Source organism: Pyrus communis, chromosome 17 (assembly GCF_041283825.1).
Source record: "Pyrus communis isolate YQ-2024b chromosome 17, ASM4128382v1, whole genome shotgun sequence".
Lineage (NCBI taxonomy): Eukaryota > Viridiplantae > Streptophyta > Magnoliopsida > Rosales > Rosaceae > Pyrus > Pyrus communis.
The window spans coordinates 16,963,773-17,188,871 of NC_142581.1; the positions used below are offsets into that span (position 1 = coordinate 16,963,773).

The 225,099-nt window shown below is 38.6% G+C and overlaps 1 protein-coding gene and 2 long non-coding RNA genes across 4 annotated transcripts; all 3 read left to right on the forward strand.

The window, feature by feature from the left end:
- The first annotated feature begins 15,479 nt into the window (after window positions 1–15,479).
- LOC148689545 (uncharacterized) lies at window positions 15,480–17,817 on the forward strand. The gene is made up of 5 exons (XR_015958821.1): window positions 15,480–15,590; window positions 15,685–15,794; window positions 16,311–16,392; window positions 17,216–17,286; window positions 17,584–17,817. It is a non-coding gene; the product is annotated as an uncharacterized LOC148689545 (long non-coding RNA).
- A 4,855-nt stretch (window positions 17,818–22,672) lies between these two features.
- On the forward strand, window positions 22,673–24,605 carry LOC148689546 (uncharacterized). 2 transcript variants are annotated; one of them, XR_015958205.1, is made up of 4 exons: window positions 22,673–22,778; window positions 22,873–22,982; window positions 23,499–23,580; window positions 24,404–24,605. It is a non-coding gene; the product is annotated as an uncharacterized LOC148689546 (long non-coding RNA). The 2 variants fall into 2 exon arrangements; XR_015958206.1 differs by having other exon boundaries at window positions 23,514–23,580.
- A 51,087-nt stretch (window positions 24,606–75,692) lies between these two features.
- Window positions 75,693–191,619, forward strand: LOC148689547 (uncharacterized). Its single transcript, XM_088688495.1, has 3 exons — window positions 75,693–76,571; window positions 190,432–190,734; window positions 191,554–191,619. Exons 1-3 carry the CDS (start codon window positions 75,693–75,695, stop codon window positions 191,617–191,619), a joined length of 1,248 nt encoding a protein of 415 aa, XP_088544621.1.
- The last annotated feature ends 33,480 nt before the right edge of the window (window positions 191,620–225,099 follow it).

Sequence of the window (225,099 nt, forward strand, 5' to 3'; positions counted from 1 at the left end):
GTCCCCTTGCAATTAGGATTAAGACATGATAAGGTTTGGATAGGATAAGATGAGATAAGGTTTGGATAATGTTTTGGATAATTGGATAATGTTGGATAAGGTTTTGGATAATGTTTCCTTTTTTCTTGCACTTTCCTTATCCACTTTGTCCTTAGCTTAGTTCCTTCCTCTTCTTATCACATTTCCAACTTCTTGAAGTCCAAATTCGTCCATCCATGTTAGCCCATATGTAAGCTATCCACATAGTGTCCAAAATAGCTCCAAAATGCACCAAAATGCCCTTTCTTGATACTTTACCCCATAGGACCTACAAACACACGAAATTGAGTTGTAATACGACATTAACTAAGAAATAATAGCACAAATGCTCAAGAATAAGCTAGTTAAGTCGCCTAAATATGCTCCTATCAAATTCCCCCACACTTATCTTTTGCTAGTCCTCGAGCAAAACAAATAAACAAGAGAAACAAAACATAACTCTATACCTTCCAGCGTTGCCTCAGGGGTTTCCAATGCAACATGACATATTCAAGATCATCACTCCCAAAGATTTTAGTTATCCCTACCCTCGACCACATACTTAATCATAGTTACTAATCACTAGCTCGCATTTCATCAATTAAAACCTGATTTTGAATGTAGTAACATGCCTTAGAGAATCCCTCAATTCCTCACAAGATATACTCTCTATTTTCACACAGATTTTCTGACTACACTCCCTACACTAGGTATATGTGAGAAGATTGATGTAAACATGTAGACGAACACTCACATATGTTATAACAAGGAAAGCAATTTCTGGAATTATTAACATGTATTTGTATATGATCTCATGAACGGAATGCCACTACTTAGACGCGAGAACCAGGGATACCATATGCTCAAACCAATTTTAAACTCCACATATTGAAACACATAACAATCAAGATAGAAGTCAAAGGGTTGTAACAGGGCTAGGGTATTGGCTAACAAGGAAAGGTAAAGGATAAACGAACATTCTTAAAGCAATAGTGAGCCAAGTATCGAATTAGGCACTTAGAATTCCCTTTAGAATGCAAAAGTCAACTTTGAACACCCAAGGGGAAGTCACACAAAACTTAGGGCCATATTCAACTTTTTGGACCCTTTCTTCAACAACCAACACTTGTGAGTTCATTCTCACTTATTTTCACTCCTTTTCTTTCTTTTCTTCTTCTTCTTCTTCTTTTTCACAATTTTTTTTTTTTTCTTTCGTTTTTTTTTTCTTTTTCCCGTGCCTCTTTTAAGACTTAGGCACACACATACACACAAAAATATCTTCCCCCACACTTGTTTTCTACAATAATGTCACTCAAAAAGGAATTCCTTCTAAGTTATGCTCCACTATACTTCAAGAACAAGGGTATGGAAGGTCCTATTCTAGGCTAGGTAAGGATGATGTGGTTAACAAGAAAATAGGCTAAATAAGGCTCAAAGGGGTTTAAACCTACAACACAAATGACAAGGGTGGATTCGGCTATTTGGCTATGGTGATGACTACTACACAACTTCATCTTGTTATTTGTTATGCTAATCAATTTCATGCTTTGAATGAAACGGGTATGAGTTCTAGTATTTGGAACTATAGTGATGAAACGCATTCTAAGTAGCAACCAAGCAAAGAATAATGAGATCATGCAACGACTTTAGAAAACAAGAAATCAAGATTAATAACTCTCCAAAGAACGTTTAGGCTCAAGTCTCTCAGGGTTGTAGCGTTAGTTTGAGTTTCTTCCTTCAAGCATGTTACAAAAACTGATTTTTTCTTTTGTGATTACATGTGAATTCGTAAATGTCAACTACAACTAAGCATAAACCAAAGAGCATATCAAACTTCCATCCATGTTTGTAACTTTCTTTAATAGTCATGCAATTAAAAACCAAATCCTCATCATTGTGTTGGAAGGTACCCTAAGACACAAACAAACATAAAAATAAAAACGACTCTAAAAACAACTCTTTTTGGATTTTTCAAACACTTTTTTCGATTTTTTTTCAAGTTTTTCGGATTTTCTGATTAAGACACATAAAAATACTTCAAAACACACTAAAAACACTTAAAAACAGTGAAAAACAACTTTAGAAGTATAGGTGATAAAATCCAACGAATTTTCATGTAAAAACAACTTGTTTACCCCCCCACACTTAAACCAAACATTGTCCTCAATGTTTTAAGTATAGACTCACAAGCAAATAAACAAATAACGCAACTAACACATGACAAGCATGGCAAGGTAAAAGCAATAAAGAGTAGGGTTTAGGAACGCAAATCTGGTTATGGAGCTAGAGTTCCATCATCTCCTCGTTCGAACACATGGGTTGCCTCCCAAGAAGCGCTTGCTTTAACGTCTTCCAGCCGGACGATACCTCCTTTTAATCTTCACTAGGGCTCACGGCATGGAGGGGTATGTCCTCCACGGTATGCTCCTTGAAATTGTCGTAGTAGGGCTTCAAACGGTGTCCATTCACTTTAAATTCATGTCCTGTCTTCAAGCTTTGAATTTGGACTGCACCATGAGGAAAGTCATTAGTAATAACAAAAGGACCTATCCATTTAGAACGTAACTTACCTGGGAACAAGCGAAGGCGAGAATTGAAAAGTAACACTTTCTGCCCTATTGAGAATGTCTTGCTCCGAATCATCCTGTCATGGTAAGCCTTTGTTTTCTCTTTGTAAATGCGCGCGTTCTCATACGCCTCATTCCTTATCTCCTCCAACTCATTCAATTGAAGCTTCCTATGAACTTCAGCGGCATCAATGTCCAAATTGAATGTCTTTACGGCCCAATGTGCTTTATGCTCCAATTCAACAGGAAGATGGCATGGTTTCCCATAAATGAGCCGAAATGGAGACATTCCAATTGGTGTTTTGTAGGCGGTACGATATGCCCACAACGCGTCATTCAAACGCAAGCTCCAATCCTTCCACGTTGGCCCAACAGTCTTTTCTAAAATCTGCTTGATTTCTCGATTAGAAACCTCGGCTTGCCCACTTGTTTGAGGATGATAAGGTGTTGCCACCTTATGTGTCACATTGTACTTCTTGAGCAACGCCTCTATGGTCCGATTACAAAAGTGAGAGCCTCCATCACTTATAAGAACCCTTGGCATTCCAAATCTTGCAAATATATTAGTTTTCACAAATTCTGCAACCACTTTGGAATCATTAGTACGGGTGGCTTTAGCTTCCACCCATTTCGAAACATAATCAACCGCAATTAAAATATAAACACAACCATAAGATGAAGGAAAAGGACCCATAAAATCAATGCCCCAAACATCAAAGATTTCGACAGAAAAGATGGGATGTTGCGGCATTTGGTCCTTGGCACCTATATTGCCCGTTCTTTGGCAACGATCACAAGTCACACAAAAAGTTCTAGCATCCTTAAATATAGTAGGCCAATAAAATCCACATTCTAAGACTTTATGTGCTGTTCTTTGAGTGCCAAAATGACCCCCATATGCATAAGTGTGACAGAAAGTTAAAATTGAATTAAACTCCGTTTCATGCACACATCTACGTAAAATCTGATCAGGGCAATATTTCCACAAATATGGGTCATCCCACACATAAAAACGTGCATCCTTTTTAAGTTTATCACTTTGTTGCTTGTTTAAGGTGCTTGGAACTTGTTTAGACACTAAATAGTTCACTAAATCGGCATACCATGGTGCACTTACCTCGATGGACAGCAACTGCTCATCTGGAAATGTCTCTGGGATAGGCACGGCATCCTTCTCATGCACCAAACGGCTTAAGCGGTCAGCCACCACGTTTTCACTTCCTTTCTTGTCCCGGATTTCGATGTCGAACTCTTGAAGTAGGAGCATCCAACGAATAAGTCTTGGTTTGGCCTCCTTCTTCGTAAGTAAGTACTTCAATGCTGCATGATCAGAATAGATTATAACTTTAGTACCAAGTAAATAAGACCGAAACTTATCTAAAGCAAAAACAACAGCAAGAAGTTCTTTTTCCGTTGTGGAGTAGTTCAATTGAGCATCATTTAGGGTCCGAGATGCATAGTATATGACATGCGGCTGCTTGTTCTTCCGTTGGCCTAAAACAGCTCCTAATGCATAATCCGAAGCATCACACATAAGCTCAAAAGGAAGGCTCCAATCTGGTGGAACTATGATAGGGGCCGAAGTAAGCATCTCCTTTAGGTGTTTGAAGGCCTTCTCACATTCCTCGTCAAACTTGAATGGTACCTCCTTTTGGAGAAGTCGGCATAGGGGTTGGGAAATCTTAGAAAAGTCTTTGATGAATCGCCTATAAAATCCTGCATGTCCAAGAAAAGAACGAACCTCTCTAACCGAAGTAGGAGAGGGTAAGTAGCGTACAAGATCTATTTTGGATTTATCCACTTCAATACCCTTGGCCGAAATAATATGTCCTAGAACTATTCCTTGTTTTACCATAAAATGACATTTTCCCCAATTTAAAACAAGGTTAGTTTCAATGCATCGTTTTAAGATTAATGTGAGATTATCTAAACAATCATCAAACGAATCACCAAACACGCTAAAATCATCCATGAAAATTTCAATAATTTTTTCTACAAAATCTGAAAAGATACTTACCATGCATCTTTGAAAGGTGGCTGGTGCATTACATAAACCAAATGGCATTCGACGATAAGCAAAAGTACCAAATGGACAAGTAAAAGTAGTCTTTTCTTGATCATCTGGAGCTATAACAATTTGATTATATCTCGAATAACCATCAAGAAAACAATAAAAAGAATGACCGGCTAACCTTTCAAGCATTTGATCAATGAATGGCACAAGCTCATTCTCGGCATTCTTCACCACAGTTACTTCGGATTTCTTAGGCACAACTTGAACCGGTGAAACCCAACGGCTATCCGAGATAGGATAGATCACCCCACAATCTTGAAGCTTGATAATCTCCTTTTTCACAACTTCCATCATTGGAAGGTTGAGCCGGCGTTGAGCCTCTCTAGTTGGTTTAGCCCCCTCCTCTAAAAGTATGCGATGCATGTAAGTTGTAGGACTAATACCCTTTATGTCGGCCAAGGTCCATCCTATGGCCGTCTTGTGCTCTTTCAACACCCGAATCAATTTCTCCTCCTCCATTGCCGTGAGGGATGAGGAAACTATGACGGGCAACGTCTCATTGTCTCCTAAATATACATACTTCAAATGATCCGGCAATGGTTTAAGCTCAAGAATGGGTGCCTGAATCACTGAAGGTAACAACTTGTTAGTCGAAACAGGAATTGGAATTGGGTTTGGAGGCTTACCAAAGTGTTGTGGCAATGACTCAAGTGCAGCAACCATCTCGGCCTCATCTTCACTTGTAGGCACGGCATGGAGTTCCACATGCATGCCGTGGGTTTTGTCCTCTCCTACCCCTTCGGTTTTAAGTCCCATTCCTTTAGTGATGGTCGTTTCAAGGGGATCCCTCTCCAAGGTGTCAAGATAATCCTGCGCCAGTGAATCAAATATATCAATAGAAAAACAAGAATGATCATCTTTAGGATATTTTATAGTTTCAGAAAGATTGAAATCAATAACTTCCCCATCAAATTCCATTGTTAATGTCCCCTTGAACACGTCTATCTTGGTGCGGGCCGTTTTCATGAAGGGTCTCCCAAGGAGGATCGGCAATGGGGTAGAATGGGCCGAATCTTCCATGTCAAGCACATAAAAGTCCGCTGGGAAAATTAAATTGTTAACCTGCACCAAAACATCTTCCAAAACTCCTTTTGGATATGCATTAGAACGATCGGCTAATTGAATAATCACACCATCATTTTTAAGCTCTCCTAAGTTCATAGATGCATAAATTGAATAAGGCATGACATTAATTGACGCTCCTAAGTCTAACATAGCATGTTCAAACTTAGTATTTCCAATAACACAAGGAATTGTAAAACTACCCGGATCTTTGCATTTAGGTGGTAGTTTCCTTTGTAGCACTGCAGACACATTCTCACTTACCTGGACCACCTCCTTGTTTGAAATCCTCTTCCTCGTTGTGCAAAGCTCTTTTAAGAACTTGGCATACTTAGGGACTTGCTTGATTGCATCAAGGAGCGGAATGTTGACTTGAACTTTCCTAAAGGTTTCCAAAATGTCCTTTTCACTCTCCTCCTTCTTTGATTGCCTAAACCTACTAGGAAAGGGCACGTTTAGTGGAATAGAACTTGACAAAGTCAAATTTGGACTTACCTTAGGCGTGTTGGACGGTTTTGGCACAATAGGAGGCTGCGGCAAAGTTTCTTTTACCCTTGCCATGGCCTTCATTCCTGGTTCCTCCTCTTCTTGCAGCAACACGTCCTCTTCTTGACTTGTTTTGGACGGCTTTGGGGTGGTTCCTACCTCCTTACAACTTCTCAACATGATTGCCTTGGCAGATTCGAACCCTCCCTTTAGATTGACAATGGTTGAGCTAGGGAGCTTGCCTTGGTCTCGGAATTGTCCTACAAACTCCGCAATCTGCCTAATTTGTTTCTCCAAGTGATCCACCATTTTGTCTTGGTTTTGCATGGCTTTGGTTTGATTCTCTTGCCCCTGAGACAAATTGGTAAGTAACTTAAGAAGTGTTTCATTGTCCAACGACGTACCTTGATTATTTTGGGCAAGTTGTGCTTGGTTTGGATTGGGGCCGAATGGCTTGGTATAGAACCCCGGGGGTTGTTGTCTAAAGCCTCCTTGTTGTTGAGGTTGTTGAGGCTCCCTCCACTTGAAGTTTGGATGGTCTCTCCAACCCGGATTGTATGTGTTGGAATATGGATCATTCCTTGGTTGATTGTGGCTTGGAAATCCAATGGCATTTGCACTTTCCCATCCCCCATTCTCAATCAATTGAGGGCACCTTTCCGAAGGGTGTCCTTGGATAGAACATACACCACATACAATCGGTCCTTGTTGATAGGAGCATATTTACGCACCTTAGTTTAGCTTGTTTTTGTGCATTTATAGTGTTTTTCCTTAGTAAAGTAGTCTTTTAAGCTAGTTCTATGTGTTTTCAGGTTTTAAGGGCAAAGTATGCAAAAGGATGCATTTTGGAGCCTTTTGGAGCAAATTAGAGCTTGGAATGGACATCATATGCTTGGAGCCAAGAGGATGGACGAAATTGAAGACTTGAAGATGATGATTCCTACTTGAGCAAGGTTTCCTAGTTGAAGTAGGAAAGTCCCTAAATGGAAGATGGTTTCCTAGTTGAATTAGGATTCCTAGTTAAGATGGGTTTCCTAGTTGAATTAGGATTCCTAGTTAAAATGGGTTTCCTAGTTGAATTAGGATTCCTAGAAGAATGAAGATTCCTACTCAAATAAGGTTTCCTACTTGATGAAGGAAAGTCAAAATCCATATGGTCTCAAGTGAAGCAACAAAGAAGCTTTCCAAGTCCAAGAAGGAGAAGAAGTCCAAGATGAAGAAGGATTAGCTTTCCTAATCCTAATGCACAAGGTTTTCAGCCACAAAGAGGAGTCCTAAACACTTTAGGACACCTTATCCTAATCCTATAGGGATGCCATGCACTTTACCTTATCTTGGAGGGTTTCTAGAAGCCTTAGATGCCCTATCCTATCTTTGCCGTGGGTTTTATCCAAATCCCCTTAGTTTTTAGGCTTTCTAGAAGCCCTAACATTATCCCTACAAAGGTGCTGCACCCTTATCCCTTTTTCCCTACAAATTTGGCCCTTAAAACATGTTTCTAGGAACCTTATCTTATCTCCTACAAAAGTGGCGCCCCAAATCCTTCTAGAAAGCTGATTTCCCTTGCCTTGCAAGGCATTCTAGAAGCCTTATCACCTTATCTCCTTACCTGCCGCACCTAGGAAGCATTATCCCTTTCTATTTCTGATTTCTAAGCCTATTTCCTTGTGGGTTTGGGTTATTCAAGTCCATATCTGATTACCCTAGGGTTTTAAGTGCCTATATATACTCATATTAACCCCTAGATCAGAGGACCACCTCTCATACACATTCATTAATTCCAGAAATTCGTCCAACCCTCTCCACACCCTTGCCGCAGCCACTAAACACCTTTCTCCTTAGTTTTAAGCCTTGCCGCACCATCCCCTTCCCCTAAACACTACTACATCCCTCCATAACCATGCATCCATACACCTAAGGCCCTAAACCTGTCCCTAGACCCTTGCCGCACCAAGGAGGAGGAGAAGGAAGCTCGGAAGTTCATGCAATTCCAGTTCGTGTCGCTGGAATTTCTAGGTGTTTCTTTTCCTTTGAATTCAATGTTTAATTTCAATTCTCTTTGTTTTGTGCGTATGAGGAACTAAACCCCCCCTTTGTTAGGGGGGGATTCGAAACCATGAACATACTTGCTATATGAATTGATTACTTCTAATTGTGTTTCATAAATTGTGAATTCAATTTACTTATCTATGTGAATTACATTGATTTGTGTGTGTTGGTTGAGAGTGCACGCTTAATTATCATGCATAAATTGGATGCTAGGATATAAGGAAATTTCACCTAATCGTTATGGAATTATATTCACAAGTAGTAAAGGTTGATGATCTCAATCGCGTTAAGTAAATTCTTGGCATAAGTTTCATGCAATCATAGTAACAAGTGCTTCGTCAATGCTTATGGTTTTCATAGAACTTAATGATTCTTGCTTGTATCTCTATTATGCAATCATGTAGGGGACTTGTGGGGAATGTTTTGGGTTGTCGTATGCAATCATCCAATTCAATAACGTTAGGAAAATCTGAAGGTTAATTTAAGCGAACCTAATTAACTTGGGGCGTTGAGAATTCATGGGTTATTGAAAAGCAATTGGAAATCGTTTTATATGCAAGTATAACATGTGTGGAGATGAACCCCCTAGCTAGCTTCCCATCCATTCAATTCCATCAAATTCGTTTTACAATCTGTTCTAATTTAAAAAGTTTGTTTTGTTTTTAAATTCGTCCAAAACCAATCCCCCTTTACTTTGTTGAGTCATATTAGTTAGAAATCACTTTAGTTTGTGTTTTTAAGTGTCTTAGGTCAAAGTAAAACCAATTTTCGTCCAAAGTTGTGTCTAGTGTTCAAAACTGCCCAGATTGTGTTTTTAAGGCAGTTTTGAGTGTTTTGGTGCTGTTTTGAGTCTTTTGGTTTGTTTTGGTGTTTTAAAGTTTAGTTTTGCATTCTTTGAGTCTAGTATAGTGTTTTAAACTTGTTTTTACATATTTGAGTCAGTTTCCAAGTGATTAACAATCCCTCCTAATCCCCGGTCCAGAACGATCCCTACTTACATTCTTCACTACAATTGATAAAAAGAGGGTTTAATTTGTGTGCGTATAAATCTCGCATCACTTGTATCTTCATTCCTTCGGCCATCTGAGACACAATAGAAGTAAGATTAGCTAACTGAGATTGAATATCGGATTGAGAACTTACCTCATTCAATTGTTGCCGTGGGGGTCCCTTTGCCCAAGTCCTTCATATTGTTGTGCATTTAGAGCACGGTTTGCAATTAGGGTCTTGGCTACCATAGGAGTTTTGTCCACCAATGCACCTCCCGCCGAAGCATCGAGCATTTGCCTTTCAATGGGAAGAAGGCCCTCATAGAAGTATTGAAGGAGAAGCTCCTCCTTCATTTGATGTTGAGGACAGATGCAACAAGGGCTTTAAAACGCTCGTAGTATGCCGGAAAAGATTCTCCTTGACTTTGTTGGTTTCCGCTAATTTTCTTCCTCAAGAGAATGACTCTTGAAGTAGGGAAGAACTTCTCCAAGAACGCTCTCTTCATGCTCTCCCAAGAAGTAACGGTCCCGGGTGCCAATTCATAAAGCCAATCCTTAGCCTTTTCCACAAGAGAGAATGGAAACGCTTTCATCTTCAAAATATTCCCATCAACGTTAATGGGTGTCATGCTTGAGCATACAACTTCAAACTCCTTCAAATGCTTGTTTGGATCTTCCATGGACAACCCATGGTACTTGGGAATATGATGCAGCAAGCTTGACTTCAATTCGAACTCATCGGTCTTGCCTTGGGCCGCCCTAGGATATTGAATGCATAATGGCATGGCATTATCTAATCCCGAGGCAGAAAGCTCCTTGATTGTTCGATTCTCCATCGCCATGACTTGTTCTTCTTCCTCCACTTCTTCTTCTTCAGATTCGGCCTCAGAACTAGAACTAGGCGGATTAGGTTCTGGTTGCCTCCTCTTTCTTCTCAAAGTTCGTTCAAAATCGTCGTCAAACTCCAAGATCTTCTCACGAACAGGGTGAGAACTACGAGTCATACACTTGTACCTAGAACAATGAAGCAAAACAATTTAGTCACTCTCTTAGAAGCACGGCAAACACACCTAAAACAAGGAATATGTCACGGCACACAAACAAAAGTAAACAAATTATGCACGGCAAACACAAAAAAAAAATAAAAAGAAAGAACAAATACACACACACTAGACTCTTGACCTTAAGACACACTTTGACTCGACACAAACACAAGGGATTAGCAAGTTTGCTAATCCCCAGCAACGGCGCCAAAATTTGGTGTGAAAATTATGTTAACACACAAATTAAACCCTATTTGTGACAATTGTAGTATACATGCAAGTAGGGATCGTTCTAACCGGGGATTAACTAGGGATGCTAATCTACTCTAAACTGACTTAAAAACACAAAATTAAACTTTAAAACACTTACCTAGACCTATATGACTCAAAACAACTTAAAAAGACTCAAAACAGCCCAAAACACTCAAATAGACTCAAACTAGACTCTAAAGGGTGATTTGGACGAAATTTAACTAACTTAGACTCAAAACCCTAATTTGGACAGATTCAAATACTTTTCTAACTAATCTAACACACTTAATAAAATGGGGAATTGATTTGGACGAAATTAATTAAAATGGACAGATTGCAATTTAAACAGATTAGGCACTAAACTAGGTGAATTGAATGGGAAAAAGGCTAGTTAGGGGGTTCTTCTCCACACATGCACATATGTAACATAAATTGATTTCCAGATTTTATTCCTTTTAAACCATGAATGACAATGCCCCAAATTAATTGTGAAAAGCACAAATTAACTCTCAGATTTTCCTAATTTCATTGAATTGGATGGAATACGCATCGACAATCAAATTATTTTTATCAAATTCCCTACATGAACTGCATAATAGAGATAAAATCAAAGATCATTAAGCTTTTTGAAAACCCTAAGCATTGACTAGGCATTCGTAACTATGAATTGCATGATACTCTTGCCTAGAATTTACTTAATACAATCATGACTAGTGATTTCCACTACTTATGAATATAAGGTCATAACGATTAGGTGAAATTCCCTTATATCCTAGCATCAAATTCATGTATGAAAACTAAGTATGCATCCTTAATTAACACACAAGAACAAGTTCTCAATAAATCAATTAAGTAAATCACATCCACAATTCAAGAAACAAAATCTGGAGGAAATCAAATCATATAAAACATATGCCCATGGTTTCGAATTCACCCCTAACTAAGAAAAACTTAGTTACACATGTTCATAACAATTGAAAAGCAAATTAAAATAAACATGGAAACGAAACAAGGGAAGAAAGAACTCTGAAAATCTCCAATGGTTGTATATTGCTTGCGGCACTTCTTCTCCTCCCTAGAACTTGCGGCACAAAGTGTGGATGATGGAATTGGGGGTTTTTGATGGTGTTTTCGTGTTTAGAGGGATGGAGGATGGTTAATTATGGTGGGGAAGGGTGCGACAGGAGTGTATGGATGTGTAGGGAGGTTTATGGAGGCTTAGAATGGAGAATAGAGGTGCGGCACAAGGGTTTCTGAATAGCATAAGGGGGTCTACGAATTTTTGGCTGAAATTATGTTTATATAGTCCTAGGGTTAAGTAGATTAGGGTTAGACTTAACAGATTTGGTGGATTAGGGCCCTAGAATTCGGCTATGGTTAATCAAATCCACTTAGGAGGAGGTTTTGGCTGTTGGAAATGTGCCCTAAAACCAATCATATGATGATACTTTATGGACATTTCACATGTTAAACTAATCTAGTTTAATGTAAAGGGCAAAGATTATTGTTTGAGCCGTCTCATATAAATGTTATATGCTTAAACGATAAGTCCAAGGAATATGTGATTGGAAGAATGCGATCTAAAGAAGTTAGATTCATGAGACCATTCTTTCGTTGACACATCCTAAACGTTCCTGATCATAGGATTGTCAATTGGGCATTGACAGTCCGTTAAGATCAGTACGTGCTATGTCTTTTCTCAGGGAGAGTGACTAGTCTCGAGTCATTGGTGTGTGTGACATCAAGACAAGTACGTAGGTGCTCAATAGAGAATGAGTTCACTGAACACGATCAACGAAGAGTTCTCATATTCATGTCACATGAGCACTCATGGTTGGGATAATGCAAATTAGTCTTTTGACCTGAGGCATCACAGTTGTCTTGTGGTTAGGTCCTTAATCTTTGATTATGTCAAAGTCACTCCATCAGGAGGGTGTCCACGGCATCGTTGGGGTTAAGCCACTTAGCCATGGAGACAAGTGAATGCGCAACAAAGGATCTCTAACCTTCAAACTGTTTGAGGGAGAATACTCTATGATATGATTTAGAATCTCTGGCCAGAGTATGAATGAGATTTAGGAATGTGTTCCAAATCACATTCAAGGTAATCATATAAGCACAAGACTTACATTGGATAGTAGACATGAATAAACTATCAAACCAAACAATGTGGTCAAGAGTATTGTATTAGAGAAAGACCGTATTGCATTTGTAATCTTAAAACTGAATAGGTTCTCCACCTCTTCTGATTAGCTTGGGTAACCATGACATGCTGCTAGGCGTCAACCATGGTTTGCGGAAGCCCTAAAAGTGTATTATCACTAACGGGAGAATTGAAAGTAAGTTTCAATTCACAATCGATTTGAAAGACTTTGAATCGCCCACTGCCTCGCTAAAAGGAACCTAATGGATCGTACACCGTGTAAGGTAGAGATTGAAGATTCAACGGAGATGAGTAAGAATAATTAAATGGTTTAATTATTTATGGCAAGGATTAATTAATATGATTATTAATCAAACGAATGAGTTCGTTAAAAGACCACGGGATAGTTTTGGACCTTAAGGCCCAATGGGCTTCGAACGTCAAGTCCATTGACTTAAGTTGTGTGACAACTTAATGAATAATGATTCACAAAGGCCCAAATAGCCCAATAAATCCCATTTTAAAGAAGGAGTGGTTTTGGACTTATTTACAAGTTTGCCACTCAAATGAATTAAGGAATAAGTATGACTTTATAGCCAAAATTCATTAAGGGTAATTTTTGGGGAAAGGATGAGAACACAAGCTCTCCTTTCTCTCTAAAATTTCAGCCACCTTGGAGGGATCATCTAGCAATCAAACTCCTCCAAGGTCACTCATTTCTTCTACAATATGCCTTGGTGTGGAGACTTAGAGGTTTTCAATTTTGGGAACTTGGAGAAACCTTTTCATCCATCCAAATCCATGGATCTAAGATGCAAGGAATGAAGGCCCTCTCTTTGGGTGATTAGCCTTTGCTTATGCAAAGAGGAATCTACAAAGGTATTGATTTCTCAACTCACTTTGTTTTGAGTTGAGTCTTGGTTCACCTATCTACTAGGCTTTGAAGTTCATGGGTTAAGTTTTGTTTTTGAGTGCATATAAACATGATTCCGCCTTTTAATTGTTAATTGCATGTTGTTGATGTTGCTCAAATGAACTTGTTTTTCACAAATTTTCCTTCAAGTGGTATCAAGAGCCTAAGTCTAGTAGTTGGTGAATCCTTTTGGGTTTTGTAGTTCATAGTTTGTGATTTGAATGTTGTAATTGTTACAAGCTTTATTCTTGCTTCTTTGAATGTAAATTTTGTTAGAAAAATTGCCATCTCAAATGTTGTAGATGTAGTTCATATGAGCATGAATTTTGGAGCTAAAATTTGGTGCCATGTTTTTGGGGAAATTCGGCCAAATCCAAAGGGTGGATTTTTGGGTTCTTGTTTGACTTGTTAAGAGTGTTTTAAAGTCACTTTTGGAACCCCTATGTACCCTAGTATGGTTGTATGTTATTTCCCTTAAGTTTTTGTGGTTTTGGTATGTTTTTGGGTGAAGAATGTTCATGGAGCTCTTATGGGTTTTCATGGATGTTCTTCATTGTTCTTGATATGTTCTTGCCAAGAACAAAAGGTTTGGTGTTTTGATTCAAAGTTTCGATTTATTTCATAAAGTTTTTGTTTTGAAATATTTCTTATGTTTAAATATATTAGATATTTATTTTGAAAGATTAAAGAAATTTTAGTGGGTAGGTGTGTAATGATTTATTCCATTTCACCCACCCCACTTACAAAAACTTTGAAATTTTTTTTTATTACTTTGCTTCAATGGCCGGCCACCCTACTCAATTAGGGTCCTTGTGGGGCTTTTATGCAATTACATAAAGTTTTGATACTTTTGTGTATTTGTAGTTTGACCCAAAAGTTTACGTTTTTACGTAAAGGTCCAAAATCACTAAAAGGACAAATTGTTTTGCTCCTTTAATGAAGTTTTAGCTTTTGTGGAAATTTTTGGGTTATAGTTGTAATTACATGAAGTAGTGGACTTTTGTGTGTTTTACAAAGTGACCCCAAAAGTTTAAGTTTTGCAAAATGGCCCAAAAGTTGAGGTCATAGCATTTTGGCCCAAATTAGGTAGAGAACAAAATTGTTTTGTCTCTTTAAATGAGAATTGGATTTTCATTTCATTTAGCTCCATTTAAATCAATTCTATGGATACAAAAACCAAATGAAAATGTTGCATTCAAGTTTAATTAGTTAAAGCGTTAATTAATTAAAGAAAGGGTGATTATGAACTTAGCCTACGATAATTGAGCTATGTGAATGGCCGTTTCAAATTTGTTTGAACCATGGGAATGAGTAGATTAAATTTTGGTTGTAATTTGATATGATCAATTGTTGTAAAAGAGCATAAGCTCTTCTTTACTTTAAAGTAATTTGATTTGATCAATTGTTGTAAAAGAGCATAAGCTCTTATTTACTTTGAAGTACTCCTTTCTTGTTTTATTCGATATGCATGAAATTGGAGTAGTTGGGTCCAATGCCCAATAAGACAACACGCCTTAATGTGATTAAACGCGTAACTAAAATCAATCACCATCCCTAGACCAAGATTCAACACTAGGCTCGTGTTGAATCGAATCAAAGGTTCATAGTCATCCTAAGGCCCTAAGGCAACTATATAGTCCATCAATGAATGCAAACCTTATGTTAGTAGTATCATATACTGTGACATCCCGTCCCGGAAATACCGAAATGTACGTATGAAATTACAATTTTAACCCCAGTGTGCTTTCGTCACGTTTTGGTTGTTTGTTGTGTTGTGGCATGTGTTTGGAACCTCACACACTCCCACACACACACGGACACTATCCTTCTCTCTCTCCCTCTGTCTTCTCTCTCTCCCGAGTCCTCTATTCTTCTTCTTCTTCCTAAAAACGTACGGACCAACACACATACCCCTCAAACCGTGACAGATCGAGGAAACTAAGGACACCATTCAACTCGTGAGGTCGAGGCGAGCACAACCATACCATTTTCAGGTAGGGACCTCAACGTTTTCACGTCGAATTCACAAGCCCCGATTTATGTACTGTTCATGCAAAATTTATACGTTGAGTTTTTGGGATTTCTAAGCTCATAGGTAGCTTGGTGGTGTCCCAAGGAGCCTCGGAGTGCTTCGTTGGACGAAATTGGACGTCGGGATCGTCCTACTCGAAGTTGGCCGGTTTTGGTTGTTTGCACAGGTAAGATTTCGTAATTTTTAGCCTTTAAAAGTGGTCCAACGTGATTCTTCTAGTCTAGGGCTTTCTTTTGGTCCAAGAATCATAGAAAATGGTTGAGAAACGAAGGAGATTAGTAAGTTTAAAGTTTTTCCCAGTTTCCGGCGACCGGAGTCCGGCGAGGGTAGGCCGGAGAAGAAAGGGGAATATTCCGTCAAGTTTGACGGAATATTCCTAACGGCAGTGACGGTATCCGGTTAGATTTGACGGAATATTCCGTCAGTTTAACGGAATATTCCTGACGGCGTCTGTTGACACCGTCAGTGTGCCTGGCACGTGGCCGCGCGTGGGGGGCGCGTAGGTCCGTGCCTGTGCTGGCGCGTGGGGGCGCGTGCGGGGTCCAAAAATTATTTTAAAAATATGGTTGTGATCCTGAGGTTGTGTAGAGCACGTTGGTATATTCATTTGTCCATTTTGAGCAATGTATGAGAAGTTATTACGAGAAACGGGTTATGTGCTTTAAAGTTAACGTTTTTATAGTTGTTTCGCATTTAGGTGACACGTACCCAGAGGACGAGCGTGCACACGCGAGGCAGGGGGGCTACGACCCTTCTACATACCAGTGAGTGGGCTTTTGTTTTCCGTATATACCTATATACATTTATATTCCCAGAAATTGATTTAAAAAGGGTTATTTGCCTTATGCCATGCATGTTATTATTATCGTTTATGCATCATCACATTTATTAGTAGTGGCATGCATATACATATTTATATGTGGGTGCTGTGGAGGCATAGGTAAGTGCCAGGTAAGCGTTAATTAACGATTGCATTAATTAGTGGTTAGAGATGCCTAGAGAGCTCATAACCTGCACCCCCGGTGTTAGTGCTCCCGCCCAGAGTAGGGCACAGTCCTTCACGTGTTGTTCACCTCCCGCACCATACGCTCAGCTTGGATCCAAGCTAGGTGCATAGGCCTGTCGTACAGACCACAATAGGTGGTTCCGACTCGTAGGTGACCCGCGATTATTCGCACAGCCTTCACGTGATCGTAGCACTAGAGCGTATATATATGTTACACCCAGGCTTGTCGTACAGACCACTTTAGGTGGTTCCGACTCGTGGGCAGGTTTAGATATTGAGATTGAGATTTGAGCTCTAGATGCAGCCGTACAGGTCACGTTAGGTGACTCCGGCTGCCAGATTACATGATATTGATATGGTTATACCTGGGCACTTGCATATCACTTTGAGATTGTGGCATGGCATATCTTGAGCATGATTGGTATACCCTTGAGCATGTTTTGCATGTTTACACATACGTATATATGTTTATTTTCTGGGAAGTATACAGGTTTTACGGCGAGGGGTTAGAAAGTATTTTGTAAATGGTTTTAGAAAGAATTGTTTTTGCCCACTCACGCTTTTGTTTTGCGCCCCTCCAGGTTCTAGTTGCTTAGCCGTTGCGGTGGTTTCCCTTGTGAGCTTTTCGGCGTTCTGACAGACACTCCACATTGTAGGGTCGCCTTCGGGCGTACTACTGTTGTCGTTTTATTTGGACTGCTATAGACCTGCTCTGAATTTGTATCGCACTAACTAGCACTCATTCTAGTACTTGTATGCTAGTTTTTAATTATTCGTACTTTTATATTACTACTTATTAGCTTCCGCACGTGCACATGGCTACGTCACCTTTGTGTGACGGCCAGCACGCTCCGATCTCGGTCGGGGTGTGTCAGTTTGGTATCAGAGCCTAGGTTTGGCAGTCCTGTGTCCTTGTGAGTAGTCTAATAATTTTGGTGTCTTCTGTCAGAACTATGCCGCCTCGTCGGGAACCCCGTCGCTCTTCTGAGCCTATGTTCCCCGATATTACTCAGTTGGGGGAAGCTTTTGCTACAGCCCTTCAGGCAGTGATGCGCCCTCCCCAGAGGACTCCTCTGGAGACCATGTACAATCTGAAGTTGGATAAGTTTAAGGGCAGTGAGGGACCCGAGAGCGCAGAGCGCTGGCTAGAACACATAGAGAAGACTTTCCGGGTGCTGCATAATCAGGGGAACTTGCCTATGGAGAGGTGGGTCGAGACGACCGCTTGGTTTCTAGATACGGAGTCGGCAGCTTGGTGGGAGCAGGAGCTTCGTAGGTTGACTCCGGATCAGAGGATCGATTGGAACGTGTTTACGGGGTTGTTTAGGAGAAGATATGTACCCCCTGAGTACATTGACCGCAAGAAGCAGGAGTTTTCCGAACTGAAACAGCGGAAGATGTCAGCGAATGAGTACTACCGTAAGTTTACGGACTTGTCCCGTTATCACCCTGATGTCGCTGGTAATCCGGCGGAGATGCTCCGTCTTTTCCGTCTGGGCACCAGGAAGAAGTGGCGTTCTATGGCGTCTACGGTCCACAGCGAGACTTATCGGGACTTCTATGAGATACTACTGAGGATCGAGGACTCCGAGAATATGTCGAGCGATACTGATGAAGAGAAGGGCGGCAACCAGAAGAAAGATGACAAAGGCAAAGGCCAGGCATCGCTCGGGGCCCGTCAGACTCAGAGCTTCAAGAGAGGTGGAGCTAGTTCTAGTTCTTCGAGTGGTGGCTTCAGTGCCACTGGGCAGGGTCGTGGAGGTAGATTTTCTGGTGGCGCTAGAGGCCAGAGGCAGGGCGATGGTGGGCGAGGCAGAGCCCCTATTTGCCGCAGGTGTAACAACCGACATTTCGGTGAGTGTAGACGTGGTAGCAACGGTTGTTTCACATGTGGACAGGTGGGACATAGAGCGGCAAATTGTCCCCAGGGTCAGCAGCAGCAGAAACCACAGCAGACCTTTATGCCACCGCCTGCACCACTCCAGCAGATCCAGGGTCCTAGTAGTTACGGCCAGACGGGTCGAGGTGGTGCTTACCACTATCAGGGTGATGCTGTCCCTTATGCTCCGGGGCAGTATCAGTACCCTCAGGATCCCTATTCCCAGGGTGGCTATCCCCAGTATTCGGGCGGCTATATGCCGTATCCTCCAGCCCCAACGGGTGGTTCACAGTGGTATCAGGGAGGACAGTATCAGCAGGGGGAGATTGCCACTAGCAGTGCAGGATCTTCGAGACAGTCAGGCCAGCCCAGTCAGGGGCGTGGTGCTCAGGGACGCGGTGTTCAGGCGAGCCGAGGCCGCGGTGGGCGTCAGCAGGGACAGGGGCGTCTTCACAATATTTCTCTGCAGGACGCTCAGAACAACCCAGACTTGATTATGGGTACGTTGAACATTCTTGGTTGTTTTGCTAGAGTCTTAATTGATTGTGGAGCTACACATTCCGTAATTTCTCATACATTTGCTCAAGCGACGCAACCTCGCCCCACACCCCTAGGGTATGATTTAGAGTTTGTTATGCCTAGGGGAGAGAGTTGCGTTGTAGATTGTGTGTACCCGGGGTGTCCAGTGATCGTAGAGGGTGTTGCTTTGTCAGCCGATCTTATCCCGTTAGATATTGTGGACTTTGATGTGATTCTGGGCACGGATTGGTTGCACTTCTATCGTGCCAACATTGACTGTTATGGAAAAGTGGTTACGTTTCACCGACCTGGACTACCTGTGGTTACCTTCGTGGGTGAGCAGAGTGGGGTGAGATATGGCGTTATTTCGGCGCTACGAGCGAAAAAGTTGTTAACTAAGGGTTGTCAGGGGGTATCTGGCTCATGTGGTGCTGGATGAGGTTGTTACTAGCAGAATAGAGGATGTGAGAGTGGTCAGACACTTCCCTGATGTATTTCCTGAGGATTTACCTGGGTTACCCCCAGATCGAGACGTAGAGTTCACCATTGAGTTGATTCCAGGTACCAATCCTATTTCTTTAACTCCTTATCGTATGGCTCCTGCGGAGTTAAGGGAATTGAAAGTTCAGCTGGAAGAGTTAGTAGATAAGGGATTTATCCAGCCTAGTACTTCGCCTTGGGGTGCTCCAGTGTTGTTTGTGAGGAAGAAGGATGGAACTTTGAGACTGTGCATCGACTACAGGCAACTCAATCGGGTGACGATTAAAAACCGTTATCCATTGCCTCGTATCGATGATTTGTTCGATCAGCTGAGAGGTGCTTGCGTGTTCTCTAAGATAGACTTGAGGTCTGGTTACTATCAGCTGAAGATCAGTAGGGATGATGTCCCTAAGACGGCGTTCAGGACTCGTTACGGTCATTACGAGTTTCTGGTTATGCCATTTGGGTTGACGAATGCACCAGCCGCCTTTATGGATTTGATGAACCGAGTATTCCAGCCTTACTTGGATAGATTCGTCATTGTCTTCATTGACGATATTCTGGTGTATTCTAAGTCGAAAGCGGAGCATGTTCGACATCTTACTTTGGTGTTGAAAAGGTTGAGGGAACACCAGTTATATGCTAAGTTTAGCAAGTGCCAGTTCTGGTTAGACCAAGTTGCGTTCTTGGGACACGTCATTTCTGCTCAGGGTATTTTGGTTGACCCTCAGAAGGTTGCAGCGGTAGAGAGTTGGGAGCAACCGAGAACCGTCACCGAGGTGAGAAGTTTCCTTGGTTTGGCAGGGTATTATCGGAGATTCGTTAAGGATTTTTCGGTGATTGCCTTACCACTGACGAGGTTAACGAGGAAGGATGTCAAATTTGAGTGGGATGATAGGTGCGAGCGGAGTTTCCAACAGTTGAAGCATTGTCTCACTCATACACCTGTTTTGGCACTCCCAGACGATAACGGTGATTTCGAGGTTTATAGCGACGCTTCCTTGAATGGTTTGGGATGTGTATTGATGCAGCATGGTAGGGTGATTGCTTATGCTTCGCGGCAGTTGAAACCTCATGAGAGGAATTACCCTACACATGATTTGGAGTTGGCTGCTATCATTTTTGCGTTAAAGTTGTGGAGGCACTATCTTTACGGAGAAAAGTGCAGGATCTTTACGGATCACAAGAGTCTCCAGTATCTCTTTACTCAGAAGGAACTCAATCTTCGTCAGCGGAGGTGGTTGGAGTTGCTCAGCGATTACGATTACACGATTGATTATCATCCTGGTCGTGCGAACGTAGTGGCTGATGCACTTAGCAGGAAGTCACAGGGCCGTATTAATGCGTTGTACGCTAGTCGTGCTCCTCTTTTGGTGGACTTGCGTACTACGGGGGTAAGGCTAGAAGCCGAAGATCGAGATGTGGCATTACTTGCTAATTTCCAAGTTAGGCCGATACTTGTTGATCGGGTGCTTGAAGCCCAAGTAACTGATCAGGAGACTCAAGAACTTATTCAAGCTCGAGAGCAAGGAAGGAGGCGAGACCTCAGAGTTCGGGATTCGGATGGCATGTTGATGCTAGAAGGTAGAATGTTCGTGCCTAAGAGTGTGGAGTTGAAGAAAGAAATTCTCGATGAAGCACATATCTCGGCTTATGCCATGCACCCAGGAGCTACTAAAATGTATCATACCATTCGACCGTTTTATTATTGGCCGGGTATGAAGAGGGAGATAGCCGAGTATGTGAGCAGGTGTGCTGTTTGTCAGCAAGTTAAAGCAGAAAGGAAGAAGCCGTTTGGGTTGTTGCAGCCGCTTCCCGTTCCAGAGTGGAAATGGGAAAATATCACCATGGATTTTGTGTACAAACTCCCGCGTACACATAATGGCTTTGACGGCATTTGGGTGATCGTCGATCGACTCACTAAGTCGGCTCATTTTATTCCTGTGAGAGAGAAGTATTCTCTGAGCCGTTTAGCGGAGTTGTTCATTTCGAAGGTTGTGAAGTACCACGGTGTCCCAGTGAGTATTGTTTCGGATCGAGATCCACGATTTACGTCGAAGTTTTTGGTAGCTTTCCAGGAAGCTTTGGGCACGAGATTACTTTACAGCACGGCGTATCATCCACAGACAGACGGACAGTCAGAGAGAACTATTCAGACCTTGGAGGATATGCTGCGAGCTTCGGTGTTGCAGTTTGGTGACGCTTGGCACCAAAGATTGGATTTGATGGAATTTGCTTACAACAACAGTTTTCATTCGAGCATTGGCATGGCGCCATTTGAGGCCTTGTATGGCAGAGCTTGTCGCACACCGTTATGTTGGTCAGAGGTTGGAGAAAGAGTTTTAGTGGGTCCAGAGATGGTCGAGGAGACTACTCAGAATGTTCAGGTGATTAAGTCTAACCTGAAAGCAGCTCAGGACAGGCAGAAGAGTCTAGCGGATCGGCGTGCTACGGACAGAACATATGAGGTCGGAGATTGGGTATTTCTGAAGCTTTCACCGTGGAGAGGTGTTGTGCGGTTCGGAAAGAAGGGGAAACTGAGTCCTAGGTACATCGGACCATACATGGTCACCGAACGAGTTGGTGAGGTAGCTTACAGGTTGGAGTTGCCTCCGGAGTTGGCTAGAGTGCATAATGTTTTTCACGTGTCTATGCTCCGACACTATGTTGCTGATCCATCTCACGTGATACCTCCTCAACCGCTTGAGATTAACCCAGATCTGACGTATGATGAGGAACCGGTGACGATCATTGATTGGAAAGAGAAGGTTTTGAGGAACAAGACAGTGAATTTAGTGAAGGTTTTGTGGAGGAACCATTCAGTTGAGGAAGCTACGTGGGAGACAGAAGATCGGATGAGGGATTTGTATCCCCGGTTGTTCTTTGACCACTAGGGGTTGTTATTTGGTTGTTTTGAATTTCGGGATGAAATTCTTTTAAGGTGGGAAGGTTGTGACATCCCGTCCCGGAAATACCGAAATGTACGTATGAAATTACAATTTTAACCCTAGTGTGCTTTCGTCACGTTTTGGTTGTTTGTTGTGTTGTGGCATGTGTTTGGAACCTCACACACTCCCACACACACACGGACACTATCCTTCTCTCTCTCCCTCTGTCTTCTCTCTCTCCCGAGTCCTCTATTCTTCTTCTTCTTCCTAAAAACGTACGGACCAACACACATACCCCTCAAACCGTGACAGATCGAGGAAACTAAGGACACCATTCAACTCGTGAGGTCGAGGCGAGCACAACCATACCATTTTCAGGTAGGGACCTCAACGTTTTCACGTCGAATTCACAAGCCCCGATTTATGTACTGTTCATGCAAAATTTATACGTTGAGTTTTTGGGATTTCTAAGCTCATAGGTAGCTTGGTGGTGTCCCAAGGAGCCTCGGAGTGCTTCGTTGGACGAAATTGGACGTCGGGATCGTCCTACTCGAAGTTGGCCGGTTTTGGTTGTTTGCACAGGTAAGATTTCGTAATTTTTAGCCTTTAAAAGTGGTCCAACGTGATTCTTCTAGTCTAGGGCTTTCTTTTGGTCCAAGAATCATAGAAAATGGTTGAGAAACGAAGGAGATTAGTAAGTTTAAAGTTTTTCCCAGTTTCCGGCGACCGGAGTCCGGCGAGGGTAGGCCGGAGAAGAAAGGGGAATATTCCGTCAAGTTTGACGGAATATTCCTAACGGCAGTGACGGTATCCGGTTAGATTTGACGGAATATTCCGTCAGTTTAACGGAATATTCCTGACGGCGTCTGTTGACACCGTCAGTGTGCCTGGCACGTGGCCGCGCGTGGGGGACGCGTAGGTCCGTGCCTGTGCTGGCGCGTGGGGGCGCGTGCGGGGTCCAAAAGTTATTTTAAAAATATGGTTGTGATCCTGAGGTTGTGTAGAGCACGTTGGTATATTCATTTGTCCATTTTGAGCAATGTATGAGAAGTTATTACGAGAAACGGGTTATGTGCTTTAAAGTTAACGTTTTTATAGTTGTTTCGCATTTAGGTGACACGTACCCAGAGGACGAGCGTGCACACGCGAGGCAGGGGGGCTACGACCCTTCTACATACCAGTGAGTGGGCTTTTGTTTTCCGTATATACCTATATACATTTATATTCCCAGAAATTGATTTAAAAAGGGTTATTTGCCTTATGCCATGCATGTTATTATTATCGTTTATGCATCATCACATTTATTAGTAGTGGCATGCATATACATATTTATATGTGGGTGCTGTGGAGGCATAGGTAAGTGTCAGGTAAGCGTTAATTAACGATTGCATTAATTAGTGGTTAGAGATGCCTAGAGAGCTCATAACCTGCACCCCCGGTGTTAGTGCTCCCGCCCAGAGTAGGGCACAGTCCTTCACGTGTTGTTCACCTCCCGCACCATACGCTCAGCTTGGATCCAAGCTAGGTGCATAGGCCTGTCGTACAGACCACAATAGGTGGTTCCGACTCGTAGGTGACCCGCGATTATTCGCACAGCCTTCACGTGATCGTAGCACTAGAGCGTATATATACGTTACACCCAGGCTTGTCGTACAGACCACTTTAGGTGGTTCCGACTCGTGGGCAGGTTTAGATATTGAGATTGAGATTTGAGCTCTAGATGCAGCCGTACAGGTCACGTTAGGTGACTCCGGCTGCCAGATTACATGATATTGATATGGTTATACCTGGGCACTTGCATATCACTTTGAGATTGTGGCATGGCATATCTTGAGCATGATTGGTATACCCTTGAGCATGTTTTGCATGTTTACACATACGTATATATGTTTATTTTCTGGGAAGTATACAGGTTTTACGGCGAGGGGTTAGAAAGTATTTTGTAAATGGTTTTAGAAAGAATTGTTTTTGCCCACTCACGCTTTTGTTTTGCGCCCCTCCAGGTTCTAGTTGCTTAGCCGTTGCGGTGGTTTCCCTTGTGAGCTTTTCGGCGTTCTGACAGACACTCCACATTGTAGGGTCGCCTTCGGGCGTACTACTGTTGTCGTTTTATTTGGACTGCTATAGACCTGCTCTGAATTTGTATCGCACTAACTAGCACTCATTCTAGTACTTGTATGCTAGTTTTTAATTATTCGTACTTTTATATTACTACCTATTAGCTTCCGCACGTGCACATGGCTACGTCACCTTTGTGTGACGGCCAGCACGCTCCGATCTCGGTCGGGGTGTGTCATATACTCTTGCTTTAAAAACCATTTTAAAAGCTTAGTGGGAGTATTATATACAACTAAATCAATCAAATGGACCAATAGTTGTAATAGGATCAAAATTGTTTTAATTAGATTAAAATGAATATTTATGTGATGAGACCTAAAACCCTCAACCAAACCATTATTAAGTTGATAAGCGAGAGATGCTTTGAATATCTCTTCGTGGCCTTCCACCGTGGTAGGCTCCAATCGTTTGTGACTTGTACACCGGCTTCACCCTATCATGGGGGAGTACAAAGTACATGCTTACACTCAGGAGGAGTCTATACGCATATGATGAGGTGAGTGTAGGCAACGAGGATGGCCAACATCATATCATTGTGAGGCTATTCTTGAACCCCTTCATGAACTAAGCATGGTGGGAATAACTTAACTAAGTGCAATGGCGCCGATATCATATCATTGTGAGGCAACATTCTCTAGAGGCCAAATAAGATGGGTACTTGCAAGAGATGCAAATGAGTAAGAGTACTCTCTCATTATTATTAATGCTAGCCAACATCGTATCATTGTGAGGTGGGCTTGGTAATAGTGAGCCTCACATACCCTACTAAGAGTTTCCTCCAAAAACTCTCGAATTCCGATGAGGGATATGGAATTTGCTAAAAATAGTGGGTGGTGCTATTTTGATTTAAAGACCCGGATCAAATAGCTTAAAATCAATCAATTTATATTTGTTATGTATTTGTTTACCAATATATTTGCAAACGCTATCCAAAACTTGACAAAGAAAAACCGAACGCTTTAGTTTCCGAACTTGGTACCACAATCCCATAGATTGTCTTGAATGGATTGTAAAAGTGCCTAAGTAGTCTCATCCTCACAATCTTCCTATTGATAATGTATCAATGGAAGAACATGTTAGATAAGTCTACCATGAAGAGGACAATGCAAACTCTAGTGCTTGTCTCTTTGTTACACGAACAAGGAACTTGAGAAGTAAGCACAAGGGCATGGACACTTTATGTGCCATGATTCTCCATTTACAAATTGTTGTATGAAGAAATGAGAGTTGCCTTGAACAACTCTTGAAAGTTTGTAATTATGTTGAGAACATAATGGTTGGTTGACAAAAATAGTACATCAACATGGACTTATGATGATTTTGAATCATTGAGTGTTGAAGTGTTAAACACTTAACGAGACGGAAACTAGGCAAGGACTTCACCTTTGTGTCCCTATCCTAATGGTTCACTAAGTTTATTGTAAACTATATAGTGAACAATAACCGCACGCTCTCCAAATCGTTTGATGTGTATAACACATTTGAAATAAGTTTCAAGAGAGATAGTGGGAGTTTAGGGACCATGACTATTGTAGTCAAAAGGGAAGTCAAATGAAGAAGGCAAAATAACTCCAAGGGAACAAACTTTCTTTATGAAAGGATGGACATTGGAAGGGGTATTTGCAAGAAATGTCTTGCAAGTGTCAAGAACACACCTTTCGAATGTGTTGTAATATGTTCTTGAAATAGTTCAAAACAGTTGGTTCTTCTACTTGAATACATGATTCTATATTAGCAACTATGTTTTACAATTGTTGTAAAAGTGTGCTAATAAAAAGTAGAAGATTAATGAGAGAAGAGAAAGTACTTCACATTCGGAAAGTGAATAAAATATAGATCTCTGCGAAAGCGGATTGTACTTACTTCCTCATATGAACTACCAAAGAAATTGGAAAACACTAAAGATTGTCTTTACATTCCAATTTTAAGGAACTTAAATCCGTCACTATAGTAGAGATGGATAAATGTTTTGTTTGACAAAACATTGTTCTTTATTAATCAATAATTAGATTATTGTAATTTAATTGGTTGTCTCTATAGTAGAGATGATGTGGTAGTTTAACTGTTTAGAATACGATGATGCTTAAAACCCAAAAGGTTGCAAGGTAGTGACTAATCCCAACTGAGTTGTGATACCTCTAAAACATAAGTTACGAGTTGGTCATAGATGGATGCTTTGGATCGTTAGATCCGGATCCAATACCTTCTTGTTAAAATTGTATAGAGGCGAAATGTTCGAATCTTTATTCTTTTGGAAAGAAGAAAGAATCACAAAGTTGTTGAGGTTAATTCACTTAGATATTAGTGGCACCTGTCCACAACATAATACTACTCATGCTGTATGACATTCACCGAAGATCACTCTCGGTTGGACTATAGTTTATTTTGAATAAACACAAGTCTGAATACTTTGCAAAAGGTTTCAAAGAATTCAAGAAATGTAAGTAGATGAGTAAGACGTCTAAAGTATTTACCTCCTTAGATTTGATCCAAGGAAAGATAACACTTTAGATGAGTTTCCTTGAAAGATATCAAGGAAAATAGCATCATAAGATAATGAATTTCTCCATTAGGAGAAGAACGAACTTGAATAAAATTTAGTTCGTTGGATGTTATCTATTACCCATATATAGGATATGTATACTTCTAAAACAATATGATTGTCAATTAGAAGATCTTCCAAAATTTTCATAACTCCATAAGATGTAGTTGGAAAGAAAGACAAATCTTAAACATGTTAAGATTTGGGGTTGTGTGCTAATAAGCAATATTTGTTTGATATGATCAACAAATATAACAACCTAGTTCCTGCACCATAAGCTCCAAGGTAGTCGAGAAGGATTTAATAAATCGTCTCAGTTGAATGGTTTGAACTTTATGACTATGTCATAGAGTTACACCTCTTAATTCGAAAGAAATAAGAATGAAAATCCTTATGACTACACATAGTGGGAGCTATAAGCATCTTATGAGAAAAAGGATCAAATTGTTTGATTTCTCATAAAGATGTAAATGAATCTTTTGTTTACTAGGTTTACAAAAGATTAGTGGGAGTTAATCATATTCCTAAATTTGAATATATATACATGATATATATTAATTTTGAAAATGAAAGGAATTCTTCATCGTTAAAGTTATGACTTTAAACATTCTATAATGATAGAATGTATATGGGAGATAAAGTCTATGGGATGGAAATCTATAAAGATATATTTCAAGATATAATTGGATTATATCAATCCCTAAAATAGACAAGAGATGCTAGGAAGTTTCTCATATGATGATAAACTTCAATTAGAATGACAATTCTAGTGAGACTAGGAAGTTGTTCTTCTCAAAGGGAATGTACCCTTTAACTCCCAAAGAAATAATGCGTAAATAGAATCCTTTATGCATACGCAGAAAGGTGATTTATGTATTTCATATTGTATGAAAACATTGATATAAGTTGTACCTAGAACGGTACAAGATGATATCAGTGCAAGCCCAGGATCAGAACCATGGCAACTGTCAAGTGAATCATTAGGTATTTAAGAAATACTAAGGATGGATTCCTCAAGAATGAGGAAGAATTAGAGTAACGTAATGGAAGCGTAAATGTATTAGATTATGAATCTAATCCATCATAGAATATCTCTTCATTATGAATGAAGTGATAATGAGATATCTCTTTATTATGACTAAAGAGATATTTGGGTGGAAACGTTAAAAGTAATGACTTTAATGTGTTCCATCATGTATGCAAAATATATTGCCATATAGAAGCTTACAACATTGTTGTTTGGATGGGAAAGTTCATTTATGAACTCTCCATTCGGTTCCAACCAGAAAGTGTATGACACTAATGGGGCGATAGCTCAAGCCAGGGAATCAAGGTCTCATCAAGGTCCAAACTCAAATGAAAGACTGAACCACATGATTGAGAATCATGTATAATGGTTGATAGGAGCATATTCATGCGACTTAAATGGCTTGTTCTCGTGCATTTACGTTATGTTTCTTTAGTTATTTTAGTCCTTTATGCTTCTTTTGTGTGTTTTCAGGTTCTAAGGGCAAAGTATGCAAAAGGATGCTTTTTGGAGCAAATTAGAGATTGGAATGGATATCATATGCTTGGAGCCAAGAGGATGGACGAAATTGAAGGATTCCTCCTCCATTGCAGCCACATGCACATTCAATCATTCACACCAAAACCTTGCACATGCTTTCCCATTTCATTATTCATTCACCTTGCAGCCACTCCACATGCATTTCTAGCTTTTCCTTTGCATTCCCCCTTTAATCAACATATGCATCCACTCACCAAGAAATCATTCATTCCACATGCACCCAAAACACCACCAGAAATCATCATTGCCGTGGGTACCTATCCCATTTCAGATTGTCATTCCACTTCATTGCACATGCATCTTCATAATTCAACACATGCATTCATTATTTATTTACTTTGCATCCTTTAATTTAATCACATGCACATTCAAATAAACACAATCATTCCAGCCATACCTTGCATTTTCAGATTGTTCCTCCATCATTGCACCACAATGCAGCCACATGCACTTGTTCCTCTAACATTTCAGCCACTTGCACTCCCATTCTCTCCCAAAACCGTGCACATGCCTTCTCCTTGCATTTCCAGCCATTCCACATGCTATTTCAGCCACATGCACTCATAATCATTCAACCAACATGTGCACATGCAACCTAGCTGTCATGTTCCCCCCCATTTCACCTATAAATACTCATTCATTCACACTCATTCATACACAATTCATTTCACAACAGAAATTGGTCCCTTGGGGCCATGCCCTTCACAAAGTCCATCCATTCCATTCATACACTTCATCCATTGCAGAAATGTAGACCATAAACCACCTTTGTGCCGTGAGTCTTCCCCTACAAATCCAAACACCATCCTTCCATTCCTCCACCACTACCCAAACCATTCACACCATCAAACTATCCCTAGACCTTGTGCTACAACGAAGAGGAAGAGAAGAGTGCCTAAACGTTCATACAATTCAAGTTTGAGTTGTTGGAATGTTTAGGTGTTTCTTTGATTTCAACGTTTAAATTCAATTCTCTTTGTTTTGTACGAATGAGGAATGGAAGATAAGAGGGCCTAAACGTTCATACAATTCAAGTTTGAGTTGTTGGAATGTTTAGGTGTTTCTTTGATTCTCTTTGTTTTGTACCATGAGGAACTAAACCCCCCTTGGTTAGGGGGTGATTCGAATATATGTTTATGCTTGCATTTTGATTTGAATACTTCTAATTGCGTTTCATAAGTTGTGGATTCAATTTGTTTAACCGTTTGATTGATAACTTATTTATGTATGTTTATTGAGAATGCGCGCTTAATTTTCATGCATGAATATGACGCTAGAATATAAGTAAGTTTCACCTAATCGTTATGAACTTATATTCACAAGTAGTGGAGGTTGCTTATAAACAATCGCGTTAAACAAATTCTTGGCATACGTTTCATGCAATCCATAGTAACGAATGCCTCGTCAACACTTATAATTTTCATAGAGCGTAATGATTCTTGCTTGTATCTCTTCTATGCATTCATGTTGAGGACTTGTGGGGAATGTTTTGAATTGTTGTATGCGCTAACCCATCCAATTCAATAACGTTAGGAAGATTTGAAGGTTAATTAGTGCATCACGGTTAACCCGGGGTGTTGAGTTTCATGGTTTATTGAAATGTAATTGGAAATCATTTTATTATGCAAGTATAACATGTATGGAGATGAATCCCTTAGCCATTCTATCATCCATTCCATCAAATTCGTTTTACAATCTGTTTAGTATATTAACTTGTTTTGTTATTTCAATTCTAGTCAATTTAAAACCCCCCTTTACTTTCTTGTTCTTTAGTGTTTAGAATTTGTTTAGTTTATGTTTTAAAGTGTTTTGATTCATTTTATTTCCCAATTTCGTCCAAATTCACCAAAGTGCTCAAAACTGCCCAGAAAGTGATTTTAAGGCAGTTTTGAGTGTTTTGGGTGATGTTTGAGTCTTTTGGTTTGTTTTAATGTTTTAAGTGTTTAGTTTTACATTCTTTGAGTTAGTTTAGTGTTTTATATTGTGTTTTTACTTTCTTGAGTCAAGTTATTACTTAATTTCGTCCAAATTTGTGTTTGTGCTCAAATCTGCCCAGAAAGTGGTTTTTAGGCAGATTTGAGTGTGTTTGTGTTGTTTTGAGTCTTTTGGTTTGTCTTAGTGTTTTAAAGTTTAGTTTTGCATTCTTTGAGTCTAGTATAGTGTTTCATATTGTTATTTTACGTTTTTGAGTCAAATCCAAGTGGTTAACAATCCCTCCTAATCCCCGGTCCAGAACGATCCCTACTTGCACCTATACTACAATTGATAAAAAGAGGGTTTAATTTGTGTGCGTATAAATCTCGCATCAATGGTGACGTCGTTATTCTCAAGGTTGCTTCTATGGATAACATATAGATATCCATTGTCTAGGCCTACTACTCAGCCATTTATGAAATGACTACAGAAGAGGTATCATCACTGATGGCTAAGCTGATTGGCTCTAGTGCAAGTGGGAGATTGTTGGAAATGTGCCCTAAAACCAATCATATGATGATACTTTATGGACATTTCACATGTTAAACTAATCTAGTTTAATGTAAAGGGCAAAGATTATTGTTTGAGCCGTCTCATATAAATGTTATATGCTTAAACGATAAGTCCAAGGAATATGTGATTGGAAGAATACGATCTAAAGAAGTTAGATTCATGAGACCATTCTTTCGTTGGCACATCCTAAACGTTCCTGATCATAGGATTGTCAATTGGGCATTGACAGTCCGTTAAGATCAGTACGTGCTATGTCTTCTCTCAGGGAGAGTGACTAGTCTCGAGTCATTGGTGTGTGTGACATCAAGACAAGTACGTAGGTGCTCAATAGAGAATGAGTTCAATGAACACGATCAACGAAGAGTTCTCATATTCATGTCACATGAGAACTCATGGTTGGGATAATGCAAATTAGTCTTTTGACCTGAGGCATCACAGTTGTCTTGTGGTTAGGTCCTTAATCTTTGATTATGTCAAAGTCACTCCATCAGGAGGGTGTCCACGTCATCGTTGGGGTTAAGCCACTTAGCCATGGAGACAAGTGAATGCGCAACAAAGGATCTCTAACCTTCAAACTGTTTGAGGGAGAATACTCTATGATATGATTTAGAATCTCTGGCCAGAGTATGAATGAGATTTAGGAATGTGTTCCAAATCACATTCAAGGTAATCATATAAGCACAAGACTTACATTGGATAGTAGACATGAATAAACTATCAAACCAAACAATGTGGTCAAGAGTATTGTATTAGAGAAAGACCGTATTGCATTTGTAATCCTAAAACTGAATAGGTTCTCCACCTCTTCTGATTAGCTTAGGTAACCATGACATGCTGCTAGGCGTCAACCATGGTTTGTGGAAGCCCTAAAAGTGTATTATCACTAACGGGAGAATTGAAAGTAAGTTTCAATTCACAATCGATTTGAAAGAGTTTGAATCGCCCACTGCCTCGCTAAAAGGAACCTAATGGATCGTACACCGTGTAAGGTAGAGATTGAAGATTCAACGGAGATGAGTAAGAATAATTAAATGGTTTAATTATTTATGGCAAGGATTAATTAATATGATTATTAATCAAACGAATAAGTTCGTTAAAAGACCACGGGATAGTTTTGGACCTTAAGGCCCAATGGGCTTCGAACGTCAAGTCCATTTACTTAAGTTGTGTGACAACTTAATGAATAATGATTCACAAAGGCCCAAATAGCCCAATAAATCCCATGTTAAAGAAGGAGTGGTTTTGGACTTATTTACAAGTTTGCCACTCAAATGAATTAAGGAATAAGTATGACTTTATAGCCAAAATTCATTAAGGGTAATTTTTGGGGAAAGGATGAGAACACAAGCTCTCCTTTCTCTCTAAAATTTCAGCCACCTTGGAGGGATCATCTAGCAATCAAACTCCTCCAAGGTCACTCATTTCTTCTACAATATGCCTTGGTGTGGAGACTTAGAGGTTTTCAATTTTGGGAACTTGGAGAAACCTTTTCATCCATCCAAATCCATGGATCTAAGATGCAAGGAATGAAGGCCCTCTCTTTGGGTGATTAGCCTTTGCTTATGCAAAGAGGAATCTACAAAGGTATTGATTTCTCAACTCACTTTGTTTTGAGTTGAGTCTTGGTTCACCTATCTACTAGGCTTTGAAGTTCATGGGTTAAGTTTTGTTTTTGAGTGCATATAAACATGATTCCGCCTTTTAATTGTTAATTGCATGTTGTTGATGTTGCTCAAATGAACTTGTTTTTCACAAATTTTCCTTCATTGGCCCACATAGTTTTATAAACTGATTTGTATACCCAAATCCACAAGGATTAGGCCCTAGAAATCAGAATCCAAAGGGAATTGGGCTTAGGAAGGTGCGGTACAAAGGTGGGAAGGGTTGGCTTGGCTTGCAAGGCAAGGTAAAGCCTTCTAGAAAGGTTTGGGGCGCCACTTTTCTAGGGTTTCTAGAAAGAATGGTTTTTGTGGCTGATTTGGGCCTTCTAGACTAGGATTCTTCTAGAAATAGGTTCTAGAATCATCCATTTAGGTCCCCTTGCAATTAGGATTAAGACATGATAAGGTTTGGATAGGATAAGATGAGATAAGGTTTGGATAATGTTTTGGATAATTGGATAATGTTGGATAAGGTTTTGGATAATGTTTCCTTTTTTCTTGCACTTTCCTTATCCACTTTGTCCTTAGCTTAGTTCCTTCCTCTTCTTATCACATTTCCAACTTCTTGAAGTCCAAATTCGTCCATCCATGTTAGCCCATATGTAAGCTATCCACATAGTGTCCAAAATAGCTCCAAAATGCACCAAAATGCCCTTTCTTGATACTTTACCCCATAGGACCTACAAACACACGAAATTGAGTTGTAATACGACATTAACTAAGAAATAATAGCACAAACGCTCAAGAATAAGCTAGTTAAGTCGCCTAAATATGCTCCTATCAATCAGCCATTATTCATCCTGCTAAAAAAGAACACACCATTCAAAACCCCCAAAACCACCACCCACAACTTGTGCCGTAGCAAGGAAGAGGAAGGGAAGCCTAGCCGTGCATGCCATTCAACCTGGAATTGCTGAAACGTTTAGGTGTAATCTTTCTGGTGTTTTCAATGTTTAATTTAAAGAATCTTTGCTTTGCGAGTATGAGGAACTAATCCCCTTTTGGCTAGGGGGAATTTTGAAACCATGGCTATATTTGCATTACGATTTGATTACTTCTAGTTGTGATTTCATGAATGGTGAATTCAATTTACTTATCTATTTGAATTAAAACTTGTTTATGTGCATGCATAAATCTGATGCTAGGATATAAGGAAACTTCACCTAATCATTGGGAACTTATATTCATAAGAAGTAGAGATTGTTGGTCACAATCATGTTAAGTAAATTCTTGGCATAAGTATCATGCGCTTTCATAGTTACGAATGCCTCGTAACACTTATGTTTTTCATAGAATTTAATGATCTTTGATTGTTTCTCTATTATGCGCTTTCATGTAGAGAACTTTTGAGGAATAATTGATTGCAATGCGCTAATTCCATTCAATTCAATGGCGTAAGTTAAATCTGAAGGTTAATTTAAGCGTACCTAATTAACTTGGGGTGTTGAGGTTCATGATTCATTGAATAAGCAACTGGAGATTGTTTGTATGCAAGTATGTCATGTGGGGAGAAAGACCTCCTAGCTAGCCCATCATCCATTTATTTCCACCAATTTCGTGCAAATCTGCCCAGTTTAAATTCTTGTTTTGTTTACTATATTTTCGTCCAAAACCAAATCCCCCTTTATGTTAGAGTGTCTAACTAGTTAGAATATGTTTTAGATTGTGTTTTTAAGTGTTTTGAGTCAAGTTAGAACCAAAATTCGTCCAAATTTGTGTTTAGAGTCATGACAGTAGCATTTTTAGGCGACTCAGTTAGCTTGTTTTCGTACATTTATGTTGTTAGTTCATAGTTATTTTAGTAGTTTAAGCCATTTTCGTGTGTTTTTAGGTTCATATGGCTAAGGAAGCAAAAAGGTGCATTTTGGAGCATTTTGGGGCAAAATTGGGCTTGGAATGGATAGCTTATGCTTAGAGCAAAAGGAATGGACGAAATTGAAGACCTAAAGGTGTTAGGATTCCTAATCTAAGAAGGATTCCTAGTCAAAGAAAGATTCCTAGTCAAAGAAGGTTTCCTACTTGAAGTAGGAAAGTTAAGCCAAGGTTTCCTATTTTTGTTTGACCTTTCCTAATCCTAAATATCCCTAAGTTCCAGCAACTTTGAAGGTATCTTATGCATTTTAGGACACAAACCAAAGATTCCTTGCACTATCCTAGTCTATGCCGCACCTTTCTTATCCTTTTCTTCCAAAATCTGCCATATATCTTCTTTCCCCTTTTATTCTAGTCAATGCCGCAACTTTCCTTTCCTTTTCCTCTTAGAATTCTGATTTGTTACCCTTGTTCCTTGAGGATTTGGAGCTAAAAACCTTCCCAAATTAATTACTTATCGCCTTAACCTTTCTCCCTCTATATATACATAATCTGCCGCACTTATGGGAGATTCTAGACATCCATACACATCCATTCGAATTATTCCTCATTCTCCCCATTCATTCAGCCATCATCCACCCTCTACCACCATCCAACCTATCCATCCATCACCATAATTCATACCCAAACACCTTTGTGCCGCAACAAAGAAGGAGAAAGAAGAGAGGAGAAGCCTTGGACGTTTTGGCCATTCAAACTTGGATTGTTGGAGCGTTTCTAGGTGTATTCAATCTTTGTTTTCAATGTTTAATTTATATTCTCTTTGTTTTATTGTAAACATGAGTAGCTAAACTTGTTTTGGCTAGAGGAGACTTTGAAACCATGATTATATTTGCAATATGAATTGATTAATTTCAGTTGTGACTTCATAAATTGTGAATGCAATTTACTTAACCATTTGATGGATAACTTATTCTTGTTTGTTGATTAAGGGTGCACACTTAATTTGCATGCTTGAATTTGGTGCTAGAATATAAGGGAGTTTCACATAATCGTTACAAACTTATATTCACAAGTAGTTAAGGTTGTTTTCACAATCATGTTAAGTAAATTCCTAGCATGAGTATCATGATGTCATAGTTACAAGTGCTTTGTCAATACTTATGATTTTCATAGAACGTAATGATCTTTGATTGTATCTCTATTATGATGTCATGTAGGGAACTTTTGAAGAATGCTTTGGGTTGTCGTATGATGTCATCCAATCCAATAACTAAAGGAAAATCTGAGGGTTAATTAGTGATGTCACGATTAATCTGGGGTGTTGAGGTTCATGGTTTATCGAAAAAGCAACTGGAAATCAATTTGTGTTCAAATGTGTCATGTGTGGAAAAGAATCCTCTAGCTAGCTAATCACCCATCCATATTCCCCAAATTCGTTCAAAACTTTGTCTAGTTTAGTTTCTGTTTTTATTTAGTTCAAATTCGTCAAAACCAAAACCCCCATTTGTTTTAAGTGTCAATTAGGTTAAAATCTGAGCTAAAGTGTGTTTTTGAGTCAAAACCAAACCTATTTTCGTCCAAGTTGAGTCTTAGAGTCTAGTTTGAGTCTATTTGTTTGTTTTGTGTTGTTTTGAGTCTTTTGATTTTGTTTTGAGTCATATAAGTTTAGTTAAGAGACTTTGAGTTTATTTAAGTGTTTTGAAGCATATTTTTATATCTTTGAATCAATTTTCATTAGATTAGCAATCCCTCCTAATCCCCGGCCTAGAACGATCCCTACTTATATATATACTACAATTGTCAAAAAGAGGGTTTAATTTGTGTGCTATTGTATATCACATCAAATTTTTGGCGCCGTTGCCGGGGATTAGCAACTTTGCTAATCCCCCGTTGTGTCCCTTTGTTTCTGTTTATATATTTTAGTTTTAGTTTCTGATTTGTGTTTCGTTTTGTTTTGTTGATTTTAGGTACTAGAGAAGCAAGACATGGCACTTGCTAATATTCAAGCTCAAATAGCGAATCTTACTTCTCTTTTGTCACAAATGCAAAGAGTTGGTACATTTGATCATAATCATTCAAGGAATGACATGTTGTCCAACACTTACAATTCAGATTGGAGTGATTATTCAAACTCTATGTGGTGGGAATCTCAACAAGTTCAACAAGAAGGATATTGGCAGCCATATGAGGCGTTCTATTCAAGCCCTATGCAGCCACCACAACCTGCCCAAACAAATTCCGGTACATCTTTCTATAATGATATGCTTATTAAGTTACTCGCCAATTTGTTGTCTCAGGGGCAAGAAAATCAAAACGAAGCAATGCAAAATCAAGACAAAAGGTTGGACCACTTGGAAAAGCAAATTGGGCAAATAGCGGAATTCGTAGGGCAATTCCGAGACCAAGGCAAGCTCCCTAGTTCAACCATTATCAATCCAAAAGGAGGGTTCGAATCTGCCAAAGTGGTGTGAAAATTAACTTAACACACAAATTAACCCTCTTTTGCCAATTGTAGCATATAAATAAGTAGGGATCGTTCTTACACCGGGGATTAGGAGGGATTGCTAAACACTTTAAACTGACTCAAATAAATAAAATTAACCTTTTAAACACTTAAACTCACTTAAAAATACTCAAACACGTTCACAAGACTCAAAATAGGCTTAAAACACTCAAAACTGCCTTAAAACACAAACTGGGCAGTTTTGAGCCTAAACACAAACTTGGACGAAAATTGGTTCTATTTTGACTCAAAACTCTTAAAAACACAATCTAAAACATATGTGGACCAATTAGACACTCTAAGACAAGTGGGGATTTGGTTTTGGACGAAAATCAAACAAACAAAACAAATATGTAAACTAGGCAGATTTGGACGAAATTGATAGAATTAAGTGGATGGTGAGATGGCTAGGAGGTTTTTCTCCACACATGGCGTACTTGCATACAACACAATCTTCAGTTGCTTATTCAATGAATTATGAACCTCAACACCCTAAGTTAATTAGGTACGCTTAAATTAACTCTCAGATTCCCCTTAGGCCATTGAATTGAATGGAATTAGCGCATTGCAATCAAATTATTCCTTAAAAGTTTTCTATATGAAAGCGCATAAAAGAAATACAATCAAAGATCATTAGGTTCTATGGAAATCATAGGTGTTGACGAGGCATTCGTAACTATGAAAGCGCATGATACTTATGCCAAGAATTTACTTAACATAATTGTGACCAACAATCTTAACTACTCATGAATATAAGTTCCCAACAATTAGGTGAAGTTCCCTCATACCCTAGCATCATGTTTATGCATGCAAATTAAGCGTGCACTCTCAATTCATATACATAAACAAGTTTTAATTAAAACAGATAAGTAAATTGAATTCATCATTCATGAAATCACAACTGAAAGTAATCAAATAATCATGCAATTATAACCATGGTTTCGGAATTCCCCCCTAGCCAAAAAGGGATTAGTTCCTCATGCTTGCACAACAAAAAGTATTGAATTTAAACATTGAAATCATAAGAAAGATTACACCTAAACGCTTCAGCAATTCCAAGATGGATTTGATGCACGGTTTGGCTCCTCCTCCTCCTCCTTGCTGCGGCACAAGGTGTGTGTGGTGGAATTGGGGGTTTTGGATGGTGTTTTCTTGTTTAGAGGGATGAATGATGGCTGATTATGGTGGTAGGGTGGGGCAGGTTATGTATGGAGGTGTATGGAGTGGATGGAGGATGAAGAATGGAGGCTAGGGTGTTGCGGCAAGGTGTTTTCTGTATAGCATAAGGGGTGGTACGAATTTATGGCTGAAAATATGTTTATATAGTCCTGGGGTTAATTAGATTAGGGTTACGCTTAGCAGATTTTATGGATTAGGGCCCTAGGGTTTGGCACAAGTAAGTTAAATCCACTTAGGAGAGGGTTTGGCCCAATTAGTTTCATAAAAGGATTTGTATACCCAAATCCACAAGGATTAAGGCCTAACAAATCAGAATCCAAAAGGAAAAAGGTTTAGGAAATTCGTCCAAAATTGGGCCTTCTAGAAACTAAGTGTTTTGTGGCTGATTTTGGGTTTTCTAGAAGAAATAAAAGGGGTAAGGGTGTGGCACCCTTTTAGGGTCAGATAAGGCTTCTAGAAATTAGGTTTTTAGGTCCACTTGCAGCTAGGATTAAGACATGATAAGGTTTGGATAGGATAAGATGAGATAAGGATTGGATAATGTTTTGGATAATGTTGGATAAGGTTTTAGATAATGTTTTGGATACGGTTTCCTCTTTGAGCTACTTCCTTATCCACTTTGTCCTTAGCTTAGTTCCTTCCCCTTTTTATCACATTTCTAGCCTCTTGAAGTCCAAATTCGTCCATCCATGTTAGCCCATATGCAAGCTATCCACATAGTGTCCAAAGTTGCTCCAAAATGCACCAAAATGCACTTCCTCAATACTTTAACCCATAGGACCTACAAACACACGAAATTGAGTTGTAATACGACATTAACTAAGATATAATAGTACAAATGCACAAGAATAAGCTAGTTAATTCGCCTAAATATGCTCCTATCACAAAGCAATCACCTTGAGGAGTGGAAAAGAAGTTGGCATTAATCCAAAACCATCCACAACAAGTCCAAATGAAGATGAGAGGCTGCAATTGGAAGAGAAGGAGTCAAGCAAGGCCACGGCAAGGGTAGAAACACCCTTGCCGCAACCACCTAGGTACCCTAATGCATCCAATTCATCCAATTCGGCCACTAGAGGTAAGTTGGGTTCAATTCGATTAATTTTAACCCCATTCCACCAAATGTCCCTATCTCTTGCAGGTTCATGATTTCCAAGGACGAAGAAAGTGAAAAAGGCATTTTGGAAGCCCTTCCAAAGGTGCAAAGTAGGGAATATCAAGAATTCATCAAAGAGGATGTTCTTGAGACAAATGATAGGAGCATATTTAGGCGACTTACTTAGCTTGTTTTCGTGCATTTATATTGTTAATTCATAGTTGTTTTTGGCGTTTAAGCCATTTTCGTGTGTTTTTAGGTTCATGTGGCTAAGGAAGCAAAAAGATGCATTTTGGAGCATTTTGGAGCAAAATTGGACTTGGAAGGGATAACTTATACTTGGAGCAAAAGGAATGGACGAAATTGAAGAGTTGATGTCACAAGGATTCCTACTTGAAGTAGCCACACACCTTCCACATTTCAGCCACATGCACTTGTTCCTCCATCATTGCACCAACAACAACCTTGCCATGCACTCCCTTTAATTAATTCAATCTAGCTGTCATTCACATGCATTTCATTCATCATTTCTACCCCCACATGTCCCTTTAATCATTCAAACATGCACTCCCTTTAATCACATGCATAAATCAGCCACATGCATCTCCCATCACCATATCAGATTTCCATCATATTCACATGCATTCCATCCTTTAAAACATTGCACATGCACTCCCTTTAATTAATTAAGCCACTTGCACTCCCATCCATTTCATCATTGCAGCCAACACATGCTTTCACATGCATTTTCAGATTGTCCCCTTGCACATGCAGCCACATATTCATTGCACATGCAATTCCAACCCACATGCATCCTTTAATCATTCAAACATGCAGCCACATTCCCTCCTAGCTGTCATGTTCCCCCCATTTCACCTATAAATAAGCATCCATTCTCATTCACTCTTCCATATTCCAGAAATTCGTCAAAACCTCTCCACACCCTTGCAGCAGCCACCAAAACACTTTTCTCCTCCATTGCAGCCACTCCAACCACTCCCCAAACCATTCACACCATCAAACTATCCTTAGACCTTGTGCTACAACGAAGAGGAAGATAAGAGGGCCTAAACGTTCATACAATTCAAGTTTGAGTTGTTGGAATGTTTAGGTGTTTCTTTGATTTCAATGTTTAATTTCAATACTCTTTGTTTTGTACGAATGAGGAATGGAAGAGAAGTGGGCCTAAACGTTCATACAATTCAAGTTTGAGTTGTTGGAATGTTTAGGTGTTTCTTTGATTCCAATGTTTAAATTCAACTAAACCCCCCTTGGCTAGGGGGGGGATTCGAAATATATGTTTATGCTTGCATTTTGATTTGATTACTTCTAATTGCGTTTCATAAGTTGTGGATTCAATTTGTTTAACCGTTTGATTGATAACTTATTTATGTATGTTTATTGAGAATGCGGGCTTAATTTTCATGCATGAATATGACGCTAGAATATAAGTGAGTTTCACCTAATAGTTACGAACTTATATTCGCAAGTAGTGGAGGTTGCTTATAAACAATCGCGTTAAACAAATTCTTGGCATAAGTTTCATGCAATCATAGTAACGAATGCCTCGTCAACACTTATAATTTTCATAGAGGGTAATGATTCTTGCTTGTACCTCTTCTATGCATTCATGTTGAGGACTTGTGGGGAATGTTTTGAATTGTCGCATGCATCATCCAATTCAATAACATTAGGAAGATTTGAAGGTTAATTAGTGCATCACGGTTAACTTGGGGTGTTGAGTATCATAGTTTATTGAAATGCAATTGGAAATCATTTTATTATGCAAGTATAACATGTATGGAGATGAACCCCTTAGCTAGGTTCCCATCCATTCAATTCCATCAAATTCATATTTACATTCTGTTTTAAATTACAATCTGTCCATTTAATTTAGTTTCGTCAAAACTCAATCCCCCTTTACTTTATTGTCCAATTTAGTTAGAAAGTGTCTTAGTTTATGTTTCTAAGTGTTTTGATTCAATTTATTACATAATTTCGTCCAAATTCACCAAAGTGCTCAAAACTGCCCAGAAAGTGTTTTTAAGGCAGTTTTGAGTGTTTTGGGTGATGTTTGAGTATTTTGGTTTGTTTTAGTGTTTTAAAGTTTAGTTTTGCATTCTTTGAGTCTAGTATAGTGTTTTATATTATGTTTTTACGTTTTTGAGTCAAATCCAAGTGATTAACAATCCCTCCTAATCCCCGGTCCAGAACGATCCCTACTTACATATACTACAATTTGACGAAAAGAGGGTTTAATTTGTGTGCGTATAAATCTCGCATCAACAAACAACCCCAAAGAAGTTGAATTTTATGACACAGGACAGGGAAAAAAGCTCACACCAAATATGTCCAAGTGCAAAGTTCCTGAAACATTCAAAGAAGATGTGTTTATCCTTGAGTTCTTGTTGGAGGACATAGGTAAGCCACCTCCTCCAATTTCAATTTCCTTTTATACTAACAGGTTGTTGATGATTCAGGCACCCAATCTTGAATTTAAACCATTATCAGATCATTTCAAGTATCACCTTCCATTCAAAGATATATTCCATGTCGTGGGTTCCAATTGAGCCTAAGAAGAGAGTTCGTCCGGCTGCAAGACGTTAAAGCAAGCGCTTCTTGGGAGGCAACCCATGCATTCAACTAGAGAGGACTTAGGCAATCCAACAATTTATTCCAAACAATCAGATTTGCGTTCCTAACTCTCTCTCTCTTTATTGTTTTTATTTCGTCATGTTAGTTAGTTTATGTTGTTTATTTGAGTGTGAGTCTTTGTTTGAAACATTGAGGACAATGTTTGATTTAAGTGTGTGTGGGGGGGGGGGGGGGTAAACAAGTTGTTTTTGCATGATTTTCGTGGGATTTTATCACCTATCACTTCTAATGTTTTTCTCACTGTTTTTAAGTGTTTTTAGAGTGTTTTGAAGTGTTTTCATGTCTTTTGTTCAGAAAATCCGAAAATTTAAAAAAAAATTTACAAAATAGTTTTGAAAAACGCAAAAAGAGTTGTTTTAAAGTTGTTTTTGTGTGTTTGTTTGTGTCTTAGGATACCTTCCAACACAATGATGAGGATTTGGTTTTTAATTGCATGACTATTAAAGAATGTTGTAAACATGGCTGGAAGTTGATTTATGCTTTGGTTTATGCTTGGTTATGGTTATAGCTTATGAATTCACATGTAATTACAAAGAGAAAATCAGTTTTTGTAATATGCTTGAAGGAAGGAACTCAAACTAAAGCTACATCCTTGAGAGACTTGAGCCTATAATGTTCTTTGGAGAGTATAAATATATGATTTCTTGTTTTCTAAAGTCGTTGCATGATCTCATCATTTTTTGCTTGGTTGCTACTTAGAATGCATTTCATCATTATAGTTCCAAATACTAGAACTCATGCCCATTTCATTCAAAGCATGATATTGATTGCATAACATACAATAAGATGAAGTTGTTTAGTTAAACCAAAGCCAAAAAGCCTAACCCTTTTGCATATGTATTGTAGGATTACTCATTTTGTGCCTTTTCAAGCCTATTTTCTTTGTTAGCCACATTATCCTTACCTAGCCTAGATTAGGACTTTCCATACCCTTGTTCTGAAAGGATAGTGAAGCATGACTTAGAATGGATTCGTTTTGATCAACATATTGCAGAAAACAAGTGTGGGAGAAGGTAATAGGGCACGGCAAAGAAGAAAATAAAACACAAATTTCGTGGAAAATAAAAAGAAAAGAGAAAAGTGGTAAAATGAAAGAAAAAGAGTTGAAAAATAAGTGAGAATGAACTCACAAGTGTTGGTTGTTGAAGAAATGGTCCAAAAGAGTGAATTTGACCCTAAATGTTGCATGAATCTTCCCTTGTGTTTAAAAGTTGATTTCTGACATTAAAAGTGAGTTTAAGTGTCAATTTCATTACTTTGCTTCCTATTGCTTTAAGAACCTTTGTTTATCCTTTACCCTTCCTTGTTAGCCATTACCCTTAGCCCCGTTACAACCCTCAACTTCTATCTTAATGTTATGTGTTCAATATGTGGAGTTTGAATTTGGTATGAGCATATGGAATCACTAGTTCTCGTTCTAAGTAGTAGCATTCCATTCATGAGATCATATTCATGTCATTGTCGTAAATCCAGAAAATGCTTTCTTTGATATAACATATGTGAGTGTTAGTCTTCATGTTTAAATCAATCTTCTCACATATACTTAGTGTAGGGTGTGTAGTTAGAAAATCTGTGTGCAAATAGAGAGCATTCTAGTGAGGAATTGAGGGAATTCTCTAAGGCATGTTACTACATTCAAAACGTTGTTTTAATTGATTAAATGTGACTAGTAAGTGGTAACTATGATTAAGTGTTTGCTCAAGTGCAAAGAAAGCTAAAAACCGTGGGAATGATGTTCTTCAGTGTGTAATGTTCGTTGGAAATCCCTAAGGTATATGTTGGAAGGTCTAGAGTGTGTTTTGTTTAGTTTTGTTAGTTTTGTTTGTTTTGTTTTGCTCGAGGACTAGCAAAAGCTAAGTGTGGGGAAATTTGATAGGGGCATATTTAGGCGACTTAGTTAGCTTGTTTTCGTACATTTATGTTGTTAGTTCATAGTTATTTTAGTAGTTTAAGCCATTTTCGTGTGTTTTTAGGTTTATATGGCTAAGGAAGCAAAAAGGTGCATTTTGGAGCAAAATTGGGCTTGGAATGGATAGCTTATGCTTGGAGCAAAAGGAATGGACGAAATTGAAGACCTAAAGGTGTTAGGATTCCTAATCTAAGAAGGATTCCTAGTCAAAGAAGGTTTCCTACTTGAAGTAGGAAAGTTAAGCCAAGGTTTCCTATTTTTGTTTGACCTTTCCTAATCCTAAATATCCCTAAGTTCCAGCAACTTTGAAGGTATCTTATGCATTTTAGGACACAAACCACAGATTCCTTGCACTATCCTAGTCTATGCCGCACCTTTCTTACCCTTTTCTTCCAAAATCTGCCATATATCTTCTTTCCCCTTTTATTCTAGTCAATGCCGCAACTTTCCTTTCCTTTTCCTCTTAGAATTCTGATTTGTTACCCTTTTTCCTTGAGGATTTGGAGCTAAAAACCTTCCCAAATTAATTACTAATAGCCTTAACCTTTCTCCCTCTATATATACATAATCTGCCACACTTATGGGAGATTCTAGACATCCATACACATCCATTCGAATTATTCCTCATTCTCCCCATTCATTCAGCCATCATCCACCCTCTACCACCATCCAACCTATCCATCCATCACCATAATTCATACCCAAACACCTTTGTGCCGCAACAAAGAAGGAGAAAGAAGAGAGGAGAAGCCTTGGATGTTTTGGCCATTCAAACTTGGATTGTTGGAGCGTTTCTAGGTGTATTCAATCTTTGTTTTCAATGTTTAATTTATATTCTCTTTGTTTTGTTGTAAACATGAGTAGCTAAACTTGTTTTGGCTAGAGGAGACTTTGAAACCATGATTATATTTGCAATATGAATTGATTAATTTCAGTTGTGACTTCATAAATTGTGAATGCAATTTACTTAACCGTTTGATGGATAACTTATTCTTGTTTGTTGATTAAGGGTGCACACTTAATTTGCATGCTTGAATTTGGTGCTAGAATATAAGGGAGTTTCACACAATCGTTACAAACTTATATTCACAAGTAGTTAAGGTTGTTTTCACAATCATGTTAAGTAAATTCCTAGCATGAGTATCATGATGTCATAGTTACAAGTGCTTTGTCAATACTTATGATTTTCATAGAACGTAATGATCTTTGATTGTATCTCTATTATGATGTCATGTAGGGAACTTTTGAAGGATGCTTTGGGTTGTCGTATGATGTCATCCAATCCAATAACTAAAGGAAAATCTGAGGGTTAATTAGTGATGTCACGGTTAATCTGGGGTGTTGAGGTTCATGGTTTATCGAAAAAGCAACTGGAAATCAATTTGTGTTCAAATGGGTCATGTGTGGAAAAGAATCCTCTAGCTAGCTAATCACCCATCCATATTCCCCAAATTCGTTCAAAACTTTGTCTAGTTTAGTTTCTGTTTTGTTTTTAGTTCAAATTCGTCAAAACCAAAACCCCCCTTTGTTTTAAGTGTCAATTAGGTTAGAATCTGAGCTAAAGTGTGTTTTTGAGTCAAAACCAAACCTATTTTCGTCCAAGTTGAGTCTTAGAGTCTAGTTTGAGTCTATTTGGTTGTTTTTTGTTGTTTTGAGTCTTTTGAGTTTGTTTTGAGTCATATAAGTTTGGTTAAGAGACTTTGAGTTTATTTAAGTGTTTTGAAGCATATTTTTATATCTTTGAGTCAATTTTCATTAGATTAGCAATCCCTCCTAATCCCCGGCCTAGAACGATCCCTACTTATATCTATACTACAATTGTCAAAAAGAGGGTTTAATTTGTGTGCTATTATATATCACATCAAGTCAAATCTGCCCAGTTTGTGTTTTTAGGCAGTTTTGAGTGTTTTTAGCTTATGTTGAGTCTTGTGAACTTGTTTTGAGTCTTTGGAGTTAAGTTAAGTGTTTAAAAGCTCTGTTTTATTTATTTGAGTCAGTTTAAAGTGTTTAGCAATCCCTCCTAATCCCCGGTTTAATAACGATCCCTACTTACTTATATGCTACAATTGTCAAAAGAGGGTTAATTTGTGTGTTAAGTTAATTTTCGCATCAAATTTTGGTGCCGTTGCCGGGGATTAGCAACTTTGCTAATCCCTTGTTATATCTTTTTGTTTATTTTCGTGTGTTTTTTGTTTTAGTTGCTGACTTGTTTGTTTTCTTGTTTATAGGTACTAGTTTATGATTCGGAGTTCTCAACCGGTTCATGTATCTTAGACTTTGACGACGATTTTGAGCGAACCTTGAGAAGGAAGAAGAATCAACAAGAGCCTCAACCACCTCAACCTGCACCAAAGCTTGAAGAGGATGAAATACAAGTGGGAGAGGAGGCCACGACAAGGGTTTTTGAGGAAGAACAAGCTATGGCAACCGACAATCGAACAATCAAGGAGCTTTCTGCTTCGGGATTGGACAATGCCATGCCTCTATGCATTCAATATCCAAGGGCAGCCCCAAACAAGACCGACAAGTTTGAACTCAAGTCTAGCTTATTGCACCATATTCCTAAGTTCCATGGGTTGTCCATGGAAGATCCTAATAAGCACTTGAAGGAGTTTGAGGTTGTTTGCTCAAGTATGACCTCGGTGAATGTTGATGGGAGCATTTTGAAGATGAAGGCTTTTCCCTTTTCTCTCTTGGAAAAGGCTAAAGATTGGTTGTATGAACTAGCCCCCGGAATTGTCACATCATGGGAAAGTATGAAATGGGCGTTTTTGCCAACTTCTCGAGTCATTCTTTTACGCAAAAGAATTAGTGGCATTCAGCAAAATCAAGGTGAATCATTTCCAACTTATTATGAACATTTTAAAACTCTTCTTGCTTTATGTCCACAACACCAAATGAAGGAGGAGCTTCTTCTTCAATATTTCTACGAAGGGCTTCTACCAATTGAACGCCAAATGCTAGATGCCTCAGCGGGAGGAGCTTTAGTGGACAAAACACCCATGGCCGCCAAGACTCTCATTGCCAACCGAGCTTTAAATGCTCAACAATATGAAGGCGCTGGTCAAAGAGACATACCACGGCAGCAACAAGTTAATGAGGTAAGTGCTATTTCCGAACTTCAAAATCAAATGGCTAATCTTACTTTTCTTCTTCCGCAGGTGGTTGAAATACCAAAGATACAAAGTGTGGCTGTTTGTGGCGTGTGCTCCATGAATGGACATCTCACGGATAAGTGCCCGCAATTGATCAAGAATGGAGGGTGGGAATCTGCCAATGACGTGGGTTATGGGAGCCAAAACCAACCAAGGAGTGATCATTTCTCTAACACATACAACCCCGGTTGGAATGATCATCCAAATTTCAAATGGAGGGAGCCCCAACAACCCCAACACCAAAGCGTATTTAGGCAACAACCTCCAAGATTCTACCAAAGGCCGTATGCACCCACACAACCCCAAGTACAACCTGCCCAATCCAAATCAGGTTCGTCCATAGATAATGATCAAATTTTCAATTACTAACTTCTATGGCGCAGGGAATGCAAAATAGGGACAAAAGGGTTGATGAATTAGAGAAGCAAGTAGGGCAGATTGGGAAGTTCATGGGCCAATTCAGAGAACAAGGCAAATTGCCTAGTTCAACCGTTGTCAACCCAAAAGGAGGATTCGAATCTGCCAAAGCAATCATGTTGCGAAGTGGAAAACAAGTTGGAACGGCCTCACAACCAATTAAAACTGCCCCAACTAAGGACGAAAAGTTGCAATTCGAGGATGAGGAACAAGAGCAAGCCACGGCAAGGGTAACATCACCCATGTCGCAGCCACCCAAACACTCCCATTCGTCTTCCAAAGGTAAGGAGGTTCCAAATTCGACTATTTCTAATGTTATTCCTCCAAATGTACCCTTTGATAGGAGCATATTTAGGCGACTTAACTAGCTTATTCTTGTGCATTTGTGCTATTATTAATTAGTTAATGTCGTATTACAACTCAATTTCGTGTGTTTGTAGGTCCTATGGGTTAAAGTATCAAGAAAGTGCATTTTGGTGCATTTTGGAGCTATTTTGGACACTAGGTGGTGAGCTTGCATGTGGGCTAACATGGATGGACGAATTTGGACTTCAAGAAGGTGGAAATGTGAGAAGAAGAGGAAGGAACTAAGCTAAGGACAAAGTGGATAAGGAAAGTGCAAGAAAAGAGGAAACATTATCCAAAACATTATCCAACCTTATCCAACATTATCCAATTATCCAAAACATTATCCAAACCTTATCTCATCTTATCTTATCCAAACCTTATCATGTCTTACTCCTAATTGCATGGGGACCTAAATGGATCATTCTAGAACCTATTTCTAGAAGCACCCTAGTCTAGAAGGCCCAAATCTGCCGCAAAACCTATTCTTTCTAGAAACCCTAGAAAAGTGGCGCCCAAACCTTTCTAGAAGGCTTTACCTTGCCTTGCAAGCCAAGCAACCCTTCCCCTAAATCAGCCGCACCTTCCTAGGCCCAATTCCTTTGGGATTCTGAATTCCAAGGCCTAATCCTTGTGGATTTGGGTATACAAATCAGTTTATAAAACTATGTGGGCCAAAAACCTCTTCCTAAGTGGATTTGACAACCTATGGCCGAATTCTAGGGCCCTAATCCACCAAATCTGTTAAGCCTAACCCTAATCTACTTAACCCTAGGACTATATAAGCATACTTTCAGCCAAAAATTCGTACACCCCTTATGCTAGACAGAAAACCCTTGTGCCGCACCTCCATTCTCCATTCTAAGCCTCCATAGACCTCCCTACACATCCATACATCTCTGCCGCACCCTTCCCCACCATAATCAACCATCCTCCATCCCTCCAACCAAGAAAACACCATCCAAAACCACCAATTCCAGCACCCACACTTTGTGCCGCAACAAGGAGGAGGAAGAGGAGCCAATCTATGCATCGAATCCATCTTGGAATTGCTGAGCATTTAGGTGTATTCTTTCTTATGATTTCAATGTTTAAATTCAATACTTTTTGTTGTGCAAGCATGAGGAACTAATCCCCCCTTTGGCTAGGGGGGAATTTCGAAACCATGGTTAATATATTTGCATGATGATTTGATTACTTTTAGTTGTGATTTCATGAATGATGAATTCAATTTGCTTATCTGTTTTAATTAAAACTTGCTTATGTATATGAATTGAGAGTGCACGCTTAATTTGCATGCATAAACATGATGCTAGGGTATGAGGGAACTTCACCTAATCGTTGGGAACTTATATTCATGAGTAGTTAAGATTGTTGGTCACAATTATGATAAGTGAATTCTTGGCATAAGTATCATGCGCTTCCATAGTTACGAATGCCTCGTCAACACCTATGATTTCCATAGAACCTAATGATCTTTGATTGTCTTTCTATCATGCGCTTTCATATAGAAAACTTTTAAGGAATAATTTGATTGCAATGCACTAATTCCATTCAATTCAATGACCTAAGGGAAATCTGAGAGTTAATTTAAGCGTACCTAATTAACTTGGGGTGTTGAGGTTCATAAATTCATCGAATAAGCAACTGGAGATTATTTTGTATGCAAATATGCCATGTGTGGAGAAAAACCTCCTAGCCATCTCACCATCCATTTAATTCCACCAATTTCGTCAAAATCTGCCTAGTTTACATATTTGTTTTGTTTTGTTTATTTTCGTCCAAAACCAAATCCCCGTTTATTCTAGAGTGTCTAATTGATCCAAATATGTTTTAGATTGTGTTTTTTAGAGTTTTGAGTCAAGTTAGAACCAATTTTCGTCCAAGTTTGTGTTTAGGTTCAAAACTGCCCAGATTGTGTTTTTAAGGCAGTTTTGAGTGTTTTTAGCCTATTTTGAGTCTTGTGAACGTAGTTGAGTCTTTTTACGTGAGTTTAAGTGTTTGAAAGGTTAATTTTAGTTATTTGAGTCAGTTTAGAGTGTTTAGCAAGCCCTCCTAATCCCCGGTGTAAGAACGATCCCTACTTACTTATATGCTACAATTGTCAAAAGAGGGTTAATTTGTGTGTTAAGTTAATTTTCGCATCAAATTTTGGCGCCGTTGCCAGGGATTAGCAACTTTGCTAATCCCTTGTTATTTCTTTTTAGTTATTTTCGTGTGTTATTAGTTGTTATTTATTTTTAGTTTCTGACCTATTTGTTTCCTTGTTTTAGGCACTAGTTTATGACTCGGAGTTCTCAACCGGTTCATGCGCATATCTTAGACTTAGACGACGATTTTGAGCGAGCCTTGAGAAGAAAGAAGAATCAACAAGAGCCTCAACCACCTCCACCTGCACCAGACCTTGAAGAGGACGAAATACAAGTGGAGGAGGAGGCCACGGCAAGGGGTGTTGAGGAAGAACAAGTTATGGCAGCCGACAACCGAACAATCAAGGAGCTTTCCGCTTCGGGATTGGTTAATGCCATGCCTCTATGCTTTCAATATCCAAGGGCAGCCCCCGACAAGACTGACGAGTTCGAACTCAAGTCCAGTTTATTGCATCATATTCCTAAGTTCCATGGGTTGTCTATGGAAGATCCTAATAAACACTTGAAGGAGTTCGAGGTTGTTTGCTCAAGTATGACCCCGGTGAATGTTGATGGGAGCATTTTGAAGATGAAGGCTTTCCCCTTTTCTCTCTTGGAAAAGGCTAAAGATTGGTTGTATGAACTAGCTCCCGGAACTGTCACATCATGGGAGAGTATGAAAAGGGCGTTTTTGGAGAAGTTTTTCCCAACTTCTCGAGTCATTCTTTTACGTAAAAGAATTAGTGGCATTCAGCAAGATCAAGGTGAATCATTTCCAACTTATTATGAACATTTTAAAACCCTTGTTGCTTCATGTCCACAGCACCAGATGAAGGAGGAGCTTCTTCTCCAATATTTCTACGAAGGGCTTCTCCCAATTGAACGTCAAATGCTAGATGCCTCAGCGGGTGGAGCTTTAGTGGACAAAACACCCATGGCCGCCAAGACTCTCATTGCCAACCGAGCTTTGAATGCTCAACAATACGAAGGAGTTGGCCAAAGAGACATGCCACGGCAGCAACAAAGTGTAAATGAGGTAAGTTGATAGGAGCATATTTAGGCGACTTAACTAGCTTATTCTTGTGCATTTGTGCTATTATTTCTTAGTTAATGTCGTATTACAACTCAATTTCGTGTGTTTGTAGGTCCTATGGGTTAGAGTATCAAGAAAGTGCATTTTGGTGCATTTTGGAGCTATTTTGGACACTATGGGGATAGCTTGCATATGGGCTAACATGGATGGACGAATTTGAACTTCTAGAGGCTAGATATGTGATAAGAAGAGGAAGGAACTAAGCTAAGGACAAAGTGGATAAGAAAGGAGCTCAAAAGAGGAAACCTTATCCAAAACATTATCTAAACATTATCCAACCTTATCCAACATTATCCAATTATCCAAAACATTATCCAAACCTTATCTCATCTTATCTTATCCAAACCTTATCATGTCTTAATCCTAATTGCATGGGGACCTAAATGGATAATTCTAGAACCTATTTCTAGAAGCATCCTATTCTAGAAGGCCCAAATCTGCCACAAAACCTATTCTTTCTATAAGCCCTAGAAAAGTGGTGCCCCAATCCATTCTAGAAGGCTTTGGCTTGCCTTGCAAGCCAAGCAACCCTCTCCCCTAAGTCAGCCGCACCTCCCTAGGCCCAATCCCTTTGGGATTCTGATTTCCAAGGCCTAATCCTTGTGGATTTGGGTATACAATTCGTTTTATAAAACTATGTGGGCAAAAAAAACCTCTTCCTAGGTGGATTTGACAACCCATGGCTGAATTCTAGGGCCCTAATCCACCAAATCTGCTAAGTAAACCCTAATCTAATAAACCCTAGGACTATATAAACATATTTTCAGCCACAAATTCGTACCACCCCCTTATGCTATTCAGAAACCCTTGTGCCGCACCTCCATTCTCCATTCTACACATCCACACATCTCCCTACACATCCATACACCTCTGCCGCACCCTTCCCCACCATAATCAACCATCCTCCATTCCTCTAAACAAGGAAACACCATCCAAAACCACCAATTCCATCACCCACACTTTGTGCCGCAACAAGGAGGAGGAAGAGGAGCCAATCTGTGCATCAAATCCATCTTGGAATTGCTTAACGTATAGGTGTATTCTTTCTTATGATTTCAATGTTTAAATTCAATACTTTTTGTTGTGCAAGCATGAGGAACTAATCCCCCCTTTGGCTAGGGGGGAAATTCGAAACCATGGTTGTATTTGCATGATGATTTGATTACTTTCAGTTGTGATTTCATGAATGATGAATTCAATTTACTTATCTATTTTAATTAAAACTTGCTTATGTATATGAATTGAGAGTGCACGCTTGATTTGCATGCATAAACATGATGCTAGGGTATGAGGGAACTTCACCTAATCGTTGGGAACTTATATTCATGAGTAGTTAAGATTGTTGGTCACAATTATGATAAGTGAATTATTGGCATAAGTATCATGCGCTTTCATAGTTACGAATGCCTCGTCAACACCTATGATTTCCATAGAACCTAATGATCTTTGATTGTCTTTCTATCATGCGCTTTCATATAGAAAACCTTTAAGGAATAATTTGATTGCAATGCGCTAATTCCATTCAATTCAATGACCTAAGGGAAATCTGAGAGTTAATTTAAGCGTACCTAATTAACTTGGGGTGTTGAGGTTCATAAATTCATCGAATAAGCAACTGGAGATTATTTTGTATGCAAGTATGCCATGTGTGGAGAAAAACCTCCTAGCCATCTCACCATCCATTTAATTCCACCAATTTCGTCAGAATCTGCCTATTTTACATATTTGTTTTGTTTGTTTGATTTTCGTCAAAAACCAAATCCCCAAGTGTCTTAGAGTGTCTAATTAGTTAGAGTATGTTTTAGATTGTGTTTTTGAGTGTTTTGATTCAAGTTGTTACCCAAATTCGTCCAAATTAGTGAAAGTGCTCAAAACTGCCCAGAAAGTGTTTTTAAGGCAGTTTTGAGTGTTTTGGGGCTGTTTTGAGTCTTTTGGTTTGTTTTAGTGTTTTTATTGTTTAGTTTTGCATTCTTTGAGTCTAGTTTAGTGTTTTAACCTTTGTTTTACGTTTTTGAGTCAGTTTCCAAGTGATTTAGCAATCCCTCCTAATCCCCGGTTTAGAACGATCCCTACTTATTTATATGCTACAATTGTCAAAAGAGGGTTAATTTGTGTGTTAAGCTAATTTTCGCATCATAAGTGCAATTTCTGACATTCAATCACAATTGGCTAATCTTACTTCTCTTGTGTCTCAGGTTGTCATGGGGTCAAAACCACAAGAAAACCAAGTGTGTGGCGTATGCTCAATGCAAGGGCATCCATCCGAGACATGCCCTCAATTGATAGAGAATGGAGGATGGGAATCTGCCAATGCCATTGGTTTCCAAGGCCAAAACCAACCCAAATATGATCCGTACTCCAACAACTACAACCCCGGTGATAGGAGCATATTCATGCGACTTAAATGGCTTATTCTCGTGCATTTACGTTATGTTTCTCTCGTTATTTTAGTCCTTTATGCTTCTTTTGTGTGTTTTCAGGTTCTAAGGGCCTAGGGAGCAAGAAAGTGCATTTTGAGGCCATTTGGAGCATTTTTGGGCATGGATTGGATAACTTATCCATGGAGCCAAGAGGATGGACGAATTTGAAGGCCTTGTATTCACTTTGGACATAAAACAAAGGGCCTAGCCCATTCTCTCTTATTCTCTCCCTTATAGCCATGCAAAGAACCATCCATTCCATAAAAAACAATCCATCAATTCACATGCAAAACCACCATTAACACACATGCACCCAAACAAAGCCAACCTAGCTAACCCTACATGCATTCTTTATTCACTCTTCATCATTGCATTCATTCTCCAAACACTTTCATTAATTAAAACACATTTGCACATCCACTCATTCTTTCCCCAAAGCCGTGCATTCCCAATCCCTTTCCAACATTTCACATGCATTTCCACCTTGGTCATGCTTTCCCATTTCATTATTCATTCACTTTGCATTCATTCAAATCACCCACATGCACATTCATCATTGCACCACAATTCAATTCACAACACAACACACAACACAAATACACATCCATTGTCGTGCATATCCTTCCAATCTGTGCAGTTTTTATCCTCCATTGCAGCCACTATCCAACCACTTCCCATCCCTCCAAAACACTTCACATAATCCCCAAAGCTCACCTTAGACCTTGTTCTACAACAACGAGGAAGAGAAGAGTGCCTAAACGTTCATACAATTCGAGTTTGAGTTGTTGGAATGTTTAGGTGCTTCTTTGATTTCAATGTTTAAATTCAATACTCTTTGTTTTGTACGAATGAGGAATGGAAGAGAAGAGTGCCTAAACGTTCATACAATTCAAGTTTGAGTTGTTGGAATGTTTAGGTGTTTCTTTGATTCTCTTTATTTTGTACGTATGAGGTACTAAACCCCCCTTGGCTAGGGGGGGATTTGAAATAAATGTTTATGCTTGCATTTTGATTTGATTACTTCTAATTGCGTTTCATTGTGGATTCAATTTGTTTAACCGTTTGATTGATAACTTATTTATGTATGTTTATTGAGAGTGCACGCTTAATTTTCATGCATGAATATGACGCTAGAATATAAGTGAGTTTCACCTAATCGTTATGAACTTATATTCACAAGTAGTGGAGGTTGCTTATAAACAATCGCGTTAAACGAATTCTTGGCATAAGTTTCATGCGTATTCCATAGTAACGAATGCCTCGTCAACACTTATAGTTTTCATAATGCTTAATGATCTTTGATTGTATCTTTATTGTGTTGTTCACGTAAAGGACTTTTGGAGAATGTTGTGAATTGCGTTGCGCTAACCCATCCAATTCATTAACTTAAGGAAAACTTGACGGTTAATTTAAGCGGACCTAATTAACCCGGGGTGATGAGTTTCATAATTTATTGAAATGCAATTGGAAATCTTTTTATTATGTAAGTGTAACATGTGTGGAGAAGAACCCCTTAGCTATTCTATCATCCATTCATTCCATTTCATCAATTTCGTTTTTATAATCTGTTTTAATTAGAATCTGTCCATTTAGTTTATTTTCGTCCAAACCTCAATCCCCATTTATTTTAAAGTGTTAGATTAGTTAGAAATACTTTTAGTTTGTGTTTATAAGTGTTTTGATTCAATTTGTTAAACAAATTTGTGTTTGTGCTCAAATCTGCCCAGAAAGTAGTTTTTAGGCAGATTTGAGTGTGTTTGTGTTGTTTTGAGTCTTTTGGTTTGTTTGAGTGTTTTAAAGTTTAGTTTTGCATTCTTTGAGTCTAGTATAGTGTTTCATATTGTTATTTTACGTTTTTGAGTCAAATCCAAGTGATTAACAATCCCTCCTAATCCCTGGTCTAGAATGATCCCTACTTATACATATACTACAATTTGACGAAAAGAGGGTTTAATTTGTGTGCGTATAAATCTCGCATCACCCGGATGGAGAGATCACCCTAATTTCAAGTGGAGAGAGTCCCAACAATCTGCACCACAAAGGGGATTTCAACAAAACCCCCCTGGGTTCCCACGGCCATACCAATCCAACCAACCACCATTGTCCCAAAACAACTCAGGATCGTCTTTTGATAATTCTCAAGTTATTCAATTACCAACTACATTGGCGCAGGGGCAAGAAAAACAAGCAAAGGACATGCACAATTACGCCAATGAAGTGCAAAATCAAGCTCGAGAGGTGACTGAATTGAAGAGACAAGTGGGACAAATGGCTGAGTTCATGGGCCAATTTAGAGAGCAAGGTAAGTTGCCTAGTTCAACCGTTGTCAACCCGAAAAGGAGGATTTGAATCTGGCAAAGCAATCATGTTGCGAAGTGGGAAACAAGTTGGAACGGGCTCACAACCCTCTAAAACCGCCCCAATGAAGGACGAAAAGTTGCAATTTGAGGAGGGGGAGCAAGAACAAGCCACGGCAAGGGTAGAAAGTACCATGCCGCAGCCACCTAACCTACACCATTCGGCTTCCAAGGGTAAGAATGTTCCAAGTTCGATTATTTCTAATGCTATTCCTCCAAATGTACCCTTTCCTCGCAGATTCATGCAAACAAAGAAGGAGGAAGTTGAAAAGGACATTTTAGAGACATTTAGGAAAGTACAAGTCAATATACCACTTTTGGATGCAATTAAGCAAGTTCCAAGGTATGCTAAGTTTTTAAAAGAACTTTGCACCACTAGGAAGAGAATTTCGAACAAAGAGGTTGTAAAGGTAAGTGAAAATGTCTCAGCCATCTTACAACGTAAATTGCCCCCTAAATGCAAAGATCCGGGTAGTTTTACAATACCTTGTGTTATTGGCAATAATCGGTTTGAACATGCCATGCTAGACTTAGGTGCATCTATTAATGTTATGCCTTACTCAATTTATGCATCTATGAACCTAGGTGAGTTAAAAAATGATGGTGTGATTATTCAATTGGCCGATAGATCTAATGCCTATCCAAAGGGTGTTTTGGAAGATGTTTTAGTGCAGGTTAATCATCTAATCTTTCCGGCGGACTTCTACGTATTGGAAATGGAAGAATCAAACCATGCCCCGTCATTGCCAATTCTTCTTGGCCGGCCCTTTATGAAAACCGCCCGCACAAAGATTGATGTGTTTAATGGGACTTTGACAATGGAATTTGATGGGGAAGTGATTAATTTCAATCTTTCTGAATCTATTAAGTACCCTCTTGATGATCATTCATGTTTTGCTATTGATGTAATTGATTCGTTGGCGCAGGACCATTTTGAACAATTGAACGAAGATGCACTTGAATTGGTCATCACAAAAGGAATGGAACTCAAAGACAAGGAAGTAGGGCAAGTGCATACCCACGGCATGCATGGTGAGCACCATGCCGTGCCCCTTAGTAATGACATGGTTGAGATAGTGGCTGCCCTTGAGTCATTGCCACTACAATCTGGTAAGTCTTCGGACCCAATTTCAATTCCAATTTCGACTAATAAGCCCATTCCTTCAGTTGTGCAGCCACCTTCCCTTGAACTTAAACCATTGCCAAGCCATTTGAAGTATGTTTTCTTGGGAGACCAAGAGACCTTGCCCGTCATCATATCCTCCTCACTCACGGCACAAGAAGAAGGTAAGTTAGTGAGGGTGTTAAAGGAGTACAAAACTGCAATTGGTTGGACGTTGGCCGACATCAAGGGAATAAGCCCGACCACGTGCATGCATCGTATACTTTTGGAGGAGGGGTCCAAAGCGTCTCGAGAGGCTCAACGCCGACTCAACCCTCCAATGATGGAAGTTGTGAAGAAGGAGATAATCAAGCTCTTGGATTGTGGAGTGATCTATCCAATTTCAGACAGTCGGTGGGTGTCTCCGGTGCAATGTGTTCCAAAGAAATCCGGAGTAGCTGTGGTGACAAATGCCGAAAATGAGCTTGTTCCTACACGAATCCAAACAGGTTGGAGGGTTTGTATTGACTATAGAAAGCTCAATGCCACGACAAGGAAAGATCATTTTCCCTTGCCATTCATTGATCAAATGCTTGAAAGGTTAGCGGGTTATGCTTTTTATTGTTTTCTTGATGGATATTCAGGTTATAATCAAATTGTGATAGATCCGGAAGATCAAGAAAAAAGCACTTTCACATGCCCTTTTGGTACATTTGCTTATCGTCGTATGCCATTTGGTTTATGTAATGCACCTGCCACATTTCAAAGATGCTTGATGAGCATATTTTCAGATTATGTTGAGAAAATTATTGAAGTTTTTATGGATGATTTCAGCGTTTTTGGTGATTCATTTGATGGTTGTTTGAATAATCTTAGTTTGATTTTAAAACGATGCATTGAAACTAACCTTGTGTTAAATTGGGAGAAATGTCATTTCATGGTGAAACAAGGCATAGTTTTAGGTCATATTATTTCTGAAAAAGGTATTGAGGTAGATAAATCAAAAATAGATCTTGTGCGTCACTTACCCTCTCCTACTTCGGTTAGAGAGGTTCGTTCGTTCCTTGGACATGCAGGTTTTTATAGGAGGTTCATCAAGGATTTCTTGAAGGTCTCCCAACCTTTATGCCGCCTCCTACAAAGAGATGCACCTTTCAACTTCACCAAGGAATGCACGGCAGCCTTCCAACTCCTTAAGGACATGCTAACCACGGCACCCATCATTGTGCCACCGGATTGGAGCCTTCCTTTCGAGCTAATGTGTGATGCATCCGACTACGCGTTAGGAGCTGTTTTGGGCCAAAGGAAGGACAAGAAGCCGCATGTCATCTACTACGCATCTCGGACGTTGAATGACGCTCAATTGAACTATTCAACTACTGAAAAAGAACTTCTTGCCATTGTCTTTGCTTTAGATAAATTTCGATCATATTTACTTGGTACTAAGGTTATTATTTTCACTGATCATGCAGCTTTAAAGTACTTGTTCACGAAGAAGGAAGCCAAACCACGGCTAATTCGATGGATGGTACTTCTTCAAGAGTTTGACATCGAAATCAAGGACAAAAAGGGAAGTGAAAATGTGGTGGCTGACCACCTAAGCCGCATGATACATGAGGAGGAGCCGTACCCTATTGTAGAAACCTTTCCCGACGAGCAATTGTTATCCATTAAGGTAAGTGAGCCTTGGTATGCGGATTTGGTAAATTGTTTGGTGACTAAACAAGTTCCTAACACTTTAAATAGACACCAACGTGATAAATTGAAAAAAGATGCTAGGTTTTATGTTTGGGATGATCCATACTTGTGGAAATATTGCTCGGATCAGATTATACGTAAGTGTGTGCATGACATGGAATTCACTTCTATTTTAACATTTTGTCACACTTATGCATGTGGGGGACACTTTGGGACACAACGCACAGCCCTTAAGGTTTTAGAATGTGGATTCTATTGGCCAACTTTATTTAAGGATGCTAGAACCTTTTGTATGTCTTGTGATCGTTGCCAAAGAATGGGCAACATTAGTGCAAAGGATCAAATGCCGCAAAATGTTATACTCCCTGTTGAAATTTTTGATGTTTGGGGTATTGATTTTATGGGTCCTTTTCCTTCCTCACATGGTTTCTTGTATATCTTACTTGCTGTGGATTATGTGTTGAAATGGGTGGAAGCAAAAGCCACCCGAACTAATGATTCTCGAGTGGTTGCAGATTTCATTAGCACTAACCTATTTGCAAGGTTTGGAATGCCACGAGTGATCATAAGTGATGGAGGATCTCACTTTTGCAATCGAACCATTGAGGCTTTGCTCAAGAAGTACAACGTCACGCATAAGGTTTCAACACCTTATCATCCTCAGACTAATGGGCAAGCCGAGGTTTCCAATAGGGAGATTAAGCAAATTCTAGAAAAAACCGTGGGCCCTACAAGGAAGGATTGGAGTGTACGATTGGAGGATGCGTTGTGGGCATATCGCACGGCATACAAGACCCCCCTGGGCATGTCCCCATTTCGGCTCATTTATGGCAAACCATGCCATCTTCCCGTGGAATTGGAGCACAAGGCGCATTGGGCCATCAAGACATTCAACATGGACATTGATGCCGTTGGAATTCACAGGAAGCTCCAATTGAATGAATTAGAAGAGATTAGGAACGAGGCGTATGAAAACGCTCGAATTTACAAGGAGAAGACCAAGGCTTTCCATGATAAGATGATTCGAGGCAAATCATTCTCCATTGGGCAGAAAGTGCTACTCTTTAATTCCCGCCTTCGCTTGTTTCCTGGTAAGTTGCGTTCTAAGTGGGTTGGCCCGTTTGTTATTACTAATGTCTTTCCTTATGGTGCAGTCCAAGTTCAAAGCTTGAAAACAGGACAAGAGTTCAAGGTGAATGGCCATCGATTAAAGCCTTACTACGAGAACTTCGAGGAGCATGTGGTGGATGATGTACCCCTCCATGCCGTGGGTACTACTAGTGAAGCCTAGCATGGCGTATTCGTCCGGCTGGAAGCCGTTAAAGCAAGCGCTTCTTGGGAGGCAACCCATGTATTCGACAAGGAGAAGATGGAACTTCCATTCCAAACCCAGATTTGCGTTTCTAAACCCTTCTCCTTGCTGTTTATTTTATCATGCTTAGTTGCTTATTATTTGTTTGCTTTTATGTGAGTCTTTGTGTGAAACATTGAGGACAATGTTTGATTTAAGTGTGGGGGGGGGGGGTAAACATGTGTTTTTATGCAAAAATTCGTGGGATTCTATCACCTATCACTTCCAATGTTGTTTCTCACTGTTTTTAAGTGTTTTTAGTGCGTTTTTAGCTGTTTTGGTGTGTGTTGAAGTAAAAATCCGAAAATTTGAAAAAAATCGAAAAAAGTGTTTTGAAAAAGCCAAAAAGAGTTGTTTTTGTGTGTTTGTTTGTGTCTTAGGGTAGCTTCCAACACAATGATGAGGATTTGGTTTTTAATGCATGACTGTTAAAGAGAGTTACAAACAATGATGGAAGTTTGATTTGCTCTTTGGTTTATGCTTGGTTGTAGTTATAGTTTACGAATTCACATGTAATCACAAAAGGATAAAATCAGTTTTTGTAACATGTTTGAAGGAAGGAACTCAAACAAACGCTACATCCCTGAGAGACTTGAGCCTAAACTTTTATTTGGATAGTTATTAATCTGTGCATTCTTGTTTTCTAAAGTCGTTGCATGATCTCATTATTCTTTGCTTGGTTGCTACTTAGAATGCGTTTCATCACTATAGTTCCAAATACTAGAACTCATACCCGTTTTGTTCAAAGCATGAAATTGATTAGCATAACAAATAACAAGATGAAGTTGTGTAGTAGTCACCACCATAGCCAAATAGCCGAATCCACCCTTGTCATTTGTATTGTAGGTTTAAACCCCTTTGGGCCTTATTTAGCCTATTTTCTTGTTAACCACATCATCCTTACCTAGCCTAGAATAGGACTTCCCATACCTTTGTTCTTAAAGTATAGTGGAGCATAACGTAGAAGGAATTCCTTTTGAGTGACATTTGGGCAGAAAACAAGTGTGGGGGAAGGGATTTTGTGAGTGTGTGTGTGCCGAAGTCTTAAAAGAGGCACGGGAAAAAGAAAAAAAAAACGAAAGAAAAAATTGTGAAAAAGAAGAAAAAGAGAAGAAAAGAAAGAAAAGGAGTGAAAATAAGTGAGAAAGAACTCACAAGTGTTGATTGTGAAGAAAGGGTCCAAAAAGTTTGAATATGGCCCTAAGTTTTGTGTGATTCCCCCTTGGGTGTTCAAACTTGGCTTCTGCATTCTAAAGGGAATTCTAAGTGCCTAATTCATTACTTTGCTCACTATTGGTTCAAGAATGTTTGTTTCCTCTTACCTTTCTTTGTTAGCCAATACCCTAGCCCCGTTACAACCCTTTGACTTCTATCTTGATTGTTATGTGTTTCAATATGTGGAGTTTAAAGTGGGTTTGAGCATATGGTATCCCTGGTTCTCGCGTCTAAGTAGTGGCATTCCATTCATGAGATCATATATATACATATTAATAATTCCAGAAAATGCTTTCCTTGTTATAACATATGTGAGTGTTCGTCTACATGTTTACATCAATCTTCTCACATATACCTAGTGTAGGGAGTGTAGTTAGAAAATCTGTGTGAAAATTGAGAGTACACCTAGTAAGGAATTGAGGGAATTCTCTAAGGCATGTTACTACATTCAAAATGTTGTTTTAATTGATTAAATGCGAGCTAGTGAATGGTGACTATGATTAAGTATGCTCGAGGGTAAGGATTGCTTAAATCTATGTGAGTAGTGATCTTTAACATGTTATGTTTCATTGGAAATCCCTGAGGCAACGTTGGAAGGTTTAGAGTTATGTTTTGTTTCTTTTGTTTATTTGTTTTGCTCGAGGACTAGCAAAAGATAAGTGTGGGGGAATTTGATAGGAGCATATTTAGGCGACTTAACTAGCTTATTCTTGTGCATTTGTGCTATTATTTCTTAGTTAATGTCGTATTACAACTCAATTTCGTGTGTTTGTAGGTCCTATGGGTTAAAGTATCAAGAAAGTGCATTTTGGTGCATTTTGGAGCTATTTTGGACACTAGGTGGTGAGCTTGCATGTGGGCTAACATGGATGGACGAATTTGGACTTCAAGAAGGTGGAAATGTGATAAGAAGAGGAAGGAACTAAGCTAAGGACAAAGTGGATAAGGAAAGTGCAAGAAAAGAGGAAACATTATCCAAAACATTATCCAACCTTATCCAACATTATCCAATTATCCAAAACATTATCCAAACCTTATCTTGATGCGAGATTTATACGCACACAAATTAAACCCTCTTTTTATCAATTGTAGTGAAGAATGTAAGTAGGGATCGTTCTGGACCGGGGATTAGGAGGGATTGTTAATCACTTGGAAACTGACTCAAATACGTAAAAACAAGTTTAAAACACTATACTAGACTCAAAGAATGCAAAACTAAACTTTAAAACACCAAAACAAACCAAAAGACTCAAAACAGCACCAAAACACTCAAAACTGCCTTAAAAACACAATCTGGGCAGTTTTGAACACTGGACACAACTTTGGACGAAAATTGGTTTTCCTTTGACCTAAGACACTTAAAAACACAAACTAAAGTGATTTCTAACTAATATGACTCAACAAAGTAAAGGGGGATTGGTTTTGGACGAATTTAAAAACAAAACAAACTTTTTAAATTAGAACAGATTGTAAAAACGAATTTGATGGAATTGAATGGATGGGAAGCTAGCTAAGGGGTTCATCTCCCCACATGTTATACTTGCATATAAAACGATTTCCAATTGCTTTTCAATAACTCATGAATTCTCAACGCCCCAAGTTAATTAGGTTCGCTTAAATTAACCTTCAGATTTTCCTAACGTTATTGAATTGGATGATTGCATACGACAACCCAAAACATTCCCCACAAGTCCCCTACATGATTGCATAATAGAGATACAAGCAAGAATCATTAAGTTCTATGAAAACCATAAGCATTGACGAAGCACTTGTTACTATGATTGCATGAAACTTATGCCAAGAATTTACTTAACGCGATTGAGATCATCAACCTTTACTACTTGTGAATATAATTCCATAACGATTAGGTGAAATTTCCTTATATCCTAGCATCCAATTTATGCATGATAATTAAGCGTGCACTCTCAACCAACACACACAAATCAATGTAATTCACATAGATAAGTAAATTGAATTCACAACTTATGAAACGCAATTAGAAGTAATCAAATCATATTGCAAGCATAAACATGTATTTCGAATCCCCCCCTAGCCAAGGGGGGGTTTATTTCCTCATACGCACAAAACAAAGAGAATTGAAATTAAACATTGAAATCAAAGGAAAAGAAACACCTAGAAATTCCAGCGACGCGAACTCGAATTGCATGAACTCCCGAGCTTCCTTCTCCTCCTCCTTGGTACGGCAAGGGTCTAGGGACAGGTTTAGGGCCTTAGGTGTATGGATGCATGGTTATGGAGGGATGTAGTAGTGTTTAGGGGAAGGGGATGGTGCGGCAAAGCTTAAAACTAAGGAGAAAGGTGTTTGGTGGCTACGGCAAGGGTGTGGAGAGGGTTGGACGAATTTCTGGATTTAATGAATGTGTATGAGAGGTGGTGATCTGATCTAGGGGTTAATATGAGTATATATAGGCACTTAAAACCCTAGGGTAATCAGATATGGACTTGAATAACCCAAATCCACAAGGAAATAGGCTTAGAAATCAGAAATAGAAAGGGATAATGCTTCCTAGGTGCGGCAGGTAAGGAGATAAGGTGATAAGGCTTCTAGAATGCCTTGCAAGGCAAGGGAAATCAGCTTTCTAGAAGGGATAGGTGCGGCACTAAAGGATAGGGTAGATTAGGGCTTTTAGAAACCCTCCAATGCAAGGAAAACTCATGGTAAGGATGGATAAGGGTTCTAGAACAAGGATAAGGTTTCTAGAACAAGGATAAGGTTTCCTCATTGCACATGGAAACTTTGCCTATTAGGATTAGGAAACCTTGTCTTTGTCATTCCTTCTTCATCTTGGACTCCTTTTCCTTCTTGGACTTGGAAAACTTCTTTGTTGCTTCACTTGAGACCATTTGGATTTTGACTTTCCTTCATCAAGTAGGAAACCTTATTTGAGTAGGAAACTTTGTTCTTCTAGGAATCCTAATTCAACTAGGAAACCCATTTTAACTAGGAATCCTAATTCAACTAGGGAACCATCTTCCATCAGGGACTTTCCTACTTCAACTAGGAAACCTTGCTCAAGTAGGAATCATCATCTTCAAGTCTTCAATTTCGTCCATCCTCTTGGCTCCAAGCATATGATGTCCATTCCAAGCTCTAATTTGCTCCAAAAGGCTCCAAAATGCATCCTTTTGCATACTTTGCCCTTAAAACCTGAAAACACATATAACTAGCTTAAAAGACTACTTTACTAAGGAAAAACACTATAAATGCACAAAAACAAGCTAAACTAAGGTGCGTAAATATGCTCCTATCATATCTCATCTTATCCTATCCAAACCTTATCATGTCTTACTCCTAATTGCATGGGGACCTAAATGGATCATTCTAGAACCTATTTCTAGAAGCACCCTAGTCTAGAAGGCCCAAATCTGCGACAAAACCTATTCTTTCTAGAAACCCTAGAAAAGTGGCGCCCAAACCTTTCTAGAAGGCTTTACCTTGCCTTGCAAGCCAAGCAACCCTTCCCCTAAATCAGCCGCACCTTCCTAGGCCCAATTCCTTTGGGATTCTGAATTCCAAGGCCTAATCCTTGTGGATTTGGGTATACAAATCAGTTTATAAAACTATGTGGGCCAAAAACCTCTTCCTAAGTGGATTTGACAACCCATGGCCGAATTCTAGGGCCCTAATCCACCAAATATGTTAAGCCTAACCCTAATCTACTTAACCGTAGGACTATATAAGCATACTTTCAGCCAAAAATTCGTACACCCCTTTTGCTAGACAGAAAACCCTTGTGCCGCACCTCCATTCTCCATTCTAAGCCTCCATAGACCTCCTTACGCATCCATACATCTCTGCCGCACCCTTCCCCACCATAATCAACCATCCTCCATCCCTCCAACCAAGAAAAGACCATCCAAAACCACCAATTCCAGCACCCACACTTTGTGTCGCAGCAAGGAGGAGGAAGAGGAGCCAATCTATGCATCGAATCCATCTTGGAATTGCTGAGCATTTAGGTGTATTCTTTCTTATGATTTCAATGTTTAAATTCAATACTTTTTGTTGTGCAAGCATGAGGAACTAATCCCCCCTTTGGCTAGGGGGGAATTTCGAAACCATGGTTAATATATTTGCATGATGATTTGATTACTTTTAGTTGTGATTTCATGAATGATGAATTCAATTTGCTTATCTGTTTTAATTAAAACTTGCTTATGTATATGAATTGAGAGTGCACGCTTAATTTGCATGCATAAACATGATGCTAGGGTATGAGGGAACTTCACCTAATCGTTGGGAACTTATATTCATGAGTAGTTAAGATTGTTGGTCACAATTATGATAAGTGAATTCTTGGCATAAGTATCATGCGCTTCCATAGTTACGAATGCCTCGTCAACACCTATGATTTCCATAGAACCTAATGATCTTTGATTGTCTTTCTATCATGCGCTTTCATATAGAAAACTTTTAAGGAATAATTTGATTGCAATGCGCTAATTCCATTCAATTCAATGACCTAAGGGAAATCTGAGAGTTAATTTAAGCGTACCTAATTAACTTGGGGTGTTGAGGTTCATAAATTCATCGAATAAGCAACTGGAGATTATTTTGTATGCAAATATGCCATGTGTGGAGAAAAACCTCCTAGCCATCTCACCATCCATTTAATTCCACCAATTTCGTCAAAATCTGCCTAGTTTACATATTTGTTTTGTTTTGTTTATTTTCGTCCAAAACCAAATCCCCGTTTATTCTAGAGTGTCTAATTGGTACAAATATGTTTTTGATTGTGTTTTTTAGAGTTTTGAGTCAAGTTAGAACCAATTTTCGTCCAAGTTTGTGTTTAGGTTCAAAACTGCCCAGATTGTGTTTTTAAGGCAGTTTTGAGTGTTTTTAGCCTATTTTGAGTCTTGTGAACGTAGTTGAGTCTTTTTACGTGAGTTTAAGTGTTTGAAAGGTTAATTTTAGTTATTTGAGTCAGTTTAGAGTGTTTAGCAAGCCCTCCTAATCCCCGGTGTAAGAACGATCCCTACTTACTTATATGCTACAATTGTCAAAAGAGGGTTAATTTGTGTGTTAAGTTAATTTTCGCATCACCCTTTCCTCGCAGATTCATGCAATAGAAGAAAGAGGAGGCTGAAAAGGACATTTTGGAGACATTTAGAAAAGTACAAGTCAATATACCACTTTTGGATGCAATTAAGCAAGTTCCAAGGTATGCTAAGTTTTTAAAAGAACTTTGCACTAATAGGAAGAGAATTTCGAACAAAGAGGTTGTAAAGGTAAGTGAAAATGTCTCAGCCATCTTACAACGTAAAATGCCCCCTAAGTGCAAAGATCCGGGTAGTTTTACAATTCCTTGTGTTATTGGCAATAATCGTTTTGAACATGCCATGCTAGACTTAGGTGCATCTATTAATGTCATGCCTTACTCAATTTATGCATCTGTGAACCTAGGTGAGTTAAAAAATGATGGTGTGATTATTCAATTGGCCGATAGATCTAATGCCTATCCAAAGGGTGTTTTGGAAGATGTTTTAGTGCAGGTCAATCATTTAATCTTTCCAGCTGATTTTTATGTGCTTGAAATGGAAGACTTGGTTCATTCTCCACCCTTGCCACTCCTACTTGGAAGACCATTCATGAAAACAGCTCAAACAAAGATTGATGTGGCCAAGGGAGTATTAACAATGGAGTTTGGTGGTGATATAATTAATTCAATGTTTATGACTCTATTAAGAAGCCTAATGATGTTCGTTCTTGTTTTGCCATTGATGGGCATAAGGATATAGGGCAGGAACAATCCACACTGATAGGAGCATATTTATGCTACTTAGTTATGTTGTTTCCTTGCATTTAGTGAGTTAATTACTATTTATTTTAGTCTTTTAAGCTATTTTCGTATGTTTTTAGGTCCTAATGGCAAAAGGAGCAAGAATGGGCATTTTGAAGCTAAATGGAGCAGTTTTGGGCATGGATTAGATACCATGGAGCAAAGAGGATGGACGAAATTGAAGTCAAGAAGGGCTAGGAAAGGCTAAAAATCTGGAGAAAGGAGTCCAAATGCAAAGAAGATAAGGAAATAGCAAGAAATAATGAACCTTATCCAACCTTATCTTATCATATCCTAACCAACCTTATCCTTTCTTAACTCTAACATTATCCTATCTTATCCTATCCAAATCAGGTTGTGCCTTAAATATAGCTATTTAGGAGGGATTAGTTATGCATTTAAACACTTAAACCCAGATTCTAGAAGCATAAACCCTTTGTATGCCGCATATAGGCCATTCCTTGGAGGTTTAGGAATTGTAATCCCTTTCCTACACCTATGCCATGAGTCCCTATCCATTTAGGTCCAGAAATCTGCCCTTTATCCCTTCTAGAAGTCTAAATTCTGCCAAAAAATACCTAGTTTCTAGAAGCCCTTAATTTCTAGCGAAAATTACCTTTCCCATTCCCCTTTGGTTTCTGCCTAGACTTAACCCTTCTTCCATGGGATTGTGCAATCCTTTTCCTTCACTAAGTGTGCATAATTAGCCTATATATACAGCCCTATGCCGCACCCTTTAAATCATCCATTCACTCATTCATTCATTCATACCTTCAGCCATCAAACACCATAATTCACCCTACACCACCCTAGTGTCGCAAGCAAGGAAGGAAGGAGAAGAAGACTTGTGCAATCTGCCATCCAAGGAGGGTTCGAAATCTGCCATTGGAGTGTGGAGAGTTTCTAGGTGTATTCTATCCTTAGTCTTAGTTCAATGTTTAAATTTAATTATCTTTGTTTTGCGAACTTGAGGAACTAACTTCTTTTTAGTTGGAGGTGAATTCGAAGCCATGATTATATGTTTTATATGAATTGATTACGTTCGGTTATTATTTCTTAAGGCATGAATGTGATTTGCTTATCTAAGTTATTAAAACTGGTTTATGTATGTGGGTTGGGGGTTAACACTTAATTTGCATGCATGAATTTGATGCTAGAATATAAGGGGGTTTCACATAATAGTTATTCACTTATATTCACAAGTAGTGGAGGATGCTAGTCACAATCGCGTTAAGTAAATCCTTGGTATGAGTCTCATGCATTTCATAGTGATGAATACCTTGTCAATGCTTATGATTTTCACAAAACTTAATGACTTTTGACATGTATCTTTATTATGCGTTTCATATAGGGAACTTGAGAAAGATAATTTGGTTTAGATGCGTATTCCATCTAACTCAATGAAATAAGGAAAATCTGATGGTTAGTTGTGCGATGCAACTAATTTGGGGCGTTGTCATTCATAGTCTAAAGGAATAATAATTGGAAATTGGTTCGTATGCATATATCATGTGTGGAGAAGGACCTTCTAACTAGCTTTTCACCCATTTATTTCACTTAAATTCGTTTTTTCAAAAGTGTTTTTTATAAAGTTTTTGCTTTAAGTTTAAAATTCGGCAAAAACAATCCCCATTTCACTTAGTCTTGATATTTGAGTCAAAACTTGTTTTCCTTGAGTCTTTTGAGTCAAGTCAAGTCCTATTTTCGTCCAAAACACTTATTGAGTCTAAAATTGAGTCTTTTTGATTATTGGTTGCTGTTTTAAGTGTCTAAAGTTAGTTTTAAGTCTATAGAGTCTAGTTTAGTGTTTTTGAGTCTTATTTGTATAGATTAGCATCCCTAGTTAATCCCCGGTTTAGAACGATCCCTACTTACATTTCTACAATTGTCACAAATAGGGTTTTAATTTGAGTGTTAGAATATTTCACATCAAATTTTGGCGCCGTTGCCGGGGATTAGCAAACTTGCTAATCCCTTGTGTTTGTGTCATGTCATAAGGTCAAAAGTGTCGTGTGTTTATTTGTTATTTCTTTTTGTTTTTGCCATGACTTATTTCGTAGTGTTTGGTTGTGTGCCGTGCCTTCTAAGAGACCTGCTGATTTGTTTTGTTTCCTTGTTCTAGGTACAAGTGTATGACTCGTACTTCTCATCCAATTTGTGAAAATATGTTAGAGTTTGACGATGATTTTGAGCGAACTTTGAGAAGAAAGAGGAAGCAACCAGAACCTAATCCACCTAGTTCGAGTTCAGAGTCCGAATCTGAATTTGAAGAAGAAGAAAGCATGGTGATAGGAGCATATTCATGCGACTTAAATGGCTTGTTCTCGTGCATTTACGTTATGTTTCTCTAGTTATTTTAGTCCTTTATGCTTCTTTTGTGTGTTTTCAGGTTCTAAGGGCCTAGGGAGCAAGAAAGTGCATTTTGAGGCCATTTGGAGCATTTTTGGGCATGGATTGGATAGCTTATCCATGGAGCCAAAAGGATGGACGAATTTGAAGGCCTTGTATTCACTTTGGACATAAAACAAAGGGCCTAGCCCATTCTCTCTTATTCTCTCCCTTATAGCCATGCAAAGAACCATCCATTCCATCAAAACCAATCCATCAATTCACATGCAAAACCACCATTAACACACATGCACCCAAACAAAGCCAACCTAGCTAACCCTACATGCATTCTTTATTCACTCTTCATCATTGCATTCATTCTCCAAACACTTTCATTAATTAAGACACATTTGCACATCCATTCATTCTTTCCCCAAAGCCGTGCATTCCCAATCCCTTTCCAACATTTCACATGCATTTCCACCTTGGTCATGCTTTCCCATTTCATTAATCATTCACATTGCATTCATTCAATCAACCCACATGCACTTTAATTATTCAAACATGTAGCCACATAATCATTCACCCTATCCATTCTTTGTCACAAAACAATGTCACATACACTCATCATCACACAACCTAGCTAACCCTACATGCATTATTTATTAACTCTTCATCATGCATCAACATTTTAAATCATCAAAAAAATCAACCCATTGCCGTGCATAATTCCTCAACCATTTCAGCCACATTCTTCCACTTTGCCTTTCATCATTGCACCACAAATCAATCAACACATGCATTCCCTTCACATTCACCCACATGTCCATTTAATCATTCAACCACATTCCCATTAACCACAAAACAAATCACACAACACACCAACACACATGCATCCTGAAATTCTTTGCCTTGCAATCACATGCATTTCCCTTGACATTTTCAGCCATCACACTTCATCATTACACCACCATTCACTCTTTAACCCACACACACTTCACACAAACAACATTCACATGCATTCACATGCATTTCCAACACAAAACACACTCAAAACCGTGGCCACCTTTGCATTTCAGCATTCCCATTTGCATTTTCAGATTTCCAGCTTTCCAACCTAGCCACATTCACATGCATTCACTCATAATCATTCACCAAACTTGCAGCCACATTTCCACCCACCTCCTAGCTGTCATGTTCCCTCCATTACTCCTATAAATACCCTTGCATTCATTCATTCAAAGAACATCTCATTCCATTGTAGATACCACAACACAAACACTCCATTCCTTCTCTAGCCGTGAGTTTCTCTCCATTTTCTGCACCATTTTCTCCACCACTCCTCACCTATTTCCATAATTCCCCACTCCATTCCACACTTCCATCCCCCCAAACCAACTATCTTTAGACCTTGTGCTACAATAAAGAGGAAGAGAAGAGGGCCTAAACGTTCATACAATTCAAGTTTGAGTTGTTGGAATGTTTAGGCGTTTCTTTGATTTCAATGTTTAATTTCAATTCTCTTTGTTTTGTATGAGGAACTAAACCCCCCTTTAGCTAGGGGGGGATTCGAAATATATGTTTATGCTTGCATTTTGATTTGATTACTTCTAATTGCGTTTCATAAGTTGTGGATTCAATTTGTTTAACCGTTTGATTGATAACTTATTTATGTATGTTTATTAAGAATGCGCGCTTAATTTTCATGCATGAATATGACGCTAGAATATAAGTGAGTTTCACCTAATCGTTATGAACTTATATTCACAAGTAGTGGAGGTTGCTTATAAACAATCGCGTTAAACGAATTCTTGGCATAAGTTTCATGCAATCATAGTAACGAATGCCTCGTCAACACTTATAGTTTTCATGATGCTTAATGATTCTTGCTTGTTTCTCTATTATGCAATTCATGTAGGGAACTTGTGAGGAATGCTTTGGGTTGTCGTATGCAATCATCCAATTCATTAACTTAAGGAAAACTTGACGGTTAATTTAAGCGGACCTAATTAACCCGGGGTGTTGAGAATTCATGGTTTATTGAAGTGCAATTGGAAATCATTTTATTATGCAAGTGTAACATGTATGGAGATGAACCCCTTAGCTAGCCATACCATCCATTCATTTCCGTCAATTTCATATTTACAATTTGTTTTCTTTACAATCTATCCATTTTAGTTTAAATTCGTCCAAAATCAATCCCCCCATATTTCGTTTAAGTCTTAGTCTTAATCTTTCTTATTTTTAGTTTTGAATTCTTCGAGTTTAGTATAGCATTTTAGTTTGTGTTTTTAAAAGCATTTTGAGTCTTTTGATTTGTTTTAGTGTTTTAAAGTTTAGTTTTACATTCTTTGAGTCTAGTTTAGTGTTTTATATTATGTTTTTACGTTTTTAAGTCAAATCCAAGTGATTAATAATCCCTCCTAATCCCCGGTCCAGAACGATCCCTACTTATACTTATACTACAAATCGACAAAAAGAGGGTTTAATTTGTGTGCGTATAAATCTCGCATCACATGGCGGTGGACAATCGAACAATCAAAGAACTTTCAGCCTCGGGGTTGGACAATGCCGTGTCTATTTGCATTCAATATCCTAGGGCAGCCCCGGACAAGACCGATGAGTTTGAATTAAAGTCAAGCTTGCTGCATCATATTCCCAAATATCACGGGCTGTCCATGGAAGATCCAAACAAGCATTTGAAGGAGTTTGAAGTTGTATGCTTAAGCATGACACCCGTTAACGTGGATGGGAATATTTTGAAGATGAAAGCCTTTCCATTCTCTCTTTTGGAAAAGGCTAAAGATTGGCTATACGAATTAGCGCTCGGAACCGTTACTTCTTGGGAAAGTATGAAACGAGCGTTCTTGGAGAAATTCTTTCCAACTTCAAGAGTAATTCTTTTGAGAAAGAAAATTAGTGGCATTCAACAAAACCAAGGGGAGTCTTTTCCAGCATATTATGAGCGTTTCAAACCCCTTGTTGCATCTTGCCCACAACACCAAATGAAGGAAGAGCTTCTAATTCAATACTTTTACGAAGGACTCCTTTCAATTGAGAGACAAATGCTAGATGCTTCAACGGGAGGTGCTTTGGTTGACAAAACACCGGTGGCTGCCAAGGTCCTAATTGCAAATTGAGCCTTGAATGCACAACAATACGAGGGAGTTGGACAAAGAGACCCCCCACGACAACAAGAAGTGAATGAGGTAAGTGCAATTTCTGAAATTCAATCTCAATTAGCTAATCTCACTATGCTTGTGTCTCAGGTTGTTGAAGGATCCAAAATGCAAGGTGCGGCCATATGTGGAGTGTGCTCTATGCAAAGACATCTCAATGATCAATGTCCTCAATTGATAGAGAATGGAGGATGGGGGAGTGCCCATGTCGTGGGGTACCAAAGTCAAAATGAACCAAGGAATGATCCATACTTAAATACATACAATCGGGGATGGAGAGATCATCCAAATTTCAAGTGGAGGGAGCCTCAACAACCTCAACAACAAGGAGGAATTCGACAGCCACCCCCTGGGATATATCAAAGGCCATTTGCACAATCTCAACCTCAATCACAAACTGCCCAACAAAACTCAGGTTCGCTAATTGATAATGATCAAACTTTTCAATTACTAACTTCTATATCGCAGGGATTACAAAATCAAAATAATAGAATAGCGAACCAAGAAAAAGAGATGAGTGACATAAAGAAGCAAATAGGGCAGATTTCAAAGTTCCTTGGGCAGTTTAGAGAACAAGGCAAACTTCCTAGTTCAACCATTGTGAATCCAAAGGGAAGCTTTGAAACCGCCAAGGCCATTACGTTGAGAAGTGGTAAGGAGCTTGGAAATCATCCAAAACCATCCAAACAAAGCCTTAATGAGGAAGAAAAGCTGCTGCAAGAAGAAGAACGTGGAGCAAAGGCCACGACAAGGGAAGCCAAAACCTTGCCGCAACCCTTTAGTGCACCAAAACCATCCCAAACCACGAAGGTGAGTCCAAATTCGAATTTGTCTAGTTCTATTCCACTAAATGTGCCCTTTCCTAGCAGGTTTATGCAATCGAAGATAGAGGAGGATGAAAAACACATCCTGGAGACGTTTAGGAAGGTGCATGTCAATATCCCGCTGATGGGAGCATATTTAGGCGACTTAGCTAGCTTATTCTTGTGCATTTGTGCTATTATTTCCTAGTTAATGTCGTATTACAACTCAATTTCGTGTGTTTGTAGGTCTTATGGGGTAAAGTACCAAGAAAGTGCATTTTGGAGTAATTTTGGACACTATGTGGATAGCTTGCATATGGGCCAACATGGATGGATGAATTTGGACTTCAAGAGGCTAGAAATGTGATAAGAAGAGGAAGAAGCTAAGCTAAAGACAAAGTGGATAAGGAAGTAGCTCAAAAGAGGAAACCCTATCCAAAACCTTATCCAACATTATCCAAAACATTATCCAAACCTTATCTCATCTTATCCTATCCAAACCTTATCATGTCTTAATCCTAGTTGCAAGGGGACCTAAATAGATAATTCTAGAACCTATTTCTAGAAGCATCCTTTTCTAGAAGGCCTAAATCAGCCACAAAACTCATTCTTTCTAGAAACCCTACAAAGGTGGCGCATCAAACCCTTCTAGAAGGCCTTGCCTTGCCTTCCAAGCCATTCCACCCTTTCCCTCACTTGTGCTGCACCTTCCTAGGCCTAATTCCTTTTGGATTCTGATTTCTAGGGCCTAATGGATTTAAGTTACACAAGCCTTATAGGAAACTAAGTGGGCCAAACCCCCTCCTAGGTGGATTTAATCACCCATAGCCGAACCCTAGGGCCCTAGTCCACTAAATCTGTTAAGTGTAACCCTAATCTACTTAACCCTAGAACTATATAAACATAAAATCAGCCAAAATTTCGTACCACCCTATATGCTATTCAGAAACCTTGTGCCGCAAACCCTATTCTCCATTCTTCAACCTCTATACACCTCCATACACCTCTATACACATCTGCCGCACCTCTACCACCATAATCAGCCATCCTCCATCCCTCTAAACAAGAGCATACCATCCAAAAGCCCCAAATCCACCACACACACCTTGTGCCGCAACAAGGAGGAGGAAGAAGAGCCTAGCCGTGCATGCTATTTATCCTAGAACTGTTGAAACGTTTAGGTGTAATCTTTCTTATGATTTCAATGTTTAAATTCAATAATCTTTGTTTTGCAAGCATGAGGAACTAATCCCCTTTTGGCTAGGGGGAATTTCGAAACCATGGCTATATTTGCATGATGATTTGATTACTTTCAGTTGTGATTTCATGAATGGTGAATTCAATTTACTTATCTGTTTTAATTAAAACTTGTTTATGTATATGAATTGAGAGTGCACACTTGATTTGCATGCATAAATCTGATGATTGGGTATAAGGAAACTTCACCTCATCGTTGGGAACTTATCTTCATGAGTAGTTAAGATTGTTGGTCACAATTATGTTAAGTAAATTCTTGGCATAAGTATCATGCGCTTTCATAGTTATGAATGCCTCATCAACACCTATGATTTCCATAGAACCTAATGAACTTTGATTGTTTTCCTATTATGCGCTTTCATATGGAGAACTTTTAAGGAATAATTTGATTGCAATGCGCTAATTCCATTCAATTCCAGTACCTAAGGGAAATCTGAGAGTTAATTTAAGCGTACCTATTTAACTTGGGGTGTTGAGGTTCATAATTCATTGAATAAGAAACTGGAGATTGTGTTGTATGCAAGTATGCCATGTGTGGAGAAAAACCTCCTAGCTATCTCACCATCCACTTAATTCTATCAAATTCGTCCAAATCTGCCTAGTTTACAGTATTGTTTTGTTTGTTTGATTTCCGTCCAAAACCAAATCCCCAATTGTCTTAGAGTGTCTAATTGGTTCAAATATGTTTTAGATTGTGTTTTTAAGAGTTTTGAGTCAAGTTAGAACCAATTTTCGTCCAAGTTTGTGTTTAGGCTCAAAACTGCCCAGTTTGTGTTTTTAGGCAGTTTTGAGTGTTTTTACCTTATTTTGAGTCTTGTGAACTTGTTTTGAGTCTTTTTAAGTTGAGTTAAGTGTTTTAAAGGTTAGTTTTATTTATTTGAGTCAGTTTAAAGTGTTAAGTTAAGTGTTTTAACGATCCCTACTTATTTATATGCTACAATTGTCAAAAGAGGGTTAATTTGTGTGTTAAGTTAATTTTCACATCAAATTTTGGCGCCGTTGCCGGGGATTAGCAACTTTGCTAATCCCTTGTTATTTCTTTTTGTTTTTTTCGTGTGTTATTGGTTTTACTTTCTAACTCGTTTGTTTTCTTGTTTTAGGCACTAGTTTATGACTCGGAGTTCTCAACCGGTTCATGTGCATATCTTAGACTTTGACGACGATTTTGAGCGAGCCTTGAGAAGAAAGAAGAATCAACAAGAGCCTCAACCACCTCAACCTGCACTTGAGCTTGATGAGGACGAAATACAAGTGGGAGAGGAGGCCACGGCAAGAGTTTTTGAGGAAGAACAAGTTATGGCAGCCGACAACCGAACAATCAAGGAGCTTTCCGCTTCGGGATTGGATAATGCCATGCCTCTATGCGTTCAATATCCAAGGGCATCCCCAGACAAGACTGACGAGTTCGAACTCAAGTCCAGTTTATTGCACCATATTCCTAAGTTCCATGGGCTGTCCATGGAAGATCCTAATAAACACTTGAAGGAGTTCGGGGTTGTTTGCTCAAGTATGACCCCGATGAATGTTGATGGGAGCATTTTGAAGATGAAGGCTTTTTCCTTTTCTCTCTTGGAAAAGGCTAAAGATTGGTTGTATGAACTAGCCCCCAGAACTGTCACATCATGGGAGAGTATGAAAAGGGCATTTTTGGAGAAGTTTTTCCCAACTTCTCGAGTCATTCTTTTACGTAAAAGGATTAGTGGAATTCAGCAAAATCAAGGTGAATCATTCCCAACTTATTATGAACGTTTTAAAACCCTTGTTGCTTCATGTCTACATCACCAAATGAAGGAGAAGCTTCTTCTTCAATATTTCTACGAAGGGCTTCTACCAATTGAACGTCAAATGCTAGACGCCTCAGCGGGTGGAGCTTTAGTGGACAAAACACCTATGGCCGCCAAGACTCTCATTGCCAACCGAGCTTTGAATGCTCAACAATACGAAGGCGTTGGCCAAGGAGACATACCATGGCAGCAACAAGTTAATGAGGTAAGTGCTATTTCTGAACTTCAAAATCAAATGGCTAATCTTACTTCTCTTCTTTCGCAGGTGGTTGAAATACCAAAGGTACAAAGTGTGGCTGTTTGTGGCGTGTGCTCCATGAATGGACATCTCACGGACAAGTGCCCTCAATTGATTAAGAACGAAGGGTGGGAATCTGCTAATGTCGTGGGGTATGGGAGCCAAAACCAACTAAGGAGTGATCCTTTCTCTAACACATACAATCCTGGTTGGAGAGATCATCCAAATTTCAAATGGAGGGAGCCACAACAACCCCAACAACAAAGCACATTTAGGCAACAACCTCCGGGATTCTACCAAAGGCCGTATGCACCCACACCACCCCAAGCACAACCTACACAACCCAAATCAGGTTTGTCCATAGATAATGATCAAATCTTTCAATTACTAACTTCTATGGCGTAGGGAATGCAAAATAGGGACAAAAAGGTTGATGAATTAGAAAAGCAAGTTGGGCAGATTGCGGAGTTCATGGGCCAATTCTGAGAGCAAGGCAAGTTGCCTAGTTCAACTGTTGTCAACCCGAAAAGAGGATTCGAATCTGCCAAAGCAATCATGTTGCGGAGTGGAAAACAAGTTGGAACAGCCTCACAACCCTCTAATTCAGCCCCAACGGAGGACGAAAAGTTGCAATTCGAGGAGGGGGAGCAAGAGCAAGCCACGGCAAAGGTAACACCACCCATGCCGCAGCCACCCAAACTACACCATTCGGCTTCTAAGGGTAAGGATGTTCCAAATTCGATTATTTCTAATGTTATACCTCCAAATGTACCATTTCCTCGTAGATTCATGCAAACAAAGAAGGAGGACGCTGAAAAGGACATTTGGAGACATTTAGAAAAGTACAATTCAATATACCACTTTTGGATACAATTAAGCAAGTTCCAAGGTATGCTAAGTTTTTAAAAGAACTTTGCACTACTAGGAAGAGAATTTCGAACAAAGAGGTTGTAAAGGTAAGTGAAAATGTCTCAGCCATCTTGCAACGTAAATTGCCCCCTAAATGCAAAGATCCGGGTAGTTTTACAATTCCTTGTGTTATTGGCATTAATCGTTTTGAACATGCCATGCTAGACTTGGGTGCATCTATTAATGTTATGCCTTACTCAATTTATGCATCTATGAACCTAGGTGAGTTAAAAAATGATGGTATGATTATTCAATTGGCCGATAGATCTAATGCCTATCCAAAGGGTGTTTTGGAAGATGTTTTAGTGCAGGTCAATCATTTAATCTTTTCGGCGGATTTCTACATGCTGGAAATGGAAGAATCAACCCATTCCCCTTCATTGCCAATTCTTCTTGGTCGACGCTTTATGAAAACTGCCCGTACTAAGATTGATGTGTTTAATGGGACTTTGACAATGGAATTTGATGGGGAAGTTATTAATTTCAATCTTTCTGAATCTATCAAGTACCCTATTGATGATCATTCATGTTTTGCTATTGATGTAATTGATTCGTTGGCGCAGGACCATTTTGAACAATTAAACGAAGATGCACTTGAATTGGTCATTACAAGAGGAATGGAACTCAAAGACAAGGAAGTAGGGCCATTGACTACCCACGGCATGCATGGAGAACACCATGCCGTGCCTCCTAGTGTTGATATGATTGAGATAGTGGCTGCCCTTGACTCATTGCCACTACAATCTGGTAAGTCTTCGGACCCAATTTCAATTCCAATTTCGACTAATAAGCCCATTCCTTCAGTTGTGCAGCCACTTTTCCTTGAACTTAAACCATTGCCGAGCCATTTAAAGTATGTGTTCTTGGGAGACCAAAAAACCTTGCCCGTCATTATATCCTCCTCACTCACGGCACAAGAAGAAGGTAAGTTAGTGAGGGTGTTAAAGGAGTACAAAACTGCAATTGGTTGGACCTTGGCTGACATCAAGGGAATAAGCCCGACCACGTGCATGCATCGTATACTTTTGGAGGAGGGGTCCAAAGCATCTCGAGAGGCTCAACGCCGACTCAATCCTCCAATGATGGAAGTTGTGAAGAAGGAGATAATCAAGCTCTTGGATTGTGGAGTGATCTATCCAATTTCAGATAGTCGGTGGGTGTCTCCAGTTCAATGCGTTCCAAAGAAATCCGGAGTAACTGTGGTGACAAATGCCGAAAATGAGCTTGTTCCTACTCGAATCCAAACAGGTTGGAGGGTTTGTATTGACTATAGAAAGCTCAATGCCACTACAAGGAAGGATCATTTTCCCTTGCCATTCATTGATCAAATGCTTGAAAGGTTAGCGGGTTATGATTTTTATTGTTTTCGTGATGGATATTCAGGTTATAATCAAATTGTGATAGCTCCGGAAGATTAAGAGAAAACCACTTTCACATGCCCCTTTGGTACATTTGCTTATCGTTGCATGCCATTTGGTTTATGTAATGCACCTGCCACATTTCAAAGATGCATGATGAGCATATTTTCAGATTATGTTGAGAAAATTATTGAGGTTTTTATGGATGATTTCAGCATTTTTGGTGATTCATTTGATGGTTGTTTGAATAATCTTAGTTTGATTTTAAAACGATGCATTGAAACTAACCTTGTGTTAAATTGGGAAAAATGTCATTTCATGGTTAAACAAGGCATAGTTTTAGGTCATATTATTTCTGAAAAAGGTATTGAGGTAGATAAGTCAAAGATAGATCTTGTGCGTCACTTACCCTCTCCTACTTCGGTTAGAGAGGTTCGTTCGTTCCTTGGACATGCAGGTTTTTATCGAAGGTTCATCAAGGATTTCTCGAAGGTCTCCCAACCTCTATGCCGCCTCCTACAAAAAGATGCACCTTTTGACTTCACCAAGGAGTGTACGGCAGCTTTCCAACTCCTCAAGGACATGCTAACCACGGCACCCATCATTGTGCCACCGGATTAGAGCCTTCCATTCGAGCTCATGTGTGATGCATCCGACTATGCGTTAGGGGCTGTTTTAGGCCAAAGGAAGGACAAGAAGCCGCTTGTTATCTACTACACATCCCAGACGTTGAATGACGCTTAATTAAACAATTTGACCACCGAAAAAGAACTTCTTGCCATTGTCTTTGCTTTAGATAAATTTCGATCATATTTACTTGGTACTAAGGTTATTATTTTCACTGATCATGCAGCTTTAAAGTACTTGTTCGCCAAGAAGGAAGCCAAACCACGGCTAATTCGATGGATGCTACTTCTTCAAGAGTTTGACATCGAAATCAAGGAGAAAAAGGGAAGTGAAAATGTGGTGGCTGACCACCTAAGTCGTATGATACATGAGGAGGAACCATACCCTATTTCAGAAACCTTCCCCGACAAGCAATTGCTATCCATTAAGGTAAGTGAGCCTTGGTATGCAGATTTGGTGAATTATTTGGTGACTAAACAAGTTCGAAACACTCTAAATAGAAACCAACGTGATAAATTGAAAAAAGATGCTAGGTTTTATGTTTGGGATGATCCATACTTGTGGACATATTGCTCGGATCAGATTATACGTAAGTGTGTGCATGACATGGAATTCAATTTTATTTTAACATTCTGTCACACTTATGCATGTGGGGAACACTTTGGGACACAACGCACAGCCCTTAAGGTTTTAGAATGTGGATTCTATTGGCCAACCTTATTTAAGGATGCTAGAACCTTTTGTATGTCTTGTGATCGTTGCCAAAGAATGGGTAACATTAGTGCAAATGACCAAATGCCGCAAAATGTTATACTTCTTGTTGAAATTTTTGATGTTTGGGGCATTGATTTTATGGGTCCTTTTCCTTCCTCACATGGTTTCTGATGCGAAAATTAACTTAACACACAAATTAACCCTCTTTTGACAATTGTAGCATATAAATAAGTAGGGATCGTTCTTACATCAGGGATTAGGAGGGCTTGCTAAACACTCTAAACTGACTCAAATAAATAAAACTAACCTTTAAAACACTTAAACTCACTTAAAAAGACTCAAACACGTTCACAAAACTCAAAATAGGCTAAAAACACTCAAAACTGCCTTAAAAACACAATCTGGGCAGTTTTGAGCCTAAACACAAACTTGGACGAAAATTGATTCTAACTTGACTCAAAACTCTTAAAAACACAATCTAAAACATATTTGGACCAATTAAACACTCTAAGACACTTGGGGATTTGGTTTTTGACGAAAATCAAACAAACAAAACAAATATGTAAACTAGGCAGATTTGGACGAAATTGATAAAATTAAGTGGATGGTGAGATGGCTAGGAGGTTTTTCTCCACACATGGCATACTTGCATACAACACAATCTTCAGTTGCTTATTCGATGGATTATGAACCTCAACACCCCAAGTTAATTAGGTACGCTTAAATTAACTCTCAGATTTCCCTTAGGCCATTGAATTGAATGGAATTAGCGCATTGCAATCAAATTATTCCTTAAAAGTTTTCTATATGAAAGCGCATAAAAGAAAGACAATCAAAGATCATTAGGTTCTATGGAAATCATAGGTGTTGACGAGGCATTCGTAACTATGAAAGCGCATGATACTTATGCCAAGAATTTACTTAACATAATTGTGACCAACAATCTTAACTACTCATGAATATAAGTTCCCAACGATTAGGTGAAGTTTCCTTATACCCTAGCATCATATTTATGCATGCAAATTAAGTGTGCACTCTCAATTCATATACATAAACAAGTTTTAATTAAAACAGATAAGCAAATTGAATTCATCATCCATGAAATCACAACTGAAAGTAATCAAATCATCATGCAAATATAACCATGGTTTCGAAATTCCCCCCTAGCCAAAAGGGGATTAGTTCCTCATGCTTGCACAACAAAAAGTATTGAATTTAAACATTGAAATCATAAGAAAGATTACACCTAAACGTTAAGCAATTCCAAGATGGATTCGATGCACAGATTGGCTCCTCTTCCTCCTCCTTGCTGCGGCACAAAGTGTGGGTGATGGAATTGGGGGTTTTGGATGGTGTTTCCTTGTTTAGAGGGATGGAGGATGGCTGATTTGAAGGAAAAATTTTGTCCTAGCTAAGAACATGTAAGAACATTTGAATACATAGGCATACTAATAACACTTTAAAGTAGGCATGCATTCAAAAACAATTCATAAAACCCATGACTTTCAAAGCCTAGTATATGGTGAACCATAAGACTCTTTAACAATATTAAAGAGAATAAGAATTTAGAGATTCTTTACCCTTGAAGCTCATCCTTGATTACACAAGGGATTCACCCAAGTGGAGGACCTTCAAGTCACCTCCTTGCTCCTTGGATCTTCCTTGTGATTTCCTCCCTTTTAGTGCTCCTTTTCTTCTTTGAGGATTTGAGGATTTGTTCTCCAAAAACACCAAAGGTTTGGTGTCTCTAAGTCTCCACACCAAAGATGTAGTGTGAAGATGAAATGGATGACTTAGGGAAGAAGAAGATTGCTAGATGTTCATCCCCTAAGTGGCCGGCCTCTATGTAGAAAAATGAGAGAATATGTTTCACCCAAATTCTATTAGAAAACCCTTAATGTGAAACCAAGCTATAATGTTGATTTTACACTTCATTTCATGTGAGTGGCAAACTTGTAATTAATACAAGTTTGCTACCCCTCACCCTTATGGCCATATGTTGTTATTGGGCTTAATTGCCCATTTTGTTTTAGTTGTCATACAACTTAAACATAATGGGCCTTGTGGACCAAAACGTTTTTGTGCCCCGAAGCCCAAAACTAACTTAAACGCCCAATACGAACGTTTCGTATAATTAATTAACTATTTAATTAATCTTGACCATTCTTCAATTAAACCATTTAATTGCTTATCCATTTCATATAATTTCTTCACTTATATCCTTACTCGGTGTACGATCCATTAGGTTCCAATTAGCGAGGTAGTGGGCGATGTTACTCTTAACGATCGATTGTGAATTGAAACCACATTTCAATTCTCCCTTAAAATTAGTGTTTGCTAATCTTTAGGGCTTCCACAAACCATGGGTGATGCCTAGCAGCATGTCATGGTTACCCAAGCTAAGTAGAAGTGGTTGGAGAACCTATCCAGTTACAACTACAATGCAATACGGTCCTTCTCTAATACAATACTCTTAATCACATTGTTTAAGTGATAGTTTGTTTCATGTCTACTATCCAATGTGATACTTCTCTATATGATTCAATTGAATAAGATTTGGAACAAGCGTCCTTAGTCATATTCATATGCTTTGGCCAAAGACTCTTGAATCATATCTTAGAGTATTCTCCTTCCACCATGGAAGGTTAGAGATCCCTTGTTGTGCATTCATATGCCTACATGACTAGATAGCTTGACCCCAACAATGCCGTGGACACTCCAATGGAATGCCGTTGACATAATCAAAGATCAAGGACCTAACCATTAGACATCAATGATGCCTCAGGTCAAAGGACTACTTTGCATATTGCAACTATCGAGTTCTCACATGACATGTATGTTCGAACTCTCGTTTGATCGTTGTTCAGTGTACTCGATTACTCTTTCGAGCACCTATGTGTTTGCCTTAGTGTCCAACACCAAATGACTTGAGACTAGTTCATACTCACGCTTGAGTCGACATAACACATACTAACCTTAGCGGATTGTCAATGCCCAATTGGCAATCCTATGGCTAGGAACGTTTTAGGAATGAACATAAGAGAAAGGTCTCGTTAATTTAACTAACTTAAATCACTTGTCTCTTAGATCAAATACATTCCTTGGATTCCCTTATTGCTTAAACACAAGATACTATAAATAGTGATTAACAATAAGCTTTGCCCTCTATTAAACATATAAAAGTTTAACACAATAAGTATTCCAAAAAGCTATTACATCAAATGAGTGGCTTTGTGGGCATACTTCCAACATGATTATGGTGGGGAAGGGTGCGGCAGAAGTGTATGGATGTGTAGGGAGGTGTATGGAGGTTTAGAATGGAGAATGGAGGTGCGGCACAAGGGTTTCTGAATAGCATAAGGGGTGGTACGAATTTTTGGCTGATTTTATGTTTATATAGTCCTAGGGTTAACTAGATTAGGGTTACACTTAGCAGATTTTATTGGATTAGGGCCCTAGGGTTTAGCACAAGTGAGTTAAATCCACATAGGAGAGGGTTTGGCCCAATTCGTTTCATAAAAGGATTTATATAACCCAAATCCACAAGGAATGAGGCCTAATAAATCAGAATCCAAAGGGAAAAAGGTTTAGGAAATTCGTCCAAAATTGGGCCTTCTAGAAACTAGGTGTTTTGTGGCTGATTTTGGGTTTTCTAGAAGAAATAAAAGGGGGAAGGGTGTGGCACCCTTCTAGGGTTAGATAAGGCTTCTAGAAATCATGTTTTTAGGTCCACTTGCAGCTAGGATTAAGGTGGAACAAGATTAGGTTATGATAAGATAGGATAAGGTTTGGATAAGATAAGGTGAGATAAGGTTTGGATAATGTTGGATAAGGTTTTAGATAAGGTTTCCTCTTTGAGCTACTTCCTTATCCACTTTGTCCTTAGCTTAGTTCCTTCCTCTTCTTATCACATTTCTAGCCTCTTGAAGTCCAAATTCGTCCATCCATGTTGGCCCATATGCAAGCTATCCACATAGTGTCCAAAATTGCTCCAAAATGCACCAAAATGCACTTCCTTGGTACTTTAACCCATATGACCTACAAACACACGAAATTGAGTTGTAATACGACATTAACTAAGAAATAATAGCACAAATGCACAAGAATAAGCTAGTTAAGTCGCCTAAATATGCTCCTATCAAATTCCCCCACACTTATCTTTTGCTAGTCCTCGAGCAAAACAAACAAACAAAAGAAACAAAACATATACTCTAAACCTTCCAACGTTTGCCTCAGGGATTTCCAATGAAACATAACATGTTAAAGATCACTACTCACATAGATTTAAGCAATCCTTACCCTCGAGCATACTTAATCATAATCACCATTCACTAGCTCGCATTTAATCAATTAAAACAACATTGTGAAAGTAGTAACATGCCTTAGAGAATTCCCTCAATTCCTCACCGGATATACTCTCTATTTCACTCAGATTTTTAGACTACACTCCCTACACTAGGTATATGTGAGAAGATTGATGTAAGCATGTAGACGAACACTCACATATGTTATAACAAGGAAAGCATTTTCTGGAATTATCAACATGTATATATATGATCTCATGAATGGAATGCCACTACTTAGACACGAAAACCAAGGATACCATATGCTCAAACCCATTTTAAACTCCACATGTTGGAACACATAACAATCAAGATAGAAGTCTCATGGGTTGTAACGGGGCTAGGGTATTGGCTAACAATGAAAGGTGAAGGATAAACAAACATTCTTAAAGCAATAGTGAGCAAAGTATTGAATTAGGCACTTAGAATTCCGTTTAGAACGCAGAAGTCAACTTTGAACACCCAAGGGGAAGTCACACAAAACTTAGGGCCATATTCAAACTTTTTGGACCCTTTCTTCAACAACCAACACTTGTGAGTTCATTCTCACTTATTTTCGCTCTTTTTCTTTCTTTTCTTCTTCTTTTTCTTCTTTTTCACAATTTTGTTTTCTTTTCGTTTTTTTTTCTTTCTTTTTCTCGTGCCCCTTTTAAGACTTTGGCACACACACACTCACAAAATCCCTTCCCCCACACTTGTTTTCTGCACAAATGTCACTCAAAAGGAATTCCCTCCATGTCATGCTCCACTATGCTTCAAGAACAAGGGTATGGAAAGTCCTATTCTAGGCTAGGTAAGGGGGATGTGGTTAACAAAGAAAATAGGCTATATAAGGCTCAAAGGGGTTTAATCCTACAATACAAATGACAATGGTGGATTCGGCTATTTGGCTATGGTGGTGACTACTACACAACTTCATCTTGTTATTTGTTATGCTAATCAATTTCATGCTTTGAATGAAACGGGTATGAGTTCTAGTATTTGGAACTATATAGATGAAACGCATTCTAAGTAGCAACCAAGCAAAGAATAATGAGATCATGCAACGACTTTAGAAAACAAGAATGCACAGATTAATAACTCTCTAAATAAACGTTTAGGCTCAAGTCTCTCAGGGATGTAGCGTTTGTTTGAGTTCCTTCCTTCAAACATGTTACAAAAACTGATTTTATCTTTTGTGATTACATGTGAATTTGTAAACTATAACTACAACCAAGCATAAACCAAGGAGCAAATCAAACTTCCATCATTGTTTGTAACTCTCTTTAACAGTCATGCATTAAAAACCAAATCCTCATCATTGTGTTGGAAGGTACCCTAAGACACAAACAAACACACAAAAACAACTCTTTTTGGCTTTTTCAAAACACTTTTTTCAATTTTTTTTCAAATTTTCGGATTTTTACCTCAAAACACACCAAAACAGCTCAAAATGCACTAAAAAGACTTAAAAATAGTGAGAAACAACATTAGAAGTGATAGGTGATAGAATCTCACGAATTTGCATAAAAACACTTGTTTACCCCCCCCCCCCACACTTAAATCAAACATTTGTGCATTTAAATAGGCGACTTAGCTAGCTTATTCTTGTGCATTTGTGCTATTATTTCCTAGTTAATGTCGTATTACAACTCAATTTCGTGTGTTTGTAGGTCTTATGGGGTAAAGTACCAAGAAAGTGCATTTTGGTGCATTTTGGAGCAATTTTGGACACTATGTGGATAGCTTGCATATGGGCCAACATGGATGGACGAATTTGGACTTCAAGAGGCTAGAAATGTGATAAGAAGAGGAAGAAGCTAAGCTAAAGACAAAGTGGATAAGGAAGTAGCTCAAAAGAGGAAACCCTATCCAAAACCTTATCCAACATTATCCAAAACATTATCCAAACCTTATCTCATCTTATCCTATCCAAACCTTATCATGTCTTAATCCTAGTTGCAAGGGGACCTAAATAGATAATTCTAGAACCTATTTCTAGAAGCATCCTTTTCTAGACGGCCTAAATCAGCCACAAAACTCATTCTTTCTAGAAACCCTACAAAGGTGGCGCATCAAACCCTTCTAGAAGGCCTTGCCTTGCCTTGCAAGCCATTCCACCCTTTCCCTCACTTGTGCTGCACCTTCCTAGGGCTAATTCCTTTTGGATTCTGATTTCTAGGGCCTAATTCTTTTCGGATTTGGGTTACACAAGCCTTATAGGAAACTAAGTGGGCCAAACCCCCTCCTAGGTGGATTTGATCACCTATAGCCGAACCTTAGGGCCCTAGTCCACTAAATCTGTTAAGTGTAACCCTAATCTACTTAACCCTAGGACTATATAAACATAAAATCAGCCAAAATTTCGTACCACCCTTTATGCTATTCATTAACCTTGTGCCACAAACCCTATTCTCCATTCTTCAACTTCCATACACCTTCATACACCTCCATACACCTCCATACACATCTGCCGCACCCCTACCACCATAATCAGCCATCCTCCATCCCTCTAAACAAGAGCACACCATCCAAAACCCCCAAATCCACCACACAAACCTTGTGCCGTAGCAAGGAGGAGGAAGAGGAGCCTTGATGCGAAATATATAAGCACACAAATTAAACCCTCTTTTCGACAATTGTAGTATAGATATAAGTAGGGATCGTTCTAGGCCGGGGATTAGGAGGGATTGCTAATCTAATGAAAATTGACTCAAAGATGTGAAAATATGTTTTAAAACACTTTAAATAGACTCACAAGACTCTTACTAACTTATATGACTCAAAACAAACTTTAAAGACTCAAAACAACCAAAAACAACCAAAAAGACTCAATTTAGACTCTATGACTTAATTTGGACGAAAATACACTTGGTTTTGACTCTAAAGACTCAAAAAGACTCTTTTGGACAGATTTGGAACAAATAAGAAAGGGGGTTTTGATTTTGGACGAATTTAAAAGAAAACAAGTGACTTAAAACTTTAAAACAGATTTTGGACGAAAATAAGAAAAACTAATGGATGATGGGATAGCCAAGGGATACTTCTCCACACATGATACTTTCTAACATAAATTGATTTCCAGTTGCTTTTCCAATAAACCATGAACCTCAACACCCCAGATTAACCGTGACATCACTAATTAACCCTCAGATTTCCCTTAAGTTAGTGGATTGGATGACATCATACGACAACCCAAAGCATTCTTCAAAAAGTCCCCTACATGACATCATAATAGAGATACGGTTAAAGATCATTACGTTCAATGGAAACCATAAGTATTGACAAAGCACTTGTAACTATGACATCATGATACGCATGCTAGGAATTTACTTAACATGATTGTGAAAACAACCTTAACTACTTGTGAATATAAGTTTGTGACGATTATGTGAAACACCCTTATATTCTAGCCCCAAATTCAAGCATGCAAATTAAGTAGGCCTCCCTAATAAACATACAAGAATAAGTTATCCATCAAACGGTTAAGTAAATTGCATTCACAATTTATGAAATCACAACTGGAATTAATCAAATCATATTATAATTGTAATCATGGTTTCAAAGCATCCCTAGGCCAAAACGAGTTTAGCCTCTCATGTTCATGACAAAACAAAGCAATATAGATTTAAACATTGAAAATAAAAGATAGATTACACCTAGACACGTCCAACACTCCAACTTGAATGTACAAACGCCCAAGGCTTGGTCTTCCTTCTCCTCCTCCTTGCTAGGTCACGGCACAAGGGTCTATGGTGAGTTTGTGGACGATTTTATGGATTTTGGATGGTTTTAGGTAGGTGGGGTGGTGCGGCAAGGGTTGATGGTGGTGTGTGGATGTTGGGATGGAGGTGTGGAAGTAGGGGAATGGTGTAAAGTGGTTGTAAGGTCACGGCAAAGGGTGGATTTCTGAATGAATGTATGAATGTTGTGTGAAGGGGTGGTGATCATTAAATGGCACGGCAAGGCTGTTTATATAGGCTATAGTTTGGCACACTTAGTGTAGGAAAAGGATTGCCTAATCCTATTGAAAAAGGGGTATCTTAAGGCAGAAACCAAAGGGGATTGGAAATAGGGAATTCGGCTAGGATTTAGGGATTCTAGAAGGTTTTTGGTGCGGCACATGTATAGGGCTGAGATAAGGCTTCTAGAAGGGAAGGTTTAGGGCAGATTCCTAAACCTAAAGGGCCAAGGATACATGATATTTGTGTAGGAAAAGGATTGTAATTCCTAAACCTACAAGGAATGGAGTTCTTGCGGCAATTTAGTGGATAAGGCTTCTAGAAACTGAATTATGTGCTTAAATGTGTAATTGATTCTCCCTAAGTAGCTAGGTTTAGGTCCCAATCTGATTTGGATAGGAGAGAAAAGGATAATGTTAGAGATAGGATAGGATAAGGTTTCTAGGATAGGATAAGATAAGGTTTGGATAAGGTGGGATAAGGTTGGATAAGGTTCCTTGTTTCTTGCTTCTTCCTTATCTTCATTGGAGTAGAACTTCTTCCACCAGATTTGTAGCCTTTCCTAGCTCTTCTAGTCTTCAATTTCGTCCATCCTCTTTGCTCCATTGTTAAGCTATCCAATCCATGCCCAAAAATGCTCCAAATAGCCTCAAAATGCACTTTCTTGCTCCTTTTGCCATTATGACCTAAAAACACACGAAAATACTTTAAAAGACTGAAATACATAGTAATTAACTCACTAAGTGTAAGGAAACAACACAACTAAGTAGCATAAATATGCTCCTATCAAATTCCCCCACACTTAGCTTTTGCTAGTCCTCAAGCAAAACGAAATAAATCAAAAACAAAACAAAACACATTCTAAACCTTCCAACATGTATCTCAGGGATTCCCAACGAACATGACACATTAGAGAACATCATCCCCACGGTTTTTAGCTTTCTTTATACTTCAACAAACACTTAATCATAGTTACTACCTATTAGTTCACATATAATCAATTAAAACAATGTTTCGAATGTAGTAACATGCCTTAGAGAATTCCCTCAATTCCTCACTAGAATGCACTCTATTTTCACACAGATTTTCTAACTTCACACCCTACACTAGTTATATGTGAGAAGATTGATGTAAATATGAAGACTAATACTCACATATGTTATATCAAAGAAAGCATTTTCTGGATTTACGACAATGACATGAATATGATCTCATGAATGGAATGCTACTACTTAGAACGAGAACCAGTGATTCCATATGCTCATACCAAATTCAAACTCCACATATTGAACACATAACATCAAGATAGAAGTTGAGGGTTGTAACGAGGCTAAGGTATTGGCTAACAAAGAAAGGTAAGGATAAACAAACGTTCTTAAAGCAATAGTAAGCAAAGTAATGAAATTGACACTTAAACTCACTTCTAATGGCAAAAAAAACTAACTTTTAAACACAAGGGAAGATTCATGCAACATTTAGGGTCAAATTCACTCTTTTGGACCCTTCCTTCAACAACCAACACTTGTGAGTTCATTCTCACTTATTTTTCAACTCCTTTTCTTTCTTTTGAACACTTTTCTATTTTCTTTTGATTTTTCTACGAATTTCTCTTCTTTCCTTCTCTTTTTTTCTTTTTTTTTTCTTTTTTTTTTTCCGTGCCCTATCATCTTCCCCCACACTTGTTTTCTGCCATGAATTGACTAAAGGAGTTCACTCTAAGTCGTGCTTCACTATCCTTTAAAAACCAAGGTATGGAAAAGTCCTATTCTAGGCTAGGTGAGGATAATGTGGCTAACAACGAAAATAGGTTTTGAAAAGGCTCAAGAGGGTTAATCCTACAATACATATGAAAAGGGATAGGCTTTTTGGCTCTGGCTTGACTAACAACTTCATCTTATTGTATGTTATGCAATCAATATCATGCTTTGAATGAAATGGGCATGAGTTCTAGTATTTGGAACTATAATGAAATGCATTCTAAATAGCAACCAAGCAAAGAATGATGAGATCATGCAACGACTTTAGAAAACAAGAAATCATAGATTATACTCTCCAAAGAACGTTATAGGCTCAAGTCTCTCAAGGATGTAGCGTTAGTTTGAGTTTCTTCCTTCAAGCATGTTACAAAAACTGATTTTATCTTTGTAATTACATGTGAATTCATAAATTATAACCATAACCAAGCATAAACCAAAGCATAAATCATCTTCCAGCCATGTTTACAACACTCTTTAATAGTCATGCAATTAAAAACCAAATCCTCATCATTGTGTTGGAAGGTGACCTAAGACACAAACAAACACACAAAAACAACTTAAAAACAACTCTTTTTGGGTTTTTCAAAACTATTTTGTAATTTTTTTGTAAATTTTCGGATTTTCTGACCAAAAGACATAAAAACACTTCAAAACACTCTAAAAACACTTAAAAACAGTGTGAAACAACTTTAGAAATGATGGGTGATAAAATCCCACGAATTTGCATGAAAAACACTTTGTTTACCCCCCCACACTTAAATCAAACATTGTCCTCAATGTTTCACACAAAGACTCACATCCAAACAAACAATATAAACGAACTAACATGACAAAATAAAAATAATAAAGAGATTGAGATTGAGGAACGCAAATCTGATTTTGTAGCTTGAATTGGTGAATTGCCCACATCCTCTCTCGTTGAATGCATGGGTTGCCTCCCAAGAAGCGCTTGCTTTAACGTCGTGCAGCCGGACGAACCGTCTTCTTATCCTCATTTGGAGCCCACGGCATGGAGTGGGATATCCTCCACAACTTGCCCTTCAACATTTGCATAATAGGGCTTCAAACGATGCCCGTTCACCTTGAATTCTTGGCCATTCCTCAAGCTTTGGATTTGAACTGCGCCATGTGAAAAAACATTAGTAACAACAAAAGGTCCAATCCATTTAGAACGTAACTTACCAGGGAATAAACGAAGGCGGGAATTAAAAAGTAAAACTTTTTGCCCTATGGAGAATGTTTTGCTTCGGATCATCTTGTCATGAAAAGCTTTGGTCTTTTCCTTGTAAATGCACGCATTCTCATATGCTTCACGCCTAAGTTCCTCAAGTTCATTCAATTGCAACTTCCTATGCATTCCAGCCGCATCTATGTCCATATTGAATGTCTTGATCGCCCAATGAGCCTTGTGCTCTAATTCCACGGGGAGATGACATGGCTTGCCATACACTAGCCGAAAAGGGGACATGCCTATTGGTGTCTTGTATGCCGTCCTATAGGCCCATAATGCATCCTCCAAACGCACACTCCAATCTTTTCTTGTTGGTCCAACGGTCTTCTCCAAGATTTGCTTGATTTCTCTATTGGACACCTCGGCTTGGCCATTGGTTTGGGGATGGTAAGGTGTTGAAACCTTATGTGTGACTTGATACTTCTTGAGTAGTGCTTCAATGGTACGATTACAAAAGTGAGAGCCTCCATCACTAATAAGCACTCGAGGCATCACAAATCTAGCAAAAATGTTAGTCTTTATAAAATCTGCAACAACTCTAGAATCATTAGTACGGGTGGCTTTGGCTTCCACCCATTTTGAGACATAATCCACCGCAAGCAAAATATAAGTAAAGCCAAACGAAGATGGGAAAGGACCCATGAAATCAATGCCCCAAACATCAAAAATTTCAACGTTAAAGATAGGTGTTTGCGGCATTTGGTCCCTTGCACCAATATTTCCCATTCGTTGGCAACGATCACAAGTTAAACAAAATGTTCTAGCATCTTTAAAGATTGTTGGCCAATAAAAACCACATTCTAATACTTTAAGGGCAGTGCGTTGTGTGCCAAAGTGTCCACCACAAGCATAAGTATGACAAAATGTTAGAATCGAATTAAACTCACAATCATGCACACAACGACGCACAATCTGATCTGCACAAAACTTCCACAAATATGGGTCATCCCATACATAAAACCGTGCATCTTTCTTTAACTTATCACGTTGGTGCCTTGCTAGGGTACTTGGAACACGTTTTGACACCAAAAATTTGACCAAATCGGCATACCAAGGTTCACATACCTTAATGGACAGCAATTGTTCATCGGGGAAAGTCTCTTGGATGGGTAAGGAGTCCTCATTGCACACCAAACGACTTAAATGGTCAGCAACTACGTTCTCACTCCCTTTCTTGTCTCGAATTTCAATATCAAACTCTTGGAGAAGAAGCATCCATCTAATGAGCCGTGGTTTAGCCTCCTTTTTAGTGAATAAGTACCTAAGAGCTGCATGGTCAGAAAATACAATCACTTTAGTGCCAAGTAAATATGAACGAAACTTATCTAAAGCAAATACAACGGCAAGAAGTTCTTTTTCAGTGGTAGAATAGTTTAATTGAGCATCGTTCAAGGTCCTCGAAGCATAGTAGATGGCGTGGGAATGCTTGTTTTTCCTTTGACCCAAAACAGCCCCTATTGCATAATCGGATGCATCACACATGAGCTCAAAAGGCAACGTCCAATCAGGTGGAAGGATGATAGGTGCCGTGGTAAGCTTGTCCTTGAGAAGCTTGAATGCCTTCTCACACTCCTCGTTGAACTCGAACGCCACTTCTTTTTGTAGGAGACGGCATAGGGGTTGTGCAATCTTGGAGAAATCCTTGATAAATCGCCTATAGAATCCTGCATGGCCAAGAAAAGAACGAACCTCTCTAACCGTAGTAGGAGAGGGTAAGTAGCGTACAAGATCTATTTTAGACTTATCAACTTCAATTCCTTTTTCAGAGATGATATGGCCCAAAACTATGCCTTGTTTAACCATAAAATGACATTTTTCCCAATTCAAAACAAGGTTAGTTTCCATACATCTTTGCAAGATTAAAGTAAGATTATGCAAGCAATCATCAAATGAGTCCCCAAAGACACTAAAATCGTCCATAAATACTTCAATTATCTTTTCAACATAATCGGAGAAGATACTTACCATGCATCGTTGGAAAGTGGCGGGTGCATTGCATAAACCAAATGGCATACGACGATATGCAAAAGTACCAAATGGACAAGTAAAGGTGGTCTTTTCTTGATCATCCGGTGCTATGACAATTTGATTATATCCCGAGTAACCATCAAGAAAGCAATAAAAAGAATGACCCGCTAACCTTTCAAGCATTTGATCAATGAATGGTAAAGGGAAGTGATCTTTCCTTGTTGCGGCATTTAGCTTCCTATAGTCAATGCACACCCTCCAACCGGTTTGAATACGTGTAGGCACAAGTTCATCTTCTTCATTCTTCACCACCGTGACTCCGGACTTCTTGGGAACCACTTGGACCGGTGAAACCCAACAACTATCCGAGATGGGATAGATGACGCCACAATCAAGCAATTTGATGATTTCCTTTTTCACTACTTCCATCATTGGTGGGTTGAGTCGACGTTGGGCTTCCCTTGATGGTTTGGCGCCTTCTTCCATGAGAATTCGATGCATGCATGTGGTAGGACTTATACCCTTGATATCGGCCAAAGTCCACCCAATGGCCGTCTTGTGCTCTTTGAGAACCCTCACCAATTTCTCCTCCTCTTGTGCCGTGAGTGATGAAGCTATAATGACGGGCAATGTGTCTTGCTCGCCCAAAAACACATACTTCAAGTGATTTGGCAACGGTTTGAGCTCAAGTGTAGGTGGTTGTTCTATAGAAGGAAGCAACTTATTAGTCGTAATTGGAATTGAAATTGGACTAGGGTGCTTACCTTGGAGCCGTGGTAATGACTCTAGGGCTGCCACGGTCTCAATTACATCTTCATCAAAGGCCACGGCATGGGTGTTCAATTGTGTACCGTGGGTTGCTATGGTGGCAGCCATGTGATCCTTCAATTCTATGCCATTTGTAATGACCGTTTCAAGTGCATCGCCATGTAATTGATCAAGGTGTGCCTGCGCCAAAGAATCAAGAATATCAATAGAGAAACATGAGTGATCATCATTAGGAAATCTCATAGTTTCAGAAATATTAAAATCAATCACTTCCCCATCGAATTCCATTGTTAAAGTGCCTTTAAACACGTCTATCTTAGTTCGTGCTGTCTTCATGAATGGCCTCCCAAGAAGAATCGGCAAGGATGGAGCATGGGTAGTTTCCTCCATTTCAAGGACATAGAAATCCGCCGGGAAGATCAAATTATTCACCTGCACTAAAACATCTTCCAATACTCCCTTTGGATAGGCATTAGATCTATCGGCTAATTGAATAATCACACCATCATTTTTCAATTCACCAAGGTTCATTGAAGCATAAATAGAGTATGGCATGACGTTAATTGAAGCTCCTAAGTCTAACATAGCATGTTCGAACTTAGTTTGACCAATAATACAAGGGATTGTAAAGCTACCTGGATCTTTGCACTTTGGTGGTAATTTTCTTTGTAAAACAGCGGAAACATTCTCACTTACCCTTACTACCTCTTTATGTGATGGCCTCTTCCTTGTAGTGCACAATTCTTTCAAGAACTTAGCGTATTTGGGCACTTGCTTTATGGCATCTAGGAGCGGGATATTGACTTGAACTTTCCTAAATGTCTCAAGAATGTCCTTCTCATGCTCCTCCTTCTTTGTTTGCAAAAATCTGTGAGGAAAAGGAACATTGGGTGGAACGGGGTTAGAATCAATCAAATTTGAACTTAACTTACCTTTGGTGGCCGAATGGGATGTATTGGATGAAGTAGTGTCCTTAGATGCTTGCGGCAATAGATGTTGTGTCCTTGCCGTGGGCATGTTTGGAGCCTTCTCTTCATGTTGCAACGTCTCATCTTCATTAGGACTTGTTTTGGGTGGTGTGGATGTAGTGCCAACTTCTTTTCCACTCCTCAAAGTAATTGCTTTGGCAGATTCGAACCCTCCCTTTGGATTGACAATGGTTGAACTTGGAAGCTTGCCTTGGTCTCGGAATTGTCCCACAAACTCCGCAATCTGCCCTATTTGTTTTTCTAAGTGGTCCACCCTTTTGTCTTGGTTTTGCATTGCCTTGTTTTGATTTTCTTGCCCCTGAGACAAACTAGTAAGTAACTTAAGAATTGTAGCATTATCTAAAGACGTACCTTGATGGTTTTGGGCGGATTGGGGTTGGTTTTGGTCTTGGCCGTGGGGTTTGGTGTAAAACCCCGGGGGTTGCTGCCTAAAGCCTCCTTGTTGGTAAGGTTGTTGAGGCTCCCTCCACTTGAAATTTGGATGGTCTCTCCAACCCGGATTGTATGTATTGGAATATGGATCATTCCTTGGCTGATTTTGGCTTGGAAATCCAATGGCGTTTGCACTCTCCCATCCCCCATTCTCAATCAATTGAGGGCACTTTTCCGAAGGATGACCTTGAATAGAACATACGCCACATACAATTGGACTTTGGATCTTCATTCCTTTGGCCATCTGAGACACAAGAGAAGTAAGATTAGCTAATTGAGTTTGAATGTCGGATTGAGAACTTACCTCATTCACTTGTTGCCGTGGGGGGTCTCTTTGCCCAATTCCTTCGTATTGTTGTGCATTGAGAGCCCGGTTTGCAATAAGGTTCTTGGCTGCCATAGGGGTTTTATCCACCAACGCTCCTCCCGCCGAAGCATCAAGCATTTGTCTTTCAATGGGAAGAAGACCTTCATAGAAGTATTGAAGTAGAAGCTCCTCTTTCATTTGATGTTGAGGACATGATGCAACAAGGGTTTTAAAACGCTCATAGTATGTTGGAAAAGACTCCCCTTGACTTTGTTGAATTCCACTAATCTTCTTTCTCAAGAGAATGACTCTTGAAGTAGGAAAGAACTTTTCAAGAAACGCCCTCTTCATGCTCTCCCAAGAGGTGACCGTTCCGGGTGCTAGCTCGTATAACCAATCTTTGGCCTTCTCCAAAAGTGAGAACGGGAAAGCCTTCATCTTCAAAATGCTACCATCAACGTTAACTGGAGTCATGCTTGAACACACTACCTCGAACTCCTTCAAATGCTTGTTGGGATCTTCCATGGATAACCCATGGAATTTTGGAATGTGGTGCAACAAGCTTGACTTCAATTCAAACTCGTCGGTCTTGTCTTGAGCCGCCCTTGGGTATTGGATGCACAAGGGTGCGGCATTGGCCATTCCCGAAGCCGAAAGCTCCTTGATTGTACGGTTGTCCACTGCCATGGTTTCTTCCTCTTGTGCCGTGGGTTCTTCTTCCTCCCTTGGCGTTGGCTCTTCCTCCTCCTCAAGGTTGGGAGCCGTACTAGATTCTGCGTTCTTCTTCTTCTTCCTCAAAGTGCGCTCAAAATCGTCGTCGAAATCCAAGATGTTTGCACTAACGGGTTGAGAACTACGAGTCATAAACTAGTACCTATAAACAAGAAAAGAAATTAGGTCAGTAGCTAAAACAAAAAGAAAATACAAAGAAACAAAAAGAAACAACGGGGGATTAGCAAAATTGCTAATCCCCGGCAACGGCGCCAAAAATTTGATGCGAAATATATAAGCACACAAATTAAACCCTCTTTTCGACAATTGTAGTATAGATATAAGTAGGGATCGTTCTAGGCCGGGGATTATGAGGGATTGCTAATCTAATGAAAATTGACTCAAAGATGTGAAAATATGTTTTAAAACACTTTAAATAGACTCACAAGACTCTTACTAACTTATATGACTCAAAACAAACTTTAAAGACTCAAAACAACCAAAAACAACCAAAAAGACTCAATTTAGACTCTATGACTTAATTTGGACGAAAATACACTTGGTTTTGACTCTAAAGACTCAAAAAGACTCTTTTGGACAGATTTGGAACAAATAAGAAAGGGGGTTTTGATTTTGGACGAATTTAAAAGAAAACAAGTGACTTAAAACTTTAAAACAGATTTTGGACGAAAATAAGAAAAACTAATGGATGATGGGATAGCCAAGGGATACTTCTCCACACATGATACTTTCTAACATAAATTGATTTCCAGTTGCTTTTCCAATAAACCATGAACCTCAACACCCCAGATTAACCGTGACATCACTAATTAACCCTCAGATTTCCCTTAAGTTAGTGGATTGGATGACATCATACGACAACCCAAAGCATTCTTCAAAAAGTCCCCTACATGACATCATAATAGAGATACGGTTAAAGATCATTACGTTCAATGGAAACCATAAGTATTGACAAAGCACTTGTAACTATGACATCATGATACGCATGCTAGGAATTTACTTAACATGATTGTGAAAACAACCTTAACTACTTGTGAATATAAGTTTGTGACGATTATGTGAAACACCCTTATATTCTAGCCCCAAATTCAAGCATGAAAATTAAGTAGGCCTCCCTAATAAACATACAAGAATAAGTTATCCATCAAACGGTTAAGTAAATTGCATTCACAATTTATGAAATCACAACTGGAATTAATCAAATCATATTATAATTGTAATCATGGTTTCAAAGCATCCCTAGGCCAAAACGAGTTTAGCCTCTCATGTTCATGACAAAACAAAGCAATATAGATTTAAACATTGAAAATAAAAGATAGATTACACCTAGACACGTCCAACACTCCAACTTGAATGTACAAACGCCCAAGGCTTGGTCTTCCTTCTCCTCCTCCTTGCTAGGTCACGGCACAAGGGTCTATGGTGAGTTTGTGGACGATTTTATGGATTTTGGATGGTTTTAGGTAGGTGGGGTGGTGCGGCAAGGGTTGATGGTGGTGTGTGGATGTTGGGATGGAGGTGTGGAAGTAGGGGAATGGTGTAAAGTGGTTGTAAGGTCACGGCAAAGGGTGGATTTCTGAATGAATGTATGAATGTTGTGTGAAGGGGTGGTGATCATTAAATGGCACGGCAAGGCTGTTTATATAGGCTATAGTTTGGCACACTTAGTGTAGGAAAAGGATTGCCTAATCCTATTGAAAAAGGGGTATCTTAAGGCAGAAACCAAAGGGGATTGGAAATAGGGAATTCGGCTAGGATTTAGGGATTCTAGAAGGTTTTTGGTGCGGCACATGTATAGGGCTGAGATAAGGCTTCTAGAAGGGAAGGTTTAGGGCAGATTCCTAAACCTAAAGGGCCAAGGATACATGATATTTGTGTAGGAAAAGGATTGTAATTCCTAAACCTACAAGGAATGGAGTTCTTGCGGCAATTTAGTGGATAAGGCTTCTAGAAACTGAATTATGTGCTTAAATGTGTAATTGATTCTCCCTAAGTAGCTAGGTTTAGGTCCCAATCTGATTTGGATAGGAGAGAAAAGGATAATGTTAGAGATAGGATAGGATAAGGTTTCTAGGATAGGATAAGATAAGGTTTGGATAAGGTGGGATAAGGTTGGATAAGGTTCCTTGTTTCTTGCTTCTTCCTTATCTTCATTGGAGTAGAACTTCTTCCACCAGATTTGTAGCCTTTCCTAGCTCTTCTAGTCTTCAATTTCGTCCATCCTCTTTGCTCCATTGTTAAGCTATCCAATCCATGCCCAAAAATGCTCCAAATAGCCTCAAAATGCACTTTCTTGCTCCTTTTGCCATTATGACCTAAAAACACACGAAAATACTTTAAAAGACTGAAATACATAGTAATTAACTCACTAAGTGTAAGGAAACAACACAACTAAGTAGCATAAATATGCTCCTATCAAGCCTAGCCGTGCATGCCATTCATCCTGGAATTGCTGAAACGTTTAGGTGTAATCTTTCTTATGATTTCAATGTTTAAATTCAATAATCTTTGTTTTGCAAGCATGAGGAACTAATCCCCTTTTGGCTAGGGGGAATTTCGAAACCATGGCTATATTTGCATGATGATTTGATTACTTTCAGTTGTGATTTCATGAATGGTGAATTCAATTTACTTATCTGTTTTAATTAAAACTTGTTTATGTATATGAATTGAGAGTGCACACTTGATTTGCATGCATAAATCTGATGCTAGGGTATAAGGAAACTTCACCTAATCGTTGGGAACTTATCTTCATGAGTAGTTAAGATTGTTGGTCACAATTATGTTAAGTAAATTCTTGGCATAAGTATCATGCGCTTTCATAGTTACGAATGTCTCGTCAACACTTATGATTTGCATAGAACCTAATGAACTTTGATTGTTTTTCTATTATGCGCTTTCATATGGAGAACTTTTAAGGAATAATTTGATTGCAATGCGCTAATTCCATTCAATTTGATAACCTATGGGAAATCTGAGAGTTAATTTAAGCGTACCTAATTAACTTGGGGTGTTGAGGTTCATAATTCATTGAATAAGCAACTGGAGATTGTGTTGTATGCAAGTATGCCATGTGTGGAGAAAAACCTCCTAGCTATCTCACCATCCACTTAATTCCATCAAATTCGTCCAAATCTGCCTAGTTTACATTATTGTTTTGTTTGTTTGATTTCCGTCCAAAACCAAATCCCCAATTGTCTTAGAGTGTCTAGTTGGTTCAAATATGTTTTAGATTGTGTTTGTAAGAGTTTTGAGTCAAGCTAGAACCAATTTTCGTCCAAGTTTGTGTTTAGGCTCAAAACTGCCCAGTTTGTGTTTTTAGGCAGTTTTGAGTGTTTTTTGCTTATTTTGAGTCTTGTGAACTTGTTTTGAGTCTTTTTAAGTTGAGTTAAGTGTTTTAAAGGTTAGTTTTATTTATTTGAGTCAGTTTAAAGTGTTTAGCAATCCCTCCTAATCCCCGGTGTAAGAACGATCCCTACTTGTTTATATGTTACAATTGTCAAAAGAGGGTTAATTTGTGTGTTAAGTTAATTTTCACATCACCCGCTCCTTGATGCAATAAAGCAAATTCCGAAGTACGGTAAGTTTTTAAGGAAGATTTGTACAACAAGGAAACAGATTCGGGAGAAAGAGGTGGTACATGTAAGTGAGAATGTCTCTGCAATGTTGCAAAGAAAGCTGCCACCTAAATGCAAAGATCCAGGTAGTTTCACTATCCCTTGTGTAATTGGTAATACAAGGTTCGAACATGCTATGCTAGATTTAGGTGCATCAATTAATGTCATGCCATACTTTGTTTATGCATCTATGAATCTAGGAGAGCTTAAAAATGATGGTGTTATTATTCAATTAGCTGATCGATCTAATGCATACCCGAGAGGAGTTTTGGAAGATGATTTGGTGCAGGTAGACCACTTGATTTTTCCTATAGATTTCTATGTGCTTGACATGGAGGATTCAACCCACTCTCCACCATCGCCACTCTTACTTGGACGACCTTTCATGAAAACAGCCCACACCAAGATTGACGTGGCCAAGGGAGCCTTAACTATGGAGTTTGGTGGTGATATGATTAACTTTAAAGTTTATGAATCCATTGAGAATCCTAATGATGTTCGTTCTTGTTTTGCCATTGGTATAATTAAAAATATAGGGCAGGAACGTTCAACACCAATCAAGAAGGATGCATCTAGAACCACCATCGAGGAAGGAATTGGAGGGGAGCACAAGGAGCACGCCACTACCCTACAAACACCCAATCTGGCCGTGCCTAAGGATAAAATTGGCCAGATGGTGGCTGCCCTAGGGGCATTGCCACAACATCCTAGTAAGTCTCCAAACCTATTTCCAATTCCCATTTCAACTAATAGGTTGTTACCTTCTTTGGTGCAGGTTCCAAATCGATTTCAAGGTGGTGGGAGCGTCTACATGGACTATAGGAACCAAAACACCACAATCAAGGAGGATCACTATCCCCTCCCATTCATTGAGCCATACTATGAGAACTTTGAAGAGCATGTCATGGATGGTGCAAGCTTCCATGTCGTGGGCCCAAATGAAGCTTAAGAGGAAGGATCGTCCGGTTGGAAGACGTTAAAGCAAGCGCTTCTTAGGAGGCAACCCATGCGTTCAAATAAAGAAGACCTAGGAATCTCCGGCTCTACAACTAGATTTGCGTTCCTAAACCCTACTCTTTATTGCTTTTATTTTGCCATGTTTGTCGTGTTTGTTAGTTGTGTTATTTGGTTGTTTGTTTGTGAGTCTATGCTTGAAACATTGAGGACAATGTTTGGTTTAAGTGTGGGGGGGTAAACAAAGTGTTTTTCATGCAAACTCGTGGGATTTTATTGCCCATCATTTCTAAAGTTGTTTTTCACTGTTTTTAAGTGTTTTAGTGGGTTTTGAAGTGTTTTTATGTGTCTTAAACTGAAATCCAAAAATTTGAAAAAAATCGAAAAAGAGTGTTTTAAAAACCCAAAAAGAGTTGTTTTTAGAGTCGTTTTTGTTTTTATGTTTGTTTGTGTCTTAGGATACCTTCCAACACAATGATGAGGATTTGGTTTTTAATTGCATGACTATTAAAGAAAGTTACAAACATGGATGGAAGTTTGATATGCTCTTTGGTTTATGCTTAGTTGTAGTTGACATTTATGAATTCACATGTAATCACAAAGGAAAAAAAAAATCAGTTTTTGTAACATGCTTGAAGGAAGAAACTCAAACTAATGCTACAACCCAGAGAGACTTGAGCCTAAACTTTATTTGGAGAGTAATTAATCTTGATTTTTTGTTTTCTGAAGTCGTTGCATGATCTCATTATTCTTTGCTTGGTTGCTACTTAGAATGCGTTTCATCACTATAGTTCCAAATACTAGAACTCATGCCCATTTCATTCAAAGCATAAAATTGAGTGTATAACATAAAACAAGATGAAGTTGTTTAGTTAAACCAGAGCCAAAAAGCCTTACCCTTTGCATATGTATTGTATGTCAACCCCTTTGAGCCTTTGTTAGCCTATTGTCTTTGTTAGCCCACATTATCCCTACCTAGCCTAGAATAGGACTATCCATACCCTTGTTCTTAAAGTATAGTGAAGCATGACTTAGAAGGTGATGTGAAAATTAACTTAACACACAAATTAACCATCTTTTGACAATTGTAGCATATAAGTAAGTAGGGATTGTTCTTAAACCGGGGATTAGGAGGGATTGCTAAACACTTTAAACTGACTCAAATAGATAAAACTAACCTTTAAAACACTTAACTCAACTTAAAAGACTCAAAACAAGTCCACAAGACTCAAAATAAGCTAAAAACACTCAAAACTGCCTAAAAAACACAAACTGGGCAGATTTGACTCTAAACACAAAATTGGACGAAATTTGGTTCTAACTTGACTCAAAACTCTTGGAAACACAATCTAAAACATATTATAACTATTTAGACACTCTAACATAAAGGGAGATTAGGGTTTGGACGAAAATAAAATAAACAAAACAAAACTTTAAACTGGCAGATTTGGACGAATTTGATGGAATTAAGTGGATAGTGGGCTAGCTAGGAGGTTTTTCTCCACACATGGTATACATGCGTACAAAACAATCTCCAATTGCTTATTCAATGAATCATGAACCTCAACACCCCAAGTTAATTAGGTACGCTTAAATTAACTCTCAGATTTCCCTTAGGTCATTGAATTGAATGGAATTAGCGCATTGCAATCAAATTATTCCTCAAAAGTTCTCTATATGAAAGCGCACAATAGAAAAACAATCAAAGATCATTAGATTCTGTGGAAATCATAAGTCTATGGAAATCATAAGTGTTGACGAGGCATTCGTAACTATGAAAGCGCATGATACTTATGCCAAGAGTTTACTTAACATGATTGTGACCAACAATTTTTACTACTTATGAATATAAGTTCCCAACGATTAGGTGAAGTTTCCTTATATCCTAGCATCATATTTATGCATGCAAATTAAGCGTGCACTCTCAATTCATATACATAAACAAGTTTTAATTCAAATAGATAAGTAAATTGAATTCACAATTCATGAAATCAGAACTGGAAGTAATCAAATCATAATGCAAATATAGCCATGGTTTCGAAATTCCCCCTAGCCAAAAGGGGATTAGTTCCTCATACTCACAAAACAAAGATCATTGAATTTAAACATTGAAAGCACAAGAAAGATTACACCTAAACGTTTCAGCAATTCCAGGTTGAATGGCATGCACGGCTAGGCTTCCTTTCCTCTTCCTTGCTGCGGCACAAGTTGTAGGTGGTGGATTTGGGGGTTATGAACGATGTATTCTTGGTTAGGAGGATGAATGATGGTTGATTATGGTGGTAGGGTGCAGCAGGTTGTGTATGGAGGTGTATGAAGTGGATGGAGGATGAAGAATGGGGAATAGGGCTTGCGGCAAAGTGTTTTCTATATAGCATAAGGGGTGGTCCGAATTTGTGGCTGAAAATATGTATATATAGTCCTAGGGTTAATTAGATTAGGGTTACAACTTAGCAGATTTTATGGATTAGGGCCCTAGGGTTCGGCACAAGCAAGTTAAATCCACTTAGGAGAGGGTTTGGCCCAATTAGTTTCATAAAAGGATTTGTATACCCAAATCCACAAGGATTAAGGCCTAACAAATCAGAATCCAAAAGGAAAAACGTTTAGGAAATTCGTCCAAAATTGGGCCTTCTAGAAACTAAGTGTTTTGTGGCTGATTTTGGGTTTTCTAGAAGAAATAAAAAGGGGAAGGGTGTGGCACCCTTTTTGGGTCAGATAAGGCTTCTAGAAATTAGGTTTTTAGGTCCACTTGCAGCTAGGATTAAGGTGGAACAAGATTAGGTTAGGATAAGATAGGATGAGATAAGGTTTTGGATAATGTTTTGGATAATGTTGGATAAGGTTTTAGATAAGGTTTTGGATAGGGTTTCCTCTTTTGAGCTACTTCCTTTTCCACTTTGTCTTGAGCTTAGTTCCTTCCTCTTCTCATCATATTTCTAGCCTCTTGAACTCCAAATTCGTCCATCCATGTTGGCGCATATGCAAGCTATCCACATAGTGCCCAAAACTGCTCCAAAATGCATCAAAATGCACTTTCTTGGTACTTTAACCCTTTGGACCTACAAACACACGAAAATGAGTTATAATACGACATTAACTAGGAAATAATAGCACAAATGCACAAGAATAAGCTAGCTAAGTCCCCTAAATATGCTCCTATCAGAAGGAATTCCTTTTGATCTAAAAATTGCAGAAAAACAAGTGTAGGGGAAGGATTTTCGTGGGAATCTAGGGGGATGGATGATTTATGTGCCAAAGGAAAGATTGGGGCACGGGAAAAAAGGTTGAAGAAAAGAAAGAAAAATAGTTGAAAATAAGTAAGAATGAACTCACAAGTGTTGATTGTTGAAGAAAGGGTCCAAAAGTTTGAATTTGACCCTAAGTTATGTGTGAATCTTCCCTTGGTGTTCAAAGTTGATTTTTGCATTCAAAAGTGAATTCTAAGTGTTTATTTCATTACTTTGCTTACTATTACTTTTAAGAACGTTTGTTTATCTTCCCTTTCTTTGTTAGCCAATACCTTAGCCCCGTTACAACCCTTTGACTTCGATCTTGATTGTTATGTGTTTCAATATGTGGAGTTTAAAATTGGTTTGAGCATATGGTATCCCTGGTTCTCGCGTCTAAGTAGTGGCATTCCATTCATGAGATCATATCATATACATGTTAATAATTCTGGAAATTGCCTTCTTTGTTATGACATATGTGAGTATTAGTTTACATATTTACATCAATCTTCTTACATATACCTAGTGTAGGGAGTGTAGTCAGAAAATCTGTGTGAAAATAGTGTATCTAGTGAGGAATTGGGGGATTCTCTAAGGCATGTTACTACATTCAAAATCATGTTTTAATTGATTAAATGAGAGCTAGTGTGTGGCAACTATGGTTAAGTATACGCTCGAGGGTAAGGATAACTAAAATCTATGTATGTGGTGTTCTTTAATGTGTCATGTTCATTGGAAATCCCTGAGGTACATGTTGGAAGGTCTAGATTGTGTTTTGTTTATTTCGTTTTGCTCGAGGACTAGCAAAAGCTAAGTGTGGGGGAATTTGATAGGAGCATATTTATGCTACTTAGTTATGTTGTTTCCTTGCACTTAGTGAGTTAATTACTATTTATTTTAGTCTTTTAAGCTATTTTCGTATGTTTATAGGTCCTAATGGCAAAAGGAGCAAGAAAGGGCATTTTGAAGCTAAACGGAGCAGTTTTGGGCATGGATTGGATAGCTTAACCATGGAGCAAAGAGGATGGACGAAATTGAAGTCAAGAAGGGCTAGGAAAGGCTAAAAATCTGGAGAAAGGAGTCCAAATGCAAAGAAGATAAGGAAATAGCAAGAAATAAGGAACCTTATCCAACCTTATCTTATCTTATCCTAACCAACCTTATCCTTTCCTAACTCTAACATTATCCAATTTTATCCTATCCAAATCAAGTTGTGCCTTAAATATAGCTATTTAAGAGGGATTAGTTATGCATTTAAATACTTAAACTCAGATTCTAGAAGCATAAACCCTTTGTATGCCACATATAGGCCATTCCGTGGAGGTTTAGGAGTTGTAATCCCTTTCCTACACCTATGCCATGGGTCCCTGATAGGAGCATATTCATGCGACTTAAATGGCTTGTTCTCGTGCATTTACGTTATGTTTCTTTAGTTATTTTAGTACTTTAAGCTATTTTCGTGTGTTTGTAGGTTCTAAGGGCAAGGTATGCAAAAGGATGCCTTTTGGTGCCTTTTGGAGCAAATTAGAGATTGGAATGGATATCATATGCTTGGAGCCAAGAGGATGGACGAAATTGAAGACTTGAAGTAGGAAAGTTAAATCCTAAAAGACCTCATGTTTGAGCATCATTGAAGACTCCTACGCATTTTAGAACACAAAAACAACATTCCTTGCAACCTTAGGACATTATCGTATGTTTCCTTGTGTCTCCCTTCCTTGCCATGCAAGGAAGGGCTTTGTTCCCTATTTTAAACACTTAAACCATTCACTTAACATATCATTCACCACATATCATACACTTATCATATCATTCACTTATCATATCATACACTTATCATCACCACTTATCACTTATAATAACCACATATCATATCACTTATAACCATACACTTATCACTTATCATACCCATAATCATTCACACCTTGCAGCCACATTCATCACCAAAGAAACCATCATTTCAGCACATTCCCTTGCATTCCAACCAAAACCGTGCACATGCTATCACCATGCATTCACATACACTTGTTCCTCCATCATTCCATCCTTTAAAACATTGCACATGCACTTTAATCATTCAATTCAGCCATTCCACATGCCATTGTCATTCCACTTTAGCTTTAATTCACATGCACATTCATTCATCCAGAAAATACATCATTTGCCATGCACATGCACTTCCCACTCTTTAATTCATTTCAGCCACATGCATTCCCCCTTTAAGCCACATGCACTCCCATCCATTCCACATGCTATTGCAGCCACATGCATTTCTCTTTTCATTTCCAGATTGTCCCCTTGCACATGCAGCCACATATTCATTGCACATGCATTTCCAACCCACATGCATCCTTTAATCATTCAAACATGCAGCCACATTCCCTCCTAGCTGTCATGTTCCCCCCATTTCACCTATAAATAAGCATCCATTCCACTCATTCATTCACAATTCGTCCATATTTAGAAAATCATCCAAAACACCACCAGAAATCATCCCCTTGTGCCGTGAGTATCCCTACTAATCCAAACACCACTCCAACCATTCCCCATCCCTCCAAAACACTTCACACTATCCCAAAACTCACCTTAGACCTTGTGATACAACAACGAGGAAGAAAAGAGTGCCTAAACGTTCATACAATTCAAGTTTGAGTTGTTGGAATGTTTAGGTGTTTCTTTGATTTCAATGTTTAAATTCAATTCTCTTTGTTTTGTACGTACGAGGAATGGAAGAGAAGAGTGCCTAAACGTTCATACAATTCAAGTTTGAGTTGTTGGAATGTTTAGGTGTTTCTTTGATTTCAAAGTTATGAGGAACTAAACCCCCCCTTGGCTAGGGGGGGATTCGAAATATATGTTTATGCTTGCATTTTGATTTGATTACTTCTAATTGCGTTTCATAAGTTGTGGATTCAATTCGTTTAACTGTTTGATTGATAACTTATTTATGTATGTTTATTGAGAGTGCCCACTTAATTTTCATGCATGAATTTGACGCTAGAATATAAGTGAGTTTCACCTAATAGTTACGAACTTATATTCACAAGTAGTGGAGGTTGCTTATAAACAATCGCGTTAAACGAATTCTTGGCATAAGTTTCATGCAATCATAGTAACGAATGCCCCGTCAACACTTATAATTTTCATAGAGCGTAATGATTCTTGCTTGTATCTCTATTATGCAATCATGTAGGGGACTTGTGGGGAATGTTTTGGGTTGTCGTATGCAATCATCCAATTCAATAACGTTAGGAAGATTTGAAGGTTAATTAGTGCATCACGGTTAACTTCGAGTGTTGAGAATTAATGATTTATTGAAATGCAATTGGAAATCGTTTTATTGTGCAAGTATAACATGTATGGAGATGAACCCCTTAGCTAGCCTTCATTCCTTTCATTCTATCACATTCACATTTACATTTTGCTTTAATTTACAATCTGTACATTTTAGTTTAATTTCGTATAAAACTCAATCCCCCTTTACTTTAATGTCAAATTAGTTAGAAAGTATCTTAGTTTGTGTTTTTAAGAGTTTTGATTAAATTTATTTCCCAATTTCGTCCAAATTTGTGTTTGTACTCAAATCTGCCCAGAAAGTGGTTTTTAGGCAGATTTGAGTGTGTTTGTGTTGTTTTGAGTCTTTTGGTTTGTTTTAGTGTTTTAAAGTTTAGTTTTACATTCTTTGAGTCTAGTTTAGTGTTTTATATTACGTTTTTACGTTTTTGAGTCAAATCCAAGTGATTAACAATCCCTCCTAATCCCCGGTCCAGAACGATCCCTACTTATACATATACTACAATTTGACGAAAAGAGGGTTTAATTTGTGTGCGTATAAATCTCGCATCAAATTTTAGTGCCGTTGCCGGGGATTAGAAAATTTGCTAATCCCTTGGATTGTTTTATTTTCGTTTGTTTTTATTTTCTTGTTCTAGGTACTAGTTTATGACTCGGAGTTCTCGTCCGATTCGTGAACATATCCTGGAGTGATTGGGTTCTTCGTCCGGCTGCAAGACGTAAAAGAAAGCGCTACTTGGGAGGCAACCCAATGCACTGAATAAAACAAAGCATGTTCATAAAAAATTAAAAAAAAAAAAAAAAAAAACATGGCAGAACGATGGAGGCTTCACAAAGGTTGTTTACTTAAAGACCCACTACGTGGCAAAACTCTTGAAGCGGAAGGCATCAGGACGGAAGGCATCGGAGCTGGAGGCATCGAAGATAGAGCATTCGAGGCCTCAATACTTGGCCAAACGCTGGATGATCCAGGAAAAAGGTGCCTCTGGAGGAAAGACGAAAACCTTTGACGGTCACTTTGAATCCGACCTTCAGACTCTTGCAGTTCATCAAGCTTCCTCTTCATGCCCGTCGAATAGTTGTTGGCAAGCACGTGCAAACTTCTATTCTCATGCTTAAGCAGTTTGATCTCCTGCTTAAAACTTTCCACCTCTGCCATCAATGATTCCACCTGACGGGAGCGGGCAAGCAGGCGTTGGCCCATGTTGGACACAGAACTCGCACACTGAACACTAAGTGCGAGGGACTCTTGAACGGCCAACTCATCGGACCGTCCTGACAGCAGTCTACTATCTTTTGGAGTGAGGAGGTTCCTAGCTACTATTGTAGCTATTGTGGCGTCCTGCATCACGGAGTCTTCACCTGTGAGAGGACCGTTAGAAGATAAGAAAGAAGGGCGCCATACGTTACCTTGACGCGGCGCGCCCGTATCACTGCTGAGACTCAATTCTAAGCTAAGGTTCGATGGGTTTGCCATTTTTCAAAAGTGTTCAAAGAGATGGGGTGGATGGAGTTAATTCTCAAAGGGCCGGAGTCAATTTTCAAGAATGGAAATTCTTCAGAGTGTGTTTGTTGTGGTGATCGATAGCTCTATAAAAAGCCAAGGCGACGCGTCCACCGATTCAAAAAGCCGGAATTTCCGGCGTAATTTAGGTGACGCTTTCTCGGCTTTTCAGAAGACGCGTTCAACTTTGTCAAAAGATTTCTTCTTTTCAGACAACACGTGGAGGCCATCATCGCAACTACACATCTTTAGCCGACAAGCGCAAAGTTCGGCGACGCTTTCTCTGCTTTTCAGAAAACGCGTGCAGCTTTGTCAAAAGTAGCCGCATCCGCACTACTACGTGTCGTTCAGAAAGCAAAGGGGCGTCGTTCAGAAATCGAAGGGGCGCCTGCTCAGAAATCGAAGAGGCGTCGTTCTGATATCGAAGAGACATTTGTCGACAAGGGTAAAAGAACAGTACCACCACTTGATATTATCTCTATATATGTCGACCTTCGTCTTTTATGGCAAGGCAGACCTGAAGAAAATGCCCAACTCTCCTTCACCTCTGAGGGCGCACTCCCAGCAAAGCCTTTCGAATTACTCAATTTTTTCTTCTTCCCCAAAGATGATACCAGATGCCTGGAGTACAGATGACCCAGGAGGAAACAGCACAACAAATACATGTGCTGATTCATTCACCGCTTCTTCAAAAGCAAAGGTATCTCATATCATCAAGGTCAAAAGCAAAAGTATCTCATATCATGCTCTTTCCTTGTCTTTTTCTTTGTCCTTGTTCTTACTCGCATGGCAAAGTAAAAGAAGCAATCAGCCGGCACTTGGAGTCAGTCCTCCGATCTGGAGCCAACTGCCTGGAATCTATTCCTGATTGCTTACCTAGCGTTGCTCTCGAGTAGTCATCTTCAACGGTTGATACACTTCCAGAGAAGGGACCACTTCTGCAAAGGGGAGCGAGTAAGGCAAGTGAAAATGATACATTGAAGCATGTGGAGACAAACATAGGCTGAGTTATCCTCCAACCCTTTTCAATACGAATTGGAAAGATTGAACAAAGAAATAGACCAAAGGGGTAAGCTCAGACCTTCGGGGAAGACCAAAAGAATCCTCCAGCCCAGTAGCACAAAGGAAAATCAACAAGTGGAGGAGACCAAAAGAATCATCCAGCCCAGTTCAATAGTAAGCCTGTGGAATCACAAAGATCAAAGCCTCAATGCAATCACCAAGGAGAAGAGGGAATTTACACTCCATAACCAGATTTGCGTCCCTAGACTCTTTGTTAATTACATTCTGCCATGTTTAGTATGCTTAAGTGCTTTTTGTGTGTTTACTTATGTTTTGTGTGAATCTATGCTTAAAACATTGAGGACAATGTTTGATTTAAGTGTGGGGGGGTAACTAAGTATATTTGATGCAAATTCGTGGGATTTTATCACCCATTACTTAAAATGTTGTTCCTTGCTGTTTTAAGGTGTTTTTAAGTTGTTTTAGAGTGTTTTAGTATGTTTTGTTTTTATAACTCCGAAAATCACATAAAAATTTGAAAAACATGTTTTAAAAAGCCTAAAAAGAGTGTTTTGAGTCGTTTTTGTGTGTTTGTGTCTTAGGGTACCTTCCAACACAATGATAAGGATTTGGTTTGTAATTGCATGACGGTTAAAAAGAGTTATAAACATAGAGAAAAGTTTGATTTACTCTTGGTATATGCTTGGTTATGGTTATAATGTATGACTTCACATGCAATCATAAAAGAAAAATTCGTTTTTGTAACATGCTTGAAGGAAGGAAATCAAACAAACACTACAACCCTGTGAAACTCGAGCCATTACCTTCTTTGGAGAGTTATTTTCTGTGATTCTTTGTTTTCTAAAGTTGTTGCATGATCTCATTATTCCTTGCTTGGTTGCTACTTAGAATGCAATTGTATCATGATAGAACTAAATACTAGAACTTATATCCGTTTCATTCAAAGCATGACATTGAATTGCATAACATATATCAAGATGAAGTTGTGTAGTTGCCACCATAGCCAAATAGCCTTACTTCCCATATTTCGTATATATTAGTTTTAACCCTGTTGAGCCTCGTTTAGCCTATTTTCTTTGCTAACCACATCACCCCTTACCTAGCCTAGAGTAGGACTTTCCTATACCCTTGTTCTTAAAGTATAGTGAGCATGACTTAAATGAATTCCTTTTGAGTTACATTATGCAAGAAAATGAGTGTGGGGGAGTAAAAGTTTGTTCTTACGTTTATATGTATGTTTTGAGATTCAAAAGAAAAAGAAAAAGAAAAAGAAAAGAAAAAAATTGTGAAAAACATATGAGAAAGAAAAACAGAAAAGAAAAGAAAGAGCTTGTTATCCCTTTTTGATCAAAAGTTGAGTTTTCATTCAAAAGTGAATTCTAAGATGATTCAAATGCTTTGCTCGCTATTTCTTTAAGAACCTTTGTTTTCCATATCCCTTCTTTGTTAGGCACACACTCCAAGCCCCATTACAACCCGTGACTTCTATCTTGAGTGTTATGTGTTTCAATTTGTGGAGTTTGAACTTGGTATGAGCTTATGGTGTCACTGGTTCTCGCACCTAAGTAGTGGCATTCCATTCATGAGATCTTATATATACATGTTAATAATTCCAGAAAATGCTTTCCTTGTTATAACATATGTGAGTGTTCGTCTACATGTTTACATCAATCTTCTCACATATACCTAGTGTAGGGAGTGTAGTCAGAAAATCTGTGTGAAAAACGAGTGCATATCTTGTAAGGATTTGAGCAAATTCTCTAAGGCATGTTACTACATTCAAAACATGGTTTTATATGCTTAATTGTGAAATAATATGTGGTGACTATGATTAAGAATGTACTTATTCAAAACATGGTTTTATATGCTTAATTGTGAAATAATATGTGGTGACTATGATTAAGAATGTACTTAAGTGTGAAGATGACTAAAATCTATGGAACTAATGATTTTTAACTTGTCATGTGCATTGGAAATCCTTGAGACGATTGTTGGAAGGTTTAGGTTGTGTTTTTCTTGTTCAGTGTCGTTTTGTTTTTGGTTTCTTTTGTTTTGTTTTGCTCGAGGACTAGCAAAAGATAAGTGTGGGGGTATTTGATAGGAGCATATTCATGCGACTTAAATGGCTTGTTCTCGTGCATTTACGTTATGTTTCTTTAGTTATTTTAGTACTTTAAGCTATTTTCGTGTGTTTGTAGGTTCTAAGGGCAAGGTATGCAAAAGGATGCCTTTTGGTGCCTTTTGGAGCAAATTAGAGATTGGAATGGATATCATATGCTTGGAGCCAAGAGGATGGACGAAATTGAAGACTTGAAGTAGGAAAGTTAAATCCTAAAAGACCTCATGTTTGAGCATCATTGAAGACTCCTACGCATTTTAGAACACAAAAACAACATTCCTTTCAACCTTAGGACATTATCGTATGTTTCCTTGTGTCTCCCTTCCTTGCCATGCAAGGAAGGGCTTTGTTCCCTATTTTAAACACTTAAACCATTCACTTAACATATCATTCACCACATATCATACACTTATCATATCATTCACTTATCATATCATACACTTATCATCACCACTTATCACTTATAATAACCACATATCATATCACTTATAACCATACACTTATCACTTATCATACCCATAATCATTCACACCTTGCAGCCACATTCATCACCAAAGAAACCATCATTTCAGCACATTCCCTTGCATTCCAACCAAAACCGTGCACATGCTATCACCATGCATTCACATACACTTGTTCCTCCATCATTCCATCCTTTAAAACATTGCACATGCACTTTAATCATTCAATTCAGCCATTCCACATGCCATTGTCATTCCACTTTAGCTTTAATTCACATGCACATTCATTCATCCAGAAAATACATCCTTTGCCATGCACATGCACTTCCCACTCTTTAATTCATTTCAGCCACATGCATTCCCCCTTTAAGCCACATGCACTCCCATCCATTCCACATGCTATTGCAGCCACATGCATTTCTCTTTTCATTTCCAGATTGTCCCCTTGCACATGCAGCCACATATTCATTGCACATGCATTTCCAACCCACATGCATCCTTTAATCATTCAAACATGCAGCCACATTCCCTCCTAGCTGTCATGTTCCCCCCATTTCACCTATAAATAAGCATCCATTCCACTCATTCATTCACAATTCGTCCATATTCAGAAAATCATCCAAAACACCACCAGAAATCATCCCCTTGTGCCGTGAGTATCCCTACTAATCCAAACACCACTCCAACCATTCCCCATCCCTCCAAAACACTTCACACTATCCCAAAACTCACCTTAGACCTTGTGATACAACAACGAGGAAGAGAAGAGTGCCTAAACGTTCATACAATTCAAGTTTGAGTTGTTGGAATGTTTAGGTGTTTCTTTGATTTCAATGTTTAAATTCAATTCTCTTTGTTTTGTACGTACGAGGAATGGAAGAGAAGAGTGCCTAAACGTTCATACAATTCAAGTTTGAGTTGTTGGAATGTTTAGGTGTTTCTTTGATTTCAAAGTTATGAGGAACTAAACCCCCCCTTGGCTAGGGGGGGATTCGAAATATATGTTTATGCTTGCATTTTGATTTGATTACTTCTAATTGCGTTTCATAAGTTGTGGATTCAATTCGTTTAACTGTTTGATTGATAACTTATTTATGTATGTTTATTGAGAGTGCCCACTTAATTTTCATGCATGAATTTGACGCTAGAATATAAGTGAGTTTCACCTAATAGTTACGAACTTATATTCACAAGTAGTGGAGGTTGCTTATAAACAATCGCGTTAAACGAATTCTTGGCATAAGTTTCATGCAATCATAGTAACGAATGCCCCGTCAACACTTATAATTTTCATAGAGCGTAATGATTCTTGCTTGTATCTCTATTATGCAATCATGTAGGGGACTTGTGGGGAATGTTTTGGGTTGTCGTATGCAATCATCCAATTCAATAACGTTAGGAAGATTTGAAGGTTAATTAGTGCATCACGGTTAACTTCGAGTGTTGAGAATTAATGATTTATTGAAATGCAATTGGAAATCGTTTTATTGTGCAAGTATAACATGTATGGAGATGAACCCCTTAGCTAGCCTTCATTCCTTTCATTCTATCACATTCACATTTACATTTTGCTTTAATTTACAATCTGTACATTTTAGTTTAATTTCGTATAAAACTCAATCCCCCTTTACTTTAATGTCAAATTAGTTAGAAAGTATCTTAGTTTGTGTTTTTAAGAGTTTTGATTAAATTTATTTCCCAATTTCGTCCAAATTTGTGTTTGTACTCAAATCTGCCCAGAAAGTGGTTTTTAGGCAGATTTGAGTGTGTTTGTGTTGTTTTGAGTCTTTTGGTTTGTTTTAGTGTTTTAAAGTTTAGTTTTACATTCTTTGAGTCTAGTTTAGTGTTTTATATTACGTTTTTACGTTTTTGAGTCAAATCCAAGTGATTAACAATCCCTCCTAATCCCCGGTCCAGAACGATCCCTACTTATACATATACTACAATTTGACGAAAAGAGGGTTTAATTTGTGTGCGTATAAATCTCGCATCAGTCCTTATCCATTTCGGTCTAGAAATCTGCCCTTTATCCCTTCTAGAAGTCTAAATTCTGCCAAAAAATACCTTGTTTCTAGAAGCCCTTAATTTCTGGCGAAAATTACCTATCCCATTCCCTTTTGGTTTCTACCTAGACTTAACCCTTCTTCCATGGGATTGTGCAATCCTTTTCCTTCATTAAGTGTGCATAATTAGCCTATATATACAGCCCTATGCCGCACCCTTTAAATCAACCATTCACTCATTTATTCCTTCATACTTTCAGTCATCAAACACCACAATTCACCCTGCACCACCCTAGTGCCGCAGGCAAGGAAGGAAGGAGAAGAAGACTTGTGCAATCTGCCATCCAAGGAGGGTTTGAAATCTGCCATTGGAGTGTGGAGAGTTTCTAGGTGTATTATATCCTTAGTCTTAGTTCAATGTTTAAATTTAATTATCTTTGTTTTGCTAACATGAGGAACTAACTTCTTTTTAGTTAGAGGTGAATTTGAAGCCATGATTATATGTTTTATATGAATTAATTACGTCCGGTTATTATTTCTTAAGGCATGAATGTGATTTGCTTATCTAAGTTATTAAAACTGGTTTATGTATGTGGGTTGGGGGTTAACACTTAATTTGCATGCATGAATTTGATGCTAGAATATAAGGGGGTTTCACATAATAGTTATTCACTTATATTCACAAGTAGTGGAGGTTGCTAGTCACAATCGCGTTAAGTAAATCCTTGGTATGAGTCTCATGCATTTCATAGTGATGAATACCTTGTCAATGCTTATGATTTTCACAAAACTTAATGACTTTTGGCATGTATCTTTATTATGCGTTTCATATAGGGAACTTGAGAAAGATAATTTGGTTTAGATGCGTATTCCATCTAACTCAATGAAATAAGGAAAATCTGATGGTTAGTTGTGCGATGCAACTAATTTGGGGCGTTGTCATTCATAGTCTAAGGGAATAATAACTGGAAATTGGTTCATATGCATATATCATGTGTGGAGAAGGACCCTCTAACTAGCTTTTCACCCATTTATTTCACTTAAATTCATTTTTTCAAAAGTGTTTTTTATAAAATTTTTGTTTTAAGTTTAAAATTCGTCAAAAACAATCCCCATTTCACTTAGTCTTCATATTTGAGTCAAAACTTGTTTTCCTTGAGTCTTTTGAGTCAAGTCAAGTCCTATTTTCGTCCAAAACACTTATTGAGTCTAAAATTGAGTCTTTTTGATTATCGGTTGCTGTTTTAAGTGTCTAAAGTTAGTTTTAAGTCTATAGAGTCTAGTTTAGTGTTTTTGAGTCTTATTTGTATAGATTAGCATCCCTAGTTAATCCCCGGTCTAGAACGATCCCTACTTACATATCTACAATTGTCACAAATAGGGTTTTAATTTGAGTGTTAAAATATTTCACATCAGACACCTATCAAGAAGGATGCATCAAGAACCACCATTGAAGAGGGAATTGGAGTGGTTGCCCTAAAACCATCCAATCTGGCCGAGAGTAGCCATAGGGACATTGTTGATAGGGCTGCCACTTTTTAGGATCCATCACAATATGTTTGTAAGTCTCCAATCCCAATTCCAGTTCCCATTTCAACTAATAGGTTGTTACCTTCTTTGGTGCAGGTACCCAATTGATTTCAAGGTGGTGGGAGCATTTACATGGACTTTAGGAACCAAAACACCACAATCAGGGAGGATCACTATCCTTTTCCATTGATAGAGCCATACTATGAGAATTTCAAGGAGCATGTTATGGATTATTTACCCCTCCATGCCGTGTGCTCCAACGAAGCCTAAAATGAGGTATCATCCGGCTGGAAGACGTTAAAGCAAGCGTTTCTTGGGAGGCAACCCATGCATTCAACAAGGAGAAGATGGAACTTCCACTCCAAACCCAAATTTGCGTTTCTAAACCCTTATCATGCTTAGTTGTTTGTTATTTGTTGCTTTTGTGTGAGTCTTTGAGGACAATGTTTGATTTAAGTGTTGGGGGGGGGGGGGGTAAACAAGTGTTTTTATGCAAATTCGTGAGATTCTGTCACCTATCACTTCTAATGTTGTTTCTCACTGTTTTTAAGTCTTTTTAGTGCATTTTGAGCTGTTTTGGTGTGTTTTGAGGTAAAAATCCAAAAATTTGAAAAAAATTTGAAAAAAGTGTTTTGAAAAAGCCAAAAAGAGTTGTTTTTGTGTGTTTGTTTGTGTCTTAGGGTACCTTCCAACACAATGATGAAGATTTGGTTTTTAATGCACGACTGTTAAAGAGAGTTACAAACATGGATGGAAGTTTGATTTACTCTTTGGTTTATGCTTGGTTATGGGTATAGTTTACGAATTCACATGTAATCACAAAGAGAAAATCAATTTTTTGTAACATGCTTGAAGGAAGGAACTCAAACAAACGCTACAACCCTGAGAGACTTGAGTCTAAACGTTCTTTGGAGAGTTATTAATCTGTGCATTCTTGTTTTCTAAAGTCATTGCATGATCTCATTATTCTTTGCTTAGTTGCTACTTAGAAGGCAAATCACTATAGTTCCAAATACTAGAACTCTTACTCGTTTCATTCAAAGCATGAAATTGATTAGCATAACAAATAGCAAGGTGAAGTTGTTTAGTAGTCACCACCATAGACAAATAGCCGAATCCACCCTTGTCATTTGTATTGTAGGATTAGCCCCTTTGAGCCTTATTTAGCCTATTTTCTTTGTTAACCACATCCCCCTTACCTAGCCTAGAATAAGACTTTCCATACCGTTGTTCTTGAAGTATAGTGGAGCATGACTTAGAAGGAATTCTTTTTGAGTGACATTCTTGTAGAAAACAAGTGTGGGGGAAGGGATTTTTGTGTGTATGTGTTGCCAAAGTCTTAAAGGAGGCACGGGAAAAAGGAAAAAAAAGAAAGAAAAAAAAATGTGAAAAAGAAGAGAAAGAAGACGAAAAGAAAAAAAAAAGGAGTTGAAAATAAGTGAGAATGAACTCACAAGTGTTGATTGTTGAAGAAAGGATCCAAAAAGTTTGAATATGGCCCTAAGTTTTGTGTGAATTCCCCTTGGGTGTTCAAAGTTGATTTTTGCATTCTAAAGTGAATTCTAAGTGCCTACTTCATTACTTTGCTCACTATTGCTTTAAGAACGTTTGTTTAACCTTTACCTTTCGTTGTTAGCCAATACCTTAGCCCCGTTACAACCCTTAGACTTCTATCTTGATTGTTATGTGTTTCAATATTTGGAGTTTAAAATTGGTTTGAGCATATGGTATCCCTGGTTCTCGCGTCTAAGTAGTAGCATTCCATTCATGAGATCATATACATGTCATTGTTATAATTCCAGAAAATGCTTTCCTTGTTATAACATATGTGAGTGTTTGTCTACATGTTTACATCAATCTTCTCACATATACCTAGTGTAGGGAGTGTAGTAAAAAATCTGTGTGAAAATTGTGAGTACATCTAGAAAGGAATTGAGGGAATTCTTTAAGGCATGTTACTACATTCAAAATGTGTTTTAATTGATTAAATGTGAGCTAGTGAATGGTGACTATGATTAAGTATGCTCGAGGATAAGGATTGCTTAAATCTACGTGAGTGGTGATCTTTGACATGTTATGTTTCATTGGAAATCCCTGAGGCAAACGTTGGAAAGTTTAGATTATATGTTTTGTTTCTTTTGTTTGTTTGTTTTGCCTGAGGACTAGCAAAAGCTACGTGTGGGGTAATTTGATAGGAGCATATTTAGGCAACTTAGCTAGCTTATTCTTGTGCATTTGTGTTATTATTTCTTAGTTAATGTAGTATTTCAACTCATTTTCGTGTGTTTGTAGGTCCAAAGGGTTAAAGTACCAAGAAAGTGCATTTTGGTGCATTTTGGAGCAGTTTTGGGCACTAAATGAATAGCTTGTATATGGAGCAACATGGATGGACGAATTTGGAGTTCAAAAGGCTAGAAATCTAATAAGAAGATGAAGAAATTAAACTCAAGACAAAGTGGATAAGGAATTAGCTCAAAAGAGGAAACATTATCCAAAACCTTATCTTTTCTTATCCTATCCTAACATAATCTTTTTCCACCTTAATACTAGCTGCAAGTGGACCTAAAGACATGATTTCTAGAAGCCTTATCTAACCCTAAAAGGGTGCTGCACCATTCCCCCTTTTATCTCTTCTAGAAAACCCAAAATCAGTCACAAAACACCTAGTTTCTAGAAGGCCCAATTTTGGACGAATTTCCTAAACCTTTTTCCTTTTGGATTCTGATTTATAGGGCCTCATTCCTTGTGGATTTGGGTTACACAAATCCTTTTATGAAACTAATTGGGCCAAACCCTCTCCTAAGTTGATTTAACTCACTTGTGCCGAACCCTAGGGCTCTAATCCAATAAATCTACTAAGTGTAACCCTAATCTAATTAACCCTAGGACTATATAAACATATTTTCAGCCATAAATTCGTAACACCCCTTATGCCATTCAGAAAATCCTTGCCGCAAGCCCTAGCCTCCATTCTCCATCATTCATTCACTCCATACACTTCCATATACAACCTGCCGCACTCTACCACCCTAATTAGCCATTATTCATCCTCCTAAACAAGAACACACCATTCAAAACCCCCAAAACCACCACCCACAACTTGTGCCGCAGCAAGGAAGAAGAAGGGAAGCCTAGCCATGCATGCCATTCAACCTGGAATTGCTGAAACATTTTGGGTATAATCTTTCTGGTGTTTTCAATGTTTAATTTCAAGAATCTTCGCTTTGCGTGTATGAGGAACTAATCCCCTTTTGGCTAGGGGGAATTTCAAAACATGGCTATATTTGCATTATGATTTGATTACTTCCAGTTGTGATTTCATGAATGGTGAATTCAATTTACTTATCTATTTGAATTAAAACTTGTTTATGTATATGAATTGAGAGTGCTGACACTTAATTTGCATGCATAAATCTGATGCTAGGATATAAGGAAACTTCACCTAATCATTGGGAACTTATATTCATAAGTAGTAAAGATTGTTGGTCACAATCATGTTAAGTAAATTCTTGGCATAAGTTTCATGCGCTTTCATAGTTACGAATGCCTCGTCAACACTTATGATTTTCATAGAATTTAATGATCTTTGATTGTTTCTCTATTATGCGCTTTCATGTAGAGAACTTTTGAGGAATAATTTGATTGCAATGCGCTAATTCCATTCAATTCAATGACATAAGGAAAATCTAAAGGTTAATTTAAGCGTACCTAATTAACTTGGGGTGTTGCGGTTCATGATTCATTGAATAAGCAACTGGAGATTGTTTTGTATGCAAGTATGTCATGTGTGGAGAAAGACCTCCTAGCTAGCCCATCATCCATTTATTTCCACCAATTTCGTGCAAATCTGCCTAGTTTAAATTCTTGTTTTGTTTTCTTTATTTTCGTCCAAAACCAAATCCCCCTTTATGTTAGAGTGTCTAACTAGTTAGAATATGTTTTAGATTGTGTTTTTAAGTGTTTTGAGTCAAGTTAGAACCAAAATTCGTCCAAATTTGTGTTTAAAGTCAAATCTGCCCAGTTTGTGTTTTTAGGCAGTTTTGAGTGTTTTTAGCTTATTTTGAGTCTTGTGAACTTGTTTTGAGTCTTTGGAGTTGAGTTAAGTGTTTAAAAGCTTTGTTTTATTTATTCAAGTCAGTTTAAAGTCTTTAGCAATCCCTCCTAATCCCCGGTTTAAGAACGATCCCTACTTACTTATATGCTACAATTGTCAAAAGAGGGTTCATTTGTGTGTGAAGTTCATTTTCACATCAGAAGGCCAAGGATTGGTTATACAAACTAGCACCCGGAACGGTCACTTCTTGGGAGAGCATGAAGAGGGCATTTCTTGATAAGTTCTTCCCTACTTCAAGAGTCATTCTCTTGAGGAAGAAAATTAGCAGAATCCAACAAAGTCAAGAGGAGTATTTTCCGGCATACTATGAGCGTTTTAAAGCCCTTGTTGCATCATGTCCTCAACATCAAATGAAGGAGGAGCTTCTACTTCAATACTTCTATGAAGGCCTTTTTCCCATTGAAAGGCAAATGCTCGATGCTTCGGCGGGAGGTGCGATGCTGGACAAAACTCCCATGGCAGCCAAGACCCTAATTGCAAACCGTGCTCTCAATGCACAACAATACGAAGGAATTGGGCAAAGGGACCCCCCACGGCAACAAATGCATGAGGTAAGTTCTCAATCCGACATTCAAACTCAATTCGCTAATCTTACTTCTATTGTGTCTCAGATGGCCGGAGGAATGAAGATACAAGGGCCAATTGTACGTGGCGTATGTTCTATCCAAGGACACCCTTCGGAAAAGTGCCCTCAATTGATTGAGAATGGGGGATGGGAGAGTGCAAATGCCATTGGATTTCTAAGCCAAAATCAGCCAAGGAATGATCCCTTTTCCAACACATACAATCTGGGTTGGAGAGACCATCCAAACTTCAAGTGGAGGGAGCCCTAACAACCTCAACAATAAGGAGGCTTTAGGCAACAACCCCCGAGGTTCTACACCAAGCCATACGGCTCCAATCCAAACCAAACCCAATCTGCCCAAAACAATCAAGGTACGTCTTTGGACAATGATACACTTCTTAAATTACTTACCAATTTGTCTCAGGGGCAAGAAAATCAAAACAAAGCCATGTAAAACCAAGACAAAAGGGTGGACCACTTGGAGAAGCAAATTGGGCAGATTGCGGAGTTTGTAGGGAAATTCCGAGACCAAGGCAAGCTCCCGAGCTCAACCATTGTCAATCCAAAGGGAGGGTTCGAATCTACCAAAGCAATCACCTTGAGAAGTGGAAAAGAAGTTGGCACAACATCCAAACCATCCAAAACAGGTCCTAAAGAAAAAGAGTCAAGCAACCCCATGGCAAGGGTAGCAACATCCTTACCGCAACCACCTATGGATCCCAAGTCCTCCAATTCATCCAATTTAGCCACTAAAGGTAAGTTGGGTTCAAATTCGATTAGTTCTAACCCCGTTCCACCCAATGTTCCTTTTCCTCACAGTTTTTTGCAAATGAAGAAGGAGGAGCATGAGAAAGACATTCTTGAGACGTTTAGGAATGTTCAAGTCAATATCCCGCTCCTAGATGCCATCAAGCAAGTGCCCAAATATGCCAAATTCTTGAAGGAACTTTGCACCACAAGGAAGAGGGCTTCGAATAAAGAGGTGGTTAGGGTAAGTGAAAACGTTTCCGCTATTTTACAAAGAAAGTTACCACCAAAGTGCAAAGAACCAGGTAGCTTTACAATTCCTTGTATTATTGGCCAAACTAAGTTCGAATATGTTATGTTAGACTTAGGAGCTTCAATTAACATCATGCCATACTCTATTTATGCATCCATGAACCTTGGTGAATTGAAAAATGATGGTGTGATTATTCAATTGACCGATAGATCTAATGCCTATCCAAAGGGAGTATTGGAAGATGTTTTAGTGTAGGTGAATAACTTGATCTTCCCGGCAGATTTCTACGTTCTTGAGATATGATAGGAGCATATTCATGCGACTTAAATGGCTTGTTCTCGTGCATTTACGTTATGTTTCTTTAGTTATTTTAGTACTTTAAGCTATTTTCGTGTGTTTGTAGGTCCAAAGGGCTAAAGGAGCAAAAAGATGCATTTTGGAGACTTTTGGAGCACTTTTGGGCTAAGGATGGATAGCTTATGCTTGGAGCGAAAGTGTTGGACGAAATTGAAGACCTAATTGAAGACCAAAGTGTTGGAACCTTGTTCCTTTTAGTTTTAGGACATTTAAACCTTTCCTAATCCCATTCATCAACACATGCATCCACATGCATTCACCCTTTAAACCATTAAATCCACATGCTTTCCTATTCAATTAAATCAGCCACATGCATTCACTCTTTAATTCACATGCATTTACTCTTTAATTCACATGCAAAACATCCCATTCCATCTCCCATTTCAGATTGCATTCCATAATCATTCACTCACCTTTAATCTACATGCATCTTCCATAAATCAAATCAGCCACATTCACCACCACATTCACTCACCACAAACATTCCACATGCATTCATCAACATATCTAACTGTCACTCACATGCATTTCTTTCATCATTTCCAACCCACATGTCCCTTTAATCATTCAAACATACACCCATTCACCACCAGAAATCATCCTTGCCATGTGTTCCCATCAGATTTCCATCATATTCACATGCATTCCATCCTTTAAAACATTGCACATGCACTCCCTTTAATTAATTAAGCCACATGCACTCCCATCCATTTCATCATTGCAGCCAACACATGCTTTCACATGCATTTTCAGATTGTCCCCTTGCACATGCAGCCACTTATTCAAAGCACATGCATTTCCACCCTTTAATCACATGCATAAAGCAGCCACATGCATCTCCCATCACCATTTCAGATTTCTAGCATTTGCACATGCAACCTAGCTGTCATGTTCCCTCTCCCATCCATCCATCTCCCTATAAAAACCATACACACTTCATTCATTCTCATTCACTCTTCCATATTCCAGAAATTCGTCAAAACCTCTCCACACCCTTGCAGCAGCCACCAAAACACTTTTCTCCTCCATTGCAGCCACTCCAACCACTCCCCAAACCATTCACACCATCAAACTATCCTTAGACCTTGTGCTACAACGAAGAGGAAGATAAGAGGGCCTAAACGTTCATACAATTCAAGTTTGAGTTGTTGGAATGTTTAGGTGTTTCTTTGATTTCAATGTTTAATTTCAATACTCTTTGTTTTGTACGAATGAGGAATGGAAGAGAAGAGGGCCTAAACGTTCATACAATTCAAGTTTGAGTTGTTGGAATGTTTAGGTGTTTCTTTGATTCCAATGTTTAAATTCAACTAAACCCCCCTTGGCTAGGGGGGAATTCGAAATATATGTTTATGCTTGCATTTTGATTTGATTACTTCTAATTGCGTTTCATAAGTTGTGGATTCAATTCGTTTAACTGTTTGATTGATAACTTATTTATGTATGTTTATTGAGAGTGCACACTTAATTTTCATGCATGAATGTGACGCTAGAATATAAGTGAGTTTCACCTAATAGTTACGAACTTATATTCACAAGTAGTGGAGGTTGCTTATAAACAATCGCGTTAAATGAATTCTTGGCATAAGTTTCATGCAATCCATAGTAACGAATGCCTCGTCAACACTTATAATTTTCATAGAGCGTAATGATTCTTGCTTGTACCTCTTCTATGCATTCATGTTGAGGACTTGTGGGGAATGTTTTGAATTGTCGCATGCATCATCCAATTCAATAACGTTAGGAAGATTTGAAGGTTTATTAGTGCATCACGGTTAACTTGGAGTGTTGAGAATTAATGATTTATTGAAATGCAATTGGAAATCATTTTATTATGCAAGTATAACATGTATGGAGATGAACCCCTTAGCTAGGTTCCCATCCATTCAATTCCATCAAATTCATCTTTACATTCTGTCTAGTTTATTAACTTCTTTCGTTATTTCAATTCTCGTCAATTTAAAACCCCCCTTTACTTTCTTGTTCTTTAGTGTTTAGACTTTGTTTAGTTTATGTTTTAAAGTGTTTTGATTCAATTTATTTCCCAAAATTCGTCCAAATTCACCAAAGTGCTCAAAACTGCCCAGAAAGTGATTTTAAGGCTGTTTTGAGTGTTTTGGGTGATGTTTGAGTCTTTTGGTTTGTTTTAGTGTTTTAAAGTTTAGTTTTGCATTCTTTGAGTCTAGTTTAGTGTTTTATATTGTTATTTTACGTTTGAATCAAGCCATAATCTTAAATTCGTCCAACATTGGGTTTAAGGTCAGAAACTGCCTAGTTAGTGTTTTTAGGCAGTTTTGAGTCTTTTGAACTTGTTTTGAGTCCTTTGAGTCTTTGTGAACGTTTTTAACTTTGTTTTTATGTTTTTGAGTCAAATCCAAGTGATTAACAATCCCTCCTAATCCCCGGTCCAGAACGATCCCTACTTATACTTATACTACAATTGTCAAAAAGAGGGTTTAATTTGTGTGCGTATAAATCTCGCATCAAATTTTGGCGCCGTTGCCGGGGATTAGCAAATTTGCTAATCTCTTGGATTATTTGTTTCTGTTATGTATTTTAGTTTTAGTTTTTGATTTTTGTTTTGTTTGTTGAATTCAAATACTAGAGAAGAACAACATGGCACTTGATAATGCTTCTCTTTTGTCACAGCTCATGGAAAGGTCTCAAATGCAAAGTGTTGATATATTTGATCTTCAATCAAGGAATAACGTGTTTTCCAATACTTACAGTTCAGATTGGAGTGATCATTCAAACTCTATGTGGTGGGAACCTCAACATGTTCAAGAAGAAGGATATTGGCAGCCATATGAGGAGCTCTATTCAAGACCTATACACCCACCACAACCTCATATTCAATATGCCCAACCAAATTTAAGTTCGTCAATAGATTATAATCAAAAGCTTAACGAATTAATTTGTTTGGTGCAGGGCTCACAAAATCAAGACAATGAGGCTCGACAAGAAGACAAAAGGTTGGACCACTTGGAAAAGCAAATTGGGCAGATAGCGGAGTTCGTAGGACAATTTTACGACCAAGGCAAACTCCCTAGTTCAACCATTGTAAAACCGAAGGGAGAATTTGAAGCACCTTTGCTGGAAGCACTTATTGCTCCTACGCCATCTAATTCAAGTAAGGTTGTTCAAATTAGTTCTAACCCCATTCCAACAAATATCCCTATTCCTTGCAGGTTCATGAATTCCAAGGAAGAAGAAAGTGAAAAAGACATCTTGGAAGCCCTTCCAAAGGTGCAAAGTAGGGAATTTCATGAATTCATCAAAGAGGATATACTTGAGACAACAATGCCCAAAGAAGTTGAATTTGATGACATTGGACAAGTCATAACCATCACATGCAATCTGGCCAAGTCCAATATCCCTGAAACTTTCAAAGGAGTGGTGTTTGTCATTGAGTTCTTGTCAGACAAAACAAGTAAGTCATTTTTTTCAAATTCCATTACATTTTATACTAACTTGTTGTTTTTTTTGAATCAGGCACCTACATTAGAATTCAAACCAATGCCGGTTCACTTCAAGTATCACCTTCCATTCAAGGACCAATTCCATGCCGTTTGATTTTATTTATGTAAAAAAAAAAAAAAAAAAAAAAAAAAAAAAAAAAAATTCATTTATTAAAAAAGGATACTAAACATGGAGAAAGGTGGAGCTTCACAAAGGTTGTTTACGTGAAGCCCCACTACGAGGCGTAGAAGCGGAAGGCATAGAAGCGGGAGGCATCGGAGCGGAAGCCATCGGAGCGGGAGGCATCGGAGCTAGAGCATTCCAGGCCTCAATACTTGGCCAAGCGCTGGATGACCCAGGAAAAAGGTGCCTGTGGAGATAAGACGCAAGCCTTTGACGATCACTGTAAATTCGACCCTCAGATTCTTGCAGCTCATCAAGCTTCCTCTTCATGCCCGACGAATAGTTATTTGCAAGCACATGCAAACTTCTATTCTCGTACTTAAGCTGCTGGATCTCTTGCTTAAGACTTTCCACCTCCGCCATCAATGATTCCACCTGACGGGAGCGGGCAAGCAGGCGTTGGCCCATGTTGGACACAGAGCTCGCACACTGAACACTAAGTACGAGGGACTCTTGAACGGCCAACTCATCGGACCGTCCTGACAGCAGCCTACTATCTTTTGGAGTGAGGAGGTTCCTAGCTACTATTGTAGCTGTTGTGGCGTCCTGCATCACGGAGTCTTCACCTGTAAGAGGACCGTTAGAAGATAAAAAAGAAGGGCGCCATACGTTACCTTGATGCGGCGCGCCCGTATCACTGCTGAGACTCAATTCTAAGCTAAGGTTCGATGGGTTTGCCATTTTTCAAAAGTGTTCAAAGAGAAGGGGTGGATGGAGTTAAAATTTCAAAGGCCCGGAGACGATGTTCAAGAATGGGAAATCTTCAGAGTGTGTATGTTGGCGGTGATCGATACCTCTATAAGAAGCCAAGGCGACGCGTCCACCGATTCAAAAAGCCGGAATTTCCGGCGTAATTTAGGCGACGCTTTCTCGGCTTTTCAGAAGGCGCGTTCAACTTTGTCAAAAGATTTCTTCTTTTCAGACAACACGTGGAGGCCATCACCGCAACTACACATCTTTAGCCGACAAGCGCAAAGTTCGGCGACGCTTTCTCTGCTTTTCAGAAAACGCGTGCAGCTTTGTCAAAAGGAGCCGCATCTGCACTACCACGTGTCGTTCAGAAAGAGAAGGGGCGTCGTTCAGAAATCGAAGGGGCGCCTGCTCAGAAATCGAAGAGGCGTCGTTCTGATATCGAAGAGACATTTGTCGACAAGGGTAAAAAAACAGTACCACCACTTGATATTATCTCTATATATGTCGACCTTCGTCTTTTATGGCAAGGCAAACCTGAAGAAAATGCCCAACTCTCCCTCACCTCTGAGGGCGCACTCCCAGCAAAGCCTTTCGAAATACTCAATTCTTTCTTCTTCCCCAAAGATGATACCAGATGCCTGGAGTACAGATGACCCAGGAGGAAACGGCGGATTGAAGTGTGCTGATTCATTCACCGCTTCTTCAAAAGCAAAGGTATCTCATATCATCAAGGTCAAAAGCAAAAGTATCTCATATCATGCTCTTTCCCTGTCTTTTTCTTTGTCCTTGTTCTTACTCGCATGGCAAAGTAAAAGAAGCAATCAGCCGGCACTTGGAGTCAGTCTTCCGATCTGGAGCCAACTGCCTGTAATCTATTCCTGATTGCTTACCTAGCGTTGCTCTCGAGTAGTCATCTTCAACGGTTGATACACTTCCGGAGAAGGGACCACTTCTGCAAAGGGGAGCGAGTAAGGCATGTGAAAATGATACATTGAAGCATGTGGAGACAAACATAGGCTGAGTTATCCTCCAACCCTTTTCAATACGAATTGGAAAGATTGAACAAAGAAACAGACCAAAAGGGTAAGCTCAGACCTTCGGGGAAGACCAAAAGAATCCTCCATCAAGTAGCACAAAGGAAAATCAATGATGGGCGGAAACCAGTTCAAGAGTAAGCCTGTGGAATCACCAAGATCAATGCCTCAATACAATCACCAAGGAGAAGATGGAATTTACACTCCATAACCAGATTTGCGTCCCTAAACTCTTCTCTTTCTTAATTACATTCTGCCATGTTTAGTATGTTTAGTTGTTTTTTGTGTGTTTACTTATGTTTTGTGTGAATCTATGCTTAAAACATTGAGGACAATGTTTGATTTAAGTGTGGGGGGGTAACTAAGTATATTTAATGCAAATTCGTGGGATTTTATCACCCATAACTTCAAATGTTGTTCCTTGCTGTTTTAAGGTGTTTTTAAGTTGTTTTAGAGTGTTTTAGTATGTTTTGTTTTTATAACTCCGAAAATCACATAAAAATTTGAAAAATGTGTTTTGAAAAGCTTAAAAAGAGTGTTTTGAGTCGTTTTTGTGTGTTTGTGTCTTAGGGTACCTTCCAACAAAATGACATGGATTTGGTTTGTAATTGCATGACGGTTAAAAAGAGTTATAAACATAGATGAAAGTTTGATTTACTCTTGGTATATGCTTGGTTATGGTTATAATGTATGACTTCACATGCAATCATAAAAGAAAAATTCGTTTTTGTAACATGCTTGAAGGAAGGAACTCAAACAAACGCTACGACCCTGTGAGACTCGAGCCATTACCTTCTTTGGAGAGTTATTTTCTGTGATTCTTTGTTTTCTAAAGTTGTTGCATGATCTCATTATTCCTTGCTTGGTTGCTACTTAGAATGCAATTGTATCATGATAGAACTAAATGCTAGAACTTATATCCGTTTCATTCAAAGCATGATATTGATTGCATAACATACAATAAGATGAAGTTGTTAGTCAAGCCAAAGCCAAAGAGCCTATCCCTTTTCACATGTATTGTAGGATTACCCCTTTTGAGCCTTTTCAAGCTTATTTTCTTTGTTAACCCCTTGTTCTTAAAGGATAGTGAAGCATGACTTAGAATGAACTCCTTTTGATCAATATACTGCAGAAAATAAGTGTGGGGGAAGATAATAGGGCACGGCCAAAGAATGAAATAAAGAAAAAAATAAATAAATTTGTTGTTGAAAAGAAAGAAAAAAAAAAAAAGTTGAAAAAAAAAAAAGTGAGAATGATCTCACAAGCATTGGTTATTGAAGGAAGGGTCCAAAAGAGTGAATTTGACCCTAGTTGTTGCAAGAATCTTCCCTTGTGTTTAAAAGTTGATTTCTGCCATTAAAAGTGAGTTTAAGTGTCAATTTCATTACTCCGCTTCCTATTACTTTAAGAACCTTTGTTTTACTTTACCTTTCTTTGTTAAACCAACACCCTTAGCCCCGTTACAACCTTCAACTTCTATCTTGATGTTATGTATTCAATATGTGGAGTTTGGAATTGATATGAGCTTATGGAATCCCTGGTTCTCATTCTAAGTAGTAGCATTCCATTCATGAGATCATATTCATGTCATTATCGTAAATCCAGAAAATGCTTTCTTTGTTATAACATATGTGAGATGCTAGTCTTTCATGTTTACATCAATCTCTCACATATAACTAGTGTAGGGTGTGTAGTCAGAAAATCTGTGTGAAAATAGAGTGCATTCTAGTAAGGAATTGAGGAAATTCTCTAAGGCATGTTACTACATTCGAAATGTGTTTTAAATGCTTAATTGTGAACTAGTATGTGGTGACTATGATTAAGAATGTACTTAAGTGTAAAGATGGCTAAAATCTGTGGGAATAATGATTTTTAACTTGTCATGTGCATTGGAAATCCGTGAGACGATTGTTGGAAGGTGTAGGTTGTGTTTTGTTCGTTTTGTCTAGTTTCGTGTTCTTTTGTTGTTTTGTTTTGCTCGAGGACTAGCAAAAGATAAGTGTGGGGGTATTTGATAGGAGCATATTCATGCGACTTAAATGGCTTGTTCTCGTGCATTTACGTTATGTTTCTTTAGTTATTTTAGTACTTTAAGCTATTTTCGTGTGTTTGTAGGTCCAAAGGGCTAAAGGAGCAAAAAGATGCATTTTGGAGACTTTTGGAGCACTTTTGGGCTAAGGATGGATAGCTTATGCTTGGAGCGAAAGTGTTGGACGAAATTGAAGACCTAATTGAAGACCAAAGTGCAAAGAACCAGGTAGCTTTACAATTCCTTGTATTATTGGCCAAACTAAGTTCGAATATGTTATGTTAGACTTAGGAGCTTCAATTAACATCATGCCATACTCTATTTATGCATCCATGAACCTTGGTGAATTGAAAAATGATGGTGTGATTATTCAATTGACCGATAGATCTAATGCCTATCCAAAGGGAGTATTGGAAGATGTTTTAGTGTAGGTGAATAACTTGATCTTCCCGGCAGATTTCTACGTTCTTGAGATAGAAGAAACCAACCATGCTTCATCCTTGCCGCTCTTTCTTGGGAGGCCATTCATGAAGACGGCCCGAACTAAGATCAATGTGTTTAAAGGCACCTTAACGATGAAATTTGATGGGGAAGTGATTGATTTTAATATTTCTGAAACCATGAGATTTCCTTATGATGATCACTCATTTTTCTCTATTGATATCTTTGATTCATTGGCGCAGGCACACTGATAGGAGCATATTTAGGCGACTTACTTAGCTTGTTTTCGTGCATTTATATTGTTAATTCATAGTTGTTTTAGTAGTTTAAGCCATTTTCTTGTGTTTTTAGGTTCATATGGCTAAGGAAGCAAAAAGATGCATTTTGGAGCATTTTGGAGCAAATTAGAGATTGGAATGGATATCATATGCTTGGAGCCAAGAGGATGGACGAAATTGAAGGATTCCTAATCCATTGCAGCCACATGCACATTCAATCATTCACACCAAAACCTTGCACATGCTTTCCCATTTCATTATTCATTCACTTTGCAGCCACCATTCACTCTTTAATCCACATGCATTCATCCTAGCTGTTTTGCACATGCATTCATCAACATATCTAGCTGTCATTCACATGCATTTCATTCATCATTTCCACCCCCACATGTCCCTTTAATCATTCAAACATGCACTCCCTTTAATCACATGCATAAATCAGCCACATGCATCTCCCATCACCATATCAGATTTCCATCATATTCACATGCATTCCATCCTTTAAAACATTGCACATGCACTCCCTTTAATTAATTAAGCCACATGCACTCCCATCCATTTCATCATTGCAGCCAACACATGCTTTTTCACATGCATTTTCAGATTGTCCCCTTGCACATGCAGCCACATATTCATTGCACATGCAATTCCAACCCACATGCATCCTTTAATCATTCAAACATGCAGCCACATTCCCTCCTAGCTGTCATGTTCCCCCCATTTCACCTATAAATAAGCATCCATTGCATTCACACTCATTCATACACATTTCAGTCACAACACACTTCCATTTCAGAAATTCATCCATTGTACATACCACAAACACTTCCCCCTTTGTGCCGTGAGTCTCCCTTACAATCCAAACACCATCCTTCCATTTCCACCACTCCTCTTCCATTCATCCACCACTCCCCAAACCATTCACACCATCAAACTATCCTTAGACCTTGTGCTACAACGAAGAGGAAGATAAGAGGGCCTAAACGTTCATACAATTCAAGTTTGAGTTGTTGGAATGTTTAGGTGTTTCTTTGATTTCAATGTTTAATTTCAATACTCTTTGTTTTGTACGAATGAGGAATGGAAGAGAAGAGTGCCTAAACGTTCATACAATTCAAGTTTGAGTTGTTGGAATGTTTAGGTGTTTCTTTGATTCTCTTTATTTTGTACGTATGAGGTACTAAACCCCCCTTGGCTAGGGGGGGAATCGAAATAAATGTTTATGCTTGCATTTTGATTTGATTACTTCTAATTGCGTTTCATAAGTTGTGGATTCAATTTGTTTAACCGTTTGATTGATAACTTATTTATGTATGTTTATTGAGAGTGCACGCTTAATTTTCATGCATGAATATGACGCTAGAATATAAGCGAGTTTCACCTAATCGTTATGAACTTATATTCACAAGTAGTGGAGGTTGCTTATAAACAATCGCGTTAAATGAATTCTTGGCACGAGTTTCATGCTCATCATAGTAACGAATGCTTCGTCAACACTTATAGTTTTCATAATGCTTAATGATCTTTGATTGTATTGGTGCGAGAATTATACGCACACAAATTAAACCCTCTTTTTGTCAATTGTAGTATAAGTATAAGTAGGGATCGTTCTGGACCGGGGATTAGGAGGGATTGTTAATCACTTGGATTTGACTCGAAAACGTAAAAACACAAACTAAAACACTACACTAAACTTGAAGAATTCAAAACTAAAAATAAGAAAGATTAAGACTAAGACTTAAACGAAATATGGGGGGATTGATTTTGGATGAATTTAAACTAAAATGGATAGATTGTAAAGAAAACAAATTGTAAATATGAAATTGACGGAAATGAATGGATGGTATGGCTAGCTAAGGGGTTCATCTCCATACATGTTACACTTGCATAATAAAATGATTTCCAATTGCATTTCAATAAACCATGAATTCTCAACACCCCGGGTTAATTAGGTCCTGATGCGAGAATTATACGCACACAAATTAAACCCTCTTTTTATCAATTGTAGTGAAGAATGTAAGTAGGGATCGTTCTGGACCGGGGATTAGGAGGGATTGTTAATCACTTGGAAACTGACTCAAATATGTAAAAACAAGTTTAAAACACTATACTAGACTCAAAGAATGCAAAACTAAACTTTGAAACACCAAAACAAACCAAAAGACTCAAAACAGCACCAAAACACTCAAAACTGCCTTAAAACACAATCTGGGCAGTTTTGAACACTAGACACAACTTTGGACGAAAATTGGTTTTACTTTGACCTAAGACACTTAAAAACACAAACTAAAGTGATTTCTAACTACTATGACTCAACAAAGTAAAGGGGGATTAGTTTTGGACGAATTTAAAAACAAAACAAACTTTTTAAATTAGAACAGATTGTAAAACGAATTTGATGGAATTGAATGGATGGGAAGCTAGCTAGGGGGTTCATCTCCACACATGTTATACTTGCATATAAAACGATTTCCAATTGCTTTTCAATAACCCATGAATTCTCAACGCCCCAAGTTAATTAGGTTCGTTTAAATTAACCTTCAGATTTTCCTAACGTTATTGAATTGGATGATTGCATACGACAACCCAAAACATTCCCCACAAGTCCCCTACATGATTGCATAATAGAGATACAAGCAAGAATCATTAAGTTCTATGAAAACCATAAGCATTGACGAAGCACTTGTTACTATGATTGCATGAAACTTATGCCAAGAATTTACTTAACGCGATTGAGATCATCAACCTTTACTACTTGTGAATATAATTCCATAACGATTAGGTGAAATTTCCTTATATCCTAGCATCCAATTTATGCATGATAATTAAGCGTGCACTCTCAACCAACACACACAAATCAATGTAATTCACATAGATAAGTAAATTGAATTCACAACTTATGAAACGCAATTAGAAGTAATCAAATCATATTGCAAGCATAAACATGTATTTCGAATCCCCCCCTAGCCAAGGGGGGGTTTAGTTCCTCATACGCACAAAACAAAGAGAATTGAAATTAAACATTGAATTCAAAGGAAAAGAAACACCTAGAAATTCCAGCGACGCGAACTCGAATTGCATGAACTCCCGAGCTTCCTTCTCCTCCTCCTTGGTGCGGCAAGGGTCTAGGGACAGGTTTAGGGCCTTAGGTGTATGGATGCATGGTTATGGAGGGGTGTAGTAGTGTTTAGGGGAAGGGGATGGTGCGGCAAAGCTTAAAACTAAGGAGAAAGGTGTTTGGTGGCTGCGGCAAGGGTGTGGAGAGGGTTGGACGAATTTCTGGAATTAATGAATGTGTATGAGAGGTGGTCCTCTGATCTAGGGGCTAATATGAGTATATATAGGCACTTAAAACCCTAGGGTAATCAGATATGGACTTGAATAACCCAAATCCACAAGGAAATAGGCTTAGAAATCAGAAATAGAAAGGGATAATGCTTCCTAGGTGCGGCAGGTAAGGAGATAAGGTGATAAGGCTTCTAGAATGCCTTGCAAGGCAAGGGAAATCAGCTTTCTAGAAGGATTTGGGGCGCCACTTTTGTAGGAGATAAGATAAGGTTCCTAGAATCATGTTTTAAAGGCCAAATTTGTAGAGAAAAAGAGATAAGGGTGCAGCACCTTTGTAGGGATAATGTTAGGGCTTCTAGAAAGCCTAAAAACTAAGGGGATTTGGATAAAACCCACGGCAAAGATAGGATAGGGCATCTAAGGCTTCTAGAAACCCTCCAAGATAAGGTAAAGTGCATGGCATCCCTATAGGATTAGGATAAGGTGTCCTAAAGTGTTTAGGACTCCTCTTTGTGGCTGAAAACCTTGTGCATTAGGATTAGGAAAGCTAATCCTTCTTCATCTTGGAATTCTTCTCCTTCTTGGACTTGGAAAGCTTCTTTGTTGCTTCACTTGAGACCATATGGATTTTGACTTTCCTTCATCAAGTAGGAAACCTTATTTGAGTAGGAATCTTCATTCTTCTAGGAATCCTAATTCAACTAGGAAACCCATTTTAACTAGGAATCCTATTTCAACTAGGAAACCCATCTTAACTAGGAATCCTAATTCAACTAGGAAACCATCTTCCATTTAGGGACTTTCCTACTTCAACTAGGAAACCTTGCTCAAGTAGGAATCATCATCTTCAAGTCTTCAATTTCGTCCATCCTCTTGGCTCCAAGCATATGATGTCCATTCCAAGCTCTAATTTGCTCCAAAAGGCTCCAAAATGCATCCTTTTGCATACTTTGCCCTTAAAACCTGAAAACACATAGAACTAGCTTAAAAGGACTACTTTACTAAGGAAAAACACTATAAATGCACAAAAACAAGCTAAACTAAGGTGCGTAAATATGCTCCTATCAAATTCCCCCACACTTAGCTTTTGCTAGTCCTCGAGCAAAACAAAATGAAACAAAGTAAATAACGAAGTAAAACGAGTAAAACGCAACCTACACCTTCCAACAATCGCCTCAGGGATTTCCAATGCACATGACATATTAAAAATCATCATTCCCACAGATTTTAGCCATTTTTACGCTTAAGCCTTTACTTAATCATAGTCACTACTCATTAGTTCACAAATAACCAAATAAAACATGATTTTGAATGTAGTAACATGCCTTAGAGAATTTCCTCAATTCCTTACTAGATATGCACTCAATTTTCACACAGATTTTCTGACTACACACCCTATACTAGTTATATGTGAGAAGATAGATGTAAATATGAAAACGAATGCTCACATATATGTACGACAAAGAAGCACTTTCCGGAGTTAATAACATGTTTAGATATGATCTCATGAATGGAACTCTACTACTTAGATGCGAGAACCAGTGACACCATATGCTCGTACCAATTTTAAACTCCACAAATTGAAACACATAACACTCAAGATTAAAGTCAAGGGTTGTAACGGGGCTAGGGGTATTGGCTAAAAAAGAAAGGTAAAGGATAAAACAAACGTTCTTTAAACAATAGTAAGCAAAGCAATGAACTTGATACTTAGAATTCACTTTAGAGTGCAGAGAATAACTTTAAACACAAAGGGGAATACACGTGCATACTTAGGGTCAAATGCAACGTTTTGGACCCTTTCTTCACTAACCAACAACTTAGAGCTCATTTTATGCTCTTTCAACTCCTTTTCATACTTTTCACAACTTTTTCTTTTTTTCTTTTTATTTTCCACGAATTTTTTTTTTTTTTTTTTTTTCCTTGCCGTGCCTCATTCAAGACTTTGGCACACCCATATATCAAGAATAATTCCCCCACACTTGTTTTCTGCAATGCAATGATCAAAAGGAATTCATCTTTGAGTTATGCTTTTACTATGCTTCAAGAACAAGGGTATGGATAATCCTAATCTAGGCTAGGTGAGGAAAATGTGGGTTAACAAACAACATGCGCTAAACGAGGCTCAACGGGGTTAAACCTACAAAAACACATGCATGGAATGATGGCTTTTTGGCTATGGTGGTAACTACTAACTTCATCTTGAATATGTGTTATGCAATTCAATAACATGTTTTGAATGAAATTGGCATGAGTTATAGTATTTGGAACTAAATGATGACACGCCTTCTAAGTAGTAACCAAGCAAAGAATAATGAGATCATGCAACGACTTTAGAAAACAAGAATGCACAGATTTTAACTCTCCAAATAAACGTTTAGGCTCAAGTCTCACAAGGTTGTAGCATTAGTTTGAGTTCCTTCCTTCAAGCATGTTGCAAAAACTAATTTTTTTTTTTCTTTTTGATTACATGTGAAGTCATAAGTTATTACCACAACCAAGCATAAACAAAGAGTAAATCAAACTTTCATCCATGTTAATCATTCTCTTTAACAGTCATGCAATTACAAACCGAATCCTCATCATTGTGTTGGAAGGTACCCTAAGACACAAACAAACACACAAAAACAACTTAAAAACAACTCTTTTTGGGTTTTCAAAACAATTTTTTCAATTTTTTCTGGGATTTTCGGATTTTTAGAACAACAAATACTAAAACACACCAAAACAGCCTAAAAACACTTAAAAACAGCAAGAAACAACATTTGAAATTATGGGTGACAAAACCCTACGAATTTGCATCAAAACACTTTGGTTACCCCCCCCCCCCACACTTAAATCAAACATTGTCCTCAATGTTTCAAGCATAGACTCACACAATTAACAAACAAACAAACAAAACAACATCTAACAACCTAACATGGCAGAAACAAAATCAACAACAAAGAGAAGAGTTTAGGAACGCAAATCTGGAATTGGAGTGCTTTCTCGGTCTTCCTTTGTTGAATGCATGGGTTGCCTCCCAAGTAGCGCTTGCTTTAACGTCGTACAGCCGGACGAACATTCTTCTTATCCTCTCTTGGAGCCCACGACATGGAGTGGGATGTCCTCCACAACTTGCCCTTCAACACTTTCGTAATATGGCTCTATGAATGGGAGGGGATAGTGATCCTCCCTAATGGTGGTATTTTGGTTCCTATAGTTCATGTAGACGCTCCCACCACCTTGAAATCGATTTGGAACCTGCACCAAAGAAGGTAACAACCTATTAGTTGAAATGGGAATTGGAATTGGGATTGGAGACTTACTAGGATGTTGTGGCAATGCCCCTAGGGCAACCACCATCTTGCCAATTTTATCCTTAGGTACGGCCAGATTGGGTGTTTTTAGGGCAGTGGCGTGCTCCTTGTTCTTTCTTCCAATTCCTTCCTCGATGGTGGTTCTAGACGCATCCTTCTTGATTGGTGTTGAACATTCCTGCCCTATATTTTTAGTTGTACCAATGGCAAAACAAGAACGAACATCATTTGTATTCTCAATGGATTCAGAAACTTTAAAGTTAATCGTATCACCACCAAACTCCATAGTTAAGGCTCCCCTGGCCACGTCAATCTTGGTGTGGGCTGTTTTCATGAAAGGTCGTCCAAGTAAGAGTGGCGATGGTGGAGAGTGGGTTGAATCCTCCATGTCAAGCACATAGAAATCTGCAGGAAAAATCAAGTGGTCTACCTGCACCAAAACATCTTCCAAAACTCCTCTCGGGTATGCATTAGATCGATCGGCTAATTGAATAATAACACCATCATTTTTAAGCTCTCCTAGATTCATAGATGCATAAACAGAGTATGGCATGACATTAATTGATGCACCTAAATCTAGCATAGCATGTTCGAACCTTGTATTACCAATTACACACGGGATAGTGAAACTACCTGGATCTTTGCATTTAGGTGGCAGCTTTCTTTGCAACATTGCAGAGACATTCTCACTTACATGTACCACCTCCTTCTCCCGAATCCGTTTCCTTGTTGTACAAATCTTCCTCAAAAACTTAGCGTACTTCGGAATTTGCTTTATTGCATCTAAGAGCGGGATATTGACATGCACCTTCCTAAACGTCTCCAGGATGTCTTTTTCATCCCCCTCTATCTTAGATTGCATAAACCTGCTAGGAAAGGGCACATTCAAAGGAAAAGCATTAGTAGGAACTGAACTTGACATTCTACCTTTATTGGGTGAATTGGACGACTTGGGATCACTTGGAACTTGCGGCACATTTGGTTCCACCTTGGTCGTGAGTGGCCTTTGCTCCTCCTCTTCAATTCTCAACTCGTCCTCCTCGTTGGAACGTGATTTGGATGGTTTGAGGTCAGATCCGACTTGCTTTCCACTTCGCAAATGCATAGCTTTTGCAGATTCGAATCCACCTCTCGGATTGATCACCGTTGAGCTAGGCAACCTTCCTTGCTCACGAAATTGCCCCATGAATTCGGCAATCTGTCCCACTTGCTTCTCCAAGTTGTCCACCCTCTTGTCTTGGATTTGCCTCTCTTTGTTTTGAGTTTGGACTTCCTGCGTCAAAGTAGTAAGTAATTGAAAAATCTTATCATTATCACTTGAATTACCTACATTGCTTTGGGCAGGTTGTGCTTGGGCTTGTGGTGGTGCCAACGGCTTTTGATAGAAACCCGGGGGTTGTTGCCTAAATCCGTTTTGTTGTTGACCTTGTTGGGGGTCTCGCCATTTGAAATTCGGATGATCACGCCAACCGGGATTGTAAGTATTAGAAAACGGATCACCACGTGATTGGTATTGGTTGCCATATCCCACGGCATTGAGTGTCTCCCACCCTTCATTCTCGATCAATTGTGGGCACTTGTCCGTAGGGTGTCCTTGCATGGAGCATACGCCACAAGAAGCTACGGTTTTGACTTTTGGACCTTCCACCACCTGAGAAAGCAATGTAGTAAGGTTAGCCATTTGATTTTGAAGTTCGGTTATGGTACTTACCTCATTGACTTGGTGTTGCCGTGGGGTACTCCTCTGTCCAACGCCTTCGTATTGTTGAGCATTCAATGCTCGATTAGCAATCAAGGTCTTTGCAGCCGTGGGGGTCTTGTCCACCAAGGCTCCTCCCGCTGAGGCATCTAGCATTTGACGTTCAATAGGTAAAAGTCCCTCGTAAAAGTATTGTAGAAGTAGTTCCTCCTTCATTTGATGCTGTGGACATGAAGCAACAAGAGATTTAAAACGTTCATAATAAGTAGGAAAGGATTCACCTTCATCTTGTTGAATTCCACTTATCCTTTTTCGTAGGAGGATGACTCGAGAAGTTGGGAAAAACTTCTCCAAGAAAGCCCGTTTCATGCTCTCCCATGATGTGACAGTTCCGGGAGCCAATTCGTACAACCAATCTTTCGCTTTCTCTTGGAGAGAAAAGGGAAAGGCCTTCATCTTCAAGATGCTCTCATCTACGTTCACCGGAGTCATGCTTGAGCAAACGACTTCAAACTCCTTCAAATGCTTGTTCGGATCTTCCATGGATAGCCCATGGTACTTCGGAATGTGATGTAACAGGCTTGACTTCAATTCGAACTCGGCAGTCTTGTCTTGAGCCGCCCTTGGGTATTGGATGCACAAGGGTGCGACATTGGCCAATCCCGAAGCGGAAAGCTCCTTGATTGTTCGGTTGTCCGCTGCCATGTCTTCCACTTCTTCTTCAAATTCAGAAACGGACTCGGAACTTGCACTTGATTCACTAGGTTCCGGGTTCTTCCTCTTACGTCTCAATTCACGCTCAAAATCGTCGTCAAAGTCTAAAATATGTTCGTGAACCGGATTAGAACTCCGAGTCATAAACAAGTACCTAAAACAAGAAACAAAATAACATAAGAATCTGATCTAATAAGAAAAACGAAAATAACAATCCAAGGGATTAGCAAAGTTGCTAATCCCCGGCAACGGCGCCAAAATTTGATGCGAGAATTATACGCACACAAATTAAACCCTCTTTTTATCAATTGTAGTGAAGAATGTAAGTAGGGATCGTTCTGGACCGGGGATTAGGAGGGATTGTTAATCACTTGGAAACTGACTCAAATATGTAAAAACAAGTTTAAAACACTATACTAGACTCAAAGAATGCAAAACTAAACTTTGAAACACCAAAACAAACCAAAAGACTCAAAACAGCACCAAAACACTCAAAACTGCCTTAAAACACAATCTGGGCAGTTTTGAACACTAGACACAACTTTGGACGAAAATTGGTTTTACTTTGACCTAAGACACTTAAAAACACAAACTAAAGTGATTTCTAACTACTATGACTCAACAAAGTAAAGGGGGATTAGTTTTGGACGAATTTAAAAACAAAACAAACTTTTTAAATTAGAACAGATTGTAAAACGAATTTGATGGAATTGAATGGATGGGAAGCTAGCTAGGGGGTTCATCTCCACACATGTTATACTTGCATATAAAACGATTTCCAATTGCTTTTCAATAACCCATGAATTCTCAACGCCCCAAGTTAATTAGGTTCGCTTAAATTAACCTTCAGATTTTCCTAACGTTATTGAATTGGATGATTGCATACGACAACCCAAAACATTCCCCACAAGTCCCCTACATGATTGCATAATAGAGATACAAGCAAGAATCATTAAGTTCTATGAAAACCATAAGCATTGACGAAGCACTTGTTACTATGATTGCATGAAACTTATGCCAAGAATTTACTTAACGCGATTGAGATCATCAACCTTTACTACTTGTGAATATAATTCCATAACGATTAGGTGAAATTTCCTTATATCCTAGCATCCAATTTATGCATGATAATTAAGCGTGCACTCTCAACCAACACACACAAATCAATGTAATTCACATAGATAAGTAAATTGAATTCATAACTTATGAAACGCAATTAGAAGTAATCAAATCATATTGCAAGCATAAACATGTATTTCGAATCCCCCCCTAGCCAAGGGGGGGGTTTAGTTCCTCATACGCACAAAACAAAGAGAATTGAAATTAAACATTGAATTCAAAGGAAAAGAAACACCTAGAAATTCCAGCGACGCGAACTCGAATTGCATGAACTCCCGAGCTTCCTTCTCCTCCTCCTTGGTGCGGCAAGGGTCTAGGGACAGGTTTAGGGCCTTAGGTGTATGGATGCATGGTTATGGAGGGGTGTAGTAGTGTTTAGGGGAAGGGGATGGTGCGGCAAAGCTTAAAACTAAGGAGAAAGGTGTTTGGTGGCTGCGGCAAGGGTGTGGAGAGGGTTGGACGAATTTCTGGAATTAATGAATGTGTATGAGAGGTGGTCCTCTGATCTAGGGGCTAATATGAGTATATATAGGCACTTAAAACCCTAGGGTAATCAGATATGGACTTGAATAACCCAAATCCACAAGGAAATAGGCTTAGAAATCAGAAATAGAAAGGGATAATGCTTCCTAGGTGCGGCAGGTAAGGAGATAAGGTGATAAGGCTTCTAGAATGCCTTGCAAGGCAAGGGAAATCAGCTTTCTAGAAGGATTTGGGGCGCCACTTTTGTAGGAGATAAGATAAGGTTCCTAGAATCATGTTTTAAAGGCCAAATTTGTAGGGAAAAAGAGATAAGGGTGCAGCACCTTTGTAGGGATAATGTTAGGGCTTCTAGAAAGCCTAAAAACTAAGGGGATTTGGATAAAACCCACGGCAAAGATAGGATAAGGCATCTAAGGCTTCTAGAAACCCTCCAAGATAAGGTAAAGTGCATGGCATCCCTATAGGATTAGGATAAGGTGTCCTAAAGTGTTTAGGACTCCTCTTTGTGGCTGAAAACCTTGTGCATTAGGATTAGGAAAGCTAATCCTTCTTCATCTTGGAATTCTTCTCCTTCTTGGACTTGGAAAGCTTCTTTGTTGCTTCACTTGAGACCATATGGATTTTGACTTTCCTTCATCAAGTAGGAAACCTTATTTGAGTAGGAATCTTCATTCTTCTAGGAATCCTAATTCAACTAGGAAACCCATTTTAACTAGGAATCCTATTTCAACTAGGAAACCCATCTTAACTAGGAATCCTAATTCAACTAGGAAACCATCTTCCATTTAGGGACTTTCCTACTTCAACTAGGAAACCTTGCTCAAGTAGGAATCATCATCTTCAAGTCTTCAATTTCGTCCATCCTCTTGGCTCCAAGCATATGATGTCCATTCTAAGCTCTAATTTGCTCCAAAAGGCTCCAAAATGCATCCTTTTGCATACTTTGCCCTTAAAACCTGAAAACACATAGAACTAGCTTAAAAGGACTACTTTACTAAGGAAAAACACTATAAATGCACAAAAACAAGCTAAACTAAGGTGCGTAAATATGCTCCTATCAGGTCCGCTTAAATTAACCGTCAAGTTTTCCTTAAGTTAATGAATTGGATGATTGCATACGACAACCCAAAGCATTCCTTACAAGTTCCCTACATGAATTGCATAATAGAGATACAAGCAAGAATCATTAAGCATCATGAAAACTATAAGTGTTGACGAGGCATTCGTTACTATGATTGCATGAAACTTATGCCAAGAATTTGTTTAACGCGATTGTTTATAAGCAACCTCCACTACTTGTGAATATAAGTTCATAACTATTACGTGAAACTCACTTATATTCTAGCGTCAAATTCATGCATGAAAATTAAGCGTTCATTCTTAATAAACATACATAAATAGGTTATCAATCAAACAGTTAAACAAATTGAATTCACAATTTATGAAACGTAATTAAAAGTAATCAAATCATATTACAAACATAAACATAATTTCGAATCACCCCCTAGCTAAAGGGGGGTTTAGTTCCTCATACAAAACAAAGAGAATTGAAATTAAACATTGAAATCAAAGAAACGCCTAAACATTCCAACAACTCAAACTTGAATTGTATGAACGTTTAGGCCCTCTTCTCTTCCTCTTTATTGTAGCATAAGGTCTAGGGATAATTGGTTTGGGGGATGGAAGTGTGGAATGGAAAAGGAGTGGTGGAGAAGTGGAAGGGGAATGGAGAAATGGTTTTTGGATTACAAGGGAACTCACGGCAAAGAGAAGGAATGGAAGTGTTTGTGGTGTGTTGTGTATGAAATGAGATGTGTATGAATGATGGGAATGCAAGGGCTTTTATAGGAGAATGAAGGTATAAATGGCTGTTTGTTTAAGCATGCAAGTGGCTAATTAATGATGGACAAACAGCTAGGGAAGCATGTGAAAGCTGGAATTGCATGTGAAGGTGTGTGTGTGTGCTGGAAATGCAAAGAATGCCCACGGCAAGGATGTTTTCTTGTTGAAAATCTGGATGCATGATGAAGATTTAATAAATAATGCATGTAGGTGGCTGCAATGATTAAGAGAAGTTGCTGAAAATCTAAGGGAAAGCTGGAAAGGCATGTGAAGATGCTGGAAATGCAAAGAATGCCCACGGCAAGGATGTTTTGGTGTTGTGTAAATGCATGTGAATGCATGACATTTGAAGTGATTGTTGTTGAAAATGAATGTGAAGGCATGTGAGTGGCATCTAGGAATGATTAAAGGGGTGTTGCTAGGTTGGAAATGCATGTGAATGCATAGAGGAAATCTGAAAATGGTCATAAGGAATGCACGGCAAAGGAAGTGTGAGTTGGTGTGTGAATGCATGTGGTTTAAATGATTAAAGGGGGTGAAAGATGGCTGAATGATAGATTGAATAATTAGGCTCTAGGGTGGAATAAATGGTGATGCATGTGGGTGAATGTGAAGGGAATATCATTTGCACGGCAAAGAGGGATTTGTGGTGAAATGGATGAATGATTAAGAGTGCATGTGGGTGATTTGAATGAATGCAAAGTGAATGAATAATGAAATGGGAAAGCATGACCAAGGTGGAAATGCATGTGAAATGTTGGAAAGGGATTGGGAATGCACGGCTTTGGGGAAAGAATGAGTGGATGTGCAAATGTGTTTTAATTAATGAAAGTGTTTGGAGAATGAATGCAATGATGAAGAGTGAATAAAGAATGCATGTAGGGTTAGCTAGGTTGGCTTTGTTTGGGTGCATGTGTGTTAATGGTGGTTTTGCATGTGAATTGATGGATTGTTTTTGATGGAATGGATGGTTCTTTGCATGGCTATAAGGGAGAGAATAAGAGAGAATGGGCTAGGCCCTTTGTTTTATGTCCAAAGTGAATACAAGGCCTTCAAATTCGTCCATCCTCTTGGCTCCATGGATAAGCTATCCAATCCATGCCCAAAAATGCTCCAAATGGCCTCAAAATGCACTTTCTTGCTCCCTAGGCCCTTAGAACCTGAAAACACACAAAAGAAGCATAAAGGACTAAAATAACGAGAGAAACATAACGTAAATGCACGAGAACAAGCCATTTAAGTCGCATGAATATGCTCCTATCATGTATCTTTATTGTGCTGTTCACGTAAAGGACTTTTGGAGAATGTAGTGAATTGCATTGCGCTAACCCATCCAATTCATTAACTTAAGGAAAACTTGACGGTTAATTTAAGCGGACCTAATTGACCCGGGGTGATGAGTTTCATAATTTATTGAAATGAAATTGGAAATCTTTTTATTATGTAAGTGTAACATGTGTGTAGATGAACCCCTTGGCTAGCTTCCATCCATTCTATTTCATCAATTTCGTTTTTACAATCTGTTTTAATTAGAATTTGTGCATTTAGTTTAATTTCGTCCAAAACCTAAATCCCCCTTTACTTTAATGTCAAATTAGTTAGAATTCAATTTAGTTTGTGTTTTTAAGAGTTTTGATTAAATTTATTTCCCAATTTCGTCCATATTCACCAAAGTGCTCAAAACTGCCCAGAAAGTGTTTTTAAGGCAGTTTTGAGTGTTTTGGGTGATGTTTGAGTCTTTTGGTTTCTTTTAGAGTTTTAAAGTTTAATTTTGCATTCTTTAAGTCTAGTATAGTGTTTTTTATTGTGTTCTTACGTTTTTGAGTCAAATCCAAGTGATTAACAATCCCTCCTAATCCCCGGTCCAAAACGATCCCTACTTATACATATACTACAATTGACAAAAAGAGGGTTTAATTTGTGTGCGATTAATTCTCGCATCAAATTTTGGCGCCGTTGCCGGGGATTAGAAAATTTGCTAATCCCTTGGATTGTTTTATTTTCGTTTGTTTTTATTTTATTCCAGATTCTTAATCTTGTTTTGTTTCTTGTTCTAGGTACTAGTTTATGACTCGGAGTTCTCGTCCGATTCGTGAACATATCCTGGAGTGATTGGGTTCTTCGTCCGGCTGCAAGACGTAAAAGAAAGCGCTACTTGGGAGGCAACCCAATGCACTGAATAAAACAAAGCATGTTCATAAATAAAAAAATAAAAAAAAATAAAAAAAATAAAAAAAATGCTAAACATGGAGAAAGATGGAGCTTCACAAAGGTTGTTTACGTGAAGCCCCACTACGAGGCGTCGGAGCGGAAGGCATCGGAGCGGAAGGCATAGGAGCGGAAGGCATAGGAGCGGAAGGCATAGAGGCGGAAGGCATAGAAGCGGGAGGCATCGAAGCGGAAGGCATCGGAGCTAGAGCATTCCAGGCCTCAATACTTGGCCAAGCGCTGGATGACCCAGGAAAAAGGTGCCTCTGGAGATAAGCCGCAAGCCTTTGACGGTCACCTTGAATCCGACCTTCAGATTCTTGCAGCTCATCAAGCTTCCTCTTCATGCCTGACGAATAGTTATTTGCAAGCACATGCAAACTTCTATTCTCGTACTTAAGCTGTTTGATCTCCTGCTTGAGACTTTCCACCTCTGCCATCAATGATTCCACCTGACGGGAGCGGGCAAGCAGGCGTTGGCCCATGTTGGACACAGAGCTCGCACACTGAACACTAAGAGCGAGGGACTCTTGAACGGCCAACTCATCGGACCGTCCTGACAGCAGCCTACTATCTTTTGGAGTGAGGAGGTTCCTAGCTACTATTGTAGCTGTTGTGGCGTCCTGCATCACGGAGTCTTCACGAGTCTTCACCTGTAAGAGGACCGTTAGAAGATAAGAAAGAAGGGAGCCATACGTTACCTTGACGCGGCGCGCCCGTATCACTGCTGAGACTGAATTCTAAGCTAAGGTTCGATGGGTTTGCCATTTTTCAGAAGTGTTCAAAGATAAGGGTTGGATGGAGTTAAATCTCAAAGGGCCGGAGTCGATTTTCAAGAATGGGCAATCTTCAGAGTGTGTTTGTTGGGGTGATCGATACCTCTATAAAAAGCCAAGGCGACGCGTCCACCGATTCAAAAAGCCGGAATTTCCGGCGTAAGTTTGGCGACGCTTTCTCAGCTTTTCAGAAGACGCGTTCAACTTTGTCAAAAGATTTCTTCTTTTCAGAAAACACGTGGAGGCCATCATCGCAACTACACATCTTTAGCCGACAAGCGTAAAGTTCGGCGACGCTTTCTCTGCTTTTCAGAAAACGTGTGCAGCTTTGTCAAAAGGAGCCGCATCCGCACTACTACGTGTCGTTCAGAAAGCGAAGGGGCGTCGTTCAGAAATCGAAGAGGCGTCTGCTCAGAAATCGAAGAGGCGTATTCAGAAATCGAAGAGGCGCCACTATTTCAAAAAGCCGGATTTGCGGGATAAAAACGTTTGTCGACAAGGGTAAAAGAACAGTACCACCACTTGCTATTATCTCTATATATGTCGACCTTCATCTTTTGTGGCAAGGCAGACCTTCATCTTTTGAGAGCGCACTCCCAGCAAAGACTTTCGAAATACTCAATTTTTCTCCCCCAACGATGATACCAGATGCCTGGAGTACAGATGACCCAGGAGGAAACGGTAGATTGAAGCATGTGCTGATTCATTCACCGCTTCTTCAAAAGCAAAGGTATCTTATATCATTAAGGTCAAAAGCAAAAGTATCTCATATCATGCTCTTTCCCTGTCTTTTTCTTTGTCCTTGTTCTTACTTGCATGGCAAAGTAAAAGAAGCAATCAGCCGGCACTTGGAGTCAGTCTTCCGATCTGGAGCCAACTGCCTGGAATCTATTCCTGGTTGCTTACCTAGCGTTGCTCTCGAGTAGTCATCTTCAACGGTTGATACACTTCCAGAGAAGGGACCACTTCTGCAAAGATTGAACAATGAAACAGATAAAAAGGGTAAGCTCAGACCTTCGGAGGAGACCAAAAGAATCCTCCAGCCCAGTTCAAGAGTAGCCTGTGGAAAATCAACGAGTGGAGGAGACCAAAAGAATCCTCCAGCCCAGTTCAAGAGTAGCCTGTGGAAAATCAACGATGGGAGAAAACCAGTTCAAGATTAAGCCTGTGGAATCACCAAGATCAACCCATGCATTCAACCAAGGAGAAGATGGAATTTACACTCCATAACCAGATTTGCGTCCCTAAACTCTTCTCTTTGTTAGTTACATTCTGCCATGTTTAGTATGTTTAAATGCTTTTTGTGTGTTTACTTATGTTTTCTGTGAATCTATGCTTAAAACATTGAGGACAATGTTTGATTTAAGTGTGTGGGGGGGGGGGGGGGGGGTAACTAAGTATATTTGATGCAAATTCGTGGGATTTTATCACCCATAACTTAAAATGTTGTTCCTTGCTGTTTTAAGGTGTTTTTAAGTTGTTTTAGAGTGTTTTAGTATGTTTTGTTTTTATAACTCCGAAAATCACATAAAAATTTGAAAAACATGTTTTGAAAAGACTAAAAAGAGTGTTTTGAGTCGTTTTTGTGTGTTTGTGTCTTAGGGTACCTTCCAACACAATGATAAGGATTTGGTTTGTAATTGCATGACTGTTAAAAAGAGTTATAAACATAGAGAAAAGTTTGATTTACTCTTGGTATATGCTTGGTTATGGTTATAATGTATGACTTCACATGCAATCATAAAAGAAAAATTCGTTTTTGTAACATGCTTGAAGGAATGAACTCAAACAAACGCTACAACCCTGTGAGACTCGAGCCATTACCTTCTTTGGAGAGTTATATTCTGTGATTCTTTGTTTTCTAAAGTTGTTGCATGATCTCATTATTCCTTGCTTGGTTGCTACTTAGAATGCAATTGTATCGTGATAGAATTAAATGCTAGAACTTATATCCGTTTCATTCAAAGCATGACATCGAATTGCATAACATATATCAAGATGAAGTTGTGTAGTTGCCACCATAGCCAAATAGCCTCACTTCCCATATTTCGTATTTGTTGTAAGTTTTAACCCCGTTGAGCCTTGTTTAGCCTTTCTTCTTTGTTTACCCACATTATCCTCACCTAGCCTAGTTTAGGACAATCCTCACCCTTGTTCTTAAAAGATAGTGAGCATGACTTAATTGAATTCCTTTTGAGTTACATTATGCAAGAAAATGAGTGTGGGGGAGGGAAAGTTTGTTCTTAAGTTTGTATGTTTTGAGAGTCAAAAGAAAAGAAAAAAAAATTGTGAAAAACATATGAAAAAAAGAAAAACAGAAAAGAAAGAAAGAAAGAAAAAAAAAAGAGCTTGTTCTCCCTTTTTGTTCAAAAGTTGAGTTTTCATTCAAAAGGGAATTCTAAGTGCCTAATTCAATACTTTGCTCACTATTGCTTTAAGAATGTTTGTATATCCTTCACCTTTCATTGTTAGCCAAACACCTTTAGCCCCGTTTCAACCCTTATGCTTCTATCTTGATCGTTATGTGTTCAATAATGTGGAGTTTGGAATTTATATGAGCTTATGGAATCACTGGTTCTCATTCTAAGTAGTAGCATTCCATTCATGAGATCATATTCATGTCATTATCGTAAATCCAGAAAATGCTTTCCTTGTTATAACATATGTGAGTGTTCGTCTACATGTTTACATCAATCTTCTCACATATACCTAGTGTAGGGAGTGTAGTCAGAAAATCTGTGTGAAAAACGAGAGTACATCTAGTGAGGAATTGAGCAAATTCTCTAAGGCATGTTACTACATTCAAAACATGTGTTTTAATTGATTAAATGCGAACTAGTATGTGGTGACTATGAGTAAGAATGTACTTAAGTGTAAAGATGGCTAAAATCTGTGGGAATAATGATTTTTAACTTGTCATGTGCATTGGAAATCCGTGAGACGATTGTTGGAAGGTGTAGGTTGTGTTTTGTTCGTTTTGTCTAGTTTCGTGTTCTTTTGTTGTTTTGTTTTGCTCGAGGACTAGCAAAAGATAAGTGTGGGGGTATTTGATAGGAGCATATTCATGCGACTTAAATGGCTTGTTCTCGTGCATTTACGTTATGTTTCTTTAGTTATTTTAGTACTTTAAGCTATTTTCGTGTGTTTGTAGGTCCAAAGGGCTAAAGGAGCAAAAAGATGCATTTTGGAAATCCCTGAGATGATTGTTGGAAGGTTTAGGTTGTGTTTTACTTGTTTAGTGTCGTTTTGTTTGTTTTGTTTTTCTGTTTTGCTCGAGGACTAGCAAAAGCTAAGTGTGGGGGAATTTGATAGGAGCATATTTAGGCGACTTACTTAGCTTGTTTTCGTGCATTTATATTGTTAATTCATAGTTGTTTTAGTAGTTTAAGCCATTTTCGTGTGTTTTTAGGTTCATATGGCTAAGGAAGCAAAAAGATGCATTTTGGAGCATTTTGGAGCAAATTAGAGATTGGAATGGATATCATATGCTTGGAGCCAAGAGGATGGACGAAATTGAAGGATTCCTAATCCATTGCAGCCACATGCACATTCAATCATTCACACCAAAACCATGCACATGCTTTCCCATTTCATTATTCATTCACTTTGCAGCCACCATTCACTCTTTAATCCACATGCATTCATCCTAGTTGTTTTGCACATGCATTCATCAACATATCTAGCTGTCATTCACATGCATTTCATTCACCATTTCCACCCCCATATGTCCCTTTAATCATTCAAACATGCACTCCCTTTAATCACATGCATAAATCAGCCACATGCATCTCCCATCACCATATCAGATTTCCATCATATTCACATGCATTCCATCCTTTAAAACATTGCACATGCACTCCCTTTAATTAATTAAGCCACATGCACTCCCATCCATTTCATCATTGCAGCCAACACATGCTTTTTCACATGCATTTTCAGATTGTCCCCTTGCACATGCAGCCACATATTCATTGCACATGCAATTCCAACCCACATGCATCATTTAATCATTCAAACATGCAGCCACATTCCCTCCTAGCTGTCATGTTCCCCCCATTTCACCTATAAATAAGCATCCATTGCATTCACACTCATTCATACACATTTCAGTCACAACACACTTCCATTTCAGAAATTCATCCATTGTACATACCACAAACACTTCCCCCTTTGTGCCGTGAGTCTCCCTTACAATCCAAACACCATCCTTCCATTTCCACCACTCCTCTTCCATTCATCCACCACTCCCCAAACCATTCACACCATCAAACTATCCTTAGACCTTGTGCTACAACGAAGAGGAAGATAAGAGGGCCTAAACGTTCATACAATTCAAGTTTGAGTTGTTGGAATGTTTAGGTGTTTCTTTGATTTCAATGTTTAATTTCAATACTCTTTGTTTTGTACGAATGAGGAATGGAAGAGAAGAGTGCCTAAACGTTCATACAATTCAAGTTTGAGTTGTTGGAATGTTTAGGTGTTTCTTTGATTCTCTTTATTTTGTACGTATGAGGTACTAAACCCCCCTTGGCTAGGGGGGGAATCGAAATAAATGTTTATGCTTGCATTTTGATTTGATTACTTCTAATTGCGTTTCATAAGTTGTGGATTCAATTTGTTTAACCGTTTGATTGATAACTTATTTATGTATGTTTATTGAGAGTGCACGCTTAATTTTCATGCATGAATATGACGCTAGAATATAAGTGAGTTTCACCTAATCGTTATGAACTTATATTCACAAGTAGTGGAGGTTGCTTATAAACAATCGCGTTAAATGAATTCTTGGCACGAGTTTCATGCTCATCATAGTAACGAATGCCTCGTCAACACTTATAGTTTTCATAATGCTTAATGATCTTTGATTGTATCTTTATTATGCTGTTCATGTAAAGGACTTTTGGAGAATGTAGTGAATTGTGTTGCGCTAACCCATCCAATTCATTAACTTAAGGAAAACTTGACGGTTAATTTAAGCGGACCTAATTGACCCGGGGTGATGAGTTTCATAATTTATTGAAATGAAATTGGAAATATTTTTATTATGTAAGTGTAACATGTGTGTAGATGAACCCCTTGGCTAGCTTCCATCCATTCTATTTCATCAATTTCGTTTTTACAATCTGTTTTAATTAGAATTTGTGCATTTAGTTTAATTTCGTCCAAAACCTAAATCCCCCTTTACTTTAATGTCAAATTAGTTAGAATTCAATTTAGTTTGTGTTTTTAAGAGTTTTGATTAAATTTATTTCCCAATTTCGTCCATATTCACCAAAGTGCTCAAAACTGCCCAGAAAGTGTTTTTAAGGCAGTTTTGAGTGTTTTGGGTGATGTTTGAGTCTTTTGGTTTCTTTTAGAGTTTTAAAGTTTAATTTTGCATTCTTTAAGTCTAGTATAGTGTTTTTTATTGTGTTCTTACGTTTTTGAGTCAAATCCAAGTGATTAACAATCCCTCCTAATCCCCGGTCCAGAACGATCCCTACTTATACATATACTACAATTGACAAAAAGAGGGTTTAATTTGTGTGCGATTAATTCTCGCATCACACACCTTGATCAATTACATGAAGATGCACTTGAAACGGTCCTTACAAATGGCATAGAAGTGATGGATCAAATGGCAGCACCCATAGCAACCCACGACACAAACATAACCTTTCATGCTGTGCCCTTTGATGATGAAGTGATTGAGGCCGTGGCTGCCCTAGAGTCCTTGCCACGACTCAATGGTAAGTCCTCTATGTGAATGTCAATTCCAATTTCAACTAACAAGTTGCTTCCTTTTATAGAACAACCACCTACCCTTGAGCTTAAACCGTTACCAAACCACTTGAAGTATGTATTCTTGGGCGAACAAGAGAATTGCCCGTCATTGTGGCATCCTCACTCACGGCACAAGAAGAGGATAAGTTGGTGAGGGTTCTCAAAGAGCACAAAACGGCCATTGGGTGGACTTTTGCCTATATCAAGGGCATAAGCCCTACCACATGCATGCACCGAATTCTCATGGAAAAAGAAGCCAAACCATCAAGGGAAGCACAACGCCGACTCAACCCTCCAATGATGGAAATCGTGAAGAAGGAAATCATCAAACTACTTGATTGTGTCGACATCTATCCTATCTCGGATAGTTGTTGGGTTTCACCGGTCCAAGTAGTTCCAAAGAAGTTCGGAGTCACGGTCGTGAAGAATGAAGAGAATGAACTTGTGCCTACACGCATCCAAACCGGTTGGAGAGTTTGCATTGACTATAGGATGCTAAATGCCGCAACAAGGAAATATCACTTTCCTTTGCCATTCATTGATCAAATGCTTGAAAGGTTAGCCGGTCATTCTTTTTATTGCTTTCTTGATGGTTATTTGGGTTATGATCAAATTGTCATAGCTCCAGATGATCAAGAAAAGACCACTTTTACTTGTCCATTTGGTACTTTTGCTTATCGTTGTATGCCATTTGGTTTATGCAATGCACCGGTCATTTTCCAACGATGCATGGTAAGTATATTCTCGGATTATTGATAGGAGCATATTTATGCTACTTAGTTATGATATTTCCTTACATTTAGTGAGCTAATTACTACTTATTATAGTGTTTTAAGCTATTTTCGTTTGTTTGTAGGTCCTAATGACAAAGTTGGCAAGAAAAGACAATTTTGAGCCTTTTAGAGCAGTTTTGGGCTTATTATGGATAGCTTGTATATGGAGCAAGGTGGATGGACGAATTTGGAGCTAAAAGAGGTTAGAAACATGCCACGAATAAGAAAAGGAAAGTTCAAGACAAAGAAGATAAAGAAAGAGCAAGAAATATGGAAACTTATCCTAACAACCTTATCTTATCCTAACTTAATCTTGTTCCACCTTAATCCTAGCTGCAAGTGGACCTAAAAACCTAATTTCTAGAAGCCTTATCTAACCCTAAAAGGGTGCTGCACCTTTCTCCCTTTTATCTCTTCTAGAAAACCCAAAATCAGCCACAAAACACTTAGTTTCTAGAAGGCCCAATTTTGGACGAATTTCCTAAACCTTTTTCTGATGGAATTCTGATTTAAATTGGCCCTTTTCCTCTTGGATTGGGATTCTATAAGTCCATATCAGAAATCAATTGGGCTAGGACTTAAATTCCTAGCAATGTGCCGCACCCTAGGGGCCCTAATCACTTGTATCTGCTAGGTTTAACCCTAATTCTGATTCCTAGGGTTTTTACCATGCTATATATATATATATATATATATAACTTAAGGTGCCGCACCCCCCTCACACCCTAGGTAGCCATTCATCATTCAATTCATTCATTCACTCACACACACACCATCCATTCAGAAAATACAACCTTGTGTCGCAAATCCTAGGGAGAAGAAGGAGTGTCGTGGCTTCCATAGGAGAAGGAGACTCTTGTGCCACAAGGAATCTGCATCCATTAGAGACTTTGGGAGTTCTTTCTTCCCTCGTTTTGTTTCCATGTTTATTTTAACTTGCTTTTCAATTGATATGAACATGTGTAACTAAGTTTTTCTTAGTTAGAGGTGAATTCAAAGCCATGGACATATGTTTTATATGAATTGATTTCCTCCAGATTTTATTTCTTGAATTGTGAATGTGATTTACTTAATTGATTTATTGAGAACTTGTTCTTGTGTGTTGATTAAGGATGCATACTTAGTTTTCATACATGAATTTGATGCTAGGATATAAGGGAATTTCACCTAATCGTTATGAACTTATATTCACAAGTAGTAAAAATCACTAGGCATGATTGTATTAAGTAAATTCTAGGCAAGAGTATCATGCAATTCATAGTTACGAATGCCTAGTCAATGCTTAGGGTTTTCAAAAAGCTTAATGATCTTTGATTTTATCTCTATTATGCAGTTCATGTAGGGAATTTGATAAGAATAATTTGATTGTCGATGCGTATTCCATCCAATTCAATGAAACTAGGAAAATCTGAAAGTTAATTTGTGCTTTTCACAATTAATTTGGGGCATTGTCATTCATGGTTTAAGGGGATAAAGTCTGGAAATCAATTTGTGTTACATATGTGCATGTGTGGAGAAGGATCCTCTAACTAGCCTTTTTCCCATTCAATTCACCTAATTTAGTGCCTAATCTGTTTAGTTTACAATCTGTCCAATTTAATTAATTTCGTCCAAATCAATTCCCCCTTTTATTAAGTGTGTTAGATTAGTTAGAAAAGTGTTTGAATCTGTCCAAATTAGTGTTTTGAGTCTAAGTTAGTTAAATTTCGTCCAAATCACCCTTTAGAGTCTAATTTGAGTCTATTTGATTGTTTTGTGCTATTTTGAGTCTTTTTAATTTGTTTTGAATCATATAGGTCTACTTAAGTGTTTTAAGTTTAGTTTTGTGTTTTTAAGTCAGTTTATAGTAGATTAGCATCCCTAGTTAATCCCCGGTTAGAACGATCCCTACTTGCATATATACTACAATTGTCACAAATAGGGTTTAATTTGTGTGTCAAGATAATTTTCACATCAATTATGTTTAGAAAATTATTGAGGTGTTTATGGATGATTTTAGTGTGTTTGGGGACTCATTTGATGGTTATTTGCATAATCTCACCTTAATTTTGAAAAGATACATGGAAACTAACCTTGTTTTAAATTGGGAAAAGTGTCATTTTATGGTCAAACAAGGCATAGTTTGGGGTTGTTTTGGGTCATATCATCTCTGAAAAAGGAATTGAAGTTGATAAGTCTAAAATAGATCTTGTACGTTACTTACCCTCTCCTACTTCGGTGAGAGTGGTTCGTTCTTTTCTTGGCCATGCAGGAATCTATAGGCGATTTATCAAGGATTTTTCCAAGATTGCACAACCCCTATGCCGACTCCTACAAAAAGAAGTGGCTTTTGAGTTCAACGAGGATTGTGAGAAGGTATTCAAGCATCTCAAGGACATGCTTACCACGGCACCAATTATCATCCCACCTGATTGGAGCTTGCCTTTTGAGCTTGATGTGATAAATAATATCACTCAAATTAAACCCTCTTGTTCACAATTGTAGTATAGATATAAGTAGGGATCGTTCTAGGCCGGGGATTAGGAGGGATTGCTAATCTAATGAAAACTGACTCAAAGATACAAAAGTAAGCTTAAAAACACTTAAACAAACTCAAAGACTCTTAACTAAACTTATATGACTCAAAACAACACAAAACAATAAACAAGACTCAATTTAGACTCTAAGACTTAGTTTGGACGAAAATAGAATTAGTTTTGACTCAAAAGACTCAAAAACACACTTTTGGACAGATTTAAGACAAGTAAAGGATATTGGGTTTTGGAAGAATTTAAGAGAAAAACAAGTAAACAAAAGACTTAAGAGAGAATTGGACGAATTTGAGAAAAACTATGGATGATTAGATAGCTAAGGGATATTTTTCCACACATGATACATTCAAACTTAAATTGATTTCTAGTTGCTTTTCCGATAAACCATGAACCTCAACACCCCAGATTAACCGTGACATCACTAATTAACCCTCAGATTTTCCTTAAGTTATTGGATTGGATGACATCATACGACAACCCAAAGCATTCTTCAAAAGTTCCCTACATGACATCATAATAGAGATACAATCAAAGATCATTACGTTCAATGAAAATCATAAGTATTGACAAAGCACTTGTAACTATGACATCATGATACTCATGCTAGGAATGTACTTAACATGATTGTGAAAACAACCTTAACTACTTGTGAATATAAGTTTGTGACGATTATGTGAAACAGCCTTATATTCTAGTAGCAAATTCAAGCATGCAAATTAAGTAGGCCTCCCTAATCAACATACAAGAATAAGTTATCCATCAAATGGTTAAGTAAATTGCATTCACAATTTATGAAATCACAACTGGACTTAATCACTTCATATCATAAACATAATCATGGTTTCAAAGCATCCCCTAGCTAAAACAACTTTAGCCTCTCATGTTCGCAACAAAACAAAGGAAAATAGAATTAAACATTGAAAATAAAAGATAGATTACACCTAAAAACGTTCCAACACTCCAACTTGAATGCACAAACGTCTAAGGCTTCTTCTTTCTTCTCTTCTTCCTTGCAAAGTCACGGCACAAGAGTCTAGGGTGTTTTGTGGATGATTTTCTGGGTTATGAATGGATTTAGGATGGTAGGGTGGTGCGGCAAAGGTTGGGAATGGGGTATGGATGCATGGATGAAGGTATGAATGTGTATGAATGGTGGAAGAATGGTTGGAAGGTTGCGGCAAAGAAGGTTTGTTTCTGTGAATGATGGCAGATTGTGTGTGAGAGTGATTAGGGTACAATGAAGGGTACGACTTAGGTATTTATTTGAGAGAAAGAATCCTTAGAGTTTATTACATAGTTTAGGAAAGGATTTTGACCCCAAATCCATCAGGAAAAGGAGTCATAAAGTCAGAAATTAAAAGGGAAAATGAAGAAAACTTGCGGCAAAGGATCGGAAAAAGGGAATGTGGTTTAATTCTGAAATTAGGCAAGGATTTTGGAATAGAAAAGGTATGTGAGGTGTGGCTGGGATTGAGGTGAAAAGGGAATGTGTTTTAATGACTTAGAGTAGGAAACAAGGACCTCCGTTGCAGGGCTCAATGGGGTGCACGGCAAAGCTTGTTATGTTGCAAGGAGAGTTTGGTTTATGTCTTAGAATGTATAGAAGTCTTTAATGTTGTTGAAACATGGAGTCTTAAAGGATTAGGAAAGGTTAAACCAAAATAGGAAACCTTGGCTTAACTTTCCTACTTCAAGTAGGAAACCTTCTTTGACTACGATTCCTCTTTTGATTAGGAATCCTCTTGTGATTAGGAATCCTAACACCTTTAGGTCTTCAATTTCGTCCATTCCTTTTGCTCCAAGCATATGCTATCCATTCCAAGTCCAATTTTGCTTCAAAATGCACCTTTATGCTTCCTTAGCCATATGAACCTAAAAACACATGAAAATAGCTTAAACTACTAAAATAACTACGAACTAACAACATAAATGCACAAAAACAAGCTAACTAAGTCGCCTAAATATGCTCCTATCAAATTCCCCCACACTTAGCTTTTGCTAGTCCTCGAGCAAAACAAAACAAAAGAAACAACAAACAAAACAAAACACATTCTAAACCTTCCAACATGTACCTTAGGGATTTCCAACGAACATGACACATTAAAGAACATCATTCCCACGGTTTTTGGCTTTCTTTACACTTTAACAAACACTTAACCATAGTCACCACTTACTAGTTCACATTTAATCAATTAAAACAATGTTTTGAATGTAGTAACATGCCTTACAGAATTCCCTCAATTCCTCACTAGAATGCTCTCTATTTTCACACAGATTTTCTAACTACACACCCTACACTAGGTATATGTGAGAAGATTGATTTAAACATGAAGACTAACACATCTGTTATAACAAAGAAAGCATTTTCTGGATTTATGACAATGGCATGTATATGATCTCATGAATGGAATGCTACTACTTAGAACGAGAACCAGTGATTCCATATGTTCATACCAAATTCAAACTCCACATATTGAACACATAACATGAAGATAGAAGTTGAGGGTTGTAACAAGGCTAAGGTATTGGCTAACAAAGAAGGGTAAAGAAAAAAACAAAGGTTCTTAAAGCAATAGGAAGCAAAGTAATGAAATTGACACTTAAACTCACTTTTGATGGTAGAAATTAACTTTTAAACACAAGGGAAGATTCATGCAACATTTAGGGTCAAATTCAAACTTTTGGACCCTTTCTTCAACAACCAACACTTGTGAGTTCATTCTCACTTATTTTTCAACTCTTTTTCTTTCTTTTTACAACTTTTCTCTTTTCTTTTTATTTTTCGACGAATTTTTTTTTCTTTATTTTCTTCTTTGCCATGCCCTATTACCTTCCCCCACACTTGTTTTCTGTAATATGTTGCTCAAAAGGAATTCATTCTAAGTCATGCTTCACCATCCTTTAAGAACAAGGGTATGGAAAGTCCTAATCTAGGGTAGGTGAGGATGTTGTGGTTAACAAAGAAAATAGGCTTGAAAAGGCTCAAAAGGGGTAATCCTACAACACAAATGCAAAAGGGTTAGGCTTTTTGGCTTTGGCTTAACTAAACAACTTCATCTTATTGTATGTTATGCAATCAATATCATGCTTTGAATGAAATGGGCATGAGTTCTAGTATTTGGAACTATAATGAAATGCATTCCAAGTAGCAACCAAGCAAAGAATGATGAGATCATGCAACGACTTTAGAAAACAAGAAATCACAGATTATACTCTCTAAAGAACGTTATAGGCTCAAGTCTCTCAAGGATGTAGCGTTAGTTTGAGTTCCTTCCTTCAAGCATGTTACAAAAACTGATTTTCTCTTTGTAATTACATGTGAATTCGTAAACTATAACCATAACCAAGCGTAAACCAAAGCGTAAATCAACTTCCAGCCATGTTTACAACATTCTTTAATAGTCATGCAATTAAAAACCAAATCCTCATCATTGTGTTTGAAGGTATCCTAAGACACAAACAAACCCACAAAAACAACTTTAAAACAACTCTTTTTGGGTTTTTCAAAACTATTTTGCAATCTTTTTGTAAATTTTCGGATTTTCTGAACCAAACACATGAAAACACTTCAAAACACACTAAAAACGCTTAAAACAGTGAGAAACAACATTATAAGTGATAGGTGATAAAATCCCACAAAAACAACTTGTTTGCCCCCCCCCCCACACTTAAATCAAACATTGTCCTCAATGTTTCAAACAAAGACTCACATTCAAACAAACAATATAAACTAACTAACATGACGAAATAAAAACAATAAAGAGATAGAGAGTTAGGAACGCAAATCTGATTTTGTGGAATGAATTGTTGAATTTCCCAAATCCTCTCTAATTGAATGCATGGGTTGCCTCCCAAGAAGTGCTTGTTTTAACGTCTTGCAGCCGGACGAACATTCTTCTTAGCGTCAATTGGACCCCACAGCATGGAAAATGATGTCCTCCACAACCTGCCCTTCAACACTTGCATAATAGGGCTTCAAATGATGCCCATTCACCTTGAATTCTTGGCCATTCCGCAAGCTTTGGATTTGAACTGCACCATATGGAAAAACATTAGTAACAACAAAGGGCCCAATCCACTTAGAACATAACTTACTGGCAAATAAACGAAGGCAAGAATTAAAAAGTAAAACTTTTTGCCCTATGGAGAATGTTTTGCTTCGGATCATCTTGTCATGGAAAGCCTTGGTCTTTTCCTTGTAAATGCAAGCATTCTCATATGCTTCAAGCCTAATCTCCTCAAGTTCATTCAATTGCAACTTCCTATGAATTCCAGCCGCATCTATGTCCATGTTGAATGTCTTGATCGCCCAATGAGCCTTGTGTTCTAACTCCACTGGGAGATGGCATGGTTTGCCATAGACTAGCCGAAAAGCTGACATCCCTATGGGTGTTTTGTAAGCCGTTGGATAAGCCCACAATGCATCCTTCAAAACGCAAGCTCCAATCTTTTCTTGTTGGCCCAACGGCCTTTTCCAAGATTTGCTTAATTTCTCTATTAGACACCTCGGCTTGGCCATTGGTTTGAGTATGATAAGGTGTTGAAACCTTATGTGTGACTTGATACTTCTTAAGCAATGCCTCAATGGTACGATTGCAAAAGTGAGACCCTCCATCACTAATAAGCACTCTAGGCATCCCAAATCTAGCAAAGATGTTAGTTTTTATAAAATCTACAAGAACTCTAGAATCATTAGTACGGGTGGCCTTGGCTTCCACCCATTTTGAGACATAATCAACCGCAAGCAAAATGTAAGTGAAACCAAACGAAGAAGGGAAAGGGCCCATGAAATCAATGCCCCAAACATCAAAAATTTCAACATTAAAGATGGGTGTTTGCGGCATTTGGTCCCTTGCACCTATATTTCCCACTCGTTGACAACGATCACAAGTTAAACAAAAAGTTCTAGCATCTTTAAAGATTGTAGGCCAATAAAAACCACATTCTAACACCTTAAAGGCAGTGCGTTGTGTGCCAAAATGTCCACCACATGCATAAGTGTGACAAAAGGTTAGAATTGAATTAAATTCACAATCATGCACACAACGACGAACAATCTGATCCACACAAAATTTCCACAAATATGGGTCATCCCATACATAAAACCGTGCCTCCTTCTTAAGTTTATCACGTTGGTGCTTAGCTATGGTGCTTGGAACACGTTTTGACACCAAAAAGTTCACCAAATCGGCATACCAAGGTTCACTTACCTTAATGGACAGCAATTGCTCATCAGGGAATGTCCCTTGGATGGTACGGAGTCCTCATTGCACACCAAATGACTTAGATGATCAGCAACCACATTCTCACTCCCTTTCTTGTCTCGAATTTCAATGTCAAACTCTTGGAGAAGAAGCATCCATTGAATTAGCCTTGGTTTGGCCTCCTTTTTGGTGAATAAGTACCTCAAAGCTGCATGGTCAAAATATACAATCACTTTAGTGCCAAGTAAATATGAACAAAACTTATCTAAAGCAAATACAACGGCAAGAAGTTCTTTTTCAGTGGTAGAGTAGTTTAATTGAGCATCATTTAAGGTCCAAGAAGCATAATATATGACATGTGGTTGCTTGTTCTTCCGTTGGCCCAAAACAGCCCCTATTGCATAATCAGATGCATCGCACATTAGCACAAAAGGCAAAGTCCAATTAGGTGGGATGATAATTGGTGCCGTGGTAAGCATGTCCTTGAGATGCTTGAATGCCTTCTCACACTCCTCGTTGAACTCAAAAGCCACTTCTTTTTGTAGGAGACGGCATAGGGGTTGTGCAATCTTGGAAAAATCCTTGATAAATCGCTTATAAAATCCTGCATGGCCAAGAAAAGAACGAACCTCTCTAATCGAAGTAGGAGAGGGTAAGTAACGAACAAGATCTATTTTAGACTTATCAACTTCAATTCCTTTTTCAGAGATGATATGACCCAAAACTATGCCTTATTTGACCATAAAATGACACTTTTCCCAATTTAAAACAAGGTTAGTTGATGCGAGATTTATACGCACACAAATTAAACCCTCTTTTTGACAATTGTAGTATAAGTATAAGTAGGGATCGTTCTGGACCGGGGATTAGGAGGGATTGTTAATCACTTGGATTTGACTCAAAAACATAAAAACAAAGTTAAAAACGTTCACAAAGACTCAAAGGACTCAAAACAAGTTCAAAAGACTCAAAACTGCCTAAAAACACTAACTAGGCAGTTTCTGACCTTAAACCCAATGTTGGACGAATTTAAGATTATGGCTTGATTCAAACGTAAAATAACAATATAAAACACTATACTAGACTCAAAGAATGCAAAACTAAACTTTAAAACACTAAAACAAACCAAAAGACTCAAAACAACACAAACACATTGAAATCTGCCTAAAAACCACTTTCTGGGCAGATTTGAGCACAAACACAAATTTGGACGAATTTGTGTAACAAAATGACTCAAAACTCTTATAAACACAAACTAAGACACTTTCTAACTAAATTAGACAATAAAGTAAAGGGGGATTTTAATTTGACGAAAATTGAAATAACGAAACAAGTTTAATAAACTAGACATAATGTAAATATGAATGCGATGAAAATGAATGGATGAATGCTAGCTAGAAGGTTCTTCTCCACACATGTTACACTTGCATAATAAAATGATTTCCAATTGCATTTCAATAAACCATTAATTCTCAACACCCCAAGTTAACCGTGATGCACTAATTAACCTTCAAATCTTCCTAACGTTATTGAATTGGATGATGCATGCGACAATTCAAAACATTCCCCACAAGTCCTCAACATGAATGCATAGAAGAGGTACAAGCAAGAATCATTACGCTCTATGAAAATTATAAGTGTTGACGAGGCATTCGTTACTATGATTGCATGAAACTTATGCCAAGAATTCGTTTAACGCGATTGTTTATAAGCAACCTCCACTACTTGTGAATATAAGTTCGTAACTATTAGGTGAAACTCACTTATATTCTAGCGTCATATTCATGCATGAAAATTAAGCGTGCACTCTCAATAAACATACATAAATAAGTTATCAATAAAACGGTTAAACAAATTGAATCACAACTTATGAAACGCAATTAGAAGTAATCAAATCAAAATGTAAGCATAAACATATATTTCGAATTTCCTCATAACTTTGAAATCAAAGAAACACCTAAACATTCCAACAACTCAAACTTGAATTGTATGAACGTTTAGGCACTCTTCTCTTCCATTCCTCATACGTACAAAACAAAGAGTATTGAAATTAAACATTGAAATCAAAGAAACACCTAAACATTCCAACAACTCAAACTTGAATTGTATGAACGTTTAGGCACTCTTCTCTTCCTCTTCGTTGTAGCACAAGGTCTAAGGATAGTTTGATGGTGTGAATGGTTTGGGGAGTGGTGAAAATGGAAGGATGGTGTTTGGATTGTAAGGGAAACTCACGGCACAAAGGGGGAAGTGTTGGTGGTATGTACAATGGAATGGAAGTGTTTATGGAATGGATGAATTTCTGGCACAAAGGCCTTATTTCTGTGGTGAATGGATCCCCCCCTTTGTGGCTGCAATGAAGGGTTATTTATAGGTGAAATGGGGGGAACATGACAGCTAGGAGGGTGGTGGAAATCTGGAATGGTGATGGGAGATGCATGTGGCTGATTTATGCATGTGATTAAAGGGTGGAAATGCATGTGCTTTGAATAAGTGGTTGCATGTGCAAGGGGACAATCTGGAAATGAGATGGGAGATGCATGTGGCTGATTTGAATGTGTTTGCATGTGACTTAAAGCTAGGGTGAATGATGATAAATGCATGTGGATGGAAATAATGAAGGGGAATGTGCATGTGCTGCAATGGGTTGGGAAAACGTGTGAGGGAATGATTAAGGTGAATGAATAATGAAATGGGAAAACATGTGCAAAAGGGGAATGCATGTGGCTGCAAGGTTTTGTGTTAGGTGATGGGTGCATGTTAAGTGATAAGTGATTATGATAAGTGATATGATAAGTGATGATGATAAGTGATAAGTGATAAGTGATAAGTGATATGATATGTGGTTATGATAAGTGATAAGTGGTGATGATAAGTAATGATATGTGTGAGTGTGGCTGAAATGAAGGAGTGGAATGTTGGAATGTTATGCACGGCTAAGGAAATTGGAAAGGTTTAAATGTCCTAAAACTAAAGGGAACAAGGTTCCAACACTTTGGTCTTCAATTAGGTCTTCAATTTCGTCCAACACTTTGGCGCTAAGCATAAGCTATCCATCCTTAGCCCAAAAGTGCTCCAAAAGTCTCCAAAATGCATCTTTTTGCTCCTTTAGTCCTTTGGATCTACAAACACACGAAAATAGCTTAAAGGACTAAAATAACTAAAGAAACATAACGTAAATGCACGAGAACAAGCCATTTAAGTCGCATGAATGTGCTCCTATCAAATACCCCCACACTTATCTTTTGCTAGTCCTCGAGCAAAACAAAACAACAAAAGAACACGAAACTAGACAAAACGAACAAAACACAACCTACACCTTCCAACAATCGTCTCACGGATTTCCAATGCTCATGACAAGTTAAAAATCATTATTCCCACAGATTTTAGCCATCTTTACACTTAAGTACATTCTTAATCATAGTCACCACATACTAGTTCACATTTAAGCATTTAAAACCATTTCGAATGTAGTAACATGCCTTAGAGAATTTCCTCAATTCCTTACTAGAATGCACTCTATTTTCACATAGATTTTCTGACTACACACCCTACACTAGTTATATGTGAGAGATTGATGTAAACATGAAAGACTAGTATCTCACATATGTTATAACAAAGAAAGCATTTTCTGGATTTACGATAATGACATGAATATGATCTCATGAATGGAATGCTACTACTTAGAATGAGAACCAGTGATTCCATAAGCTTATATCAATTCCAAACTCCACATATTGAACACATAAAGATCAAGATAGAAGCATAAGGGTTGAAACGGGGCTAAAGGTGTTTGGCTAACAAAGAAAGGATAGGGAAAACAAACGTTCTTTAAGCAATAGTGAGCAAAGTATTGAATTAGGCACTTAGAATTCCCTTTAGAACGCAGAAGTCAACTTTGAACACCCAAGGGGAAGTCACACAAAACTTAGGGCCATATTCAAACTTTTTGGGCCCTTTCTTCAACAATCACACTTGTGAGTCCATTCTCACTTATTTTCACTCTTTTTCTTTCTTTTCTTCTTCTTTTTCTCACATTTTTTTTTTCTTTTTCCCGTGCCTCCTTTAAGACTTAGGCACATACATACACACAAAAATCCCTTCCCCTACACTTATTTTCTGCAACATATTAATCAAAAGGAATTCATTTAAGTCATGCTCACTATACTTCAAGAACAAGGGTATAGGAAAGTCCTACTCTAGGCTAGGTAAGGGGTGATGTGGTTAGCAAAGAAAATAGGCTAAACGAGGCTCAACGGGGTTAAAACTAATATATACGAAATATGGGAAGTAAGGCTATTTGGCTATGGTGGCAACAACACAACTTCATCTTGATATATATTATGCAATTCAATGTCATGCTTTGAATGAAACGGATATAAGTTCTAGCATTTAGTTCTATCATGATACAATTGCATTCTAAGTAGCAACCAAGCAAGGAATAATGAGATCATGCAACAACTTTAGAAAACAAAGAATCACAGAAAATAACTCTCCAAAGAAGGTAATGGCTCGAGTCTCACAGGGTTGTAGCGTTTGTTTGAGTTCCTTCCTTCAAGCATGTTACAAAAACGAATTTTTCTTTTATGATTGCATGTGAAGTCATACATTATAACCATAACCAAGCATATACCAAGAGTAATTCAAACTTTTCTCTATGTTCATAACTCTTTTTAACAGTCATGCAATTACAAACCAAATCCTTATCATTTTGTTGGAAGGTACCCTAAGACACAAACACACAAAAATGACTCAAAACACTCTTTTTAGGCTTTTTAAAACATGTTTTTCAAATTTTTATGTGATTTTCGGAGTTATAAAACAAAACACACTAAAAACACTCTAAAACAACTTAAAAACACCTTAAAACAGCAAGGAACAACATTTGAAGTAATGGGTGATAAAATCTCACGAATTTGTATTAAATATACTTAGTTACCCCCCCCCCCCCCCCACACTTAAATCAAACATTGTCCTCAATGTTTTAAGCATAGATTCACACAAAACATAAGTAAACACACAAAAAAACACTTAAACATACTAAACATGGCAGAATGTAACTAACAAAGAGAAGAGTTTAGGGACGCAAATCTGGTTATGGAGTGTAAATTCCATCTTCTCTTTGTTGATTGCATTGAGGCTTGATCTTGATGATTCCACAGGCTTACTCTCGAACTGGTTGCCGCTCATCGTTGATTTTCCTTTGTGCTACTCTTGATCTGGACAGCAGAATTCTTTTGGTCTCCCCCGAAGGTCTGAGCTTACTCCTTTGGTCTGTTTCTTTGTTCAATCTTTCCAATTCGTATTGAAAAGGGTTGGAGGATAACTCAGCCTAAGTTTGTCTCCACATGCTTCAATGTATCATTTTCACTTGCCTTACTCGCTCCCCTTTGCAGAAGTGGTCCCTTCTCTGGAAGTGTATCAACCGTTGAAGATGACTACTCGAGAGCAACGCTAGGTAAGCAATCAGGAATAGATTCCAGGCAGTTGGCTCCAGATCGGAAGACTGACTCCAAGTGCCGGCTGATTGCTTCTTTTACTTTGCCATGCGAGTAAGAACAAGGACAAAGAAAAAGACAGGGAAAGAGCATGATATGAGATACTTTTTCTTTTGACCTTGATGATATGAGATACTTTTGCTTTTGAAGAAGCGGTGAATGAATCAGCATACTTCAATCCGCCGTTTCCTCCTGGGTCATCTGTACTCCAGGCATCTGGTATCATCTTTGGGGAAGAAGAAAGAATTGAGTATTTCGAAAGGCTTTGCTGGTAGTGCGCCCTCAGAGGTGAGGGAGAGTTGGGCATTTTCTTCAGGTTTGCCTTGCCATAAAAGACGAAGGTCGACATATATAGAGATAATATCAAGTGGTGGTACTGTTCTTTTACCCTTGTCGACAAATGTCTCTTCGATATCTGAACGACGCCTCTTCGATTTCTGAGCAGGCGCCCTTTCGATTTCTGAACGACGCCCCTTTGCTTTCTGAACGACACGTAGTAGTGCGGATGCGGCTCCTTTTGATAAAGCTGTACGCGTTTTCTGAAAAGCAGAGAAAGCATCCCCGAACTTTGCGCTTGTCGGCTAAAGATGTGTAGTTGCGATGATGGCCTCCACGTGTTGTCTGAAAAGAAGAAATCTTTTGACAAAGTTGAACGCGTCTTCTGAAAAGCCGAGAACGCGTCGCCTAAATTACGCCGGAAATTCCGGCTTTTTGAATTGGTGGACGCGTTGCCTTGGCTTCTTATAGAGCTATCGATCACCACAACAAACACACTCTGAAGAATTCCCATTCTTGAAAATCGACTCCGGCCCTTTGAGAATTAACTCCATCCACCCCATCTCTTTGAACACTTTTGAAAAATGGCAAACTCATCGAACCTTAGCTTAGAATTGAGCCTTAGCAGTGATACGGGCGCGCCGCGTCAAGGTAACGTATGGCGCCCTTCTTTCTTATCTTCTAACGGTCTTCTTACAGGTGAAGACTCCGTGATGCAGGACGCCACAACAGCTACAATAGTAGCTAGGAACCTCCTCACTCCAAAAGATAGTAGGCTGCTGTCAGGACGGTCCGATGAGTTGGCCGTTCAAGAGTCCCTCGCACTTAGTGTTCAGTGTGCGAGTTCTGTGTCCAACATGGGCCAACGCCTGCTTGCCCGCTCCCGTCAGGTGGAATCATTGATGGCAGAGGTGGAAAGTCTCAAGCAGGAGATCCAGCAGCTTAAGTACGAGAATAGAAGTTTGCACGTGCTTGCAAACAACTATTCGACGGGCATGAAGAGGAAGCTTGATGAGCTGCAAGAGTCTGAAGGTCGGATTCAAAGTGACCGTCAAAGGTTTTCGTCTTTCCTCCAGAGGCACCTTTTTCCTGGATCATCCAGCGTTTGGCCAAGTATTGAGGCCTGGAATGCTCTAGCTCCGATGTCTCCCGCTCCGATGCCTTCCGCTTCGATGCCTTCCGCTTCAATGCCTTCCGCTTCTATGCCTTCCGCTTCTATGCCTTCTGCTTCGACGCCTCGTAGTGGGGCTTCACGTAAACATCCTCTGTGAAGGCTCCATCTTTCTCCATGTTTAGTATCTTTTCTCTTTTTTTTTTTTTTTTTTTTTTTTTTTTTTTTTTTTTACATAAATAAAATCAAACGGCATGGAATTGGTCCTTGAATGGAAGGTGATACTTGAAGTGAACCGGCATTGGTTTGAATTCTAGTGTAGGTGCCTGATTCATAAAAAACAGCAAGTTAGTATAAAATGTAATGGAATTTGGAAAAAAAAACTTACTTGTTTTGTCCGATAAGAACTCAATGACAAACACCACTGATGCGAAAATTAACTTAACACACAAATTAACCCTCTTTTGACAATTGTAGCATATAAATAAGTAGGGATCGTTCTAAACCGGGGATTAGGAGGGATTGCTAAATCACTTGGAAACTGACTCAAAAACGTAAAACAAAGGTTAAAACACTAAACTAGACTCAAAGAATGCAAAGCTAAACAATAAAAACACTAAAACAAACCCAAAGACTCAAAACAGCCCCAAAACACTCAAAACTGCCTTAAAAACACTTTCTGGGCAGTTTTGAGCACTTTCACTAATTTGGACGAATTTGGGTAACAACTTGAATCAAAACACTCAAAAACACAATCTAAAACATATTCTAACTAATTAGACACTCTAAGACACTTGGGGATTTGGTTTTTGACGAAAATCAAACAAACAAAACAAATATGTAAAATAGGCAGATTCTGACGAAATTGGTGAAATTAAGTGGATGGTGAGATGGCTAGGAGGTTTTTCTCCACACATGGCATACTTGCATACAAAATAATCTCCAGTTGCTTATTCGATGAATTTATGAACCTCAACACCCCAAGTTAATTAGGTACGCTTAAATTAACTCTCAGATTTCCCTTAGGTCATTGAATTGAATGGAATTAGCGCATTGCAATCAAATTATTCCTTAAAAGTTTTCTATATGAAAGCGCATGATAGAAAGACAATCAAAGATCATTAGGTTCTATGGAAATCATAGGTGTTGACGAGGCATTCGTAACTATGAAAGCGCATGATACTTATACCAAGAATTTACTTAACATAATTGCGACCAACAATCTTAACTACTCATGGATGTGAGTTCCCAACGATTAGGTGAAGTTCCCTCACATCCTAGCATCATGTTTATGCATGCAAATCAAGCGTGCACTCTCAATTCATATACATAAGCAAGTTTTAATTAAAATAGATAAGTAAATTGAATTCATCATTCATGAAATCACAACTGAAAGTAATCAAATCATCATGCAAATATAACCATGGTTTCGAAATTCCCCCCTAGCCAAAGGGGGGATTAGTTCCTCATGCTTGCACAACAAAAAGTATTGAATTTAAACATGGAAATCATAAGAAAGAATACACCTAAATGCTCAGCAATTCCAAGATGGATTCGATGCACAGATTGGCTCCTCTTCCTCCTCCTTGCTGCGGCACAAAGTTAGGGTGATGGAATTGGTGGTTTTGGATGGTGTTTTCTAGTTTGGAGGGATGGAGGATGGTTGATTATGGTGGGAAGGGTGCGGCAGAGATGTATGGATGTGTAGGGAGGTCTATGGAGGCTTAGAATGGAGAATGGAGGTGCGGCACAAGGGTTTCTGAATAGCATAAGGGGGTGGTACGAATTTGTGGCTGAAAATATGTTTATATAGTCCTAGGGTTTATTAGATTAGGGTTTACTTAGCAGATTTGGTGGATTAGGGCCCTAGAATTCGGCCATGGTGATTCAAATCCACTTAGGAGAAGGTTTTGGCCCACATAGTTCTATAAACTGATTTGTATACCCAAATCCACAAGGATTAGGCCTTGGAATTCAGAATCCCAAAGGGATTGGGCCTAGGAAGGTGCGGCTGATTTAGGGGAGAGGGTAGCTTGCCTTGCAAGGCAAGGTAAAGCCTTCTAGAAAGGTTTGGGCGCCACTTTTCTAGGGTTTCTAGAAAGAATAGGTTTTGTGGCAGATTTGGCCCTTCTAGACTAGGATGCTTCTAGAAATAGGTTCTAGAATGATCCATTTAGGTCCCCATATAATTAGGAGTAAGACATGATAAGGTTTGGATAAGATAAGATGAGATAAGGTTTGGATAATGTTTTGGATAATTGGATAATGTTGGATAAGGTTGGATAATGTTTAGATAATGTTTTGGATAAGGTTTCCTCTTTTCTTGCACTTTCCTTATCCACTTTGTCCAAAGCTTAGTTCCTTCCTCTTCTTATCACATTTCCACCTTTTTGAAGTCCAAATTCGTCCATCCATGTTAGCCCACATGCAAGCTCACCACCTAGTGTCCAAAATAGCTCCAAAATGCACCAAAATGCACTTTCTTGATACTTTAACCCATAGGACCTACAAACACACGAAATTGAGTTGTAATACGACATTAACTAAGAAATAATAGCACAAATGCACAAGAATAAGCTAGTTAAGTCGCCTAAATATGCTCCTATCAAATTCCCCCACACTTATCTTTTGCTAGTCCTCGAGCAAAACAAATAAACAAAAGAAACAAAACATAACTCTAAACCTTCCAACGTTGCCTCAGGGATTTCCAATGAAACATAACATGTTAAAGGTCACTACTCACATAGATTTAAGCAATCCTTACCCTCGAGCATACTTAATCATAGTCACCATTCACTAGCTCGCATTTAATCAATTAAAACAACATTTTGAATGTAGTAACATGCCTTAGAGAATTCCCTCAATTCCTTACTAGATGTACTCTCAATTTTCACACAGATTTTCTAACTACACTCCCTACACTAGGTATATGTGAGAAGATTGATGTAAACATGCAGACGAACACTCACATATGTTATAACAAGGAAAGCACTTTCTGGAATTATTAACATGTATATATATATAATCTCATGAATGGAATGCCACTACTTAGACGCGAGAACCAGGGATACCATATGCTCAAACCCATTTTAAACTCCACATATTGAAACACATAACAATCAAGATAGAAGTAAAAGGGTTGTAACAGGGCTAGGGTATTGGCTAACAACGAAAGGTAAAGGATAAACAAACATTCTTAAAGCAATAGTGAGCAAAGTATTGAATTAGGCACTTAGAATTCCCTTTAGAACGCAGAAGTCCACTTTGAACACCCAAGGGGAAGTCACACAACACTTAGGGCCATATTCAAACTTTTTGGACCCTTTCTTCAACAACCACACTTGTGAGTTCATTCTCACTTATTTTCAACTCCTTTTCTTTCTTTTCTTCTTCCTTTTCTTCTTTTTCACAAATTTTTTTCTTTTCTTTTCGTTTTTTTTTTTTTTTTTTTTTTCTTTCTTTTCTCGTGCCCCTTTTAAGACATTGGCACACACACACTCACAAAATCCCTTCCCCCACACTCGTTTTCTGCACAAATGTCACTCAAAAGGAATTCCTTCTACATTATGCTCCACTATACTTTAAGAACAAAGGTATGGGAAGTCCTATTCTAGGCTAGGTAAGGATGATGTGGTTAACAAGAAAATAGGCTAAATAAGGCTCAAAGGGGTTTAAACCTACAATACAAGTGACAAGGGTGGATTCGGCTATTTGGCTATGGTGGTGACTACTACACAACTTCATCTTGTTATTTGTTATGCTAATCAATTTCATGCTTTGAATAAAACGGGTATGAGTTCTAGTATTTGGAACTATAGTGATGAAACGCATTCTAAGTAGCAACCAAGCAAAGAATAATGAGATCATGCAACGACTTTTAGAAAACAAGAATGCACAGATTAATAACTCTCCAAATAAACGTTTAGGCTCAAGTCTCTCAGGGATGTAGCGTTTGTTTGAGTTCCTTCCTTCAAGCATGTTACAAAAACTGATTTTATCCTTTGTGATTACATGTGAATTCGTAAACTATAACTACAACCAAGCATAAACCAAAGAGCAAATCACACGTCCATCATTGTTGTAACTCTCTTTAACAGTCATGCATTAAAAACCAAATCCTCATCATTGTGTTGGAAGGTACCCTAAGACACAAACAAACACACAAAAACAACTCTTTTTGGCTTTTTCAAAACACTTTTTTTCAAATTTTTTTCAAATTTTCGGATTTTTACTTCAACACACACCAAAACAGCTTAAAATGCACTAAAAACACTTAAAAACAGCGAGAAACAACATTAGAAGTGATAGGTGATAGAATCCCACGAATTTTGCATAAAAACACTTGTTTACCCCCCCACACTTAAATCAAACATTGTCCTCAATGTTTCACACAAAGACTCACATAAAAGCAAACAAATAATAAGCAACTAAGCATGATAAAATAAACAGCAAGGAGAAGGGTTTAGAAACGCAAATCTGGGTTTGGAATGGAAGTTCCATCTTCTCCTTGTCGAATACATGGGTTGCCTCCCAAGAAGCGCTTGCTTTAACGTCTTCCAGCCGGACGAATACGCCGTGTTAAGCTTCACTAGTAGTACCCACGGCATGGAGGGTTACATCATCCACCACATGCTCCTCGAAGTTCTCGTAGTAGGGCTTTAATCGATGGCCATTCACCGTGAACTCTTGTCCTGTTTTCAAGCTTTGAACTTGGACTGCACCATAAGGAAAAACATTAGTAATAACAAACGGGCCAACCCACTTAGAACGCAACTTACCAGGAAACAAGCGAAGGCGGGAATTAAAGAGTAGCACTTTCTGCCCAATGGAGAATGATTTGCTTCGAATCATCTTATCATGAAAAGCCTTTGTCTTTTCCTTGTAAATTCGAGCGTTGTCATACGCCTCGTTCCTAATCTCTTCTAATTCATTCAATTGGAGCTTCCTGTGAAGTCCAGCCGCATCAATGTCCATGTTGAATGTCTTGATGGCCCAATGCGCCTTGTGCTCCAATTCCACGGGAAGATGGCATGGTTTGCCATAAATGAGCCGAAATGGAGACATGCCCAGGGGGGTCTTGTAAGCCGTGCGATATGCCCACAACGCATCCTCCAATCGTACACTCCAATCCTTCCTTGTAGGGCCCACGGTTTTTTCTAGAATTTGCTTAATCTCCCTATTTGAAACCTCGGCTTGCCCATTGGTCTGAGGATGATAAGGTGTTGAAACCTTATGCGTGACGTTGTACTTCTTGAGCAAAGCCTCAATGGTTCGATTGCAAAAGTGAGATCCTCCATCACTTATGATCACTCGTGGCATTCCAAACCTTGCAAATAGGTTAGTTCTAATGAAATCTGCAACCACTCGAGAATCATTAGTTCGGGTGGCTTTTGCTTCCACCCATTTCGATACATAATCCACAGCAAGTAAGATATACAAGAAACCATGTGAGGAAGGAAAAGGACCCATAAAATCAATACCCCAAACATCAAAAATTTCAACCGGGAGAATAACATTTTGCGGCATTTGATCCTTTGCACTAATGTTGCCCATTCTTTGGCAACGATCACAAGACATACAAAAGTTTCTAGCATCCTTAAATAAAGTTGGCCAATAGAATCCACATTCTAAAACCTTAAGGGCTGTGCGTTGTGTCCCAAAGTGTCCCCCACATGCATAAGTGTGACAAAATGTTAAAATAGAAGTGAATTCCATGTCATGCACACACTTACGTATAATCTGATCCGAGCAATATTTCCACAAGTATGGATCATCCCAAACATAAAACCTAGCGTCTTTTTTCAATTTATCACGTTGGTTTCTAGTTAAAGTGTTAGGAACTTGTTTAGTCACCAAATAATTTACCAAATCCGCATACCAAGGCTCACTTACCTTAATGGATAACAATTGCTCGTCAGGGAATGTTTCTACAATCGGGTACGGCTCCTCCTCATGTATCATGCGGCTTAGGTGGTCAGCCACCACATTTTCACTTCCCTTTTTGTCCTTGATTTCGATGTCAAACTCTTGAAGAAGTAGCATCCATCGAATTAGCCGTGGTTTGGCTTCCTTCTTCGTGAACAAGTACTTTAAAGCTGCATGATCAGTGAAAATAATAACCTTAGTACCAAGTAAATATGATCGAAATTTATCTAAAGCAAAGACAATGGCAAGAAGTTCTTTTTCAGTAGTTGAATAGTTCAATTGAGCGTCATTCAACGTCCGAGATGCGTAGTAGATGACATGCGGCTTCTTGTCCTTCCTTTGGCCTAAAACAGCCCCTAACGCATAGTCGGATGCATCACACATTAGCTCGAATGGAAGACTCCAATCTGGTGGCACAATGATGGGTGCCATGGTTAGCATGTCCTTGAGGAGTTGGAAAGCTGCCGTGCATTCCTTGGTGAAGTCGAAAGGTGCATCTTTTTGTAGGAGGCGGCATAAAGGTTGGGAGATCTTCGAGAAATCCTTGATGAACCTCCTATAAAAACCTGCATGTCCAAGGAACGAACGAACCTCTCTAACCGAAGTAGGAGAGGGTAAGTGACGCACAAGATCTATTTTTGATTTATCTACCTCAATACCTTTTTCAGAAATAATATGACCTAAAACTATGCCTTGTTTAACCATGAAATGACATTTCTCCCAATTTAACACAAGGTTAGTTTCAATGCATCGTTTTAAAATCAAACTAAGATTATTCAAACAACCATCAAATGAATCACCAAAAACGCTGAAATCATCCATAAAAACTTCAATAATTTTCTCAACGTAATCTGAAAATATGCTCATCATGCATCTTTGAAATGTGGCAGGTGCATTACATAAACCAAATGGCATACGACGATAAGCAAATGTACCAAAAGGGCATGTGAAAGTGGTTTTTTCTTGATCTTCTGGGGCTATCACAATTTGATTATAACCTGAATACCCATCAAGAAAACAATAAAATGCATAACCCGCTAACCTTTCAAGCATTTGATCAATGAATGGCAAGGGAAAATGATCTTTCCTTGTCGTGGCATTGAGCTTCCTATAGTCAATACAAACCCTCCAACCTGTTTGGATTCGCGTAGGAACAAGCTCATTTTCGGCATTTGTCACCACAGTTACTCCGGATTTCTTTGGAACACATTGCACCGGAGACACCCACCGACTGTCTGAAATTGGATAGATCACTCCACAATCCAAGAGCTTGATTATCTCCTTCTTCACAACTTCCATCATTGGAGGGTTGAGTCGGCGTTGAGCCTCTCGAGATGCTTTGGTCCCCTCCTCCAAAAGTATACGATGCATGCACGTGGTTGGGCTTATTCCCTTGATGTCAGCCAACGTCCAACCAATCGCAGTTTTGTACTCCTTTAACACCCTCACTAACTTACCTTCTTCTTGTGCCGTGAGTGAGGAGGATATGATGACGGGCAAGGTCTCTTGGTCTCCCAAGAAAACATACTTCAAATGGCTTGGCAATGGTTTAAGTTCAAGGGAAGGTGGCTGCACAACTGAAGGAATGGGCTTACTAGTCGAAATTGGAATTGAAATTAGGTCCGAAGACTTACCAGATTGTAGTGGCAATGACTCAAGGGCAGCCACTATCTCAACCATGTCAACACTAGGGGGCACGGCATGGTGCTCACCATGCATGCCGTGGGTATGCAATTGCCCTACTTCCTTGTCTTTAAGTTCCATTCCTCTTGTAATGACCAATTCAAGTGCATCTTCGTTCAATTGTTCAAAATGGTCCTGCGCCAACGAATCAATTACATCAATAGCAAAACATGAATGATCATCAAGAGGGTACTTAATAGATTCAGAAAGATTGAAATTAATAACTTCCCCATCAAATTCCATTGTCAAAGTCCCATTAAACACATCAATCTTCGTGCGGGCTGTTTTCATAAATGGGCGGCCAAGAAGAATTGGCAATGACGGGGCATGGTTTGATTCTTCCATTTCCAACACGTAGAAATCCGCCGGAAAGATTAGATGATTAACCTGCACTAAAACATCTTCCAAAACACCCTTTGGATAGGCATTAGATCTATCGGCCAATTGAATAATCACACCATCATTTTTTAACTCACCTAGGTTCATAGATGCATAAATGGAGTAAGGCATAACATTAATAGATGCACCTAAGTCTAGCATAGCATGTTCAAACCGATTATTGCCAATAACACAAGGAATCGTAAAACTACCCGGATCTTTGCATTTAGGGGGCAATTTACGTTGCAAGATGGCTGAGACATTCTCACTTACCTTTACAACCTCTTTGTTTGAAATTCTCTTCCTAGTAGTACAAAGTTCTTTTAAAAACTTAGCATACCTCGGAACTTGTTTAATTGCATCCAAAAGTGGTATATTGACTTGTACTTTTCTAAACGTCTCTAAAATGTCCTTTTCAGCCTCCTCCTTCTTTGTTTGCATGAATCTACGAGGAAAAGGTACATTTGGAGGAATAACATTAGAAATAACCGAATTTGGAACATCCTTACCCTTAGAAGCCGAGTGGTGTACTTTGGGTGGCTGCGGCATGGTGTCTCCCACCCTTGCCGTGGCTTGCTCATGCTCCCCCTCTTCAAATTGCAACTTTTCGTCCTCCATTGGGGCTGAATTAGAGGGTTGTGAAGCCGTTCCAACTTGTTTTCCACTTCGCAACATGATTGCTTTCGCAGATTCGAATCCTCCTTTCGGGTTGACCACTGTTGAGCTAGGCAACCTTCCTTGCTCACGAAATTGCCCCATGAATTCGGCAATCTGTCCCACTTGCTTCTCCAAGTTGTCCACCCTCTTGTCTTGGATTTGCCTCTCTTTGTTTTGAGTTTGGACTTCCTGCGTCAAAGTAGTAAGTAATTGAAAAATCTTATCATTTTCACTTGAATTACCTACATTGCTTTGGGCAGGTTGTGCTTGGGCTTGTGGTGGTGCCAACGGCTTTTGATAGAAACCCGGGGGTTGTTGCCTAAATCCGCTTTGTTGTTGACCTTGTTGGGGGTCTCGCCATTTGAAATTCGGATGATCACGCCAACCGGGATTGTAAGTATTAGAGAACGGATCACCACGTGATTGGTATTGGTTGCCATATCCCACGGCATTGAGTGTCTCCCACCCTCCATTCTCGATTAATTGTGGGCACTTGTCTGTAGGGTGTTCTTGCATGGAGCATACGCCACAAGAAGCTACGGTTTTGACTTTTGGACCTTCCACCACCTGAGAAAGCAACGTAGTAAGGTTAGCCATTTGATTTTGAAGTTCGGTTATGGCACTTACCTCATTGACTTGGTGTTGCCGTGGGGTACTCCTCTGTCCAACGCCTTCGTATTGTTGAGCGTTCAATGCTCGATTAGCAATCAAGGACTTTGCAGCCGTGGGGGTCTTGTCCACCAATGCTCCTCCCGCTGAGGCATCTAGCATTTGACGTTCAATAGGTAAAAGTCCCTCGTAAAAGTATTGTAGAAGTAGTTCCTCCTTCATTTGATGCTGTGGACATGAAGCAACAAGAGATTTAAAACGTTCATAATAAGTAGGAAAGGATTCACCTTCATCTTGTTGAATTCCACTTATCCTTTTTCGTAGGAGGATGACTCGAGAAGTTGGGAAAAACTTCTCCAAGTAAGCTCGTTTCATGCTCTCCCATGATGTGACCGTTCCGGGAGCCAACTCGTACAACCAATCTTTCGCTTTCTCTTGGAGAGAAAAGGGAAAGGCCTTCATCTTCAAGATGCTCTCATCCACGTTCACCGGAGTCATGCTTGAGCAAACAACTTCAAACTCCTTCAAGTGCTTGTTCGGATCTTCCATGGACAGCCCATGGTACTTCGGAATGTGATGTAACAGGCTTGACTTCAATTCGAACTCGGCAGTCTTGTCTTGAGCCGCCCTTGGGTATTGGATGCACAAGGGTGCGGCATTGGCCAAACCCGAAGCGGAAAGCTCCTTGATTGTTCGGTTGTCCGCTGCCATGTCTTCCACTTCCTCTTCAAATTCAGAAACGGACTCGGAACTTGCACTTGATTCACTAGGTTCCGGGTTCTTCCTCTTACGTCTCAACTCACGCTCAAAATCGTCGTCAAAGTTTAAAATATGTTCGTGAACCGGATTAGAACTCCGAGTCATAAACAAGTACCTAAAACAAGAAACAAAATAACATAAGAATCTGATCTAATAAGAAAAACGAAAATAACAATCCAAGGGATTAGCAAAGTTGCTAATCCCCGGCAACGGCGCCAAAATTTGATGCGAAAATTAACTTAACACACAAATTAACCCTCTTTTGACAATTGTAGCATATAAATAAGTAGGGATCATTCTAAACCGGGGATTAGGAGGGATTGCTAAATCACTTGGAAACTGACTCAAAAACGTAAAACAAAGGTTAAAACACTAAACTAGACTCAAAGAATGCAAAGCTAAACAATAAAAACACTAAAACAAACCCAAAGACTCAAAACAGCCCCAAAACACTCAAAACTGCCTTAAAAACACTTTCTGGGCAGTTTTGAGCACTTTCACTAATTTGGACGAATTTAGGTAACAACTTGAATCAAAACACTCAAAAACACAATCTAAAACATATTCTAACTAATTAGACACTCTAAGACACTTGGGGATTTGGTTTTTGACGAAAATCAAACAAACAAAACAAATATGTAAAATAGGCAGATTCTGACGAAATTGGTGAAATTAAGTGGATGGTGAGATGGCTAGGAGGTTTTTCTCCACACATGGCATACTTGCATACAAAATAATCTCCAGTTGCTTATTCGATGAATTTATGAACCTCAACACCCCAAGTTAATTAGGTACGCTTAAATTAACTCTCAGATTTCCCTTAGGTCATTGAATTGAATGGAATTAGCGCATTGCAATCAAATTATTCCTTAAAAGTTTTCTATATGAAAGCGCATGATAGAAAGACAATCAAAGATCATTAGGTTCTATGGAAATCATAGGTGTTGACGAGGCATTCGTAACTATGAAAGCGCATGATACTTATACCAAGAATTTACTTAACATAATTGCGACCAACAATCTTAACTACTCATGGATGTGAGTTCCCAACGATTAGGTGAAGTTCCCTCACATCCTAGCATCATGTTTATGCATGCAAATCAAGCGTGCACTCTCAATTCATATACATAAGCAAGTTTTAATTAAAATAGATAAGTAAATTGAATTCATCATTCATGAAATCACAACTGAAAGTAATCAAATCATCATGCAAATATAACCATGGTTTCGAAATTCCCCCCTAGCCAAAGGGGGGATTAGTTCCTCATGCTTGCACAACAAAAAGTATTGAATTTAAACATGGAAATCATAAGAAAGAATACACCTAAATGCTCAGCAATTCCAAGATGGATTCGATGCACAGATTGGCTCCTCTTCCTCCTCCTTGCTGCGGCACAAAGTTAGGGTGATGGAATTGGTGGTTTTGGATGGTGTTTTCTAGTTTGGAGGGATGGAGGATGGTTGATTATGGTGGGAAGGGTGCGGCAGAGATGTATGGATGTGTAGGGAGGTCTATGGAGGCTTAGAATGGAGAATGGAGGTGCGGCACAAGGGTTTCTGAATAGCATAAGGGGGTGGTACGAATTTGTGGCTGAAAATATGTTTATATAGTCCTAGGGTTTATTAGATTAGGGTTTACTTAGCAGATTTGGTGGATTAGGGCCCTAGAATTCGGCCATGGTGATTCAAATCCACTTAGGAGAAGGTTTTGGCCCACATAGTTCTATAAACTGATTTGTATACCCAAATCCACAAGGATTAGGCCTTGGAATTCAGAATCCCAAAGGGATTGGGCCTAGGAAGGTGCGGCTGATTTAGGGGAGAGGGTAGCTTGCCTTGCAAGGCAAGGTAAAGCCTTCTAGAAAGGTTTGGGCGCCACTTTTCTAGGGTTTCTAGAAAGAATAGGTTTTGTGGCAGATTTGGCCCTTCTAGACTAGGATGCTTCTAGAAATAGGTTCTAGAATGATCCATTTAGGTCCCCATATAATTAGGAGTAAGACATGATAAGGTTTGGATAAGATAAGATGAGATAAGGTTTGGATAATGTTTTGGATAATTGGATAATGTTGGATAAGGTTGGATAATGTTTAGATAATGTTTTGGATAAGGTTTCCTCTTTTCTTGCACTTTCCTTATCCACTTTGTCCAAAGCTTAGTTCCTTCCTCTTCTTATCACATTTCCACCTTCTTGAAGTCCAAATTCGTCCATCCATGTTAGCCCACATGCAAGCTCACCACCTAGTGTCCAAAATAGCTCCAAAATGCACCAAAATGCACTTTCTTGATACTTTAACCCATAGGACCTACAAACACACGAAATTGAGTTGTAATACGACATTAACTAAGAAATAATAGCACAAATGCACAAGAATAAGCTAGTTAAGTCGCCTAAATATGCTCCTATCAACCACTCCTTTGAAAGTTTCAGGGATATTGGACTTGGCCATATTGCAAGTGAAGGTTATGACTTGTCCAATGTCATCAAATTTAACTTCTTTGGATTTTTTGGTTTCAAGAATGTCCTCTTTGATGAATTCATGACATTCCCTACTTTGCACCTTTGGAAGGGCTTCCAAGATGTCTTTTTCACTTTCTTCTTCCTTGGAATTCATGAACCTGCAAGGAATAGGGATATTTGTTGGAATGGGGTTAGAACTAATTGGAACAACCTTACTTGAATTAGATGGCGTAGGAGCAATAAGTGCTTCTGACAAAGGTGCTTCAAATCCTCCCTTCGGATTTACAATGGTTGAACTAGGGAGTTTGCCTTGGTCGTAAAATTGTCCTACGAACTCCGCTATCTGCCCAATTTGCTTTTCCAAGTGGTCCAACCTTTTGTCCTCTTGTCGAGCCTCATTGTCTTGATTTTGTGAGCCCTGCACCAAACAAATTAATTCGTTAAGCTTTTGATTATAATCTATTGACGAACTTAAATTTGGTTGGGCATATTGAATATGAGGTTGTGGTGGGTGTATAGGTCTTGAATAGAACTCCTCATATGGCTGCCAATATCCTTCTTCTTGAACATGTTGAGGTTCCCACCACATAGAGTTTGAATGATCACTCCAATCTGAACTGTAAGTATTGGAAAACACGTTATTCCTTGATTGAAGATCAAATATATCAACACTTTGCATTTGAGACCTTTCCATGAGCTGTGACAAAAGAGAAGCATTATCAAGTGCCATGTTGTTCTTCTCTAGTATTTGAATTCAACAAACAAAACAAAAAATCAAAAACTAAAACTAAAACTAAAATACATAACAGAAACAAACAATCCAAGAGATTAGCAAATTTGCTAATCCCCGGCAACGGCGCCAAAATTTGATGCGAGATTTATACGCACACAAATTAAACCCTCTTTTTGACAATTGTAGTATAAGTATAAGTAGGGATCGTTCTGGACCGGGGATTAGGAGGGATTGTTAATCACTTGGATTTGACTCAAAAACATAAAAACAAAGTTAAAAACGTTCACAAAGACTCAAAGGACTCAAAACAAGTTCAAAAGACTCAAAACTGCCTAAAAACACTAACTAGGCAGTTTCTGACCTTAAACCCAATGTTGGACGAATTTAAGATTATGGCTTGATTCAAACGTAAAATAACAATATAAAACACTATACTAGACTCAAAGAATGCAAAACTAAACTTTAAAACACTAAAACAAACCAAAAGACTCAAAACAACACAAACACATTGAAATCTGCCTAAAAACCACTTTCTGGGCAGATTTGAGCACAAACACAAATTTGGACGAATTTGTGTAACAAAATGACTCAAAACTCTTATAAACACAAACTAAGACACTTTCTAACTAAATTAGACAATAAAGTAAAGGGGGATTTTAATTTGACGAAAATTGAAATAACGAAACAAGTTTAATAAACTAGACATAATGTAAATATGAATGCGATGAAAATGAATGGATGAATGCTAGCTAGAAGGTTCTTCTCCACACATGTTACACTTGCATAATAAAATGATTTCCAATTGCATTTCAATAAACCATTAATTCTCAACACCCCAAGTTAACCGTGATGCACTAATTAACCTTCAAATCTTCCTAACGTTATTGAATTGGATGATGCATGCGACAATTCAAAACATTCCCCACAAGTCCTCAACATGAATGCATAGAAGAGGTACAAGCAAGAATCATTACGCTCTATGAAAATTATAAGTGTTGACGAGGCATTCGTTACTATGATTGCATGAAACTTATGCCAAGAATTCGTTTAACGCGATTGTTTATAAGCAACCTCCACTACTTGTGAATATAAGTTCGTAACTATTAGGTGAAACTCACTTATATTCTAGCGTCATATTCATGCATGAAAATTAAGCGTGCACTCTCAATAAACATACATAAATAAGTTATCAATCAAACGGTTAAACAAATTGAATCACAACTTATGAAACGCAATTAGAAGTAATCAAATCAAAATGTAAGCATAAACATATATTTCGAATTTCCTCATAACTTTGAAATCAAAGAAACACCTAAACATTCCAACAACTCAAACTTGAATTGTATGAACGTTTAGGCACTCTTCTCTTCCATTCCTCATACGTACAAAACAAAGAGTATTGAAATTAAACATTGAAATCAAAGAAACACCTAAACATTCCAACAACTCAAACTTGAATTGTATGAACGTTTAGGCACTCTTCTCTTCCTCTTCGTTGTAGCACAAGGTCTAAGGATAGTTTGATGGTGTGAATGGTTTGGGGAGTGGTGAAAATGGAAGGATGGTGTTTGGATTGTAAGGGAAACTCACGGCACAAAGGGGGAAGTGTTGGTGGTATGTACAATGGAATGGAAGTGTTTATGGAATGGATGAATTTCTGGCACAAAGGCCTTATTTCTGTGGTGAATGGATCCCCCCCTTTGTGGCTGCAATGAAGGGTTATTTATAGGTGAAATGGGGGGAACATGACAGCTAGGAGGGTGGTGGAAATCTGGAATGGTGATGGGAGATGCATGTGGCTGATTTATGCATGTGATTAAAGGGTGGAAATGCATGTGCTTTGAATAAGTGGCTGCATGTGCAAGGGGACAATCTGGAAATGAGATGGGAGATGCATGTGGCTGATTTGAATGTGTTTGCATGTGACTTAAAGCTAGGGTGAATGATGATAAATGCATGTGGATGGAAATAATGAAGGGGAATGTGCATGTGCTGCAATGGGTTGGGAAAACGTGTGAGGGAATGATTAAGGTGAATGAATAATGAAATGGGAAAACATGTGCAAAAGGGGAATGCATGTGGCTGCAAGGTTTTGTGTTAGGTGATGGGTGCATGTTAAGTGATAAGTGATTATGATAAGTGATATGATAAGTGATGATGATAAGTGATAAGTGATAAGTGATAAGTGATATGATATGTGGTTATGATAAGTGATAAGTGGTGATGATAAGTAATGATATGTGTGAGTGTGGCTGAAATGAAGGAGTGGAATGTTGGAATGTTATGCACGGCTAAGGAAATTGGAAAGGTTTAAATGTCCTAAAACTAAAGGGAACAAGGTTCCAACACTTTGGTCTTCAATTAGGTCTTCAATTTCGTCCAACACTTTGGCGCTAAGCATAAGCTATCCATCCTTAGCCCAAAAGTGCTCCAAAAGTCTCCAAAATGCATCTTTTTGCTCCTTTAGCCCTTTGGATCTACAAACACACGAAAATAGCTTAAAGGACTAAAATAACTAAAGAAACATAACGTAAATGCACGAGAACAAGCCATTTAAGTCGCATGAATATGCTCCTATCATTAGTTTCCATGCATCGTTTCAAGATTAGAGTGAGATTATGCAAACAATCATCAAATGAGTCCCCAAACACACTAAAATCGTCTATAAACCCCTCAATAATTTTCTCAACATAATCCGAGAATATACTTACCATGCATCGTTGGAAAGTGGCCGGTGCATTGCATAAACCAAATGGCATATGACGATATGCAAAAGTACCAAATGGACAAGTAAAGGTGGTATTTTCTTGGTCATCCGGCGCTATCACAATTTGATTATAACCCGAATAACCATCAAAAAAGCAATAAAAGGAATGACCGGCTAACCTTTCAAGCATTTGATCGATGAATGGCAAAAGGAAGTGATCTTTCCTTGTTGCGGCATTTAGCTTCCTATAGTCAATTGAAACTCTCCAACCGGTTTGAATGCGTGTGGGCATAAGTTCATTCTCTTCATTCTTCACGACCGTGACTCCGGACTTCTTTGGAACTACTTGGACCTGTGAAACCCAACAACTATCCGAGATAGGATAGATGAATCCACAATCAAGTAGTTTGATGATTTCCTTCTTCACGACTTCCATCATTGGTGGGTTGAGTCGGCATTGTGCTTCCCTTGATGGTTTGGTTCCTTTTTCCATGAGAATTCGGTGCATACATGTGGTAAGGCTTATGCCCTTGATATTGGCCAAAGTCCACCCAATGGCCGTCTTGTGCTCTTTGAGAACCCTCACCAATTTCTCCTCTTCTTGTGCCGTGAGTGATGATGCCATAATGACGGGCAATGTGTCTTGCTCACCCAAAAACACGTACTTCAAGTAGTTTGGTAACGGTTTAAGCTCAAGGGTAAATGGTTGTTCTATAGAAGGAAGCAACTTGTTAGTTGAAATTGGAATTGATATTGGACTAGGGGACATACCATTGAGCCGTGGCAAGGACTCTAGGGCAGCCACGGTCTCAATCACCTCATCATCAAAGGGCACGACATGGTAGTGTAAGTTGGTGCCGTAGGGTGCTATGGTGGCAGCCAATTGATCCATCACTTCTATGCCATTCGTAAGGACCGTTTCAAGTGCATCTTCATGTAATTGATCAAGGTGTGCCTGCGCCAAAGAATCAAGAATATCAATAGAGAAACATGAGTGATCATCATTAGGAAATCTCATGGTTTCAGAAATATTAAAATCAATCACTTCCCCATCAAATTCCATTGTTAAAGTGCCTTTAAACACGTCTATCTTAGTTCGGGCCGTCTTCATGAATGGCCTCCCAAGAAGGAGCGGCAAGGATGAAGCATGGGTGGTTTCTTCCATCTCAAGAACGTAGAAATCCGCCAGAAAGATCAAGTTATTCACCTGCATTAAGACATCTTCCAATACTCCCTTTGGATAGGCATTAGATCTATCGGCCAATTGAATAATCACTCCATCATTTTTCAATTCACCAAGGTTCATGGATGCATAAATAGAGTATGGCATGACGTTAATTGAAGCTCCTAAGTCTAACATAACATGTTTGAACTTAGTTTGGCCAATAATACAAGGAATTGTAAAGCTACCTGGATCTTTGCACTTTGGTGGTAACTTTCTTTGTAAAACAGCGAAAACGTTTTCACTTACCCTAACTACCTCTTTATGTGAAGCCCTCTTCCTTGTAGTGCAAAGTTCCTTCAAGAATTTGGCATATTTGGGCACTTGCTTGATGTCATCTAGGAGCGGGATATCGACTTGAACTTTCCTAAACGTCTCAAGAATGTCTTTCTCATGCTCCTCCTTCTTGGTTTGCAAAAATTTGTGAGGAAAAGGAACATTGGGTGGAACGGGGTTAGAATTAATCGAATTTGAACCCAACTTACCTTTGGTGGCCGAATTGGATGCATTGGATGCATTATGGTCCTTAGGTGCTTGCAGCAAAGGTGTTTCTACCCTTGTCGTGGGCTTGCTTGGCTCCTCATCTTCCAATTGCAACTTTTTATCTTCATTAGGACCTGTTTTGGATGGTGTGGTGATGCGAAATATATAAGCACACAAATTAAAACCCTCTTTTGACAATTGTAGTATATGTATAAGTAGGGATCGTTCTAAACCGGGGATTAGGAGGGATTGCTAAATCACTTGAAACTGACTCAAAAACGTAAAACAAAGGTTAAAACACTACACTAGACTCAAAGAATGCAAAGCTAAACACTTAAAACACTAAACAAACCAAAAGACTTAAAACAGCACCAAAACACTCAAAACTGCCTTAAAAACACAATCTGGGCAGTTTTGAGCACTTACACTAATTTGGACGAAATTGGGTGATAAATTGAATCAAAACACTTAGAAACACAAACTAAGACACTTTCTAACTAAATTGGACACTAAAGTAAAGGGGGATTTAGTTTTTGACGAAATTAAATAAAGTGCACAGATTGTAATTAAAACAAATTGTAAAGATGAATTTGATGAATATATGGATGGAATGCTAGCTAGAAGGTTCTTCTCCACACATGTCACACTTGCATACAAGATGATTTTCAGTTGGCCTTTCGATGAATCATGAAACTCAACACCCCAGGTTAATTAGGTTCGCTTAAATTAACCTTCAAGTTCTCCTTAAGTTAATGAATTGGATGGGACAACGCATACACAATTCAAAACATTCTCCAAAAGTCCTTTACGTGAAAAGCACAATAAAGATACAATCAAAGATCATTAAGCAACATGAAAACTATAAGTGTTGACGAGGCATTCGTTACTATGATGAGCATGAAACTAGTGCCAAGAATTCATTTAACGCGATCGTTTATAAGCGACCTCCACTATTTGTGAATATAAGTTTGTAACTATTAGGTGAAACTCACTTATATTCTAGCATCATATTCATGCATGAAAACTAAGTGTGCACTCTCAATAAACATACACAAATAAGTTATCAATCAAGCAGTTAAACAAATTGAATCCACAACTCATGAAATTCCAACCAAAGTTAATCAATTCATATTGCAAGCATAAACATGGTTTTGAATCACCCCCTAGCTAACTAGGGATTTAGCCTCTCATGTTCACAGAAAGAGAAACAAAATTGAAATTAAACATAAAGAACAAAAGATTGATTACACCTAGAACGCCCAATGATTCCACTTGAATTTCTGCACGTTTAAGCTCCTCTCTCTTCTTCTCCTTGCTGCGGCAGAGATGTTTTTGGGGTGATTTGGATGTTTTTCTGGGTTGTAGATGGTTTTAGGGAGGTGAAGGGTTGCGGCAAGGGTTGTGGAAGGTGTATGGAGGGTTGAATGGTGGCTAGAAGGGTGGGGATGGTTGCGGCAGAGAAGGGTAATGGCTGGAATGGATGGAGAAGCTACGGATTGAAGGGAGAAGATGGAAGGGTGGCTGCGGCAGAGAGTGTTTGTGGCTGAAGGATGAAAAGAATGAATGAATGAAGAGGCTCTAGGGTGAAATAAAGGGTACGGCTGAGATGTGGAATTAGGGTTATTGAAGAATGGATAGGAGTTGCGGCTGATATAGGATGATGAATGAATGACAAGTTTTCAACCTAGGGTGCGGCTAAGCTTTAGTTTATATAGGGTTTCAGAAAATAAAACCCTAGCTTATTAAAATTAAATCAAAGGCTTCTAAAATTAGGAAATTAAATCAAAAAATTAAAAGGAAATTGGTTAATAGGTGCGGCTAGGGTTTTATTTGAAAGGGAAATAGGTTTAAGTTCAGAAATTAAAGGGAAAGGTGCGGCCAAGAAAAGAGTTAGGGTTTAGGTCCATAAAATGGGACAAAAATGCCCCCCCTTGCACGGCAAAGGAAGGGGAGAAGAGGAAAGGCCACGGAAAAGGTTGGAAAGTGGGCTAGGGCCTTTATTTTGTGTCCTAAAGTGCCTACAAGGCCTTCAAAGTGGCTAGAAAATACGGACGTTTAAGATTAGGAAAGGTTACCAAAACGGGAAACCTAGGGTTAACTTTCCTACTTCAAGTAGGAATCCTTGTTGAAGTAGGAATCCTCGTTGAAGTAGGAATCCATCGTTCTTCAAGTCTTCAACTCAATCATTCCTCTTTTGCTCCAAAAGACTCCAATTTGCATCTTCTTGCACACTTCGGCTTGATAGGAGCATATTTAGGCGACTTAGTTGGCTTGTTCTTGTGCATTTACGTTGTTATTTCTTAGTTCTTTAAGTCTTTTAAGCCATTTTTGTATGTTTTCAGGTTCTAAGGGCTAAAGGAGCAAAGAAGTGCATTTTGGAGTCTTTTGGAGCACTTTTGGGCTAAAGATGGATAACTTATGCTTGGAGCCAAAGTGTTGGACGAAATTGAAGACCAAGTGAGCATAGAATCGAAGGAAGAAGGAGGAATCAAGAATTGGAAACCAGTTTCCATTATTGGGAGTTTCTATTTTTGAAGGTTTCCAATTGTGCAAGTTTCCATTTGTGAAGGTGTCCATTTTTGAAGTTTCCAAATAATGTTGGTTGCCTAAATCACATGTTCTAGAAGCCCTAGACATGTCCTAAATTGTGCCGCACCTTACCTTCTTTTTCTCTCCAAATTTCTGGCTTTAAAATCCTTTCCCTTTTCCTTGCCGTGAGATTCTTTCCCATTCTTCCCAAAATCAGTCACAAATCTTGTTTCCTTTAATTCTTGGTCAAAGGAACATTCCTGATTTCTTTTTCCCTTTTTCTTGCCTTGAGTTTAATTCCCTTTCACTCAAAAATCTGCAAGTTTAATTGCACTTTCCCCTTCTTTTCCTCCCTTTGCCGCAAGACTTAGCCCTTTTCCTTAATTCCTGATTTCAATTACCTATTCTAAAGGGATTTAACTTAATTCCTGATTCTTAGAATTGATTTGGGGAATTAAACACTTACTTATTTCCTATGCAAGCCTTGCCGTGCCTTAATAAAGGGTTTGAGGGTCAGATTAGGGGGGATTCACCATTCGACATCCCTTGGACACAATTCTATACCTTGCCGCAACTTCCTTCTAAACCCTTGACAATTTCTGACCTTTCACAACCCCTTGCCGCACCACTACTCATCTATACACATCCTTAGACCCTTGTGCCGCAGCAATTAGGAGAGGAAGGAGGCCTTGAACGTTTCATGCTTGCAGATTGGGGCGTTCTTAGGTGTAATTCGTTCTTGTTTTCAATGTTTACTTTGTTATTACTTTCTGAGTTTGCTGTAATCATGAGTGGCTAAACCCCTAATTAGTTAGGGGAAAGTTTGAAGCCATGAACATGTTTGAGATATGAATTGATTTCTTCCAATTGTGATTTGTTAAGTTGTGATTGCAATTCAATTATCTGTTTTATTCAAAACTTGTTCTTGTATGTTGATTAAGGATGCATACTTAGTTTTCATGGATGAACTCGATGCTAGTTTATAAATGAGTTTCACCTAATCGTCACAAGTTTATAAACATGAGTAGTGAAGGTTGTTAGTCACAACCGCGTTAATTGAATTCTTGGCAAGAGTATCATGCATTCATAGTTAGAATTGCCTCGTCAACACTTATGATTTTCATAGAGCATAATGATCTCTCACTGTATCTCTTCTATGCATTCATGTTGAGGACCGTTGGAGAATAATTTGAATTGTTGCATGCATCATCCAATTCAATGACATAAGGAAATCTGAGGGTTAATTAGTGCATCACGGTTAACTTGGGGTGTTGAGCATCATAGTTAGTAAAAAGCAACTGGAAAATCGATTCATATACAAATGTGTCATGTGTGGAGAATGGACCTCTAACTAATCCATCCATCATCTTGTTTCCAAAAATTCGTTTTACAATCTGCCTAGTTTTATAACTTGTTTTGTTATTTCAATTTTCGTCAAATCAAAACCCCCCCTTTACTTTCTTGTTCTATAGTGTTTAGAATCTGCCTAGTTCGTGTTTTTCGGCAGTTTTGAGTCTTTTGAACTTGTTTCGAGTCCTTTGAGTCTTTGTGAACGTTTTCAACTTTGTTTTTATGTTTTTGAGTCAGTTTAGAGGTTTTAGCAAGCCCTCCTAATCTCCGGTCCAGAACGATCCCTACTTGCATGCTTACTACAATTTGACAACAAGAGGGTTAATTTGTGTGCTTAACTATTTTCGCTTCAAATTTTGGCGCCGTTGCCGGGGATTAGCAACTTTGCTAATCCCTCGTTAATTCTTTTATTTCTTTTTCATATATTTTCGTTTTAGTTACTGACCTTATTTTTGTTCTTGTTTCTAGGTCCTAGTTTATGACTAGGAGTTCAAAACCTGTTCGTGAGCACATCCTTGACTTTGATGACGATTTTGAGCGGACCTTGAGGAAGCAAAAGAATCAACAAAACCCTAACCCACCGTCTTCTAGCTCTACATCCGAGTTTGACGAAGGAGGTGAGGAAGGAGAGGCCATGACACAATTTGTGGAGGAAGTATAAACCATGGTCGTGGACAATCGAACCATCAAAGAGCTCTCTGCCTCAGGTATGGACAATGCCGTTCCTTTATGCATACAATACCCCGCGGCAGCTCAAGGTAAGACGGAAGAATTTGAACTTAAGTCTAGTTTATTACATCATATTCCTAAATTCCATGGGCTATCCATGGAAGATCCTAACAAACATCTTAAGGAATTTGAAGTAGTTTGCTCAAGTATGACACCCATCAACGTGGATGGGAGTAATTTGAAGATGAAGGCCTTTCCATTCTCCCTCGTGGACAAGGCCAAAGATTGGTTGTATGAATTGGCCCCCGGGACTGTCAATTCTTGGGAAAGTATGAAATGTGCATTCATAGAGAAATTCTTTCCCACTGCAAAGATCATTCTCTTGAGGAAACGAATTAGTGGCATCCAAAAAAATCAAGGTGAGTCGTTTCCATCTTATTATGAACGTTTTAAATCACTTGTTGCTTCATGTCCACAGCATCAAATGAAGGAGGAGCTGCTCATTCAATATTTCTACGAGGGACTCCTTCCCATGGAACGTCAAATGCTAGATGCCTCGGCGGGTGGTGCATTAGTGGACAAGACTCCGGTGGCTGCCAAAACTCTAATCGCAAACCGAGCACACAATGCTCAACAATATGAAGGTGTTGGACAAAGAGAGGGGCTACGGCAACAAAGTGTAAATGAGGTAAGTGCAATTTCTGACATTCAATCACAATTGGCTAATCTTACTTCTCTTGTGTCTCAGGTTGTCAAGGGGTCAAAACCACAAGAAAACCAAGTGTGTGGCGTGTGTTCAATGCAGGGGCATCCATCCAAGACATGCCCTCAGTTGATAGAGAATGGAGGATGGGAATCTACCAATGCCATTGGTTTCCAAGGCCAAAACCAACCCAAATATGATCCGTACTCCAACACCTACAACCCCGGGTGGAGAGATCACCCTAATTTCAAGTGGAGAGAGCCCCAACAATCTGCACAACAAAGGGGATTTCAACAAAATCCCCCTGGGTTTCCACGGCCATACCAATCCAACCAGCCACCATCGTCCCAAAACAACTCAGGTTCGTCTTTTGATAATTCTCAAGTTATTCAATTGCTAACTACATTGGCGCAGGGGCAAGAAAAACAAACAAAGGACATGCACAATTATGCCAATGAGGTGCAAAATCAAGCTCGAGAGGTGACTGAGTTGAAGAGACAAGTGGGACAAATGGCTGAATTCATGGGGCAATTTAGTAGAGAACAAGGTAAGTTACAAAGTTCAATGCAGGTGAATCCGAAAAGTGGATTCGAATCTGCAAAAGCCATAAGTTTGCGAAGTGGGAAGCAAGTTGGATCTGACCACGGACCATCCAAACCACGTTCCAATGAGGAGGAAGAGTTGAGAATCGAAGAAGAGGAACAAAGCCTACCCACGGTAAAGGTGGAAACACCTTTGCCGCAGGCCTTGAATGATTATAAGACCTTAAATCGGTCCATTAAAGGTAAAAACGTGTCAAGTTCAGTTCCCACTAATGTTTTTCCTCCGAATGTGCCTTTTCCTAGCAGGTTCATACAAACAAAGAAAGAGGAAGCAAAAAAGGACATTCTCGAGACGTTTCGGAAAGTTCAAGTCAATATCCCTCTTTTGGATGCAATCAAGCAAGTCCCGAGGTACGCCAAGTTCTTGAAGGAACTTTGCACTAATAAGAGGAAGATTTCGACCAAGGAGGTTGTAAAAGTGGGTGAAAACGTCTCAGCCATCTTGCAAAGGAAACTGCCCCCTAAATGCAAGGATCCGGGTAGTTTTACAATTCCATGTGTCATTGGTAACACTCGTTTTGAATCTGCCATGTTAGATTTAGGTGCATCAATAAACGTCATGCCATATTCAATTTATGCATCTATGTATCTAGGAGCATTGAAAAACGATGGTGTTATTATACAATTGGCCGATAGATCTAATGACTATCCAAAGGGAGTTTTGGAAGATGTTTTAGTGCAGGTCAATCATTTAATCTTTCCGGCGGATTTCTATGTGCTAGAAATGGATGAATCAGACCATGCCCCTTCATTGCCCATCCTCCTTGGACGGCCATTCATGAAAACTGCTCGTACGCGGATTGACGTATACAATGGCACTTTGACAATGGAATTTGATGGGGAAGTTATTAATTTCAATCTTTCTGATTCTATGAAGTACCCTAGTGAGAATCATTCATGTTTTGCTATTGATATAATTGACTCTTTGGTGCAGGACCATTTGGACAATTTGAAGGACGATGCACTTGAATTGGTCATTGCACAAGGAAGGGACATGTAAAACATCGAAACAACCACCAAGGAACCCCATGGCATGCATGAGGAATCCTTGGCTGTGCCCCCTAGTGAGGATATGATTGAGATGGTGGCTGCCTTCGAGTCATTGCCATCACAATCAGGTAAGTTTTTGGACCCTATTTTAAGTTCAGTTTCAGCTAATAAAATGTCTCCCTCAGTTGTGCAGCCACCTACACTTGAACTTAAGCCGTTGCCTAGTCACTTGAAGTACGTGTTCTTGGGCGAGGATGAGACATTGCCCATCATCATCTCATCCTCACTCACGGCACAAGAGGAGAACAAATTGGTGCGAGTGCTTAAAGAGTACAAAACGGCAATTGGATGGACTTTGGCCGACATAAAGGGAATCAGCCCTACTATGTGCATGCATCACATACTTCTAGAGGAGGGGTCCAAAACATCTCGAGAGGCTCAACGCCGTCTCAACCCTCCGATGATGGAAGTAGTGAAGAAAGAGGTAATCAAATTACTTGATTGTGGAGTGATTTATCCTATTTCGGATAGCAGGTGTGTTTCGCCCGTGCAATGCGTTCCAAAGAAATCCGGAGTGACTGTGGTTGCAAATGCTGAGAATGAGCTTGTTCCTACGCGCATTCAAACTGGTTGGAGGGTGTGCATCGACTATAGGAAGCTAAATGCCACCACAAGGAAGGACCACTTCCCATTGCCGTTCATTGACCAAATGCTTGAAAGGTTAGCGGGTTATGCTTTCTATTGTTTTCTTGATGGTTACTCTGGTTATAATCAAATTGTCATAGCACCCGAGGACCAAGAAAAAACAACTTTCACATGCCCTTTTGGTACATTTGCATATCGTCGCATGCCTTTTGGTTTATGTAATGCACCTGCCACATTTCAAAGATGCATGATGAGCATATTTTCTGATTATGTTGAGAAAATCATTGAAGTTTTTATGGATGATTTCAGCGTCTTTGGTGATTCTTTTGATGGTTGCTTGCATAATCTTAGTTTGATTCTAAAACGTTGTGTTGAAACTAACCTTGTTCTTAATTGGGAAAAATGTCATTTCAGGGTTAAACAAGGCATAGTTTTAGGTCATATCATCTCTGAAAACGGCATTGAAGTTGATAAATCCAAAATAGATCTTGTACGTCATTTACCCTCTCCGACTTCGGTTAGAGAGGTTCGTTCTTTTCTTGGCCATGCAGGATTCTATCGTAGGTTTATCAAAGATTTCTCAAAAGTTGCACAACCTCTTTGTCGTCTCCTACAAAAAGAAGTGGCGTTTGAATTCACCAAGGAATGCACGACTTCATTCAATCAACTCAAGGAGTTGTTGACCACGGCACCAATCATTGTTCCACCTGATTGGAGCCTCCCTTTTGAGTTAATGTGTGACGCATCTGATTATGCTCTAGGGGCTGTTTTAGGGCAAAGGAAAGACAAGAGGCCGCATGTCATCTACTATGCCTTACGGACGTTGAATGATGCCCAACTGAATTATTCCACAACCGAAAAAGAACTCTTGGCTGTTGTATTTGCATTAGATAAGTTTAGATCATATCTTCTTGGTACTAAAGTAATTGTTTTCACTGACCATGCAGCCTTGAAGTATCTTCTCACCAAAAAGGAGGCCAAGCCAAGGCTCATTCGTTAGATGCTCCTACTTCAAGAGTTCGATCTTGAAATTCGGGACAAGAAATGATGTGAAAACGTGGTGGCTGACCACCTCAGCCGAATGGTGGGTAAAGAAGAGTCTATTCCCATCTCAGAAACATTCCCGGATGAGCAACTTCTGTCCATTGAGGTAAAAACCCCTTGGTATGCCGATTTGGTCAATTTCTTGGTGTCTAAGCAAGTTCCTAGTACCCTAAGCAAGTTCCAACGTGATAAACTTGTTCATGATGCACGTTTTTATGTTTGGGATGATCCATATTTGTGGAAATTCTGCCCAGATCAGATTGTGCGTAGATGTGTGCATGAATCTGAGTTTAATTCCATTCTTACATTCTGCCATACTTATGCATGTGGGGGGCATTTTGGCACCCAAAGGACAGCCCTAAAGGTGTTACAATCTGGATTTTACTGGCCTAATCTCTTTAAAGATGCTAAAATGTTTTGTTTAACATGTGATAAGTGTCAAAGAACAGGTAACATAGGGCCTAAGGACCAAATGCCGCATCAATCTCTCTCCTTTGTGGAAATTTTTGATGTTTGGGGTATCGATTTCATGGGCCCCTTTCCTCCATCTTTTGGTTTCACTTACATCTTGCTAGCTGTCGATTATATTTCTAAATGGGTGGAAGCCAAAGCCACCCGTACTAACGATTCTAAGGTTGTTGCAGATTTTGTGAAATCTAATATTTTTGCTAGGTTTGGGATGCCACGAGTTTTAATCAGTGATGGGGGTTCTCACTTTTGTAACCGCACCATTGAAGCTTTGCTCAAGAAGTACAATGTTACGCATAAGGTTTCAACACCTTATCACCCTCAAACTAATGGGCAAGCTGAGGTTTCAAATAGGGAGATCAAACAAGTCCTAGAGAAAACCGTGGGACCCTCAAGAAGAGATTGGAGTTTGCACTTGGACGATGCATTGTGGGCCTATCGTACGGCTTACAAAACTCCCTTTGGCATGTCACCTTTTCGGCTTATCTATGGTAAGCCATGTCATTTGCCCGTTGAGTAAGAGCACAAGGCACATTGGGCTGTGAAAACCTTCAATATGGACATAGACGCTGCTGGAGTTCATAGGAAGCTCCAGTTAGATGAACTTGAGGAGATTAGGAACGCGGCTTACGAGAATGCTCGTATCTACAAAGACAAGACGAAGGCTTATCATGATAAGATGCTTCGTACCAAAACGTTCTCCAAGGGGCAGAAAGTGTTGCTTTTTGATTCAAGACTTCGGTTATTCCCTAGTAAGTTATGTTCCAAATGGATTGGACCTCTTGTTGTTACTAATGTTTTTCCTCATGGTGCAGTCCAAGTCCAAAGCTTAAAAAGTGGCCACGAGTTCAAGGTAAATGGGCATCGATTGAAGCCTTATTACACTCTGTTTGAGGAGCATGTCTGATGCGAAATAATTAAGCACACAAATTAAAACCCTCTTTTGACAATTGTAGTAAAGATGCAAGTAGGGATCGTTCTAGACCGGGGATTAGGAGGGATTACTAAATCACTTGGAAACTGACTCAAAAACGTAAACAAACGTTAAAAACACTAAACTAGACTCAAAGAATGCAAAACTAAACAATAAAACACTAAAACAAATCAAAAGACTCAAAGAATACAAAACACTTATAAACACAAATTAAGACACTTTCTAACTAAATAAGACACTAAAGTAAAGGGGGATTGAGGTTTTGACGAAATTAAACTAAATGCACAAATTGTAATTTAAAGACAGAATGTAAATATGAATGTGATGAAAATATGGATGAATGCTAGCTAGAAGGTTCTTCTCCACACATGTCACACTTGCATACAATTTGATTTTCAGTTGGTCTTTCGATGAATTATGAAACTCAACACCCCGGGTTAATTAGGTCCGCTTAAATTAACCGTCAAGTTTTCCTTAAGTTAATGAATTGGATGATTGCATGCGACAACCCAAAGCATTCCCCACAAGTTCCCTACATGAATTGCATAATAGAGATACAAGCAAGAATCATTAAGCATCATGAAAACTATAAGTGTTGACGAGGCATTTGTTACTATGATTGCATGAAACTTATGCCAAGAATTTATTTAACGCGATTGTTTATAAGCAACCTCCACTACTTGTGAATATAAGTTCATAACTATTAGGTGAAATTCACTTATATTCTAGCGTCATATTCATGCATGAAAATTAAGCGTGCACTCTCAATAAACATACACAAATAAGTTATCAATCAAGCAGTTAAACAAATTGAATCCACAATACATGAAATTCCAACCAAAAGTAATCAAATCATATTGCAAGCATAAACATGGTTTCGAATCACCCCCTAACTAAATGGGGATTTAGCCTCTCATGTTCACAACAAGAAAAATAAAATTTAATTTAAACATAATGAACAAAGGATTGATTACACCTAGAACGCCCAACGAATCCACTTGAATTTCTGCGCGTCGAAGCTCCTCTTTCCTCTTCTCCTTGCTGTGGCAGTGAGGTTTTTGGGAATTTCTGGATGTTGTTTTAGTTTGGGAATGGGTTTAGGGTGGTAAAGATGTGCGGCAAGATTGTGGAGTGATGGAGGAAGGCACGGCAAAGGTTTTGGGTGATGGTGGCTGCACGGTTTTGGGAGGAAAAATGGGAGAAAATCTGTGATGGTGGCTGCACGGTTTTTGGGAGGAAAAATGGGAGAGAATGGGTGATGCGGCTTGGTTGTAATTTAGGGTCAATGAGGAATGGAATCACAAGTTGCGGCTGATTAGAATAATAGGAATATGGTATAGAATATTAGGGTGAATGGTGTGCCAAATGCATGGCAAAGAAGAATAATCCTATATGGTGGCTGCCGCTTTTGATTAGTGTGAATGGGATCAAAAAGGGGTTCAATGAATTATCATTTAGGGTTAGTAAAAAGGTGCGGCTGAATGGGGAATATATGTTTATTAGGGTGAATGGTCAATGGGGGCCACGGCTAAGGTAAGAAAAATAAAATGGGATGGTGGCCACGGGTTGAAACTTTTGTTTGGTTTCTTAGGGTGCATGATAAATGGTGGAAACCCTAGGGCTTAGAAATTCAAACCCTCTTTTATTTTTATTAACTAAAATTCACCTAAAGGTTGCTAGAATTTAGGAAATAAAATCAGAAATTAAAGAGGGAATAATTAAAGGGTGCGGCTAGGGTTAGGTTAGGAGAGGGAAATAGGGTTTAATTTCACAACATTGGACAAAAGTGCCCCCCCCCTTGCACGGCAAGGGAAGGGAATTAGGGTTAAGGCACGGCAAGGTTGTGTAATTGGGTTAGGGCCTTGATTTTGTGTCCTAAAGTGCCTACAAGGACTTCAAAGTGGCTAGAAAATACGGACGTTTAAGATTAGGAAAGGTTACCAAAACGGGAAACCTAGGGTTAACTTTCCTACTTTAAGTAAGAAACCTTGTTTGAGTAAGATTCCTCGTTTTGGTAAGAATTCATCGTTGGAGTAAGAATTCGTCGTTTCTTCAAATCTTCAACTCATTCATTCCTCTTTCGCTCCAAAAGACTCCAATTTGCATCTTCTTGCACACTTTAGCCTTATAATCTGAAAATACACAAAAGTAGCCTTAAACACTAAAATAACTTAAGTAAACACAACATAAATGCACGAGAACAAGCTAATTAAGTCGCATGAATATGCTCCTATCAAATTCCCCCACACTTAACTTTTGCTAGTCCTCGAGCAAAACAAAACAACTAAACTAAACAAAACGAAACAAAACAAACAAAACATAACCTAAACCTTCCAACGTTTGCCTCAGGGATTTCCAATGAAACATGACATATCAAAGATCATTACTCACATAGCTTTTAGTCTTCCCTCCCCTCAAGCATATACTTAATCATAGTCACCATTCACTAGTTCGCATTTAATCAATTAAAACACATTTTGAATGTAGTCACATGCCTTAGAGAATTCCCTCAATTCCTCACTAGTTATACACTCAATTTTCACTCAGATTTTCTGACTACACACCCTACACTAGTTATATGTGAGAAGATTGATGTAAACAAGAAAAACTAGTACTCACATATGTTATAACAAAGAACGCAATTTCTGGAGTAATTAAACGTGTTTAGATATGATCTCATGAATGGAATGCTACTACTTAGACGCGAGAACCAGTGACACCATATGCTCATACCAAATTCAAACTCCACAATTGAAATGCACAACACTCAAGATAGAAGTCAAGGGTTGTAACGGGGCTTAGGGTATTGGCTAACAATGAAAGGTAGGGATAAACAAAAGCTCTTTAAGCAATAGAAGCAAAGTATTGAAATTAAGTCCTAGAATTCCCTTAGAATGCAGAAATCAACTTTTAGACAAATAGGGAAGATTCAAACAACTCTTAGGGCCTAATTCATTGTTTTGGGCCCTTACTTCAACAAACAATACTTTTCAACTCTTTTTCACTTCTTTTTCTTTCTTTCTTTTTTTTTCTTTTTTTTTTTTTTTTTTTTTTTTTTTTTTTCTAGCCGTGCCTATGGCACATAACTCACATCAATAATCCTTCCCCCACACTTATTTCCTGCAGCACATTAATCAAAAGGAACTCATTCATGCTTACTATGCTTCAAGAACAAGGGTACGGATGGTCCTAATCTATGCTAGGTGAGGATGAAATGTGTTAACAAAGAACATGGCTAACACGGCTCAAAGGGGGTTAAACTTAAACACAAAATGAGTGAAGGGCGCACGGCTATTTGGCTTTTGGTGGTGGTCACTACACAACTTCATCTTGAATACGTGTTATGCAAATCAATGACATGCTTTGAATGAAATGGGCATGAGTTCTAGCATTTGGAACTAAGTGATGAAAACGCCTTCTAAGTAGTAACCAAGCAATGAATAATGAGATCATGCAACGACTTTAGAAAACAATAATGCACAGATTTTAACTCTCCAAATAACGTTTAGGCTCAAGTCTCACAGGGATGTAGCGTTAGTTTGAGTTCCTTCCTTCAAGCATGTTACAAAAACTGATTTTTATCATTTGTGATTACATGTGAATTCGTAAACTATAACTACAAACAAGCATAAACCAAAGAGTATATCAAACGTCCATCCATGTTTGTAACTTTCTTTAACCATAATGCAATTAAAAACCAAATCCTCATCATTGTGTTGGAAGGTAACCTATGACACAAACAAACACACAAAAACAACTCTTTTTGGGTTTTTCAAAACAATTTTTCAAATTTTTATGGTATTTTCGGATTTTTAAGTCAACACACTCTAAAACATTCTAAAATAGCTTAAAAACACTTAAAAACAGTGGGAAACAAGTTTAGACATGTTAGGTGGTAATACCCTACGAATTTCATGCAAAAATATCTCAAAACAGAATGTTACCCCCCCCCCCCCACACTTAAACTAAACATTGTCCTCAATGTTTTAGACACAATTGATCACATTACACATAACATAAAGTAAGCAACAAAGGAAAGGGTTTAGGGACGCAAATCTGAGTGTGGAGCGATTCCCAAGTTCGTCCTTTGTTGATTGCATGGGTTGCCTCCCAAGTAGCGCTTGCTTTAACGTCTTCCAGCCGGACGAAACCTTCTTTTAATCTCCACTAGGGCTCACGGCATAGAATGGATCCTTGAATGGAAGGTGATACTTGAAGTGAACCGGCATTGGTTTGAATTCTAGTGTAGGTGCCTGATTCATCAAAATCAGCCAGTTAGTATAAAATGTAATGGAATTTGGAGAAGATGACTTACTTGTTTTGTCCGGCAAGAACTTAATGACAAACACCACTCCTTTGAAAGTTTCAGGGATATTGGACTTGGCCAGATTGCATGTGATGGTTATGACTTGTCCAATGTCATCAAATTCAACTTCTTTGGGTTTTGTGGTTTCAAATATGTCCTCTTTGATGCCTTCTACATCTTCTCCAGCCACTACCTTCTCTTGAATCATTCTTCTTGGTGTACAAAGTCCTTTGAAGAATTCAACACCATCTAAAACTTGCTGTGTTGCACCAAGAATTGGAATAGCATTTTGCACCTTTGGGAAGCCTTCCACGATGTCCTTTTTACTCTCTTCTTGGTTGGGAATCAAAAACCTGCTAGGAAAAGGGACATTGGGTGGAATAACATCAGAATAACATGGAATTGGGACGTCCTTACTTGTGGTGGGTGATTTAGAGGGCTTAGGGGGCTGCGGCAAGGGTTGTTCTACCCTTGCCGTGTGCATGTCTTCTTCCTCCTCCTCAATTAGCAGCTCCTCATCCACTTCTAGGCTATGTTTGGACATTATTAGGTCAACTCCAACCTCCATAGCACTTCCCAAAGTGATAGCATTATGGATTTCAAAATCTTCCTTCGAGTTTTCAATAGTTGAGTTGGAGAGTTCACTTTGCTCTTGAATTTGTTTCATGAACTCCATAATCTGCCCAATTTGCTCCTCCAATTTACCCCACTTCTTGTCTTGATTTTGTTCGTCCTGCGTCAAAGAGGTTAGTAATTGAAATTTTTTATCATTATCCATGGACATACTTGAACTTGATTGGAATTGTTGTGGGGGAGGTTGTGGTGGCTGCATAGGTGTTGTATAGAACTCCTCATATGGTTGCCAATATGCTTCTTGTTGAGCCTCATTGGCTTGATTTTGTGACCCCTGCACCAAAGAATTTAATTCATTAAGAACTTGATTATAATCTATTGACGAACTTGAATTTAATTGAGCATATTGCGTATGAAGTTGTGGTGGCTGCATAGGTCTTGAATAGAACTCCTCATATGGCTGCCAATATGCTTCACGTTGAACTTGTTGAGCTTCCCACCACATAGAGTTTGAATGATCCCTCCAATCTCTTTGTGGACATTGATTGGCTTGAAATCCTTGCCTATATGAAGCACCAAATGTAGGGACACTCTGCATTGTGGTCCTTTCGGAATACGGCGACAATTGAGAAGTAAGATTTGCCAATTGAGCTTGAATGCTAGCAAAATCCATATCTTACTTCTCTAGTACCTAAAATCAAAGAAAGAGAACTAAATCAAATATGAAAAGTAACAACAAACAAAGAAAACAACACTAAGTTAGAAACTAAAACGAAAACAACTAAACCAAAAAGAAAAGAACCAAGGGATTAGCAAAGTTGCTAATCCCCGGCAACGGCGCCAAAAATTTGATGCGAAATAATTAAGCACACAAATTAAAACCCTCTTTTGACAATTGTAGTAAAGATGCAAGTAGGGATCGTTCTAGACCGGGGATTAGGAGGGATTACTAAATCACTAGGAAACTGACTCAAAAACGTAAACAAACGTTAAAAACACTAAACTAGACTCAAAGAATGCAAAACTAAATAATAAAACACTAAAACAAATCAAAAGACTCAAAGAATACAAAACACTTATAAACACAAACTAAGACACTTTCTAACTAAATAAGACACTAAAGTAAAGGGGGATTGAGGTTTTGACGAAATTAAACTAAATGCACATATTGTAATTTAAAGACAGAATGTAAATATGAATGTGATGAAAATATGGATGAATGCTAGCTAGAAGGTTCTTCTCCACACATGTCACACTTGCATACAATTTGATTTTCAGTTGGTCTTTCGATGAATTATGAAACTCAACACCCCGGGTTAATTAGGTCCGCTTAAATTAACCGTCAAGTTTTCCTTAAGTTAATGAATTGGATGATTGCATGCGACAACCCAAAGCATTCCCCACAAGTTCCCTACATGAATTGCATAATAGAGATACAAGCAAGAATCATTAAGCATCATGAAAACTATAAGTGTTGACGAGGCATTTGTTACTATGATTGCATGAAACTTATGCCAAGAATTTATTTAACGCGATTGTTTATAAGCAACCTCCACTACTTGTGAATATAAGTTCATAACTATTAGGTGAAATTCACTTATATTCTAGCGTCATATTCATGCATGAAAATTAAGCGTGCACTCTCAATAAACATACACAAATAAGTTATCAATCAAGCAGTTAAACAAATTGAATCCACAATACATGAAATTCCAACCAAAAGTAATCAAATCATATTGCAAGCATAAACATGGTTTCGAATCACCCCCTAACTAAATGGGGATTTAGCCTCTCATGTTCACAACAAGAAAAATAAAATTTAATTTAAACATAATGAACAAAGGATTGATTACACCTAGAACGCCCAACGAATCCACTTGAATTTCTGCGCGTCGAAGCTCCTCTTTCCTCTTCTCCTTGCTGTGGCAGTGAGGTTTTTGGGAATTTCTGGATGTTGTTTTAGTTTGGGAATGGGTTTAGGGTGGTAAAGATGTGCGGCAAGATTGTGGAGTGATGGAGGAAGGCACGGCAAAGGTTTTGGGTGATGGTGGCTGCACGGTTTTGGGAGGAAAAATGGGAGAAAATCTGTGATGGTGGCTGCACGGTTTTTGGGAGGAAAAATGGGAGAGAATGGGTGATGCGGCTTGGTTGTAATTTAGGGTCAATGAGGAATGGAATCACAAGTTGCGGCTGATTAGAATAATAGGAATATGGTATAGAATATTAGGGTGAATGGTGTGCCAAATGCATGGCAAAGAAGAATAATCCTATATGGTGGCTGCCGCTTTTGATTAGTGTGAATGGGATCAAAAAGGGGTTCAATGAATTATCATTTAGGGTTAGTAAAAAGGTGCGGCTGAATGGGGAATATATGTTTATTAGGGTGAATGGTCAATGGGGGCCACGGCTAAGGTAAGAAAAATAAAATGGGATGGTGGCCACGGGTTGAAACTTTTGTTTGGTTTCTTAGGGTGCATGATAAATGGTGGAAACCCTAGGGCTTAGAAATTCAAACCCTCTTTTATTTTTATTAACTAAAATTCACCTAAAGGTTGCTAGAATTTAGGAAATAAAATCAGAAATTAAAGAGGGAATAATTAAAGGGTGCGGCTAGGGTTAGGTTAGGAGAGGGAAATAGGGTTTAATTTCACAACATTGGACAAAAGTGCCCCCCCCCCTTGCACGGCAAGGGAAGGGAATTAGGGTTAAGGCACGGCAAGGTTGTGTAATTGGGTTAGGGCCTTGATTTTGTGTCCTAAAGTGCCTACAAGGACTTCAAAGTGGCTAGAAAATACGGACGTTTAAGATTAGGAAAGGTTACCAAAACGGGAAACCTAGGGTTAACTTTCCTACTTTAAGTAAGAAACCTTGTTTGAGTAAGATTCCTCGTTTTGGTAAGAATTCATCGTTGGAGTAAGAATTCGTCGTTTCTTCAAATCTTCAACTCATTCATTCCTCTTTCGCTCCAAAAGACTCCAATTTGCATCTTCTTGCACACTTTAGCCTTATAATCTGAAAATACACAAAAGTAGCCTTAAACACTAAAATAACTTAAGTAAACACAACATAAATGCACGAGAACAAGCTAATTAAGTCGCATGAATATGCTCCTATCAATGTCGTGGAGGAAACACCCCTCAATGCCGTGGCCTCCCCTGAAGCTTGATGGAGGTGTTCGTCCGGCTGCACGACGTTAAAGCAAGCGTTTCTTGGGAGGCAACCCATGCGTTCAACAAAGGAAGAGCTTAAACATCGCTTCACATCCAGATTTGCGTTCCTCAACTCTTCTCTTTGTTATTTATATTATGTTATTTGTGCTCAGTTTGTTGATTTGTTTGTTTATGTGTTTGCATGTTAGTTTATGCTTGAAACATTGAGGACAATGTTTGATTTAAGTGTAGGGGGGTTAACAATCTGTTTTTGTTTGAAATTCGTGGGAGTTATTCACCTATCACTTATAATGTTGTTTCTTGCTGTTTTAAGTGTTTTTAGAGTGTTTTAGTGTGTTTTATGATGTCTTGAAGTAAAACTCCGAAAATGTGATAAAAATTTGAAAAATTGTTTTGAAAAACCCAAAAAGAGTTATTTTTGTGTGTTTGTTTGTGTCTTAGGGTACCTTCCAACACAATGATGAGGATTCGGTTTGTAATTACATGGCTGTTAAAGAGAGTTATAAACATGGATGAAAGTTTGATTTACTCTTTGGGTTATGCTTGGTTGTGGTTATAATTTATGAATTCATATGCAATCATAAAGGAAAAATCAGTTTTTGTAACATGTTTGAAGGAAGGAACTCATAATAACGCTACATCCATGTGAGACTCAAGCCATTACCTTCTTTGGAGAGTTATAATCTGTGATTCTTTGTTTTCTAAAGTTGTTGCATGATCTCATTATTCCTTACTTGGTTGCTACTTAGAATGCAATTGTATCATGATAGAACTAAATGCTAGAACTTATACCCGTTTCATTCAAAGCATGACATTGAATTGCATAACACATATCAAGATGAAGTTGTGTAGTTGCCACCACAGCCAAATAGCCTTACTTCCCATATTTCGTATATTTTGTAAGTTTTAACCCCGTTGAGCCTTGTTTAGCCTTTATTCTTTGTTAACCCACATTATCCTCACCTAGCCTAGTTTAGGACAGTCCACACCCTTGTTCTTAAAACATAGTGAGCATGACTTAAATGAATTCCTTTTGAGTTACATTATGCAAGAAAATGAGTGTGGGAGAGGGAATGTTTGTTCTTAAGTTCATATGTATGTTTTGAGATTCAAAAGAAAAGAAAAAGTTGTGAAAAACGTATGAAAAAGAAAAACAGAAAAGAAAAGAAAGAAAGAAAGGAAAAAGAGCTTGAAAAGATGTAAGAATGAGTGATTAAGTGTTGAATGTTGAAGAAAGGGTCCAAAACACCAAATCTGGCCGTAAATTGTCTAAATTTTCCCTTTTTGTTCAAAAGCTGAGTTTTCATTCAAAAGTGAATTCTAAGTTGATTCAAATGCTTTGCTCACTATTTCTTTAAGAACTTTTGTTTTCCATATCCCTTATTTGTTAGCCAAACACCTTTAGCCCCGTTTCAACCCTTATGCTTCAATCTTGATCGTTATGTGTTCAATAATGTGGAGTTTGGAATTGATATGAGCATATGGTGTCAACGGTTCTTGCATCTAAGTAGTAGCCTTCCTTTCATGAGATCATATTCATACATTCACTTATAACTCCAGAAAAGTGCTTTCTTTGTTAAAACATATGTGAGTATTAGTTTTCATATCTACATTAATCTTCTCACATATAACTAGTATAGGGAGTGTAGTTAGAAAATCTGAGTGAAAATTGAGTGCATATCTAGTAAGGACTTGAGGGAATTCTCTAAGGCATGTTACTACATTCAAAATGTTGTTTTAATCGATCGATTGTGAACTAGTAAGTGGTGACTGTGATTAAGTATGTGCTCAAGTGTAAAGATGACCAAAATCTGTGGGAATGATGATTTTTAACATGTCATGTGCATTGGAAACCCCTGAGGCAAATGTTGGAAGGTTTAGGTTGTGTTTTGTTCGTTTTGTCTCGTTTCGTGTTCCTTTGTTTGTTTTGTTTTGCTCGAGGACTAGCAAAAGCTAACTGTGGGGGAATTTGATAGGAGCATATTTAGGCGACTTAGTTGGCTTCTTCTTGTGCATTTACGTTGTTATTTCTTAGTTCTTTAAGTCTTTTAAGCCATTTTCGTATGTTTTCAGGTTCTAAGGGCTAAAGGAGCAAAGAAGTGCATTTTGGAGTCTTTTGGAGCACTTTTGGGCTAAAGATGGATAGCTTATGCTTGGAGCCAAAGTGTTGGACGAAATTGAAGACCAAGTGAGCCTAGAATCGAAGGAAGAAGGAGGAATCAAGAATTGGAAACCAGTTTCCATTATTGGGAGTTTCTATTTTTGAAGCTTTCCAATTGTGCAAGTTTCCATTTGTGAAGGTGTCCATTTTTGAAGTTTCCAAATAATGTTGGTTGCCTAAATCACATGTTCTAGAAGTGATGCGAGATTTATACGCACACAAATTAAACCCTCTTTTCGTCAAATTGTAGTATATGTATAAGTAGGGATCGTTCTGGACCGGGGATTAGGAGGGATTGTTAACCACTTGGATTTGACTCAAAAACGTAAAATAACAATATGAAACACTATACTAGACTCAAAGAATGCAAAACTAAACTTTAAAACACTAAGACAAACCAAAAGACTCAAAACAACACAAACACACTCAAATCTGCCTAAAAACCACTTTCTGGGCAGATTTGAGCACAAACACAAATTTGGACGAAATTAAGTAATAACTTGACTCAAGAATGTAAAAACACAATATAAAACACTAAACTAACTCAAAGAATGTAAAACTAAACACTTAAAACATTAAAACAAACCAAAAGACTCAAACATCACCCAAAACACTCAAAACTGCCTTAAAATCACTTTCTGGGCAGTTTTGAGCACTTTGGTGAATTTGGACGAAATTGGGAAATAAAATGAATCAAAACACTTAAAAGCACAAACTAAATTGATTTCTAACTAAATTGGACATTAAAGTAAAGGGGGATTTAGATTTATACGAAAATTGAAATAACAAAACAAGTTAATAAACTAAACAGATTGTAAAACGAATTTGATGGAATGGAATGAATGGATGATAGAATGGCTAAGGGGTTCATCTCCATACATGTTATACTTGCATAATAAAATGATTTCCAATTGCATTTCAATAAACCATGAAACTCAACACCCCGGGTTAACCGTGATGCACTAATTAACCTTCAAATCTTCCTAACGTTATTGAATTGGATGGGTTAGCGCATACAACAATTCAAAACATTCCCCACAAGTCCTCAACATGAATGCATAGAAGAGATACAAGCAAGAATCATTACGCTCTATGAAAATTATAAGTGTTGACGAGGCATTCGTTACTATGGATTGCATGAAACTTATGCCAAGAATTTGTTTAACGCGATTGTTTATAAGCAACCTCCACTACTTGTGAATATAAGTTCATAACGATTAGGTGAAACTTACTTATATTCTAGCGTCATATTCATGCATGAAAATTAAGCGCGCATTCTCAATAAACATACATAAATAAGTTATCAATCAAACGGTTAAACAAATTGAATCCACAACTTATGAAACGCAATTAGAAGTATTCAAATCAAAATGCAAGCATAAACATATATTTCGAATCCCCCCCCTAGCCAAGGGGGGTTTAGTTGAATTTAAACATTGGAATCAAAGAAACACCTAAACATTCCAACAACTCAAACTTGAATTGTATGAACGTTTAGGCCCTCTTCTCTTCCATTCCTCATTCGTACAAAACAAAGAGTATTGAAATTAAACATTGAAATCAAAGAAACACCTAAACATTCCAACAACTCAAACTTGAATTGTATGAACGTTTAGGCCCTCTTATCTTCCTCTTCGTTGTAGCACAAGGTCTAAGGATAGTTTGATGGTGTGAATGGTTTGGGGAGTGGTTGGAGTGGCTGCAATGGAGGAGAAAAGTGTTTTGGTGGCTGCTGCAAGGGTGTGGAGAGGTTTTGACGAATTTCTGGAATATGGAAGAGTGAATGAATGAGTATGAATGCAATGGATGCTTATTTATAGGTGAAATGGGGGGAACATGACAGCTAGGAGGGAATGTGGCTGCATGTGCAAGGGGACAATCTGAAAATGCATGTGAAAGCATGTGTTGGCTGCAATGATGAAATGGATGGGAGTGCATGTGGCTTAATTAATTAAAGGGAGTGCATGTGCAATGTTTTAAAGGATGGAATGCATGTGAATATGATGGAAATCTGATTTATTTGAAGATGCATGTGCAATGAAGTGGAATGACAGCTAGGTTATGATGATGAATGCATGTGGCTGATTTAATTGAATAGGAAGGCATGTGGATTTAATGGTTTAAAGGGTGAATGCATGTGGATGCATGTGTTGATGAATGGGATTGTGGAGTGGCTGGAATGATGAAAGAATAAAGGGTGCATGTGGGTTAATTAATTAAAGGGAGTGCATGTGCAATGTTGTTGTTGGTGCAATGATGGAGGAACAAGTGCATGTGAATGCATGGTGATAGCATGTGCACGGTTTTGGTTGGAATGATGGAAGATTGTGAAAACATGTGAATGCATGTGTTTGATGAATGATAAGTGGTGAATGATATGATAAGTGATAAGTGGTGAATGATAAGTGATGAATGATAAGTAATGGGAGCATGTGAGGGAATGAATAATGAATGCATGTGTATGGTTTTGGGAGAAAGGTGGAGATGCACGGCATAAGGGAATTGGAAGGTTTAAATGTCCTAAAACTAAAGGGAACAAAGTTCCAACACTTTGGTCTTCAATTTCGTCCAACATTTTGGCGCAAAGCATAAGCTATCCATCCTTAGCCCAAAAGTGCTCCAAAAGTCTCCAAAATGCATCTTTTTGCTCCTTTAGCCCTTTGGACCTACAAACACACGAAAATAGCTTAAAGGACTAAAATAACTAAAGAAACATAACGTAAATGCACGAGAACAAGCCATTTTAGTCGCATGAATATGCTCCTATCAAATACCCCCACACTTATCTTTTGCTAGTCCTCGAGCAAAACAAAACAACAAAAGAACACGAAACTAGACAAAACGAACAAAACACAACCTACACCTTCCAACAATCGTCTCACGGATTTCCAATGCACATGACAAGTTAAAAATCATTAGTCCCATAGATTTTAGTCATCTTCACACTTGAATACATTCTTAATCATAGTCACCACATACTAATTCACAATTAAGCATTTAAAACCATGTTTTGAATGTAGTAACATGCCTTAGAGAATTTGCTCAATTCCTTACTAGATGTACTCTCGTTTTTTTTACACAGATTTTCTGACTACACTCCCTACACTAGGTATATGTGAGAAGATTGATGTAAACATGTAGACGAACACTCACATATGTTATAACAAGGAAAGCATTTTCTGGAATTACTAACATGTATATATATGATCTCATGAATGGAATGCCACTACTTAGAACGAGAACCAGTGATTCCATAAGCTCATATCAATTCCAAACTCCACATTTTGAAACACATAACGATCAAGATAGAAGCATACGGGTTGAAACGGGGCTAAAGGTGTTTGGCTAACAAAGAAGGGATATGGAAAACAAAGGTTCTTAAAGAAATAGCGAGCAAAGCATTTGAATTAACGTAGAATTCACTTTTGAATGAAAACTCAATCTTTTGAACAACAAGGGGGAACAAACTCTTTTTCCTTTCTTTCTTTTCTTTTCTGTTTTTCTTTTTCATATGTTTTTCACAATTCTTTTTTTTTTTTCTTTTCTTTTGACTCTCAAAACATACATAAACACTTAAGAACAAAACATTCTCTCCCCCACACTCATTTTCTTTCATAATGTACTCAAAAGGAATTCATTTAAGTCATGCTCACTATCTTTTAAGAACAAGGGTGTGGACTGTCCTATACTAGGCTAGGTGAGGATAATGTGGTTAAACAAAGAATAAAGGCTAAACAAGGCTCAACGGGGTTAAAACTTACAACAAATACGAAATATGGGAAGTAAGGCTATTTGGCTATGGTGGCAACTACACAACTTCATCTTGATATATGTTATGCAATTCAATGTCATGCTTTGAATGAAACGGATATAAGTTCTAGCATTTAGTTCTATCATGATACAATTGCATTCTAAGTAGCAACCAAGCAAGGAATAATGAGATCATGCAACAACTTTAGAAAACAAAGAATCACAGAAAATAACTCTCCAAAGAAGGTAATGGCTCGAGTCTCACAGGGTTGTAGCGTTTGTTTGAGTTCCTTCCTTCAAGCATGTTACAAAAACGAATTTTTCTTTTATGATTGCATGTGAAGTCATACATTATAACCATATCCAAGCATATACCAAGAGTAAATCAAACTTTTCTCTATTTTATAACTCTTTTTAACAGTCATGCAATTACAAACCAAATCCTTATCATTGTGTTGGAAGGTACCCTAAGACACAAACACACAAAAACGACTCAAAACACTCTTTTTAGGCTTTTTAAAACATGTTTTTCAACTTTTTATGTGATTTTCGAAGTTATAAAACAAAACATACTAAAAACACTCTAAGACAACTTAAAAACACCTTAAAACAGCAAGGAACAACATTTGAAGTAATGGGTGATAAAATCCCACGAATTTGCATTAAATATACTTAGTTACCCCCCCACACTTAAATCAAACATTGTCCTCAATGTTTTAAGCATAGATTCACACAAAACATAAGTAAACACACAAAAAGCAACTAAACATACTAAACATGGCAGAATGTCACTTAACAAAGAGAAGAGTTTAGGGACGCAAATCTGGTTATGGAGTGTAAATTCCATCTTCTCCTTGGTAATTGCATTGAGGCATTGATCTTGGTGATTCCACAGGCTTTCTCTTGAACTGGTTTCTGCCCATCGTTGATTTTCCTTTGTGCTACTCTTGAACTGGGCAGCAGGATTCTTTTGGGTCTCCTCCACTTGTTGATTTTCCTTTGTGCTACTGGGCTGGAGGATTCTTTTGGTCTTCCCCGAAGGTCTGAGCTTACCCCTTTGGTCTGTTTCTTTGTTCAATCTTTCCAATTCGTATTGAAAAGGGTTGGAGGATAACTCAGCCTATGTTTGTCTCCACATGCTTCAATGTATCATTTTCACTTGCCTTACTCGCTCCCCTTTGCAGAAGTGGTCCCTTCTCCGGAAGTGTATCAACCGTTGAAGATGACTACTCGAGAGCAACGCTAGGTAAGCAATCAGGAATAGATTCCAGGCAGTTGGCTCCAGATCGGAAGACTGACTCCAAGTGCCGGCTGATTGCTTCTTTTACTTTGCCATGCGAGTAAGAACAAGGACAAAGAAAAAGACAGGGAAAGAGCATGATATGAGATACTTTTGCTTTTGACCTTGATGATATGAGATACCTTTGCTTTTGAAGAAGCGGTGAATGAATCAGCATACTTCAATCCGCCGTTTCCTCCTGGGTCATCTGTACTCCAGGCATCTGGTATCATCTTTGGGGAAGAAGAAAGAATTGAGTATTTCGAAAGGCTTTTCAGGGAGTGCGCCCTCAGAGGTGAGGGAGAGTTGGGCATTTTCTTCAGGTTTGCCTTGCCATAAAAGACGAAGGTCGACATATATAGAGATAATATCAAGTGGTGGTACTGTTCTTTTACCCTTGTCGACAAATGTCTCTTCGATTTCTGAACGACGCCTCTTCGATTTCTGAGCGGGCGCCCCTTCGATTTCTGAACGACGCCCCTTTGCTTTCTGAACGAGTGCCCTTCGATCTCTGAACGACACGTAGTAGCGCGGATGCGGCTCCTTTTGTCAAAGCTGCACGCGTTTTCTGAAAAGCCGAGAAAGCGTCGCCGAACTTTGCGCTTGTCGGCTAAAGATGTGTAGTTGCGATGATGGCCTCCACGTGTTGTCTGAAAAGAAGAACTCTTTTGACAAAGTTGAACGCGTCTTCTGAAAAGCCGAGAAAACGTCGCCTAAATTACGCCGGAAATTCCGCCTTTTTGAATCGGTGGACGCGTCGCCTTGGCTTTTTATAGAGCTATCGATCACCACAACAAACACACTCTGAAAACTTCCCATTCTTGAAAATCGACTCCGGCCCTTTGAAATTTAATTCCACCCCTTCTCTTTGAACACTTTTGAAAAAAAATGGCAAACTCATCGAACCTTAGCTTGGAATTGAGCCTTAGCAGTGATACGGGCGCGCCGCGTCAAGGTAACGTATGGCGCCCTTCTTTCTTATCTTCTAACGGTCTTCTTACAGGTGAAGACTCCGTGATGCAGGACGCCACAACAGCTACAATAGTAGCTAGGAACCTCCTCACTCCAAAAGATAGTAGGCTGCTGTCAGGACGGTCCGATGAGTTGGCCATTCAAGAGTCCCTCGCACTTAGTGTTCAGTGTGCGAGTTCTGTGTCCAACATGGGCCAACGCCTGCTTGCCCGCTCCCGTCAGGTGGAATCATTGATGGCAGAGGTGGAAAGTCTCAAGCAGGAGATCCAGCAGCTTAAGTACGAGAATAGAAGTTTGCACGTGCTTGCAAACAACTATTCGACGGGCATGAAGAGGAAGCTTGATGAGCTGCAAGAGTCTGAAGGTCGGATTCACAGTGACCGTCAAAGGTTTTCGTCTTTCCTCCAGAGGCACCTTTTTCCTGGATCATCCAGCGTTTGGCCAAGTATTGAGGCCTGGAATGCTCTAGCTCCGATGCCTCCCGCTCCGATGCCTTCCGCTCCAGTGTCTTCCGCTCCGATGCCTTCCGCTCCAATGCATTCCGCTCCGATGCCTTCTGCTTCAAAGCCTCGTAGTGGGGCTTCACGTAAACAACCTTTGTGAAGCTCCATCTTTAGTATTTTATTTAATAAATTTTTTTTTTTTTTTTTTTTTTTTTTTTTTTAACATAAATAAAATCAAACGGCATGGAATTGGTCCTTGAATGGAAGGTGATACTTGAAGTGAACCGGCATTGGTTTGAATTCTAGTGTAGGTGCCTGATTCATAAAAAACAGCAAGTTAGTATAAAATGTAATGGAATTTGGAAAAAAAAACTTACTTGTTTTGTCCGATAAGAACTCGATGACAAACACCACTCCTTTGAAAGTTTCAAGGATATTGGACTTGGCCAGATTGCAAGTGATGGTTATGACTTGTCGAATGTCATCAAATTTAACTTCTTTGGATTTTGTGGTTTCAAGAACGTCCTCTTTGATGAATTCATGACATTCCCTACTTTGCACCTTTGGAAGGGCTTCCAAGATGTCTTTTTCACTTTCTTCTTCCTTGGAATTCATGAACCTGCAAGGAATAGGGATATTTGTTGGAATGGGGTTAGAACTAATTGGAACAACCTTACTTGAATTAGATGGCGTAGGAGCAATAAGTGCTTCTGACAAAGGTGCTTCAAATCCTCCCTTCGGATTTACAATGGTTGAACTAGGGAGTTTGCCTTGGTCACAAAATTGTCCTACGAACTCCGCTATCTGCCCAATTTGCTTTTCCAAGTGGTCCAACCTTTTGTCTTCTTGTCGAGCCTCATTGTCTTGATTTTGTGAGCCCTGCACCAAACAAATTAATTCATTAAGCTTTTGATTATAATCTATTGACGAACTTAAATTTGGTTGGGCATATTGAATATGAGGTTGTGGTGGGTGTATAGGTCTTGAATAGAACTCCTCATATGGCTGCCAATATCCTTCTTCTTGAACATGTTGAGGTTCCCACCACATAGAGTTTGAATGATCACTCCAATCTGAACTGTAAGTATTGGAAAACACGTTATTCCTTGATTGAAGATCAAATATATCAACACTTTGCATTTGAGACCTTTCCATGAGCTGTGACAAAAGAGAAGCATTATCAAGTGCCATGTTGTTCTTCTCTAGTATTTGAATTCAACAAACAAAACAAAAATCAAAGACTAAAACTAAAATACATAACAGAAACAAATAATCCAAGAGATTAGCAAATTTGCTAATCCCCGGCAACGGCGCCAAAATTTGATGCAAGATTTATACGCACACAAATTAAACCCTCTTTTCGTCAAATTGTAGTATATGTATAAGTAGGGATCGTTCTGGACCGGGGATTAGGAGGGATTGTTAACTGATAGGAGCATATTCATGCGACTTAAATGGCTTGTTCTCGTGCATTTACGTTATGTTTCTCTAGTTATTTTAGTCCTTTATGCTTCTTTTGTGTGTTTTCAGGTTCTAAGGGCAAGGTATGCAAAAGGATGCCTTTTGGAGCAAATTAGAGATTGGAATGGATATCATATGCTTGGAGCCAAGAGGATGGACGAAATTAAAGACTTGAAGTAGGAAAGTTAAATCCTAAAAGACCTCATGTTTAAGCATCATTGAAGACTCCTACGCATTTTAGAACACAAAAACAACATTCCTTGCAACCTTAGGACATTGTCGTGTGTTTCCTTGTGTCTCCCTTCCTTGCCATGCAAGGAAGGGCTTTGTTCCCTATTTTAAACACTTAAAGCATTCATTTATCATATCATTCACTTATCACTTCCATTCACTTATCACTTATCACTTCCATTCACTTATCACTTATCACTTCCATTCACTTATCACTCACCACATATCATTCATTTATCACCACATATCATTCATTTATCACTTAACATATCATTCATTTATCACTTAACATATCATACACTTATCATAATCATTCACTTATCACTTATCATAATCATTCACTTATTCTTTCATCATTCAACCACCAATTCAACACATGCATTTCAAACCTTTCAACACCCTTTAATCATCTCCCTTTAAGTTATGATTTTATTTCCTAACCCTACATGCATTATTTATTAGCATCTTCACATGCATTCACACACACTTCACACAAACAAACAACTCAAAACCGTGAGCTCCCATTCCCTTATGCCATTTTCAGATTTCCACCCACTAGCCTAGTCATCAACACATGCATTCCCTTCACATTCACCCACATGCACTCCCACTCTTTAATCATATGCACTCCCATCATAATTCCACCACCAATTCAGCCACAAAACATTATCATTGCACCACATTCAACCACTCCACATCCCTCACCAAGAAATCATTCAACACATGCATCCATAATCAATTCTTTGCCATGCAATCACATGCATTTCCCTTGACATTTTCAGCCATCACACTTCATCATTACACCACCATTCACTCTTTAACCCACACACACTTCACACAAACAACATTCACATGCATTCACATGCATTTCCAACACAAAACACAATCAAAACCGTGGCCACCTTTGCATTTCAGGATTCCCATTTGCATTTTCAGATTTCCAGCTTTCCCTTTTATTTTCCAGCTTTCATTCTTCATCATTGCAGCCATTCCACATGCAATTCTCCATCATTCCTCCACACAAACACCTTAAACAAATAGCCATATACATCTCCACTCCTCCTATAAATACCCTTGCATTCCCATCATTAAAAAGATCTCATTCACAACACAACACACCACAAACACTTCCATTCCTTCTCTTTGCCGTGAGTCCCCTTAGAATCCAAAACCATCTTTCCATTTCCACCACTTCCCAACCCTCCAAACCACTCCTCTACCATTTCCATAATCCCCCAAACCTCACCTTAGACCTTGTGCTACAACAACGAGGAAGATAAGAGGGCCTAAACGTTCATACAATTCAAGTTTGAGTTGTTGGAATGTTTAGGTGTTTCTTTGATTTCAAAGTTTAAATTCAATTCTCTTTGTTTTGTACGTATGAGGAATGGAAGAGAAGAGTGCCTAAACGTTCATACAATTCAAGTTTGAGTTGTTGGAATGTTTAGGTGTTTCTTTAATTTCAAAGTTATGAGGAAATAAACCCCCCCTTTAGCTAGGGGGTGATTCGAAATAAATGTTTATACTTGCATTTTGATTTGATTACCTTTCGTTGGAATTTCATAAGTTTTGAATTCAATTTGTTTAACCGTTTGATTGATAACTTATTTATGAATGTTTATTAAGAATGCGCGCTTAATTTTCATGCATAAATATGACGCTAGAATATAAGTGAATTTCACCTAATCGTTATGAACTTATATTCACAAGTAGTGGAGGTTGCTTATAAACAATCGCGTTAAACGAATTCTTGGCATAAGTTTCATGCGTATTCCATAGTAACGAATGCCTCGTCAACACTTATAGTTTTCATGATGCTTAATGATTCTTGCTTGTTTCTCTATTATGCAATTCATGTAGGGAACTTGTGAGGAATGCTTTGGGTTGTCGTATGCAATCATCCAATTCATTAACTTAAGGAAAACTTGACGGTTAATTTAAGCGGACCTAATTAACCCGGGGTGTTGAGAATTCATGGTTTATTGAAATGCAATTGGAAATCATTTTATTATGCAAGTGTAACATGTATGGAGATGAACCCCTTAGCTAGCCATACCATCCATTCATTTCCGTCAAATCCATATTTACATTTTGCCTTTAATTATATTCTGTCCATTTAATTTAATAGCGTCCAACCACAATTCCCCCCCCCCTATTTTGTTAAGTCTTAATCATTCGTATTTGTTTTATTTTTGTATCTTTAAGCTTTTGGAGTCATAAACACTTGCAAATTCGTCTAAATCAAGTTCTAGCTTCTATTTGAGTCAATTTGATTGTTTTAGACAATTTGAGTTTTTTCAAAGCCATTCTGAGTCATAGTAGTCTTGTTAAGAGTATTTTAATTTAGTTTTTATGTTTTTAAGTCAATTTAGAAGGTTTTAGCAAGCCCTCCTAATCCCCGGTCTAGAACGATCCCTCACTTATCCATTCTACTACAATTGTCAAACGAGGGTTTAATTCGAAATAAATGTTTATACTTGCATTTTGATTTGATTACCTTTCGTTGGAATTTCATAAGTTTTGAATTCAATTTGTTTAACCGTTTGATTGATAACTTATTTATGAATGTTTATTAAGAATGCGCGCTTAATTTTCATGCATAAATATGACGCTAGAATATAAGTGAATTTCACCTAATCGTTATGAACTTATATTCACAAGTAGTGGAGGTTGCTTATAAACAATCGCGTTAAACGAATTCTTGGCATAAGTTTCATGCGTATTCCATAGTAACGAATGCCTCGTCAACACTTATAGTTTTCATAATGCTTAATGATCTTTGATTGTATCTTTATTGTGCTTTTCACGTAAAGGACTTTTGGAGAATGTGGTGAATTGCGTTGCGCTAACCCATCCAATTCATTAACTTAAGGAGAACTTGACGGTTAATTTAAGCGGACCTAATTAACCCGGGGCGTTGAGTTTCATAATTTATCGAAAGACCAACTGAGAATCAATCTTGTATGCAAGTGTAACATGTATGGAGATGAACCCCTTAGCTAGCAGTCATCCATAAATTTCATATTTACATTCTGTCTAGTTTATTAACTTGTTTCGTTATTTCAATTTTCGTAAAAACCTCAATCCCCCTTTTGCTTTAATGTTCATTTTAGTTAGAATTCAATTTAGTTTGTGTTTTTAAAGCATTTTGAGTTTTTGGTTTGTCTTAGTGTTTTAAACTTTAATTTTGCATTCTTTGAGTCTAGTTTAGTGTTTTAAACTTTATTTTACGTTTTTGAGTCAGTTTCCAAGAGATTTGCATTCCCTCCTAATCCCCGGTCCAGAACGATCCCTACTTATACATATACTACAATTTGACAAAAAGAGGGTTTAATTTGTGTGCGTAAAAACCACGCACCAAATTTTGGCGCCGTTGCCGGGGATTAGCAACTTTGCTAATCCCTTGGTTCTTTTCTTTTTTTTGGTTTAGTTGTTTTCGTTTTAGTTTCTAACTTAGTGTTGTTTTCTTTGTTTGTTGTTACTTTTGATTTTTGATTTAGTTCTCTTTCTTTGATTTTAGGTACTAGAGAAGTAAGATATGGATTTTGCTAGCATTCAAGCTCAATTGGCAAATCTTACTTCTAAATTGTCGCCGTATGCCGAAAGGACCACAATGCAGAGTGTCCCTACATTTGGTGCTTCATATAGGCAAGGATTTCAAGCCAATCAATGTCCACAAAGAGATTGGAGGGATCATTCAAACTCTATATGGTGGGAAGATCAACAAGTTCAACGTGAAGCATATTGGCAACCATATGAGGAGTTCTATTCAAGACCTATGCAGCCACCACAACTTCATATGCAATATGCTCAATTAAATTCAAGTTCGCCAGTAGATTATATTCAAATTCTTAATGAAATAAATTCTTTGGCGCAGGGGTCACAAAATCAAGCCAAGGAGGCTCAACAAGAAGCATATTGGCAACCATATGAGGAGTTCAATACAATACCTATGCAGCCACCACAACCTCCCCCACAACAATTCCAATCAAGTTCAAGTATGTCCATGGATAATGATAAAAATTTTCAATTACTAACCTCTTTGACGCAGGACGAACAAAATCAAGACAAGAAGTTGGGTAAATTGGACGAGCAATTTGGGCAGATTATGGAGTTCATGAAACAAATTCAAGAGCAAAGTGAACTTTCCAACTCAACTATTGAAAACTCGAAGGAAGATTTTGAAATCCATAATGCTATCACTTTGGGAAGTGCTATGGAGGTTGGAGCTGACCTAAAAATGTCCAAACATAGCCTAGAAGTGGATGAAGAGCTGCTAATTGAGGAGGAGGAAGAAGACATGCACACGGCAAGGGTAGAACAACCCTTGCCGCAGCCCCCTAAGCCCTCTAAACCACCCACCACCAGTAAGGACGTCCCAATTTCATGTTATTCTGATGTTATTCCACCCAATGTCCCTTTTCCTAGCAGGTTTTTGATTCCCAACCAAGAAGAGAGTAAAAAGGACATCGTGGAAGCCTTCCCAAAGGTGCAAAATGCTATTCAAATTCTTGGTGCAACACAGCAAGTTTTAGATGGTGTTGAATTCTTCAAAGGACTTTGTACACCAAGAAGAATGATTCAAGAGAAGGTAGTGGCTGGGGAAGATGTAGAAGGCATCAAAGAGGACAAATTTGAAACCACAATTCCCAAGGAAGTTGGATTTTATGACACGGGACAGGTCATAACTTTCGAAGGGGTGTTTATTCTGGAGTTCATTTTGGAGCACACAGGTAAGCCGCTTCCCCGAATTTCAATTTTCTTTTATACTAACATGTGGTTAATGATTCAGGCACCCAATCTGGAATTTAAACTATTACCGGATCATTTCAAGTATCACCGCCCATTCAAAGATAAATTCCATGCCGTTTGATTTTATTTATGTTAAAAAAAAAAAAAAAAAAAAAAAAAAAAAAAAAAAAAATTGAAAGAAAGATACTAAACATGGAGAAAGGTGGAGCTTCACAAAGGTTGTTTACGTGAAGCCCCACTACGAGGCGCAGAAGCGGAAGGCGCAGAAGCGGGAGGCATAGAAGCGGGAGGCATCGGAGCGGAAGCCATCGGAGCGGGAGGCATCGGAGCTAGAGCATTCCAGGCCTCAATACTTGGCCAAGCGCTGGATGACCCAGGAAAAAGGTGCCTCTGGAGATAAGACGCAAGCCTTTGACGGTCACTGTGAATTCGACCCTCAGATTCTTGCAGCTCATCAAGCTTCCTTTTCATCCCCGACGAATAGTTATTTGCAAGCACATGCAAACTTCTATTCTCGTACTTAAGCTGCTGGATCTCTTGCTTAAGTCTTTCCACCTCTGCCATCAACGATTCCACCTGACGAGAGCGGGCAAGCAGGCGTAGGCCCATGTTGGACACAGAGCTCGCACACTGAACACTAAGTGCGAGGGACTCTTGAACGGCCAACTCATCAGACCGTCCTGACAGCAGCCTACTATCTTTTGGAGTGAGGAGGTTCCTAGCTACTATTGTAGCTGTTGTGGCGTCCTGCATCACAGAGTCTTCACCTGAAAGAGGACCGTTAGAAGATAAAAAAGAAGGGCGCCATACGTTACCTTGACGCGGCGCGCCCGTATCACTGCTAAGGCTCAATTCCAAGCTAAGGTTCGATGAGTTTGCCATTTTTTTTCAAAAGTGTTCAAAAAATAGGGGTTGATGGAGTAAATTTTCAAAGGGTCGGAGTCGATATTCAAGAATGGGAGATCTTCAGAGTGTGTTTGTTGTGGTGATCGATAGCTCAATAAAAAAGCCAAGGCGACGCGTCCACCAATTCAAAAAGCCGGAATTTCCGGCGTAATTTTGGCGACGCGTTCTCGGCTTTTCAGAAGACGCGTTCAACTTTGTCAAAAGATTTCTGACAAAGCTGAAAACACGTGGAGGCCATCATCGCAACTACACATCTTTAGCCGACAAGCGCAAAGTTCGGCGACGCTTTCTCTGCTTTTCTGAAAACGCGTGCAGCTTTGTCAAAAGGAGCCGCATCTGCACTACCACGTGTCGTTTAGAAAGCGAGGGGGCGTCGTTCAGAAATCGAAGGGGCGCCTGCTCAGAAATCGAAGAGGCGAATTCAAAGATCGAAGAGGCGCCACTATTTCAAAAAGCCGGAGTTGCGGGATCAAAACGTTTGTCGACAAAGGTAAAAAGTACCACCACTTGCTATTATCTCTATATATGTCGACCTTCGTCTTTTATGGCAGGGCAAACCTGAAGAAAATGCCCAACTCTCCCTCACCTCTGAGGGCGCACTCCCAGCAAAACCTTTCGAAATACTCAATTCTTTCTTCTTCCCCAAAGATGATACCAGATGCCTGGAGTACATATGACCCAGGAGGAAGCAGCACAACAAATACATGTGCTGATTCATTCACCGCTTCTTCAAAAGCAAAGGTATCTCATATCATCAAGGTCAAAAGCAAAAGTATCTCATATCATGCTCTTTCCCTGTCTTTTTCTTTGTCCTTGTTCTTACTCGCATGGCAAAGTAAAAGAAGCAATCAGCCGGCACTTGGAGTCAGTCTTCCGATCTGGAGCCAACTGCCTGGGATCTATTCCTGATTGCTTACCTAGCGTTGCTCTCGAGTTGTCATCTTCAACGGTTGATACACTTCCGGATAAGGGACCACTTCTGCAAAGGGGAGCGAGTAAGGCAAGTGAAAATGATACATTGAAGCATGTGGAGACAAACATAGGCTGAGTTTTCCTCCAACCCTTTTCAATACGAATTGGAAAGATTGAACAAAGAAACAGACCAAAGGGGTAAGCTCAGACCTTCGGGGAAGACCAAAAGAATCCTCCAGCCCAGTAGCACAAAGGAAAATCAATGATGGGCGGAAACCAGTTCGAGAGTAAGCCTGTGGAATCATCAAGATCAAGCCTCAATGCAATCAACAAAGAGAAGAGGGAATTTACACTCCATAACCAGATTTGCGTCCCTAAACTCTTCTCTTTGTTAATTACATTCTGCCATGTTTAGTATGTTTAGTTGTTGTTTGTGTGTTTACTTATGTTTTGTGTGAATCTATGCTTAAAACATTGAGGACAATGTTTGATTTAAGTGTGGGGGGGGGTAACTAATGTTGTTAATGCAAATTCGTGGGATTTTATCACCCATAACTTCAAATGTTGTTCCTTGCTGTTTTAAGGTGTTTTTAAGTTGTTTTAGAGTGTTTTAGTATGTTTTGTTTTTATAACTCCGAAAAGCACATAAAAATTTGAAAAATTGTTTTGAAAAGCCTAAAAAGAGTGTTTTGAGTCGTTTTTGTGAGTTTGTGTCTTAGGGTACCTTCCAACACAATGTTAAGGATTTGGTTTGTAATTGCATGACTGTTAAAAAGAGTTATAAACATAGAGAAAAGTTTGATTTACTCTTGGTTTATGCTTAGTTATGGTTATAATGTATGACTTCACATGCAATCATAAAAGAAAAATTCGTTTTTGTAACATGCTTGAAGGAAGGAACTCAAACAAACGCTACAACCCTGTGAGACTCGAGCCATTACCTTCTTTGGAGAGTTATTTTCTGTGATTCTTTGTTTTCTAAAGTTGTTGAATGATCTCATTATTCCTTGCTTGGTTGCTACTTAGAATGCAATTGTATCATGATAGAACTAAATGCTAGAACTTATATCCGTTTCATTCAAAGCATGATATTGAGTTGCATAACATATATCAAGATGAAGTTGTGTAGTTGCCACCATAGCCAAATAGCCTTACTTCCCATATTTCGTATATATTGTAAGTCTTAACACCGTTGAGCCTCGTTTAACCTATTTTCTTTGCTAACCATATCACCCCTTACCTAGCCTAGATTAGGACCATCCGTACCCTTGTTCTTAAAAGATAGTGAGCATGACTTAAATGAATTCCTTTTGAGTACATTTTGCAAGAAAATGAGTGTGGGGGAGTAAAAGTTTGTTCTTAAGTTTGTATGTTTTGAGAGTCAAAAGAAAAGAAGAAAAAAAAAAAAAAAATTTGTGAAAAACATATGAAAAAGAAAAACAGAAAAGAAGAGAAAAGAAAGAAAGAAAAAAAAAAAAAAAGAGCTTTTTCCCCCTTGTTGTTCAAAAGTTGAGTTTTCATTCAAAAGTGAATTCTACGTTAATTCAAATGCTTTGCTCGCTATTTCTTTAAGAACCTTTGTTTTCCATATACCTTCTTTGTTAGCCAAACACCTTTAGCCCCGTTACACCCCTTTGACTTCTATCTTGATCGTTATGTGTTCAATAATGTGGAGTTTGAAATTGATATGAGCTTATGGAATCACTGGTTCTCATTCTAAGTAGTAGCATTCCATTCTTGAGATCATATTCATGTCATTATCGTAAATCCAGAAAATGCTTTCCTTGTTATAACATATGTGAGTGTTCGTCTACATGTTTACATCAATCTTCTCACATATAACTAGTGTAGGGTGTGTAGTCAGAAAATCTGTGTGAAAAACGAGTGCATATCTTGTAAGGATTTGAGCAATTTCTCTAAGGCATGTTACTACATTCAAAACATGGTTTTAAATGCTTAATTGTGAACTAGTATATGGTGACTATGATTAAGAATGTACTTAAGTGTGAAGATGACTAAAATCTGTGGGAATGATGATTTTTAACGTGTCATGTGCATTGGAAATCCCTAAGACGGTTGTTGGAAGGTTTAGGTTGTGTTTTACTTGTTTTGTTTCGTTTGGTTTTGTTTTGTTTTTCTTTCTGTTTTGCTCGAGGACTAGCAAAAGATAAGTGTGGGGGTATTTGATAGGAGCATATTCATGCGACTTAAATGGCTTGTTCTCGTGCATTTACGTTATGTTTCTCTAGTTATTTTAGTCCTTTATGCTTCTTTTGTGTGTTTTCAGGTTCTAAGGGCAAGGTATGCAAAAGGATGCCTTTTGGAGCAAATTAGAGATTGGAATGGATATCATATGCTTGGAGCCAAGAGGATGGACGAAATTAAAGACTTGAAGTAGGAAAGTTAAATCCTAAAAGACCTCATGTTTAAGCATCATTGAAGACTCCTACGCATTTTAGAACACAAAAACAACATTCCTTGCAACCTTAGGACATTGTCGTGTGTTTCCTTGTGTCTCCCTTCCTTGCCATGCAAGGAAGGGCTTTGTTCCCTATTTTAAACACTTAAAGCATTCATTTATCATATCATTCACTTATCACTTCCATTCACTTATCACTTATCACTTCCATTCACTTATCACTTATCACTTCCATTCACTTATCACTCACCACATATCATTCATTTATCACCACATATCATTCATTTATCACTTAACATATCATTCATTTATCACTTAACATATCATACACTTATCATAATCATTCACTTATCACTTATCATAATCATTCACTTATTCTTTCATCATTCAACCACCAATTCAACACATGCATTTCAAACCTTTCAACACCCTTTAATCATCTCCCTTTAAGTTATGATTTTATTTCCTAACCCTACATGCATTATTTATTAGCATCTTCACATGCATTCACACACACTTCACACAAACAAACAACTCAAAACCGTGAGCTCCCATTCCCTTATGCCATTTTCAGATTTCCACCCACTAGCCTAGTCATCAACACATGCATTCCCTTCACATTCACCCACATGCACTCCCACTCTTTAATCATATGCACTCCCATCATAATTCCACCACCAATTCAGCCACAAAACATTATCATTGCACCACATTCAACCACTCCACATCCCTCACCAAGAAATCATTCAACACATGCATCCATAATCAATTCTTTGCCATGCAATCACATGCATTTCCCTTGACATTTTCAGCCATCACACTTCATCATTACACCACCATTCACTCTTTAACCCACACACACTTCACACAAACAACATTCACATGCATTCACATGCATTTCCAACACAAAACACAATCAAAACCGTGGCCACCTTTGCATTTCAGGATTCCCATTTGCATTTTCAGATTTCCAGCTTTCCCTTTTATTTTCCAGCTTTCATTCTTCATCATTGCAGCCATTCCACATGCAATTCTCCATCATTCCTCCACACAAACACCTTAAACAAATAGCCATATACATCTCCACTCCTCCTATAAATACCCTTGCATTCCCATCATTAAAAAGATCTCATTCACAACACAACACACCACAAACACTTCCATTCCTTCTCTTTGCCGTGAGTCCCCTTAGAATCCAAAACCATCTTTCCATTTCCACCACTCCTCTACCATTTCCATAATCCCCCAAACCTCACCTTAGACCTTGTGCTACAACAACGAGGAAGATAAGAGGGCCTAAACGTTCATACAATTCAAGTTTGAGTTGTTGGAATGTTTAGGTGTTTCTTTGATTTCAAAGTTTAAATTCAATTCTCTTTGTTTTGTACGTATGAGGAATGGAAGAGAAGAGTGCCTAAACGTTCATACAATTCAAGTTTGAGTTGTTGGAATGTTTAGGTGTTTCTTTAATTTCAAAGTTATGAGGAAATAAACCCCCCCTTTAGCTAGGGGGTGATTCGAAATAAATGTTTATACTTGCATTTTGATTTGATTACCTTTCGTTGGAATTTCATAAGTTTTGAATTCAATTTGTTTAACCGTTTGATTGATAACTTATTTATGAATGTTTATTAAGAATGCGCGCTTAATTTTCATGCATAAATATGACGCTAGAATATAAGTGAATTTCACCTAATCGTTATGAACTTATATTCACAAGTAGTGGAGGTTGCTTATAAACAATCGCGTTAAACGAATTCTTGGCATAAGTTTCATGCGTATTCCATAGTAACGAATGCCTCGTCAACACTTATAGTTTTCATAATGCTTAATGATCTTTGATTGTATCTTTATTGTGCTTTTCACGTAAAGGACTTTTGGAGAATGTGGTGAATTGCGTTGCGCTAACCCATCCAATTCATTAACTTAAGGAGAACTTGACGGTTAATTTAAGCGGACCTAATTAACCCGGGGCGTTGAGTTTCATAATTTATCGAAAGACCAACTGAGAATCAATCTTGTATGCAAGTGTAACATGTATGGAGATGAACCCCTTAGCTAGCAGTCATCCATAAATTTCATATTTACATTCTGTCTAGTTTATTAACTTGTTTCGTTATTTCAATTTTCGTAAAAACCTCAATCCCCCTTTTGCTTTAATGTTCATTTTAGTTAGAATTCAATTTAGTTTGTGTTTTTAAAGCATTTTGAGTTTTTGGTTTGTCTTAGTGTTTTAAACTTTAATTTTGCATTCTTTGAGTCTAGTTTAGTGTTTTAAACTTTATTTTACGTTTTTGAGTCAGTTTCCAAGAGATTTGCATTCCCTCCTAATCCCCGGTCCAGAACGATCCCTACTTATACATATACTACAATTTGACAAAAAGAGGGTTTAATTTGTGTGCGTAAAAACCACGCACCATTAACCACTTGGATTTGACTCAAAAACGTAAAATAACAATATGAAACACTATACTAGACTCAAAGAATGCAAAACTAAACTTTAAAACACTAAGACAAACCAAAAGACTCAAAACAACACAAACACACTCAAATCTGCCTAAAAACCACTTTCTGGGCAGATTTGAGCACAAACACAAATTTGGACGAAATTAAGTAATAACTTGACTCAAGAATGTAAAAACACAATATAAAACACTAAACTAACTCAAAGAATGTAAAACTAAACACTTAAAACATTAAAACAAACCAAAAGACTCAAACATCACCCAAAACACTCAAAACTGCCTTAAAATCACTTTCTGGGCAGTTTTGAGCACTTTGGTGAATTTGGACGAAATTGGGAAATAAAATGAATCAAAACACTTAAAAGCACAAACTAAATTGATTTCTAACTAAATTGGACATTAAAGTAAAGGGGGATTTAGATTTATACGAAAATTGAAATAACAAAACAAGTTAATAAACTAAACAGATTGTAAAACGAATTTGATGGAATGGAATGAATGGATGATAGAATGGCTAAGGGGTTCATCTCCATACATGTTATACTTGCATAATAAAATGATTTCCAATTGCATTTCAATAAACCATGAAACTCAACACC

Excerpts from the sequence above, each read along its gene's own strand:
- LOC148689547 (XM_088688495.1), top strand. The coding sequence starts at position 75,693 with ATGACTCGGAGTTCTCAACCGGTTCATGTGCATATCTTAGACTTTGAC. Across the intron at positions 76,572-190,431 it reads GGCAGCAACAAGTTAATGAG|GGGCAAGAAAAACAAACAAA; the intron begins GTAAGTGCTATT and ends ACATTGGCGCAG. Across the intron at positions 190,735-191,553 it reads AGGAACAAAGCCTACCCACG|GACCATTTGGACAATTTGAA; the intron begins GTAAAGGTGGAA and ends TCTTTGGTGCAG.